Here is a 278,109-nt window from a genome sequence, read left to right as displayed (position 1 = left end):
TTAAAATTAGTTGGGTTAGCGTTTTCTTGTGACCTTTAAGAGCAAACAAAGGGGGGCTCGGTAGGCGAAGCCCCCCGCATGAAAGAAAGATCAACGTAGTATTTAGAATAAGTTGGGTTAGCGTTTTCTTGTGACCTTTAAGAGCAAACAAAGGGGGCTCGGGGGCGAAGCCCCCGCATGAAAGAAAGATCAACGTAGTATTTAAGATAGGTTGGGTTAGCGTTTTCTTGTGACCTTTAAGAGCAAATAAAGGGGGGCTCGGGGGGCGAAGCCCCCCGCATAAAAGAAAGATCAACGTAGTATTTAAGATAAGTTGGGTTAGCGTTTTCTTGTGACCTTTAAGAGCAAACAAAGGGGGGCTCGGGGGGCGAAGCCCCCCGCATAAATGAAAGATAAACGTTGTATTTAAAATAAGTTGGGTTAGGGTTTTCTTGTTACCCTTAAGAGTAACGAAAAGGGGCGCTCGCATGAAAGAAAGATCAACGTAGTATTTAAGATAGGTTGGGTTAGCGTTTTCTTGTGACCTTTAAGAGCAAACAAAGGGGGCTCGGGGGCGAAGCCCCCCGCATAAAAGAAAGATTAACGTAGTATTTAAAATTAGTTGGGTTAGCGTTTTCTTGTGACCTTTAAGAGCAAACAAAGGGGGCTCGGGGGCGAAGCCCCCGCATAAAAGAAAGATCAACGTTGTATTTAAAATAAGTTGGGTAATGGTTTTCCTGTGACCCTTAAGAGCAAATAAAGGGGGGCTCGGCAAAAAAGAAATACTCAATTAAGTATCTACAATAAGATATATTAGGGTTTTCTTGTGACCCTTAAAAGTGAATATAGGCAGCCCACTTCGCGGGCTAGCGTTGATATGCTTACAAAACAAAAATTGATAACAACACCTACAAAGATAGACCAACGCAGTACCTATGTCAAATAAATTATAGTTTAGGGATTTTTCAGTTTTGCGTTCTTTAAGTATGTCGCGAAGGTCTACAGCACAGAAAAAGATAAGAACAGAAAAAGGGGGGGGGGGCTCGAGGGGGGAAGCATGAAAGAAAGATCAACGTAGTATTTAAAATAAGTTGGGTTAGCGTTTTCTTGTGACCTTTCAGAGCAAACAAAGGGGGGCTCGGGGGGCGAAGCCCCCGCATAAAAGAAAGATCAACGTTGTATTTAAAATAAGTTGGGTTAAGGTTTTCTTGTGATCCTTAAGAGTAAAGAAAAGGGGGGCTCGGGGGCGAAGCCCCCCGCATGAAAGAAAGATCAACGTAGTATTTAAGATAAGTTGGGTTAGCGTTTTCTTGTGACCTTTAAGAGCAAACAAAGTGGGGCTCATAAATGAAAGATAAACGTTGTATTTAAAATAAGATGGGTTAGGGTTTTCTTGTTACCCTTAAGAGTAACGAAAAGGGGGGCTCGGGGGGTGAAGCCTCCCGCATAAAAGAAAGATTTACGTAGTATTTAAAATTAGTTGGGTTAAGAGCAAATAAAGGGGGGCTCGGCAAAAAAGAAATACTTAATTAAGTATCTACAATAAGTTATATTAGGGTTTTCTTGTGACCCTTAAAATTGAATATAGGCAGCCCACTTCGCGGGCTAGCGTTGATATGCTTACAAAACAAAAATTGATAACAAAATTAAAATGGGGGACGGGGGGCTAAGCACCTACAAAGATAGAGCAACGCAGTACCTATGTCAAATAAATTTTAGTTTAGGGATTTTTCAGTTTTGCGTTCTTTAAGTATGTCGCGAAGGTCTACAGCACAGCTCCCAGAGCAATTAGTTATATTGACTTGTAAATAGTCTCGGTGAGTAGAAGCATTTTACGATATCAATTTATCATGAAGGATTTACTTGTTATGTCATCATTAAAAACTAGTGCTGTGGCAGAGTCTAGCACTTCAATTCAAATGACATTTCTATTAGTTGATAGAAATTGAATAGTTTATAATATACAATACTTTTCAACTAAGTAAAAATTACAATAGAATCAAATAAGATGATAAACAGGTTTATAAATGATACTAACGAACAAACCATGAACGTATATTTACCGTTTTACACAGCATTTAGCTCCTTGTTCATATGGCCTAATCTATTCAACCAATTCGTAAATAATCGCTAGATTTGGCAACCGATACGTTTTAACTACATCGCTATTTACTTCAATATAAATGTGTCAAAAATAGGAACTTACAGCTCCCATTGCCATGTAAACATAATGTAAACATTGCATGTAATTGTTCACTACTCATAAAATGGCAAAAGGTACAAAAACCGAGACAACGACACAAAGGAAACGTAGGTTATATAAAAAAAAAGTATAAAATAAATTAATAGTTTAAAAAACACTATAAAACACGCTTTTATAAATGCACGTAAAAGCCAAAAATAAATTATGGATCGTTCAAGTTGTCTCTATTTGTGAGCTGAAGTTTAAAAACTATGTGCTTTTAATTATAATATTTGATTGTAAAAGCGTGGGGCGCTGGAACAGGAAAGACTTTCTTGTAAACAAATACTAATCCGAACTTCCTGGCGAATGAAGTTGCATAAGAACATAACGTTTACATATGCCGCCTAAGGGTTACCAAAGAGAACCAAAGATATCTCGTCCACGAACAAGAACTCTGCATCCTGTCACTGTAGACACTTTCCCCTTTTGTACTTTGATTACCGGAAAAAAGCGGCGTTCTAAGTGTCGGTGACTGTCGACTCTCCTCGCTACTAGCGCATATTTTGTCTGAGTTCGACAAACTGGTACCTACTTTGAACACTGACTTTTAATTGATTTGACTGTTTAATGTAGAACCTAAATACTAGTCATGCTGCAACTCCAGTTAGCGCGTCAATCTGTGTAACCTCCTTCCCGTAACATAGCATAATTTGATTTATCAGCAAGTTATACAAAAAGTCTTTCCTGTTCCAGCGCCCCACGCTTTTACAATCAAATATTATAATTAAAAGCACATAGTTTTTAAACTTCAGCTCACAAATAGAGACAACTTGAACGATCCATAATTTATTTTTGGCTTTTACGTGCATTTATAAAAGCGTGTTTTATAGTGTTTTTTAAACTATTAATTTATTTTAACTTTGGCCACCGAAAACGCTGTCATAAAACCAGTGTGACGTCATAGAACCTAACATAACTTAATGTCGAGTTAATCACTGACATGATGAACTTAATGCCTCATAACTTAAATGTCAGAAAATTTTGAATTCAATTCGATTTACGTCATGCGCAGACAATCTATAGATTAACATGGCTAATGATGTTTTTGCCTAATTAAGTTAAAGTAAACTTTGTAAATGTTTTTTGTGGTTTTGAAGTCGTAATAAAATATGGTACCTAGTATTTTTTTCGGTTAATTGGACAGTAATAAATAATATAAAATAGACTTTAAAAAAGGGTCAAGTAGCCTATTGTCGCTACTGAGCCCCACGATCAATTAATATCAACCCACGACTTATGATTTTAAAAAAATATCGCTAATGAAATCAGCAACATTTCACAAGATATGTTTCGGCGAGTGGTACAAAACACGAGGCTCCGTTTCGAAGAGTGCATGTATTCGAGATGGACGAGATTAAGACGATATTATTTGTAAATCCGGATTTGTTATCTATGTTTTCAGATACTAATAAAGTTTCTAGCTTAAGCCGTTATTTTTTTATTTCTAGTTAAAAATAGAATTCTGCCACCGGACATTTTGTACATATATTTAGCTTTCATAATTTATGTACATATATATGTATTAGTTAGTGATCAATAAGCATGAGCCGCACTCGGTTGTCGTGTACTGACATATAACTGATAAGACTTAAATTTTGGTTAGGAAGGATCCATATTCCATAACTATTATAAACAACAAACAAGAGGTCAAGTCCAGTGAGACTTATATTTATAAATCGACGTTTTAAATCGACACGAGTTACGAATTTCACGTATATCGTACGACGTTTAACACACACACGTATGTACATATGGTCATTTAAATATTTAACATACGTGCGTAATTAGCTCATTATCTAACTAGTGCAGTAATATAGCGCCATATACGTACTATAAAATATTATGAATGACAAATAAATTTTCCAAAATCTTCATATCTCCATCAAGTTATTTATTAACATCGATCACTTGTTTAAAAAGTTTCGATCAATTTTCTCTCCCCTCATCGGATTACAAATATAATAATATCTTTCAAATATTATTAAGAAATCTCAATTCCATTTCCTTGTAATTTAGTATAATTACAGCCGCGACTGCGGTTAGTCTTATAATTATTATTTAATTAACCTTAGGAACATTCTACATAAGCTGAGTAGGGATTGCAATCGGCCGAACCGGGTCCGGCACTTTTTATGGAGCTACCGGATCCGGTACAATAAACCTAAACACATTAAGATGACGAAAAGGCGACATAGAAAGTGTAAGTTAAACAGAGCAAAGAAAGAATGCAAAAGTTGTAGAATTAAGAAATGATTCAGTTAAATTGCTTGTAACTAGCTTCAAATTGGGACTTTTCCATTACCGAATTGTAACCAAGTTTGGTAACCGACTTCAAAACGGGAAAAATAATCCCGTGTTGTAACTGGTAACAAAATGAGACTAAATCAATAGCGATTCGTAGTCAAGGTTGGTAACCAGCTTCCAAACGGGAAAAATATCCCGTTTTGTAACTGGTTACAAAATGGGATTTTTCATGTCATCATGAATACGTATGTATTTGAATAATGCCTGACATTGAGTAATTTTTTAGGGTTTCGTAATCATCTAGGTTGACTAGGAACCCTTATAGCACATCTTATTTATTTTTTCATATTGGCATTGTAATACTACACTTACTACGTACTGCACACTTTTATTTTACTTGTAAATAGTTTTATTGCAATAAAACTAAAAATATTTGTTATTTTTTGCATGTAAGTATTTTTTTAAATACATGAACATATTTTGCATAGTTAAACAAGAATCTAAGGCCAAGCATAAACTTAAGGCTAAACTTAAAAGCTAGCTTATATCTAAAAAAGGCCCTTGAGACATTGTACCAATGATTCTGGCGATATTTCCTCGTTGTATCGAATTGTATCGCGCATGTGACACTCCTTGAGTTGCAGGCGTCCATAGGTTACGGTGACCACTTTCCATCTGACGGACCGTATGCTTGTTTGCCACCGACGTAGTATAAAAATACGGAACCCTAAAAATGTTACAACGTAGTATGAAAAAAAACGTTGTGCGAGGAAGTCACCAAATTTGTTATTCAATTATATTTGATATCCTTATTGAAATCCGGATCCGGTTCGTCCGGATCCATCCAGTGTCATCCCTATCTAAGTGATCATTAAGAATTCGTAGGATTTATCGTAGAAAAATGTGTATTATCGGGAATCCGTAATGAATACGGGACGTACGACGCACCTGTTATTCAAAATTACACTTTGGGGGAAGGAATTAGTTAAGTTGGCGTAAATCACAAGCTGAAGCGCTATAAAGATATATTTAATATACAAATACTTTTATATATGTACATAGAAAACATCCATCACTCAGGAACAAATATCTGTGTTCATCACACAAAATCCGGGACTTGAACCCGGGACCTCATATTTTGAATATCCCACCTTTTTTAGGGTTCCGTAGTCAACTAGGAACCCTTATAGTTTCGCCATGTCTGGTTTGGGGCAAAGCAGCTGACATACAGACTATCTTTGTATTACAAAAGAGAGCCATTCGTTCTATTTACAACTTAGGAACACGTGAATCAGTAAGAGAACTCTTCAAAGAAATTAATATCTTAACTGTAGCTTCCCAATACATTTATGATAGTATAATTTATGTTGTTAAGAATTTAGACTGTTTCACTAAGAATTCTGATATCCATAATTATAACACTAGAAACAAAAATAAGCTTGCCATAAAGAAGTTTCGTGTCCGTAAAGTACAGAAGTCATTTGTTGGGCAATGCATTCATTTTTATAATAAGTTACCTGACACTGCTTTGAGATTACCCTCCCAGCTCTTAAGAACTACTTAAAAAAATCATTGATGTTAAAGGCTTATTACAGAGTCGAGGACTATTTGACAGACAAACATGCATGGCCCGAACCAGAAACTACAAAAAACGAATAGCAATTAAAATAATTGTATTATGTATAGAGGACACAGTTCAGATAAGAAAGCACATCAAATATTTTATATTTTATGTTGTGTAGGTAAATTACATATTTAATGATATTGAGATTCATATTATCTTTTTCTTCTATGACAATTTGATATGTTTTCTCTGAAGAAGAACGACGTATTATTAAGCAATAATATAATTTATTGAAATTGATTTCCATAGAGTACCTAGTCTGTTCATATTCTTTGATGAATACTTTTGCATGTTAAATTGTATGTTGTTATTTAATGCATGTTAATTATAAGATGTAATGTTTTGAAAAGAAGTTGCCCGCCGAGTTTCTTGCCGGTCCCATAGTGGATACCCCCCTCCCAACTGAGGGGGGACTGAAATCTTCTCGAGGCTGAGGCGTAGGGTTAGAGCCGGCGTAGCTTTATTTGACGTTCATATGCGCATTGTAATATGCCTACTTGAAAAATAAATATTTCATTTTCATTTCATTTTCATTTTCATTTTTTCTGTCTGTCCGTCCGTCCGTCCGTCCGTCCGTCCGTCCGTCCGTCCGTCCGTCCGTCCGTCCGTCCGCGGATAATCTCAGTAACCGTTAGCACTAGAAAGCTGAAATTTGGTACCAATATGTATATCAATCACGCCAACAAAGTGCAAAAATAAAAAATGGAAAAAAATGTTTTATTAGGGTACCCCCCCTACACGTAAAGTGGGGGCTGATATTTGTTTCATTTCAACCCCAACGTGTGATATATTGTTGGATAGGTATTTAAAAATGAATAAGGGTTTACTAAGATCGTTTTTTGATAATATTAATATTTTCGGAAATAATCGCTCAAGGGAAAAAAAGTGCGTCCCCCCCCCTCTAACTTTTGAACCATATGTTTAAAAATTATGAAAAAAATCACAAAAGTAGAACTTTATAAAGACTTTCTAGGAAAATTGTTTTGAACTTGATAGGTTTAGTAGTGTTTGAGAAAAGCACGGAAAACTACGGAACCCTACACTGAGCGTGGCCCGACACGCTCTTGGCCGGTTTTTTTATTTATAAACTAGCAATATCTTTTCACATTTGTAGCAAGAATAACTTCAAGCACATATTACTACCGCAAGTATACCTACGTTTTTTTTATAAGTAATTCTCGCACAAACAGAAATGAGATAAAAAAATAAGACCATAATTAAATATTTTTATTACTTACTTATATTGTAAACAATATAAATAAGTACAGGCAGTTTTGACTTGAATGTCGTTGATCACAAATTATTGTTCATTGTAATAAAGAATAAATTGTAGTAAAAGTAAACTTTTAGAAGGTAATTTTACATTTAAATATTTTAGGAACGCTTTTACGAAAACCAAAGTCGACGATAACAGCGAACAGAAAAATTTACATAGAATATATTAGAATCGTTGAAGTTTTAATAAAACGCCGTGTCGCGATCGCCTGCCAGCGGGACAGGTGCCTGTACCGCAGATATTAAATGTTCCCGGCTGTAATCGAAGATTTATAAAGTAAGGATAATTCAAAGAGTTATGGACGTGGACATTGTAAATTTACAATGTATATTTATATATCATTTCGCTTCAAACGCGAAATTATACAAGTTTAGTGGGCATGGGGCCATGAACCTGGAGCCTAAGTTGGGCATACAAATTGACCACGTGACCCCTGACGCCCTGACCTTCCTGGGACCTAGGCTGGGCACACACCGGTCCGACATTCGATATCGGATCGGATAATGTGAAATCGCACCAAGAGTCCGGTTCGCAAGCATCTACATAAGAAGGGAATTCATCAATTCGTATATATCTGACTGAACGTTCTCGCCGTTGATGCCCTTTAGTAGAAAGCTACAACTATTGGTCGATGTGATCGCATCGAGCGCGCGGCCGGTCACATAAACTTGAGTGCTTGGTTCGCTTTCATGCACAATGTTACAGTGGCACCAGTTTTTGGTAACCGCATGCCACGTCCTTAAAAAGTAACATAAAAATCAATGGCTGTAATATTGAACATTTATGATTTGTGATCGTCAGAGCAAAGCTGCTTATGTAAACTTGGCGGGAAGCAATCATCAGTGTCGGAACAAGATTGTTCGCGATCAGGAAGTCTGTAAAGCCTTTATCTTTGAAAATAAAGTTTGATTGAAATTTGTTGATGTCAATCTTTGATAGCTGTTTTGTACATCGTTAGCATTGTTCTGAAGTAATTTACAATCTAATTTCATTATAATTACGAGTAGGTAAATGTTTAGACATCCAAAGTACATACCTACATATAGATAAGTATAGTGTATATTTAGTTTCTTGTGATAAAGTATCTCTTTCGCTTATATTCGCCTTTGTATCTCTATTCCTACAAATTGTATATAAACTGTTGTACACAATAAAGTGATTACTACTACTACTACTATAAAGTCACCAAACAAGCAGACGAGCCGCTCAATGAAAGCAGTCATCGCCGTAGTGTTCGTCACAGGTAAGTGAATACTTTTCTTATTACCCACCCACTAGGTATAACAACAAAAATATAGGTAAGGCCGAGGCCGATAGTCCACTATCATATTTTTATCATATCATAGGTCTATATGCCTCCCTTTTCCTCCAACGTGAAGAAAAAGGATAACATATTGCCTATGATCATATTTCTACGATAAATAAATATCATAGGACATTCTTACACAGATTGACAGTCCCGCGGTAAGCTCAAGAAGGCTTGTGTTGTGGATACTCAGACAACGATATATATAATATACAAATACTTATATACATAGAAAACATCCATGACTCAAGAATAAATATCTGTGCTCATCACACAAATAAATGCCCTTACCGGGATTCGAACCTGGGACCGCGGCGTAGCAGGCAGGGTCACTACGCGCTAGTCCAGACCGGTTGTGACGATAAACATATAATAGTGGACTTTCGGCCTAAATAGAGCCTGACTAAAAATTTATTTATTTTAATATATTATTGTAAGAGTGCGCTGTTATTCTGATGTATGGAGTGACAGTTCAGTTTAGTATGAAAAAAATAGTTGTAATGAAATTCCGCAAGATGGCGCGTAGTCATATATTTCTGGTCAGGCTTTACTTACAGGTTTCCACCAAGATCAATCGCTCTCGCTAGATGTTTAAAATTTTCGAAGGAATACTAGTCTGTACATACATACATACCTACATACAATCACGCCTGTTTCCCAGAGGGGTAGGCAGAGATCACGGATTTCCATTTACTACGATCCTGACAAATCACTTTCGCTTCACACACTTTCATAACGTTTCTCATACACGCTCGACGGTTTCGAGTACTTCTGACCTGGCCTTTTTGCAATATTTCCCCGATTTGAACAAGAAAAGTTCGCCTAGGTCTTAGGTTACTAGTCTGTATTTCTTTCATTTATTATGATTACTTTTATGTATGCATTGAAATAATTTCTAATTTTAGAACAAAACGGGACTTAATCGCGTAAACACTTACATTTATATTTGGCCCGACGTTTCGAACATCACATTATGTTCGTGGTCACGGGTAGACTGGCGAGGAATTGCATCAACATCTTCTAGCCGCGCGAGTTTCTCGAACTACCCGCACTTGTTCTTGATTATTCACTTTTGCGCTAGGGTTGTCACTTTGCCTACACACAACACTCACGACATCAGCCGGTGTGTCCCTCGGTGTTTTTTCACGCTTACATTTGCTAATCACTGGATTCCACGAAGAAGAAATTCCCTGTCCCTCATTTTGGTTGAACATAATGTGATGTTCGAAACGTCGGGCCAAATATAAATGTAAGTGTTTACGCGATTAAGTCCCGTTTTGTTCTAAAATTATGAGTGCAAATCGTGTTAGTCTAAATCAATATATGAAATAATTTCTAATTAAAACCAGAATCGTAAAATATTACCTACTAATTACACCAAAGTGAGATAGGTGTTTCTACTTTATAATATTTCTAATATTTCTCTTTCAAAGGGAATCCAATTTTTATTTCTACACAGTTTCCCTCGTAAACGAAAATATAGAGATTTATTTTTCCTATTTAATGTTAACATAACTACGTCTAACATAAATCATACAGTGTGTTAATCTAATACGGACTAATCTCTAAACAGTAGTTCGTATAAGACAAAAAAATGTAATTAGATAACTTTTACTCGAAATTGTAGGTTTAGCAAAACTTCTAATTCAAATAGATTTTCTGAACAATGCATTCAACAATTCTTTGTCAATTGGAGATTTTTAGACTTAAAATATACTACACTTGCCATGTTTGTATTAAAATGAGTTATAAGTAACAAAGTTTTGTTTATAAAATTAAGAATATGAAAAGTACCTATTTAGCCCGTTGTCGGCCACTTTGTTAGGTTCTCGACCGCTTGTTAATCTAGTTGTCGGCCCCCGTTATTAATGTTTTAAAATGAGTCTTTTAAGACTCATTAAATAAATCTAATCTAATTATCAAAATAAATCTTGTTACTCGTGATTTATCACGAGAAATAAGATTTATTTTGAATAAAACAATAGAAATTCAATGTTATAATGCATTACAAATAATATAACTGGAACGTTAAAGGAAACTCTTATGTAGGTTACGATATACTAAAATAGTACATTTCGTTATAAGTGCGAGAAGTATGTCATTACTTCACGAGTCCCGAGACATTTTGCCACGAGCGGCACGCGAGTGGCAAATCTCGGGACGAGTGAAGAATGACATTCTCGCACGTGTGACGAACGACGTTTTTTAATACAGTTGCGAAAAAACACTACTACTTACTTACAACGAAATAAAACAATCCAAACTATCAATTTTCCCATGGACATTGACGGATTATTTGACAATTCAAAGGCGTATTTTTGAAGCTTTTAAACTTGCGTGCATATTTTCGAGTTTGCTATTCATCTAACATAATTTATTTCATTGGGTGCCATAAAAACATAAACATTTACGATTTGGGACGATTGTTTAATGTACAACTACATTTTAATTTAATCGATCCATTTATGCCCCGACGTATTGCAAATAACGTAAAATAATTATGACAAATCGCGTAACATATTGAGGTTTTTTGAACGTGCATTAAGTTAAAACATGGTAGACGCCTCTACTTTGACAGTAGAAGACGCGTTTCGTTCCAATCATGTTCTGTTTACACGACTCATTATGACCGATTTTTCAAAGTATAAACCATTTTATAAATTATGTTTAGTATGACTAAAAGTAAACAATTATATATGAAATATTAACGTTTTAAATATTAATCACTTAATAGTATGTTTATAGTTTTATTCTGTCTTAGTAAACTAGACTAATATGAAAACAGCTCGGTAAGTAGTCGTAAAATGGAACGTATATACTTTTTACGCACTAGTTCGTAAAATACAACTTCTCGCACGCTAAACAGCCAAAAAACGGGCACTTTTTGAGCAACTGTATTAAAAATATTTTTTCAGTACAGATGGTGTTTTTTTTACGCACTAGTGCGAGAAGTGGTTCATTATATGCCAGGTCGAAACTATGAAGGCTCACCTGTGCTGAAAAACGTCGTACGATACACGTGCAAAAAGGAAATTCGTAACTCGTGTCGATTTAAAACACTCCCTTCGGTCGTGTTTTAATTTATCACCACTCGTTTCGAACTTCCTTTTTTACGCAGTTGTATCGTAATGTACTATTTTGTAACATCGTATTATAGGTTAGGAGGCGGGGAAGGTACACAAAAATTGCCAATTTGGTGAATGTATAGTAAAATCAATGTAATTAATACAGGCCATACAATCAATACTTTGATCTGAAGCCAGACAGATATTATTTTCTTCCAAGATTCGGGACTTAATAAATTTTGCTTGGTTTGCATACGAAGTTGCCTAGGCCGAAAACTAACTTTTTATAATCCCGTTCTCGGCCGCCAAATGCAAAATAAATTAAATCACATTTTAACCAAGTTTTTGTTCATAAACATGCGACCGACAGCAAAATATAAAAAAGATGATGATAGACTTAAGTCATACTTTGGATTCTTTTTTCTTTTAGCTTTCATTTAATGGACAAAATAATCGATTAAAAGTGACGTGTCTCCAGCCCGTTCTCGTCCGGGTGGCCGACAGCTAAATATCAATGTGAAATTGCATTTAGTTACCCAACCACCTGATTTTATTGACTTATATTAAATATTGTGTACATTAAAATTAAAATAATATGAATTCAACTTATCCACAAAACATATTATCCCTTAATAATGTCCTAATACTCACGTAAATAATATTATACCCACCTTGAAAAAATGTTCAATCAATTTTTTTTTTTCAATTTGAGCAATATCCACACTGTCTAAAGTGCTTTGATCCTTTGTCGAGCCAATAAAAATGTCATCAAGCAAACAAATTTAGGATAAGTCAAAGACAACTCAATTTATCTGATTACCTAACTTTTTTCAATAACTACAGTAAATTTGACAAGTTATTTCAATTTTAATACGTAGAGGCCGACAACCAGAGGTGGCCGGTAAACTGGCTAAACTACCCTATATATTATACATGATTTACCAGAGTTTTAAATTTACAGTACATGGCTGCTAAAATACTCAAAATTAATTATGGGGTGAAAATTAAGAGTTTGGTTTCATTTATTGCCCATATCAAGTGTAAATTGTATAATTAAAGCAATAAGTATAAAAAGAACTTATTACCGCATACAGCCGGAGGGTAAAATAAAACGAAACGTAAATCCACTAAGAAAACTGGCCATTACTCTGATGTTGCCACTAAATCAGGGGCTCTCAAACTTTCCGGGTTATAAAGTAGAGTAGTTTTTGTGGGATTTTTATACGAGCATTTTTAGGGCAATTTATATTTCCTGAAATAAATTCACTTAGGTGCCTACCTACTTAGAATAGATAATAGACAGGTGCTTATTGAAAACATCCGTAAAGAAAAATGCTCATAGAAATATTTAAATACAAAACAAAGTATTCATTTCAGGAATTTTCGCGATATGATGGGTTGATGGGTTAATATTAGTAGTTAAGTATTTCTGCTCCATTTTTTAGGGTTCCGTAGTCAACTAGGAAGGAACCCTTATAGTTTCGCCATGTCTGTCTGTCCGTCCGTCCGCGGATAATCTCAGTAACCGTTAGCACTAGAAAGCTGAAATTTGGTACCAATATGTATATCAATCACGCCAACAAAGTGCAAAAAAAATGGAAAAAAATGTTTTATTAGGGTACCCCCCTACATGTAAAGTGGGGGCTGATATTTTTTTTTTCATTCCAACCCCAACGTGTGATATATTTTTGGATAGGTATTTAAAAATTAATACGGGTTTCTTAAGATCGTTTTTTGATAATATTAATATTTTCGGAAATAATCGCTCCTAAAGGAAAAAAAGTGCGTCCCCTCCCCCCCCCCCCTTTTTAACTTTTGAACCATATGTTTAAAAAATATGAAAAAAATCACAAAAGTAGAACTTTATAAAGACTTTCTAGGAAAATTGTTTTGAACTTGATAGGTTCAGTAGTTTTTGAGAAAAATACGGAAAACTACGGAACCCTACACTGAGCGTGGCCCGACACGCTCTTGGCCGGTTTTTTTTTAAATTAACGTCCCGTAGAACACTTTAACCAACACTGTTCTACATCAGGTGCAATCCTATTAGCAGTTTGAACGAAATATGAAACGGTTATCATGAAATATGGGTAGTGAAAATAAAGGCCAAGTTCCTAAATGCTTTATTATTATTATTTTATAGATATTTCCATTTTATACACAATAGAGAAATATCATAGAAATGAAAATTTTAGTTTTAGAACTACACGGTTACATTAGCCTTCAGCGCAAGAAGTAGTAGGAACATAACGTTTATTATAAAATATCAGTAAACCAAACAGGAACATGTTGCTGTTAAAATATAGATGTTGAAAGATAACGAGACTGCACTACCATTGACAAACAGGTATATCTAGCATAAATTCAGTTGTTCAAAATATATTATTGTGCTACTAACCTTTAAACGTAGCTAAGATGCTTGTCAAAATATTTGACTTTATACAAATTCTGCAGGAAGAAGTATTTATAACCGACTTCAAAAAAAGGAGGAGGTTCTCAATTCGACTGAATGTTTTTTTTTTGTATGTATGTTATCCGATATCTCCGAGAATCGTGAACCGATTTTCATTTTTTTTTTTTTAATCGAACGGGTATAACCCCGAGATGGTCCCATTGGCACCAAGTCGGGGTCTGATGATGGGATCTTGGAGAAATCGAGGGAACTCTTCAAATGTTATAGGCACATGTAATGGTATTAGTGTATTTTTCAAAGGTACACCAGTATTTACCTGATGCTAATAATTTTATGTGGCTGAGCTGATGATGGGAGGTCAACTCCTCAATAGTTAGGAGTTAAAGGATAATTCTTTCACTACTTTACGCATATTCGGACTGATACTTATAATATCAATAGGAACCACTAAAATCAACAAATAAATAAACTTAAAAAAAAACCGCCTTCAAAAATAAGCGCATTACAAAACACGAGGAAACTAAAAAGCAAAAAATAATGAACCTTTGAATTCAGACTTCTCCTCGGATTGCATTAATCTAAACATCCAAATTATAAACAAATCAACTATTTTTTGAGTCGGGGCCAGCCTGCGTATGGTTGGGTGGGGCAAACAGGCAATAGTAAGGCGAGGAACAGGTATTTACCCACCCCTACCCATCTCTACATACAGTGCATAGAACATGAAAGTACACTAATCTCCTTTATTTTAAGGCATTCAACTCACCTTAAAAAAGTGATAGTCTAGGTGATTTTACTGAACAACTTGGCACTTACTCTACCTCGCTCGCCAGTACAACTGTCGCTTCCCACGAACGAACAACTATTCGACCAATTTATAGGCTTTTACCTCCGTCAGGTGTCAATAATGGCTCCCCCGGCTTTGCTGTTCTTACGTTACTTTTAATTTACCGCTGGTGTAGCCGAATGGCAACCGTTTGACGCTAGACGCCGATCGAAACGCAGTCTGTCTCTGTCGCGCCAATACGGAAGAGCGATAGAGATACCATAAAGATACGAGTACCTATTATTGTAAGAGTTTGTGCGTTTGGCTACATACCCTGGTCTGGGGTCAGCGACTGAGTATTAAAGTTTGAGATGCTTTGGTTTAAACATTATAATTATAAAGTAGGGAGCGTTCTGAAAAACGTGGTTTATATTGAAATTGTAGATTTTAACATTGTTTATATTTAGACTAACAAGTTCTAGGAAAATAAACCGATACTATGGTTTGGTTGTGAAACATAACATGGAAAGAGAATTTTCACTAAAAATACAGTGTTCTATTTTTTTACTGCAAAACGATATCAAAGAATCTGCCGTAAAAATCGGGTCTATTTTCGTCAAAATTAATAGTGCGCTAGGAAATACATAGTATGAAGTGGAAGAAAAATAATAAAAACGAAGTGCAAACAAAATGCTTCGAAAATTGTAAGTTCAAGGGTAAAATAGTACTCTTGCTGTAAAATAGGATCAAGTTTCTAGACAATATGGTAGACCTAGACCATAGGTGACTAGGTGTCTTTACCATCACGGAACAATGGTCTTCCGGACCTTTGGGAGGCGTACGCGGGGCCTAAGCCAACGCGTAGAGGCCCTTCTGACACTTAAATGAAATGTAAGGCGTACATAGGTTATTATTACACTGACATAGGTTTATCACATTTAAATGAGTCCTACATATAACATTTCAATGATAGTCTAATGCCAGCCGAATAAATAAATAAATAAATAAATATTATATAACATTCTTACACAGATTGACTGAGTCCCACGGTAATGTCAAGAAGGCTTGTGTTATGGGTACTCACTCAGACAACGATATATATAATATACAAATACTTATATACATAGTAAACATCCATGACAGAAACAAATATCTGTGCTCATCACACATACCTATAGATGCCCTTACTGGGATTCGAACCCAGGACCGCGGCTTTGCAGGCAGGGTCACCACCTACTGAGCTAGACCGGTCGTCATGAAGCACTATTCCGAAAGACGCTTTTTTGGTTGTTTCCCCGAATTAGGCGTGTCACCGAATGAGGCGAGTTTACCCTACATCATGGCAGATATAGTAATTCAACCAAACAACCTATCCCTAACACACTCAACACACACATTACACTCCACAAATCATCACATACACACATCACTCTCCCGGATCACACAAACACACACTCAGAAACAAAGCGTATACCGATAGCGCCGAGTTTCTAGTAACAAACTACTACACAGGATGGAGGGCTTTAATCCGTAGGCGGCTAGAGGAAACCTCCAGCATAGCCGTCGGGCATGCTGTCGAAGACCGGGTCGGCAGTATCCAATGAGGACCTCCACCTCTGAAAAAAAAAAAGAAAAACAAGGACAAAACAAGGGTAATTAATATAGTTCTTTATTATTCTATCTCACCGAGGCAGGTACGGCAACTAATTTGACCCCACTTCATGAGAAACCGTAACGAACTATCATAAATTAATTAACATTTTCAAAGCGCCGGTTGTTTATCAGCATTTACAGAATTTGGGACCCCCCCAATTAGCGTAAGTTGTTAACAAAAAATTAACTCGCTGTCAGTTTTGTGACGACAATTAAGCATAAAATATGTCTAAAAATTTACTTTTTTCACATTCTGAGTGTAGATTATCGCTTAAAGTTTATATAACTAACACAAAAACAATATTTTTATTGAAATTTTATGCTTAATTATCGTCACAACACTGACAGTGAGTTAATTTTTGTTAACAACTTACGCTAATGGGGGGGTCCCAAATTCTGAAAATGCCCTTATACAGTGTGTTTCAGCAAGTAAGTTTTTTTAAAGGAGCGTAATCTAACATAGTTATTTAACTCAATCATGCCCTTACTTTAATTAATAAAATTAAATATAAATAAATAATAAATATAGGGGGACACCTTACACAGATCAATAACCCAACACCAAAGCTTGTACTATGGGTGCTAGGTGACGATATAGGTACTTACTTATATAGATAAATACATACTTATATACATAGAAAACATCCATGACTCAGGAACAAATATCTGTGCTCATCACACAAATAAATGCCCTTACCGGGATTCGAACCCGGGACCGCGGCAGACCGGTCCTCGATAAATATATTTTTAATACCTTTCATCATCATCATCATATCAGCCCGGTATCGCCCACTCCATGAGAATAGGACTCTCTTCTGGGTTCTCCTAGAAATCTCCTACTCCTGGTGTGTTTTGTGCAAGCGCGGATCCAGCTTCTGGCCCAGGGGGGGGTCACGTGGTAAAGGCCCAGGCCCCGGGGGGGGGGGTCACGTGGTAAATTTGTATGGCCAACCTAGGCTCCAGGGAGTCATGACCCCCATAACCCCCCCCTGGATCCTCCGCGCATGGTTTTATGCTTGACAAACTCTAGTTCTTCGTTCCCCACTATAATGGTTGAAATCGAATCACTAGAGGGTCATTTTTTCAGTTGTCCACCCCACTTTTCTTGGATTTGGAAATTTTTAAGTGGTTTCCACTCAGAATCGCGAGCTCTTTCAATTCCTATTCCGTTACCATTCTTTCATACATTTTGTATGGCGGTAGGTAACGGAATGAAAGGTTTGAAAAATGTATAGAAATCTTGGGACATTTTTTTTTTCCAATTGTAACTGATCCATTTTTTCCTTACATTTAATGTGCGGATTTCGTAAAATTAATTTTGCAGTTAATTTAAATAACTATGATTTGCTGATACACACAAACGATTGCTATTAAGTATCTTATATATACTTTTAAACGAGCAATTCTTGTATATTTATTTATTTATTTATTTATTTATTTATTTATACCGACGATCTCGGAAACCGCTCTAACGATTTCGCTGAAATTTGTTATGTGGGGGTTTTCGGGGGTGAAAAATCGATCTAGCGTAGCCTTAGATCCCGGAAAACGCGAATTTTCGAGTTTTCATGAGTTTTTCTTTCGCGTTAGTAAACGTAAAATATGGTCGTTAATTTCGCCGCGCGCGCATCGATTCCGCTTAGCTCAGTCGTACGAGGTCGGTCTAATGTACGCAGATAGATCGTAGGTGTCAGGGTTTCGAATCCCGGCCAGAAATTAAGTTTTTGTTTTTTGTCTTTTTTTTTGTTTTTGTATTTATAAGAGTTTTTTTTTATCTAAAGACGTGATATATTAAAAAATAGAACCGAGCGAAGCTCGGTCGCCCAGATATTATTATATTATTATCAGTTTTAATAAATGCCCGCATAGTGGTAACACACTGTATTGCTGGAGCATGTTCAGCATGCTACTATAATAAATTAATTACTGTTTTAAAGTACCTAACCTTATTTCTCCTTTGTGCAAGAAATATCTAGTTTGTTACTTTGTGGTTACAATTCGGGGAAAATCGTGTTTGAGCACGAATTTCTCGAATTTCACTTCTGGGAAAACATTTTCAGGCTGCCAACCTAGGCACTGTATACACCGTGTTTTTTTTTATTTCCGTAGATTTCGACATGTCGTCTTTAGGCTTATTAACAGTTACCTAGTAGTAACAGTTTAAATTTAAAACATCTGTAAAATCCATACTTAATATTATAAATGGGAAAGTGTGTGTGTCTGTTTGTTTGTCCGTCCTTCACGGAAAAACGGAGCGACGAATTGTCGTGATTTTTTAAGTGGAGATAGTTGAAGGGATGGAGAGTGACATAGGCTACTTTTTGTCTCTTTCTAACGCGAGCAAAGCCGCGGGCAATAGCTAGTATATAATAAATTGATAAATAAGTGAGAGAACCTTAAGAATAACATAAAAAATTGTGTTAAGTATCTGACGACATATTCGAAACGATTGGCGATAAATAAAAACACGAACGTAGATAATGAGTCACTTTAGAGAGTAGTAAAGGTTGTATATACTAACTGTTCTGTCATAAAATATATTTTTAAACACGTACTCCATAACAGTATGAATTTTATTTGGCCTAAAGAACCTTCCTTGAATTTATTAAAAAAAAAAACGATCTATAACTATATCGACGAACTTGAAGCATTAATGTAAGATTGAAATTTTTAAGTCTGCCTTTTTTCCGAGGAGTGCACTTAGCCCCATGGATTACGTTTAACCGTGACTATAAATCACCTCTGCAGGACAGTCGGGCTGCCCACGCAATGCAGTATGGAGATAGGTGCTTATTCTACGGCATTTAGAACAAGGAAGTAGGAAATAGATAACTTTAGAGTACGTTTATGAATAATGGGGTATATATTTAATTACATTGGGGCACAAGTGAAAAACGTGAATTACCTATGAGGACATAAATATAAGTCTTATAACGTACAGTACTGTTTTAAAGTAAGTGCTTACACATGACCCTTTCAATTTCCAATATAGTTGCGTAATGTGTTGATCATCGCACTATTAGTGCCTACTGTAATAGTACATTACGATACAAGTGCGAGAAATAAGAAATTCGAAACGATTGGCGATAAATAAAAACACGGACGTAGATAATGTTTTAAATCGACACGAGTTGCGAATCACTTATTCGCACATGTATCGTACAACGTTTTACAGTACATAATATGGTCATGCAAATGTTTGATACAGTTGCGTAACAAGTGCGGTAATATAGCGAATATTATGTACTGTAGTCCTTCCTAGTAATGAAATTAGAATAGCCTAATATTTAGTATAATTACGAGTAATTATTACTAGGTATTGGTACAGTTTTTGCTTGTTACAGTCGATTTCATTCAAATACACATAATATATCCAAACACGCGATATTTTGTGTACGGTTTTGAGTATTACAAAAATATAATGTGCCTGTTGACGTTTTATTAAAACAAAGAGTTGGAAATAAAACAAAAAAAGTTTAATAATAAAATTCTTGATACTCAATAATAAATATAAATAAATAATACATACATCTAATACATTTTACATTACTTTTAACTGTTGTACTTTGTAAGAACCCCTCCCTACTTGAAGGTGAAGGCCTCCTCTAGTGATCTCCAAGCGTCTCTATTGTTTGCTTTATGCATCCATTGATCACCAGCAAGTCTTACTATGTCGTCAGTCCATCGGGCTTTGGGTTTGCCTTGCTTTCTCGTACCTGATGGTCCCTTCCAGGTGGTCAGTCTATGAGTCCATCGGTAGTCTGTCATTCTAAGCCACTTTAGTTATTTTAGGGGATAACGTAGTTAAAATAAATTTAATTTCTCTACTTCAGCTGGGAAAATAAAGAAACAGACTTTCCTAGAAATAAACTGAAGATTTTCTGACCTCAAGGCGGTCAGTAAATAACTAAATTTAGCCCAAGATGAAAAGCGTCCATAAAGTATTTTAGACGCTTTTTCTAAATTAAGTAAAATTACAAATATACTCGTACTATTTGATAAATAACAATAAACAAACAATGTTACCTGTTTAAATTTTATTTAGTACCTAAATGTGTAATAATAAAGTCAAGTTTGTGGCATTTTACCCAACCATAGTACAGTAGTTATACATGTAAGTAACTATAAAATGATTTACCGGTAAATCTATATCTTACCGTACTTCGGGTTTTTACACTAACACACACATACCGTATGCCACCTCCAAAGATCTAGATTATCCATCATCACGGCCCAGCCTCCCGCAGTGCTAAATTCCACACCTAATTACTCGCCAACCATTATTTATTCTTTGCCCTCCTAAATTGTAGGCTGTTTAATTAATAAATTAATAGTTTTTTAACATTTATACATAAAATTTCAAGTAGGCGGATTTTACATGCCATTTGTGGCTTAACGTGTACTTATTGCTAATTGCTACTTAATAATAACTAGCGGCTACCTTCTTATTACGGTATTATCATTAAAATGTTTATACCTAGTAAAAGATAGACAATATAGACATGTGCCATCGCGGACTTTTTGAAGACATTAGAGAGACATACTTTCGCCATACATTGTTTTGAAGCTCTCAGCTAGTGGGATTTTGTTTGACTCGATTAGAAAATATTGTCACATTTCAACTAATTCAAACAAAATTTAAGTATTTCTTTTTTGCCGAGCTCCCCTTTATTTGATCTTAAGGGTCACAGGAAAACCATTACCCAACTTATTTTAAAAACAACGTTGATCTTTCTTTTGTTTGAGCCCCCCTTTGTTTGCTCTTAAAGGTCACAAGAAAACGCTAATCCAACTTATTTTAAATACTACGTTGGTCTTTCCTTTATGCGGGGGGCTTCGCCCCCCAAGCCCCCCTTTTCGTTACTCTTAAGGGTAACAAGAAAACCCTAACCCAACTTATTTTAAATACAACGTTTATCTTTCTTTTATGCGAGGGGCTTCGCCCCCCGAGCCCCCCTTTATTTGCTCTTAAAGGTCACAAGAAAACGCTAACCCAACTTATCTTAAATACTACGTTGATCTTTCTTTCATGCGGGGGGCTTCGCCCCCCGAGCCCCCCTTTGTTTGCTCTTAAAGGTCACAAGAAAACCCTAACCCAACTTATTTTAAATACTACGTTGATCTTTCTTTTATGCGGGGGGCTTCGCCCCCGAGCCCCCCTTTTCGTTACTCTTAAGGGTCACAAGAAAACCCTAAACCAACTTATTTTAAATACTACGTTGATCTTTCTTTCATGCGGGGGCTTCGCCCCCGAGCCCCCTTTGTTTGCTCTTAAAGGTCACAAGAAAACGCTAACCCAACTTATTTTAAATACTACGTTGATCTTTCTTTTATGCGGGGGCTTCGCCCCCGAGCCCCCCTTTTCGTTACTCTTAAGGGTCACAAGAAAACCCTAACCCAACTTATTTTAAATACTACGTTGATCTTTCTTTTATGCGGGGGGCTTCGCCCCCCGAGCCCCCCTTTTCGTTACTCTTAAGGGTGACAAGAAAACCCTTAACCAACTTATTTTAAATACAACGTTGATCTTTATTTCATGCGGGGGGCTTCGCCCCCTGAGCCCCCCTTTGTTTGCTCTTAAAGGTCACAAGAAAACGCTAACCCAACTTATTTTAAATACAACGTTGATCTTTCTTTCATGCGGGGGGCTTCGCCCCCTGAGCCCCCCTTTGTTTGCTCTTAAAGGTCACAAGAAAACGCTAACCCAACTTATTTTAAATACAATGTTGATCTTTCTTTTATGCGGGGGGCTTCGCCCCCCGAGCCCCCCTTTTCGTTACTCTTAAGGGTCACAAGAAAACCCTAAACCAACTTATTTTAAATACAACGTTGATCTTTCTTTCATGCGGGGGCTTCGCCCCCGAGCCCCCTTTGTTTGCTCTTAAAGGTCACAAGGAAACGCTAACCCAACTTATTTTAAATACTACGTTGATCTTTCTTTTATGCGGGGGGCTTCGCCCCGAGCCCCCTTTTCGTTACTCTTCAGGGTCACAAGAAAACCCTAAACCAACTTATTTTAAATACAACGTTGATCTTACTTTTATGCGGGGGGCTTCGCCCCCCGAGCCCCCTTTTCGTTACTCTTAAGGGTCACAAGAAAACCCTTAACCAACTTATTTTAAATACAACGTTGATCTTTCTTTCATGCGGGGGGCTTCGCCCCCTGAGCCCCCTTTGTTTGCTCTTAAAGGTCACAAGAAAACGCTAACCCAACTTATTTTAAATACAACGTTGATCTTTCTTTCATGCGGGGGGCTTCGCCCCCTGAGCCCCCCTTTGTTTGCTCTTAAAGGTCACAAGGAAACGCTAACCCAACTTATTTTAAATACAATGTTGATCTTTCTTTTATGCGGGGGCTTCGCCCCCCGAGCCCCCCTTTTCGTTACTCTTAAGGGTCACAAGAAAACCCTAAACCAACTTATTTTAAATACAACGTTGATCTTTCTTTCATGCGGGGGGCTTCGCCCCCCCGAGCCCCCCTTTGTATGCTCTTAAAGGTCACAAGGAAACGCTAACCCAACTTATTTTAAATACTACGTTGATCTTTCTTTTATGCGGGGGCTTCGCCCCCAAGCCCCCTTTTCGTTACTCTTAAGGGTCACAAGAAAACCCTAAACCAACTTATTTTAAATACAACGTTGATCTTTCTTTTATGCGGGGGGGCTTCGCCCCCCGAGCGCCCCTTTTCGTTACTGTTAAGGGTCACAAGAAAACCCTAACCCAACTCATTTTAAATACTACGTTGATCTTTCTTTTATGCGGGGGGCTTCGTTACTCTTAAGGGTCACAAGAAAACCCTAAATCAACTTATTTTAAATACTACGTTGATCTTTCTTTCATGCGGGGGCTTCGCCCCCCGAGCCCCCCTTTGTTTGCTCTTAAAGGTCACAAGAAAACGCTAACCCAACTTATTTTTAAATACTACGTTGATCTTTCTTTTATGCGGGGGGGCTTCACCCCCCGAGCCCCCCCTTTTCGTTACTCTTAAGGGTCACAAGAAAACCCTAACCCAACTTATTTTAAATACTACGTTGATCTTTCTTTTATGCGGGGGGCTTCGCCCACCGAGCCCCCCTTTTCGTTACTCTTAAGGGTCACAAGAAAACCCTTAACCAACTTATTTTAAATACAACGTTGATCTTTCTTTCATGCGGGGGCTTCGCCCCTGAGCCCCCTTTGTTTGCTCTTAAAGGTCACAAGAAAACGCTAACCCAACTTATTTTAAATACAACGTTGATCTTTCTTTTATGCGGGGGCTTCGCCCCCGAGCCCCCTTTTCGTTACTCTTAAGGGTAACAAGAAAACCCTAAACCAACTTATTTTAAATACAACGTTGATCTTTCTTTCATGCGGGGGCTTCGCCCCCGAGCCCCCTTTGTTTGCTCTGAAAGGTCACAAGAAAACGCTAACCCAACTTATCTTAAATACTACGTTAATCTTTCTTTTATGCGGGGGCTTCGCCCCCCGAGCCCCCCTTTGTTTGCTCTTAAAGGTCACAAGAAAACGCTAACCCAACTTATCTTAAATACTACGTTGATCTTTCTTTCATGCGGGGGGCTTCGCCCCCCGAGCCCCCCTTTGTTTGCTCTTAAAGGTCACAAGAAAACGCTAACCCAACTTATTCTAAATACTACGTTGATCTTTCTTTTATGCGGGGGCTTCGCCCCCGAGCCCCCTTTGTTTGCTCTTAAAGGTCACAAGAAAACGCTAACCCAACTTATCTTAAATACTACGTTGATCTTTCTTTCATGCGGGGGCTTCGCCCCCGAGCCCCCCTTTGTTTGCTCTTAAAGGTCACAAGAAAACGCTAACCCAACTTATTCTAAATACTACGTTGATCTTTCTTTCATGCGGGGGCTTCGCCCCCGAGCCCCCTTTTCTTTACTCTTAAGGATCACAAGAAAACCTTAACCCAACTTATTTTAAATACAACGCTGATCTTTCTTTTATGCGAGGGGCTTCGCCCCCCGAGCCCCCCTTTGTTTGCTCGGAAAGGTTACAAGAAAACGCTAACCCAACTTATTTTAAATACTACGTTGATCTTTCATTCATGCTTCCCCCCTCGAGCCCCCCCCCTCCCCTTTTTTCTGTTCTTATCTTCCGGCACCATCATCAGGCCTTGAAACCTAATCGTAGTCATAGTTCATTACAAGACTTTTCTAAGAAGCCCAAAAACAGCTATGATACGATGTTCCATCATGTAGTTCCAGTTCATATCTTCCGGCTCCATCATCAGACCTTGAAACCTAATCGTAGTCAAAGTTCATTACAAGACTTTTCTAAGAAGCCCAAAAACAGCTATGATACGATGTTCCATCATGTAGTTCCAGTTCATATCTTCCGGCTCCATCATCAGACCTTGAAACCTAATCGTAGTCAATTAAAAATGACTGATTTATATGCGATTCGTTTAAGACGAATAGCAGAACCACCCTGAAACCAGTTTTTACAATGTACCAATGTACCTAATCCTCATTTGAATCCCTGGATATGACATTATTGGAAATATATTAAGTATTTGACGTACGTACATAATTGAAGCTTGTAGCCATATCCTACGTTTGATTTTTTTATTTGCTTGATGTGAAAATTGAGAGCGTACTGATTGCATACTAAAATTTTGAAAACCTAAATCATAGCTATCTATGACTAAAACACATCAAATCATGTAAAAATATTTTAAAAAATGCCAATATCCTGGGAAAATAATTATGAACTACGTTTGTATAGACTAGAGAGTCGTTTGATTGTTTCTTATCCTCTTAAATAATATGTCAGTAAACAAATCCGAATTTCGGAAGTAATCAAGCGTAATTCGTTCTAGCAATCGGTATACATCGTGTCATTTTCGATGACGAATATATTTATCAAATATAACTTTAAAAACATGGCATTACAAGTCAAAGCGGGCGCCTACGAGAATGGCACAATCTACATAGGTATAAGTATAACGCTGTAATGCTCATGTTTTTGATATTTCATAACACTAATTAATCGCTTTGCAACATAATTAGTTTCAGAATCAGACCTGTGATCTCGTACTGTTATTTTGTGTTCATAGCTCAAGTTATAATAGTTAATCAAGGAACATTCCGATACTAAGTGTATTGTGAATAAGTCAATATTTAATTAACATCAGCTTTCGACTTGGCTAATGAAATGTGTTCTGTTTTAGCAGCACGTGTATTCGTTAATGTTAATCTTGACTGAAATAGAAATTTCCTCGAAATTGTTATAAATTTATTAAAAAAAAAAGATGAACGTAATATTTTACAGCTAAGAACAGCTAATACTACAATTTTACAAACTTATTCAAACGTCCTTTTTGCTTATTTGTACATATTACTTAATTTCTGTAAATAATTTCTTACTTCTCGTCCATCTGTCACATTGCTTAATTAATAGTACATTACATCAGAGGCCGGCAAAATGAGGATTTCCGGCCAAAATATTTCATTGCATGTTTGAGAAAAGACAATATTTCATTGCATGTTTGAGAAAATATAATTTTGTAAAAGTATACTTAGTATCTCACTTGTGGTAAAATGTCTTCCGCATTTATTATTACATAAATGAAAGTTGATTGAAAGTTGAAGTTGACCTATGTAACATGAAAGTTTTAAGTGATGTAAGTTACCACGGTCTTCTAGTAGCTTTGTACTTTATATAATTTCTTGAAATTAATTTCCATCGTGTTAATTTTTTTTATGAATATTTTTGCTTATTAAATTGTATCTTGTTTTTTAATGCATGTTAATTATAAGATGTAATGTTTTGAAAAGAAGTGGCCCGCCGAGTTTCTTGCCGGTCCCATAGTGGATACCCCCCTCCAACTGAGGGGGGACTGAAATCTTCTCGAAGCTGAGGCGTAGGGTTAGAGCCGGCGTAGTTTTATTTGACGTTCATAAGCGCATTGTAATATGCCTACTTGGAAAATAAATATTTCATTTCATTTCAGCTTCCAATAAAGAAAGCCTCCAAGAATTATTTTATGCTCTAGTCTTTCTGCATACTTGGTACAAAGTTTTACAAAGAAGAAAAATGTACAATCAAATCAGTCTGGCATCGCATCACAAGTACTTTGTAGCAAAGTTTCTAGTTCTTTGCTGGATTTTCTTATCGAGATGAGTGAATTATGTCCACGGATCTGTAAATGCAAGGAAGAATTTGAAACTTTTATTTGTACAAGCTGGAGTTCTTTACGGCGTAAAATTGTAAAATACATGGTAGGGAAGTATTTACAAACTAACTAAAAAAATCCATACTTTATTTATAATATTGTAAATGGGAAAGAGTGTGTAGTTATTTGTCAGTCTTTCACGACAAAACGGAGCGACGAATTGACGTGATTTTTTAAGTGGAGTTAGTTGAAGGCATGGAGAGTCGCATAAACTACTTTTTGTCTCTTTCTAACCCCCTCTTCCTTAAAATGGGGGTGGAAGTTTGTATGGAGCATTCCGTGCAAGTTTCCAATTGAACGCGAGCGAAAAGCCGGGCAAAAGCTAGTATTTAATAAACATACATACAATACAATCACGCCTGTCTAAATTTTGATTTAAAAAAAGCCTGCATCCCATAAAGGAGCCACTCTTGGCAAATATAAAAAGAAAAAAGAAATGTGACTTTGTACTGGAAGAAAGGGGGTTGAAAAATTCTCAACCCGTCACTACACAACTACAGGTTAATAAACTAGAAAGAAAAGATACTTATTTTACTCGAGAAATGTCATTATTTCTTACGTGGGTTACATATACCATGGTTATGGGCTCCAGTTTACACTAGGTAGTATACTCGTAGAATGTAGAAGTGTAAACCATTGTTTACCGACAACACACGGCTAAAGAGCCACTAACCCGCCGAACGCTGGCGAGCCAGTTTACATAATCCGCTCGTGCTGGGTACACTCGTAAATGACAAAGTATTAGACCTACCTAATGTAAACAATACAGTATAGGTGTAAACAATTGTTTACTGACAACTAACCTACACTCGTTAATGACAAAGTGTCTAACCCATCTAACGCTGGCGAGCCAGTTTACATAATCCGCTCGTGCTAGGTACACTCGTTAATGACAAAGTATTAGACCTACCTAATGTAAACAACACAGTACAGGTGTAAACAATTGTTTAATGACAACTAACCTAAAGAGCGTCTAACCCGTCTAACGCTGGTGAGCCAGTTTACATAATCCGCTCGTGCTAGGTACACTCGTTAATGAAAACGTATTACACCTACCTAATGTAAACAATACTGTGTAGGAGTAAACAATTGTTTACTGACAACACACAGCTAAAGAGCCAAACGCTGGCGAGCCAGTTTACATAATCCGCTCATTCTCGATACACTCGTTATGAACGAATGATTAACTACACTGTTGTAACGTTAAGTAATCTAGTCTAGAGACTGACTTTCATACTGTCCATGACACAGCATTCATAATTTTATCATAAAAAATGTAAAACTGGCCATTACATTTCTTGTAAATGTGCATTAACGTATGTATTTTACCTACATCAAATCGTGATTAGGTACTTTTAGAATAAATATTTAGAGTAAAATTTACAATACTGAAGTAAAAAATATACAGTTTAATTGTGATTCCTGCTAACGCCGTGGCTTGCGTGGGCGACGGTCGCGCGATGATCGCGCGAAGGCGATGCGACGCATACGAAATCAAACCTTATCGATATGGAAGCATGAGACGCGACGGCGGCTTAAGCGCTAAGACTCCTCAAATCTACAAATAAATAAATAAATAAATAAGGATTATTTTGACGACCGGTCTGGCTCAGTCGGTAGTGACCCTGCCTGCTAAGCCGCGGTCCTGGGTTCGAATCCCGGTAAGGGCATTTATTTGTGTGATGACTTGATGAGCATAGATATTTGTTCCTGAATCATGGATGTTTTCTATATATATAAGTATGTATTTATCTATTTGTAAAAACGTATTTTATCCACTAGTGGGTAAAGTAATTTGACCTTGAATAAAGTCAAATTAACTGCTTTAAAATTGATAAAAGTAGGTGAATCTAGTAATAAAGATGATTTACCACCTGTGGAACTACTGGAAGCAGTGATAAACGCATTTTTTGCGTTGTAGTTTCCTCGCTATAGTGAGGGGAAAAGTTTTGTGTTACACTCGGGTGCAAATGTATTTTACTTCTCGTGGGTTAAAAAACTCGCAAGTTCAGGATTCTATTCACTTGCTCGTTTTTCTATTCCACACTCGGCGTTAAAATACCATTTTGCCCCCTTGTATAACAAATAACTATTATTTTATTTAGGAGTAGAATACACGGTCCGTACCGCAAATATGCCAGTGCCGTGCATTAATCCCCCCGGTCCGGCGCCGGATGCCGCAGGCGGGTTCTTTTTGCCACTGATCGCCGATTTCGGACGAAAGCATTCACTCATTCATTTAATCTGTTTTCGTTCAGCGTTGAAAAGCTCCGTTCATTCGGTCTGGGATCCGAGGAATTGGTCGGTAATTTCGGACGTGATCATTCAAAGATGGGACAAGAAGATTCTTTTTTACACCAGTGAATTCAGCAAAATTGTTTTTCTCAAACATGCAAAGAAATATTGTCTTTACGTTCCTTAAAATGGGCTGGGAAGTATCGCTTTTTGGGCGCAACAACTCGAGAGGACTGTAAAGGGATTTTATATTATTTTTTAGGCCTAGGCCTGCAAAGTAACTTTTTTTTATAAAATATTATCCTTTAGAGCATTTTTTTTATTTCATTGTATGTTTGAGAAAAGCACTATACATGCCTCGGCGTGAAAACGGATTCCCGGCCTTGTATCCCTATCTGGTATATACCCACTTGGCCGGAAATCCCCTTTTTTTTCCCCTTGCCATTTATTTTCCCCTCACTAGCTCGGAAACACGTGTTTTGTCCTTTAATACCAGCGGGTAAAAACGCATTTTATCCACTAGTGGGTAAAGTAATTTGACCTTAAATAAAGTCAAATTAACTGCTTCAAATTGATAAAAGCAGGTGAATCTAGTAATAAAGATGTTTTACCACCTGTGGAACTACTGGAAGCAGTGGTAAACGCATTTTTTGCGTTGTAGTTTCCTCGCTATAGTGAGGGGAAAAGTTTTGTGTTACACTCGGGTGCAAATGTATTTTACTTCTCGTGTGTTAAAAAACTCGCAAGTTCAGGATTCTATTCTCGAACCACTCGCTTCGCTCGTGGTTCAACTATAGAATCCTTTCACTTGTTCGTTTTTCAAAGATTCAAAGATTCAAAGATTTATTTGTTCAACATAGGTAAGTTACAAGATGTTCAATAATTGTTTTCAGTATCACTATGTCGTGCCTATTGGCATACAAATATATTAATAATATAGTTACTTCATTGTCATTGTCAATATCAAAACAATAACAGTCAAACAGGGTTATCTCATGCAATCAATTCAATCTAATAATTTAATAATGTCAAAGTAATGTTCTAAAAATAAAAAAATAAAATAATAAATAGGTAATTATAATAATCTCAATTCATTTTAATTTAATTTAATTTACAATTCAGTTAAAAATTCTCTTATAGTGTAATAGGCTTTCTCTATAAGGAATACTTTAAGTTTTTCTCTGAAAACATTACTTTTCTCCTTATATGCTATTATATTTGGCGGTAACTTGTTGTATATTTTGTGCGCCATTCCTAGAATGCTTTTTTGCAAAAGCTTTTTTTCAATTCCACACTCGGCGTTAAAATACAACTTTGCCCCCTTGTATAACAAATAACTATTATTTATTGCACAAATTATCAATATTAATATTTGATATTATCAATTATTAATATTTGATATGTTTGCTCATGCAACGAGTCATGCGACTCATAACTATATCTTTATTGACATTTTGTTTGCCTCCTATCGCATATTAATAAAAAAACGCGCATGCAAATCGCCTCTTGAATTGAAGGCGTCCACAGGCTACGGTGGTTGCAGCGCGTAGAATGAAAAAAACTATGTTTTTTAAGTACATACCTACCACGTCGGTAGCAAACAGGCAGTCAGCTCTCAAATCAAGGGGTGTCACATGCGCGTTGTTGACCCATTAGAAACCTGTACGCTCCCTTTTGCTGTGTTAAGTAATAAGTACACAGCAAAAACATATTCGTTCCGTATGTCCTCCCGTCGTCATCAACATACCGCACCCTCGTCGAGTTCTGGCAGCCTTACTGGGTTTGTTATCATTTTCATTTTGTTTAAGTACTTCAAATTCATGCAGGTCTATTCTATAATCTCAAATTGTTAAATGTTGAAACACCCTCCCCATGTCAGGCTTAGCAAACAACGTGCAACTTGTTCAGGAAGCACGCGGCGTCTAGACTCGCCGGGTTTTGGCTCATAACAAATTTAAGGCACGACCCCCTGTGTATTATGTAGGTATTTATGATCTGTGGTATTAGTAAGTTGTAGGAAAGTTTCACGATGGGTAGACATGTTTATAAAGTCTGTCCGTAAACCCGTGTTACCGAAGAGGAAACCATTGGTTTATTATTTATCGTAAATGCTTTAGTAAATATAATTTTATGATGATAAAATGTTAGTAAAAAATCAGTAATTTGAAAAGATTTTTAACTACACACGTTAAACTTTCGTGAGACATATTCAAATAATTAAAGAATCTACGGTTGTACTCACGTTATTATATCGCTATTGCTGCGACCAGGCAGGCAATTATGGTCGCGCGATAAATGATAAAACATCTGGCCGTCCCTATTGCACTTACTAATAGTGCGTTAGGGACGGCCTGATATTTTATCGTCTATCGCGTGACCATGCTACCCGTGCAGTCCACGGAGTTTAGCCGCCGCGTGAACTCCTATATACCTGAAGAGGGGCCTTCAAATTGGCCCGAAACATGTCGCAGCAATAGCGATATAATAACGTGAGTATAACCTTAGATTCATTAATTATTTAGATACTTAACTATTAATTTTCGTGATTGGCGTAAGTGCATTTTCTCAACGCCGCCGGATCTTGATATCTTTTTTTCGACTCTTTTCAAGGGGTAGCAAATACTAAAAAATATGAATTTGGCGCCTATTGAAATAACCCTTTCATTTTGTTTGTTTTTATTTTGAATCCCTTTTCTTGTATAAGTTTAGTCACGTAAGCATGTAAGTTACAGGAAAGCAATTTAAATTGATAGATAATTTCAACTAATCGAAATATTTTCCATATCATACACCTAACTTGAGTGCCATGTGTGTCCCATGAACACGCGTGCGATATGTAACCAGTGGCAAGTGGACTCTCTATACGTATTTAATAATGTAAAAGTAGTAAAACATAGAAAAAAAATTAGATTACATGAAATTAACTGTCATTAGAAATTCCCACTCTGTACTTTATCCCCCGTACCTTGTAACCTGCCAACCTTCAAATCAAGCGTGAACAGGCATCTTTTGGGCGAGCTCACTCCATCGTAGGCCACGTCTTTGCCTTTGGCTAGTCTGTGGCCAAGAGTAAGCCTATTTATAATTAAAAAAAATGTATTATTGTTACAGAATAATACTTACTAATGACTTCAGATAAAAACTTCGGAATTAATCTATCTACCACAAAGCTTCATACCATAACTAGAGAGCGGATTTCAGGTAGCGATTTAAATATTAATATGGATATGACTCGCATAATTTATAATTTTTTCCAACACACAAATAAAATGTATCGGGAACCTTTTTGGATGCTTTGTGAATATTGGGCAAAGATGATGATGATAATAAATTAAAAAATGGTTGTTAACATATTCCAAAAAATATATAAGAAAGATAAATAAAGAGAATAGATTGTAAGACCTTGTTATAAACCACATGACATGTGTTAAAAAAGTTCACTAGTCATATCCATATTAATATTTAAATCGCTACCTGCAATCCGCTCTCTAACCATAACAGAGCATTTCTTTTTTTTTTGCCACTTTTATGAAGTGTGATATTTTTGAAAAAAAATGTGCTATTCCTACTCAGAATTACTAGCTTTTTCAATCCTAGTAGTTAAAAAAATTGTCCCATACGATTTTTTCTTATTTTGTTACCATTTTCCGTACATGTTGTATGGGGTAACAAAAGAGGAAAGTAACAAAAATGTATGGAAACTTTGGGACACTTTTTGTCTCCCAGTGAGATTGAAAGTACTCGTGATTCTGAGTACAATTGACCTAAAATTCCCTAAAACAATCAACATTTTTTTATTGGCAAAAAAAAAAATACTCGACAATACTACTAAGAGCTTCGGCTCCAAAACTCGCATTGCACTTAAGACGATACGGTAGGGGTCAATTCTCCATACAAACGCTCTCGACTATTGCCTCCCTGGTTTTTGAAGATAGAGCAATGATTTTTTCAACACAGATTGTTATTATTTTTATCTGTGTCGGACCGTTTTGATTTTTTTGATACTCTGCTTTTTAAAGATTCTAGAGCCAATCAAAAAATTCCAAAAATGGCCTTTTTCATTGTGGCGCAAAAAAAGGTGTGATACTCAAGATTGGTAACAATTAACCAAAAAAGCTAAACGGTCCGACATAGATTATTTCATTGTTATTCAGATTCTCAAATTTCGTTCCGATTGATTAAGTTTTGAAGGAGGAAAGAGTCGAGAGCGGAACCTCGATTTTAAAGATTTTTTTGAAATATCTTTTGACTGAGTTGTTCTTAATGGACAATTTTTTTTCGATAAATATAGTTAATAACACTTGTATACTTGTATATTGAACTAAATTTCCCAAGTTGAAAGGGGGGCTTCTTTCCATTTTCGCTACCGTATCCTCTTAAGCACTGTCTTCGGTAATGACCGAGCGGAAACTGCAACTACGGTGATTGCATAATTGCATTTTAAAAACTTGCAATTGCTCCCAACTGCCGCGTTGTAGATAATGCATTACGAACTGCTGACACACTTATTTGTTCAAATAAAGTGAATTTTCCGAACAGCTATAGCATATTTTTATGATAGTTATTGAAGTAAAAATTACGATTCCATGTTTATAGGTATTTATAGGTATGTTAAGTAGATTATTGAAAACAGATTTGTTAAAATAAAAGATATATTATATTGGATCAACAAAATAATGTATATTTTTAATGCGAAGAATAATTGGAAAGTTCTGATTATTTAAAGTACCTCGTTTTAGTCAATTGTATTCGACATTGTACGGTTTTAAACACAATCATAATACAAAGGTAAATTGAAAATTATTAAAACGAATCTTATAGTAAAGTTCAAATTAATCATCATTACAATATTAATCATCATCATCATTACAATATTAATCATCATTACAAATTATTGACCGAAGACTGGAGATTTACATAAATAATTGCGCCGAATAACAACGCTGAAAATCTTAGAGAGCTTGACGCATACCAATTAGGTAGAATAGGTAGTTACCAAATATTCGTCCCATCTCTAGTGTCCAATACGTGCTCAATTTAAATTTATGAGCTAGATACGAGTTTTGTGTTCGCAAATAAACTATTGACAGTTCACACCCCTAAATTACCCAACACATGTGACTTTACGAGATCCCGTCAGCATTAAAAATGTACTAGAGATGCGCCGAATGTTCGGTATTCGGCTAAATAGTTCGGTCTCATTACCGAACATTTTATCGAATAAACGAAGTACTTAAATAACAAGCTTAGATTGATTCATCATATTTCAGCATTCTACCGAAAAGATATAATATGCGTCAAAGTAAACACAATTATTTTATAAAAAAAACTCAAATAACCGGCATTTAAGAAAAAAAAACCAGCTTTATTTTATTAACCATCTTTTCAGTTATCCACTAAATGATACGAACATTGTAAATCATAGTAGGGCTCATGCATAAATCACGCGAGGCTTTAGTGAGTTATCTAGTTTTGTCTTTCAAATTTCGAAAATCGAATAGTGTGCGGTGCGTACCCACCATGAATTAAAATAACGCTATCTAATTGTGAGTATTTAAGCCAGTTCGTTTTTGCATCTCGCTCCATATTTACTTATTAGTTTATTCATTCTAGTAGAGGTTCGGTAAAAGCTGAACCGAATGTTCGGCCGATATTCGGCGTACTCGTCAAAGTATTCGGCCTACCTCTAAAATGTAGTTTTTCACGGTAGTCACTCGTGAAACTTAAATAGAACTAGCATGTAGCAAACCGCGAGCAGATCCCCTAACTCAAAATAACCAACACGAAATGTCTCTGAAAAGGAAACTGGAGCTTTTATAATTGTGTTAAAGTTTAAATTGTTGTGAGCTCGCAATGGGGTGCGATGCATTGATTTATATATTACTTTGTAAGGATGTGGCTGCGGGCACCAAAAATGGTGCCAGCACAACGCCGCCTGACACGAATATGAGCCAGTCTGCGCCGCCAAAGCGTGCAGTCTGTGCGACCAATGGCGTACGTGACCCGATATGTAAATTTATTTGTGTGACGAGCATAGATATTTGTTTCTGAATAAATGGGGTGTTATAGTAGTAGTATTCACTTTATTGTGTATAAGTTTGTATACAATTTGTAGGAATACAGATACAAAGGCGAGCTTATCCCTATAAGGGATATCTTCCAGATAACCTTGGAGTAGAGAAGAGGGTCGTTCCAGTAGGTAAGATATAAGGTGTTTTTTTTTATTATGGCAATCGTCTTGAGAAATTTTTGCCAGCTTCACGTCAATATAATAAAGGAAAAGATTACGAAGAAGAAATTCAATGATTAGTGGCAGACTCAGATCTGGGCTGAAAAATAATTGTTAGATGATAGAATTTATAGGGGGTTATAAGGTGTTCTCTATGTATTTAAACTACCTATCGTAACTATCACTGTAGGTACCCATAACTGCTCATATTGAGGGTACGGTGGGACATAGTCTGTGTAATAATAATAATCTCATATAACGTTTATTAATTTTATCCTAACTTTTGTAATCTTCGGTGCATCTCGCCCGTTCCGAGAGCAAGCGATGCATAAGCATATTTTTATGTTTGTTGCAGGGCTGGATTGCGCCTGCACTGAATTTAAATGGCGTAGTTTGTGAATATGCAAGTGATATACGGCCATACAGTTTTATTTACTTCCCGGCCGGTTTTGAATAGATGGCTTTTAATTTGAAATGTAATCGTAACTATACTAGGGGATTTAAAGTTTTTATTCGTGTTTTGTGATGTACATACAATCACGCCTGTATCCCATAAAGGGGTAGGCAGAGCACATGAAACTACTAAAGCTTCAGGGCCACTCTTGGCAAATAAGGGGTTAAAAGAAAACGAAACTGTGGCATTGCAGTGACAGGTTGCCAGCCTCTCGCCTACACCACACTTTAACCCATATACCATAGTCGCTTTCTACGACACCCACAGGAAGAAAGGGGGTGGTGAAATTCTTAACCCGTCACCACACAGGCAATGTTTTGTGATGTGTGGCGGGAAATTGAACAGGTAGAATTTCACGAAACGCTCAAAACGAAAAGTAGTTTGACAAGCGTGCTCGTTTGGCGTCGGAGAAATGCCATTCGGCTACGGGGCCTGGTAGTTTAAAAAACAAAGTAGTTTGACAAGCGTGCTATTGTGTGACGAAGTGTAGCGTAGCTCGCAGCATATATAGCTGCATATATAATATGCATATATGTATAGCATTCAAAAGCTGGTAAATCCAGCCGGCCTAGCCGAATGACAATCTTTGACGCTAGACGTATCGAAACGCAGTCTGGCTCTGTCGCACCAATACGGAAGAACGATAGAGAGAGAACTAGCTACGATTACGATATTATTCTCGTGTGCATCTGGCTAAGTATCCTGGTAGACCCAGTACCTACTTAAATTTCGTTCGATAGACCGTAATTCAATAATGATCTTTTAAAAATATTAGTATTTGGTAATATTTGCAGAAGAAATTTATTGTTTGTTTGCATGTGTGGTGACGGGTTACGAATTTCACCACCCCCTTTCTTCCCGTGGGTGTCGTAGAAGGCGACTATGGGATATGGGTTAAATTGTGGCGTATTAGGCGAGAGGCTGGCAACCTGTCACTGCAATGTCACAGTTTCGTTTTCTTTCAACCCCTTATTTGCCAAGAGTGGCACTGAAGCTTTAGTAGTTTCATGTGTTCTGCCTACCCCTTTATGGGATACAGGCGTGAATGTATGTATGTATGTTTGTAGAAGACAGTTAAAACCGTCTTAAGCCATTGTATGTCTTAGCACCGGCATTGTATACCTAAATATCTGTATTCAGATGAAAATACCGTAATCCTTTTTTAAACGAACTATGTTTAATGAATGTCAGTAGAATAATATTATGATGTTGAAGAGTTTATAAATACACTAGCTTTTGCCCGCGGCTTCGCTCGTGTTAGAAAGAGACAAAAAGTAACCTATGTCACTAGCCCATCCCTTCAACTATCTCCACTTAAAAAATCACGTCAATTCATCGCTCCGTTTTGCCGCGAAAGACGGACAAACAAACAGACACACACACTTTCCCATTTATAATATTAGTATGGATACCTATTATCATAGAAAACTTGGCGCCGGAAACTTAAGCCCATTCTCACTCAATTCATTAGCGCATAAACTTGGAGATATCAAGACAGAATATTCAAGCCAGACACCTTTATAGTACCACAGAATATATAATAGTACAAGTACAGAACTGCTTCGAAATAAAATGCCTACAAAATTCTAACAAAGAAACGAGCCACACGTGCGCAGCGTCGAATGATAGGGTTGCCTATGGATTAAAACGAATTAATTCTCAGATAAAATGTTATACTATATATTCAAGTCTTGACTACTTTCTAGGTATATATACAGTATTTATATATTTTTGTTTAAGCCTTCAGCATCACAAGCCTTATTGAACTTTTCCGTGGGACTTAATCCGTGAGAATGCGCGTCACCCCTGATTAGACCGCGAACTCGCGGCCGCCAGCATGTACTTGTAGCGCGGCGATAGAATCGCGGAGTGAGCCGCCCCTGATAGTACTTAAGTATGACGTTAAATGGCAAATCCTCTCACGCCTACTGGCAAAGTAGAGCTTGACAAGATTTACAAACAGTTACTAGTGTAGACGGTACACAGAATACTATTCAGTGAACAAAACAGGCCAATTCAAACTTAAACCTACAACAAAACTATTTGAGGTGTCCTTCTGTCATCGCGCGTCTTGCCCGCGACCGGCTGATGGCCTAGCCAGGTGCCGTAGCCGAATGGCATTTCTCCGACGCGAAACGAAAACGAAACGCCGCGAAAGGTAGTCTGGCTCTGTCGCGCCAATAGGCAAGAGCGATAGAGATAGATATCTACGAGCGTTTCGTTTCGTGAGCGTTTGTGCCATTCGGCTACGCACACAGTACTATAAAGCCTGGCGTCCACTAGGCTCGCCGAGTCGTCTCTTTAATTCGCCTTCTGCGTTTCTTATGAAACTACGCCTATTAGCGACGCATCGAATCGCATTCAAATGTTTGTGGACTCGATTCGACGCAGCTCGATTCCGTCTAAGTGGACGCCATCGCCAGGCTTTATTCTGTCATCGCGAGTCTTACCCGCGACCGGCCTGCCGGCTGGCCTAGCCGAGACTATAGTAAATGGCAATGTTATGCAACTAGTCTCTAACAGATAATTTACAGATACGAGTAGGTAACAGAACACGGTACACAGTAAGTATAATAATTCAGTAAACTAGTGCTTTCGTGCTTAAGCCAGTGAAGGCTTTGGCCTCAGATGCCTGAAATATGCCCGTTGGGAATCTGCTTGCCTCCGGGCGGCTTGCTTTTAACAAAGAATCTGCTACACCGCAGTCTAGAGGGCTATAAAATCTATTAGGTATTTGATATTGACTTTAAATTTCTTCCTTTTTTTTCTTTCTTCTTTCAATTTTTCCCTTATTATACTTGTTAAGTTGAGTTCCACATGTATCCACTGAACACGCGATAACCAGTGGACACTCTAATTAATAATGCAAACATTGTAAAACATGGAAAAAAATGGATCAGTTGCATTTTGTCCCCCAGTCGAAATTGGCCCGCTTACTTATTAATAAACAGACCTTAACAGTGTAGATGAACACAGAAGACTTCAGTAAACTAGTGTTGTCGTGCTTAAGCCGGTAACGGCACGACCGGCCACTGAAATATGCCCGTTGGGGATCTGTTCGCCGGGAGGCTTTCGGTGGCTTGGGCGGCTAATTGCGGAAACATTGAATCTGTTCGAACTAGTTTAGAGCACATGAAACTACTAAAGCTTCAGGGCCACTCTTGGCAAATAAGGGGTTAAAAGAAAACGAAACTGTGGCATTGCAGTGACAGAATGTATACATGACTTTAAAATATAATTTGCAGTAAGATTTGGGCCATTTTTTTTTTCAAAGTTGTCCACCCCACTTTTTTTGTAACATGGGTATTTTTTACGCGATTCATACTCAGAATCGAGAGCTCTTTCGATCCTGACAGGAGAAAAAAATGTCCCAAGATTTCCATACATATTTTCGAATCTTCCATTCCGTTACCGCCACACAAAATGTATGAAAAAATGGTAACGGAATGGGAAAAAACCTTGGGAAACTTTTATTTTCCTATTAGAATTGAAAGAGCTCGCGATTCTGATTGGAAAACACATAAAAAATTCCAAATCCAAAAAAAGAGTGGGGTGGACAACTTTGAAAAAAATGGCCCATTTACACAGGGTTAGTTAACACCGTAGATGGACTGAAATATACCAGTTTAGTGATCTGCTACGTCTACTAGCGGCTTTCGGTGCTAATCGTTTAACACTAAGTCTGTTGAAATGGTCGAAAGACTCAACAAGGAGATTGGGAGTCTATTTTATGATCCTATAGAGTTCAGGTACAAAACACTGTCAAATTGATTCATTAATAGAGAGCGGATTTCAGGTAGCGATTTAAATATTAATATGGATATGACTCGCATAATTTATTATTTTTTCCAACACACAAATAAAATGTATCGGGACCCTTTTTGGATGCTTTTGTGAATATTGGGCAAAGATGATGATGATAATAAATTAAAAAATGTTTGTTAACATATTCCAAAAAATATATAAGAAAGATAAATAAAGAGAATAGATTGTAAGACCTTGTTATAAACCACATGACATGTGTTAAAAAAGTTCACTAGTCATATCCATATTAATATTTAAATCGCTACCTGCAATCCGCTCTCTATTCATTAATCTAATATACTTGACGATCGGTCTGGCTTAGTTGGTGACTTTGCTTGCTAAACCGATGGTCCTGGGTTAGGATAGGATAGAATTTCGATAAGGGATAAGTACCTATATAGCGTTGTCTAATAAGTATCATCAAAACCAACGGGTATTGTTAAAGAAAGTATTGCTTCTGGAAAGTTCAAAAGGATCGGGATCGTTTACCAAATGTTCATTTTACACATTACTCAAGCGAGTTTCTCTTAATTAATCATTTGTAATTGGTTGTGTTAAAGGCATTCGTCTTATCATTCTAAAAAAAATATCATATATTTTTATCTTATAATCAAAATAATCCTCAGTAAAATTGTAATTAAATATTCAACCTTTCAACAGCGTTAATTAACCCTCTAATCCTCAGATATTGCCTCTCAGACGATAACTAATTAATCCCGTCCTTGTCTTTGACTGGAAGCTACAAAGAAAATGTGTAATTATGGTGGCAAGCTAGTTTTTAAATGGATTATTTATTCTGGCGCTAGGGTTGTTTAGTGCAAACTGTAATCATAGACTAGCGGCAAAGCTGTTCTTTTTTTTTTTTTTTTTATTATAAATGGGCTTACTCTTGACCACAGACTAGCCAAAGGCAAAGACGTGGCCTACGATGGAGTGAGCTCGCCCAGAAGATGCCTGTTCACTCTTGATTTGAAGGTTGCCGGGTTATATGAGCTCGGAAATATAGCCGCCGGCAAGGAATTCCACTCCTTGGCAGTGCGCATAAGAAAAGAAGAAGCAAAGCGCTTCGTGCGGATTCGTGGAATATCCACCAAGTAAGGATGGAGACCGGCCGTGCGTCTAAGAGTCCGATGGTAGAATGGGGACGGTGGAATAAGTTCGTGTAGCTCTTGAGCACACTCCCCGAAGTGCAACCTGTAAAACACCGACAGACTAGCGACTTTCCGCCGATGGGCCAAAGACTGTAGCTTGGCCGTTAGCTTCTTGTCGCCAATCATCCTCCTGGCTCTGCGCTCCACTGAGTCCAAAGCAGCGAGTTGGTATTTGGCTGAGCCGTCCCACAGGTGGCTGCAATACTCCATACAGGATCGGACTTGAGCTTTATAGAGTTTTAGAAGCTGTCCAGGTGTGAAGTATCGCTTCACCTTATTTAGGATGCCCAGCTTTCTGGCCGCAGTTTGTGCTTTAGACTCAATGAAGGTGCCAAAGTTGAGGACAGAACTCAACTCCACACCGAGGAGTTCTAGGCTGCCGGTAATAGGTACAGATGCACCCCGGAAAGTAGGAGTCAGATCGAACGGACTCCGTTTTGCCGAAAACAGACACGCCTGCGTTTTGGTGGCATTGAACTTGACCAGATTGTCGTCCCCCCACTGGGAAACGCGACTAAGGGTCAAGTTCGCTCGCTCAACCATGGCCTCTCTCTGTGAATGTATGTCGTCCCTGCTGTCCCCTGCACTAGCTAAATATCTCTCAACAACCGTACTGTCGTATGCATAGCCGACAATGCTGGGTTGCAGCATGTCGTTAATGTGAAGCAGGAAAAGGGTTGCGGAGAGAACAGACCCCTGAGGAACACCGGCGTCAATGGCCATGAGGTCCGAAGAGCAGCCATCAATGACCACTCTGATCGACCGTTCACTCAGGAAGTCAGATAGCCAACTACAAAGGTCAGCAGGGATGCCGTATGCAGGAAGCTTGCTAAGGAGACTTGCGTGCCAAACCCTGTCAAAGGCCTTCGAGATGTCCAGTGAAACAGCAAGCGCTTCACCGTTCCTCTCGATGGCTTCGCCACAGCGGTGCGTGACATACGCTAGGAGATCTCCAGTAGACCGACCCCGGCGAAAGCCATATTGACGGTCACTGAGCAGATCGTTTGTCTCGAGGTAAGTCAGCAACTTGCCGTTAAGTACCCTTTCCATGACTTTACACAGCATGGAGGTAATGGCGATTGGTCGGTAATTGCAGGGATCAGCACGACTACCCTTCTTGGGTACTGGCTGCACATTTGCAAGCTTCCAGGATTTCGGCACCACTCTTGTTTGGAGAGAGAGGCGGTACAGGCGTGTCAGTACAGGAGACAACTCAGGCGCACACTGTTTTAGAACACGTGCAGGTATACCGTCTGGACCATTAGCCTTATTGTGTTCTTTGGCTTGTTTAAATTAGGGTTCATAAGCTGCATCTTACACTATCCCCCTTTCTTCCTGTGGGTGTCGTAGAAGGCGACTATGGGATATTGGGTTAAATTGTGGCGTGGCGTGGTAATTGTGGAGAGGCTGGCAACCTGCCACTGCAATGTCACAGTTTCGTCATAGTTTCGTTTTCTTTCAACCCCTTATTTGCCAAGAGTGGCACTGAAGCTTTAGTAGTTTCATGTGTTCTGCCTACCCCTTTATGGGATACAGGCGTGATTGTATGTTGTATGTATGTATCTTACACTATCCATACTAATATTATAAATGGGAAAGTGTGTGTGTCTTTTTGTTTTTCCGTATTTCACGGCAAAACGGAGCGACGAATTGACGATACTTTTTAAGTGGAGATAGGTGAAGGGATGGAGAGTGACATAGGCTACTTATTATCTCTTTCTAACGCGAGCGAAGCCGCGGGCAAAAGCTAGCGTTTTATAAAAATAAATTATAAGGCATGCAATCTTGACTGCGTGATAATCTGATAATTTCAATAAGTACCAATTTTTCATGTTTTAGATCATTAAGTCTAGTGCTTTAGGTAAGTGTCTATATGTATAGTCAACCGGGGTGACTTTAGGAAATTTTGGGGTTACTTTGATGGTCTTTGAACGGCTTTAAAATTAACATTATTCATTATTTACTGAAACTGTTCATATAACCAGTTAGATCAATAAACATTCTTGTAAATGTACCATAGAAAATCCCGAATTTACTTACAGTATGACTTTAAAACTAAATTTTCAAAGTAGCCCCTGCGTTTTAAAGTCACCCCAGTTGACCGTACTTAAGACATACCTATGCCATATTTGTCCACATTTTTTTCAACGGTACCTAATTTACATATGTACTTTTCCTGGCTTTGTTTCCATGTTATTTTTGTACACTACATTAGTACTTAGTTTGCGCGGGCCGCCACCAACTCCGACAAATATTGCATTTGTGAAGTCAAACGTAACAAGTTGATTTTATTTTGAAGTCGGTTTGTTTTCATAAATACTTCCGTGATTTACATACATACATACATACATTAGTCAAGAATGTTCTTAGCCATATTTAATGAAAATCGGTCGGGGCTTTATCAAAAATTCAAGTTTAACTTGTGTATCTGTAACTGGATTCGACTGTACATATATGAAGTTACCGAACATTGGCAATGTAGTTGTGCCGAAGCTTAAATTGCCACATAATACTCGGCTGGCCGAGGCATCATTTCACCAGTGATATCCCTACGTGCAGGCTTTGTGTGAATGATATAGACTACCTGCCCTGGATACCGCATCTTGAAAGTATTCGATGACGGTCTAATATAATAATAATAATAATAAGCCCCCAGGGCAGCTTGTGGCGAGCTGAATGGGAAGTGGCGTCCCTTGGGTCCCATGCCCCCGAGAGTCGGTCAGGCCCCTCCCTCCGGCTTGCCTTTACTGGCCGGCCGGAGTGAACACTGAGCAGGGAATAATAATAATAATATTCTTTATTGTGCACCATACAGAAAAAAAAATACACAAGATGGATCACGCTTAATAACTAGGTAACAACAGGCGGTCTTATCGCTAAGAAGCGATCTCTACCAGACAACCTTTAGGTAGCAGGAAACAATGAAAATAGATCATTAAACGGGTAGTGCCGATATATATAAATTACAATGAATAAAGTATTATATATAATATAGTACATAAATACATACATAAAGATATATAATAATAAATACCTGTATAATATATAAATACTATATACCTACTTAAATACGTACATATACATAAATATATTACATTTAATAAGTAAATAAAGGCAGATTAAGGCAGCGACAAGTAATGAGATTTTAAGAGAGATTTAAAAACGGGGAGGGATTTAGCAAGTCTGATGTTTAATGGCAAAGCATTCCACAACCGAACAGCACGAAAGGTGAAAGAGTTCACGTAAAATTTGGAGGAAGAAGTTGGCGGAGCAAGGAGATGTTTTTCGGCACACCGAATGGAAGAAAGATAGTTGAAACGCTCTTTTAGATAACGAGGGGAAGAAGGATTAAAAAGAATATTATATAGAAGTACAAGAATGTGAGAGTTTCGACGGTGGCGAATAGGAAGCCACTTCAGCTGCGTACGAAATTCAGAAATGTGGTCATATTTTCGCAAGCCAAATATAAATCTGATGCAGACATTTTGAAGGCGATCAAGTTTATTTAGCTGGTCCGCTGAAAGATCAAGGTAACAGATATCCGCATAATCTAATATAGGAAGAAGGAGAGAATGAGCAAGCGCAATTCTGGTAGCGAGCGGCAAGAAGTTACGAAGCCTACGTAGTGACCCCAGGGAAGCAAACATCTTCCTACCAATCTCACTTATCTGTGGTATCCATGACAGTGTCCGGTCTAATGTAATCCCGAGATTCTTTACCTGGTACGAGTATGGAATGGAAACACCATCAAACGCTATGAAGGGTAGATTAGGAAAGTCAATTCGAGAAATGAGCTGAGAACTGCCTAAAATTATAGCTTGCGTTTTAGATGGATTGACTTTCAGCCCATGACGTTTGCTCCAACTGGAAATGTGCTCCAAATCCCGGTTTATAGAGCCGATACACTGTGGCAGATCGTTAATCACGCACTGGGAGTAAATTTGGAGGTCATCGGCATAAAGGTGGTAAGAAGAGGAAATATCAGTAGTTATGTGATTAATGAAGATAGAAAATAAAAGAGGGGAGAGCACACCGCCCTGCGGAACGCCGGACAATGTGCTACACCAAGAAGAAATGGAAGAGTCTACCTTTACTCTCTGCCGACGACATTCTAAATAACTATGAAACCAGTTAATAGTCGCAGGAGATATGTTGACAGCAGACATTAACGCAAGTAAAACATCGAAATCAACAGTGTTAAACGCATTGCTGAAATCTAACAAGCTCAATACGGTGAGCTTACGGTTATCCATACCGGCACGAACATCATCGGTAATTTTAACTAAAGCCGTCACTGTGCTGTGTCCGGAGCGGAAACCAGACTGAAGGGGATTCATAAGCTCGTGTCTGTTTAAAAAGGAGGTAAGTTGGTGATGCACAAGGCGCTCGAGAACTTTTGAAAGGAATGGGAGGATGGAGATAGGGCGATAGTCAGAAAAAGAGGCAGGATTAGATTTTTTGGGTAAGGGAATAACGTCTGCATCTTTCCAGAGGGAAGGAAAAGAACAAGAGGAAATAGAGTAGTTAAAAATATGAGTGATGATAGGAACAAGTATATCAAGTAAAGGAATAATCATTTTACGGCTTACGCTATCGACACCAACCGCATTGGAAGAGATAGCAAGAACTGTCTTCCTGACATCATTCTCAGTCAACTGAGCAAGAGAGAAGGGAGGAAAATGGGGATTAGACATTTTAGAGATATTTGAAAGAGTATCGGCTTTAGTTGGACCAGTAAACGAAGAACAGGTTGAGAAGTGCTGGTTCAGTTGGTTAAGGTCAAGGTTATTATTGCTGAGCCTTTGTGAAGATTTCCCCACTCCTAACGTTTTCAAAAACTTCCAGACCTTGGCTGGCTCACCATTCTCAACCGCACCGTGAATATGTCGCCTCTGAGCATCACGGCAAACTGTACTACAACGGTTACGGAGGGCATGGTACTTGGCTTTATTTTTCTCCGTTGAGTTGCCCTTATACCTTGATTTTGCTAAGTTCTTTTTAGTAATCAGAGATCTAATTTCGTCAGTCAGCCACGGGGCCGGTACATGCTTAACCTTCACTGGGCGTATTGGAGCATGGACATCATAAAGATTAATTAATGCGGAGTTAAAAAGTGACACTTTATCGTCTGCACTACTAGCCCGCAGGATAGGACTCCAATCTACCATCATTGCATCCTCGCGAAGCTTCTCGATACTCATTTTACCAAAATTGCGCTGCAATAGAACTTTCGGTTTAAGTTTAGGAGGGCGAATTTTATAAGACAAAAACAGCAAATTATGATAAGAAAATGCATCCGCCGCAACTTGGGAAAAGTTAGCAACATGATCAGGAGAGGAAACCAGGGCTAGATCTAAAAGTGAAGGAGAACAGTTTGGAAAGTAGTGAGTGGGACCAGATGGTAGAATAACCAAATTACAGGCTTCAACAAGTGCTTTCAGAGAATTAGCACGAAAATCATTTTTTAGCAAGCACGTGTTGAAGTCGCCCATAATAATATGGTGGTCGTAGGATGGCATTAGGTCTTCTAAAAGCTTTTCCAAAGAAGCAAAATAGTTTACCTGAAGAGAAGGAGAGTAAAAGACGCCGAGAAGAATTTTAGAGTGAGATAAGGTAAGCTCAAGAAATAAATATTCTGCAGAATCAGAAGTAGACGATTGATTAAGAGACAAGTTTACAATAGAATAAGGAATATTAGAGCGTAAATATATAGCAACCCCACCCCCACCTCTGGGGAAGCGGTCATTACGTACAAGACAAAAGCCAGGTAAAGAGTAAGTGGTGGAAGGTAAACATGGCTTGAACCACGACTCTGAGACTAGTATAGCGTCAACCTTGCACCGCTCAAAAGTTAGTAAAAAGTCATTGTAATGTGCGGGAATGCTTTGCGCATTGATGTGGACAATATTAAAATTTTTCGGAAAGTCAGAGAGTTGTTGATTAAGGTCTATTCACATGGACGGGGCGTATACCTTATTTTTTATTTTTTATTTATTTAATAAAACATCTTACATAGAAACTTAAATGTAAATACAATGTCCCCCAAAACTGTTTACACAGTTTGACTGTGGGATCTGGGTGAGACTAAAGGTACATAATTATAATAACCTAGTCGAGCGCGCTACACCGATGCCATACCATTTATAGCATGCCTCTCATTTCCTAGTTTATCACCATTACTTAAAACTCCCATGTTTATTCTTAAAAAATATTTTTATTCGAAAAAGCTTAGTAAGTAATAACCATATGTAAGGAATCTGTCTTTCGTGTTTTTATACACAAAACAAAAACCCAGAACGAAATAAGTGCCTATATTGTATTTTTGTGTATTGTGCATTTCAACCCACTTTTTAAATAAAAAAGGAAAGGCCTGCAATATATTAAGTAGAGGTGAAATCGCCGCCGAGTCAAAACTTGGATAAATATCCCAGACTAGTCAAACCTCATTTTCGCCATTTTACAGTTTGCGTGCGAAACCGACTAGTTATGAATTCACAATTTTATGAAATCGGCTAGTTTAAATTATAAATTACCTGCTGACAATTTTGTTCCGTCCATCATTTATTTACCTTGCCGAGGCCGCATGTTTTTTTTATGGGGTAGGGCCCATTTAGATGATACGAGAACTCGCATACGAATTTAATTACATTGCGGTATTTGATGGCTGTGAAACATTTTATGTACCCTCAACAGCCCGCAATGTGACTAAAATCGCATGCGAGTTCGCACGCCGTCTAAATCAGGCCGTAGCATTCAAACGCGCAGACAGGTCACCTGATGGTAAGCGATCACTGCCGCCTATGGACATGTGATATGCAATATGTGATAGTAGAAACAGGAACTGCAGTCAATGTAATCGGAACACGTTGGACGTTAAATGCCGTTCAAGGCTTTAGGTACCTACAAAAGAGGATCGAGTATTACCTCTATAGAGAGTTACTGTCAAAGTAAAATATGTAATCACAGAGCATAGACTGCCATCTCTCGACAGAAGCTTAAAACTTTCAGACCTCAGTTTTGACAATTTGGCCCATATTATTAGCGCCATCTAGCTGAGCGTACCCCAAAGGTGTAATGCCATCTAGGCCACCGGACCTTTTTCTGTATGGTACTGAGGTACGTTTTTTTCTTAGACTTTATCTGTTTATACGGAGTTATATATGTCTTTGGTACCTACTAACCCGGCGGGACATTCGATAGTATGTACAATTGTACATCTGCGGCGTTCTGCGAGTAAATTCAGTCAGGAGTCAGCGGATATCATCTCGCTCGAATGTAGAGCAGAGCCCAACTGGGGAAGTACCTCCGCCTTACAGAAGACCGCAGCCAAACAGCACAAGACCCTACTCATAGTGTTCTGTTCCTGCCGGTGAGTAAGGCTGCCAGAGCTCAACGAGGGTGCGGTGTGCTGGTGACGGAAGGACCTACGGAACTTTTGTTCCGTCTATTGTACTTTGAGTTGTCGGCAACCCGAACCCTCCTGGGAACTTGTACACTCCTTTTTGCTTTATACATATTTAACACAGCAAAAGGAAGTGTACAAGTTTCTAATGGGTTGGCAACGCGCATGTGACACTTCTTGAGCTGTAGGCGTCCATAGGTTACGGTGACCGCTATCCATCAGGCGGACCGTATGCTTGTTTGCCACCGACGTAGTATAAAAAAACGTCAATAAAGACCTCATCAGACTTTCTGATCAATGTCATTATCATCCTCCTTGCGTTATCCCGGCATTCCCACGGCTCATGGGAGCCTGGGGTCCGCTGTTACAACTAATCCCAAGATTTGGCGTAGGCACTTGTTTTACGAAAGCGACTGCCATGTGACCTTCCAACCAAAAGGGTAACTAGGCCTTATTGGAATTAGTCCGGTTTCCTCACGATGTTTTCCGTCACCGATGAGCGACTGGCAAGTATCAAATGACATAACTTTCTGATCAATATATTATTGTTATTTAACGATCCACTGCAGAAGATAAAAACGATCAATTTGGACATACAGGGTGTCCCATAAATGACACGTCACAGTGACACTGGAGGTATTACAAGTGTGTTTCCATGACAACCCATACGATTTGACAGTTCGCACACTTGTAATACAAGGTGTTCCTTTCGAGAAACGGGCCCCAGCCCGAGGCCAGCCGAGACACCCTGTTACATGCACGATGTCTTATAGATTCGCATGCAATTTATAATGTAATCTGTGTAATGATGTAATGTAATTTGATCTATCTATCTATCAGTATTCGTATAGAACGCACTTTATATAAATTTTATTTTGAATGAAAATTGAATTAAAACTCGTGTATATTATACTAACCATATTATGGAACCTGTCTTCTGAAATAAATGATTTTTATTTTTATTTATTTTATTTTTTTTATTATGTTAAATACGTTTCCAATAATATGTCAACATATTTAAATATTTAAGTAAAGCCGCTTTACATCGAACCATTTTTGATTTTGATTGGCCATAATATAATATCGTTACGGATTAAACTACTGTGGCTAAAGTTTTCAATATTAATCAGATGCACTGAACCAAACGGAATCGAACGCAAATATTTATGAACTGGGTAGCTAGCCAGCGTCACAATCGCTTACGCATCGTAAGCGTTTCGTAGCTATCCCTGTCGCTCTCTTCTATAATATCGCGACAGAGCATACTGCGTTTTGATCACCTCGTTAGACCTGCCATTGGAGTTTACATCTATAGGAAAACATGCGCCGTACCTCCGATTTCTGTCGGCTTACATACCTCTATAAAGTTTTCATCGATTTTTGATAAGTTTTTAGTTGAGCCTTTTTTTTTTTCAATTTATTTTTAAAGGACCTTTATAAATTACTTGAGACTTCTACATTTGCACTGCAGATAGAATTATAAGAAAAACGGCTATCGGTTTTTCAATCTTTTATCTCTGTGTAAGAGCCATATTTTGAAAAAAACTTATAATAATACTTATTTATTATGATTTTTTTTTAAACATGGTGAAAAAAAAACACCTATTTTCGAAATTTGATGCCAGTCGCTTTCGAGATGCGTCGCTTATTCAAAGATTTACCACATTGACTTTCCTAAAACTTCAAGAGTAAACTAAAACAATAGTTATGACCAAAAAAACAGTTTTTGGGCCTAAAATTGTTCAACTTTGATGCCAATGAGATGTGAAGTACTTATGAGATACTATGTTTAAAGACGATGCTGTTAATATGATAGGCTTTAGGAACTATCATAATATCAATGGATTCAAATCGAAGGTCATTGGAGCAGGCATGCGCCTTAAAAAGTCGCTGCAAAAATTGTCTGTTAAAGATGCTGTGGCCAATGATGAGCGAAGGGTATATGTACATTGGGCAGCAAAATTGGATGGAGAAATTTTGAATTAATTCATTGATAAATTCACCACGCACTTCTGCAGCTCACTGTACAATCGTTGACGATCCGTGGCGAAACAATATGCGACAGCGGGCGTAGCACACTAGTTGGATAAATTTCATCGCATCGGTGCGCTATCGCACTTAGAAAAAGTGCGAAAAGGAAGTTCATCACGCGACCATGCTTGCCTGCCTGGTTCTGTAGCACCAATACGGGAGATGCACCAATACCTTCGCGTTTTCTGGCCAAACACTATCCGAAATCAAGACCAGTGGAGTATATGCCAGCAAACACCCATTGACGAGGAAATCGCGACACGAAAATGGAGATGGATTGGACACATTCTTCGGAGAGGGGGAAGAAATAATGCGAGCATTGCTTTCGACTGGAAACCGCAGAATGCAAGCCGTGGCCCCGGGCGCCCTGTTCACTCATGGAAGCGGTCCGTCGAAAATGAGCTACGAGCGGCTGGTCTGAGCTGGAGCGAGGCCACGAGGGTCGCTGAAGATAGAAAGGCGTGGCGCGAGCTTGTGAAGGCCCTTTGCACCTCTGGGGTGCCTTAGGACTACAACAATACGGGAGAGCGATAGAAAGAGATCACAATACGATTCCACAGTATAATAAAGATTACTATCGTACAGTATGGCCACTCCCTGTCTGGTTACCTTACAGTTACCACCTACCTATATCTATCTATGAGGAGACCAGTCGACCTGTTATTTCACTCACACAAGCGTGGTACGCGTTCGCCTTCGACTACAAGAGCTTAGACTGTGTTTATAGGAATGCGTTTCTTTCACATATTTGATCGCCAGTATCCGAGGTGTGTCTCTACTAGTCCCTATGTGTCCGAGGTGTGACGATACGGACCGTCAACGATTGTACACTTGGCTAGATGAACAGGACTGGATCGAGTGTCATTCATCATCCTTTCACAACTTAATAATGCGGAGAAATTGGACGAAAAGAGAATTGTGATTTTAACTGTAAAAGCTACATCGGTACACTGGGAGAAAATACAACCAGTTTTCATGTTCGTTCAACAAGTTTTTTTGGTTAAAATAGCGCCTACGTGCTCTTTGGTTCAAACAACAAGCTACAAGTCTTGTCATTTGAATCGGCAATATATTTGAATCAACAAGTCGATTTTATAAAAACAACCTGACACATATTGTTTTAAACATACGTTTGGCTGATTCAAACGGTTAAACCGCAACAAGTCGAACTTGTTAAATTCATAATGCAAATTTCTCTCAGTGTATTGTCAGCAGTTTTCGTGAAATAACCGAGAAGTAACAGAACGTGTTTAATTAATCGCTTATTCAAAGATTTATTTTTGATGAAGGACTAAAATACTTACCTACTTTAAACCACAAAATTAATATTTTGAAATACCCCGATATAGTGGACCGATTTTCATGAAACATGGCTAAGAACACTAACGACTAATTCAGCTTTCAAAAAAAATAATCTAAATCGGTTAATCCTTTCGGGAGCTACGATGCCACAGACAGACACACACACAAACAGACAGACAGACACGTTTAACTTATAACACCCCGTCGTTTTTGCGTCGGGGGTTAAAAAAAACAAAATGATTTCGTTTCTTCGATTGTTCTCATCTCATACAGAACAATTTTCTCAATCGACATGTTAATAGTTATTTGTTATACAAGGGGGCAAAGTTGTATTTTAACGCCGAGTGAAAAACGAGCAAGTGAAAGGATTCTATAGTTGAACCACGAGTGAAGCGAGTTTGCACCCGAGTGTAACACAAAACTTTTCCCCTCACTATAGCGAGGAAACTACAACGCAAAAAATGCGTTTATCACTGCTTCCAGTAGTTCCACAGGTGGTAAATCATCTTTATTACTAGATTCACCTACTTTTATCAATTTTAAAGCAGTTAATTTGACTGTATTCAAGGTCAAATTACTTTACCCACTAGTGGATAAAATGCGTTTTTACCCGCTGGTATTAAAGGACAAAACACGTGTTTCCGAGCTAGTGAGGGGAAAATTATATTTTTTACTTCGTTTGAAATCGTCCATAATTGTTTGGGATCGTTGGAGACACAGAAGGTTCTTGTATCAAATTCTCTAAACACCAGGCGCCAAAACACTGTAACTGTCTAATATCACTTTAACTTATCGTCAAATTTACAAGACACCGCCACAGGCAGCCGGCAGACTCAAGCAAAGTCATCTTAGATTACTGACTCGACGGAACTTGAAGATGGTCGCAGTTTAGTATAAACTACATGTACCATGTACTCACCGAGCGCAACATTTTAGAGAAACTAAAGTATTTAAAGCTCGGCCACACATGCGCGTTTTGATAGCGTAGGCGGAGCGCAACGATAGCGGTGCGCCCGACGAACGCTGGCGTTGCGCCCTGCGGACCCCGGCGGGAACTAACGAGCGCGGACTGCGAGCGGAATGCGCGCGGATTGCGAGCGGAACGCCAGCGTTCCGCTAACGCTACGCTATCAAAACGCTTTATGTGTGGCGGAGGCTTTAGACTGAAGATATCGGGAACAAGAGTTTTCCTATAAATATAAGTACAGTCAGCAGCAGAAGTAGCGTAGCGGGCAAGGTGTTCAAAATAAACTTGACACGCTCTCATTGTCTTAAAAATAAGATCGTGATCGTGTCAAGTTCATTTTGAACACCTTGCCCGCTACGCTACTTCTGCTGCTGACTGTACTTGTCCCGGCACTAAATTCAAACAGCATCGAGTTTTTACCACTAGAAGGGTGTACTAATTTTAATTATATTAATGTATCCTAAAGAAAATGTTAACGTGATGATAATGGTTTATATCTGTATGTGTTCACCTACTGAATACTCTGTCACCTACTGTACCTCAAAATCAAGTACTATATGTTATTTATTAAGTATTCTGGCAAAATAAAATTATTATGATTTTGTACCAAACGAAACTTACAAAAATAGTCTTGTCTTACGATGACAAGCAAGATACAAACACGAGGCGCGTCGAAAATAAATGCCTATTAATATGGACATTACAATTTGTAAGTCAATATCAGCTTGTAAAACATCAAGTTATACTAGCAAGGATAATAATTTGAGAACATTTAGTTTTGTGAATTAGGCAACAGTTTCCAACGTCAGGAATGCCAGGCTCCCGCCTTAATTAAGGCTAGTTTAACAAAACGTTATAAGCGACTAGCTTGTCACACTAAATTATGCCTTCTGTTCAAGAAGGGTTATGTCTGCTTCGTAGAATGTGGTTTGTAGAGGTGCTACGAATAGTAATTAGGAATTAGTTGGGCTATTCATTATACAGTAAAATACTGAAGCAACTTTGGAGGGGTAAAATTATTCTGCTCTAAAATGATCCTGGTCAAAAAATACTAGGCTTATTTACTTTTTTAATTACCTGCACAAATTCACCCCCGAATTTAAACCTGAAACCGCAAAAATACATCAAATTAAGTAACCCAAATTATGTGCCAAGCACAATTTTTTGCGATGTCTGGATTGGTCCCAAGGTAAAAATTGTTCTGTATGTCAGCCATCAAGAGTTGACGAAAATACTCTTTAGAAATTGAAGGACGCCCCCAAACGATTAGGTACTTTCTGAAACCAAAGATTACATAAATGTATTACGTTCTCGCTATCTAGTACCGTATTCTGAACTCCTGGTAGCCAAGCCACACACGTGCAGAAATTACCTAGGTTACATTCATCAAGTCCATGATAGTACAATTCATGCGGCTATTTCCTCCTTCATACTTTTTATAAGACATTCTCACTATCCAGTACCGTATTCCGAACTCCTGGTAGCCAAGCCACACAGGTGCAGCAATGACCTAGGTACATTCATCAAGCCCATAGCACATGCGTATAGGTATTTCCTCCTTCATACTTTTTACAAGCACTTTTTTTATAAGCATGGCCTAGCGGTAAGAGCGTGCGACTTTCGATCCGGAGGTCGCGGGTTCGAACCTGGCTCGTACCAATGAGTTTTTCTGAACTTATGTGCGAAATGTCATTTGATATTTGCCAGTCGCTTTTCGGTGAAGGAAAACATCGTGAGGAAACCGGACTAATTCCAATAAGGCCTAGTAACCCTTCGGATTGGAAGGTCAGATGGTAGTCGCTTTCGTAAAACTAGTGCCTACGCCAAATCTTGGGATTAGTTGTCAAAGCGGATGATGACTTTTTACAAGACATTCTCACTTTCGAGTACCCTATTCTGAACTCCTGGTAGCCAAGCCACACAGGTGCAGCAATGACCTAGGTACATTCATCAAGTCCATAGCATGCATGCGGCTATTTCCTCCTTCATACTTTTTACAAGACATTCTCACTTTCGAGTAACGTATTCTGAACTCCTGGTAGCCAAGCCAAACAGGTGCAGCAATGACCTAGGTACATTCATCTAGTCCGTAAGCAAGCATGCGGCTATTTCCTCGCGAGATCCGACACACAAATCTTGCTCGCCACACTGGAGACGGGGTTGCTAGTGGAAGAGTTTTACCTGTTTAGTTTTATTTTCTTTACTTTGCATATCTGTAGGTACCTATATAATCAGTTGATTATACCACAATATATTTTTTAATTTGTGCAAAGAACGATATAAGATCAAAGCTCCGTACCGTACGTAAAATAGTATTATGCAGCAGTAGCATACTTTTGTCCTAAAAATATAAAACGGTTAATCTTTTGTGGTAAAAAAATATCGGATTGTATCAGCCCAATGCTTTTATATTTATAATGTTATAGTTTTAACTTCTGATTAGCAGAAACGTCTGCAATCGATGCCACTAGGCTTAGAATAAATTTAAAAGTGGAAAACCCAGAAACCTCTCCAGAGGCCGTGAGTTCAAGTCTCACCCAAGGCAGACATTTTCCACTTTTAAATTTATTCTAAGCCTAGTGGCATCGATTGCAGACGTTTCTGCTAATCAGAAGTTAAAATTTAGCATGGTTAGCGCATCGTAACTGGTGAATTTCCAATATGACTTGGAACTCCGGTTGCCGTTTAAGAAATTTAACACTCTTACGGTAGATGTCGCTACGGGTCCCATTGACCTTAGTAGTGGAAAATTTCGCTGGCTTGGTTGAAGTCTTGGTGGCTCAGTTGGCAGAGCGCTGGAATATTGATCCAGAGGCCGTGAGTTCAAGTCTCACCCAAGGCAGACATTTTCCACTTTTAAATTTAATGTTATAGTTAACACAATAATTATAAGTACAGGTAAGAAGTAGGATGATGTAGGAGGTGATGTAGTTTGGTAGTTGACTTAAAGGCAAAATACTGTCAAAAATACTTTCAATAATGTATGGGAGTCTATATATTCATGACTCCACTCTTTCCGCATCTACTATCTTACTATAGTTTTTGCCCGCGGCTTCACTCGCGTTAGAAAGAGACAAAAAGTAGCTTAAGTCACTCTCCATCCCTTAAACTATCTCCACTTAAAAAGTCAAATCAATTCGTCGCTCCGTTTTGCCGTGAAAGACGGACAAACAAACAGACACACACACTTTCCCATTTATAATAATATAATATAGTAATATAGTAATTTAGTATACAGCGCGTAAACGTAATAAGGGCGATAAATGAAACCAGGCGTATAATTCAATATTGTTATCATTAATTAAGAGGTGTTTTTGATTTTCACCCCATAATGAATTTTTGAAAAAAATCTCAGCAGCAATTTACTGTAAACGTGGTTGCGATGACAATCAATGACAATTGTCAACGAGCGTTTAACGGGAGTGTGTTTGCATTACGTTGCGGGCCGAATTAATTTGTATGTATAAAAAAAAATTTCAATTTTAAGTAAAAGTTATCTAATTACATTTTATACGTCCTATACTCGCCACCGTTAAGAGGTTCGCCCGTATTAGGTTTACACCCTGTATAGTATGAATAGTATGGATATCAGAATATTGGGGATGAATCAAGATATTTTATTACCCAATCCTGGCAACACTTCCACCAGTTTCAAGTTTAGAACCTTTCGGAAACAATGTCCGGGATACCGTTCAAGACGGAATTTTATTCAGCCCGGAATTCTTCCACGTATTTACTGCAATATTTCTAGCGCCGGCTTCGACGAATGGTAAATTGCCTGTTTCGTAGATTAACGATTGAAAACTTGGATTTCCTTGTTTCTGTACAATGTTGCTTATTCGGAATTTATCGAAAGTTTTATCTTATAAATTGTATCTAGATTTATTTAAGCTTTGTATTATTGTACGATTGCAGACAAAGATGGCGAAACGATCTTGACGCCTTTCTGAGGAACTGGCCGGAGGAAACGGAGAATCGAGAGTCATGGAGAGCCAGGGGAGAGGCCTTTGCCCAGCAGTGGGACACTTAAACGAAAACAAAAAATTGTACGATAGTTTAGTCTTGGTAATCTAAACTAAGTTTTTCCTAACCCTTGTCATATTTATTGAGTTGCATCTACTGGGTCACTGTCGAACACACACACCTTAATCATTACAAAATATTAATTCAATTATTTTGAAACCACTCGCTTTGTGGCGAGTAGTAATCGAGTATCATGTTCAATGTTTACGCATAAACATCATGTTTAAAAAAAAATAGAGCAAACTCAAACTTCAAACTCATCAAATCCAAAACATTTGTAACTACAAAATTTCAATGTGTAATGGCATATTAGCCACTTTCTATGTTTAGCAGTAACACAATAGTTTACTGCGACATAACGCATATTGCTTGGTGCTTACCAAACATGTATATATAGGCATACCTTTACACAATAAATGGGAATTGATTGGGATTCATTACTATCTACTACTCGTGTCTATCATTGACTACACGTCATCCCGTGGCGCTGCGGTCCACATCAGTAATGACATATCTTGTTATTACAAATTTAATGTTTATTGTTACATATTTTAGCGCGAATACTTAGATTACACAATACCACCAGAGTCATGCCAAGATAAGGCTACGCTTTTGATAGCCCAACCACGCCCAACTAACTTAAGTACCTAAGGCACTGGTCCCACCGCGAGCTTGTAAGCTATGAGCTATCGGCTATAAAAACGAACTCATAGTTTACTAGCTCGCGGTGGGACCAGTGCCTCATCATCATCCTCCTTGCGTTATCCAGGCATTTGCCACGGCTCATGCGAGCCTGGGGTCCGCTTTGACAACTAATCCCAAGATTTGGCGTAGGCACTAGTTTTTACGAAAGCGACTGCCATCTGACTTTCCAACCCGAAGGGTAAACTAGACCTAGACCTTATGGAATTAGTCCGGTTTCCTCACGATCTTTTCCTTCACCGAAAAGCGACTGGCAAATATCAAATGACATTTCGCACATAACTTCCGAAAAACTCATTGGTGCGAGCCGGGGTTCCAACCCGCGACCGCGAACGAAAGTCGCACGTACTTACCGCTAGGCTACCAGCGCTTAACCGGTGACTGTCAAAATCGTTGCGAACTTATCTTGGTCTAACTCTAATGCGTTCCTTTTATCCCTTCATTAGTCGGAATTTAGCGCGCTGGTGGCCTAGCGGTAAGAGCGTGCGACTTTCAATCCGGAGTTCACAGGTTCAAACCCCGGCTCGTACCAATGCTATTTTAATGTGCGAATTGTCATTTGATTTTGTACCACTCGTTTCTCCCTGACTGATTCCCAGTAAGGCGTAACCCTTCGGGTTTTGGAAGGTCATATGGCAAATGCCGGGATAACGCAAGCACTTTCTGCTGATCCCAGTTAACTATCAATTCTTAAAAACATTCCGAATAATCAGGACCAAAAAATATCTACCATTCCACTCTAGGTTGGGTACTCTCGACCTAGTAATACCTTAGGAGATCCTAACATGGACCACTAATCACAGACTACGCATTATAAGAAATTAGCTTTTGTGTGCGGCTTCACTCGCGTTAGGAAGAGACATAAAGTAGCCTATGTCACTCTTCATTCCTTCAACAATGTCCACTTAGAAAATCACGTCAATTCGTCGCTCCGTTTTTCCGTGAAAGACGGACAAACAAACAGACACATACCCTTTTCCATTTATATATGTATTAGTATGGATAAATAAAAATCATTGGATTCTACATCTACAGATATTATGAATACGATGACATTTACAAAATGAATAAACAAAATACTCTTATGAAAGCCCACGCCACGGGCCCCACGGCAGGCCTTGAACCTGTGACCTCTTGGAGCACTGACACAACAGTGCTTTCTAGATATATTGAGCCATGATTTTTTTTTTAGAGTTTGTAGTTGAGATTCAGTTGCGAAGCGATTGAATTGAAAGAGTTATGTATCTAAGATGAGAACTGAGCCTAACGACTTTTTTCGCTCTTAATTTATTGCGTGCTTTTTTTCAGATTTTCCTATCGGCTTTTCTCGATTCCGCGATCAATTAGGTGACTTACACCACAGAATATACAGATAAAAGTACAAGGTTCACTAATTTGAGCCTTTTGTACTTGTACTTTCACTTGTCTGCTCACAAAATGCCGTCTTTCATAACATTAGCAATACGCTGAGCGCAGAGCGCACGCGAACAGCCGACATTGAGTTCTATAGCGCCGCGCGAAGGTTGTCAGGTCGTACTTGTAGCAGTTGTTACTCGGCGATAGGATCGCGGAGTGAGCCGCCCCTGCTAATACCTCTGCCACACACTCGACGAGTGGCGTGGGAAGTAGCGAGGGAAACAGGCAGAGGCATAGTGTGGCCGCGTTACTCGTCATGCCGCTCGTCATGGTTTTTTGGCGCGAGTCAAAGGGACGGCAACAACCAAGTGCGATAATCGCGCGAGTAGGGCAGTGTGTGGCCGGGGAAGGCACAATCGCGGCAACACGAGGAGAAGCGCGAGGGGCAGCGAGAGGAGCATAGTGTGGCAAAGGTATAAAACGCAAGTGATCTGTGTAGTCATCAATCTTGCAGCACGTCTTATCGAAATCTAGTGCAGCCAGTACGTACGGTTCTTGCTGAATGAATTAGGGTTGAATTTCTTAGGCCATATATTATCAACTAAGACTTGGATTTGTCTATACTGTTGGAGAAGAAAATACTAATTAGGGGCCATTCAAGCATTACGGCTCTTTAGGAATAATAGATTTTGCCTGACAGTATTTATTTTGCAGTAAAAATTTAAGTAGGTATCATGACATTCTCCGCCGAGCTCTCGTTACGGCGGGAGCACCGACGGTTCTAGAACCGTCTGGATTGGCTCGCGACGACGGAAAGAGGCCGGACGACATGACCCTCGTGCCTTGAAAGATGGGACAGCCTTTAGTTTGGGTTAGTTTAGGCCCTTGCAGCGTTCCATCTTCCAGGGACTTCAATCAGAGCTGGTGCTGCCGCCAACTCCGCTGAACACCTCAAACGGCGCAAATATGCAGCAATTGATTCTAATTTCATGTTTGAGCCGTTTGGGGTTGAAAACGCTTGGGCCGTCCGTGGTCCAACGGTATTTTTAAGGAGCTAGCGAAGCGCCTCCACGATGCGACAGGAGACAAGAAGACTGTCACTTGCCTAGCGCAACGTATAGGCATTCCAGTCCAACGTGGCAATGCCGCCAGTCTTCTTGGCACCTTGCCACAAGGAGCGGAGAGCCGATTTTTTTACTTATAATTTTACTTAGATTTTTTATTGTACATATAGTAACAAAACTAAATTGTTTGATTTTTTTTTTCAATTAATGCGTATTAGACGATACATAGAATCAATACGTGATAATATTTAATTATCAACAGTTCATTTTATATTTTTATTTTGAAATGTTTCAATATAACGCGAAATAGTGTTTATGCATGTCGAATAAAGCCCCAGGTATCCATTTCATAAATTGGCCCGTTTTATCAAACAGGTAAAAAACAGTGAAATTTCTTTGTTCTCAGCTACGAAACTAGTTTTTAAACCATCACACCGGAAAAATGATATCCACGTATTTGCATTTTTGTGAGATTCGCATAAAAGAACGCCTGATGAACCGGCAAACCAATCACCGTGGTAAAGGTGCTGTTCTGTTTTTGACCGCATCAGCATTACTGCCGACTGCATTGCTGCCTTAAATCAGAACTGGATTTCCCAAAATGTCCCAGGTAGTTTGCATGACATTTTCCTTTTTTGTTACCGGATTTCTATACATTTTCGGTACCAGATTTCTATACATTTTCCATAGTGGATCTTGCTCAACATCATGAACTCGATCAGCCTACCAATTTTTATCAAAATCCAAATGTATAAACTTTTTGGGATTTCTCAAATAAAAAATCCGGAAAACCGTAACATCGATTTGGACTTTTTGATACGGTACAGTTGTCGCGCGGCAATAGCGGCAATAGCAATACTCTTGCTGAAGTCTACAGTACTACTCTTACTGAAGACACTGACAATACTACTCTTACCTTACATAGCTACTGCTCTTATAATGAAGCAAGAGGATGATGATGATTTACATACAAACATTTCGGCATTCTACTATAGCACACTCAATGAAGCCTCTCTCGCGGGAAATAATTCGTGTTTAGGCGAATTTTGGCATAGTTGTAGGGAATGGTGTTCTAATCCACATACTCAAAGTACTGATGGGTAGGGGAGGAGCTAACGGGTGGAGGGGGGTGTAAAGGTCCGTTTTTTTAGTTTTTCGCGAATAACTCTTAAACTGTGGCACATAGCAAAAAATGTTCTGAAACACAAGTAATCTTCATAAAATTCTCTACAAAAAAGTCTTGAACACTTTTTATCTGGGACCATCCACTGCACTATCTGTGTAATGTGTCCCCCAATATGTATTTTATTTACATACAAACATAATATGAGAGTGAAAGGTGTTAGTATGGAAATGACGGCTGATAGAGAGGAATGGAGGAGGAAAATCTGCTGCGCCGACCCCAAATAATGGGAACAGGGCAAGAGGATGATGATGATTTACATACAAACATTTCGGCATTCTACTATAGCACACTCAATGAAGCCTCTCTCGCGGGAAATAATTCGTGTTTAGGCGAATTTTGGCATAGTTGTAGGGAATGGTGTTCTAATCCACATACTCAAAGTACTGATGGGTAGGGGAGGAGCTAACGGGTGGAGGGGGGTGTAAAGGTCCGTTTTTTTAGTTTTTCGCGAATAACTCTTAAACTGTGGCACATAGCAAAAAATGTTCTGAAACACAAGTAATCTTCATAAAATTCTCTACAAAAAAGTCTTGTACACTTTTTATCTGGGACCATCCACTGCACTATCTGTGTAATGTGTCCCCCAATATGTATTTTATTTACATACAAACATAATATGAGAGTGAAAGGTGTTAGTATGGAAATGACGGCTGATAGAGAGGAATGGAGGAGGAAAATCTGCTGCGCCGACCCCAAATAATGGGAACAGGGCAAGAGGATGATGATGATTTACATACAAACATTTCGGCATTCTACTATAGCACACTCAATGAAGCCTCTCTCGCGGGAAATAATTCGTGTTTAGGCGAATTTTGGCATAGTTGTAGGGAATGGTGTTCTAATCCACATACTCAAAGTACTGATGGGTAGGGGAGGAGCTAACGGGTGGAGGGGGGTGTAAAGGTCCGTTTTTTTAGTTTTTCGCGAATAACTCTTAAACTGTGGCACATAGCAAAAAATGTTCTGAAACACAAGTAATCTTCATAAAATTCTCTACAAAAAAGTCTTGTACACTTTTTATCTGGGACCATCCACTGCACTATCTGTGTAATGTGTCCCCCAATATGTATTTTATTTACATACAAACATAATATGAGAGTGAAAGGTGTTAGTATGGAAATGACGGCTGATAGAGAGGAATGGAGGAGGAAAATCTGCTGCGCCGACCCCAAATAATGGGAACAGGGCAAGAGGATGATGATGATTTACATACAAACATTTCGGCATTCTACTATAGCACACTCAATGAAGCCTCTCTCGCGGGAAATAATTCGTGTTTAGGCGAATTTTGGCATAGTTGTAGGGAATAATGTTCTAATCCACATACTCAAAGTACTGATGGGTAGGGGAGGAGCTAACGGGTGGAGGGGGGTGTAAAGGTCCCTTTTTTTAGTTTTTCGCGAATAACTCTTAAACTGTGGCACATAGCAAAAAATGTTCTGAAACACAAGTAATCTTCATAAAATTCTCTACAAAAAAGTCTTGTACACTTTTTATCTGGGACCAATAGTTCATGAGTATGGAAGGGAAAAGATGGACAATCTAAATATATAAAAGAAGAAGCTGACTGACTGACTGACTGACTGACTGACATATCAACGCACAGCCGAAATCGCTGGTCCTAGAGATTTCAAATTTGGCACGTAGGTTCCTTATATAGTGTAGAGGAGCACTAAGAAAGGATTTTCCAAAATTCATCTCCTAAGGGGGTCAAATGGGGGTTCAAAGTTTGTATGGGGAAACAAGATTAGTTTGACTATTTTATTCGAAACTTCACAGGAAGATTCCTTAAGACATATGACTGAATACGTGTTTCAGGTTTTTTGAAAATTTAACCCCTAAAAGGGTGAAAAGGGGGTGATAAAGTCAAAAAATCAATATGGGTATCGTTTTTATGGTTTATCGGGTCGCTGATCACGATAAATACAACGTTTTTAAAATCTAACGAGGCGGAAGTGAAATACCTTCTCCCCTGTTGTGGTGCAATGGGGTTTAAATATCAAAAAAATATATAAAAGAAGATATTGACTGACTGACTGACATATCAACACACAGCCGAAACCGCTGGTCCTAGAGATTTCAAATTTGGCACGTAGGTTCCTTATATAGTGTAGAGGAGCACTAAGAAAGGATTTTCCAAAATTCATCTCCTAAGGAGGTCAAATGGGGGTTCAAAGTTTGTATGGGGAAACAAGATTAGTTTGACTATTTTATTCGAAACTTCACAGGAAGATTCCTTAAGACATATGACTGAATACGTGTTTCAGGTTTTTTGAAAATTTAACCCCTAAAAGGGTGAAAAGGGGGTGATAAAGTCAAAAAATCAATATGGGTATCGTTTTTATGGTTTATCGGGTCGCTGATCACGATAAATACAACGTTTTTTAAAATCTAACGAGGCGGAAGTGAAATACCTTCTCCCCTGTTGTGGTGCAATGGGGTTTAAATATATAAAAGAAGATATTGACTGACTGATTGACATATCAACACACAGCCGAAACCGCTGGTCCTAGAGATTTAAAATTTGGCACATAGGTTCCTTATATAGCGTAGAGGAGCACTAAGAAAGGATTTTTCAAAATTCTCCTCTTAAAAGGGTGAAATGGGGGTTCAAAGTTTGTATGGGGAAACAAGATTAGTTTGACTATTTTATTCGAAACTTCACAGGAGGATTCCTAAAGACATATGACTAAATTACATGTTTCAGGTTTTTTGAAAATTTGACCCCTAAAGGGGTGCAAAGGGGGTAAAGTCAAAAACACAATATGGGTATCGTTTTTATGGTTTATCGGGTCGCTGATCACGATAAATACAACGATTTTTAAATCTAATGAGGTGGAAAAGAAATTTTCTCCCCTGTTATTGTGCAATGGGGTTAAAATATCCAAAATAGCCATAAGTATAGCTTTAGTTTTTATCTTTACTTCTGGTTCAAGAGATTTCAAATTGACACGGAAGTTCCTTAGAGGAGCACTAAGAAAGGATTTTTCAAAGTTCACCTCCTAGCATGATAATTTGACAGGGGGGCAAGGGACAGGGACAGGGCCAGGGACAGGGACAGGGACAGGGACAGGGACAGGGACAGGGACAGGGACAGAGACAGGGACAGGGTCAGGGACAGGGACAGGGACAGGAACGGGATAGGGTTAGGGATAGGGATAGGGATAGGGATAGGGATAGGGATAGGGATAGGGATTGGGATTGGGATTGGGATAGGGATAGGGATAGGGATAGGGATAGGGATAGGGATATGGATATGGATAGGGATAGGGATAGGCATAGGCATTGGGATTGGGATTGGGATTGGGATTGGGATTGGGATTGGGATTGGGATAGGGATAGGGATAGGGATAGGGATAGAGATAGGGATAGGGATAGGGATAGGGATAGGGATAGGGATTGGAATTGGGATTGGGATAGGGATAGGGATAGGGATATGGATAGGGATAGGGATAGGGTTAGGGATAGGGATAGGCATTGGGATTGGGATTGGGATAGGGATGGGGATAGGGATAGGGATAGGGATAGGGATAGGGATAGGGATAGGGATAGGGATAGGGATAGGGATAGGGATTGGGATTGGGATTGGGATTGGGATAGGGATAGGGATAGGGATATGGATAGGGATAGGGATAGGGATAGGGATAGGGATAGGGATAGGGATAGGGATAGGGATAGGGATAGGGATAGGGATAGGGATAGGGATAGGGATAGGGATATGGATAGGGATAGGGATAGGGATAGGGATAGGGATTGGGATTGGGATTGGGATAAGGATAGGGGTAGGGGTAGGGGGTAGGGGTAGGGGTAGGGGTAGGGGTAGGGGTAGGGTAGGGTAGGGGTAGGGGTAGGGGTAGGGGTAGGGGTAGGGTTAGGGGTAGGGGTAGGGGTAGGGGTAGGAGTAGGGGTAGGGGTAGGGGTAGGGGTAGGGGTAGGGGTAGGTTTGGGGATAGGGATCGGGATTGAGATCGGGATAGGGATAGGGATAGAAATAGGGATAAAAATAGGGGACGGGGACGGGGATAGGGATAGGGGAGGGACGGGGACAGGGACGGAACGGGGACGGGGACAAAGATAGAGATAGGGACGGGGATAAGAATAGGGATTGGGGTCGGAATAATCGGTCGGCAATCGATATTTAGGCAGTGTAAAATGCAGGTGGCCCAGTGGGAAGGTATTAGTAAGTAGGCATCGGCGAGTATCCTGCATCCGTAAACTATTTTACATTCAATGTGCTGTAAGAAGATCGTTGTTTGCTTGCCTTTTATATGTTTACGTTTGCAATAAGTATAAGCAAAATGGAAAAAATTGTAAGCGATAATGCAAGGAAGTACTTTTTACCCTACCGACCATAGCGTCGAGATACTGGCTATGTGGGTTGTATGAAGTTTCCCCAGTATAAATATTTATATAGGTAAAATACATACATATTCGCACCTACGCTGTGGTCGCTGTGTAACAATTCTACAATCATTGCAAGAATTTCTTTTAAAACAATATTAATATGTGTAAGGTACAGTCAGCCAAAACCGGACCGTACAGCAAATAGATCAGTTACAATGGCCCTCCAGTCGAGAATTGCCCCGCTTTACCTAAATCGAAATAATCGCGGACAGATGTACCTACAAAGAAACCTACGGATCCAAATGAAAATCTTATTTTTTGTAAACGTTTCAATAAGAATACTTTTATTACGCGGGCGAAGCCGCGGGTAAAAGCTAGTAAAGGAATAAACTCATTTGTTTATGAACAATACGTTTATTCTTATAGAGACGCGGTAGCGTGTCAAGCCAGGTTCAAGTAACAAAAGTAGCAAGCAGCACCGTGTGTAATATTACACGAACCGTTTGGAGCCACATTTGACCCCCTTCTAACTCAAAAACTATTTCACATAAACGTGTTATAATGCAACGTAAAAAGAAACCAACGCGCGTAGTAAAAGTATGAGCTATAAGCGCTCCTCAATAAGCCTGGTACTAGCAGCCCGCCTTAGTGCGTTTTCACATTATCCGATCCGATATCGGATGTCGGAAGGATTTCAAAGACAAAAATCCAAGACGGCGCCTTAAATGTACGGGATATCGGTCCTACTTCCGATATCGGATCGGATAATGTAAAAACGCACTTACCCCGCGCGCGCGCGCAGCCCTTTATAAGCCACCGCGCGGCCGGCGCTCGCTCATCCCAATCGTTCTCAAAACGTCGACGTGAGACCGCCCCACAAGGATGGGGTACGACCAGATACAGCCCTCACAGCGCCCAGCGCGGAAGGGGCTACTCACACCCCAGCAGGGGTGTTGAACGACATTACAGCAGCGCTCGCTCAGTTTGTCTCGCGCAGCGATCCGATCACATTGTAGCTCAGCTGACTTGACGAGCAAAGCATCACGACCGCCCGGTATTGCTTTGATGGGATAAATTCATAAATAAAATTTCTAACTATCTTCCGTCTCTACTTCGATGGGAGCTCCGTTAGTGCATGCTCCCGAGCATACACCACAGACACTGGAGCAGGCAATTCCTGCTTTTCGGCAGCCGCATCGCACCCCACACCCAGTCTTGCATCGGCAAAATATAGTTTTGAGAATGGAGTCAGGTGCCACTGGGTCGTTGGTTGTCACTGGCTTTAATATGCCATCGCCTCTTCTAGTTCATCCCCATTCAGTAGGTGGTAAATAAATTGTACGTTAAATACAAAATATTTGTACGCCTGCTTGAATATTGAATGCACCTGCTAAACTTACCTCTATTTTAGGAAAATTTTACTTATTGAATCCGAAAAAAAAGGCGTACAAATATTTTTGTATTTAACGTACAATTTATTTACCACCTACTGAATGGGGATGAACTAGAAGAGGCGATGGCATATGAAAGCCAGTGACAACCAACGACCCAGTGGCACCTGACTCCATTCTCAAAACTATATTTTGCCGATGCAAGACTGGGTGTGGGGTGCGATGCGGCTGCCGAAAAGCAGGAATTGCCTGCTTCAGTGTCTGTGGTGTATGCTCGGGAGCATGCACTAACGGAGCTCCCATCGAAGTAGAGACGGAAGATAGTTAGGAATTTTATTTATGAATTTATCCCACCAAAGCAATACTGGGCGGTCGTGATGCTTTGCTCGTCAAGTCAGCTACAATGTGATCGGATCGCTGCGCGAGACAAACTGAGCGAGCGCTGCTGTAATGTCGTTCAACACCCCTGTGCTGGGGTGTGTGTAGTCCCTTCCGCGCTGGGCGCTGTGAGGGCTGTATCTGGTCGCGCCCCATCCTTGTGGGGCGGTCTTACGTCGACGTTTTGAGGACGACTGGGATGAGCGAGCGCCGACCGCGCGGTGGCTTATAAAGAGCTGCGCGCGCGCGGGGGGTAAGTGCGTTTTCACATTATCCGATCCGATATCGGAAGTAGGACCGATATCCCGTACATTTAAGGCGCCGTCTTGGATTTTTGTCTTTGAAATCCTTCCGACATCCGATATCGGATCGGATAATGTGAAAACGCAGTAAGGCGGGCTGCTAGTACCGGGCTTATTGAGGAGCGCTTATAGCTCATACTTTTACTACGTGCGTTGGTTTCTTTTTACGTTGAATTATAACACGTTTATGTGAAATAGTTTTTGAGTTAGAAGGGGGTCAAATGTGGCTCCAAACGGTTCGTGTAATATTACACACGATGCTGCTTGCTACTTTTGTTACTTGAACCTGGCTTGACACGCTACCGCGTCTCTATAAGAATAAACGTATTGTTCATAAACAAATGAGTTTATTCCTTTATTGTCCATCTTTTCCCTTCCATATCTCATGAACGACTGGTCCCAGATAAAAAGTGTATAAGACTTTTTTGTAGAGAATTTTATGAAGATTACTTGTGTTTCAGAACATTTTTTGCTATGTGCCACAGTTTAAGAGTTATTCGCGAAAAACTAAAAAAAGGGACCTTTACACCCCCTCCACCCGTTAGCTCCTCCCCTACCCATCAGTACTTTGAGTATGTGGATTAGAACACCATTCCCTACAACTATGCCAAAATTCGCCTATACACGAATTATTTCCGCCGACGGACAGTTAAATGTCTTCGTTATGCGTGCTACTATTTCTACATTTGTGGCAGCAATAGGTATATTTGTAAGTAATATTCCGCTGCAATACTGCAGTATATCCTCATGCAGTTTAAATTCAAAGAGCACCTAAACACAAATAATGAGTGAGTGAGGAAGCCTTTCAGTCTCAGAAAGAAGAATGACGTCAGACATTGCAAACGGGGTCGTTAGTTCCGATTGCAATCTCTTTGACCTGAAAAACTGTATGAGCTTGCAACGTTGTCCTGCTGGTTAATAGGCGATGAACTGAGCGGAGTGCCACAGTTCATATTGCAAAGTCACTATAATAAGAAACAGATATATTTTTGAAGAGACTTAATTTTATGTTTATCACGATTGCAATTCCTCACCTGTTTACATACTGGTGAATTGTGAGAACTTTTCTAATCGGAGTGAAAAAAGTACAATAGAAACCTCAAGTTCTTCTAGCCTCCTATAAAGAATGGTGGGCAAATAATATATTGGATAAGTACTTGGAGCCAGACTGAAGAACGAAGAACATTTTAAATTAAATACACGGAGTAAGGTGGTAACTTGTATTATAAATCGGAATGAAATAAGTTGTATGAAATATTTTTACACGATCTAAGCTGTACGAAATATTTTCCTTTCTTCGACCATTACAGAGTGCCGAGGGGTTGGTTGTATAGATTTTTTTTAAATTAAACTCAAATAAGGGCTGATATAGACGGCACGAGATCTTTCATGCCAGTTTTATAACAATGCAGCATTTAATCGGTCGACTAGATTGGATATAACAGTTCACGTACCGCTATATTTTTTTTTATAAACTGGCCAGTGATTGACCTTAGTCGCACCTGATGGCAAGTGACGACAAGGCCGAAGTTGTAGCTCACTGGTTCAGTAATAGTCTATTCACTCTTGACTTGAATACACCCAGATTGTATTCGGCCGGGAATACAGATGAAGGGAACATGTTCCATTCCTTAGCAGTTCGCATTAGGAAAGAAGAGGCAAACCTCTTTGTGCGAATGAAAGGTAGGTCGACAACGTAAGGGTGAAACCGCTCCCCGCGCGTGGTTGTCCGGTGATGGAAAGGGGAAGGAGCAACCAGGTCATGCAGTTCCTGTGCACACTCTCCAAATGAGCCTAAGTCCGTTTTCCCATTATCCGATCCGATATCGGATGTCGGAAGGATTTCAATGGAAAAAATCCAAAATGGCGCCTGTAATGTATGGGATATCGGTCCAACATCCGATATCGGATCGGATAATGTGAAAACGCACTAAAACAATAGGCTACTAGACTCATATCTGATTTAGCACAATAAATGATCGTTTTTTGTAATATTTGACATAAGAAACCAATATTTAATGATTTTGGGTATTAATTACGTACGATGACTACGTATTTTTAATTCAAAAATGTGTTTTTTTTTTTAATTTTAGCCACCGAAAACGCTGTCGACTGTGTAGTGACGTCATAGAATTCATGTCAAATCAATCACTGACATAATGACCATTATGCCCTGTACTTAAAGTGTCAGAAAGTGTTACTTTCGAACTGAATTACTGATGTTGTTTTTGCCTGATTACGTAAAAGTATTCTTTAAAAATATTTTTTACGGTTTATATAAGTCATAATAAAATATAGTGATATTTTTTTCAGTTAATTGGACAGTAAGTAATAGTATAAGACAAACTTTAAAAAAGAGTCAAGTAGCCTATAGTATCATACTGCACAAAACCTATGCGCTGTAGAGTTAACACATTGGAAATGATTTCTTTCCTCGTCCGCCTCCAACCACACTCCGAACACACGGTCCGTGTGTTCCTGCCCCGTTTGTTAAACGAGTGCTCATCGATTATTAACGACACTATAATTACAAATGTAGAGACTACAGCTTCATCTACAATTGGATATGAATTTACTGTTTAACCCGTCGTCTGTGTCTGTCAAAAAATTGTCATAAAATAATTAACTTTGATATACATTTTTAAAGTCCAACGCCTTATGTTAGGATCCTTATCAAACACAGACGAAGGGTTAAGGGCGTTTTCCAAAATAAATATCGAATATCGAATTTCACCAGATCTGGACGTGTTTGGGATCATTCTTCTCAAAATCATGAGCTGATTCCATTTTCCATACAAAATTCGAGTTTCCAATACGTCACACACATAGTAAAATCATACTAAAATCGTGACGTAAAGGAAAAAAAAAATAGGACACATTTTTTTATCGTCAGGATTGAATCAGCTCGTGAATCTGAGAAGAATGAGCCCAGACACGTCCAGATCTGGTGAAATTCGATATTCGAGATTTATTTTGGAAAACGCCCATAAGATAAATAGACTAATCACACTAATATTATAAGGGCCACTTGCACCACCCGCTTAACTCAGGGTTAGTGGGCTATCAATTGTCAAATTCCGTATAAAATGGTGGGTTAACCCGAGGGTTAACCCTCCATTTTTGGTGGTGCAAGTGACCCTAAATGGGAAAGTGTGTGTCTTGTTTTTTTGACCGTCTTTCACGGTAAAACAGATAGTTGAAGGGATGAAGTGCGGCATAGGCTACTTTTTCTCTTTCTAACGCCCCACTTCCCTAAAATGGGGGGTGGAAGTTCTTATAGAGCATTCCGCAATTTTGGAATTTAACGCGAGCGAAGCCGCAGGCAACAGCTAGTTATAAATAGGTAAATATTCATTAGAGGACATTCTTACACAGATCGAGTTCCATGCACGGTGCTCAAGAAGGCTTGTGTTGTGGGTACTCAGACAACGATATAAATATATTATAGATATTTGTTCCTGAGTCATGGATGTTTTCTATGTATATAAGTATGTATTTATCTATTTAAGTATGTATATCGTCGCTTAGCACCCATAGTACAAGCTTTGCTTAGTTTGGGGCTAAGTTGATCTGTGTAAGGTGTCTTCAGTATTTATTTATTTATTTAATATACAAATACTTATAAACAGCAAAATATCCATGACTCAGGAACATATATATGCTTAACACATAAATAAATGCCCTTACTGGGATTCGAACCCACGACCGCGGGTTAGCAAGCAGGGTCACTAAATCCACTAGGGCAGTCATCAACCGGACCGGACATCAACGTGGGTGTCTTGGACGTCTTACGTTCTTGTACAATAAGGATCTAATCTACCTAATGAGTATTAGGCACGGTGTTCCACATAATGTGTACATGTGTTAAACGTCATAGTTATCCCGATAATGGTATCCACACACATGTACGCCGTGTAATTACGCCTGTAATTGCGACACTGGATCGCGTAATTTGGGGCTTGCGGCGACCAAACCGATTAAACGGTAACGTGATCTTGATTGAGAATCGCCACTGGTCTGCTCTGTTGCTACTTTACTTGTGTGAACACCCCTGTGGCTTGGCACTAGAAATGATCCCAGGCCATTACACTCACTTAACGGCTTGACTTTACGATTGGCCGCCGACAATGTGACCATTCTATTTTTTTTTATACTACACGGTGGCAAACAAGCAGACGGGTAGGCCGAAGGTAAGCAGTCATCGTAGCCTATGGGCACCTGGCACTAGTTAAAGGCGTTAAAGGTGAACAGCGGCTTAATAGAAGACATCATTGAATTAGGTAAGGTACATTGGGGTAATTTCGAAGTACAGAAATGCCCGGGTAATTTCGAAACGGGAATCTTGGTATGATGGAAATAATGGTAATTTTTATGTGACTTCCGAAATTAAAATTACCCCAATGCAGGGTGCATTGGGGTATTTTCGATTGGGGTAATGTAACTTTATCAATATTAATTATTACATTGTATTAATTATTCAATCCAGAAGGGCCAGATGGCAGTCGCTTTTGTAAAACTAGTGCCAACGCCAAATTTTGGTGTTAAATGCCAGGATGACGCATGGAGGATGATGATTCATTATTCACTTCAGCAGAGATAGACCACGCATTTCCTAAATCACAAACCGAGATCAGATCACAAATTGCACACAGTTGGAGAGCTCGCTCATTTCAGGGGGGTTATCATGAAGTACTAAGCCGTTTAGTTGAAGTTGAGAGAAAGGGACAGAGGCATATAACTGCTATAAGGGTTTCTCCAATCCTCTAACCCATCGACGCGGAATGGGCTCTAGCCAACTAAAAATCGCTCTTAGTATGAAGACGCTTACGAGTCGGAAAGCCGAACGCATGTGTTCGCATTTAAAAATGAAAATGAAATATTTATTTTTCACGTAGGCATATTACAATGCGCATATGAACGTCAACTAAAGCTACGCTGGCTCTAATCCTACGCCTCAACCTCTAGAAGATTTCAGTCCCCCCTCAGTAGGAGGGGAGGTATCCACTATGGGACCGGCAAGAAACTTCTTTTCTTCTTTTCAACCCAGAAACACGGCGGGCCACTTCTTTTCAAAACATTACATCTTATAATATGCATTAAATAACCAGATATAATTTAACATGCAAAAGTATTCATCAAAAAATATTAACAGACTCAGTAATTTTACTCTATGAAATTTAATTTCAATACATTATATTAATATAGCTTAATTATTATTAACATAAAGGTCGTTCTTTTCAGATACAACATATCAAATTGTTACAGAAGAAAAAGATAAGATTAATACTGTATAAAATATAAATCTCAACTTATCTGAACTGTGTCCTCTACACATAATACAATGATTTATATTGTTATTCGTTTTTTGTAATTTCTGGTTCAGGCCATGCATGTTTGTCTGTCAAATTGTCCTCGACTTAGTAGTTTCCTAAGAGCTGGGAGGGGTAATCTCAAAGCCGTGTCAGGTAACTTATTATAAAATTGAATGCATAACAAATGATTTCATGTTCAAACTAACGAGCAAGTTTCGCGATTCCGTGGTGATAGGTTTGGGTAATTCCTTATAGCAGTTATGTCTCTGTCCCTTTCTCTCAACTTGAACCGAACGGCTTTATAGTCCTTCAGTGGTAACCCCCCAGGTATCAATTGCAATGTCGGCGGCAATGCAGACATTTGCCTGCAACTGACGTATCTGATTTACGCTTCCGAGTAATTCTTGTTCGGTTTAATTGGACGCTAAACACTCAAACGCATGGAAAATGGGTGTCTTTGTTTGTAAATGCTGGGTTCAGGTGACCTTTTATGCTCTTGAGTTTGAGGCGACAATGTCCAACGAGTAGTTTAGAATTCTGAAAGATTTTCAAAATATTGACGACTGATTAAAAATGCGTGCATGTATAACGGATTATAATCATATCATCAATCAATCAATCAATAACTTCATACTTGGGTAAATCCATTCTGCTATCATAACTACACTGATGATGCCTTCAAATTATTTTTTTTGAAAAATGTGTATTGATGATATCATGATTTTAAAACAAAGAAATATGTCATTTGTTCTTATAAACAGGGTTCGGAAATTCGGGAGCTAAGCTAAGCAAGTATGGAGTCAGCTTCTTAAAAATAATATTATTTATGATTCAAATCCCGGGATCCCGGGATTGTATGCAACATCAGAAAATTGTTAATGTGTATCAATTGTCGTTGGGTTATGCCTTTTTTAGCGAATTTCGTCAACATATGTACAAGCCGTTTTAACGATATGTCGGCAGCATGTACAAAAAGGACACGTGTTAGTCCATTTAAGGCCTTAATTTAGGTATTGTGTTTAGATGATAATATTATCCTTTGTAATGCGGACTGCAAAGGAGTGGAATGCGCTCCCAGCATCGGTGTTCCCAGAGAAATACGACCTCGGTCTCTTTAAACGTAGAGTGAATAGGCTATTACTGAATCGGTGAGCTCCATCTTAGACTCTGTCTTCACTTCCCATCAGGTGTGACTAGGGTCAATCGCCGATCAGTCCATAATAAAAAAAAAAAAAATTGATAACATAATATAATTACTTTTATAATAATATATCATGACATTGACAAGTACTGAAATTTAACTGGGACATTACTGCAACCATCGTAACCACATAAAATAACACGGCTACATCTTACCTCACATAAAAAAGTATTCCAGTATAAATCTCGTGCAATAACAATCAATCAATCAATAAAATGTCCAGGAATTCACAGCATAAACTGTCGTTATTCGATGTAATACCACTGATTACAGAATCCAATCCATAAAGCAAATCATAAACCGCTGTTGAAAAGCCGTTGCATAACCGTTGAAGATACGTGAAATTGACACCCGAAGGAAAAAAAAAACGTTTGGAAATATTATTTGGAAGGGGTTCGGAAGAAGCTGTAAGTACAGGGAATACCAGAACTACAGTGGCAACGAGAAAATGTAAAAATAAGCTAATTAAAGACCTCCTCATTAATGTATGTCAGAAAGCACAGCTACCAAACCATTTTAACCCGATTCTTTCATTTGAAATTTCCAGTTTTATTTCGTTACACCCTTTTATTGCTTTAAATACATTTCTATGGCTGTTATTCAAATTACGGGAAGTCCCGGGAAATTTATTAGTAAAACCAAATTGAGTTCGCCTCCATACTAGTCAACATCACGCAAAACAAAAGACTGAGGTCGAAGTTTAGGTATAGAAGCTCCCGAATTTCCGATCCCTACTTATAAAACACGAAAACACACAAAAATATTTGGGGGAAATATGATTTTGGTCACTTCCAGGCTGCGAACAGCGCCATCTAGTTTTAAGCCTAAAATACCCATACATTTCAGGGGTACGCTTTTTTGTGTGGGCTTTGTCAGTCCGTTCTTGCCTAGGCATGATGCTATCATATCTCGGTCCGTCTGGCCATAGAATCAGAATCACCCTAGCATGGACGCCATAATCCCATCATTGGGATATTGATAGTAATGATATTAATGACGATGTAAGCTGATTGGATTCGGATTAACCAAAACGTTGGACTAATACTAATGTTCATTATCAATTAAATTAAGTAGCCCCAATGTGTTGTGCGCTTAATAAATTAATTTGCTTTTGTAAACATGTTTACCTGCAAATATCAAACTATTATTTGATTGATTTTAGCTTAAAATAACATATTTTATACCGTGCACGAAATAAAATAAAGCATCAGATAATTATTATAAAATCCTGGACAGAAGTTATTTTTAAATCAAATTTTTATTTAATAAGTCCGGTAGAAATATAAAGTAACTGAATTGACCGTGACGTCACTCAATTCGATATGATATTAATTCCATATTAGCAAGTCGTCAAATTCGTTTTGACAGTTCTTAAAAAGAAGCTGATTTGACTATGAGGCAAGTAGCCTATTGGCTAATAATGATCATGACACGATTTGAATAGTTTGTAATAGACTTAAACTCCAATGATGATGATGATGATGAATTGTAGGACCCCTCACAACCTCTTTGCTTAGCCAGGATGACCAGTAGAGAACTTTATGGCATTTTGTACAGTACTTAATGTCAGTAGGTGAATAAATAACTTATTCAAAATTAGCGATTCCTGTTTGATATCTATCTTACTCGCACTTACTCGTATGTGATCCCGATAAGATCGGCTCTTATCGGTATCTTATGATCTAGCCGAAGGGTAAATCCTGAACTTATTTTAATCGCACTGTAATCGCAATGTTTTGTTCTTTTGTAAAAGAGAGACTTGTTTACATATATTTACTCATTGACCAAGTAATAAAACAAAAGAAATAATTAAAAAATACATGTATTCAGATCTTGTTTACATATATTACTCAATGCAGAAGCCTTGAGTTCAGTGTTTAAACCTCGCCCGTGGCTAAATTATTAGTATTTTGTATTTCTATGGACCTAATAACCTTTGACATCATGACATACAGATAAATACCATACCGAGTCTAACATTGACCCACTTTATTTCGTGCAAAATTGACTGACCAATTGTTTAAATCTTAATTACTAACATATAATTATATATTTACCAAGTATGTCACGGACACTAGATATTCATTCAGAGAAATAACAGGTCCCATGTTCACTACGAATACCTACGCTCGGGTACAAAATTGTTATGATTGTAATTACTTAATTATTATCAGGTACGGTCTGCAAATGAATTAAATGTAATGTTGGTGCATAATAACATTAATAATAAATGAATTGCATCAATATTCGGTTATTCATTGCGCATGAATACATGGATAAAATGATCACAGAAATATGTTTTTCTCAAACATGCAATGAAATATTGTCTTTACGTTCCTTAAAATGGGCTGGGAAGTATCGCTTTTTGGGCGCAACCACGGCGCAACAACTCGAGAGGACTGTAAAGGGATTTCATATTATTTTTCAGGCCTAGGCCTGCAAAGTAACTTTTTTTTATAAAATATTGTCCTTTAGAGCATTTTTTTTAATTTCATTGTATGTTTGAGAAAAGCACTATACATGCCACGGCGTGAAAACGAATTCCCGTCCTCGTATCCCTATCCGTATATACCCACTTGGCCGCTCGCACGCTCGCTCGGCCGTATATACCCACTTGGCCGGAAATCCTCATTTTCCCGGCCTCTGATGTAAGTAAAGTTTGTCTTTACGAGTAATTTAATGCAATTTATTTCAGACATTATGATTCATTCCGGTTTAAAGCGAACCTTGACTTGATTCATTCCGATATTAAATAAGAAATGAGAACGAAGATTGTATTTTATGTATAAGTCCGAGTATGTGTTTGATTTATTTATTGTAAAATCTAAAAACTGTTTGCTTTACAACCAGTCTATATGCAATTGTAAACTGAAATAAATACCATACACTAAAGAAAAAGCGATCAAGCAAACTAGTGGCGACGTGTAGGGCCGCTACACCACCTCGACCGCCAACTACCTCTATATGCAATCGGTTCTAAATAAATAACATACAATACAATTTATCCTCATGACCCAGTTCCCGTATATATTCTGCCGACCGTACCCCAACAAAAGAGGAGCAGTTCAGTGATCGGCCACAAACGGTCACAGGGCGTGCGCGCGCACGATCGCGAATAAACATAATCACCGCTAAATAATACGCGACTAACTGCTCGCGAATTGTCCCACAATTACGCGCTGCAACATCCTGTGCTTCTGCCTCGTTGCCTACCTTTTATTCCGACTCAACTGACACACAAACCACAATCCCAACCGAACCACTAACCAACATGCTCCTAATCCTCCTCCTCGTAGGAACCACCTACGCGCAAATCGACGGAGAATTCTGGTGGCTCAATGACAAACTCGCCCAAATAAAAGGCCCTATCCCAAACCCAACGTACGAAGAAGTCAGCGAATTTGAGAATGATGAAACTGACAAGGTAGTCTTCAATGATGACAACGCGAATGAAGCTAGGAGCAACGACAAATGGAACGTTCGCTTTCAAGATCATACCAAGTTGACATGGCCTAATGAACGTGAAGCTAAAGCAACTATTCTACCAAGTACTGTATCAAGCGCAAGTAAAATTGATACAACAACCGGAGATATTCTCGATTTCAAATTCCCTGACGATAAGTTCATTTGGAAAGACGTCACCAATACTAACAGACATACCTTACCACAACCAACTCCTACAAACAGCAGCGAAGCAAATACAAATAAGAATAAAACTGTTTTGATCACTGACAAGGTGACTTTCAAAGTGTATAAAGAAGAGACTACTCAAGTACAAAATATATGCACTTATTTGAAGAAAGCTGAATGCAAGAGCAGAAATGGTGTCGTTTATATTAAACGGAACAGGTATGAAATATCTATGTATAACTTATTTATTAAATTATGCGTTACAACATTGCTGTATGATGCTGATGCTGGTAAAAATATTCATAGCGGTAAAACAGAATGATGAATCCTAAAGGCCAGAGCAATCCGACCTTATGTACGTTACACGCATCACTCACTCACGCAAGTGAGTGCCGTCTTTTATGAATGAGGTAATGCAGTGGTGCAAGTTTATGCACCATTGAGGGGTCTACCTATGTATAAAGTATATAAAAATACAAAGACACCTAATAGCACTTACCTGGATATCACCAGTAAATACCATGTCTTCGTCCTGCTCCTGAACTGAACTAGCTTGGCTGATCTCTTTACTCACTTCTTAGATTTTTGTTCAATTATTCCACTCACTTTGTTTACGCACAATATACTTACCTACACTATCAACGATTTACACGCTTTATACACAATATCTTTATAATCGGCGGATGAACGGACTGCACTTGGGACGAAAATAATACAGGTAATTTCCCTAAATTTGTACAACAATACAGTATCACAGTCATCTTTAATCCGTTTAATGTTCGCGGACATTTATGATTATGACTCAAGAATGACAGAATAGATAGAGAATATATTATATAGTTTTTTATACTTCTATTCGTAAAGGTGGAATACCTATTGTTTTAACAAAAAAGTTTTAATCTAAAATAATATGGTGGCTGCACTATCATCTTGAAGGTACTGTTGCGATCTTCAAGCCTCCCATAAAAAATTGGGGCTGATTAAGCGACCTAAAACTAGGTACGTTTCGCTATCCTACTCAAAAGTTAGCGTCTGACCCAAAGAATATAATACTCACTAGGAGACTGACCCGACTCGCATCGCAGTCTATAACTATTTAAGTTTATAACCAAGCATCGGTCAATAAAAAATAAAGTACCTACCTAATTATTTTCAGGGTCTTAGATCAAATTAAACTATTTTCTCATAGAAACATTCAGCTTGGAACACTTGGAGGCATTGGTAATTTTTTCTTTGTATATGACATTTATTTAATGTTTATTTTCAGGGTACCTCCTAAGAAGACACAAAGCGATTCCCAGTTCATTTGCTGCATCCTTCCCTTGCCGTCGGAGAAGCCATCTAAAATTTACTTCGCCAACGACTTCCCAGTCAAGCGCTTCAGAAGATCTACTAAGAGCGGCGACATGTCAACAGCATTAAAGCAAAGGCTGGCTTTAATGCGTCGTAGGTTTCCAGTTCCAACCCGGAAAGTCAAGACTCCAACGCTACCTGCTCCTGCTAAAGTAACCCATAAGATTGTCACCCCTGACGAAGATTATGTAGACCCTTATGCAAATATCAAAAACTCGAACTTTAAGAAATCGTACGTAACTAGCAATCCGTACCCGATTAATACTGGAACGAAGTATGAATATGGTAACCAAGATTATGTTGAAGACTATGTAGTTGAATTGCCAAGGCCTGGTCTAGTCGGGCTGTATTCTGACCATGGGCCTGGCTCAAGCTGGACTTATGTTAGTCGTGGGAAAACTGATTCGCCTTACAGTACAGTAGATGATAATGACGATGTGGACGATGAGGCTCCGGGATACTCCACGTTTGATCCCAGGCTAGGTAAGCAGCTAAATTAATAATTTTATTAATGAATCTTTTGAAAATATCCTAAATCATTCTTCATACAAAATCTGAGAAGCCACCAAAATTATTCACTGGTGGAAGTTCCACAGTTTTGGATTTTTAAAATCTCTAATAGTATATCAATACGGCACAATTTACGTCTGGTTTTTTTATTACAGTTGATCGTCAATCTATCGGAACCGCTAGACCACCACACCAGAGACCAGGATTTTTATCTGAAGACTCAGACGAAGTCTCATACGACAGTCAAATCCACACAGTGAACTACCACGGACATCCAGACTTTCATATCCTTCAAGGTTTCAAGCTCCTCAACTTGGTACGAAACACAAGTAGAGTCTACACCAAGAATGGTCGAAGGACTACCACGACGGAAAGGGTGGCGGATAGTTCCGAATGCGTACACACGAGACCGATAATGGTACATTCTGAAGAGGATTCTGAATATGATGATGTGTTTGATGTTAATGAGAATGTTTTCAAAGATTGCGGCAAAGCTGTGAAGGATCCGTTGAAGGAATGTGATCATGGTAAGCTGTTCTTCATTTGATAGATTCTGTAATTTCTCTATGCGATTCCGCCTAAGTAAGTAGGTAATAATGTTTTGATGTGTTTATCTACCTTTTGTACCGGATAAAGTAGCTAGCCTGTGTGCGTGTGTAACCTCTGTTCATGTCTTTAGAGCTTATTGATATTATCCTGACTGAAACTATGTATTTTTTCTCACCAACAGACAAGCAAACTGGAGAAGCAGACGTGGGATCTCATCCATGGCTAGCGCTAGCAGTTCTAACGAAAAGTCCTCAAAGCATTTTATGTTACGCCTCTCTAGTAAATCCGCGCGCTGCTGTCACTGCTGCCGATTGCGTCTATGGGTAACAAACACTATTATACTTTGGATATTATTATCTGAAAGTGAAGTTATTTGTAGTTATTTACACGCAGAAAATATTCCTATCCTAAAATATTGAACGTTTCATGCTTTTTCTAAATCCGCAGCCGGACTTCTCCAGGAGAAGTAACACTCTTAGCCGGTATTTGGGACCTAGAAGACGACAGCAGTGTAAGAACACAACAGCGCATGGTTCAGATCCACATCGACAACCAGTACAAGGCTGGCAACTTAGCTCACAACTTGGCGATGCTGGTGAGATATTACAATACAAATAAAACTTGTTACAGAATTTTCATTGAAATATTAATGCGCCTGTCATAGTCCTATCTTCCATCTTGTTAGTTAAATCTTTGGTGGTCTTTAGTTAGGTAAATCTTTGATGGTGGCAAATAATGCTAAACAGCCTGAGTAGTCGATGTGGTTACTGCCAGCAAAGCCCTTTTGCCACCAAATATTTCAACAAGCCTTCGGGCATTCCGATTAATATAAAATCTGTGTCTTTAAAATTAAAAAATTAAATAAATAAATATTATAGGACATTAAATAAAACTATGGAAACGGATTAAATCGCGTATAATGAATTAAAAATACATCCCGACGTTTCGAACTCTTTACAGCGTTCGTGGTCAACGGGTGACTGAGGAAAAATTAAAATGTGCAAAAGCTACCCACTTACAAGAAATATTAACGAACCATGACCACAAATAATCTAGATTTCTAAGGCAGGTTCACACACTATTAATAAAGCTAGTTATACAATATTCAAAAAAAATTTTACCATTACTCTGTTAAAAAATAATTAACCAATTAATCTACACAAAATTGACAAAGAAACAAACTGCAAATGTCCAACACCATACAACACAAATGCCTCACAGCCTTCGTCGTGCTTGTTCCATTATCAGATGTACTACTGGATCCCAAGCCGGTGGTAAAGTAAAGCCATCCTCTCTATTAAAGTTTGGATATTTCTTGATCTCAATGGCCTCTCGCAACATTCTGGGTATATATCGCTTCTCTTCTCCTTTACCACCGGCTTGGGATCCAGTAGTACATCTGATAATGGAACAAGCACGACGAAGGCTGTGAGGCATTTGTGTTGTATGGTGTTGGACATTTGCAGTTTGTTTCTTTGTCAATTTTGTGTAGATTAATTGGTTAATTATTTTTTAACAGAGTAATGGTAAAATTTTTTTGAATATTGTATAACTAGCTTTATTAATAGTGTGTGAACCTGCCTTAGAAATCTAGATTATTTGTGGTCATGGTTCGTTAATATTTCTTGTAAGTGGGTAGCTTTTGCACATTTTAATTTTTCCTCAGTCACCCGTTGACCACGAACGCTGTAAAGAGTTCGAAACGTCGGGATGTATTTTAAATTCATTATACGCGATTTAATCCGTTTCCATAGTTTTATTTCATGAGTAACTATCGCGGTAACCGAAGACAATATTATTATAGGACATTCTTAGACAGATTGACTGAGGCCCACGGTAAGCTCAAGAAGGCTTGTGTTGTGGGTACCCAGACAACGATATATATAATATATAAATACTTATATACATAGAAAACATCCATGACTCAGGAACACATATCTGTGCTCATCACACAAATAAATGCCCTTACCGAGATTCGAACCCGGGACCGCGGCGTAGCAGGCAAGGTCACTACCGACTGCGCCAGACCGTTCGTCGGAATTATAAAAATATCTCCAATCGATAGGAAACCTTTCGCTTTGTTTCAGCACTGGAAGCGACCTCTAAAGCTGGGAGTGAATGTTCAGCCGGCTTGCGTAGCAGACCCTCACGTGGGTGACACTTGCAAGTTCGTGGGCTGGGGCGGGTACGACCAAGGTACAAACTATACTGATTCTCTGATATCGTCCTTTGGTGGCGACCTGTAGGCTATTTTACCACAGTGATATTGACACGACACCGACAATTCTGTGCCTATTTCTGGGTTGATAAGTAACATTGTTACTGAGCGTCAATATTTCTTTGTTGAACAGATGACGTAGCCGGATGGCATTTCTGCGACGCGAAACGAAAACGAAACGCCGCGAAAGGTAGTCTGGCTCTGTCGCGCCAATACGCAAGAGCGATAGAGCGGTTCGTTTCGTGAGCGTTTGTGCCATTCGGCTTCGTAGGCAGGTCATGAACGGCGAAATGTCACTGTCGGGCGACAATTGCCATAATTGCGAAATATGCCACAAGTTAGCAAATTATTTTCTCTCAATGTCTTGTCCATGATGTCTTAGAAGTTGCAAGGGACCGAAAGGCTTGGAAATCTGTCCTCCGCATGTGTGAGCCCATGTGAGCCACGTAGAAGGCTCTCCTCAATAATGAGGGGTCGTGCCCTCAATATTGAGGAGAGCGAAGCTAGGAGGATCGCCCTTGACGAAGATCGTTTGCACTCTTGCATACGGGTCCAAATTTGCCCAGAATATTCGCCACCATGCCTCTGATGCCTCTTCTTACCTTTGAAATGTTTTGTAGCCATTAGACAACGGCCGCGGTGGCAGCGAGCGTCGATCCTGACTCCGCGCCAGTGTAATGACAGGCTCTCGTCCAGTAAGCATCGGGTCACACTCCCGGTTGATACTTTCTGCGCTTCCATTGAGTCCAGGGCATCTGTGGTAAGTTCAAACATATTATTCACTAAGTTTTACGGGGGATATTTAATGTTGTAGTGCCTAAACGATTAAAAATTCGAAGCTATAGACTGTCAACATCTTGGCACAAAAAAGGCGGCAAATTTTAAAAATAAGAATCACCGGCCAATAAAATTGACTTCAAAAAACGCGCGCCTTCTTAAACCTTGACGTTGGCGGAATAGGCTAGTTTCCTATACTTAAAATAAAATATTTTATGCAGTGCACGAAATAAAGCACCACATAATTAGAAGAAAAATATGGACAGTAGTTATGTTTAAACATAATTTCTATTTAATAAGTCAAAGAGAAAAATATAAAGTAAATTAATTGATCGTGACGTCACTCCTCAGTATTTCATAGTAATTCCATATAAGCAAATCGTTTTGACAGTTCTTAAAAAGAAGCTGATTTAACTAATAGGAAACTAGCCTATTATCGGTGAGCCACAACACTTGAAAAATGATTGAAAATGTATGAGCAAAGGTTAATTCCCAAAGAGAATTTTAATTTCGGGCCATTTTTAGTGATTTTTAGTGCCAAGATTTGGTTGACCAAAAGAAAAATTAAATCAGTTTTATTTATAACAATACAGTGGAAACTGTATAAGTGGAATCGCAAGGGACCGGCTGTTTAGTTTCGCTTATCCAGGTTTTCCATTTATCCAGTTTTCCACTTAACCAGGTTTAAATAAAACGTTTTTTCACTTACAGAGGCTCTCGCTAATAGAGGTTGTCGATGCTAGTAATGTCGCTTATAGAGGTCACGTATATAGTCAAATAAATATGTATCTTTTATTTAATATGCATGTAGATATAAATTAACAAAAAATAGGTATGTAATCCTGACTTCAAAAAGCAATATTTGTTATGAATTAACTTAAGTATTTAAACAAAATCACTCCGAATATTTATTTATGCAAGAGAAACCAGTATGGTTAAATAAATCAATATAGCGATTGTACTTTAATGAAAAAACCCGTTTTTTTTTAATTTATCCCGAAGAGATAAACACTTGATTGTGAGCTTAGGCATTGCTTACCTAACAGTATGGCACCGCACCGCAGCTAAAACCAAACTGAACGATGTGTAATCTCATAGAAAATAGATACTTAGTTAAAACACAAACCATAATGTTAACGAAATAAACTACCCTCCTTGTGGCGGTTTATTAAAAATACAAAATTTTATAACGCCAAGCTTTTCCACTCACAGAGGTTTCGGCGACGACTGCTTCCAGTTGCAGAGGTAAAAATAAGAAATTTACGAAAAAATGGATTCCGCTTATAGAGGTCCCAAAATTCCACTTATAGAGGTAATTCGTTGCTAAGGGACTGGGACCGAGAACTTGGGTCCACTTAAAGAGGTTTTCCACTTACCCAGGTTCCACTTATCCAGTTTCCACTGTACTTAAAACGGAAATTTACCTCAAATACAGACAGGTGTTGGCGGTCCACTAACGTGCAACATAGGCGACCGGCACTCAGTGGTGGGCGTGGCTGTATGGCGAGATACAGCCCTGGTGCTTCTACCTGTCCATGACTGGGTCGTGCAAGTTATCGCTGCGCTCCGTATACGATGAACAAGGTACGAGTATGTAGCTTTCACAATGACTTTACAAGCCTTACAAGCCCACTTGGAGCAATTCCGCAATTCTCTTTGTGGCGGACTCGAGGGGGTCCGTCACTGTACCTATAAGCGGCCGAGGAGGAAGGTGCGCCCTGTCATCCGGCGCACTCATTGTGGAGGGCCGTTGGGCATCCGCGGAGAAGCTGCACGTGGGCGGCTGCCGCCGGCGGGGTCGCCGTTGTGAGCGCAAGTGTTCCGGTAACCCCGCCAACAAGGCGGCGAGGTGGCATGTGGGGGGTTTTTAGTGGGTATACCGTGGCCTCATTAGCCAATGCGGGCGTCCCACATAACCGCTCGGGTCCCCCCTTGCACCCGAGTGGTATGCGGAACGCATTTCCCCCCCCTAAATAAAAAAAAGGTGGGTTAGGTTAAACATAAATATTTCTAAATCAAGTGTAGTAAAAATAGATAAATTGATAATTGCTCTTACATAAATTAAACAGATAAAACTCTAATCTTAGAAAACAAAACACCAATATAAATATCATAATTTTATTTCTCCATTTACTTGTTTACAATTTTATGACTAACACACTATCGAACCGAATCGAACGCATCATAAGAAACATATATAAAACAGCGTTTCACAAATGTCCTATAGGAACTAAGCAAACTATCCTATCGACCCAACTGAAGGAATGTCGAGATCTAAACTAACGATCACTGTCAACGAGGGTCCTAGCATGATAATTAAAACATATTTTACTAAAGAATTCTCGACACGCTAAAGTCCAATACATGACACCCATTCTAGACATTTAAGATTGAAAGTGACATCTACTGGGGCACTGTCCAACACTGGCACTTTAACCTTAATCCGTCTAAATTAAATCTTGGCAAAGCAGCAAAAAAAGTGAGAAATTACCAGAGTTCGATATATTTCACGAAGCTATAGACATTAGACATTATGATGGTAGTTCCACACTGTCTTGCAAAACTGATGCAGAGTTAATTTAGAAAGATATTACAATATTGTTTTTATTTGTACAGCGTATTAATATCAACAAAATAAGTGAGATTATATAATAGCAAGTGCAAGCATAGGGAAATATTGTTTATGATAAAAGTAACAGTAGTGCACCAAGATTTCATTTTTATTGCAACACCACGTCAGTAAATATGATTAGTGTTCGTAGCCGAACGTACAAACGCTCACGAAAAATATTTATTTCGTAGCTATCTATCTCTATCGCTCTTGCGTATTGGCGCGACAGAGCTAGACTACATTTCGACGGCGTTTCGCGCCATTCGGCTACGGGGCCAGATGTAGTGCTAAATGTTTTTCCTTCGTATTTTTTCGGAAATGTTCGTATTTTGTCGTGCTAGTTCGGTCAACGTCAGAAGTTCTTGTACCAGGGGCGGCTCACTCCGCGATTCTATCGCCGCGTTAAAAGTACATGCCGGCGGCCGCGAGTTCGCGGCCCATTCAGTCGTGACGACCTTCACGAGGTGCAATAGAATTCAATGTCGGCTGCTCGCGTGCGGTCCGATTGTTAATGTAGGTAAGAATTTAGAATGGCGGCATTTTGTAAACATCAAAGGAGTGAGCCTTCTGTACTTGTACTATTATATATTCTGTGCTTGTACTGAGAATAACTGAAATAGCATGACACCACAGAATATATAATAGTCAGAGATCGGATTTTTGTGCGTCATCTCATACTAAAAGTCATTAAAATGACGTAAGTCACTAAGAATGTCGCAAATCCGTCCGATCTCTGATAATAGTACAAGTATGACACCTTGGTGAGTTTCTGTGAAGGAAACATATTTTGCACTTCATCTGTAAATAGTAGTCAAAATGATGTTCGATTGATTAAAAATTGGTTTGGAAGGTCATTAAAAATAAAATATTAAATAATTAAATTGCCATCCACGCATAATTAATATTCTTCTAAATAAACGACAGATCGGGTTACTTCGATATCTATTGCAATCATAATTCTATCTTCGTCATACTAATCTGATTGAAAAGAGACAGATATCATCACGGATAAGTATCACACTAGTACCTCAGAGATCTTATATCACGAATACGTTAGTTAAACAATTGTACTTCTACATTATAGGTCTTTGGCGTGAAACCTGACTCAAAGTTGGGTTGTCTTTTATAATTATAACTATCAACGATGTTGAAATGAGCAAGGTAAATAAAAACCTATTTATGGCTTTCCAGTAGGACATGCCACATTTAAACAATACAAACAACAAGTCTTACAAGTTACAGCCCGTTTTCTTTTCACATTTTTTTTCTTAATAGAGTCAGATTAAACTAACTTTGCACTATATTTGAAATTACAACGTATGGCCATCACATATTAAATGCCAAATATTTATATGACGCTAATGTTGACCTGTTCAAATACGTGCAAAATTTGCTTAGACAAAATCTAAAAACTTTTCATATTAAGAAAATCAAGAACCACCACATCACTCTGTAATAACTATGTTTAAAACATAATAATACTCTGGGCTAAACAATATCTATTAACATAAATAATTTACAATATATTGAAGTTGCTGTAAAACTAATAATTCGTTTTTCCATCGACACGTACATTACTTCAACAACCTCAAATACAAAGCATAAATAAAATTATAATTTAATAATAATTTTTACTCAAAACGCATACTGGCAAATAAAATACTCGAGATTTCTTAAAATAATGAGAACTTAGGAAAACGCAAGTGACTGATGTATATTTTCAACCCACAAATGAGGATAAAGTAAGGACGCTGAGCTAAAATAAATTCGTACATTGACCTGCTATTTTCTATCTTTATACAATACGCGTATTACTGCGACCATGCAGTCTACGCCACTATGGGAACAAAACAGCAATGCGTGTGCGATAGAGACAGAAAATATCAGGTCAATGTACGAAATTCTTCTTGCTTAGACTCCTTACTTTAGATCTCTAAATCTGAAGCAATTATTATTTATCTCTATATAATGTATAACACATATTTAGTCGATAAACATTTAAAAATTGTTCTCAAAAGACATTGATCTGCATAATTTAAGATAAGTATGGTCATTGTCTTAGATTCAGTCCTTATACTTTGGTTTTCGTCCACACAGGAAATGAAAAATAATATCTACATTCATTTTAATATGTTACTCGCAAAATATAGATAATTACATATGTGGTTTAGATAATAAGGATTGCAATAAGTGGGACAAAGATGATTAATATTACAATTTCGTCAAATGGACGAAAACTAGCTCTGGACAGAAACTAGCACATTAACCCTGCCAAATAAAGCACATGTATTTTGAGACATTGAGTACAATAAACATCAATCTTATTGTATTTATAATAAGACACTTAATTTCTGTAATATGCCAGCCGCCCTATTTTGTCGATACAAAAATATCGAGGTATTTTCGGCTAGGGCGTATGCGTTACAATTTACACTAGGAAAATAAAAATGTTACAAGGAATTAACTAAAATGTCTTTAGTCAACCATTGAAAATTTAATGCCTTAATTTTGTCTAGTATGAAAAAAAATAAAGCCAAAATATGTCAATCAGTCTTATCGTTAATAATGGTTTTATATTTTTAATATTTTCCAATACATTTCTCAGAGTGTCTTCTGATACAGCTGCCAATAATTGTAGAATTTTCATAATGTTTCAGACGCCTGAATATAAAGTTTAGGCAAGACAAGACAAACGATAAATATAGGCACGTCTGTAGGCCTAGCACATGATGGCCGCGGGAGTATGTCGCCGCGAGATAGATGAGACGTCTTTGTCTAATTGTATTAATGACATAAAGACAGGTAGTCTATCTCGCGGCGACATACTCTCGCGGCCATCATGTGCTAGGGCTGCTGAAATGCTATTATCACGGCATAAAACAAGTGACAAATTTAATGCATTCCTGTAAAATAATTTGAGAGGCTAAGGGCCCATTTAGACGGTACGAGAACTCGCACACGAATTTTATTACATTGCTGTATTTGAGGGCTGTGCAAAATTGTATGTAACCTCAACAGCCCGCAATGTATAGCTCAATTCACAAGAGCTGGCACGAATGGAACCTCAGATTAACAATAAAAGCCTTGACAGTTACGCAATACAGGTGTCACTCACACAATCAAAATTTCATCGTGCCAGCTTTCGTGAATCGACCTGTAACTAAAATCGTATGCGAGTTCGCACGCCGTCTAAATCAGGCCTTAGGGCCGGTTGCACCAAACCGTCTGTGACCGTTAAAGCGTTCGTTAAATTTTATTGTATGGGAAGTTCCATAAACGGCTGCTCCGTGACGATGATGTGTCTGTCAAATGTGGTTGATGCAACTGGCCCTTATAGTAAGTGTGCGCCTGAGTGCACGCTTATATAGGGCGTTGTGCGGGGCGGAGCGTGCGGCGTGCATGTCAAACAATTGAAGCTCGTACAAGTGTCCTGAGGCCACGCCGCGCTGCATAGCGCGCACAAGGGCCACCCCGTCCCGCTGCACGCGTCGACGACCGAGCTAGGGTTGCAAATAAAAAAAAAACAAATTTTTTTTTTTAGAATTAACCGCCAACCATTGTTTTTTTTCTAAATATGTTTTTTTTTAAATGAACATATAATACGACAATAACGGTTTTTCGTGAGTTGTAACGTGTTTCAATAACAATAACGTACATTTTAATTCAATTAACATTCAGTATGCACACGTTTATTGGGCAATCCCCGATGCGGCGTGCAGAGGGCGGTGGTGTTGCCAACAGTAAATAGTGATAACTACCAACTACAGATTTCGTATAATTAAAGTTATTTGATTAAATTCATTCATAAGTCTAAAAAACCATTTAAAAGTATTAACTGCTTTGCAAATTTTGAGATTTCGTACTTTAAAAAAAAACATACTCTGAGAAAAAAAACTGTTGTTTTTTTTTACGGTTTTTTTTTTTCACGTTTTTTTTTTCAAGCCAGAAAAAAAAAACCGTTTTTTTTTGCAACCCTAGACCGAGCGTCCACTCAGGCCTTACGCTAGTGTGGGATGGCCGTAGGTTCTTGTGTATTTTGTTCTCATGTAACATTGTTATGTCCCCAGCTATTGACTAATCATGGCCTCACTACGCGATCACGAGCGGCTCGTCGTCTGAGAAACCGTGGATTGGAGGCACGTCGTCATCATCTGAAAAAGAGACGAATGGTTACATTTTATATCCTCGTAATTTACTGTTAGGCAAAAAAGAACTCAAAAAGTGGAAAAGTCGGCCCTTTAAAACAATATATATATGAGAAAACGGAACGATACTGTAATATTGCCACTTTATAATTTTCAGTTGGAATGGAGTTGCATTTTTTATTTTAATTTATTCATTTCAAATAAAAAAAAAACTTTTATTAAAGCCTTCTTTAGAGTCTGAATCTGATGTTTTGCTGTAATTAACTAACTCATATCTTTAGTACAAAGTAGTATAAAATATAAATACGGACAAAGTGCCAAAAATAATGTGTATAATTATACGGAAATACACATAGTTTTGAAACTTTATACACGTCCACATTTTCATACCATTTTGGCTGTACAGTCAACGTCATTATGCATATAAATTACTTTTGAATAGTATTCTTAAAATAAGTTTAGGTCGTTTACTTTAGTGGTAGTGTTTGTCTGTTTTGTATTTTAATTTTAATTATAAAATATTTTCAAGCCGTTGTGTTTTATTTAAAAAACTATTTGAAATTCATCAAATTGACTTAATATTTGGACTCGGAGCGAGAAAACGACTCTGATATTTATTTATTTATTTATTAGGAAGTATCTCACCGGATTACGATAGTAGTTACCCTCAGGTAGTGAAACTACAAAATACAAAACAAGACTGCGGTTAGTAAAAATACTAGAAAGATATAGGAACAAATTAAACATTAGATTTAGGCGAGCTGAAGCGCAGCAGAGACCGCGCTAGCCTGCGGTTACGCAGTAACACGTGATGCGTGATGTTACTCTGGCTAGAATAGATATTAGGATAGTATCTCACCGTGGTCGCCGATAGTGGCCTGCCCGCGTCGGCTGTCGTAGCTGAAGCGCAGCAGAGAGCGCGCGAGCCGGCGGTTGCGCAGTAACACGTGCAGCAGCGCTCCGCCGAGCAGCACGGCGCCCAGTAGGGCTGCGCCGCCGCCCCACCATAAGGCCGATGTTGCTGCACGCTCTGGCTCTGCTGATCCTGTGGGAAAAGAATACCGTTCAATAAGCTTTCACAATTCCCATTCTTAAAACAACTTGACTGTACTTTTAACAGGCAACCGGACATTTATGAACTACAAGCTTTTCCCCACGGCTTTGCTCGAGTTAAAAAGAGAAAAAAAGTAGCCTATGTCACTCTCCATCCCTTCAACTATCTCCACCTAAAAAATCACGTCAATTCGTCGCTCCGTTTTGCCGTGAAAGACGGACAAACAAGCAGACACACACACTTTCCCGTTTATAATATTAGTATGGATTGACATACATATTAAACATGTAAAATCGGGTAACTCACGTAAAATTGTCGAAGGTCGCTCGACATGTTTCGCTCCGTAACCCGCTGCGGCCCGCAGTCTGCGTCGGGATACCGTCGGCATCGCGCGTGCTCAATGAAAATGCTCCTCGTTACGGAGCGAAACATGTCGAGCTAGCTTAGACAATTTTACGTGAGTTACCCGATTTTACATGTTTAATTTAATATGTCAGTGTCTCACGGTACTTTTATTATTGACATACATACAACTATGAATAGATCATAGTTCCTGGACCAAACCTCCGTTTCATGTGTAGTCGGGATTCGGTCGAGGACACGCACTAATATCCCAATATCACCGAGTAAAACGAGTATCTAACCAATCTTTCGGGAAGTATGACTGTACTGCGCAAGTGCGCTGTACACAGTGCCTTCGATAAGGCGAGGCGAGTGTGAAGTAGTTGATATGCAAGCTGCGGAAATTTTCCAAAAAAAATCTTAAATTTCTTGAAAGATTTACGAAACTTTCACGAAAAATAAAGGGAATTTAAATATCCGAAATGGAAAATTTCCATCCATACAAAGTATGGAAAGTTACCAAAGTTTTCCTATGTGAAAATTTCAGAATTTTAGAAACTTTCCGTCGGCACATCAGTAGTGTGAAGTAAACTCCATCCATTCAAAATATTTCTCAATGCGACTCCTATTCAACCCATTTACTGACTCACCTAGCATTTCAAGAGTGTGAACTTCGCTGATGTCGCTGTAATACCCGTCTTCAGACACAACTCGAACAGCGCAGTATAGCAAGCCTTCAATAACTGGCACTGTGATGAGGTGAGACGCGTGTGAAGCGATCTCTGTACGCATTGAGGTTGTGTGAACCAGTTGTAACCGGTTTACTCACCTAGCATCTCAAGAGTGTGAACTTCGCTGATGTCGCTGTAATACCCGTCTTCAGACACAACTCGAACAGCGCAGTATAGCAAGCCTTCAATAACTGGCACTGTGATGAGATGAGGCGCGTGTGAAGCGATCTCTGTACGTATTGAGGTTGTGTGAACCAGTTTACTCACCTAGCATCTCAAGAGTGTGAACTTCGCTGATGTCGCTGTAATACCCGTCTTCAGACACAACTCGAACAGCGCAGTATAGCAAGCCTTCAATATTGGCACTGTGATGAGGCGAGACACGTGCGAAGCGATCTCTGTACGCATTGAGGTTGTGTGAACCAGTTATAATCGGTTTACTCACCTAGCATCTCAAGAGTGTGAACTTCACTGATGTCGCTGTAATACCCGTCTTCAGACACAACTCGAACGGCGCAGTATAGCAAGCCTTCAATAACTGGCACTGTGATGAGGCGAGACACGTGCGAAGCGATCTCTGTACGCATTGAGGTTGTGTGAACCAGCTGTAACCGGTTTACTCACCTAGCATCCCAAGAGTGTGAACTTCACTGATGTCGCTGTAATACCCGTCTTCAGACACAACTCGTACGGCGCAGTATAGCGAGCCTTCGATAACTGGCACTGTGATGAGGCGAGGCGATCTTTGTACGCATTGAGGTTGTGTGAACCAGTTTACTCACCTAGCATCTCAAGAGTGTGAACTTCGCTGATGTCGCTGTAATACCCGTCTTCAGACACAACTCGAACAGCGCAGTATAGCAAGCCTTCAATAACTGGCACTGTGATGAGGCGAGACACGTGCGAAGCGATCTCTGTACGCATTGAGGCGGTTTTGTGAACCAGTTGTAACCGGTTTACTCACCTAGCATCCCAAGAGTGTGAACTTCGCTGATGTCGCTGTAATACCCGTCTTCAGACACAACTCGAACAGCGCAGTATAGCAAGCCTTCAATACTGGCACTGTGATGAGGCGAGGCGCGTGCGAAGCGATCTCTGTACGCATTTAGGTTGTGTGAACCAGTTGTAACCTGTTTTTTTACTCACCTAGCATCTCAAGAGTGTGAACTTCGCTGATGTCGCTGTAATACCCGTCTTCAGACACAACTCGTACGGCGCAGTATAGCGATCCTTCGATAACTGGCACTGTGATGAGGCGAGGCGAGAGCGAAGCGATCTCTGTACGCATTGAGGCGGTTTTGTGAACCAGTTGTAACCGGTTTACTCACCTAGCATCTCAAGAGTGTGAACTTCACTGATGTCGCTGTAATACCCGTCTTCGGACACAACTCGTACGGCGCAGTATAGCGAGCCTTCGATAACTGGCACTGTGATGAGGCGAGGCGATCTTTGTACGCATTGAGGTAGTGTGAACCAGTTGTAACCGGTTTACTCACCTAGCATCTCAAGAGTGTGAACTTCACTGATGTCGCTGTAATACCCGTCTTCAGACTCCTTATTCCTTAGAGCGCTCATCAATTTCACGAAACGGCCATCGATAGATGGCGTTGGCGCTCGGTACGCGAGCACCGGCAACTCAACGCGCGTTTCAACGCAGACACGAATAATCTTGATAGTTTGGAATTAAATTGCTAATAACATAATTTTCAATTTTTTATATGGGGACTCTTTATTTAATTTCATATTCATGGTAAGGTAGTAGTAAATAAGGTATATGAATGTAGTAAAAGTATAGTATTAGTCTACATATACATATATAAATTCAGGTTTCCTAATTTATTGATTCAACAACCAACACCGCTGAGCCGAAACTACGAAAGCTAGAAAGTCGAAATTTGTATAGATTGCATTAACACAATTTCGAAGAGATAAGAATCGATTATGAAAATTTACACCCCTAGTAGAGGGAAAAGGGGAGTGAAAGTTTGTAGCGGGATCAATTTGTTTTTTTTTTATTAGGAAAATTTTAGTTAGGAACTTGAAATTAGAGAATAGTTTAATAGTGGTTTCTGTTTTTTAGGGTTCCGTAGTCAACTAGGAACCCCTATAGTTTCGCCATGTCTGTCTGTCCGTCCGTCCGTCCGCGGATAATCTCAGTAACCGTAAGCACTAGAAAGCTGAAATTTAGTAACAATATGTATATCAATCACGCCAACAAAGTGCAAAAATAAAAAACCGGCCAAGAGCGTGTCGGGCCACGCTCAGTGTAGGGTTCCGTAGTTTTCTCAAAAACTACTGAACCTATCAAGTTCAAAACAATTTTCCTAGAAAGTTTTTATAAAGTTCTACTTTTATGATTTTTTTCATATTTTTTAAACATATGGTTCAAAAGTTAGAGGGGGGGGGGACGCACTTTTTTTCCTTTAGGAGCGATTATTTCCGAAAATATTAATATTATCAAAAAACGATCTTAGTAAACCCTTATTCATTTTTAAATACCTATCCATATATCACACGTTGGGGTTGGAATGAAAAAAAATATCAGCCCCCACTTTACATGTAGGGGGGGGGGGTACCCTAATAAAACATTTTTTTTTCATTTTTTATTTTTGCACTTTGTTGGCGTGATTGATATACATATTGGTACCAAATTTTAGCTTTCTAGTGCTAACGGTTACTGAGATTATCCGCGGACGGACGGACGGACGGACGGACAGACAGACATGGCGAAACTATAAGGGTTCCTAGTTGACTACGGAACCCTAAAAATGGAAAAAAATGTTTTATTAGGGTACCCCTCCTACATGTAAAGTGGGGGCTGATTTTTTTTTTATTTCAACCCCAACGTGTGATATATTGTTGTATAGGTATTTAAAAATGAATAAGGGTTTACTAAGATCGTTTTTTGATAATATTAATATTTTCGGAAATTATCACAGTTATAGTGACTTTCATATTTTTATAAGAACAGCATGCACTTACGTCCAGAACAGTGACATTTGGTGCATTGGAACTGCTCATGATGTGTCACTTTTTAACCGTCGCCTCAAATCTGAGAGATTTGAGGCGAGGTTCTCAATTCGTCTGTATGTTTATTTTTTTTTCATTTTTTTGTTTGTTCCTCGATATCTCCGTTGTTACTGGACCGATTAAAAAAAAATTATTGAATGTACATGAATACAGATTGGTCCCATTTTTCTCAGAACCCAGTTCTGATGATGGGATCCTGGAGTAATCGAGGGAACTCCTCGAATCTGAAAGGCATACGTATGGTGATTTTTGTGTTTTTAAAGGAACAGCATGCATTTAGGTACGGAACAGTGACATTTGGTGCAGTGGAACTGCTGATGATGGCCAGAACGGAACTTCTCAAATCTGAACGGCACGCTTATAGTGACTTTGGTATTTTTATAAGAACAGCATGCACTTTCGTCCAGAACAGTGACATTTGGTGCAGTGGAACTGCTGATGATGGTCAGAACCGATCTTCTCAAATCTGAACGGAACACTTATAGTGACTTTGGTATTCTTATAAGAACATCATGCACTTACGTCCAGTCCAGAACAGTGATATTTTGGTGCAGTGGAACTGCTGATGATGGTCAGAACACTTAGAACCAAACTCCTCAAATCTGAACGGCACGCTTATAGTGACTTTGGTATTTATATAAGAACAGCATGCACTTACGTCCAGAACAGTGACATTTGGTGCAGTGGAACTGCTGATGATGGTCAGATCCGAACTCCTCAAATCTGAACGGCACACTCATAGTGAGTTTGGTATTTTTGTAAGAAAAGCATGCATTTAAGTTCAGAACAGTGACATTTATTTAGTTATGTTTGTTAAGCATACTGAGTTTTCAAGTCAAAGTTTGTCAAGCTTCGATTTCTTATAATCGGATTCATGAGGAATTGAGAAACTCCTCAAACCTTAGCGTTATACGTATATTGATTTGTGTTGCCATCAAATAATTAAAGCATTAAAAGCAGTTTTAAAAAATACCTACACATTTCTACATAATCCAACATTCGCAAGTAGCTTTCACCAGAACACGAAAGGCGGCGGTTTTTTTTTTTTCTTAAAAAATATTAAACGTTTTTTTATGGGATAGGAGGCAAACGAGCAGATAGTCTGCCTGATGGTAAGCGATCACTGCCGCCCATGGACACCAGAAGCACCAGAAGTGTTGGAGGTGCGTTGCCGGCCTTTAAGATGGATGTACACTCTTTTCTTGAAGGTTTGAAGGTCGCATTGGTCCGGAAATACCGCTGGCGACAATTCATTCCACAGTTTAACTGTGGATGACGTGACCAAATTTGCAAAATATTGCGTCTTAGAAACATTTTAAAGGGTGAAAATCAAAATATGTACATGTTCGTTCTAAAAGTAGCTGATCAAACATCGTCGGTTTGGAAAGCCTGCGGTAAAATTTTTGCTCATTACTATACATATCCGATTTAGAGGGTTTTGAGATTTAGGAAATAAAACAACGCTTCATTAGATTTAATTTAATAGCATTATGTAATTATAATGTCAATGTAAGTGCAAGCAGTCTTATTTACAACAAACTTACAAGCGGAAAGAACTATATGCAGAAAGAAAAAAAAGAAGCTGTCAATACTGAATCCCCTAGGGTGGCTATGTATGAATAGCACAGAAAAGTATTAAAATAAAATAAAAACTGGCCAAAAGCGTGTCGGGCCACGCTCAGTGTAGGGTTCCGTAGTTTTCCGTATTTTTCTCAAAAACTAACCTATAAAGTTCAAAACAAGTTTCAAAGAAAGTCTTTGTAAAGTTCTACTTTTGTGATTTTTTTCATATTTTTAAACATATGGTTTAAAAGTTATAGGGGGGGGGTCACACTTTTTTCCTTTAGGAGCGATTATTTCCGAAAATATGAAAATTATCAAAAATCGAAGTTAGTAAAACCTAATTCATTTTTAAATACCTATCTAACTATATCACACGTTGGGGTTGAAATGAAAAAAAATATCTGCCCCCTCTTTACATGTAGGGGTACCCTAATAAAACGTTTTTTCCATTTATTATTATTAACGACCTTCCACATATTTATAATGAGCCCAAACATGATGGGGTTATGATGAGGAGAATAGCAGTTCTGTTGACCACCTCCTGACTCCATCATGAGAACTTGGACCTCGTCTAGTTCGATGGTGCTCGTCAGCCCAAATCTAATGAGCCCGAACATGATGGGGTTATGATGAGGAGAATAGCAGTTCTGTTGGCCACCTCCTGACTCCATCATGAGACCCTGGACCTCATCTAGTTCGATGGTGCTCGTCAGCCCAAATCTAATGAGCCCAAACATGATGGGGTTATGATGAGGAGAATAGCAGTTCTGTTGACCACCTCCTGACTCCATCATAAGACCTTGGACCTCATCTAGTTCGATGGTGCTCGTCAGCCCAAATGTAATGAGTCCAAACATGATGGGGTTATGATGAGGAGAATAGCTGTTCTGTTGACCACCTCTGACTCCATCATGAGACCTTGGACCTCATCTAGTTCGATGGTGCTCGTCAGCCCAAATCTAATGAGCCCGAACATGATGGGGTTATGATGAGGAGAATAGCAGTTCTGTTGGCCACCTCCTGACCCCGTCATGAGACCTTGGACCTCATCTAGTTCGATGGTGCTCGTCAGCCCAAATCTAATGAGCCCAAACATGATGGGGTTATGATGAGGAGAATAGCAGTTCTGTTGACCACCTCCTGACTCCATCATGAGACCTTGGACCTCATCTAGATCGATGGTGCTCATCAGCCCAAATCTAATGAGCCCAAACATGGTGGAGTTATGATAAGTAGAATAGCAGTTCTGTTGAACATCTCCTGCCTGACTCCATCATCATGAGAACCAGAACCTCATCCTGGTCCCAAAATATAATAATAATTCAAACTCTCAACAAACTTCACGTATAACTTAAAATCCAAAATCATATGAAAAGCATGTCGAATGCTAAAATTGCATAAGGTGTAAAAAGGATCAAGATTTGTTTAGTCGCAGTTTACGGCACTTCTCGGAACTATAGAGCTGCTTACGAAAGCTAGGTGCGCCGGACGATCAAACGCAGGTCCGTTGTCTTCGAGCGCTCGGCGCAGACTGAGCGGGCTCGCGTTAGCACAGTGTCTTTTATTCGAATTTTAGGTGTTTTAAAAACATATCTATCGACAGAAAAGTATGTCTTATATGTATGATTTTTTTGTTATAGGTCAATAAGAAGTTCTAGTTTAGGATAATATTATTTAAGAGTTACAAAAAATGCAGGAATCGCAGGAAAAATACATAATGTAAACCTCTTTTTATCGAAAAAATGGGGAGGATACGGAAGGTTATTTATCCACCATTTCAAGTAAATCTTAAAATGTCAAAGTATTAGCTAACTCGTACAGGATATAACAAATAGGATTGTGATCATTTATTACCCCAAATAACATTTTTAACAGCACAATCACGATTCTAAACGAGCTATCCCACTACGAAATTTGAAAACGTCTTCCGAAAAAACTGATTTTTCGGAAGTATAAAAAGACATATTTTAAAGTAGTACCAATTGACTTTCTAGCTTAAATTATGTACTTTTAGGAACATTATCATTTTTTTAATAATCATTTATAGTTTCTTTATAATTTTGAATGAAAAAGGTTCCATTTTGCAAAAAACGCTCGTCTTTAGGAGTAAGGCCTCTTCAGACACAACTCGTACGGCGCAGTATAGCGAGCCTTCGATAACTGGCACTGTGATGAGGCGAGGCGATCTTTGTACGCATTGAGGTAGTGTGAACCAGTTGTAACCGGTTTACTCACCTAGCATCTCAAGAGTGTGAACTTCGCTGATGTCGCTGTAATACCCGTCTTCAGACACAACTCGTACGGCGCAGTATAGCGATCCTTCGATAACTGGCACTGTGATGAGGCGAGGCGAGTGAGAAGCGATCTCTGTACGCATTGAGGCGGTTGGATGTAGCAAATCTTCGGGGATTTCGGTTTCGGAGATTATTATTTCGTAGTTGTATCTGAAATTAAAAGATGCACTTGGTTAGTAAAGATTGAGAACATGTTTTCACATCACAGTCGCTGAGGGCACGTTAGTACCGTATGTTCTCGACCACACGATCCAGTACCTGAATCATTTGGAGTATTGGACTGTTCTAATGCTCACGCCGTACTACGATATTGTAGGTACGCTTAGTGCTGGCAATGTCAAAGCGATAGTCATTTGTTTATTACAGCCTCGACTACTCCTATTTCCCCGTCGCCTAAAGATACTTACAAACAATATTGTTCATTACACCAATAAATTACTCTGATGCATGTATAGAATAAGGTGATAATTGTACATTGTTGACGATTTAAAAGTGCTTATTGTAAGCCTATTTGAATAAAGAATATTTTGAATTGACTTGACTTATAAGGTATCTCAGACACTTACTTGTGGTCAACGTCAGAGGGCCGGTTGTCCCAGTTGACCATGAGGTGTCCGTTGGGCGCGAGCCACGCCACGACGGCCGACGGCGTTGGCAATTGCTGTCCGAGGACGTGTTTACACGTCACGGCCGCTGAGGGCACATTGGCCTGTGAACAGAGTTACCGAACATTATTAACTGGTCGTGAATATTTGAAATCATTCTTTAAGGAATTTTATTAGGATCGAATGAAACTTAGTCCAATTGAATTAAAGTCGTATTCTTCAGAAATAAAGTTTTAAATGGAATTAGATATTCGAGCACACATTTGTGGCGTGGGAAATTATAGGTGTACGAAATTGCGGACACACATGTGGGTCGTCGGGAGTTGACGGAGACTAAGATTTTCAAGGACGCAGGAGACCTGGTAATTTTATTTACGGCTCATATCTGTGCCGTCGGGATCCCACAGGCAAGGGTTGAATGTCACTCCCAATATTTTTGCACTCAATGCGAAAAGATCCAGCTGAGTAAAATTTCATTGTGGCGATATATTATAGTTCTAGCCAATCGTTTAGGCCGTAGGGAACGAAATGCCAATAACTCTCTGTCGCACTAAAATAGAAGAGTAATAGACCTCATCGTTTCCTTCGGTACTGCGAAAAGCATTGACATTTTGCATAGGCCCTGTGGTGCTCTTATAAGAATTTCTTTTTGCCCATTTAGATGGTACGAAAACTCGCATACGATTACATTGCGGTATTTGATGGCTGTGCAAAATTGTATGTAACCTCAACAGACCGCAATGTAACTAAAATCGCATGCGAGTTCGCACGCCGTCTAAATCAGGCCTAATTTAAAAATAATGACGCGGATGGCAGCCACATATGTCTAATTTAGAGTTTAAATACAAATAACAACTCACAGATATGCAGATGTTGTAACGCCCGCCTATCGCCACGTTTTCGATCGAGTGCGACAACGCCACTTTCGTCGTCGGCTTGAGTTCGTACCGGCTCACTTTGTTGCGGGTCAGCTCTGTTATTTCCAGCTACAACAAACAAATGAACATTGAGTCTAATTATACAGAAGACACAAATAAAAGTTATAATTTTTGAGCTCCAGTTCGTCTGTTATCGACCGATATATGACCAATACTTGTTACAGCCCTGACCTCCAGGTTATAGGCTTATTCATTAAGGGCCACTTGCACCAACGAAAACGGAGGGTTAACCCACCATTTTATATGGAATTTGACAGATGAAAGCCGACTAACCCTGAGTTAAGTGGTTGGTGCAAGTGAACCTTACTAATTTTAAAAAAACCGGCCAAGAGCGTGTTGGGCCACGCTCAGTGTAGGGTTCCGTAGTTTTCCTTATTTTTCTCAAAAACTACTAAACCTATCAAGTTCAAAACAATTTTCCTAGAAAGTCTTTATAAAGTTCTACTTTTGTGATTTTTTTCATATTTTTTAAATATATGGTTCAAAAGTTAGAGGGGGGGGACGCACTTTTTTTTCCTTTAGGAGAGATTATTTCCGAAACTATTAATATTATCAAAAAACGATCTTGGTAAACCCTTATTCATTTTTCAATACCTATCCAACAATATATCACACGTTGGGGTTGGAATGAAAAAAAATATCAGCCCCCACTTTACATGTAGGGGGGGTACCCTAATAAAACATTTTTTCCATTTTTTATTTTTGCACTTTGTTGGCGTGATTGATATACATATTGGTACCAAATTTCAGCTTTCTAGTGCTAACGGTTACTGAGATTATCCGCGGACGGACGGACGGACGGACGGACGGACGGACGGCCGGACAGACAGACATGGCGAAACTATAAGGGTTCCTAGTTGACTACGGAACCCTAAAAAAGGAGATAAATTTATTCGGATGTCATTTACAAATAAAACAAAAATTTGGAGTTGACCTGTATTGGATAGGGTCGTTTTTCGACAAAAAAAATCTAGACTTCTAAGAATACTGAGGTTAAAAAACATGATATCTAGTATTTTTGGCATAAACTTATAAAAATAATAAGAAATGTTACCCTGTATGCCACTGCCTCGTGTATGACGTCACAGTTGGCGTTCCATAGGATTTCCATCTTGGTCTTGTTGCCGTTAAATATGACATGTAAATTCTTTATTGGAGCCCTGTAAATGAATAATAGTTATTTGTTATACAAGGAGGCAAAATAGTATTTTAACACCGAGTGTGGAATTGAAAAACGAGCGAGCGAAAGGATGCTATAGTTGAACCACGAGCGAAGCACCTGTGACATTTGCACCTGTGTGTAACACAAAACTTTTCCCCTCACTATAGCGAGGAAATTACAACGCAAAAAAACGCGTTTATCACTGCTTCCAGTAATTCCACAGGTGGTAAATCACCTTCATCACTAAATACACCCACTTTTATCAGTTTTAAAGCAGAAAATTTGACTATATTCAAGGTCAAATTACTTTATCCACTAGTGGATAAAATACGTGTTTAACCTGCCGGCGTATCATGCTTCTAATTTTATCACTTATCCACGTGGATAAGACTTTTGTCAGCTTTGGATATGTCAAAGTGACAGATGTCTTATCCACGTGGATAAGTGATAAAATTCACTCGTATTAAAGGACAAAACACGTGTTTCCGAGCTAGTGAGGGAAAATACATATATATATTTGCGATTAAAAATACAATACTGGAATTAAATCGAATGACTAACATCGACAGTGAATTAGAATCATCGTGTTCTGCTAATAAAGCATGTTTTTCTCGTTCAAAACGAAAGTTTTTCGGTCGTCATTGCTTGTTTTTTTTAATCATAACTTTTGTCACAGAGGAATTCTTACTTGGCGTTCTCGCGGGTCATGATCTCGTGTATCTTGGCGATGGGTCCGTTGGCGAGCGTCACGGCGAAAATGTAACTCTCGCACGCGTGGAGGTCGTCGATTTGCATGCTCGTCTGCTTTGTCGTGATCTTGGCTGGAAAATAAATGGGCAAGTTTAAAATCTTAATCGTACTGCAGGACCCTATCGCAAGAATGAAAATTTTGACCAGAAAAGACTTAAAAATTCAGAACAAGCCAAAGTACCTTGCATGGTATAATGCATTTTAAGTAGCCATAATGGCGCAATTTCATTAGTCGATAGGGCCCGCATGCGGGGTACGAGAGATTTCAATAACGCGTGCCACAGAGCCCGCATTCGGCGAAACGTTTTCATTAGTCGATACGGTCCGCATACGGGGTAGGAGATTTCTGTAACGCGTGCCACAGAGCCCGCATTCGGCGAAACGTTTTCATTAGTCGATACGGTCCGCATTCGGGGTAGGAGAGATTTCTGTAAAGCGTGCCACAGAGCCCACATTCGGGGAAACGTTTTCATTAGTCGATACGGTCCGCAATCGGGGTAAGAGATTTCTGTAAAGCGTGCCACAGGGCCCACATTCGGGGAAACGTTTTCATTAGTCGATAGGGTCCGCATTGGCGGTGCGAGAGATTTCTGGAACGCGTGCCACAGGGCCCGCATTCGGGCCCTACAATACAATAGCCTACAGCTAGGAATCACACCAATCGCCGACAACCGTTTCTCCTCGATAATGTACACTGTACTGTCAATAATGCCCTCAATAAACTACATAACCTAAAAATACTTACTCTCTTTCCCTGGTAGGATACATCGTAGGTATGCATCACATCATTGTAATACACTGTGTATTCCTACTCCTTGCCTAGATATAAATTGATCACTCGCCGGTGAAGACCATTCCAGTTTAACAGATGTTCGTTTCTTCATAATCAGGTAAGCAGTGATGACGTTATCAATGCTTACACTTGAGGAAGATGGGTTTATAAACGTAATAATCTAAAAATACTTACTCTCTTTCCCTGGTATCCTAGTATGCATGACATCGTTGTAATACACCGCATACTGCAAATCCTTGCCCTTATATCTATCACTCGTCGGCGGCGACCATTCTAGCTTCACTGAAGTCCGTTTTTCTTTAATCAGGTATGCGGTACTATTTATGACGTCATCTATGGTGCCTTCAGGTTTGAGGAAGATGGTGAGAGGGTGGCCGGTGATGGCGCCTTTGTACGCCATTATGTCCACGTCTATGTGGACACCGGTTGGGAGGTTCGTTACTGAAAAATAGTTTAGTTTCTTAACTTAATTGTGTATATCACACGACCGCACTGCATATTGAACTAAGTAAACAAGTGTAGAGAGGTCCACTGCATTTGACATACTGGGCGTGCTCCAAAGACGAAAAACGAAACCCTGCCTTTTAAATTCTAATGTACTATCAACTGCAGAAGTGATAACATCAACTTCATACAACAAAAGTTTTAATCGTGCAGTAACTCTCTATAATACTCGATCCTCTTTGATACAACTTAATCGTGCGGATCGCTCCGCGCGGTCGGACCACGTGACTCTCAAAACTGTTACTGTGAACTGCAAAATTGCAAGGCGAATTTATCAATGAATTCATTCATAATTTCTCCATGTAATTTTGCAGTTCACTGTACTTACTCGCAGATAAGCTCAGATTATCAGTCCGTCGCCGATCGCTCCGACACTAATAACATAACCAACCTAACATCCACCCAGGGGCCCATTTCTCGAACGACATTAGGCTAATATTATTAGTCCACGAACTCTCAAATCGTATGGGTTGCCATGACAACATACTAATATTAGACTAATAACTTTCGAGAAATAGGCCCCTGGACACTTACATGTGATATTAGTCGCATTAGTAGTGATAGGGTCCCAAGGCACATAGCTCCGAGCTGGTGGCCTAAAAACTAGTTGAAAGCCTTCAATGCCTTTAATCTTGTCCCAAGTAAGTAAGGCAGTACTTTCGTTAATACGTGTGACTCCGATATGGTTGAGAACGTCGACATCACTAACATTGTCAAAGATGTTCGTCATTATGAGAGACTGGAATATGATGCCAATAGAATACTTACATGTGATATTAGTCGCATTGGTAGTGATAGGGTCCCAAGGCACATAGCTTGGAGCTGGCGGTCTAACAACCAGTTTAAAGCCTTCAATGCCCTTTATCTTGTCCCAAGTAAGTAAGGCAGTACTTTCGTTAATACGTGTGACGCCGATATGGTTGAGATCGTCGACATCACCTACGTCGTCAAATGTGATCGTCATGACGGGTGAGGGTTCAGATGTGTAGGCGCCGTTGGTTGCTGTTATCTGTGGGAGAAAATGCTTTGTATGAGTAAATTAAAAAAAATACTGAAACTAACCGGCTTGCTAAACCGCGACGGTCACTTGATGTAATCGGACCAAGACTTTATAATTCACTTCCGTCTAAATTAAAGGACTCGAAAAGTGACTCAATTTTTAAAAAAAGATCTTAAACTATTACTCATTACACATGCTTGCTACTCGATTGAGGAATTTATGTGTATAATAACAACCAAAGATCGTTGACCCAAAATTGCACTGAAAAAAAAATTGCAAATAATTAGTGTTATATTAATGATATTGAAATTTTAATTGTGTAATTTATTGTAAATTTTGTATATTATTTTTGACTTGTAAAATGTACTCTTATTTTATCAATAAATTCTGTATTCTGTATTCTATTCTGTATAATGTTAAAATTATAAGTCTTGATCTATTTTCGTAAAACACACTAGATTAGTTTTTCTCATTTTAAAATTTTATTGAGGAAGCATTGAAACCAGTCTCATTTGATTTGAATGGGAATGAAACAACACCTTGTATCAAAATCAGGAGACAGGCGAGACGGCAATGCTATTTGTTCTTACGGATTACTAAAGTACTGTAATTTTTTTTAAACCCCAGACTGGCAGCAACATTGCTGACGCCAAGCCATCTAGCCGAGCGTTCCTCAAAGGTGTAACGCCATTTAGGCCCCACCGTATCTTTTTCTCTAGGACTTTGAGGTACGTTTTTTTTTTCTTAGACTTTATCCGTCTGTACGGAGTTACAGTTACGACTTTTATAAAGGGCCGTGATTCGAAGGCGAGACCCAATAATAATGAATGACATCCCGTAGTACTAAATGTATCACATAGGGAACTCCGGTCAGTCTCACTAGATTAATATCCCTGTCTCTCACTTACCCAGAAAGAATAGTTCATATTCGGCCTGAAGTAACCGTTGATGGTGATGTTTGTCTCATCGCCCTTGGTCTTTTTATCCATAGGTGGCACAGGTGGACTGTATGACACTGTGTAGTATTGAATCTGTCCTTTGGGGGACGCTGGTGGGTCCCATTCGACGAGTATGCGGCTGCCGGTTAACTGAGCTACGCTTACTTTCAAGGGCGGTGAGGGTTCTGGGAAATAAAGTAACATTGTAGATATTTCACAGATACTATTTAAAGAAATTTCAAGATGCGTAAGACCAAGTATATTTCTCATTTCTCTTCACCGTATGGTCTGGTGAAACGCTTTGGTACTAGACGGAGTTTGAGTACACGAACCCAAACATTCAATAATCAAAGTGTAAGCGGTGTCAGTAACGCCGTTGCGGACGACAGCGAGCCAAGTGTGCATTCTATACGACCAATCGCGCGCGTGATGCGACCGATCGCGCGCGTAATGCGACCAATCGCACGCCCGATGCGACCAATAGCGCGCGTGATGCGACCAATCGCATTGGAGCGTTCCACAAACCATCAAACGAGAATGCTCAGATGAAATTATATTAATTTTTTTTATACCACGTCGGTGGCAAACAGGTATACGGCCCGCCTGATGAAAAGCGGTCTTACGGTGACTATGGACGCCTGCAACTCAAGGGGTGTCACATGCGCGTTGCCGACCCATTAGAAACTTGTACACTCCTTTTTTGAAGAACCCCATACATTCATCGGGAATACCTCGAATTAATTACTTTGTTCTTACTTTCAAAAGCTTTCGTAACTAATATTTATGAATTGACTTACGTCCTTCACCAGTAGTGGTATTGACGAACTTCAAAGACGGATAAGTTTTATTGTTTCTAGTATCCTGAATGTAGAAGGTCACGTTGTATTGCGTGTAAGGCTCCAAACCGGTGAATCTGGAACACGAAAATATCTATATTTTAAATTGTCGAATACTCGTAGATTGTACGCATAAAACGATTTTTGTCGGATACAAAGCGTCTGAGAGATTTGCTATTGCAGTACAAATCTTGCGGCCTTAGGCCTTGGTCGTTCTGACCCGGCGCCGACGACGTTCGTTGACGTTGTTCGGCCATGGAAAATCTGTATTTCGGCAAGCAATCCACCTTTTGAAATATCTATACATCCGTCCCAAGTGTGCGCAAACAAAACACTGACACTCCTTTGACACGCGCCCAAAAACCAACAGTGAATGGTTTGTTGCGCGGCACGTTCAAGCGCCACTGAATTTTGGATCGCGCGTCAGTCTAGTATCCATTGCTGGCGGCTGCGGCGCAAATCAATGTTCTACAGTTTTATCGAGACGCGGCTTATAACGAACGGGGATAATGAGTAGCGAATGGTTACCTGAAGGTGCTCTCATGGATCCAGGTCATGTTAGTCCATACTCCATCTGAGACCTTGGATATGGAGGGCAGGAAACTGTAGATGAACATCTTCTGTTGCGACATCCAGAATGAGATGAGGAAACTGCTGGCGTTTATTGATGGCTGGTCAACACCAATTCCGAGGATCTGAGTAAAAAGAAAAATACATTGAATATATTTCAAATCAATTTCACCACCCCCTTTGTTCTGTGGGTGTCGTAGAAGTCGACTGTGGAATATGGGTTAAATTGTGGCGATGGCAACCTGTCACTGCAATAGCACAATTTAGTTTTCTTCCAATCCCTTATTGCCAAGAGTGGCACTGCAACCTAAGTAGTCTACTTGAATAGTCTCCTGTGCTCTGCCTACCCCTTTATGAGGTACAGACGTGATTATGTATGTATGTAATATTTCAATTCAATATAATGTACAAGCTTACAATGACTAACTGATGCTTGACGACCGATGGTGATGATGCAACACTTGCAAGAAATCGTCACTACTTTTAAAAAAACTTGTATCTTCGTCTGTCAATGAAAAGAAAATTGTAGTAAGTATGTATGGAATGCATATAGACTTACTGCGTTTTAACTTTGAGAAGCAGCGTGAGATACGAGATTTTTTAAAAGTAGTGACGAAATGCAACACGCAGATCTCCAAGGGCCCCACAGACATACTGTCACTATTTTAAAGAAAAGTTGAAAGTATTGAGTCTGAACTATACACCAGAGGTTACAAGCGGGTCTCTTTCCAACTTGTCATATAAGACATTGACACTTGTAAATTGTAACTTGTAGCTTGTAGCTTCGAGAAATGGGCCCCAGGAGGTTTAGCACAACTTGCGTTGTCGCGCGCGAGTCCACACATCAAGCATGGACATTCAAGTATGGACACGCGTGCGACAACGCAATTTGTGCTAGAGGACTGTGTCTTGAAGAATGTTAGGTAAAGTACCTGGATACCGTGTCCAGGGGCTTCGCTAGTGCAGTTTGTCTCATCGCTTCCATCGTAACAGTCTTGACGGCCGTTGCATACAGAATACAGACACTTCTGATATGCAGAGCATGTCACCACACACTAAACTAAGCGCGTCGTGTACGTATGCAACACATGTTAGCGGATAAGTATGAGTATTCTTATCCGCTTGTGTTGCGTACGAACACGGCGCTCACACATGCATACCGCGCGGAATGCGTTTGTAAGAAGAGTTACTACTGTGACAACAATCTTGAGACATCTTGGGTATAGTACCTGGATACCGTGTCCAGGGGCTTCGCTAGTGCAGTTGCTCTCGTCGCTTCCATCGTAACAGTCTTGACGGCCGTTGCAGACAGACACTTCTGATATGCAGAGCATGCCGTCGCCGCATATAGTGTAGCCTTGCGGACATTTGGTGATGTCTGGTCGGCCCTGTAGAAAAATGAAACTGTTAGGTCATTGGTAGCAAGAAATTGAGAATCGCAATTTTTCAAGCGAAGTCTTTAATCTAAAAACAATAAAGTGATTTATCGGAATGAAAAAGGCAAGTTTCATAAAGATTCAATTACTTATTGATTCTGAACCTTCAAATGTGCCGTTATCTGGGTAAAGGGACACTTTTTGTCGGTGTCGCTTACGTCCCGCGGCGTCATATTTGTATACGAACATCGATCATAACGCCGTAAGCGCCATCGACAATAAGGTTCCTTTACCCAGATAACGTCACAAATCAAATTAAGCACAACAATGGTGGTGCGTCAAACTATTTTCTTCTGTTGTACTAGTTTCGTTAGGCTCATCTTGTTAATCGCTGCCGTCAGCACGACCTTACCCACGCTATCTGTTATCAGCTAATTGTCTCTGGTCGTAGTTTCCACTCTATTTCGACATTGACAGCTGATCCTAAATTCAAATTCCAAAATACCTCGCAGTTCAGCTCATCACTGCCGTCGGCGCAGTCTTGCCGGCGGTCGCAGATGCGGTCGAACCGCACGCAGCCGCGGCCGTCGTCACGAGGAGTCTAGCCGGGCCCGCGACGCTGACAGTTACAGTATTCCTCGACCTTTTAACATTGAGAGCTGATTCTAAATTCAAATTCCAAGATACCTCGCAGTGTAGTTCATCGCTGCCGTCGGCGCAGTCCTGCCGGCGGTCGCAGATGCGGTCGGACCGCACGCAGCCGCGGCCGTCGTCACGAGGAGTCTAGCCGGGCCCGCGACGCTGACAGTTACAGTATTCCTCGACCTTTTAACATTGAGAGCTGATTCTAAATTCAAATTCCAAGATACCTCGCAGTGTAGTTCATCGCTGCCGTCGGCGCAGTCCTGCCGGCGGTCGCAGATGCGGTCGGACCGCACGCAGCCGCGGCCGTCGTCACGAGGAGTCTAGCCGGGCCCGCGACGCTGACAGTTACAGTATTCCTCGACCTTTTAACATTGAGAGCTGATTCTAAATTCAAATTCCAAGATACCTCGCAGTGTAGTTCATCGCTGCCGTCGGCGCAGTCCTGCCGGCGGTCGCAGATGCGGTCGGACCGCACGCAGCCGCGGCCGTCGTCACGAGGAGTCTAGCCGGGCCCGCGACGCTGACAGTTACAGTATTCCTCGACCTTTTAACATTGAGAGCTGATTCTAAATTCAAATTCCAAGATACCTCGCAGTGTAGTTCATCGCTGCCGTCGGCGCAGTCCTGCCGGCGGTCGCAGATGCGGTCGGACCGCACGCAGCCGCGGCCGTCGTCACGAGGAGTCTAGCCGGGCCCGCGACGCTGACAGTTACAGTATTCCTCGACCTTTTAACATTGAGAGCTGATTCTAAATTCAAATTCCAAGATACCTCGCAGTGTAGTTCATCGCTGCCGTCGGCGCAGTCCTGCCGGCGGTCGCAGATGCGGTCGGACCGCACGCAGCCGCGGCCGTCGTCACGAGGAGTCTAGCCGGGCCCGCGACGCTGACAGTTACAGTATTCCTCGACCTTTTAACATTGAGAGCTGATTCTAAATTCAAATTCCAAGATACCTCGCAGTGTAGTTCATCGCTGCCGTCGGCGCAGTCCTGCCGGCGGTCGCAGATGCGGTCGGACCGCACGCAGCCGCGGCCGTCGTCACGAGGAGTCTAGCCGGGCCCGCGACGCTGACAGTTACAGTATTCCTCGACCTTTTAACATTGAGAGCTGATTCTAAATTCAAATTCCAAGATACCTCGCAGTGTAGTTCATCGCTGCCGTCGGCGCAGTCCTGCCGGCGGTCGCAGATGCGGTCGGACCGCACGCAGCCGCGGCCGTCGTCACGAGGAGTCTAGCCGGGCCCGCGACGCTGACAGTTACAGTATTCCTCGACCTTTTAACATTGAGAGCTGATTCTAAATTCAAATTCCAAGATACCTCGCAGTGTAGTTCATCGCTGCCGTCGGCGCAGTCCTGCCGGCGGTCGCAGATGCGGTCGGACCGCACGCAGCCGCGGCCGTCGTCACGAGGAGTCTAGCCGGGCCCGCGACGCTGACAGTTACAGTATTCCTCGACCTTTTAACATTGAGAGCTGATTCTAAATTCAAATTCCAAGATACCTCGCAGTGTAGTTCATCGCTGCCGTCGGCGCAGTCCTGCCGGCGGTCGCAGATGCGGTCAGACCGCACGCAGCCGCGGCCGTCGTCACGAGGAGTCTAGCCGGGCCCGCGACGCTGACAGTTACAGTATTCCTCGACCTTTTAACATTGAGAGCTGATTCTAAATTCAAATTCCAAGATACCTCGCAGTGTAGTTCATCGCTGCCGTCGGCGCAGTCCTGCCGGCGGTCGCAGATGCGGTCGGACCGCACGCAGCCGCGGCCGTCGTCACGAGGAGTCTAGCCGGGCCCGCGACGCTGACAGTTACAGTATTCCTCGACCTTTTAACATTGAGAGCTGATTCTAAATTCAAATTCCAAGATACCTCGCAGTGTAGTTCATCGCTGCCGTCGGCGCAGTCCTGCCGGCGGTCGCAGATGCGGTCGGACCGCACGCAGCCGCGGCCGTCGTCACGAGGAGTCTAGCCGGGCCCGTGACGCTGACAGTTACAGTATTCCTCGACCTTTTAACATTGAGAGCTGATTCTAAATTCAAATTCCAAGATACCTCGCAGTGTAGTTCATCGCTGCCGTCGGCGCAGTCCTGCCGGCGGTCGCAGATGCGGTCGGACCGCACGCAGCCGCGGCCGTCGTCACGAGGAGTCTAGCCGGGCCCGCGACGCTGACAGTTACAGTATTCCTCGACCTTTTAACATTGAGAGCTGATTCTAAATTCAAATTCCAAGATACCTCGCAGTGTAGTTCATCGCTGCCGTCGGCGCAGTCCTGCCGGCGGTCGCAGATGCGGTCGGACCGCACGCAGCCGCGGCCGTCGTCACGAGGAGTCTAGCCGGGCCCGCGACGCTGACAGTTACAGTATTCCTCGACCTTTTAACATTGAGAGCTGATTCTAAATTCAAATTCCAAGATACCTCGCAGTGTAACTCATCACTGCCGTCGGCGCAGTCCTGCCGGCGGTCGCAGATGCGGTCGGACCGCACGCAGCCGCGGCCGTCGTCACGAGGAGTCTAGCCGGGCCCGCGACGCTGACAGTTACAGTATTCCTCGACCTTTTAACATTGAGAGCTGATTCTAAATTCAAATTCCAAGATACCTCGCAGTGTAGTTCATCACTGCCGTCGGCGCAGTCCTGCCGGCGGTCGCAGATGCGGTCGGACCGCACGCAGCCGCGGCCGTCGTCACGAGGAGTCTAGCCGGGCCCGCGACGCTGACAGTTACAGTATTCCTCGACCTTTTAACATTGAGAGCTGATTCTAAATTCAAATTCCAAGATACCTCGCAGTGTAGTTCATCGCTGCCGTCGGCGCAGTCCTGCCGGCGGTCGCAGATGCGGTCGGACCGCACGCAGCCGCGGCCGTCGTCACGAGGAGTCTAGCCGGGCCCGCGACGCTGACAGTTACAGTATTCCTCGACCTTTTAACATTGAGAGCTGATTCTAAATTCAAATTCCAAGATACCTCGCAGTGTAGTTCATCACTGCCGTCGGCGCAGTCCTGCCGGCGGTCGCAGATGCGGTCGGACCGCACGCAGCCGCGGCCGTCGTCACAGGGCGTCTCGTCCGGGCCGCAGCGGCGCCGCGAGCCGGGCCCGCGACGCTGGCAGTTGCGCTCGTCCTCGCCGTTAGGGCAGTCTTCGGCTGTGTCGCATACCCAGGATAGAGGGATGCATATGCCTGGATGATAGATATGATAGTTACCGAAATATGATAACAACTTGACCTTCTCAAACCAGGCAGACAAGCACAGTCGAGTGATAAACGATATAACGTCAGGCCGTCCTTTTCCCACTATTTGTAAGTTCGATAGGGGCGTATCGATGCGATAAGGTTTATCACACTAATGTGCTACGCCCGCTGCATTCAATGAAAAAATAAAATTCGATTTTGGAATCCATAAGTATCTTTGTGATATCACGATGCCGAGATCCTCATCATTCATATGAACATCATATCATTTCTATGAACGCTGAGTTGACACTTTCCATTAGAACAATCACTTGACGTAAGAGTGGCATGCAAACTAAGCATGTTACAACGCAGACGGCGCAAGACTAAAATAGTTAAAAAACAGAAACCGACTATTATTTTTGGATACAACATTTACCAATTAAAGAAGAACTTTTGAAAGTAAGTGAATGTTTGAAAAACCAACTGGATAAGACCCAGAGAGCCCAGGACCGGGAGAAGTGCCGTACTAGAAGAGAGGCTTCAGCAGTGTACGATAAAGGGCTGATATGATGATGATGAAAAGCCAACTCACCAGTGGAACAAGTGAACTGAGTCTTCGAACACTTCTTGTCCTTAACTTCGGGCTCAGGAGCAGGCGTGCTGAGCTCAATCAAGGAGCCGCAGCCTAACTCATCGGAGTTGTCTCCGCAATCGTTGATGCCGTCGCAACGCCACCTGGATCAAAAAGTGTACTTTTTATACCACGATGTTGCCTATACCGGGTGTGTCCTGTAACTCCTATGACAAGATCAAATAATACATTTGAACAAATTAGGTTACCGCTACTCTAAGTGATCGCACTGTTATTACCTATTTTTATCCAGCATTGTTATTGGTGTGACTTTTCACGTTTAATATTTATGATATTAACAAAACTTCAAATGTAATTACAAGTTACATATTTTCAAAATTCGCTGAAATAATGTTGGTCAGTTTGGCGTAAGTATAGCATAACTACATACAGCATGCAGTATAGTAGGTATAGCTTACTATATTAAAAAATGGTACATTTTTAAGTCAGATATAATTATTAAGGATAACCTGTGTTGTTGTAATAGGCTACTTGACTTTAAAGTCTGTCTTATATGATTAAGTACTGTCCAATTAACCGAAATAATATATTACCATATTTTATTATGACCTAAACAGCAAAAAAAAAATTTTTCAAGTATACTTCCATCGATCTAAACTACCTAGATGCACCATCACGGCTTAGAATGTGTCCGCAGCAAATTGTGCTTGAAAATGTTCTAAGCACAATTGGGCGGTCAGTAGCGCTTCATCCGCCGTGTCGGCAACATGCCTAAGTGCTCCGTAAAAAAGTGCAAAAATAACACCTTATATACGTTGAAAAAGGATGACGTATCGTATTTCCGGTAAGTAATTGTTAATAATTTTATAATGTTATGCATTTGTGGTCAAAATGGCTTCCTAACTTACAAAAAACATTTATTTTCTAGAATAATTAAAGTAAATTCCTTGATTTGGTCTTACGCAGTTTGTCTCTTTCTCTCGCGCTATACTAGTAATGAGCGGACGGCGACAAAAGATGGATGAAGTGGAACATAGTTAAAAATGGAATGATGGAGTCGCTAATTTATATTTTTTGTAAAAGAAGCCTATTTCATATTAATAATGTATGTATTTATTTATTATTATGGACCAATAAGTCTGAAATAAATGATTTCAATTCAATAATATTAATACATATCTTATAAATTACTTTAATTATAAAAAGAAACAACCCGGGAATAGCAAATTCGTTTTAAGGTAATAAAAAAGCTTTTTATTCCAGATTCCCAAAACAAGACGTTGAAAGGGAAAAATGGCGCAAGATTATAGCTGAGGAGCGGAGAGAAGATTTACCCAAACAAAGCTTTGAAAGAAATTATACGTAGAATAATAAATTAATGTCATCGTTCAATTCTTCTTTGTTTTAATAGCTACTTAATTCATATTCTCCAAGTGCACCCTCACACACACCACATACAATCCCTCAACTGTTTACCTTCACATAATCGCTACACATACACTCACTACACGCACACACACACACACACATATGTTATATATATACATACCTACACACACACACACACACACACACATATATATATATATATATATATATGTGTATATATATATATATATATACCTCAGTTGACTCTATTTAATAATGCAAACATTGCAAAACGTGGAGATATTAATCAGTTCAGTTGCAATTGTCCCCCAGTCCAAATTGTCCCGCCGTACCTTATATATTTTTTTGTTTGAGATAATATCAATAAAAATATCGTACAGTAAAAACTCATTTTTTTTCGCTTAAAATACGCAACATCTCGAAAAATGTTATACAAAACGTTTTGTTCCTTAAGAAATTTTCTATCTAATAGGATTTTTTAAAACAGTTTTTCGCAAAAATACCGCAAATTTCCTCATTCTCGCCTTTCATCTCATAGCGCGACTCCCATGATGCCTCTGTCCATCCTCGTTCCCAATGTAAAAATGGCGTTTAGATTGTTGCAGCGCAAACGAAATTAAACTTAAGTTGGTTGCAATAAGACGTAGATTTTTTTAAAAATATGCACACCTGCGATCTGCGGTAATAAAATTTTATGGCTTTCGCGATGATTACATTCATTAATGTCATAACCGCCAATTGCTTGCATTTGAAATTGAACTTTAAGTACTAAGAAATAACGTTGTTTTTGTAAAAAAATGAAAGTAGTTTTTACTACATTGCGAAGTTTTCGTTTGTCAACTGGACGCACACATTTGCAACTAAGCGATCGGACACTTTTGAGTGCCGAATTTGTAGGTGATAGTGTATCTAGAGAAGTTTAAATCGATGTATACTTCACGTAATCAGGCGAAAACAACACAATCATGTTAATCTATAGATTATCTGTGCATCGGGTTATTATATTCGAAAACAACATTTCCTGACTTTTAGGTATGAGGCATAAAGTTCATTATGTCAGTGATTGCTTTGATTCGATGACGTCACTACATCGCTGACAGCGTTTTCGGTGGCCAAAATAAATACAAAAATTACACACATTTTTAATCGAAAATACGTAGTCATCATACACTTTTAATACCGAAAATTTATAATAGTATTGTTTTTTTTTATGTCAAACACTACAGAAGACAATCATTTATTGTGGCAAATTCGATATGAGTCTAGTAGCCTGTATAAGGATTAACTGTGTTAAATGATTGAGCTAGTTGATCTTGTTTTAGTGAGCTTCTGTACGTAGTAGCTATTATATTCGTAGTTCATCGTCTGATCATCATCTCATCAGTAAGGCAGTTGTTATTCTCGCATTTAAACATCAAGTCCAGACAAGTCCCATTTGAAGGGAAGTCAGCCTTCTCTGGTAGTCAAAGGATCAGTTTAGAGTGCCCACTGGTTCCTGGGTATGTGCAGTTTTGTTCGTCTACTATATTAATCTATGACAGCTCTAAGACTTACCAGTAAGGTAAACAGTTGTTATTCTCGCATTTAAACATCCAGTCCAGACAAGTCCCGTTTGAAGGGAAGTCAGCCTTCTCTGGTAGTCAAAGGATCAGTTTAGAGTGCCTACTGGTTCCGGGGAACGTGGAGATTTGTTCATCTACTATATTAATTTATGACAGCTCTAAGACTTACCAGTAAGGTAAACAGTTGTTATTCTCGCATTTAAACATCCAGTCCAGACAAGTCCCGTTTGAAGGGAAGTCGGCCTTCTCTGGTGGCCGAGGGATCAGTTTAGAGTGCCCACTGGTTCCGGGGTATGTGCAGTTTTGTTCGTCCGATGATTCTGTGTCGGAACAATCGTTCTCGCCGTCACATACCTGTAAGAAAAGTTTTTTCTAACACTTTGTTGTCAAAGACATACTTAAATTATAGATATTCTTCATTGGCACACCGCATACCTCGCGAAAAGATAGAGGTATGAGAAATAACAATCCATACTAATATTATAAATGGGAAAGAGTGTGTGTGTCTGTTTCGTTTGTCCGTCTTTCACGGCAAAACGGAGCGACAAATTGACGTGATTTTTTAACTGGAGATAGTTGAAAGGATGGACATAGGATTTTTGTTTCTTTCATAGACTAAACTAAATAAAGGAAGACGTGTAACTCAGTACATCGTTTTATATGTTTGACTCGTAAAACAATAGATGGCATTACTATACTCTCGCGACAAATGGTATTGTTCAATTCACGAAATAATTTCATTTAAATGACCTAAGTCGTATTATTTCAAAATTTGGAACATGATCGTACAACATTATCACTATATAACACCGAAATTAACAAAAACAATTAAGTCATTTTTTACCAATCGGGTACTTGAATCAGATTCAATTCATGGGAAGTGTTTTGTACGTTTGATGACTAATAGCAAACATTATAATCCGGTAGATGGCGCGTATGCAAGATGCACAACACTGCATGCTAAACAAAGTTGGCATATTGAAGATAAGTTTTAAATTCAATTTATTTATTGTTCGAATGTGAGTAGTTAAAATCGCTGTCAATAGAAATTGCCAACAATGTAAACAAACCATTATACAAAATATCAATATTTTAGCACAATTTTATTATTTCAAAGGTTGGATTTAGCCAGTATCTGATGAGTTAGAATGAAAATTAAAGACATTTTGACAACGTACAAGGTTTGTTTACATTGTTCACAAATTCTATTGACGGCGACTTTATAAATGATGAATTGATGATAGGGTTAGTATTTTGTAACATCACAATCTGCCAGAATTTGGCGTACAATACTCTTGACTCTCAATATGCACATTCATTATCATTAGTATTTGTTTTTTTTTTGCACAAGTTTTAACGATTATTCTAAATTATCTTGGACGTACATCCCAGAATAGGCAAAATATGCTACGTAAAATATTACAACCCTAAGTGCGGATGTCAGGAAGGATTTCAAAGGCGAAAATCAAAAATGGCGGCTTAAATATATGGGATATCGGTCCTGCATCCGAAGGATTTCAAAGGCGAAAATCAAAAATGGCGGCTTAAATATATGGGATATCGGTCCTGCATCCGATATCGGATCGTATAATGTGAAAACGCACTAAGACGGAAGTATTACTTTCAGATTATTTTATTTTTATTACTATAAAAATGTTTTACCACAAACAGCTACATATATCAGCACGACAGATTTTTTTAAATATATGAATGTGGAATAAAACAATATATTATAAGTCAATTTTATTAATTAAATTCTTTGAAAAGTTTCTTAATTATCATGCTAAGTGTTGAAATGCATTGAAATATTTATTTTCAGTACAGATGGTGTTTTTTTTTACGCACTAGTGCGAGAAGTGGTTCATTACGAGTATATGTCAGGTCTAAACTTCGGAGGGCCATCTGTACTGAAAAACGTCGTACGATACACGTGCGAAAAGGAAATTCGTAACTCGTGTCGATTTTTACGCACTTGTATCGTAATGCACTATTTCCAAGTAGGCATATTACAATGATATGAACGTCAAATAAAGCTACGCCGGCTTTAACCCTACGCCTCAGCCACTTTTTTTCAAAATACACATGCAAAAGTATTCATAAAGAAAATATTAACAGACTGCTCTATGGAAATTAATTTCAATAAATTATACAAAGTACAAAGCTACTATGCTTAATAAGAGATGTTAGAGATACTGTATAGAGTCTCTAAGTGTCAAGGTATATCTAAAAAAATAAAAAAAATATACATGATGAAGAAAAAAAAAACGAACTGATACAAATAAAAAATAACTAAAATAACTTTAGAGTTTTAAAAGACTCTTGATGTCTCAACTAAAGAAAAAAATATATATAATGCCGCCGCGGGGCGGAGCGGCGGCGGGGGGCCGGCGGCCGAGGCTCAGGCTCGGCGATCAGCCACGACAGCGCCAGCTGCAGAAGGCTCGGCGGTCAGCCGCGACAGCGCCAGCTGCAGGAGGCTCGGCGGCCAGCCGCGACAGCGCCAGCTGCAGAAGGCTCGACGGCGACGGAGCCGGCGCGACGGCGCACGGGCGCGGGCTTGTGGGAGCGGGGCTAAGCCGGCTCGGGCGCGGCTCGAACAAGCGGGCGCAGGCGAGTCCATGCACACAGGGTACACGCTCGATGGATCTAGAACGTTATTCACAAAAGATGTACTCGTGTAATGCTTTACTTGTCAGTTCATACCTATTATTCAGGTCTTTTAGTTTCAATTCTAATTTGTGAAATTCATCGGAGCGATGGTTCAACTCCTGTGCTGTCAGGTCAAGTTGGTATTGACAGTTTAGAAGCTCATCGCTTAAGGCAGCTGTTACATTTTGATGTATTTTGAATTTGCTTAGCTTTAGATATTTTTTAATTTTATTTGACCCTTTCAACGTCACTCTGGGATCACTGCCGCCCTCTATGTGCACAGACTGTTTTAAATCTACAGGGTCTTTCATTGGGGAGCATGATGCACTGTCATGAACCACATCTAAATCAAATATATTATATTCAGCAAATATACTTAAATTGTTTTCAGCCAGAGCGGAGTTCCCGGAGCAATACTTGCAATACCATTTTGAATCCGACTCCTGCAGTTGCTGCTCGAGGTCCCGGATGCGTTGTAATGCCTGCTCATGTATCTCTTGGCATTGCTGGAACCGATCAATGACTGCCTAGAGGTCATCCCGTTGTCCTTGCAGGTCTTCATACTTGACATCTTGGTTGGCTGATTGCTGATTTTTGAGGCTTGTGTTTGTTTCATTCTAGCCACCATCACATCCCGGTGTGTTGTAACCTTGGTAGTTTGTTCTGTAACATTATTCATCATGTGAGATATTGAAGCCTAAATGTATTGTTAAAATATATTAATTAGGGCTTATAACAGGATATAATGTGATTAAGATACAAGAATATGGAACCACAGCCTTGATTTTGTTAACAAGATTTCATATAACAAACTTTGTAATTCACTTTGTTGCAAGTTACACGGGATAGCAGTGAGTAAGGTTTTATTATTTCGAGTTGGTTTAACAAAGAAAATGTAAATATGGAAGTTAAAATACTATTATGTACTTCAAATGTTTACAAACAGAAAACACAAAAATAACCTATGACAGTTACTAGTTCTAGACAAATAATCTGAAAAACTACACTTAAATATTAAGTAAGCTATACTCATCTGTAAAAAACGCTAATTAATTATAATTGTAAATCTTGAACGCTACTCCGTTGACGGTTGGCGTAGTTTTTTCGTCAATATTTGGCTTCTTAGGCTGCATGAAAACTTATGATAACACTTTCTCATTTTAATTAAAATACGATACATCACTGTAATTCCTTATATTTTACATTTTTAATATTTATAACACATTATTGAAATGATATACGCACGAAGCTTGAATTTGACGTTTTTTTTTTTTTTTTTTTTGAATTTTATGGCCTGGTTACGAGACCTTTAAGCCAAGTCTTTAATTTTATATAATAAGTCACTGGTTGACACTTCACTATTGTTATGATTAAGTTATTAAAGATTTATCACTGTATTTTTAATGAACTTATAAATTGGCTTATATGTTTGAACGTCTTTTAGTATTGAATTTGACGTTTAACCCGGTCGGTGTTGCCTGTCCAGGCGTTGGTATCTCCTGCGAATTGCAAAGTATGCGTTAGGGCCCGCACAGACGGGCGACTCAACTTTTTTGTCTGCGGAGATCGGTCTATGGGCTAGTATGAAAGTGCGCACACGTTGCAACGCAACCTTTTTGTCTGCGGGTTCGACGAGTGACGACAAGCCTGCGACGTAACTGTCTCATTCTCTATATGTTTCAATGCAAGTGCGCACACGGTGACAAAATAGTCGCCGGTCGGTTGTCATTTTGACAGTTATCACTCAACCGCCTGGGCAAACGTATGTTATTATTCGAAAAAAAATATAATTTTAAATGCCGATTGTTGAAGTCGACATTGATACCTGTCGTTTAATTTCAATTCTTCAGAAGTAGAGGTAAGACCGACTTTATATGACAAGAATTTAAAAGAATAGTCCTACAATATTGAGGAAAACGATGCCGGGTTGTAAAATTCTAACGAGTTCATCAAAACTTTTAAACACTTATTCTGAAGTACCAAAAATGTTTTTTGGATAGGCTCTTAATTTCATGAAAAAAGAAAAAGTTGCGTCCGTAGTATCTTCATAGTAGTCTGTGGTTGCATCGCTGTCGTTCCCGTGTGCGCACCTTTGAAATTGTCGCAAGGAGTTACGACAGAGACAAAAAAGTCGTCGAGTGACTTTGTCGCCCGTCTGCGCGGGCCCTTATAACAAATAGTTTAATGTTTTGTGAAGATTAAAGAAATATTGTTTGTTGATAACAATGATAACTATGACGGGAACTATTCCTCTCACTTCTTGTCACAGACAAAATTATCACTGGATTTAGTTTTACGCGCCTTGGCTAGCTATCAATAGTGAAACAAAAACGAAAAGAGATATAAGGCTTACGGCGAAATTGTGGTCAAAAAAGCTGCACTTTATGCAAAAAGCAAGCCACTTTGTACAGTGATACTAGGGACCAATATAAATGATTTCTTCCGAGGAAACACAAAAAACCATAAGATCTAGCTAGATGAAGACGTTGCTTTGATGATGCATAAAACATGAGCAACGCTACTAAATTAGAAACACGTGTTAAGTTTAGTTTCGGACGATACGCCTATAAGCAACCTACATAATTTGGTCGAGTTAATTTGAAATGTCAAAAACAGTGCTAAGTAATTTGACATTTCAATACTAGGTAAGTATAACCAAAGATATATGGAATAAAATAAAATACTATATACGTATTTCTAACAACGATTCTATTAAATGGGCAGGGAATCAAATTCCTTGACTGTATAGCTGTAGGTGCCTAAATAAAGATTTTTAATACTTATGGGTACCGATAAATTTATATAAATACAGTAAAGGGCGATAAAACTTGCACATCGGTCTTTGGAAAGAGACAACGTCACATAAGTGATTGGAGAGTAGAGTAGGTAGATAAGTACCTCCCTATGGGCCTATGGGTTTTATAAACACACAACAAGTAGGCGCGAACAATTCATACTTACTTTTCTATGATTCAAACACACAACAAGTAGGCGCGAACAATTCATACTTACTTTTGTATGATTCAACTTCACATCATACTTATTTTTCTAATATTCAACTAGAAAAATAAAAAAAGCGAAAAACAACAACATAATTCTTTTTAAACACATTAAAAAAAAAACCGGAGCTGGGTCTCGAACCTGAGATCTCAAAAATGCAAGTCAGATACTCTAACCCCTAAGCCAAAAAACGAGGTGCCGCCGGCTCAAAATATTGAATCATATTCAGATGTGGTTACTCGGCAATGTAATTAATTATTATCTCACTAGGTGGCACTTTTCAACATTGAAAACAGCGCCATCTGTAAATAACTCGAAAACTAAGAGGTACCAGCGACGATAACTCGCGTTAAGTAGGTCGCTACACGATGTACTGAGTTACCAATCTTTGTTTATTTAATTAATCTATGGTATTGAAGTGAAACGCTTAGTGCGTATTTTTGGAATACTAACCGTGAAGCGATGCCGCATTGCCGATTGTCTGGTGGTCCTATGGTGAAATGGGGACGGAGGAACAAAGTTGTACAGTTCCTCAGCGCACTCTCCGAAATGTATCCTGTAAAATACCGATAAGCTGGCAACCTTCCGACGTCCAGGCTATGTACTCGAGAATTGGTTAGCTCGTCGTCATTGATGATTCTCTTGGCCCTCCTCTCGACTGACGCTCGCGCCGCAAGCGACTCAATCAATTTGTGTAAGAATGTCCTATAATATTTATTTACTTTCTAAAAAGGAAATCACATTACATTGAAACTTACATTACAGTTGCGTTCATCGGAGCCGTCGTGGCAATCGTTGTCCCCGTCACAAACCCACTTCTTGTAGATACACATGCCGGTGCCACATTGGAACTGGCTCTCGGTGCAATTCGGTCTAGTGCAGTCTGGTCAAACAGAAAAGAGTTGTTAGTTTTATATTTTATATTATACTAGCTTTATCTTATGTAGTCCTCTTCACCGATTTCGGTGACGGCGACCTCAGCAACTATGGATTACGCCTTTTATGGGCTTTAATATGGCTGGCCAGGCCGAACTTCGTCTTAAAGACTCTTTGGCAAGTGCTACAGTAAAGTTGGTCAGAGGTATTGTATGTATATACGTAGGAGGGCTTCGGTCTGTCTTTGCATTGCTGGCGTTTGGCATCTAAATAATTGAGGCGGCTTTCCTCGAATACTTTGATATTCTTAAAGATTGTTGATCGCCAAGATGACCTATTTGTAGCAAGAAGGATTAGGAGGAGCCTAACGCTCAGGGTCGATGCTGCAAGCGTTCAGGTGCCGTTTCAGCACCTCCTTATATCGCAGATGCTGACCGCCATGCTTCCGCTTGCCGTCCATCAATTCAGAGTAGAATACAGTTTTAGGCAAGCGGCGGTCATCCATATGAAGGACAAGCTTTATCTTACTTCGCCTGCATACTAATCTAACCTTTAAAAATAACCGTGAATCATTCAAAACTCTCATTAATCTAACCTTGTTTTCCTATACAAACTTTGAAGCTCCATTTCACCCCCTTAGGAGGTAAATTTTGAAAAATCGTTTCTTAGTGCTCCTCTACACCTTATAAAGAACCTACGTGCCAAATTTGGAATCTATAGGACCAGCGGTTTCGGCTGTGCATTGATATGTCTTAGCTTCTTATTTTATATATTTAGAATATTTAAATTACAAGCCTACACTGCGTCCCACCGCTGGGCAAAGGCCACCCTATTTCATCATTAGATACAGTAAACAGTGCTTACTCCTCTCATCACTAAAGTCGGGACAGTCCGCCTCCCCATCGCATTTCCACTGCGGTAGGTAACAACGCGACGCGTCATCGCAGGACAACACAGAGTGGACACCCTATTTCTGTTAAATACAGTAAACAGTGCTTACTCCTCTCATCACTAAAGTCGGGACAGTCCGCCTCCCCATCGCACTTCCACTGCGGTAGGTAACAACGCGACGCGTCATCGCAGGACAACACAGAGTGGACACCCTAATTCTATTAGATACAGTAAACAGTGCTTACTCCTCTCATCACTAAAGTCGGGACAGTCCGCCTCCCCATCGCACTTCCACTGCGGTAGGTAACAACGCGACGCGTCATCGCAGGACAACATCGGCGCGGTGCAAAGTGGACACCCTATTTCGTCGGACAAGTCCCCGCAGTCGTTGTTGCCGTTGCATTGCCAGGATGCTGTGATGCACTGGCCATTTGCGCAGGTGAATTGGTCCTAAAAGGGCAAAGAGGATCGAGTATTATAGAAAGTTACTGTCAAAGTAAAATGTGTGTGTAACACTGCATAGACTGCCATGACTGCTGAAGCGCTGGTAGCCCAGCGGTAAGTACGTGCGACTTTCGTTTCGGAGATCGCGGGTTCAAACGAGTTTTTTCGGAATTTATGTGCGAAATGTCATTTGATATTTGCCAGTCGCTTTTCGGTAAAGGAAAACATCGTGAAGAAACCGAACTAATTCCAATAAGGTCTAGTTTACCCTTCCGGTTGGAAGGTCAGATGGCAGTCGCATTTGTAAAAACTAGTGCATACGCCAAATCTTGGGATTACTTGTCAAAGTGGACCCCAGGCTCCCATGAGCCGTGGCAAATGCCGGGATAACGCAAGCAAGATGACTGCAGTCTATGCAATCTCTCGACACAAGCTTAAAATTTTAAATCAATTTTGACAATTTGGACCATATTCTTAGCTTCATATGTGTTAAAATGTCATATATTAATATTAGCGCCATCTAGCCGAGCGTCCCCCAAAGGTGTAACCCCATCTAGGCCACCGTACCTTTTTCTATATGGTTCTGAGGTACGTTTTTTTCTTAGACTGTAGCTACGGAGTTACATATGTCTTTGTAAAAGGGTAATACATGTTAACACATTCACTAAGTACCGGACAAAGCATGAAGAACTACGTCAGAAACCGGATGTTATCTATAACCGCCCGCTTGTGTGGCGACAACCCGCCCAGCGGGATGTCCGGCGTCGAAGCAAAGTTCACAGGTGCCTACCAGCCGGGTTTTTAGTTGCAAAAGTGTTAATGAAGATAAGCTGATAGGAGACGATCGATTCTCCATACAGACGTAGTGTGGAATGGTTTTTTTTTTTTTTTTTATAAATTTTGATTTGTTTTAAAGACATTAGATTTTTTTACTTTCAATTATGTGTGCAAGGAGCATTATATGTAGACTTCTATGAAATTAATTTAACACTTTAAAAAACGTTGATCTAATCATGTACTCGTAGTTGAATACTTAATAAGTTATCAAGCTCTGTTAATGCGGAGTAATTAGTTTTTTCTCGTTATTGAGTTATCTTATTTATTAAACCAAATAACATACCTAACTCAATAACGAGAAAAAACTAATTATTCCGACACAAATAATGTGCATCCTGATTCATGTATAAAATATGCAATTAACTTCGAACTATTGAACCATAACCATGATTCATTGAATAACAAAGAAATAATGTGCATTTCAGCCCAGGTTTAACCAAAAAGGCTAATATGCTATAAAGGCTAATATGGACCGTATGATTGATTGCCACCGACTAGACGTAGTATATATCCAAAGTGTCCTACGGAATTATATCCTACGAATGATGCCACAGCATACATTCTACTTCTTTGTTAGTTGAATTCACAAAAACAAGTGTTATTTTTGTACAGTTTCGTAAATCAAATTCTATCATGGATATGAAATATACTTACAGCGTCACAAGCAGTCCCGTCCTTCTTCTTACAAGTCATGTTAGCCGACGGCTCCAACCCGTTCGAACACATACACTTCCCATTCGTCATTGTAAACCCGTTTGGACACAGACAGCTGAACCCTTTCCCTGGCCCACCCAAACACATGGTATCACAACTAGTATTCTTATACGAACACGCGTTACTACCGTGCTGTACAAAATGCGCGAACACTTTAAATCCATCAAACCAGAGAAAGAATTGTTAATCGTTATAACATTGTCACCAGAATCTTTGTCAGCAATAAATATGGACTTCGCTTTCCAATCGTCCCAATACATCTTTCCTTTTAAAACAGCGACAGCAAATGGATGAGATACTTTCTCGTCTCTCCAAAGAATCCGCTTGAAATATCTGCCGTCCAAATCCGCGCTTGCTATGTAGTCTTCCATAGCGTCTACCCAGTATATTCTCTCGGCCATCTGATCTATAGTTATACCGTTCGGCCATTGGACTATTGGCTTTCCGAACAGCTTCTTAACATTCTTCCCATCAAGATTAGACCGAGATACGGTCGGATTGCTTCGATCCCAGTCAGTCCAGAATAGGTAACCAGCTTTGGGATGAACTGCGATTCCTCTAGGTTTGGATAGAACTTTATTATCAAGGATAGTAACTCTCATTCGTCCTGCGATTGTTAAATCAGTTCTGACAGCTTCAATTTTCTTTCTCATTCCATCGACGAAGAATAAAACATTTGAGATCCAGTCTAAAGCCATTCCTTCGATGCTCGCTAAGTCCGTATCAACAATGACTTCTTGAACTGTACCGTTGTTGAAGCATTGTCGGTTAATTTTGTCAGTTTCAATATCAGCCCAATAGATACAATTGTTCTTTAAATCAAACTCTATAGCGACTATATTACTCTGTCCTTTAACTGGGAATAGCGTAGAATTGTCAGATAAATCAATCCTAGCGATCTTATCTCTTAAAGCGACTAGGATAAACTCTGTCGGTTCGTCTAATGGACAAGGTACCATGTCTGGCGCATAAGGTATGTAGGTAGATGATTTGCAAACATCGCCATCGATTTTTCTGTATCCTTTAGTTCTTTGGTAAAGCGTACCAGGGCGGCATGGGACTGGTGTAGCATAGGGGTCATGTTTGGCAGACTTATTCCTAACGCAGGCGTTATTGCTTAACTGGAATCCGACGTCGCATTCGAAATCTCTTCTGCTGCATTCGCAGAGTTCTTTCTTTACGGGTCTATCGTAATTAATTCCGTTGTAGCAATTCGTGTGAGCAAGTCTTCTTTGGAAGGTGTCTCTGGTTCCTAATACGCAGGAAACTGAGGAGTTAGGGGGAGACGGTGACCAGAATTTGTAGTCATCCTGGGTACAGTTTCTGGCGAAGGCGTTTTTCAAGTCTATGGTGATGATGATCCATTGGTGTTGCTCATTGGCGGAGCCGAACATAGTGAAGGTAGTGGTGTTTTCTCCGGGTTCGGTCATGAGCCCGTATATGCGAAGGTCGTCTGCGTTAAACCTGCAAAAACCAGATGTGGTCAATTTATCGTAAATTATTGTTGTATTGTTCTCGTTGACCGCAATCGGGGAAAATGTCAATTACAATTCACAGTATTGTCAGCATGAACTCTTTAACATTATCGTTTTAACAAGTTTTTATCGTATCCTCCTCCTCTAGTTATCAATCACCAGGAATTACCAAACAAAATAAAAAACGGTTCACTAATGTTTGACCAAAACAATTTTAGCAAATGTTCATTTTACAAAAAACGTTTCATCAATATAGTAATTGGCAAATATGTTATTCCGCATATGTATCATTTTACAAAAACTTACTTGACAAATAATCATTTAGTAACTAATACATTAGTAAAATGTGTTACTTAATAAACTATCAATTGTATATTTTTCATGTTACCTAATAGTATGTTTGACAAATTGATACATTTACCAAATGTCATGTAATAAATTGTTATAAAGGGGTTACAGTCTTTTCTTTTAGCCTAGGCTAAACTGATCGACCCACTTTTTTAGATCACTTTGGTTTGTGATGGTCACAGTTCTAACCTAACCTAACCCACTTTTCTAGTATTACTTCGGTTTTGTGAGGGTCACAGTTCTAACCTAACCTAACCCACTTTTCTAGTATTACTTCGGTTTTGGGAGGGTCACAGTTCTAACCTAACCTAACCCACTTTTCTAGTATTACTTCGGTTTTGGGAGGGTCACAGTTCTAACCTAACCTAACCCACTTTTCTAGTATTACTTCGGTTTTGGGAGGGTCACAGTTCTAACCTAACCTAACTCACTCTTCTAGTATTACTTCGGTTTTGTGAGATTTACAGTTCTAACCAAATCTACTTTGTAGTAGCTTTCCAAAAAGCAGGGACTGAGTAAAAAAATATTGTAAAGATTTTCTATGAAACATTAATGATTTGATTCGCTATTATGTGTTTCATTTGACCCATATTATAAATTACTATTACAGATTCACTTGTCAAATAATACATTACAGCAAACATTTTTAGGCTAATCGTAGGTTTATTAGTCAACATATTTGTTAAATATGAACTTGTCAAAAATATCGTTTATAAAATGTTATTTTGTAAGTTAAATATTTGGTTATGAGAATAATTTGTCAAAAATGTTTTTGTAAAGTGAAGACTTGCCAAAATATAATTTTGCCAGCAGTTGGTTGTCAAGTGTCAATTTGCTAAACAAGTTTTGGTCAAACGATAGGACACCTAAAAAAACAACTACTGACGTCAGTAAAGAAGAAAAACAGATACGTGCAACATCTGATATTTTATATGCAAATACACTTCGTAAAATAGGTATCTCGACTGCAACAAAAACATACACAGTTCTTTTTTCCTCAGTCTGCAGAAACCGCAAAGGAGAACTTGATTTCTAAATGTATCTACCACAAAAAAAGAGATTTTTTTTCCTTCGCTAATATGTGGGTAAATCCAAGTGTGTATTATTCTTATCGATAAAAACATGAATACATGAATTTGGATTTAAATGACAAAATATTGATTTATTGATTTAAACTAACACGATCTTCACTCATATTATTAAATTAAAACGGGACTTAATCTCGTAAAACTTACGTTTTATATTTAACCCGACGTTTCGGACATAACATTACGTCCGTGGTCACGGGTAGACACGTCGGGTTAAATATAAAACGTAAGTTTTACGCGATTAAGTCCCGTTTTATTTTAAATGACAAAAGTTGTGAAATTGATTTCTAAGCAGAATTTTAGGAACATGCATCTTTAAATACAGTATTAACATGTCTGTATAAGTATAAAGTATTTAGCAAAATGCAAATGTTACACATTACACACGTAAAATACCTACTACGTGCTAATTGCAAAACACAAGTTATCGCTGATAAGAGTCCCACTTGCATTTCTAATTTGTTGAATATAATGTCTTAATAGTTTCACCGCTTTTTACTTATTTACTTTACATTTTACCTATTTGGGTCAACCAAACCGTACCAATTATGCATTGGTAGGTAGGTATATTCATGTCAGTATGACTTAAGAGCCATAAGTAGATTGCAGTAGGCTTGTGCCGTTTCGTTCGTTGATCGGAGCGCTCCGATCTCGTTCAATCGCTCCCATGAACTAGTTCGCTCTTTTAGGTCTTTTGCTCATTTAGTTCAGCCAGACCAGCGACCACTGCGCTCGGAAAGATCAGAACGAATGGGACCGAATAGTGTCAAAATGATACGAATAGTCCACAGATAGTAACATTCCGGGCCGAAAGGTTGTAAGTAACCGAAGTTTAATATGAAAACATGACTTTTTTTGTTGCTCTGCTAAGTAGCTCTCGCTCTCGGTCGGCGCAGTCACACATTCGTTCTCGATCCAAACCGCTCGCGCTCGCCGATCCTATACTGAACTAAATGAGCAAAGACCGATTCTCAGACCACGGAATGATTCAGTTCATTTCGGTCATTGATGGGATTTTATTCCTAACAGTTCATAGTTCGTGAACGACACAAGCCTAGATTGCAGTAAGCGGGTTAAAACAACCTGTGAACCTTGAGCTCTTTGCTAGCCTGCTACTGAAGTCAGCCAGCGATTAATTTTCAAATGCCCTTAACGACAAAGAAAGCAAAGAACCGCTTTCGGCCAACGTGCTCTCAAAATTATGTTTTTCTGATAGCCCATAGCGTATTTTTTTTTTATACTACGTCGGTGGCAAACAAGTATACGGCCCGCCTGATGTAAAGCGGTCACCGTAACCTATGGACGCCTGCAACACAAACAGTGTCACATGCGCGTTGCCACCCCATTAGAAACTATAAATATTCTTCGAAAACGTTGCGTTCTGTTAATTAAGTTGCGTTTCATAACCGTGCCAATTGTTCCACGAAAGGATTAAGTCAGATTTTCGAATTAAATTTACATTCGAGGTTCAAATCATTGATGTGCCATCAAAAAACAAGGAAAGGAAATGAAAAATATTATATTTAAGACATTCAGCTGAAGGAAAAAACAAAACAAAACTCACTGATAAGAATTCCACTCAATCCCCTCATTCGTCGAATACAGTATCTTCCTCGTCTCCCCTCTCAGTTTAAAGTACTTCACCGCCACCAAAACGCCTCCATGGTCGCCATAGTTAAAGAAGTAGTAGTCCTTAAGGATCCTCTTCCAAGTGAGACCAGCATCCCGACTGAGGTAGACACCGGGGATGCCCTTGAGTGACTTGCCCATCACTCCGGTAGCCATGATGATGCCTGGCGCTGATTTTGAACTCATGATGCTTGCCGATCTGAGAAAAAAAATGTTTGAGAATGGTTTTGATGCACAGAATGCCTACCCAGCCGGCTATTATGGTTGCAATTTTATCACTTATTAACGAGGATAAGACACTTGTCTCACATTGACATACTTGCCAGAACGTGACGGATGCTTTATCCACGTAGATAAGTGATAAAATGGCAAGCATAGGCCTGCAGGGCAGCTTCAAGGAAATTTGTGATTAGTTACAAAGGATAATGGGCACTTTTGCATGAAATATATCTGCAATATATCAGTACTTATACATACATCCATGGAACAAAGTGCTCAATCTTCTTTCTATGATACAATACTCTAGCCTCCTGAGTCCTGGAAGCATTTGTTTTGTTTTTGAATTTGGAACCTTTTACTAAATAAAAGTTCAAAATTAATTTGGGAATATGTACAAAAATGTGTACACGAGGACTAAGGAGGCTAGACTTGGCAGCAGCGTTTCAATGACCCCATGAGTCAGTATGTCAACTCAAATGTCGTTTATTAATTAAAACATGAACTACATGACAAAACAAATAACATACTATGCGTCACCATTTCACACTGTATTCATTTATAAGGCAAATTACTAACGCATTATTATTTACAATCGATATGATTAATAACAAGACTTCTGATTGCCACAATTATAAAACTAGGAAAAAAATCATCACCATTTTTTAAATGTTGGGTTAGTTACATTATTGCGCCTGAGCTGGAAGTTCACATTTTTGACACATTTGTTTTGAAGTGTCGCGGTGTGGCTAAGAGGTATCGTTTGCCAAATCTAGCGATTATCTACGAATTGGTTGAATCGATTAGGCCCTATGTCAAGGAGGTGCTTAAACAAATATACGATTTCTATCAACTTACTGAAATGTTATTTGAATCGAAATGACAGACTCTGCCACAGCACTAGTTTAAAAATAAAAATGAATGATAAATGACATAATAAGTAAATCCTGCGTGATTAATGAATATCTTAAAATACTCAATAAAGAAGATCCGCAAAAATGTAACATGTCTTAGATTATGTTTAAAGTAAGCGATATATTGTTTTTAAGTACTTAATTTTTTTTAAATATTATTACAGGATTTTATTTAAAATTTCATTAGGTCGCGCCAGTTTACGTTTTGTGGACGCTGTCATGTCATGTGTCAAAAATGTGAACTTACAGCTCCGGGACAATACGTTATACAGATAGTGATAAGTAGTCCACTGAACTGGCGACGTTCGGGGGGCGTATTATGTGCGTTATTCACGTAACAAATAGTGTGGACCAGTGATACCCAACCATTATTTTATGATGACCTCGACCATTGAGGACCACAGGATTTTGTCTTGTAGCTCAGGGCCTCAAGATGATACTACTGTCCAGTACCTCTACATTTGAGTCAAGGAAAGTCTTGTTAAAAAGCTGCAAGGTTTACAATTCAGAGCGGGACAGTGGACGTGTTAACTTAGTAAAGGTAATGGCAAGGATAATGTGGCGGGTCACCAAGAAAAGTCTGGTAAGTCGCAAGCTGAGTATCACTGCTCTGAACTCCGAACCCTGGATGATTCGAATGAATTATTATTTATTATACTATCTATATATATCGTATGGATAAATAAAACCGTCCTGTAAATACCCCGGCAGTTTATTAACCCTTTATCAAATACGATTATTGGAGATAAAAAGCAGGGGATACCAAACAAAAACCCATCGGTTTTTCCAACTAGGGAATAAATCAAATCAGTTTTTTTTTTGGGAAACGGTGTGTTAAATACACTTAACACTGATTTGGTTAGTTTGTCGTTCTCTGATAACATATGTTTATGTTTAACATGTGTTTAATAAATGACTTTTATCAAAATTGTAAATAAACAGATATCCCTTTACTGCATACGCTATTGAAGTTCATTTTTTTATTGCATGTAAGGGGTTACTTTACGTCTTATATTAGTTATATTCTTTATTCGTTATCACATGTAGTATCCGTCAGATATACATTTTAAGAGCGCCCGAAGTACTTAAAAATATCAGAACATGCCTCTAACGCCATGGCAATAAAGGCGTTCAGACAGGCAAGTATGGTCGCGCGATAAATGATAAAACATCTGGCCGTCCCTATCGCACTATTAGTAAGTGCGATAGGGACGGCCATTTTATCATTTATCGCACGACCATGCTTGCAGTACAGATATTTGTGAGCAACTCGGGCGCTCCGATATATCTAATGCCGACTATACAAGGCAATGTAGATATTACAATAAAAGGTAATGTATAAAAGCAGGCATGATACAGTGATTACAATATTTCTTAGCATTTGATAGGATAATGAAGAAATAATGACACTTTACCAATAAATAATCTGCAAATGCATTTGTTCTACAAACTACCATCATGATATCACACAGCAACAGCATATCGTGCATAAACAATCAATAATAAGGAAATCATTATGCAATAAAGATAATAAAAAAATAACAGACAAATAAAAACAAATTGTAGGTTTTTATGAACTTACATAAAATAATGAATCGCAGCAAAACATCGACACACGATTTTTAGGCTGTTAAGCACAATTAAAAACATAGTCGGCGAATTAAATGAAACAGTCCACGGGCAAAATCTTGGACGATTGAGAAAGTTGACGTAAATACTATCCATTTGTTGTTACCCTTTGCCACTTTAGTATCAATACACAAGTTAGCATACAGTGGATCTTATGGAATTTGGTTTCTCCGCGATTTTATCACATTCACATCACAAACCTTTGGGCAGCATCCTCTCGGATTACCCCTTTATAATGTGGTGGGCGCAAAGTACGGCCCGCGGGCCAAATCCGGCCCGCGAAAGTAATTTTATCCGCCCCTCCATCGGTTTTTCAATATATATGGCTATTGTAGTAAAAAAATATAATTTTTTAGTGTGAATCTGGCTCCTCAAAATTTCCTTAAAATTTTGGCCTTCAATGAAAAAAGTTTGCCCATCACTGCATTAATAATACATTTAATTAAAATGTCGCACTCGTCGGCGCATACCGCCCAAAGGTCCGGAAAACCATATTGTTCCGTGATTAAAGGAATTAAAGCCATAAAAATTATAATTTCGTGTCTGTTTCATTCAATTTGCCGGCTAGGGAAAACACAGATTTGGGTTACACCTCACTAATTTACCTTTGGTTGTCGTGTACATTCCTTGGAGGGCTGCAATATATATAAATACCTAGTCATTTGCTAATTTGGAAAAGTATTTAGGTACATACAAATATATTATTAAATAGGTACACAATTATGTATGACTGTCTGACTGAGCTACAATATTAAGTAGTAAAAAAAGCAAATGTCTTTATTTTTTCAGATAGACATAATATATCTGTGTAAGTGCTGATAGGTACGTGCGTACGAATATTTTGAGAACGGGTATGTGCATGGTTATATAGTTTTTCTGGCATCCCTACGATTAACACACGAGCAAATTCCAAATTATTTCAAAAGCTCTTAGAAATTTCCAGAATTTTTCGCATAAATATAAGGATTCCTTGGGAATCGTAAATAATTTGAATGATGATGTGAAAACTTAGGGGGAAAGACGTAAAAATTTTCTGATGGCACTGAATTGGCACATTAATATTGTGCTGCGCACTTGTTAAAAAAACATCAGTAAAACTGGCAGCTTGTGTCTTTTTAAATAAAAAGAGCAGGATAACCAATAATAAACCAATTGTTTCTGCGAATCACAGCTGTCAGCAAAAAGCCTTCAAACGCACCATTTGTAATTTATCCTGTTGCGTCTGGTTCACAATGTACCTAGAGTTGGGCATTATTCGAATAATATTTCATCTAAATAATTATTAGAATAAACAATCATTAGTTGATTTATTATTCGCGATTTTCGCGAACATTTTTATTTGCGAATAAATCATTCGACTGTGTTTTCGAATAATAAATGGTTTTTTCGTTATTTTATTGGAATAAATACCAAGAATAATTATTTACACAAATGCTTATTTCATTGTTTCCAATGTTTACATCATTTTCAAAGTTCCTGTATTATTTTATTTAAACGGAATGTATAATTATGTTTTGTTCAACGTTATGGTCATTAATACTAAAAAATAATATGTGTAGCTATTTACTTCGTTTCAAGATCGCATTTTGTTAGCTCTCGTGTTTGTATTTTCATAAGACTGTATATTTCATGAAAACATGCTATTATTGTTATTTTATTATTCGAAAATAGTATTCACGAATAAATTGTTTGTGGAATATTTTATTCGCAAATAACCTACTCTACAAATAAATTATCCGCGAATAAATAATCTCTTTAATTTCGAATAAGAATAATCATTCGATAAATGTATTCGTCATTCGCGAATGATTCCGTTATTCTCAATCGTTATTCGTCATTCGAATAAATTTTGCCCGTCTCTGGTACCTTGGTTTTGGTAGGTACACTCTTAGTTGAAATATTTTGGACCGCATTGTCTGTACAATAAGGTTTACAAACAGTCCATTGTATTTACTTCGTAACGATAACAGGAGGATATTGAATTTAATGCATGATGCAATCGAATTCAAGCGTGTAAAAATACTAAACAGGTTGTCATCAATGTCATCATGTTACTTATATCAAAATGAATAAGATAATTTTTAAATTGGTTCGACATCATAAACTAAAGTCAATCATATGCTAGCCTTGCAGGATGATAGGACATGCCGGTACAAAGCTAAGAAGAAACCGCAGGCTGAAAAACATGTTTTCCTGTTGTGAACCGCAATAAATGTCATTAAGGGTATGAAAGAAAGGCCTGGAATCGAACCAGCATCCTCTATGATACTGATAGAAGCCTAAACTCCACAACCACGCGGCACGCGGATCACTCGACTCGAAATTTCCAAGTATGTATTACGCAATTAATCAAGTCAAAATCGAAATCAAAAATATTTTATCGTATAAATAAATATGGGTACATAATAGTTATTTGTTATACAAGAGTGCAAAGTTGTATTTTAACGCCGAGTGTGGAATTGAAAAACGAGCAAGCGAAAGGATTCTATAGTTGAACCACGAGCGAAGCGAGTGGTTCGAGAATAGAATCCTGAGCTTGCGAGTTTTTCAACACACGAAAAGTACACAGTATTCACTCAGTATTTGCACTCGTGTGTAACACAAAACTTTTCCCCTCTCTATAGCGAGGAAAGTACAACGCAAAAAACGCGTTTATCACTGCTTCCAGTAGTTCCACAGGTGGTAAAACATGTTCATCACTAGATTAACCCACTTTTATCAATTTTAAAGCAGAAAATTTGCCTCTATTCAAGGTCAAATTACTTTATCCACTAGTGGATAAAATGCGTTTTTACCCGCTGGTATTAAAGGACAAAACACGTGTTTCCGAGCTAATAGTGAGGGGAAAAGATCTTAGATGATGTTGTTTCGCTTTCGCCATATCTTGCCTTACAAAAGCGTACAATATTTGTACAATATTTACTGACGGCTTATGGCGCCCCTCATACCTTTATGCCTATCCTTTTAGCTTTCCCACAGTCTGATAAAATACAATTTAAAAAACCGGCCAAGAGCGTGTTGGGCTACGCTCAGTGTAGGGTTCCGTAGTTTTCCGTATTTTTCTCAAAAACTACTGAACCTATCAAGTTCAAAACAATTTTCCTAGAAAGTCTTTATAAAGTTCTACTTTTGTGATTTTTTTCATATTTTTTAAACATATGGTTCAAAAGTTAGAGGGGGGGGGACGCACTTTTTTTTCCTTTAGGAGCGATTATTTTCGAAAATATTAATATTATCAAAAAACGGTCTTAGTAAACCCTTATTAATTTTTAAATACCTATCCAACAATATATCACACGTTGGGGTTGGAATGAAAAAATATCAGCCCCCACTTTACATGTAGGGGGGGTATCCTAATAAAACATGTTTTTTTTCATTTTTTATTTTTGCACTTTGTTGGCGTGATTGATATACATATTGGTACCAAGTTTCAGCTTTCTAGAGCTTACGGTTACTGAGATTATCCGCGGACGGACGGACGGACGGACGGACGGACGGACGGACGGACGGACAGACAGACATGGCGAAACTATAAGGGTTCCTAGTTGACTACGGAAACCTAAAAATATAGTAGGTAGATAATTTACCCTTACAAAGTACCTTCACGAAAGACGAAAACCCGAGTAGCATTATCAATCAGGAGATATATATCGTAGGCGAGCACAATGATGGAGTTCAACGTACGAACGCGAGACCACGCTATCATGTGATTCACTTAGAATACTGATTGTACGGAATACGATCCCGTTGTGTTTATAAACAAATACGCCAAAAAGTGCAAGTGTACGTCACTGATGCATGTACGTAGGACAAGTGAGATAAAGTTTTAGAGTTTTTAAACATTATGAATGTTTGTTTCATATTACGTTTAGATTTCATTCACGTTTTTGCACTTAATGATAATAGTATGTAAAGTATCTAAATTGGACCAGCATACCTAGTACCTAATACCTAGGCACTAGGACAAAACAATACATAATTTTGCAATACATATGCAGATATCGAGTTGCATTAAACATGTTCTTTTGAGTTCATGTAATTTCTAATAATAGCCAACGTCTACGGCCCATTGCCACAAGGTTTTTTTTTAATTTAGATTATTTTTATTTTAGTTAAATTTATTTTTCCCCTCACTAGCTCGGAAACACGTGTTTTGTCCTTTAATACCAGCGGGTAAAAACGCATTTTATCCACTAGTGGGTAAAGTAATTTGACCTTGAATAAAGTCAAATTAACTGCTTTAAAATTGATAAAAGTAGGTGAATCTAGTAATAATAAAGATGATTTACCACCTGTGGAACTACTGGAAGCAGTGATAAACGCATTTTTTGCGTTGTAGTTTCCTCGCTATAGTGAGGGGAAAAGTTTTGTGTTACACTCGGGTGCAAATGTATTTTACTTCTCGTGTGTTAAAAAACTCGCAAGTTCAGGATTCTATTCTCGAACCACTCGCTTCGCTCGTGGTTCAACTATAGAATCCTTTCACTTGCTCGTTTTTCAATTCCACACTCGGCGTTAAAATACAACTTTGCCCCCTTGTATACAAATAACTATTATACGCAGCAAGTAACTACTAGCTCTTGTGAACACGTACCGTGCAATCCATACTAATATTATAAATGGGAATGTGTGTGTGTATGTTTGTTTGTCCGTCTTTCACGGCAAGACGGAGCGACGAATTGACGTGATTTTTTATGTGAAGATACTTGAAGGGATGGAGAGTGACATAGGCTACTTTTTGTCTCTTTTTAACGCGAGCGAAGCCGTGGGCAAAAGCTAGTATTAAAAAAAATGGGTACACAACTACACATCAAAGTTCACGACTGATTGTCATTCCCGAAATGCCTGAATCTAAAGACAGATCAACAGGTACAACAGGTACCCATTGCGTATTATTTTTTATACAAGCCAATGAGCTCCTAACCAGTGCGGCGATTTCGTCTATACACAGGAAGTTCACTTCCTATAATGGACTGTAAGTCGAAGCGATGATTTCTTCGAACCGATCGAGAGGAAGCACTTTATCAGTAGGTTAACTGACTCATGATTTAGATAGAGCGCGATCTGGTTGCCTTGCCTAGCGAAGAGATTTGAAACATGTCGTGATTTCGTAGTTCGTACCCCAGGTTTCATATTTTTTCGGCAGAAGCCTTTTCCAATATGGATCAATTGAATTATCTACGAGAATATGTATGCTCTTACTGCAACAACAACAAAAAAAAGTCCACCTAACGAAATACATGGGTTACCCGACGATCAGTTGGATGTGTTATTTGTTACATGTAATGTGTGTAATGCCGCCTATGCCTGCTATGAAATAAGCCCGTAATCTTAAAATAAAGTCTAGTCTAGTAGGTCATATTGAAGCCATTTAGACTCCGCGCACACGGGCGACAAAACTCTTTTGTCTCCGTCGCTCGGTCTATGGGCTAGTATGAAGGTGCGCACACGAGGCGACGCAACTTTTCATACAAATACGAAAGTTGCCGAGCAACTTTGTCGCCCGTGTGCGCGGAGCCTTAGGTCACTCAGACTAGTATCCAATTCATATAATTGACTTGATTCATTAAAAGACGCATGCCTTGGTTTATATTGGCGTTCTATCAAAGAGGTTTACCAAATCGCGGATCATCATAAATGACACGATTTACATCGCAAAAAAAAGTAAAACTAAGCAAATCAAATTGAAGTATAGTCTGTTAAACCATTTGGCGTCACAACTGTCACAAGTTGAAATCCTAAGAACCCGCATCCTTATTCCGAGTTCGAGGTTACAATGTTATCGCCACTAAGCGGTTGTCAAGTGTAATGTTACGCTATCGACAAACGAGAGCTGTTGATAACGCTAGTTGCTTTGTATCTGTGTTTACAGTTTACATAAAGTGACACCTTTGTTTTTTAATGGCTAGGCGGCGAAAAACAAAAGAAGCCAGGCTTAAAGAACAGGCGAAATTTGAATTTTAAGAGTATTATTCGTATTGATTTTGAATCCAATCTTATTTTGGAATTTGCTAAGCAGATTTTTGACAAACGAAGCGTCAATTGATGCATTTTATCGGCATTTATATGATTTATTTACATTTGACTTTAAAATAAGGTAAAATTCTGTAGATACATACTTATATATTTTGGTGTTTATGTGAGTTTCATGTTGGCTTGCAAATTAGTCTGGAGAAGATAATACTTACGTACAGTCGACTACAAAGAGATGTATCAATTTTTTCACCTTATTACAATGAAATAAGGTGAAAAAGTGTATACATCTCTTTGTAGTCGACCGTACATAAGTACATCATATGTATACAAAGTACGTAAGCAATGATTACAGCATAAACATAACAATTAGTTGTAGCTAGATTAGGCACTGATCCCACCGCGAGCTAGTAATCCATGAGCTATCGGCTATAAAAACGAACAAGATAGGCACACCCGTGCAAATAAAAGAGAAACGGCCATATTGATAGTTCAACGCTAGGCGAGTAACTATAAACATCGCCGTGTCTCATTTATTTACACAGGAGTTTGACAGTACACTCCTAGTTTACTAGCTCGCGGTGAGACCAGTACCTACCTTAGACGAGCCACAATGCAAATGACTAGAGCAATAGATTTGTAGTGAGTTTTTGTAATAAATTTCTAGAAAAAGGTAAGCGTTAAATACATATAATATGTATTATATAAGTTAAAAATATACCTTTAAAGCTGACACTGACATTTTATACTTAAAAAAAAATCATCTTTGACTCGCAAATTCGTAAATTTCGTCATGTCTGGTCGCACCTTAAGAATTGAATAGAATAGGGTACGGTAATATTCTGCAGTCAGATTGCAGTACTATCACACATACTAAACCATAGAGAAACTTATGCATACTATTACCAAACAGTTTTTTAGATTTTTTGATAACATTGATGAATTAAAGTGATTTGTTTACAAGAGGCCTACCATGACACCGTGAACCACATTCGACATGTTGCTTCCCCATCACACTTACGTGCAAATTCACAAGTGCGACAAAGAGGCAAGACGCCGGACATGTTCCGCGGTGGACCCTCAATATGCTAGCGGCGCCCTCTGCGTAGAATTTTACATAACATCCCCTACTGTCGCAAAAGCTGTGACAGAATATTTTCTAGAAACGTCACAATTGAAAAACAAAACACGATAGCTACAGCAAGTCAGTCGTGACTAAAAATGTTCTCACCTCGTCACGGGGTACAGTTGACTGAATTTCTGACATAAGTGGAGGCTGCACGAGTTCGCGATGTGGCAGTTGAGTGGCTTGCCTGAAAACAAGGTCGTATTAGCGGACAGGTTGGGTAAACAGTAAACAGACGGGGCAATGGCCGGTGGCTGTATGTATGTTTTCCCCTCACTAGCTCGGAAACACGTGTTTTGTCCTTTAATACCAGCGGGTAAAAACGCATTTTATCCACTAGTGGATAAAGTAATTTGACCTTGAATAAATTCAAATTAACTGCTTTAAAATTGATAAAAGTAGGTGAATCTAGTAATAAAGATGATTTATCACCTGTGGAACTACTGGAAGCAGTGATAAACGCATTTTTTGCGTTGTAGTTTCCTCGCTATAGTGAGGGGAAAAGTTTTGTGTTACACTCGGGTGCAAATATATTTTACTTCTCGTGTGTTAAAAAACTCGCAAGTTCAGGATTCTATTCTCGAACCACTCGCTTCGCTCGTGGTTCAACTATAGAATCCTTTCACTTACTCGTTTTTCAATTCCACACTCGGCGTTAAAATACAACTTTGCCCCCTTGTATAACAAATAACTATTAAACTAGCATCAGTCGACCTTTATGAAAAAAAAAAAACGTTGGCGAGACGTCTTTTTCCATACAGCTGGCCCGACGCTACGCTCGCGAGACGCTAGATGTGGGGGGGGGGCAAAAATGTGGGCTTACTTCACTGGCTCGACGACCCAAAAATTATCTTGGCCTGCTAAACAAGAGATCGCCAGGGGCCCATTTCTCGAAGCTACAAGTTACAATTTACAAGTGGTAGCAGGATGACAAGTTGGAAAGAGACTTCCGCTTGTAACTTTTTTTTTTTAAACAATAACCAAATATTACATTTATTATGGGACCAATGCTGAAATATACAATAGTATTTACATTACGATACATTAAATGTAACTTTCAATTTTGAGAAATGGGCCACTGGTCTTTTAGATGTAAGTATCTTATAAAATAATGTAGCTGTAGGGTAGGTACTATAACACAGGTTGATAAAATAAATATCCAATTACTTATTCTGGGACATACGATTGCGTAGGTCTTAGTAAATATGAGTCATGGAAGACCTAACTTATTCAGAGCACGAAACCTTATAAAGAGTACTTATACTAAGCGATAAGATTAAAACGAATTATTGAAGTCCTCTATGTCACTCGTCAATTTTCATCGAACAAATATACATACATATACTTAGTCACGCCTGTTTTCCAGAGGGGTAGGTGTAGAGACAGAGACCACAGATTTGATCTCAAAGACTTAAAACCAGCTTTAAATTTGTAAACAACGCGGAAATGTTGGGATAAAATAAACAGAATAAACTGTATTACTATTATAACATACGGCCAAATGAATGAAATATAGACAAAGGGCCTTATGCTTCATTTTGAATTTCAGATAAAATGTTGCAATAAGGAGTTCCAACATAAATTATTGCATATGCTGACAAGTCACAAAAGTAAACTAGAACAATTACGTCAATAATATTATGCTTCCTAATCAAATCAATACACGACTCAAGTAGCTTATACAATCGTGCATTCTGTAGCATAAATTTATTTATTTACAACACGCCTATACTGTGTCCATGCTGGACAAAGGCCTCCCCTTCGATTTCCACTCGTCCCGGTTATGAGCGATCTCCGGCCAGTCGCTGAGACACACGTTCAGGTCGTCCCGCCATCTCCGCTTGGGCCTGCCAGATCCTCGCCCGTCTTGCGACACCCATACCGTTATTTTAGCCCACCTCTGTGGGTGCATACGGCAGACATCGCCTGCCCAATCCCATCTCACGCCGTGGCTTGCGTGAGCGACGGTCGCGCGATGGTCGCGCGACGGCGATGCGACGCATACGAAATCAAACCTTCTCGATATGGAAGTATGAGACGCGACGGCGACGGTCGCGCGACCGTCGCCCACGCAAGACACGGCGTCAGCTTGACGGTCTTAACCCAAACATCATCATCATCCTCCTTGCGTTATCCCGGCATTTGCCACGGCTCATGGGGGCCTGGTGTCTTAACCCAAACATCATCAACATAAATTTTATAATAACAAATGGACTTATTGAAGTGGTCCTAAATCGTTGGTCCTTAGATACTTGTACTACTTGTGTAAATGAGCCATCTGTTTTTGTTTAGGCTAAGTGGAGCTCTCGATTAGTTAACGAACACTTAAAGCGGGATTTGGGAATTTAACTGCTCTTGAGATGCCTCTTACACGAAGTTTTTTTTTTCACTCAAAACTTCAAAATTAAAAATTGAGCTGAGCATTGATGAAAGTCCAGATAACATTTAATTTTGAAACGGGCAATTTCCAGGACTTTTTAATATTTTTTCAACAGGCAATAACTTTACAAAATACATAGACGTCTTGCCATATAAGTAATCTTCTAGAATTTGGTAATAACAAAGAGGCAAATATGAATATTAGCGCCATCTAGTCGAGCGTCCCTCAACGGTGTAACGCCATCTAGGCCACGGTACCTTTTTCTCTATGGCTTTGAGGTACGTTTTTAGGGTTCCGTAGTCAACTAGGAACCCTTATAGTTTCGCCATGTCTGTCTGTCCGTCCGTCCGTCCGTCCGTCCGTGGATAATCTCAGTAACCGTAAGCACTAGAAAGTTGAAATTTGATACCAATATGTATATCAATACCAATATGTACGCCAACAAAGTGCAAAAATAAAAAATGGAAAAAAATGTTTTCTTAGGGTACCCCTCCTACATGTAAAGTGGGGGCTGATTTTTTTTTTCATTCCAACCCCAATGTGTCATATATTGTTGGATAGGTATTTAAAAATGAATAAGGGTTTACTAAGATCGTTTTTTGATAATATGAATATTTTCGGAAATAATCGCTCCTAAAGGAAAAAAAAGTGCATCCCCCCCCTCTAACTTTTGAACCATAAGTTTAAAAAATATGAAAAAAATCACAAAAGTAGAACTTTATAAAGACTTTCTAGGAAAATTGTTTTGAACTTGATAGGTTCAGTAGTTTTTGAGAAAATTACGGAAAACTACGGAACCCTACACTGAGCGTGGCCCGACATGCTCTTGGCCGGTTTTTTCTTAGATTATCCGTCTATACGGAGTTACATATGTCTTTGGTAATAATGATTTCGTGATAGTATCTAAGTTGTAGATCAGTACGAAATTATTAGGCACAGAGCGCGTCACATCAAACATGACATTATTTACACTGTATTTATCAGTAACATGTTTATGTAATCTAATATACCACTAATGCTACCCCGCTCATGACATTGTTATGGATTGACACATGCCTATTCGTATTACGTTCCCAATTATCTGTTATAGTTCCATTTTAATAAATTACATAGTTTTTCCTTGAAAAACATCGTGAGGAAACCGGACTAATTCCAATAAGGTCTAGTTACCCTTCGGGTTGGAAGGTCAGATGGCAGTCGCTTTCGTAAAACTAGTGCCTACGCCAAGTCTTGGGATTAGTTGTCAAAGCGGACCCCAGGCTCCCATGAGCCGTGACGCCCGTGGCAAATGCCGGGATAACGCAAGGAGGATGATGATGATATAGTTTTTCCTTGCATTTGAAAACAAAAACCGCCTAAGTAAATAGTAAATACTATTGGATTTCATTTGTGGGGCTGTAAGCATAATGGACACCTTTGCAGCTGATATCTATATTTAATTATTTCTAAATCAGTCAGTTTCATTTGGCCAGTTTAATATGTAGTCATACGCGATTAAGTCCCGATTTAAAACTATTTCTGTGTAATAATCGTGAAAGTTTAAACCAGTGATACCTATGTTTTCTGATAAGTAGTTTGATGATACAAATCACCAAACTAAACGAACGCCATAATTTGCGACGTTCTAAAGTAAAAAGTACCACATTGTCACTTGCCATAACGACAAAATTTGCTCTTAAACTCTTATATACGAATCTTGAGAAGCTCACATTCATAAACAAAGAAATATCGCATTTTAATATTGCTTCAGTAAGATAGTTAAAATACTAGGTATTTCCTATCAAATGAACGAGTCATGAGATAAAAATAAAAACTTTTATATATTCATAATTTATATAAATATGCGTGACTTATCGCCCCCAATTATGTAAAGGTGTTATCAACGCTCAATTAAATGTAAAAATTCAGCCAAAACATAAACGTTTAATAATCGCATAATGATTGACGTGATTACAGATGCTTTTCGTTGCGCGTGAGTTACTTTACAATACCTACACGCATATGTTTTGTGTTATAGTTTTTGAAGTTTACTTATAATTTTTGAGATTTTAAATTGCGATAGCGTTATGAAAATTTTAAATTTTGAAAAAAAAAACCCGGACATAGTGGACCGATTTTCACGGTGATGAAACATGGCTAAAGAATTCGGCTTTCAAAACAAAAATCGGTTCATCCGTTCGGAAGCTACGATGCCACAGACAGACACACACACAGGCAAACAAACAGATAGACAGACAAACAGACATTCAGACCGTCGTTTTTGCGTCGGGGGTTAAAAATTTATGTGATTAATTTTATATTCTAGTAAAATAGTACATTTCGTTACTAGTGCAAGAAGTATGTACCTACTTCATCACCCCACGAGCCCCGAGACATCTTCGAGCCATACTTGGGACGAGGGAGTGGTACTATAATGTTGCGACCTACGGTAGCCAACAAGTATTGACATTATGAATATGTTAAAATACGATTAGCTGAAGTCACATGAGCTCATGAGTCATAAATGACATAAAATTATTTTATCGGTAAAAACATGTACCTACAACCAATATAATAAATATAGATGCGAACCTAAACGTTTTTTTTTATACTACGCCGGTGGCAAACGAGCATACGGTCCGCCTGATGGAAAGCGGTCACCGTAACCTAAAGACGCCTGCAACTCAAGGAGGGTCACATGCGCGTTGCCAACCCACGTGTAAGCAATAAAGTCGTGTATACATACTTTTGGCACTTTGTCCGCATCTATATTTAACACATTGACTTGACTGTACATATTTTAGTGTCACCTTAAAGCTCGGCCACACATGCGCGCTTTGATAGCGTAGGCCGAGCGGTAGCGGAGCGTCAGCGGAGCGCAACGATAGCGGTGCGCCGGACGAACGCTGGCGTTGCGCCCAGCGGACGCCGGCGGGAACTAACGAGCGCGGATTGCGAGCGGAACGCCAGCGTTCCGCCGGCGCATCACTATCATTGCGCTCCGCTGACGCTCCGCTAACGCTACGCTATCATAACGCTTTATGTGTGGCGGAGGCTTTACAGCTTGGAAATGAAAACTGGATTAAGAGAAAAGGGTGACGAGACCTCTTCTGCATACCAAAGAACTCTCCAGTCTGAATATTGTCATTATGCATTATTCCTGAACGTATACGACAACCTTAGAACAAGGTATAAAGACACAGGCAACAAAGAGCTCCACTCATAACAGCGGTGTTTATTTTCGCGACCTCAAATGAGTCGTGTCATATGACTCATAAGTAGTTGATACGGTGACAGGATATCTAATTTACTAAGAACGGTCTGTGGATTGAAAGCATAACACTACCAGTTTACAAGCTGATATACCTACAATATTAAGTTGACAGTAAAATGGGTTAGAATTACACAATCCTTACTAATATTATAAATGGGAAAGTGTGTGTGTCTGTTTGTTTGTCCATCTTTCACGGCGAAACGGAGCGACGAATTGATGTGATTTTTTAAGTAGAGATAGTTGAAGGGACGGAGAATGACATAGGCTACTTTTTGTCTCTTTCTAACGCGAGCGAAGCCGCGGGCAAAAGCTAGTATTTTATAAATAAATATATTAGGGGACACCTTACACAGATCAACCCAGCCCCAAACTAAGCAAAAAATGAACTAAGGGTGCTAATAGGCGACGATATACATACTTAAATAGATAAATACACAATTATATCCATATATATAAAATATCCATATATATAGAAAATAATATATATAGAAAATATATATAATATTATATAGAAAATATCCATGACTCAGGAACAAATATATATCATCATCATCATTTCAGCCATTAATCGCCCACTGCTGAGCATAGGCCTCCCTTCGTGTACGCCACTTATCCCGGTCCTGGGCTAATCTCATCCAGGAGTGCCCCGCAGTTTTTCGGATGTCGTCCACCCAACGAGCCAACGGATGCCAGGCGCTTCTTACATCCGATAGCGGCCACCATTCGGTCAACATTTTAGTCCACCTGCCATCACTCTGCCTGGCAACATGCCCCGCCCAATTCCATTTGAGTTTGGAAATGACGTCACCCACAAAATCAAAAATCAAGCCACAAAATCAAAGTCAAATATATATGTGTCGCTTAACTTCAAACTTGGGTAAATCCATTTTGCTATAAGGACGATTATATTTCAGACCATAATATATTTTTTATATAATCAACCTTATAGCAGAATGGATTTACCCAAGTTTGAAGTTAACATATATAGTATTTGCTCATCACACAAATAAATGCCCTTACCGGGATTCGAACCCAGGACCGCGATTTAGCGGCAGGGTCACTAGGTCACTACCGACTAGGTCAGACCGGTCGTCAACGTCGTTTTACACTCCGATTATAAGGAAAATAAACTGTAAGTATTGGGAGACTTGAGGCCTATATAGACTGTATGTAATATACTAACCGTTCTCATCCTCAGTTGGCGGGTTGACCGGCGACCAATAGACGCCGTGGTCGTAGGTGATGAGCGATATGAGGTGCACTTTGCCTACGTAGGACACCCGGGATGCTGGCTATATAGGACTGTAAGTGACGTACGAACCGTTCTCATCCCCAGGTGGCGGGTTGACCGGTGACCAAGTGACGCCGTGGTCAAAGGTGATGAGTGATCATGAGGTGTACCTGGCCTACGTAGGACACCCGGGACGCTATATACGAGTAAGACTGTAAGTTGCATACTAACCGTTCTCATCCTCAGTCGGCGGGTTGACCGGCGACCAAGTGACGCCGTGGTCAAAGGTGATGAGTGATCATGAGGTGTACCTGGCCTACGTAGGACACCCGGGACGCTATATAGGACTGTAAGTTGCATACTAACCGTTCTCATCCTCAGTCGGCGGGTTGACCGGCGACCAAGTGACACCGTGGTCGAAAGTGATGAGTGATATGAGGTGCGCCTTGCCTACGTAGGACACCCGGAAGCCTGGAACGCTATATATGTAGGACTGCAAGTGACTAACCGTTCTCATCCTCAGTTGGCGGGTTGACTGGTGACCAAGTGACGCCGTGGTCAAAGGTGATGAGTGATATGAGGTGCTCCGGGCCAACGTGGGAGACTTGCGCCTTGGAGTCTACTCGGGACGCTATGTAGATGCCCTTGAGACCTTCTATGCGGTAGAGATCCGTGAATGGGTCTTCTGTCATGTCCCTGTGAGAAATATTTTACTATAGTAGTCTAGCATTGAAATGCCATAGCGTATAGTATTAATATGTGTGAATGGCCACATTTGGTTTTAATTCTTATTCTAGGCCGTGATGAATAATAACTGACAATGTAACAAAAAAGTATGCATATATTTTATTTGCTTTCCCAAAGAGATTATTTAATATTAAGACAAACAGACCGTGAACAGTAAGGCCTTGCTCGTTAAAAAGTTAACAATTTACTATTTTACTGTCATATTACTATCGTAGGTTGCGTCTAACAGGTACCTATATTAAAGGAGTTAAATACTCGATATATTTTTTGTTCATAAAAAAAATATCACAGATTGACGAGACGATTTTGTAGCAAAACGGACAATAGAAATGTCAATGACCTTAAAAGATATGAAATACAAGAAACTCACTCTAGCCAAGTATCCTTCCAGTTTCCATCCGGGAAATAGCACAGAATCTGCTCCAAGCTCAGCATGAAGTTGTACCGAGTGAAATCGTTGCTAATCTCAGACACGTACAGATCCGCTAAGATCTCCGTGTGCATGACAGAGACGAATATACGTTTGTCTGTCACGTCGGCTATGTGGAACTTCTTCATGTCCAGTTCGGTTTCGAATTCGGCTTTGTAGAAGGGACCTTTCATGTGAGAGATGTACAAGTCCAATGTGTTACGCTGTAACAAGATTAAATCATTATGGAATGCAATAACATGCTTATGATAAGTTTTCATAGCTAAAGCAAAGACATATGAGGAGTGTCTTTTCAAAAGGGCGTATTTCCATTTTTTCTTTTTTTTTTAACTATGAATGCATTTTTTTTAATATAGAAAATTACGTGTTGTTTTGAGATTAAAGCTCAAAAAGTCTCGCCTTGATCTTTAAAAAAAAGTGTAACATCAAAGTTTAGAACACATTTTGAAAAGTGTGTAATGATTATTTATGTGGATAAACCAATGTATGTAGTACAACAACATTGATATCAACTAACTTAATACAAAATCCAAAAATAAATAAAACTATTCTAAAATAATAACATTTACGCTACAAGGCCACAACAAAAGGGCTTAATTCCCAAAAGTTCGCATCAAAAGTGCTTAATTCTCAAAAACATATGGTAATTAAATATTTATTTAGGTACACATGTTACGTTTGATGTACTTAATCATAACATTAACGTCAACTTACAATATTACAATTTTGGAAATTAAATATTAATTTCAAAATCAATACCGTGGAATTATGTTTTTCTCGATTTCCCAAAAAAAGTTCAAAGTGGAAATAAGCCCTTTTGAAAAGACACTCCTCATATAAATCCGTATAGACCGTTAGTCTATGAAACAAACGTACTCGGAAACATCAAGAAAAAAGTATGGTCATCTATAAGGCGCAAAACTTTTGGTTAATTCTCAGCTAGATGGCGCTTGGCTGGTTTATCACATATCAAGTTAAGACGCTACGATACCCCTCATTTCTCCATACAAACGCTCTCGCCTGTTTCCTCTCTGGTTTTTGAAGCTAGATCAATGGTTTTTTCAACACAGACTTTTATTATCAATATCTGTGTCGGACCGTTTTGCTTTTTTTGATATTTTTGTTTTAAAAGGAATTAGAGCCTCTCAAAGTTGGCCAAAACGGCTTAATTGAATTTGCCAGAAAGAAAGGCGTGGTATTCAAAACTGAGATCAATTATCCAAAAAAACGAAACGGTCCGACACAGATAATTTCCTTGTCATTCTGATTTCCAAATTTCGTAACGATTGGTTAAGTTTTGGAGGAGGAAACAGTCGAGAGCGGAACCTCGATTTTTGCAGTTTTTACGCGGGATTTCGCGCCTGAGCTGCAGTTGTCCCTATCGCACCAAATTTAGGGGCGGGGCTAAGTTTTTATATACGTACACTGAAATAAAATGATGGGAAATACTCGACATCTAATGTCGATAATCTAGTGATGTGAAAAGTTATCGATATACTACGTCGAAATATCGACATACCGTGTTTGACGAACTTTTTAGTTAGAAATAGGTACGTACTATTATATGTTCATATTTAAAATTGGTGGTCCAAAAAGACCAGTCTGCTCCGATACCACGGGGACAATGCCGTCCTTGAAACATCGGAGGTTAGTGTACTTAGTGTTTAAAACATAGTAAATACGCGATTAAGTCCCGTTTGCAATTTTAAATATGTGTAAAAATCGTGAAAGTTTGAATCTGTATTATATATTCTGTGGAAATACTAAGTCCATATTTTTATAAGTATAGGTACGTAACAATTGCATACAGGTATAGGTTTATTTAATACATGCATAACTTTTCTCGTCATTGGTTTACTAGTAACAATTATAAAGTTAGGCTTGCAAATTTTTAAGATTATGAATTTTTAAGACTGTCTGTTGCAAGCCTTATGCTGTATTTTACGATAGATTCCACGAATATTAGGCAACTATTTGGTATTCGGTCTTTTCAGCCATTTTGCCGAAAATTTGGTATTCGGTCATCATTGTTTATTTATTACTATTCTGCCGAACACCAATTAGGTAAGTAGTTATATTAGTCATATTATATGTACTTATTTACACACAATAAAAACAGACACAATATTAGTAATTTGAGTCATGTTTTAAAATATTTAAAAAAACGATGGGCCTTATTTAGTAATACATAGTTTGTTCAGGTTGGTACCAGTACCTGCCCTTAATAAGGCCCAGTGCTTATATTTCTTCTAAGTTTTATCAATCATGCCGTTTTGTATATTTTCTTCGCAGACATAGAATCAAAAAATGCCCTAAATAGTTACTTCTCTAAATAAGGCCCATCGCTCGCTTCTTAAGTTTTATAACTTTGTGTAAACATTGTGTCCATGAATTTAATCATCAATTTTTGTGATAAGTCGGTCTGTCGTCTAAAACACATTTATTCAGGACTATGCATTTAGGATATGGTACTCTAAATTAGAGGGGTTCAAGTCTTAACAAGCAATGCGTCAAGGTCAATGTGGTCAAGATAGGCAGACTTTATTTCATATTAAGTTTAAAGGGACAAAATTAAGTACTTAATTAAAGTAGTGTGGGGTAGCCTGCTGTCCTACGGGGCAATAAATATTATAATGTGCTCTGCTGTGCTCATCACACAAATAAATACCCTTACCGGGATTCGACGAACGACGACGGGAACCGAAGACAACATTAAAATTATGTAGGTAGTTAATTAAAGTACTTTGAAGTAACCTGCTGTTCTACGGGATAAATATTATAATATATATAGGTATCCATATATTTTTGTTCTTTTCCTTCCGGCGACCGTCCTTTGTCACCCATGTTTCACAACTAAAGAGTAAGACGAAATTGACGAGTGAAGATGCTCTGACTGAAACAATTACTTTTCATATTATTAATGTTTACCATTACACACAGAGCACAACCTCATCGGTAAATATTGTCAATTTTACTTTATTTCGACGTGCGTTTATCTTAGCGCTCTTGAATAATACGATTTTGTAAAGAAAATATCTCCTAGATACATATTATCAATTGTGTCGCTTAGTTTCAAACTTGGGTACTTAAATCCATTCTGCTTTAAGATTGAATATAAAAAAAATATATATTAACCTTGTAGCAGAATGGATTTATCCAGGTTTGAAGTTAAGCGACACAATTACGCTTAATTCGGTATGTAAGAAATACCTTATTTTTTGTTAAGTTACTGATGGGCCTTATTTCATAGTTTTCATACATGCAGCAATTTGGGAAAAGTGCACCTACTTAATGCACAATTGCACATGGACCCAATTTTTTGACCCATTTACACTTATCTAATTATAAAATGTACATATAACATTTCGAGACTTTTAACCAGGCCTTATTTGTATGTAGATTACAGATGCCCTTAGTTGGTAGATGAAATGAGTGTTATATACGTTTTAATTCTATGGTAACAGAAATGCTGATATGTAAGTATAAATAAGTTTTAAATAATAAAAATATCAAAAGTATCTATACGTTTAAGTACCGATACCTAGGTTTAAATTTAGCTGGCAAATTAGTTAAGCATTTTATGGTTAGTCTTATTCTGTGCTAGCTAAGCCTTGTATTTCTAATGCTAGGTAGGTAATATGTATACACAACCCTAGAAAATTAGAAATATAAGATGCATATGTAGCTTTCCATCTGAAAAAGGTCCTTATGCTTCATATGCAATAAGATTTTGTTTGGCAGATTTTTTGTTAGAATTCTGCTAAAAAGTTCTAGTTACCTTGGAACATAATCCGGTGTCTGGTAAGTATAATAGGTACCAAATTGTTACCTAGTTAAATTTTCCTACGCTGTCACTTCTGTCAAACATGTGCAAAAAAAAAAAGAATAAGATTCACATACATTTTTGGTAGGTAGATACTGTCAACCAATTATGTAGAATCCTAGGCCACTCTAGAACCCTGTCGTATTGACACCGTCCTTTATTTGCTACAGAAGTCAGTTTTACTTTTACTGTGAAAGGGTCTAGATTGGCCTATGACCTAGGATTCAGATTAATTGGTTGATTGTACGTACCTATTACTCCTATAATATGGCTTCTCTTTGAAATCGAAAAGGTTTTAGCTTTTTACATACCGAATAACTTTATTTCGCTAACAATGTGACTATCTTAAAAGAAATCATCTTTTAAGATAATCACATTATGTATAAGATAAGGAATTGTTTCTACCATTCCTTAAAACATTACAAAATTTGCATTTTAGTCAAATCAGTACACTTAATATCTTCACGGAGTTCAAAACATTATGCATCAAAAGTCCGAAACTAGACAAATATAGAGAGCGCTTGAGCGCGAGTAAGTACTCGCGCCGGCGGCGGACGCGGGTGTGTGCGTGCGCCAGGCGCACGCACACAGGGCCTCTCTGTGGGTTCCACCCCCGTCAGCGCGACGGCGATAAAGACCTAAAAATCTCAAATTTGAATTCGTGCTTCGGTATCGTATCCTCTTAAGAATATGGGCCAAATTGTCAAAACTGAAATTCAAAAGTTTTAATCCTGTGTCGAGAATTGGCAGCCTTAGGTTTCTTTGGCATGGAAAAACCGCTAAGAGAAATGTTCCCAAAATAATATTTACTTAAAATATGAAGGTTTCAATACTCTCGACGATTGAATAGTGTTTCTCAGGGCTCCCGCTAGGTGGCACGAGTGTAATTATATATAAAATATTCTAGGCATTACATAAAGGGTAACTGGGTAGAGAATGACTTATGGCATTAAGTACGCTTTTTGTACATGAATATTTTTCTTTTGTGCAATAACGTTTAAATAAAAAATAAATAAAATCCGTCATATGCATACGCGTCAGTTACCGGGTCTCATATCAGTCATATAATTTTTTAACCCCCGATGCAAAAACGACGGAAGGTTGTAAGTTTGACGTGTCTGTCTGTTGGTATTTTGTGGGTAGGTTATCGCTAACTCGCTCTCACCCGCTCGACGCTGCATAGGCACTATTAGGCCTGATTTAGACGGCGTGCGAACTCGCATGCGATTTTAGTTACATTGCGGGCTGTTGAGGTTACATACAGGTTTGCACAGCCATCAAATACCGCAACGTAATAAAACTCGTATGCGAGTTCTCATACCGTCTAAATAGGCCCTTAGGGCCGATTTAGATAGTACGAGAACTCGCATACGAGTTTTATTACATTGCGGTATTTGATGACTGTGCAAAATTGTATGTAACCGCAACAGCCCGCAATGTAACTGAAATCGCATACGAGTTCGCACGTCGTCTAAATCAGGCCTAAAGACAGTAGACACCGCCAACTTGCGACCGCCTATAGGGTGTTTCACAGCCAAATATCACGTAGTACATAGCGTGAGCATATGTACAGTCAACCAATTGGAACCCTAGGCCACTATACCCATGTCAAAATGACAAGCAGTAAGAGATTTCTTACAATCTAATTTATAACGTCACTATGACATAGTTTTACAGTGGCCTAGGGCAAGGCTCGGAACCGGTTTATTTTTTACCGGTTAAAACCGGTTTATTTCGATTTTACTCCGAACTTTGTAAAGAACGCGAACGTTATGAGAACTTTATTTTAACCGAAATAAACCGGTTTATTCGACGAGCGGCCAGACGCACCGGCGCGATATATACGTACGTTCACGCAGCGACTTTTTTGTTTGGTTAGAACAGTATATTACCTATCATGCTGCGGAATAAACCGGTTTATTTCGTTCTATACCGGTTAATCGAACGAAACCTTTATGAAAGCGTTCCCCTAAAAACCGGTTTAAAAATAGAGGTTTTTCGAGCGAAAACGAAATTTAAAGGTTTTGCCGCAAGTACATGATAACGGTTTGAAAATTTAACCGGTATCCAAGCCCTGGCCTAGGGTTCCAATTGGTTGACTGTACCTATATGTAAATATTTCCCTAATTATCGTGACTTTGTACTGCGAACCCTAGTAATACATATAAGTTTTGTTAGCTTAGTTTTTATCGCTCATACGAACACACTAGACACTAAATCTCATACGTTCTAGAGTGTATTTATTTATGTATTTTTGTTTTAGTCGTATCGGCCCATAAAGTTGATATCTTTTGTTTGTTATCTCGAAGAATAATATTCGTTGATACTATTGGCTATGAGTGAACGAAATTAATATTATATTCTACAATTCTATTCTATAATATCTATAATAATTTTGTAAATTATGTTCCATGCTTCCATGCTGGTTGCAAAAAAACGGTTTTTTTTTCTGGCTTAAAAAAAACATGAAAAAAACCGTGAAAAAAAAAAACAGTTTTTTTCCTGGAGTATGTTTTTTTTCTAATGTATGAAATCTCAAAATTTGCAAAGCAGTTATAATACTTTTATACGGTTTTTTAGACTTAATGTTAACTATTAAACGAATTTAATCAAATAACTTTAATTTCTGGTCTTATAAAAGTAACATTTACGAAATATGTTGTTGGTAGTTATCACTATTTTCTGTTGGCAACACCACCGCCTCTCCACGCAGCACGCCGCAGCGGGGATTCCCCAATAAACGTTTGTATACTGAATGTTAATCGAATTAAAATGTACGTTATTGTTATTGAAACACGTTACAATTCACGAACAACCGTTATTATTAAAACCATATTTAGAAAAAAAACCATGGTGCTCGGTTTTTTTTTTTCATGTTTTTTTTTCACAATTCTGAAAAAAAACATTTGGTTTTTTTTTCTATTTGCAACCCTATCCATGCCATAACGCTTCCACTGGGGAGCGTGAGAGTACTGAGAATCAGTAGTAGTGCAAGTAAACTATCGCCTACTGAGAATTTTAACAATAGGTACTTATTGTTATTAATAGTTTAGTTTTTTTTAAATTATAAATGGGCTTATTCTTGGCCACAGACTAGCCAAAGGCAAAGACGTGGCCTACGACGGAGTGAGCTCGCCCAATATGCCTGTTCACTCTTGATTTGAAGGTTGCTTGAGTTTACTCTTACATTAAAACAAAGCTCATATTTCGTCTATGTAAGGCGTAACGTATTGTAAAATGACTTCTCAAATTACAGACGACGATAACAATATTTAGCATAGTGAAAATAGAGCACTTCAAATTATAAAACAAACAGTGGCATAATGAGTCACGAGTTATGAATCACACATTGTCATACATCTGTTACTTTTACTTATTGTAAAATACCAATCTAAATGCCTGGTTTTTTTTTAAATATTATTCATTAAACCCCGACGCAAAAACGACGGGGTGTTATAAGTTAGACGTATCAGTCTGTTTGTCTGTCTGTGTGTTTCTGTGTCTGTCTGTGGCATTGTAGCTCCCGAACGGATGAACCGATTTAAATTTAGTTTTTTTTTGTTTGAAAGCTGAATTAGTCGGGAGTGTTCTTAGCCATGTTTCATGAAAATCGATCCACTATGTCGCGGTCACGGGTTTTTTCAAAATTTTAATTTTGAGGTTCAGATTATAAAAAGTTTACTTTTAGAGTACCCAAAATGAAATAACGGAAGCCCAGAACCAAAGACATCAATTGACAGCAAAATTATGATATTTGTGCCGACATGTGGCTTACCATGCCTAAAGGGCCCTCTTATGATTCACGTGCAATAAGAGCCTTCCCACTCCATATTCATATCGATATTCTGATAAAATGGACCTTATCGCATTCGAAGCAGTCAGCTGTTAAAATATGGGTACACATCTTATACCAAATAGATCCCATAGCATCAAAAAATGCGGTATAATAAAAGCGTAGTACCATAAAAAAAATGTTGTTGCACTTAACTGTACCTAATGTAATAAAATTCATATTTTTTGTAATTTTCGTAAGTACATAAATCTGTTACTTTAAAAAACATGTCGTCACGCATGCGCGCATCCTGAATCGCAATTCAGTTGTTTACGTGGGTATCGATCTTTTTGTATTTATATCTACCGCAGTCTAGACTCCTGGCGGTCGCAGAGAGAAGCTATGATGACGTCATCGCCTATTTGTGAAGAACGCTAAAATAATTAATAAAGGTCAAATATGATATTGAACATTCTGATTAAAAACGCGATCTGGGGCCCATTTCTTGAAGCTACAAGTTACAATTTACAAGTGGTTGTCAATGTCTAATATGACAAGTTGGAAAAAGACTTCCGCTTGTAACTTGTAACTTTCAGTTTTGAGATATGGACCCTTGTTTATATTGTTGTAATTTTAACTGAAGTGTGCGGAGAATTCCTACCAAAATTGGAAGGGAATATGCTAGCGACGCGAGGTGATAGGTAAAGTTATATATTTAAATTATTTAATAAAAATGTAATTTGGGTGAATCAACTTTTTCTTGTCTGTTATTGCCATGGTTACGGTCTCCTGAGTCACGCTGGTTTTATGCAAAAATATGTTACTTAAACTATGCAAACATGCATCTTAATTTGCCACCTACAAACATGGACTACATGCATGCTTGCATTATTTCAGTAGCATAATTTTGCATAAAACCAGCGTGGCTCAGGGGACCGTAACCATGGTAATAACAGACAAGAAAAAGTTGATTCACAAATTTACAGTACAAATACAATGAAGCAATGTAAAATATACTAAGGTCAATGCGGGTAAGTGTGCAATAAGGGGAAGTGTGTCTGGCCTTTACATTTGGCCTGTTTAAACCAATGATCAGTGTTTATTGTTTATTTGACGACCGGTCTGGCTCAGTCAGTAGTGACCCTGCCTGTTGAGCCGCGGTCCTGAGTTCGAATCCCGGTAAGGGCATTTATTTGTGTGATGAGCACAGATATTATTTCCTGAGTCATGGATGTTTTCTATGTATATAAGCATGTATTTATCTATTTAAGTATGTATATCGTCGCTTTCTATTCTATTCTATTCTATTTTTAGCACCCATAGTACAAGCTTTGCTTGGTTTGGGGCTAAGTTGATCTGTGTAAGTTGTCCCCAATATTTATTTATTTATTGAGAGTTCATAGGTTTACCACTAATCGCGAGTTAGCAAGTGGCAAAAGTATGAACTCGCAAAAACACCCGTGATAATGAGTAAAAAGGTCAAATGTGAACGCCAGACACACTTCTCTTTATGACTACAGAATACATAATAGTACAAGTACAGAAGGCTCACTACTTTGATATTCACAAAATGCCGCCATTCTAAATTCTTACATACATTAACAAACGGACCGCACTCTGCGCCGCGCAAAGGTCGTCACGACTGAATGGGCCGCGAACTCGCGGCTCCCGGCATGTACATACTTGTATCGCGGCGATAGAATCGCGGAGTGAGCCGCCCCAGTTATGACACACTTACCCGTATTGACCTTATTGCAAGTTCACATGGTCATTTCCCTTATTATAGGTCTTACACGAACGCAAAAAGAACTGACTGCGGCCAATGGAACAATGACCTACACTTGTTTAGAAGTTCTGGACATGTTTATGACCCAAACACTGCGTTGTCTGCCTATTTCGGAACCTATCCTTATGAAGCCGCTGCAATAACTATTCAGAAAGGCATGTTGCTAAACGGTGGGATAGGAAGTTTCTCATTTGCCGAATTGAAACACACTGACAGGTAAGTCTTTAACGATTTTCTGTTGTTTTGTATTGTGCCTTTCCTTAAAATTAGCTTGCACTTAGCTTCTCTCTCTCTTCTCTTCTAACTTAAGAGCTGTGCTCTTGTCGGTGGAGAAATCTCGAATTCGTCCGGTCCTCTGCCAACTCCTTCACCTTTTGGTACGACACGACCTGAACCTTTTCTTTAATTTGGGTAAAATAGTTTCTCTTAGCCAGCGTTCCCACTTAAGCGTCGCGTGTCTCGGGGCGCGCAACGGACGTCCGCGCCACGCCACCTGAGTGTAATTCAAAAAACGTCTCCTCAGTACATTTTGTATAGGAAGGACGTAAGACGCGCCGCCAAGGCGCGCCACGCCGCCGCCACGCCACCTGGGGCGCGTCTTACGTCCTTCCTATACAAAATGCACTGAGGAGACGTTTTTTGAATTACACTCAGGTGGCGTGGCGCGGACGTCCGTTGCGCGCCCCGAGACACGCGACGCTCTGATTTGGCTGGTCCCTTAGGTTCTTAGGTAGTAGTTTCTCTTCTCCTTTTTCCTTCTACTTTTCCTTCTACGATGTTTTTGAGAAACAGGTCGTGTCGTAGCAGATGTCCAACTAGTACGCCTCTTCTGTTTTCTATCTGCACTTAGCTTGTCTGTTATAATTAAAAGTGGTTCACTAGTTTTCAAAAAGTCTGTACATCCACGTCAGCAAATTTTGATTGATCCTATTTTGTTACCAACATTTAGTAATATAAGTCGACTTTCGTAAGATATTGACAGGATAATTGTTATTACAGGATAAATATAGATATTATAGATGCTGGAGAACCTTAGTGACGAATTAATTCTTACTAAAATCTCAATTCATCAAAAAAATCTTGGTAACAAAGTAGGAATAAAAAAACAAATTTAACTTTTTCGCTCATTTTTGTAGGTACTAACAGCAACACTCTTAGCTAACCATCGCTAGACGTTATGGCCTTGTAATAAGGATTACAAATGCACAGCTAACAGTGTTGCCAATGGTAACTTACAAACTTTTTGAGAACTGCTCGGTTCAAATACCAAATATTGTTATTTGTAATGTAACGTATTCATGATCGGTACCATGATTACCTTTTGTTTTTCTCGACAAATGTCAAAAAAAGTTATAACGGTTTATATCCCGGACAATATAGATAATAAGTCTAATGAAACTAACAGTGAATCGGTCAAAACTCTTATTATTTTTAAATGTTTCACAGGCAAACAAAAAAAGTGGTGACCGTATACGCACTACAAGTGGACGCACCCGGGAGCCCCGCGTACTGGCTGCCTCAAGGGGGCTCTATAGACATCCTGGCGAGGCCCGGACCACGCGACCCAAAGTTCGTGTTCACCCCCAACTTTGGAGGCTGTTCCTGGACCGTCACTCCTATGGCGAACGGTAAAATCCGCCTGCGTCACATCACGGGAAACAACGAAATAGACGAGTTTAACAATCTAGATGACCATCAGAAGGGAGGCAACACCACTTATGCTATGCAATACAAACAGTATGCATACATTAAAGAGGGAAACAGGTACATAGAAAACTCGCACGCATTTGCTTATATGCACTATAACAACGGGTGAAAGCTTTACGTGCAACAAAAAGCATGCCCGCCATATTGCCCCCCGAGCGTCGATGATATTCCCAAATATGGAAAGATAAAGAAAATGAAATGTAATTATCCCACTGAGACTGTGGTCCAAGCTAGGTATAACCAAATAGTTAAAACCACTGTCTATAAGATTCCTGTTTAATAGTTATTTGTTATACAAGGGGGCAAAGTTGTATTTTAACGCCGAGTGTGGAATTGAAAAACGAGCAAGTGAAAGGATTCTATAGTTGAACCACGAGCGAAGCGAGTGGTTCGAGAATAGAATCCTGAACTTGCGAGTTTTTTAATACACGAGAAGTAAAATACATTTGGACCCGAGTGTAACACAAAACTTTTCCCCTCACTATAGCGAGGAAACTACAACTCAAAAAATGCGTTTATCACTGCTTCCAGTAGTTCCACAGCTGGTAAATCATCTTTATTACTAGATTCACCTGCTTTTATCAATTTTAAAGCAGTTAGTTTGACTTTATTCAAGGTCAAATTACTTTACCCACTAGTGGATAAAATGCGTTTTTACCCGCTGGTATTAAAGGACAAAACACGTGTTTCCGAGCTAGTGAGGGGAAAAGAATTTTGCAATAGAAAGGTTTGTTATTGAAATTTATAATTCATTTAATTTTCTTGCGTTGTCAGGATTTGAACCTCTGTATTTAGATATTTATGCCCTTGACTTACTACTTAAATCATAGAGTCATTGGCACTATTATCGTATAAAATATACACTTACGTCAATAGATAGACCTATCATATATCATTCTTATATACCTACAATAAAATAATGCTTATTTTTTTGTCTTCACTTTACCCCTGACACCCCTGTTACAAATGTTAAGTTTCATGATAGATATTTTTGAGAACTTCTGCAGCTCCAATATATCTGAGCCTACTGCTGCCCTGCCGGCCTAGCCCAAATGACAATCGTTAACGCTAGACGCCAATCGAAACGCAGTGTGGCTCTGTCTCGCCAATACGGCAGAGCGATAGAGATAGCTTGCTACGTTAACGATATCGTAAGCGTTTGTGTATTTAGCTACGTACAGTCATCCAATTATAATCCTAGGGCACTCTAGAACCCTGTCGTATTGACACCGTGCTTTATTTGCTATATAAGTCAGTTTGACTCTTACTGTGAAAGGGTTCTAGGATTCATATTGGTTGACTGTACCCTGCTTTTCAAAGGCAGGAATCGGGCGTCAGTGAGGACAATTTTGTCATATCACTCGCATTATTCACTTGACTGGCCACTTCCTCACTTTACTGGACGATAAACCTAGAGGATCCAGTTCATGACGGCGTGGCTGAGATATAGACTCTCTGTTGAGGACAATAGGTGTTAACTTGGATAAATGGGCTATGTCGGTTAATTTAGGCTTGAAGATTATTTTTTTTATTATATTAGTTACATATTGTTATTCTGCCTGTGTGGTGACGGGTTAAGAATTTCACCACTCCCTTTATTCCCGTGGGTGTCGTAGAAGGCGACTATGGGATATGGGTTAAATTGTGGTGTAGGCGAGAGGCTGGCAACCTGTCACTGCAATGCCATAGTGGCCCTGAAGCTTTAGTAGTTTCATGTGCTCTGCCTACCCCTTTATGGGATACAGGCGTGATTGTATGTATGTATGTATTGGTATTCTGCATATGGTAGAAAGTATTTACTACATATATGTAGTAAATATCTAGGTATTCTATCTATTTAATACGTCCGATAGAAATTAAAGTAAATGACGTCACTCGACTCGATTTCATATTAGAAAACCGTTTAAGTGCGTTTTGACAGGTATTAAAAAGAAGCAGTAGACCTAGCACATGATGGCCGCGAGAGTATGTCGCCGCGAGATAGATGACACGTCTTCTTCTAACTGTATTAATGACATAATGACGGGTAGTCTATCTCGCAGTGACGTACTCTCGCAGCAATCATGTGCTAACCCTGCTGATTTGATTAAAAGGAAAGTAAGTACAATCAGCATCTAATTTATGTATTGCAATGGGCAAACATAAGATTTCAGAGATATTAATAAAAATGACAGTCTCAAAACCCGCATGATAATGAGTTTGGCGCGCCAAATTCGATGTTTTTAGGGTTCCCTAGTCAACTAGGAACCCTTATAGTTTCGCCATGTCTGTCTGTCCGTCCGTCCGTCCGTCCGTCCGTCCGTCCGCGGATAATTTCAGTAACCGTTTGCACTAGAAAGCTGAAATTTGGTACCAATATGTATATCAATCACGCCAACAAAGTGCGAAAAAAAAATGGAAAAAAATGTTTTCTTAGGGTACCCCCCCTACATGTAAAGTGGGGGCTGATATTTTTTTTCATTCCAACCCCAACGTGTGATATATTGTTGGATAGGTATTTAAAAATGAGTAAGGGTTTACTAAGATCGTTTTGTGAAAATATTAATGTTTTCGGAAATAATCGCTCCTAAAGGAAAATAAAGTGCGTCCCCCCCCCTCTAACTTTTGAACCATATGTTTAAAAATATGAAAAAAATCATAAAAGTAGAACTTTATAAACACTTTCTAGGAAAATTGTTTTGAACTTGATAGGTTCAGTAGTTTTTGAGAAAAATACGGAAAACTACGGAACCCTACACTAAGCGTGGCCCGACACGCTCTTGGCCGGTTTTTTTTTTTCTTGGGTTTAAGCGCCCTTTTGAGTTGGGGCGGTCACTGTACCCGCATCGAACTTTTGTCTATAAATGTCCACTCAAATTATATTAGTAATACAGTAGGGTGATTGTTGAATTTATGTGCAATAACAACCGATTGTTCGAAACGTCATTATGCAATGACAATAGGAAAATAAGTATTGCAAGTCTATTGATTCTAGTTATAAAGGATAATTAGTTCTTTTGAAACGTTGTTATTGCAAATATTACCTACTCGAGACATTCTTGTAAATATGAAGATATTAAATACCGTGATATAATTATATTAATTATTTCTTGTTGTTTGTATAGGGAAAACTACAAATAATGCAGGAGGAAAACATAATATACCTAATCTGCCAAATTTGACGCTATTTTAGCGTCTGGTGTTATTTTATGTATCTATGCATAACTTGAAAGTTTTTTTCATACCACGTGATGGCAAACAAGCATACGGTCCGCCTGATGGGAAGCGGTCACCGTAACCTATAGACGCCAACTCAAAGGTGTCAAATGCGCGTTGCCGACCCATTTGTACACTCCTTTTGGCTGTGGTGCGACTTTTTTTGGGAGAGAGAGTCTACACTCAAGAGCAATGAAACCAGATTTTATAGCCGTTATTACGATTTTTCCATCTCAGTCACATTTGCATGGTAGTAGAGTTTTTTGGTGGTGGGTTGTTATTTTTATTTACATATTTATTTTGCATAAATATTAATTGCATGTTTAATAGTTATTTGTTATACAAGGGGGCAAAGTTGTATTTTAACGCCGAGTGTGGAATTGAAAAACGAGCAAGTGAAAGGATTCTATAGTTGAACCACGAGCGAAGCGAGTGGTTCGAGAATAGAATCCTGATCTTGCGAGTTTTTTAACACACGAGAAGTAAAATACATTTGCACCCGAGTGTAACACAAAACTTTTCCCCTCACTATAGCGAGGAAACTACAACGCAAAAAATGCGTTTATAACTGCTTCCACAGGTGGTAAATCATCTTTATTACTAGATTCACCTACTTATATCAATTTTAAAGCAGTTAATTTGACTTTATTCAAGGTCAAATTACTTTACCCACTAGTGGATAAAATGCGTTTTTACCCGCTGGTATTAAAGGACAAAACACGTGTTTCCGAGCTAGTGAGGGGAAAAATAATAAAAATAACGGACTAGCACGTTATCTATTCGCGGATTAGCAAAGTAATCTTCTAGATTTTGGTCAGATTTCATGGCCTTTTTGCCGCCACGTTAATGAAGTAAAAAAAGTCCTTAACGCCATCTCAAAAAATGCACACTAACAACCCATATGTTCATAAGATATCAAGTTGTGAGGGCACAAAATGCGTGAACTGTAGGTATATCAAGTGAATGACGGCGAAAAATTTTTTTTATGAAATAGGCAGCAAACGAGCAGACGAGCCGCCTGATGGTAAGCAGTCATCGCCGCCCATGGACATAAGCAACATCAGGGGAGCCACTTATGCGTTGCCGACCTTTGATAACCCTAAATACCTGCTTCTTGAAGAACCTAGCGCAAGGGAAACACCTTAGAAAATTTAAAAGAATATAAAATTATTCACGCGTTTTCACTTACCTCTTTACTCAGCTTCGTCGCAAACATGAAGTCTCCCTTAATCTGAAAGTCCTTGGCATCCTGGAACACCGTGGTGGAATGTTCAAAGTCCGTAGGGTCACTGGCACTGAGCACCGTGCTAGTACCATTTGGCTTCCAACGCTCAACGTAGAAAGTCTTCTGAATACCAGGGCCTGATGCCCAGATGAAGGTTTTGACGTAGCTCTGGATTTTCTTGAAGGATTTACCACCGTCCATGGTTAGGTATAGCTGGAACAATATTTGGGTTTTAGACTTGTTGTTATAATAAATCGCGTCATTATTGAGGAAAAGTCCCCTAATAAAGGATGGCACATAAAACCGGCTCCTGACAAGGAAGCTTGAAGCTTCGAAGCTAAATGCCGTGCCGTTTTCAAGCAAAGGGTACCACATTTTCGTACGTATTCACATTAGGCGATCCGATATTGGACGTGAAAAGGATGTCAAAAATAGCAACCTTCATATCGGTCCTATATCCGATGTATCGAATATTGTGAAAACGCTCTAAGGAGACTAACTAACAGTTAATTCGTATTAAGATGCGAAAAAATTTCGTTCTTATGGCAAGTGAATTATGTTGTGGTACCTTTTATTTGAAAACGTCACAAATTTATATAATGACAAAGACATATGTAACTCCGTATAGACGGATAAGGTCTAAGAAAAAAACGTACCTCAAAGCTATAGAGAAAAAGGTACGGTGGCCAAGATGGCGTTACACCTTTGGGGAACGCTCGGCTGGATGGCGCTAATATTAATATTTGACATTTTAACACATATCAAGCTAAGAATATGGGCCAACTTGTCAAAAATGAGGTTCAAAAGTTTTAAGCTTCTGTCGAGAGATGGCAATCTATGCACTGTAATTACACATTTTACTTTGACAGTAACTCTCTATAATACTCTATTCTCTTTGATAATGATTACGATTATGCCGTAAGCTGAGGTTGCGCTACCAAAATAATATTTTTCTCGTCCTACTTTTGTAATAAAAAAAATTAAACGGTTATCAATGTAAAAGAAAAGTACCTATGGGAAACATTTGCATACATTTTCAATAATCTTTGATTTGATCCGCAGTCAATGAACTGATAAGAAAACAAAGGACTTACGGCCCAGCCACGACATTGGTCTAAGCGCGACAGCGGTGAGCGGCAGCCATACGTACGAATGAAAAGTCTTATAGATGTGTCTCGCTCCAATGTATGGCTGACGCTCACCGCTGCCGCGCTTAGACCACCTCCAACTGATCCCATCAAAGCGAGTAAGTGATGAGCTGATGAACTACCCGTGATAAAATGGAAAGGTATTCGCTTCCGTGTAAATAAAAGAGAGAACGAGAGGTTTAGGGTCGCCCCACATCTGGCGTCTCGCGGGCGTAACGTCGGGTCAAATGTATGGAAAAAGACGCCGCGTCGACGTCGCGCGTCGTCAGGCTTTGCCATACAGTTGGTCCGACGCTACGCTCGCGAGACGCCAGATGGGGTGTGGGCGGACCCTTATAGTTCATTATGCATTCGGCTACTAACTATAAAATCATCATCATCCTCCTTGCCTTCCCATCCTGACCTTCCAACCCAAAGGGTAACTAAGCCTTATTGGAATTAGTCCTTCACCGAAAAGCGACTGGCAAATATCAAATGACATTTCGCACATAAGTTTCAAAAAACTCATTGGTACGAGCCGGGTTTGAACCCGCGACCTCTGGATTGAAAGTCACACGCTCTTACCGAACTATAAAATATCATGGTCTCTTTTATTTACACAGGAGGATTTATCTTTTGTTGTTTCTCTATAATAGTTCATCACTTATTCACTCTTGTAACACAACCAGAACCTTAAAGTCTTTAAACTAAGAAGTAGAGATGGGCCGAATATTCGGTATTCGGCATATTCGGCAAGATTTTCAATGTTCGTATTCGGCCGAATAATTCGGTAGCATTGCCGAATATTTACCGAATAAACAAAGTAAATAACTAATGAAGATCTTACGTATTCCATTGGATAATAAGCTCCTATTTTAGTAGCTTTCTAAGGAACTACTAAAAAGAGTTAATTAATATATCAAAATATGTAAAAAAAAAACCGTAGCTTAAGAGTTGAGAAGAGTTCAGAGTTGTTTTAACTAAGTTTTAGTTATCCACTAAATCATAAGACCATAGTTGTAGTAACATATGTAACCATTATCATTTATCAATCATTTAATAGGTTTAATGAACATCCGCTTTAAAAATATGGCGTAACCGAATATATTCGTATTCGGCAAAATCCATATTCGGCCCATCTCTACTAAGAAGAAAGTTGAGTAGCTACATAAAATCTACTTACATTTCTATTAGAGTCCACTTTATCCAAGATAACATATATGTTCGGAAACTCCTCATCGAAGGCCAACTCGCTCGGGTGAAAGTCCAGGTCTGACCGATTGATGTGTTGTCCATTGTCGTTTGTGTAAAACAACTTCTTGTTGGCGGAGTCCACAAATACACACTACAAGGAAATAATCAATCAATACAATTTGTCCCGTGTGGTGACGGGTTATGAATTTCACCACCCCATTTCTTCCCGTGGGGGTCGTAGAAGTCGACTGTGGGATATGGGTTAAATTGTGGCGTAGGCGAGAGGGTGGCAACCTGTCACTGCAATGTCGCAATTTAGATTTCTTTCAACCCCGTTTTTGCCAAGAGTGGCACTGAAACTTAGTAGTTCATGTGCTCTGCCTACCCCTTTATGGGATACTACAGGCGTGATTATATGTATGTATGAATGTGTGTACAATTTGTAAAAACATGTTGCCATTGCTTATCAGAACAAATAAATGAAAACCAGAAAGGTCAATATTCCATTATTAAATTTCATCTTAGGATTTTCTTGAGGAGCATGTATTTCTTTTATTTTCAATATTAGAAACAAAAATCCACCAGTTTTGGATTGCTGGGACTAAAATAAGAAATGGTCGGAACTACCCCTATAGTATAATTTAATTTTACTGTTGTCAAAACAGAGTAAAAATGAGTGGCACAAAGATAGTTGGATTTAAAAAATTAACATCAATTAATTGTTATAATTTATTCCTCTACGATAATTCGCATTTAATGTATAATTATTAGGGATGTACCAACTAGTTGGGAAAGCCGACTATCCGGCCACATTTCTAGTCGGCGACTAGTCGGCAAAAAAGGCCAATTAGTCGGCACTTCATTACTGATAGAAAAACAGTACAAAACTAAATTATCAGCTGAAAATATGGTTGCATTATGTACCTATTCGTAATTCCTTTCTTTGTAAAACAACAAATTTCTGTAATCATTACAGAAATAAGTGTCCTACCTAGGATTACAGATTTCTTAGGCAGGATCACTACCCACTAAGCCAAGCCGCTTGTTAAAAATGGAAAATGTATATAAATATTGGCATGAACAGGTAAAAAATCATAAAAAGCACGAACGAAGAACGAAAAACGACATTCAAAATGTGAATTTAGTCGGAAATTATGTTTTCTCAAGCGCCCACTAGTCGGTAGTCGGCCTAGTCGGCTAAATCAATAGTCGGTACATCCCTAATAATTATTAATAAGTTAATAACACAGGCCTACTGCTGTTTTATTCCTTTTATTTTTATTACAAATTGGTATGATAATGCAGGTCCTTCATTCATAAAAGATATTATTAGCAATATATTAATTAAGATACCAGAGAAATACTGGTATACTCATGTAGAATATTATGGAACTGACAAGAAGCATTGAATGCATTCAGAATTGTATCATTACATACTAATTGGTGCAATGTTGCATTATCATAAGATGCGGAGTAGGGTGGAGCGAAAAAACACTTTTCTGGAATTAGCAAACCTAATAGTTATCAATCAATGCCCCTTAGTCTATGAAGCCTTTGTGCAAATTTTCAGATTTTTAAATCAACATCTTCTGCCTCCGCAATAAGTTTGAAATTTTGAAAATCTCATACAAACCTGAAAATTCAACTTTTAGATAAAAATTTTTTTTGGGCAGTATTATGTTCAGTATACATTATTGATACATATTATTACAAGAAACTACCAAAAATTGCGAAAATAGCGTTAAAAATCGCCAATTTTCAGTATTTTAGCGGCTATTTTGGCGAATGTACTGAAACTAGACAAACTTTGGCGATTCTTGACGCTACTTTCGCAACTTTTTGTAGTTTCTCATAATGATATGTATCAATAACATATACTAAACATAATACTTCCGAAAATTTTTTTTTATCTGAAAGTTGAATTTTTAGGTTTGTATGAGATTTTCAAAATTTCAACCCTAATGCGGAGGCAGAAGATGTTGATTTAAAAAGCCGAAAATTTGCACAAAGGCTTCATAGACTAAGGGGCATTGATTGATAACTATTAGGTTTGCTAATTCCAGAAAAGTGTTTTTTCGCTCCACCCTAATGCGGAGCTTGTCATGCCATTATTTAATCAGGCAGCAAATTAGTTGCTACCTGTACCAATTGTCTACAGGGTCATTGACCTAAGTTTATTGAACTTGTGCAAAAGTCATTACAGAACAAATTGAATTTGGTTAAATACTTAATGTGAAAAAACGGTTTTTGGGTGATTACTCATTAAATTATGCTGTTGATATTTTATCATTTGTTAAATCCATGATAATAATTCAATTATCATTGAACATTATTGTTTACTTGTTTTGATTTGTTATTTCAATTAATGAAATGACCATCAAATTATAATTTTATTGCACAGTTACATTGTAATATCTACCGTAAGGCAATGGCCTGAAGACACTACGTCCTGCAATTGTGTCGCTTAACTTCAGACTTGGGTAAATCAATTCTGCTTTAAGATGAGATGGATTTACCCAAGTTTGAAGTTAAGCAACACAATTGTACTTTTTGTAAATTTTGTTTGTTTAAATATTGTCATTATTCACTGGTGTCCTACACAAAGGAACAAAAATATTTAAATAATTCTATGGAGTTAATACTTACAAATTCTGGGTACTTTGGATGATTGAAGAACTTGTCCAACTGGGCATATCCACTGTTTGGAGTGTCATCTAGTTTGAACATGTCCGTTTTATTGGTAAAGTTCTTCCCATAATCATATGAGATGAACAAGGCAGACGGTGAGAACACTCCCTTACTCTTGGGGCTCGAGTCCCGAGCTAGGCAGATGATAACATTGGAGCCCTCACCCACCCAATGTACCATGAGTTGCTGATGGCTATCATTTAGGTGTGTAGTCTGAAAGAGAGACACCTATTAGTTTCCTGTTCAAAACCAGGAAGATCAACCTCTCACTATTTTTTTAATCTTACATACAAACAAGTCAATAATAGATAAAAATAGCACCTGATAAAAAATACTAGATTAGATCCCATATGTTGAAAACATTGTCGTCGTTGCAACAAAAATAGTACGAACTACGTAGACAAAAATAATAATATGTCAAGGTCGAGGAAAGCTAAGAAATAAAAATATGTAAAGTCATCTCGTAAATATAGGAAAAGTGCGCTACAAGGTGAGTGCGCCGCAGTGACAGTGATAAATCATACGACGCCGACCAGGAGTAAATAAATAACAAAGGGGGTTAATTGAATCTAATAAGGAAATAAACCGTTACCCATGTAGTTATGTTCCTTTCAACTGCGGGAGGCGTTGACTCCGACGCATCCCGTTTTCTCCTTTCTAGACTGGAACCATCCTCTTCAGCTCTGTTTATCACAACAGTTTTACCCGGACCCCATCGAGACTCTGATGCCACGTATAAAGTGTTCCCAGGGCTTCCGTACTGTATGCACACCGCACAAGTAAATAAATATATAACGGCAAATATACCGATACGTAGATCAAGTGTCACCAACATTTTGTCATCACTCACTGCATATCCAACCGAACAGACTCGTAATTTGTTTTGTACTAAACGAATCTGACTGCGCCGCTGTGAGAAAAATATTGGAAATCGTGAAGTTAGTCACGAAACATTACAATCAATTTTGACAATGACGCGTGACGTTTAAGATAGGGTTGCCACTCGTATTAAATATAGACGCCTCGTCGTAGTGCATCATACACATTTCGCCGACATGAACAGGCCCCAATTTCATATAGGTGACAGGTGCGACAATTGTCACAAAATATTACATATGTAGAATTATTGGTTTCACCACGCTGACAGGTGCGACAATTGTGGAATACAATTGTATAGGGATAAATGTATCAAATTATGAATAGTAGTTGACTCAAATGGCAATAAGTAAATTTATTTAATGGATATTTTTATATTTATTGGCTGACTATAAATATAAATGCCTTTGTTAACTTCGTTAAAACTTATTTTAAACTATTCATTACCTAAATCCTCTCCCACCATTATATAATTTTTTTCGGTAACATTATTTATGTGTATCAAGTAGGCATTGGTTATGTGTTAGTATTTTGTTTCAAAAACAATATTTCAGTATGGATATAATAAGAAAGATGACTATCTTAAAATTGATTTCCGACCGCAAATTCGTGTTATTTAATAAATTTGATAACAAATTAATATCCGCAATGAAAGTTAATACTTAAATATAAAGGAATAGCTCAACGTTTGATTGAAACGGGTGTATGGCAAAGAAATAGAAATATCTAAGATATATACCTAACTTGGCACTATACTAAGTATTTAATAAGTTTGAATTATTAAGATATATAAAATTTATTTCTTATAAACGTGAATAAAAGAAGAAGAAGTAAAAACATTGACCATTAGGTACTACAATAAAAATATACAAATAACAAATTAAACAAATTAAAACTATTCTAAACTAATAGTTAAAATGCTTAACTAAACTAAAAATATTTGAATTTGGAATTCGGTGTACCTAAATACGAAGGTAACTCGTTCATTTAAAAACGCTCAAATTAATTTGAGGGTATTTGTATAAAATAATATTAATGATAGCTATTTAGGTGCATAGGTATGTAGTATTTTTTATGATACATAAGTTTAAAAACACAATTTAGTATAATAATATGTATTAACGCAGAGAAATCTCAAAAATATACCTGAAGTACTAATAATGTTACGAAGGGGCCAATAGCGTTTACTAACAGCAACACTCTTAACTAATCATCGGTAGGCTTTATGCCCTTGTAATAAGGTACTAACATTGCTGCCGATGGTACAATGATAAAAATAAATTGAGATATCCGTAGTTTGCTACAATTTTAATTTCATATTTACGTAGCATTATTGAAACTTATATCGACGGCGAAGTAACAGGAACTCCTAACTAAGTACGAAAACCTAAAGAATTACTATCACTATCACTAATAGTGTCACTATACCACTCGCATGGGCAGCCATTTTGAACAACGCGTATGTCAACCACAAATTACTACAATTGTCACACAATTCGACACATCTTAATCCTCCTGTCGAGATTCACCGACAATTCTACAAATATGTCGCCTAGAAATAATAATTATTGTTTCACAACATAATTGTAATACATACAATTGTAGCAAAATGCCTGTCATGTTTGTAAGCAATTCTATAGAAAATATTTTATAAAATTGTAATTTGTCACCTGTCATCGACAATTGTCGCTCGACATATGTCACTGACAATTGTAGCCTTTTTGAAATAGGGGCCAGATGGTGTTTGCACGCTGGGTTCGGCTAGCACGAACATGTGCGTGCGGTAAGTTTACTCCAGTTCAACTCCAGTTATTCTAGTGTGTGTGTGGATTGAGTGAGCACCTTCCGAAAATAAATAAAAATATGCTGATCATTTAGTAAAAGTTCTAAAACAATTGTAAAACGAATCTCTGAATTTGTAAAAAGATAAATCAAAAGATACAGCCATTAACATGTGCTCACTCAGTTCTCACAAACTACCAACGAAAACAGTGAATATATTCATTTAACATATAATATTTATATACTAACATTTAGTAAAAAATAGGCCAACCTACCTCTATAAATATTAGATCACCTAGTGAAGTATTAAATTTTTTACAAATAGTTTCTTATGCTCACTCAATCCACACACTTTTGAAAAGCCGAATTTTGATGAAAAACATAAGATTTAGACCGCTATTATATGTGTATAGTTTAGTAAAAGTGAAATAGGAATTTGTAAAATACAAAACGAACCACTAACGTGTCAGGTTTTTTTATAATAAATTTTTGTAAGTGCTCACTCAGTCCACACGTTTTGAGAAAGTTAAAAATGTAAATATCTTACGATTTGTAGCACCTAAGACACTCGAAAGTACTTCAACATTTAGTAAAAATTTTTACTAAATATCCACCATCTAATATTTTATATTCGTTGTCTGGTTTTAAAGATATTCAGACATAACTTTTCTCATACAAATGTATCAAGTAGGGTGACCACACTATGTCGGCTCCTGATTTTCCCCACCTTCCCATTGTCATATTGAGATTGGGGAGTTTCGTTCGTTCAATTTTGATAATATTAAACTAATACCATATTAATTATCCATCTGCAAACTGTTTTTAGGTTATGTTCTTGGCCTAGTGATGATGTGTATTGTGTAATTTTTATCGACGTCAGGATAATAACCATATCGACATGCATGCATTAAAAAGGACATAAATGATAATTGGTAAGAAACAAAGAATATAGTACTTCACTAGTAAGAAACCAGAACCTGGTAATCTAATCGCGCTAACAGATGAGCGTACCGGATTTGTAAGTGGGAGCGAGAAATTCTTTTCTCGCTCCCACTTACAAATCCGGTAAACTATTATCAAAATTGAACGAAACTCCCCAATCTCAATATGACAATGGGAAGGTGGGGAAAATCAGGAGCCGACATAGTGTGGTCACCCTACTTGATACATTTGTATGAGAAAAGTTATGTCTGAATATCTTTAAAACCAGACAACGAATATAAAATATTAGATGGTGGATATTTAGTAAAAATTTTTACTAAATGTTGAAGTACTTTCGAGTGTCTTAGGTGCTACAAATCGTAAGATATTTACATTTTTAACTTTCTCAAAACGTGTGGACTGAGTGAGCACTTACAAAAATTTATTATAAAAAAACCTGACACGTTAGTGGTTCGTTTTGTATTTTACAAATTCCCATTTCACTTTTACTAAACTATACACATATAATAGCGGTCTAAATCTTATGTTTTTCATCAAAATTCGGCTTTTCAAAAGTGTGTGGATTGAGTGAGCATAAGAAACTATTTGTAAAAAATTTAATACGTCACTAGGTGATCTAATATTTATAGAGGTAGGTTGGCCTATTTTTTACTAAATGTTAGTATATAAATATTATATGTTAAATGAATATATTCACTGTTTTCGTTGGTAGTTTGTGAGAACTGAGTGAGCACATGTTAATGGCTGTATCTTTTGATTTATCTTTTTACAAATTCAGAGATTCGTTTTACAATTGTTTTAGAACTTTTACTAAATGATCAGCATATTTTTTTTTATTTTCGGAAGGTGCTCACTCAATCCACACACACACGTTATTCTATTATTCTAATATCGTAAGTTGCCAAGAGTTTGTCACAAGTAGTACTTGAGCTTTTAAGAATTAAATCTTATAGTTCATACTGGTATTTATTGTTGGCCTAAAATCTGGATTGGTTACATTACAGACCACTCGGGTATGATAAGGAACTGAGGACCATAATATGAACTGACGGTACAATAGTGGTACAAAACAAATGAAACAAACAACTTTTGTTATATTTTTATTGGATAAATTACAGCACGATGACTTGCTGCTTGGCCGCCTGCTTGGCCTTTAGCTTGACCTGAGCGGCGATCCTGTCGAGATCACGCCTGCCCTGGACGGTGAGGATGCGGCCACCATCCTGGACCTGCTCGACGAGCTTCAAGGCTTCTAGGGCCTGGAGCGCCTTGCGGGCGATGCTGCCAGACGATCTGCAATTGATTGATGTTTATTAGTTACAGACATCAAACACAAAACACTGTAAATTTTAGTGGGTCTTCTAACGCATGGCACTATCCCTTTTGACTATTTAATAAGGTTGTCAAAAATCATGTCATTATCTTAACACCTTTGCTGCAGCAATTAAATTGCAAGTAACAATACTTTGTATTTATAAGGTCTTTTGGCCTAACGGCCTGGTACCTCAGTGGCAGTGCAGGCGGTCAGTATGGACCCGGCTAATGAAGTAACATCCACAAAGGGATGTCAAGTTGTGCCAATTCTAATAATTTTCTACCTAGCAATGTGAACCGAAACTGGTTATGGTAAAAACCGCCTTCAAAAATAAGCGCGTTACAAAACACGGAGAAACTAAAAAGCCAAAAATAATAAACCTTTCAATTCAGATTTCTTATCGTATTGCAATAAGCTAAAAACATCCAAATTATAAACAAATCAATTATTTTTGTAGTCGGTACCAGACCTGTTCGTCGCCTTGCTATTGCCTGTTTGCCCCACCCAACCATACACAGGCTGGTACCGACTCCAAAAATAATTGATTTGTTTATAATTTGGATGTTTTTAGCTTATTGCAATACGATAAGAAATCTGAATTGAAAGGTTTATTATTTTTGGCTTTTTAGTTTCTCCGTGTTTTGTAACGCGCTTATTTTTGAAGGCGGTTTTATTTTTTGTTAAAAAGTTTATTTATTTGTTGATTTTTAGTGGTTCCTAGTGATATTATATGTATCAGTCCGAATACATGTACAGTAGTGAAAGAATTATCCTTTAACTCCTAACCATTGAGGAGTTGACCTTCCATCATCAGCTCAGCCACATAAAATTATTACCATCAGACGTAAATACTGGTGTACCTTTGAAAAATAGACTAAAAACATTACATGTGCCTATAACATTTGAAGAGTTCCCTCGATTTCTCCAGGATCCCATCATCAGACCCTGACTTGGTGCCAATGGGACCATCTCGGGGTTATACCGGTTCGATCAACAAAAAAATTTTGAAAATCGGTCCACGATTCTCGGAGATATCGAATAACATACATACAAAAAAAAAAAAAAAAAAAAACATTCAGTCGAATTGAGAACCTCCTCCTTTTTTGAAGTCGGTTAAAAAGTGGTTCTTAGTAATTTAGTTGGTTCCTCCTTGCAATAAACCAGCATTTCATTTGCCACGGCTCATGAAAGCTTGGCGTCTGGAAGTAATTTAGTATTGTAGAGTAATAATACGAAGCAGAGTGGCACAAACACTCATGAAACGAAATGTTTGTAGATTTCTATCTCTATCGCTCTTGCGTATTGGTGCGACAGAGCCAGACGAGCTTTAGCGGCGTTTCGTTGTCGTTTCGCATCGCTATTGGTACCGAATATATTCCTTTAACAGAAATAATATTTTTTGCTATATCCTCTCATATGCAGGAATGTACATTTACATACAAGACTATTTGAAAACATACAATCACGCCTGTATCCCATAAAGGGGTAGGCAGAACACATGAAACAACTAAAGCTTCAGTGCCACTCTTGGCAAATAAGGGGTTGAAAGAAAACGAAAGTGTGACATTGCAGTGACAGGTTGCCAGCCTCTCGCCTACGCCACAATTTAACCCATATCCCACAGTCGCCTTCTAGGACACCCACGGAAAGAAAGGGGGTGGTGAAATTCTTAACCCGTCACCACACGGGGTACCACTATTTGAAAAATCATGGTAAGTGGTTTTTTAAGCTTACTGACCTAATTAAATTAAACTCCCACTATGTATAAAAACTCATAACCTTATATCCAATTAGACAAATTTTAAAATTATAGGGATACTAGCTTTTGTTTGCGACTTCGCTCGCGTTAGAAAGAGACAAAAAGTAGCCTATATCACTCTCCATCCCTTCAACTATCTCCACTTAAACAATCACATCAATTCATCGCTTCGTTTTGCCGTGAAAGACGGACAAACAAACAGACACACTTTCCTATTTATAATACTACTAGTATGGCTTCACAGGGCATAAATCTTTTATAAGCTTTCTATTCATTGGTAATTCTAATTATTATTATTATTTCGTTTTAGACAGGCAGCTGATACTGGTACGTCTAAATCTTAGTTCACTTTGCACGATTTCACTTCTTAGATAGTTCGTCTAGTCTATTTTTAAATTGATTAACACTGGTAGAATTCACAACTTCAGAGGGTAATTTGTTCCAAGCTTGCACTATTCTGTTTGTAATGAAGTTTTTACCGATATTTGTTTTGTGCTTTGTTGTTACAAGTTGTTTTTCTTGTGCGCGTGTTTGAATTTCGAGTGAACAGGTAGACTAGTTCTGGACAGTCTCATAGTACCCTTAAATGATTTTAAAGGTCTCGGTCAAATCTCCACGGTCACGCCTCTTTCTTAGGTTTAAAGATTCTTTATTCCCATAAGAATTTGTACAATTCACTTAAAATGAGAATATAAATATTATTAATGCTAACAAAATACACGACAAGAGCTACATACAAAAATAAAAATGACAAGTTTAAAATTCACATTCACACATAGGTAGATACATAGTATCATTATTTGTGGTTGAGGGTAAGTGGACAACAGGGCGCGCGGCGCGGCACTCGCATGTTGATCGGACCGGCGGCGCTAAGGAAAACGTTGAACAGAAACAACTAGATGTGGCCTCGCTGTAAATTGCGTTCATTGGGTGTAGTATAAACACTTAAGAGAGTGTTTTTTTTTTTTGTAATTATATGAATAAATTAATTATAAGCTTTTTATTGTAATGTATAATTGACTAGACTATATTCATTGATTTATTTATTATTAGCTGGTGTTCAGTATGGATTTTATGAGCGATCTATTATTTATATATTTGATATAAACAGTGTTTTCATTACAATTAATTATTAATTGAATACCTACGTTAAAATACAATTATTATATGAGTATAATGATTATTAGTAGGCCAATAATTAAAATTTAATAGATTTAGAAGAATTAATGGACATATTAGAATTGATAAATAATTTTCATTTTAATTTTATTAGAAATTTTAGTTTTCTATCAAGAATTGCTATTATGTTATGTCAATGTGTATATATATTTACATAGTGGATTGGACGATTAATAGTTTTTATTTTTATTTTTTACATACAACCATTATACATATTATACAGTAACTTAAATTGATATTGTTTTAAGTTTTTTATTTTTGTTAATTTATTTTTACTTTGATGTGCTTTTTTAAGTCATTTTTAAATATGTTTAAAGTTTTTGATTCCTTTAGCTTTGCTGGTAGGTCGTTATATAACTTTGCGCCATCGTAGAGAATGCATTTTCTCCCGTAGTTAGTCCTTGGCGTACGCAATACAAGGTCATTGGCATTTCTTAATTTAATCTTTTGGTGATGTTGTTTTTTTGTGAAACCAATTTGCACGTGTATATTATTATTAATGACTTTTCTGATTAAAATGCATGTGTTGTATATATACGTTTGGCGAATATTCATTATGCCTGTTTCTGCATAGACTTTTTTTGTTGGTGTGCGGTAATCGTATTGAAATAGTGCTTTTATTAACTTATTTTGGGCTATTTGTACCAAATTGAGGTGACACTTTGCGGCCGATCCCCAAATTTCAATGAGATAGTTAATGTGGGGTTGTATCAGACTGTTATAGATTGTATATTTTACTTGTTTTGGATAACATTGGGCATTCTTTCGGAGTGCTCCTGTTAATGATGTTATTTTCGACTTAATTTTTTCGATGTGACTCTTCCAATTTAGATTTTTGTCCAATACAAGGCCAAGATATTTTTCTTTGTCGACCTTTTTGATGACTTCATTGTTTATTTTTAAAGGTTCATGACCGGAAACTTTTTTATTTTTAGCGACGAAAAGTATATAGTTTGTTTTATTTATGTTTATTGTCAAAAGGTTTTTCTGAAACCATTCATTAAGTAGATTAAGGTCGGCCTGAGCCTGGTCTATAATGTCTTTAATCGAATTTCCGAAATAAAAGAGACTTGTATCATCGGCGTAGAGAGTTATGTCTCCCTTAAGACCCAAGTTGCTCAAGTCATTAATGTAGATTAAAAACAACAGCGGCCCCAAAATCGATCCCTGGGGCACACCGCAAAGTACGGATTTAAGGTCACTCTGATACTCACCCACCTTGACCACTTGACGTCGGTTTAACAGGTACGATTTTAGTATATTAAGTGCTGTTCCCTCGATTCCAATATTGTTTAATTTATTTAAAAGTATGTCGTGACTGATAGTATCGAAAGCTTTTTTTAAGTCTATGAATACACCAAGAGCAATCTGTTTGTTATCGATATTAATTTTAATTTTGGTTACCAAATCTATTGTTGCAGAAAGTGTGTTCGATTTAGGTCTAAATCCATATTGTTTATCAAAGAGGAATTTAATTGAGTCTAAATATTTTTCTAATCGAATGTAAATAAGTTTTTCAAAAATTTTGGAGATAACTGGCAATACTGAGATAGGCCTGTAGTTTCGGGGTCTGATTTGGGTCCAGTTTTGTGTATAGGTGTAACTTTTGCGATTTTTAGGCTATCAGGAAACATTCCTCTCTCGAAACAATCATTGATACACTTAGTTAAGTCTTTTATTATGAGATTTTTAATACATAAGATCGATTTTACAGTAATTCCATCGAGACCACAGCTAGTATTGGGTTTTAGGTCGTTAATAATCTTCATTACTTCATCACAATTTGTCGGCAATAGTTTTTGTAGTTTTTGTTCCTTCCCTTTTTCTAAATCCATAAAATGTTTATAGTCACGATATTGTTCTGGAATTTCATTCGCTAGATTAAGACCGACATTTGCAAAAAAGTCATTAAAGTATTCACAGATCTCGAGTTTATCGGTAATAACATTTGTACTGGTCTGCAGTTTGTCCGGTAGTGATACTTCCTTAACTTTATTGACTGATAAACTATTTATTAGAGACCACATTTTTTTAGGTTTTGTACTGCAAGCCATAAATTTTTTGTAGTAATATTGGTTTTTCGTTTTGTTAATTTCCGCTGTGACACTATTTCTCTTCTTCCGATACTCTTCTTTTAGCTGTTCATTGTTAGGATTGTGTTTCAGTTGTTGCCATAGCATATTTCTTTGATTTATGGCCGTTATTATATCTTTTCTTATCCAGTCTTGTCTGGGCGGGTTCAGGATTTTAGCTTTGTTAATTTTGGAATCTTTGATGCTTGACAGTAGTCTGGACTGAAGAGCCTCAAAATTGTTCTCAATCGTACATTTATGATTTTCAATTTTCTTATATAGTTTCTCGTAGTCTATGGCTTCGTATTGGCATGATTTCCTTAGAACAGGGTGTTGATTCTCGATTTCTAAGTATATCTGTTTGTGGTCAGACAGAGCAGATTCTATGACTGTTAGATTAATATTGTGATTTTGTAAGTTTGTAGAAATATGGTCTAGTATAGTCTTTGTTGTCGTAGTTTCTCGGGTGCAGTGGTCCTCTTGTATTTTGTTTAATAATTCAAAACCATTTTCTGCAATTACTTCCTTGTAGTCTGTAGTTTGTTTCTCATTGCTAAGTAGGTTAATGTTGAAGTCGCCGAAAACAACAGCCCTTTTATTTTTCTGTAGTTGGTGAGAGAAGGTGTTTAAAAAGTCTTGTATGTTAGAGTGGTTTGTTCTATAAATAGCGCCAATACTGATAGCGTATTTTTCTAAATGAATCCATAAATAATGGTTGTTATTTGACGATTGTTCTTCAATGATATGATGTTGCAGGTTCTTATGTGCAAAGATAGATACACCACCTCCTCTGCTGTTGGTTCTATAGTTGTAGTAGTGGATGTAGCCCGGCAGCTGGTACAATTGGGCCTCTTCGTCAGACTTAATCCATGTTTCTGTGATAACAAGTATGTGGATATTCTTGATCGATTGGATAACACAGCGTAATTCTTCAAACTTCCCTTTTTTAACGATGCTTCGAGCATTGGTGTATAGACATGTAAGTGCTCCCTTAGTAGTTATTATGTCCTGGTAATTATTCGTTACTTGGTGTGTGATTTGGCTTGTGAGCGTTTGTCTATTTCCATTTCTGATTGTTTCGAATTGTCGTTTTTTGGAGGGAGTTGTACTACTTTGGGCACGCCTTTCACATATTTTATGGTAAGGTTTTCTTCACCGTTTGAGACGCGGTTTGCAAGCTCTTCTTTAACTTTTTCAGGTAGGCTTGTTGACACGGTGTTTGGTCGGATACAATCTTAATTGAGTCTTGGTTAGTGCTTTTTTTGTTCTTCAATATTGATAGCACCGTCGATTGCGATGCAAAAGTGATTCTGAGTGGACGTATTTTATCCTGTGCATATTTACCCAATCGTAGTGTTTTCTCCGGTTCGGGATAATCGTCTGATATATTTTTTATAATTCTGACAGCTTCTGTTCTATCTAGCTCATTTCGTTCAATTTGGGTTTCAGCCGCTGGTTCATCCATCCCCAAAAGGATAATGTTTTTAGATCGCTGGCTACGCTCATTTATTTCACTCATCAGATTTTCACATATAGGTTGCACGTGTGTTTCCAGTGATATAGTGCTTGATTTTAATTGCTGCATGTTTTCCTCTAAAACATCAATTCTGTTTGTGTTTGCTAGATTACTATCAGCGATATTTGCTAAATCTGATTTTATCTTGTTCTGTTCTGTTGTCAGTTGTTCAACTGTTTGCTTAATGTCTTTTACTTGCTCTTTAATCGCTGCTACATCCGAACATAACTTGTTTAAGTTTTCCGACTGTTGCGCATTGACCGACTTAAGATATGTCATTAAATTTGAAATCTCACTTCGCATTTCAAGTATATCCGATCGCATGTCATCATCATCATTTCCCTGTTTGCGTTTGTTACGGAAGGTTATTCTCGCCCTCTCAGACTCAGAGTAGTGATCTTCATTTGGTAGTTCTACGACGGGCCAACTACGCTCAACGCTGGGGCCGCTTCCAGTCGGTGAGTGAAGTAAGTTCATGTGTGACATTGCTACTCACGCGCGGCGCCGATAGCTGCACTAAGTCGCTGTGTGAGCAGGATGAAAAATGCAGAGCCCGTCTCGTTTACTCGAGGGCAGGAAGAGCCGTTACGGCACTGACGTCGCAACTGGTACAGTAGAAAAATGTCACAGGTCGCACACACTGTTACACAGCATTGTCTGTTATACACTTAACCACTTAAAGTAGAAAATTATAGGAACGGCTATTTAAATATTTTTAAAATAATTTGGTGCACGTCTGTTCTTTGCGATTGTGATGCGAATAATCTTTTCTTTTAATAATAATCTTTCTTTTTCTTTTATTCCATTAAATTTAAATTGACATTCCTCCTGTAGGATTTTTCCACATAAAAGTACATTTTTAGGGTTCCGTAGTCAACTAGGAACCCTTATAGTTTCGCCATGTCTGTCTGTCCGTCCGTCCGTCCGTCCGTCCGTCCGTCCGTCCGTCCGTCCGTCCGCGGATAATCTCAGTAACCGTTAGCACTAGAAAGCTGAAATTTGGTACCAATATGTATATCAATCACGCCAACAAAGTGCAAAAATAAAAAGTGGAAAAAAATGTTTCGTTAGGGCACCCCCCCTACATGTAAAGTGGGGGCTGATATATTTTTTCATTCTAACCCCAACGTGTGATATATCGTTGGATAGGTATTAAAAAATGAATAAGGGTTTTTTAATATCGTTTTTTGATAATATTAATAGTTTCGGAAATAATCGCTCCTAAAGGAAAAAAAGTGCGTCCCCCCTCTAACTTTTGAACCATATGTTTAAAAAATATGAAAAAAATCACAAAAGTAGAACTTTATGAATACTTTCTAGGAAAATTGTTTTGAACTTGATAGGTTCAGTAGTTTTTGAGAAAAATACGGAAAACTACGGAACCCTACACTGAGCGTGGCCCGATACGCTCTTGGCCGGTTTTTTTTTTTTGCATTATATACCTGCAGAAGTGTGAGGGTGTGACTCCGTTGCGTTTGCGGCCACCGAAGATCTTGGTGACGGTCTTGACTCCAACTGGAGACCGGATGTAGATGTGACGCAGGATAGCGGCGCAGCGTACATAGAACCAGTCGGGGTCGTAGGGAGCCAGCTCCTTGAAGCGAGCGGTCTTCACGAGGTCCATGTGTTCTGGTACCTTGACCTTGCCCGTCCTGTAATTTGAGAAAAAACATTTGTTCACCTCATTTCACCTGTAAATATCTTTTCTTTAATGTTTTGAGTCCAATTCCCAAAAAGCCACAGCTGTCACCAAAATTGCAACATAACCCCTTTTTTTACTATGTTACACATTAAGTCTTGTTTTTCTAGTAAATCCCTAGTATAAAATAAAAAAAAAATAAAAAAAAAAAAACATTTATTTCGGACCACAAAATCCATACAAGGTTAATACTTACACCTAATACTACCACTATGTTAGTTGCCTTAGTACCTAATTACAACTATATAAAAAAAATTGTTCAAAGACAAGTGAAAATTCTCTGCAGCCCTAACCACCGGCAGCTTGGGCCCTGCCCCGCTGCTGGCGGCACCCTAGGTTAGGTTTTTTATAATGTGTTTATATATTTTGTATTGTTTTGTATGTGGTTTTGTATTTTACTTTTATAATCATATTATAAGTAGCCTAACTTAACCCTTCGAGCCCCAAGCATTTATACCAGGGATGTAACGGATGTGTTTTTAACGGAACCGGAAGCGGAAGCAGAAGTTTTGAATTTAGTTTAACGGAAGCAGAAGCGGAACCGGAACCAGAAGCGGAAGTTATAGATGTTAAAAACGAAAAGAAAAAATACCACATAGGTATAACATAAATTTAAATTAATTAAATTACCTAGAACTTTTAGGTGTTTACTGTTCAGCCTGTAATCAGCAGTTTGTAATCAGCCTTTAGGCCCACTTAGGTTTTAAAAACGAAAATAAAAGTTACCTGATATTCTATCTTACAAATGATTATGCCTTGATAGCCGACATAGACCACCAAGCTCCCATTGGCAAAAGTGATCACACTTGCCTAGTGGCAACCATACAAATTCAAGCGGAAAAAGACAACAAAGGTACAACCCCCAGATATAACTTTAAAAAGGCTGACTATGATAAAATCAAAGATAAGTTATACACCAGCCTACGAGACATAAAAGACGAGCAAAGTGTTGAAACTCAATATCAATTATTCTGTACTTCTGTTGAAGATGCTGTTCATCTATATGTTCCCCGACAGAGACCAATGATATCGAGTGCCATGAATAAACCCTGGCTTTCAAAGGATATCCGCAACCTCATGAAACAAAAGAAAGCCCTATGGAAAAGATACTCTCTAACTAGACTGGACACAATTTACAGCGACTACAAGAAAATTAACAATAAGCTAACCAACCTGTGTAGATCTTCCCGCATTACATACGAGACAAACTTAGTACAGGCCGGCCCCAAGAAATTCTACTCTTATGTACGACAACAAGTGACTTCTAAGGTTAGCGTGCCAACGACTCTTCGTAACAACAAAGGTGAAACTGTGACACAAAATACTGAGATCGCAGAAGTGTTTGCAAATCAATTCGCAGGTGTATTCCAAAAGGAACCACAAGGTCAACTACCTATCCTAGAACCAAATCTTAGAATAAACGATTCCATCGCTGATATAGACTTTACAGCAGACAAAGTAAGACAATCGATCAAAGAGACGAGAGCGGATTCCTCGCCAGGACCAGACAACATTCCTGTGATATTATTAAAGAACTGTGATGTGGCAGAACCGCTAGCTAAAATGATGCAACACTCTTACGATTGTGGAACCTTACCAAAGCAATGGAAATTGGCTGTCGTAACACCAATATTCAAGAAGGGCAACAAATTGGAACCAGCTAACTATAGACCAATCAGCCTCACGAGTGTTGTTTGTAAATTAATGGAAAAGATCGTAGTAAAGCATATAAGGAACTTCCTCAGCCAGCATGAAGTGATAAGTGATCAGCAACACGGTTTTTGTCCACGCCGATCCTCAGTGTCCAACCTGCTCTCATGCCTCTCGTCCTGGACCAAGAGTTTTAACAATGGAGAACCTATAGATGTAATTTATCTAGACTACGAGAAAGCGTTTGACAAAGTCCCTACAACAAGGCTACTACACAAACTGGAATTCGTGGGTATACGAGGTAGGCTTCTCACTTGGATCGAGGCGTTCCTTCGAGAAAGAACTTTCTGTGTACGAGTTGGCGATACATTGTCAGAGCAGCGAGAAATTCACAGCGGTGTACCTCAAGGATCAGTCCTTGGACCTGTGCTTTATATAATATACACATTCGACCTGCCTCATAATGTCCAATGTAGCGTCAGTATTTTTGCCGACGACACGAAGTTATTTTCTAACCCTCTACATGATTTCGACCAACTTCAAAAGGATCTAGACGAGATAGCAAAATGGTCAAAGGAATGGCTCATAAGTTTGAATGCTGAAAAATGTACAGTGCTACAAGTTGGTAACCGCAATCCACATCTTGCTTACACCCTGGAAGGAACGAAACTTACACCAGTTAAAGTGCAAACAGACTTGGGAGTCAAAATTACCGAAAACCTCAAGTGGGAAGAACATCTAACAAGTATCACCAAAAGAGCTAAATCTTTAATATACCTCGCTAGAAAAGCCTTTGGGATACTAACGCCTGAACTCATGCTTAAGATATACAAGACATATGTTAGACCCATCTTAGAGTACGCTTTCCAAGTCTGGAACCCTTATTTCGCCAAAGATGTTGAGATGCTTGAGAAAGTGCAACGTAGTTTCACAAAAATACCCAAACAACTAAAAAAAATGTCTTACGAAGAACGACTTAAAGTGCTGAAGCTTACAACGCTAAAAGAACGCCGAGAGCGTGGAGACCTCATTGAAACGTTCAAGATTTTAACGGGCACTATGACATAGACCAGTTTCAAGACCTGTACAAGCGCAATAATAACACCCGTCTGCGAGGCCACCAGTACAAACTAATATCTGAACTGTCTAAAAACAACCCTCGCAAACATTTTCTCAGCAACAGAGTGGTCAAAACATGGAACAAACTACCAGAGGACGTGATCTCAGCACTGAATGTTAACCAGTTTAAGAACCGACTAGATAACTACTTAACAAATTTAAAGAACACATCTTAAGAAAGAATTGTTGGATACAGGCAACTATCAGTTGTTATAACTGCCTGCCTGATTAATAAATAATAATAATAATAATAATAAAATGCTTAAAGAACATTATTTATCTCTCCCTTAGTGATCGTATTGCTATTTTTACTCTGTGGTTGGTATGATTGCTGTATATTGTTGGTTTGTTACTATCTGTCTTGCTGTATATTACTATTTAAGTATGTTTATGTAAGTCTATTTATATTCTCTTATATGTGTATGTTTATTCAATTTGTGTGTTGGAAATTAGAATAAGTATGATTTTTCATTTCGAAGCACCTACTCTTTCTGATTATGTTTTTTATGTCCGCTACCCAAAGGTTGTCTGGTAGAGATCGCTCTTTAGCGATAAGACCGCCTGTTGTCTGCCTCTATTTATAATCATTTGTTTTGTCTCCGCTGTATCTTTTTTCTGTATCTCTTGCTGAGGTGTGCCAATAAAGAGTATTCTATCTATCTATCTATCTATCTTAAGTATATCATTACAATCCAAAAATTTAAATCACCTTGAACTTTAAGATGTTTAGTTGTTTACTCACTAAAAATCATATAAGAATCCTTTTAAACCTTTATTATGCCGTAAAAGGTTTTAGAAATGCAACGAAAACTTACTCGTTAGGTAGTATAATACAATCCAAAATTAAATGAAGTGATTCTAAAAGAAGTAAACTGTATTTAATAAACAAAAGCTTAGCAGCTTTATCTCCCGGCAGTTTGCTTCTAAGGGGATCATAGATAAGCCCTGCACCACTGAATAGTTGTTCACTCGCTACAGAACTAGGTGGACAGGACAAATATTGGCGCGCAATGGAATGAAGCGATTGATGTTTAGTATCGCAGCACGTGGCAAGCGGAGAGATGAGCGAATGACAGGTATAGACCTGTTGGTCTTTGATGTACGCCGCTCATGTCCCACCGTCGCGCTATTAGGTTCCGACATCCGCTATAACTTCCGTTTGAAAAATAACAGAACCGGAACAGAAGCGGATGTGTAAAACGAAACGGAAGTTCCGCAGAAACGGAAGCAGAAGCAGACCTCTGTTACATCCCTGATTTATACGTATTTACTTATATTTTACTGACATCATATGATGTCGCTGGGACTCGAAGGGTTAAGAAGAAAGATAAATAAAGAGAATAATAATAAATAGTAATATACATATAGTGAATAAATAGGACAAAGTAAAAACTTCAGTAAATGTGGAATATAATTTGGTAAGAGTTCCCTACTATTAACAGTTAAACATAAACACTGGTGTATTAAAGTCATTTCAAACATTTGAATAATAATCCTTTGACTGACTAATAAAGGTATGGAACTTTAAAAGGCTTGAATCAAATGTACACCCTCAAAACAGGTATCTCACTCACTTGCTACCAAACTATTTTCTAGGTTGAGCTTATTTGAGGTTCCAGGCTGGTTGAGCTTATTTGAGGTTCCAGGCTGAATATCAATCCTTTACAGATACATAAACATAAAAATAATCTGAACACAACAGGCTACTTACTTTTTCAAGTGGGCAGCGACGGTCTTGACGACCTTGTCTTGTTCAACATCCTTAAGCGTGACGGAACGCATCTGAAATATTCAGTATACGTAAAATTAATTTAACATGAAAGTGAGGCATTTCGCTAAAACGAGCGAAATGCCTCACTTTATTCTAGAAAAGCACCAAATGGCTAAAGTTAGGTTATGTTACAAGAATTGAATTATTATTTATAACTTATAATGAGAGTCAAATTTAACACTATTTTATTGGAGAACCAGATGTAGTTCACTAGCCGAGCGTTAAATAAAATTATTTTGCTGAAATAATTGAAATAACCATCGAAATGGCATCTACGCTCGTGTCATGACAGTTCTTGAATACGCCAACTCTTCAAGTACGAAAGGAATTTGCTCTTTCAAAACCTAAATGCACAAAACGGTAGTCTGGACATTACCTTAACTTTCAGCTATCACAAATATGCCAAACTGTTTTATAATTACACAAAATAATCAAAATCCCATGTGGCTATAACCCACCTTGCTTATGGCTGTCAACCGGAAGAAAGAACGAAAAAAAAAAATACAGTGTTGACATTATAATACTTTGAAATCTACTAAAAGTTGACTATTGGTAACTAAAGCTAGGAACACACTACGCGGACGTCCGTCGTGAATCTACCGCGGACGGGAATCTGGACAATGGAAATAGACATAACCGTGCAAACTATCGGTCGACGGACGTGGACGTGGCCTTGAGCGCATGGACGTCCGATCGAAATCTGGCTCTCTGGATGTTTTGTTCCGTGCACACTGATAGGTCGCGGTCGCGGTCGTTTAAAGCTAGGAACACACTACGCGGACGTCCGTCGTAAATCGACCGCGGACGGGAATCTGGACAATGGAAATACACATAACCGTGCAAACTATCGGTCGACGGACGCGGACGTGGCCTTGAGCGCACGGACGTCCGATCGAAATCTGGCTCTCTGGATGTTTTGTTCCGTGCACACTGATAGGTCGCGGTCGCGGTCGTTTTACGACGGACGTCCGCGTAGTATGTTCCTAGCTTTACGACGGACGTCTGCGTAGTATGTTCCTAGCTTTAACATTAATAGTCTAGAATAAAGCTAGGAACATACTGCGCGGACGTCCGTCGTAAATCGACCGCGACCGCGACCTATCAGTGTGCACGGAACAAAACATCCAGAGAGCCAGATTTCGATCGGACGTCCGTGCGCTCAAGGCCACGTCCGCGTCCGTCGACCGATAGTTTGCACGGTTATGTGTAATGTCATTGTCCAGATTTCCGTCCGCGGTCGATTCACGACGGACGTCCGCGTAGTGTGTTCCTAGCTTAAAAGTATACATTAAGCTAGGAACACACTACGCGGACGTCCGTCGTGAATCGACCGCGGACGGGAATCTGGACAATGACATTACACATAACCGTGCAAACTATCGGTCGACGGACGCGGACGTGGCCTTGAGCGCACGGACGTCCGATCGAAATCTGGCTCTCTGGATGTTTTGTTCCGTGCACACTGATAGGTCGCGGTCGCGGTCGTTTTACGACGGACGTCCGCGTAGTATGTTCCTAGCTTTAATGTGTAAACAACACAATAAAATGATTGGCTGCGTTATTTTAATAAATAATTAATTAAATTATTAAAAGGCATAATAGTAGAAATTGGTAGAAATCAACGTAATCCATAGACAATGTAAAATTTATGGAAAGTGTTATACCTTTTAAGTAATTTGCGACTCTTTTATCCTCTGTAATTACACTAAATATCAGTGAAATAATAATCATCAAAGTTTTATTAATTTTATTTATTGTTCATAATACATATTTTATATAATCATAGTGTGACAGTGTCTTAACATAACCTTCTAGTCTATGGTTCAATGTTGTCATAAATTGGAAAATGGCCGCGAAACAGAGTTCAATGGAACAAGACGGTAATAATATTGTGAATTACGTGCTAAACGATCTCATCTTTCACTATTTTACATTAAATATTGTATATCTAGTTATACATCATAGTGCTATACAAGTTTCGCTTTCGTAGTACTCAACCTTTGTTCTTTGTTGGTGATGTTTTGCTTACGTTCTAGGGCAAGCAGCACCCGACGATATTCCCTTGGCGTCTCTCGAGGAAAGCCTTTTGAGCCTAGAAAAGCTTGATCGAGCATCACCAGAGCTATGGCCTGAGCAAAGTAAGCCTATAAGGATATTTATTTCGTTTCATTCGTCATAACCCAAGCAGATTAATTTTCAAAAAGCGCGGGATTTTGGTTTCTCCTATGATGTTGTCATTCCGTCCTCCATTACGTATCGAAATGATTTCTGGTATTTCGGTTATAACCGATTTGCTTTTGAACTTTTAATTTTACAATGGGCGATGGAAATAGTAACACAGCGCAGGCCGATAATGAATCTTCTTGTTCTGATGAATTCGCAGTGCCTGGAGTGTCAGAATTCGCACCAGCTCAGAACCCCAACCAGTCACCTCCCGCTTGGAGTAGAGGGCTTACAAAAGAAGACGTGGTTGTCATGCAACGTAAGTGCTGCAAATCATATTTTATGCTTCAATTAACTGCGAAAATAACTTAAAAGAAACTGATCTTACTTTCTTGGTTAGGTTTATTGTAAATACCTTTTTGAGACATTGATTATTTGTTTACAATTTACAGAACTGGCAGCTCTTTCAACTAGTGGCCTTATAATGGAAGTGAAAAAACTGCATGACATGGCATACCAACTGGGATTAGAAGAGGCTAAGGAAATGACAAGAGGGAAATATCTGAATATATTTGCAAGAAGAAATCGATAGACCACTAGTGTAATAATAGCAGTTATTCAGGTTAGTCTTTAAGTAGTCTGTTACTTGTTATCTTTTGGGTTCAGGTCTATTGATACAGACTTGTGACTCCAAAAGAATGTCAAAACTACAATCTGAAGTATAAAATAAAACAGACATTGATTTAAAACTTCCTGATTTAACATGTTCACTGCGGCACCTAGCTGAAAGACCTGATAAGAAGTAGGGTTGATTGTGAGTTGACTCAATTGTCGCAGCGAAGCAGTTAAAATTAAATTTAGAAGAAGCTAAATGTTTTTTGTTAATGATTCATAGGCATCATAGGCGATAGATTTTTATCGCATGGTAAGACAATTAGCGAGAGTGAGCTATGAAGTCGACATTAGACGTAAATTAAACTCATATTAATACTCATTTGTTTTTGTTAAAATGAAAATGTATTTATATTTTAATGAAGAAGAAGAACTGATAATAATTATTCACGCAAATTAATTAAGGTCAATATGGTTAGGGGTCATAAGTCAAGTCATAAGGGAAAGTGTGTGTGGGTGGCCTTCACATTTAGCCTTTTTAGGGTTCCATAGTCAACTAGGAACCCTTATAGTTTCGCCATGTCTGTCTGTCCATCCTTCCGTCCGCGGATAATCTCAATGACCGTTAGCACTATAAAGCTGAAATTTGGTACCAATATGTATATCAATCACGCCGACAAAGTGGAAAAAATGTTTTATTAGGGTACCCCCCCTCCTACACGTAAAGTGGGGAGTGATTTTTTTTTTCATTGCAATCCTAACATGTGATATATTGTTGGATAGGTATTTAAAAATGAATAAGGATTTACTATAATCGTTTTTTGATCATATTCATATTTTCGGAAATAATCGCTCCTAAAGGAAAAAAAAGTGCGTCCCCCCCTCTAACTTTTGAACCATAAGTTTAAAAAATATGAAAAAAATCACAAAAGTAGAACTTTATAAAGACTTTCTAGGAAAATTGTTTTGAACTTGATAGGTTCAGTACTTTTTGAGAAAAATACGGAAAACTACGGAACCCTACACTGAGCGTGGCCCGACACGCTCTTGGCCGGTTTTTACTCATTGTCACAGGTGGTTTTGCAAGTTCATACTTTGCTTCTTGCTACTCCCGATTTGTGGTAAACGTATTGAACTCTCAGTAAACTGATCATCGTTTAAACAGGCCAAATGTGAAAGAAAGACACACTTACATGTATTGACTTTACTTAATATAAAGCTTGAACACAAATATATGACTATGCACCATGTTGTGAAATTTCATTAGGAGTATTTTCTTCATACTATACTGAACTGTCACTCTAAATATCAGAATAGTGCCCTTCTGATTTCTGACAATAGTCATATATTTCTGTTCAGAATATAAAAATTATTTTAAAATTTTATGTATTATAATTTCGAAGACAAAATTAAAAGAATTGTTTATAAACTCGTCAATGTCCTTGTCTCTCATTGTAAAATTGTAATTACTAATTTAATAAATCAATGAGTATAAATATAATCTCAATTTATGTCTAATCAGCCAGAGATCGGATTTGGTTTAGGCGTATAATGTCCCACTCGCAAAACGTCTCTTGGTCCCTTTCGCAAAAGGTCCCTTTTATAAAATGTCCCATTGCCAAAACGGCCCTTCTGCAAAATATCCCGTTCTCAAAATGTCCCTTTATATAAATTACGTCCCTTTCGCAGAAAGTCCCTTTCACGAAATAACCCGATCGCAACACGTCCCTTTCGCAAAATGTCCCGTAAAAAATGGCTCGTACCAATGAGTTTTTTGGAACTGTGTACGAAATATCATTTGATATTTACTAGTTGCTTTTCGGTGAAGGAAAACATCGTGAGGAAACCGGACTATATTCAAGTGGCCAGTATTGATAACAATCTGTATTATTACCTCTTTAATCCATAAGAACCTGGCTATTTGCAAACGGGACGTTTTGCGAAAGGGGCATTAGGCAGCCGTGACTTTCAGCGATAGGGGTATTTTCAGAAGGGACATTTCGCGAAGGGTATGGGTCATTTTGATAACGGGACGTAATGCGAATGGGGTTTTTTGCATAAGGGACAATTAGCAGAGAAGACGTTTTGCGTATGGGACGTTATTATAGCGGAGGGACGTTTTGCGAGTGGGACATTATACGCCTAAACCTCGGATTTTTGTGCGTCATCTCATACTAAAAGTCATTAAAATGACGTAAGTCCCTAAGAATGTCGCAAATCCGTCCGATCTCTGCTAATCACTGACATTTTATCCCGCCAGGCGGCGCCTGTGCAAGTGTCTATACTCCAATTGCTAATTCGAGTCCAAAAAAACTACTACGATGTTGCCACTGCAATAAAATGTTTGTAAAGTAGTATAATCCTTTTTTATAAAAACACACGCCAAGATAAATTATTTATTATTTATTTCAATCCTTTGATTTATATATTTAATAGTCTTTTATTATATACATAAATACTAGGTCGCTCGATTTTTTTCTTTTTTTCCGTGATTTTTAGTTGTAAAGTTGGTATTGCGCTTGTATCACTTCAGGTATCAATAACATTTGGTGCTATATTTTGCGGTATAGAACTATTGATGATATAGATATTGTGACCAATTTTTTATACATATATTTTACAATTAGCTAATCAGCGAAATAGTGTATAGTGGGCTTTATGGTTGCCACGGCCGCCATTGTTTTGGAAGCGGCCATGACACCATGGTCTGTCAAACTGTATTTGAATTTGAATGTTTTTTTGCTCCGTGGTGATGTTTTGCCTCGTTGAGTTTTTGTTTTTTGTTAAGTTTTTGTTTCCTGTTCAGTTACTGTTATTTCAAATGGTTGTTAAGATTGTGTTTTCTACGAGGACGACACGACGACACGACGAGGACTACAAAGAAACGCTGTACTCGTCCTCTGACCGTTAATGAAAAAACAATGGTAATGAACTGTTACAAATATGTCCACAAGCATTCATCATTACCAACATTTATCATTAGTGGCGACCGGTGGAACTAATTTGACGTATGAGAATTAAAACAAAAAAACTAAAACGAATTTTCTTCACAATTTTATCATCAAGTATTCTTGGATTTCTTACGTACCAAATAAAGAATGTAGAAGGTTGGCGAAACCTGAAAAGAATTTTGACAGTGACATAAGTGACATTGACAGCTGTGACATTGACGTATCTGTCGTAGTTTTTTTGGACTCGAATTAGCAATTGGAGTATAGGCATGTCACTGTCATTCATAAGTGAGAGAGAGAAAAAACATATCTTCTCGCTCTCACGTATGGACTACGCTATGGTGGCGCCATCTGTCATAACCTTTGAGTGTGCCTCCTCATTGGTTACGTGCTCGCGACTAACTCGCTGCGCCTTCGCTTCACTTTCAACTCGCTCGCAAATCGCAAGTGTGATAAGGCCCTAAGTCCAATAAGATTGTTTTCATAAGTCATTAGTAAGATAGTATGTAATGAAATAAAAATGTATGTTAATGATTTTGAAATAAAAATTAACAAATGTTTACATAGCATTTTATATTTAAAAGTTGTCGGTGGAGAACCTATAAGTAAATAATAGTTATTTGTTTTACAAGGGGTCAAAGTTGTTGTTTAATAGGCGCACGTGCCAATGTTGATACCAGACCAGAAAGATTCCAATATTGAACCGCGAGCGTAGTGAGTGGTTCAAAAAGTGGAATCTTGAGCATTGCGAGGGTTTCTACTAAACTATCATCCATACAAAAAACTTTAAAGCAAGGAGTGTTTAATGCTTCGCCACTCCATAAAACCATACCCCATATATAACTATAAAAACGTGGTGAACATAATTGTTAAGAAAAAAAAACCGCCGCTTTAGGGGTTCTGGTGAAAGGTACTTGCGAATGTTGGATTATGTAGAAAAAAACCGCCGCTTTTGGGGTTCTGGTGAAAGGTACTTGCGAATGTTGGATTATGTAGAAATGTGTAGGTATTTTTTAAAACTGCTTTTAATCTAAATCTTTGATTATAATTTGATGGAAACACAAATGAATATACGTAAACCGTTCTTCTTCTTCTAGGTTAGGGGCTTTGTAAGGCTTCAGGGCGCCTTATGTATCACTGCGACCATTTCTGATCTATTGTGATCGCCACCTACTACAACTCTCGATCAAGTCCTACAAATTCAAAGACTTGTAGTATCTTTTTGAGATCGAGAAACCTCACATCCTCTGGGAGAAATTGGTAGCTGCCCAGAATCATGTTACGTGTGCGCATTAGAGAGGGGCACTCTGCCAGGATGTGCAGGGGCGTTTCATCAGACTCTAGACAGAATCTGCACCGCCCGTTTGCACGTTTCCCGATAGTGTGCATGTGCTTGTTCAGGTGGCAATGCCCTGTCAGCACCCTCACTAGGTTGCGAAGTTGGTTCCTTGACAGCGCCAAGGCATTTGAGGATGCCTTTTTGCTGTAGGCTCTGATGAGAGCCTTGGAATGGTTCATGCCTGGCGTGTTCCTCCAGAGCTGAATAGTTTTGTATTGACAGTAGGTCTTTAGGGTTAGTTTCGTAAGGCTTTTCGGGATACCGCAGAAAGGCTCTGGGCCATGGTGCTTACCCTTTGCCCCCGTACGTGCAAGCTCGTCGGCTTTCTCGTTGCCTTCGATGCCTGCGTGCCCCGGGACCCATCTTAAGACAACCTTGTTTTTGGATCCAAGGTTGTTTAATAGTTGCCTGCAGTTCTCAACCAGCTTGGACGTTATGACGTCCGAAGTTAGGGCTAAGAGTGCCGCCTGGCTATCCGAGTGGATGTAAATAGTATGGTTGACGTAGTTGCATTGCAGGTTGATTGACGCGCATTCTAAGATGGCGTATACCTCTGCCTGGAATATAGAGCAATACCGTCCTAGATTTAGGCTTTTAGCCCTTCTAGGCGTTTCGCCGTATACTCCGCAGCCTACTTCAGATCCGGATTTGGAGCCGTCAGTGTACCACCTTAGGCTTCCTTCTTTCCATAATATTTGACTGTTTGACCAGTCCTCCCTTTCCGGGATTTCCACAGAGTAAAGTTTCTGTGGGCAGAACTGGGGGTGCATGGTGTCTGTCGGCATCCCCAGTACAGGGATATCAAGCACTGATTCAGTAAATAGTCTCAGTGTTTGTGATATCCACCCTCCTCTCTTTGTAGCCACTATTCTCAGTATGCTGGATCTTGCTTCTAGTTCCAGATAGAGGTGGAGTGGCGACAGGTTCAGCAGGGCCTCTAGTGCCGCTGTTGGAGAGGATGACATTGCTCCAGTGACGATGCTACAAGCAGCTCTTTGCAGTCTGCTGAGCTTCGCCACTGCCACTTTCTGCAACGTCTTCTTGTACCATGCTACAGAGGCGTAGGACACTATTGGTCTCACTATAGCAGTGTACAACCATAAGGCAATTTTGGGTTTAAGACCCCATCTGTTGCCTGCGAGACGGCAGCATATTGCCAGGGCCGATTTGGCCTTCAGTAGAGTTCCGTTCAGGTGCTGGTTCCAGGTCAGTTTCTGGTCCAGTGTTATCCCCAGATACTTGACTTCTGAAGAAAACGGAATCGTTTTACCATTCATGACCAAAGGTTTTAATTTATCCAGCCTTTGTTTGTTCGTGAATGGAACTATAATTGTCTTGTTTGCATTGATGGACAATTCATTTTCACCACACCAGGCGTTTATGGTGTTGAGAGCCCTCTGCATAAGGTACGATATAGTACTTTGGCAGTTTCCCCTCACCGTCACCACAAGGTCATCTGCGTACCCCTGAGTGTCGATTTGGAGATCCGCCAACTTACGCAGAAGTCCGTCCACTGCAAGAGTCCAGAGCAGTGGGGATAGGACACCCCCCTGCGGGCAACCTCTCACAGTGGCCACTTCTAGTGTGGTATCCAGCAGGTCTAGCCTAACTTTCCTATTTAAGAGCATGCTTTGCACCCAGCGGACCGTGGTGGAGTCCACTTCTTTGATTCTTAGCCCCTCCACCAGTGTCCGAATTGGAGTGTTATCAAAAGCGCCCTCAATGTCGAGAAAGGCCGACAGAGCTATTTCCTTATCTTCTAAGGCCTTTTCCACTCTATCCACCAGCTCCAGAAGGGCCGTCTCCGTAGATCTTCCCCTCCGGTATGCATGTTGACTGTCGTGGATAGGCTTCCTTACAAGATAGGTATCTCTGATGTATTTATCAACTACCTTTTCTAAGGTTTTTAGAAGGAACGAGGAAAGGCTTATGGCTCTGAAGGACTTGGCAATTTCGTAGTCCTTCCTTCCCGCCTTTGGTATAAATAATACCTTAACCTTGTTCCACTGTTCCGGTAAGTGCCCCCAGGCGTAGCTCGCTCTGAAGATTCTTACCAGATGCGGAATCAAGACTTCAGCACCACGTTGTAATAATAAAGGGCTTACTTCGTCCAGACCGCTCGTTTTGAATGTTTTGAAAGAGTTTATAGCCCACCTCACTATCCCCGGCCTTATAACAGTGGCAGCCTGCCTCCAGTCTTCAGGACGAGGCCTATGCAGGCTCTCGCTAACCCTTGAACTGTTTGACAAAGCTGCTCCTGGGAAGTGAGTTTCGACTAAAAGCCCAACGTCTCCAATTCATTTGTAGTGTAGGAGCCATCCTGCCTTTTCAGTAGGCCAACCTGACTAGTCCTAGCCTTCGAGAGTAGCCTATGAAGTCTCGCTCCCTGAGGTGTATTTTCAATTTCCTCACAGAACCTCCTCCATGATGCTCTCTTGGCTTTCCTAATCTCTTTGCTGTATTCATTTAGGGCTTTCCTATAAGTCTCCCAGTCGTTCGTTCTTTTAGCCCTATTGAATAACTCGCGTCTTGCCCCTGAGTTTCTTCAGCTTGGAATTCCACCAAGGGACATGACGTTTGGTTGATTTGAACTTGGGAGCACAGTTATCTTCAAAGGCCCTAACAATGCCATTTGAGATTACCTCTACCGCAAGCTCCAAACTCTCTTTCGTTTTGATTACCTTCATTACTGAGTCCAGGTTTCGCTCCAGGCTGTTGTTGTAGCCCTCCCAGTCCGTCCGCCGAGGATCTCTGAAGGTGCAAGTCTGTACGCTAAGAGAAAAAGATAAGTTGAAACATATATGTTTGTGATCTGACAGAGATTCCACATCACTTACCCTCCAGTTCTGAATGTACCTGGCTAGATTTACGGATGCAAAAGTCAGATCCAAAACCTCCTTCCTGACCCTAGTGACAAAGGTTGGTTCACACCCTAAGTTACGTAAACCGTTAAGGTTTGAAGAGTTTTTGAAAACTCAATATGTACCTAAGCATAATAAAGAGAACAAATCTAACAAATAAATGTGACTGTTCTGAACTGAAATGTATGCTGTTCCTATAAAAATACGAAAGTCAGTATATGTGCCGTTCAGATTTGAGGAGTTCCGTTCTGATCATCATCAGAAGTTCCACTGCACCAAATGTCACTGTTCTGAACGGAAACGCAAGCTGTTCTTATAAAAATACCAAAGTCATTATAAGCATGTCGTTCAGATTTAAGGAGTTCCGTTCCGTTCTGATCTTCATCAGCAGTTCCACTGCACCAAATGTCACTGTTCTGGACGTAAGTGCATGCTGTTCTTATAAAAATACCAAAGTCACTATAAGTGTGCCGTTCAGATTTGAGGAGTTCCGTTCTGATCTTCATCAGCAGTTCCACTGCACCAAATGTCACTGTTCTGGACGTAAGTGCATGCTTTCCTTTCAAAACACAAAAATCACCATATGTATGTATGCTTTTCAGATTTGAGGGAAGTTCCCTCGATTTCTGCAGGATCCCATCATCAGTACAGAGTTCTGATAAAAATAGGACCAATCTGTATACATATACATTCAATCAATTTTTTTTTTTTTTAAATTGGTTATTTAAAAAAAATACAGACGAATTGAGAGCCACCTTCCTTGAGAATTAAGGGCGGCGGTTAAAAATTATAGAAAAATCTCATACTGTTGAAGCACGGTCTGACGGCCCTAAGGTAAGGTCTTGCTCTATTCCATGAAAATATGTTTATTCTTTTAAAATTGTTATTTATGGTGCTCCCACACTGGGCTGTTATATAACTTTTTAACAGCCAGTGTTAGAGCGCCATTAGTTTCACCCATCAGAAAAATGTGTTGAAATAAATATAAATATTTTATACAAATTAACACTTTATTACACAATGTAAACAAATTTAGTCTAAGTGCTAAGACTGTAAATAAATTAATTTGAAAGAAATTCACGTTGTCTTATATCATTATACAATTACATAGCCTTCGCGGGCACTATGCCAAAGTGTCAAAATGTCCATGGGGACAAAATGCCCAAAGGTCAAAATGTCTATGTGGTCAATACGTCCAAGGGTCAACATGTCCAAAGGTCAAAACGTCCTAGGAGGCAATATGCCCAAAGAGACAAAATATCCTCAGGGTAAATATGTCTAAGAGTCAAAATGTCCAATGAGTGAATGTGCCCAAGTGTCAGAATGTCCAAGTTTCAAAACATCCAAGGAATCAAAATGTCAAAAGAGTCAATATGTCCAAGGGTCATAACGTCCAAGGAATCAAAATGTCAAAAGAGTCAATATGTCCAAGGGTCATAACGTCCCAGGAATCAAAACGTCAAAATAGTCAATATGTCCAAGGGTCAAAACTTTCAATTAATCTACATGCCAAAGGAGTCAAGAAGTCTATATATGTCCAAGTTGTAATAAATGTGAACTTACAAATCCGGGAATATAGTACTTATTTCTAACTAAAAAGAAGTTTCACAAACGTTTCCCAAACTATTATTCCCATTTCCCAAATAAACGTTTGGCAAAACAACTTACCGCAAATATAAACAAATTCCTTTATTCACATGAACATATTTACGCGAACCCCCCCCCCCCCCCCCCCCCCCCCCCCCGTTTAAGAGTTGAGCAAAGTTTAGACTTCAGAATTTTTTAACTAAGTTTTAGTTATCCACTAAATCATAAGAACATAGTTGTAGTAACATAAGTAACCATTATCAATCATTTAATAGTTTTAATCTTAACATCCGCCTTAAAAATATGGCGTAACCGAATATTCGGCCGAATGTTCGGTTCGGTAAGAGCTGAACCGAATGTTCGGCCGAATATTCGTATTCGGCAAAGTCCATATTCGGCCCATCTCTAGTGTAAGGTGTCCCCAATATTTATTTATTTATTCCTATTTTTCAATATTCACTCCTTGGACGTTTTGACCCTTGGACATATTGACTCTTTGGGCATATTGACTCCTTGGACGTTTTGACCCTTGGACATATAGACTCTTCGAGCATATTGTCTTCTTGGACGTTTCGACTCTTAGACATGTTGACTCTATGGACATATTGACTATTTGGACATTTTGACATTTGGACATATTGACTCCTTGTGCATATTGACTTCCTGGACGTTTCGACCCCTAGACATGTTGACTATATTAACATATTGACTTCTTGGTCATTTTGACCCTTGGACGTATTGACTACTTGGACGTTTTGACCCTTGGACATTTTGTCTCTTTGGGCACATTGACTCCTTGGACGTTTTGACCCTTGGACATATTGACCCTTTGGACGTATTGACTCCATAGACATTTTGACCATTGGGCATTTTGTCCCCATGGACATTTTGACACTTGGGCATAGTGCCCGCGAAGGTTACATAGGTTATGCTTAAAGCTTCCATTGTTAATCATGGACCTACATTTAAAATTTAAGCTATTTCGTTATTTCACTACTTTTTAACAAACAGAGAATGATTCCACAATCAAAACTTTTCTCTTTAGACCAATATGGATATTACATTTTTGAGCAGCAAAACTAAAGTCAATATCAATGGTAAAACAAGTAACCTAAACATGTAAATTCCAATACAAAATAGACTTACGCATGTTACTAATTATTTCTATCTACAAACCTAATCTTCAGTGGTTTGTTGGGTTTGGAAATGAATTGTTTCTTCGGCTTGATATCTCCATAGTGATATTCGAGTTTGTACTTTTTCAAAATCTGGAAAAAATTAAATTCTTTAGTCTACAAATCCTAAGTGCCGGTTGTGAGTTAAAACGGTATCGTTCTCTAGATATTATGTGACCTTCCATGCTTAGGGGTCTTTTAACTTCTCAAACGCCTTGTTCATCATTGGACTTAAAATTGTGTCACTTAACTTCAAACTTGGGTAAATCCATTCTGCTATAAGGTTGATTATCTTTCAGATTATATTATATTTTTTTATATATTCAACCTTAAAGCAGAATGGATTTATGAAATAAAACTATGGAAACGGATCAAATCGCGTACAATGATTAAATTCATCCCCTGCGGCCTGTCATATGTGGGACAGACGAAACGAAGTATTTCCACACGGGTGAAGGAATACATAGCGGATGTCGGCAAAGGTCTGCAGTCTCTGAACATGTTATGGATAAAGTCAATCATGCTATAAAGTTTGACAAGCCTCTGGTTCTTGCTAGGGAAAAGCGCATATACCCAGAATGTTGCGCGAGGCCATTGAGATCAAGAAATATCCAAACTTTAATAGAGAAGATGGCTTTACTTTACCACCGGCTTGGGATTCAGTAGTACATCTGATAATGGAACAAGCACGACGAAGGCTGTGAGGCATTTGTGTTGAATGGTGTTGGACATTTGCAGTTTGTTTTTGTCAATTTTGTGTAGATTAATTGATTAATTGTTTTTTAACATAGTAATGGTAAATTTTTTGAATATTGTATAACTAGCTTTATTAATAGTGTGTGAACCTGCGTTAAAAATCTATATTATTTGTGGTCATGGTTCGGTAATATTTCTTGTATGTGAGTAGCTTTTGCACATTGTAATTTTTCCTCAGTCACCCGTTGACCACGAATGCTGTAAAGTGTTCGAAACGTCGAGATGAATTATAAATTCATTATACGCGATTTAATCCGTTTCCATAGTTTTATTTCATGAGTAACTATCGCGGTAACCGAAGACAATATCAGAATGGATTTACCCAAGTTTGAAACTAAGCGACACAATTAACAATACAGTAGCAAATTTTTGACTTCGGTGTTCCTGATGTTAAAAAGACTTAATTTTGGGAAATACAATCTTTCTTGCGAGCGCCAATCTTTTTATTTCGAAATCGAGGACTAACTAATAGCTAACGTTAAATCGCTACTTAAAATATAAACCGGAAAAATCACCTGGACTGTAAGCAAAGACATCATAGCTTCAGCCATACTCTGACCCAGGCATTTTCTGGCTCCATACCCAAAGGGGATAGAGGCAAAAGCATGGTAATCGCGAGACTCTTCCTTGAGCCACCTCTCCGGGTAAAACCTATCGGCGTCATCGAAGTTGCTCTCTTTTCGGCAGGTGTCTTGGCTCGCCATGATTATTAGAGTTCCTTTAGGAATGCTGAAACGATAATTTAATTTTTTCCATTTTTTACAATGTAATTTTTTACATAAAAGAGTGTCCACGCATTGTCCACCGGTTTTATATGGTAGGCGTGTTCAGTGGATACATGTAGAACTCAACATCATAGTGTAATAATGGAAAAAATGGATTAGTTACAATTGCCCCCGTCGAGATTTGTCCCGCTGTACCTTATAACACAACTCACTTGTATTTGTCCAATATTATGTTCTTTGGCAATATCCTGGAAATTATTGGCATGGGAGGCACCAATCTAGAAGCAAATTAATAAAATTGTAAGTAGATTACTCACACCGCTAGGTATAGACACACGAATATTCTTATTTATAGTTCATAGGTATATTTATCATTCTTATAAGGACATTTTATGTTTCAGCAAGCCTTCAATAAGTAACTTTTACTATGGGATCGAAATGATAAAAAAAATATCAAAGACGTCTACTGACGAATGAAGAATTTAAGAACTTAACAAAAGACGAATGGAACGATCCAAGACGACACCTACCTAAATACTCACCTCGCAAAATGTACAGTCACCGGCAATAACATCACAAAAAGAAGGTCGCAAAAATATCTTATCCCTGCGAGAGTGTCAGATATTTATGCAGCCTTCTTGTGTGATGTTTTTGCCGCTGACTGTAAAATAAACGTCGATAGGTACCTCAATGTCTCCTTAATACACGCTTGGAGGTATGGCGTGTTGTCTTTGAGCGTCTGAACGCTTGTCATAGAGCTGGTCAGTAGGGCATCGACTTCTTGCGCGAGGATGTTTTGTGCTCGTTGGTGTTTCGCCAGGTAGTATAGCAGAAACGACGATGATGACGAAATCTTTAAATTAATGTTAAAAATACTAGTGCATCATATACAGCATATACTTAGCAAAGCTATTGATGAGTACAAAAGGTATGAAGTCTAACCCCCTTATTTATAAACGTTATCTAAGTTATCAAGCCGATAAAGTTCGTTTTCCCCTCACTAGCTTGGAAACACGTGTTTTGTCCTTTAATACCAGCGGGTAAAAACGCATTTTATCCACTAGTGGGTAAAGTAATTTGACCTTGAATAAAGTCAAATTAACTGCTCTAAAATTGATAAAAGTAGGTGAATCTAGTACCTAATAAAGATGATTTACCACCTGTGGAACTACTGGAAGCAGTGATAAACGCATTTTTTGCGTTGTAGTTTCCTCGCTATAGTGAGAGGAAAAGTTTTGTGTTACACTCGGATGCAAATGTATTTCTCGTGTGTTAAAAAACTCGCAAGTTCAGGATTTCTATTCTCGAACCACTCGCTTCGCTCGTGGTTCAACTATAGAATCCTTTCACATGCTCGTTTTTCAATTCCACACTCGGCGTTAAAATACAACTTTGCCCCCTTGTATAACAAACAAATAACTATTGTCCCTTTCTATCACACCAATACATCGGAAAGGGACAAACTTTAGAGAACGTTTGTGAATAAGGGGGTAAGAAAACATCTGTAACTAAAATATTCTTAAAGCTGAAACTGTATAATCCGTTGTTTCTACGGCAATTTTCATTGTCAGAACGGACGATATTTGTAGCCTAGGTGGCTTCGAAAGTCCGAAGTGTCTAATAACTGAAAGCAGGTACTGTTTTTTAGAACACTAGAACGTGTTTAGAACGCTACTATAAGTTAGTTGGTAGTATTTGACAGGAGCCAGTATCAGAAGTGGGATCATACCGTATTAACGCCAATCAGCAACATATCCATCAAGACAGTGGTGACATCCTCCACGTTCACAGGCTGGTCCACAATCATCGCCGTGGCCACAGACTCCATACCTAAAATATGGCGGACTGTTATAAAATATTTGCTATGTCGATCTTATTAATTTATTTAAGCTTACCTTTTTTGAAAGAGTCGTCGGTGCTGCACGCTTCTCTTGCTTGCAACACATGCTTACCAATCAAACTAAAAAAAGATAAAAAGATGCAGAAAACCTGTAAGTACCTATGCATAATTTTAATAACATGTCTGCCCACCAAGACCGCGTATTTGCTGCGAATGCTACAAGTGGGGTATATTGCAAGTAACTGACCACACTACTAATAAAAAGTGAATTCTGTACATAGGTTTCTATTACTGGCTGGATTAGAGACTACGCTCTTTTACGAACTTTTGTAGTATTCAAAAGTCTTACCCATCTATAATATCACAATGCTTCCTCAAAGAATACCAGGCAGGGGTACCAAACAGTTTCCACATATGGAATCCGGACTCGCACTTCACTATGGCGTCGGTGGCCTTTTCCAAACTGTTGTACAGCCACGATACGTCGTTCTGGTTGTATATTATTTCCGTCTCTAACATGTTGAACTTTTGGGCAAATAATATCAAACCTAAAAAGGGTAACACAATCGTAGATCCTTATTATGCTTAGCGAATTATTATTATTATGTTTGTTCTTTACATGTCTCGGGACCATGGGGTCCCGGACTTTTGTAAGGCATACGTGGGGCCGAAGCCAACAGCGCAGAGGCCCTTTAGAACAGTTTAATCTAAATGTAATGTGACACTAACCGGCGATTATCCCTGTCCGCACTATAGTAATGCACCCAAGGACAAGCCCCGGTTAGTGTAGAACTATTGTAAGAAAATGTACACAGAGAAACCGGGCTATTAGGTTGAGTTGCTAGTGGATTGGTAACCAGTGCTATCGGAAAAACTATGGCACCTGCCTTGCTCATATGTTACAAAACATGACAAAATAGGCAGGTGGTGACTCGCCAACTCACTATATGGGTCCCCGAAAACGGCCGCTCGCACGGAGCGACAAGGGGACAACATCGCGTGAGCGGCTCAAGGTGTGGAGAGGTGTGCGTCGCTTTCTACCCAGTCTGTACGAAACAGCCACTGTGCCAACTCGCGTCTTATGCATATTTCACTTCCACCCTGCAAGCATATAGCTCTGGCACCCCACTCTGGACGGCCGGTTAAGGCAAGCCAGAGGTGAGAGTCCTGCGACCCCTGCTCAGTGTTCACTCCGGCCGGCCAATGAAGGCAAGCCGGAGGGAGGGGCCTGACCGACTCTCGGGGGCATGGGACCCAAGGGACGCCACTTCCCATTCAGCTCGCCACAAGCTGCCCTGGGGGCTATTATTATTATTATTCAATTATAGGCGAGCAGCTATTCAGCTGATGAGCCTATGTCACACAGTGTCTCATGATTTATAGTTAGCAAAGTCATGTCACTATCTTATTATTTAAAAGCCACTTGTCTAGTCTGTTAATTATATACGCGAGAATAACTGTTCAGCCGGCCTCTAGCCGAAGTATTGACGCTCAGAGCATAAAATTAAGACGATACGGTAGGGGTCAATAATTCTCCATACAAACGCTCTCGACTATTTCCTCCCTGGTTTTTGAAGATAGAGCAATGATTTTTTCTGTGTCGGACCGTTTTGATTTTTTTGATATTCTGCTTTTTAAAGACGAGCCAATCAAAAATTTCCAAAAACGGCCTTTTTCATTGTGGTGCAAAAAAAGGTGTGATACTCAAGATTAGTTAACCAAAAAAACTAAACGGTCCGACATAGATTATTTCATTGTTTCTCCGAGTCTAAAATTTCGTTCCGACTGATTAAGTTTTGAAGAAGGAAAAAGTCGAGAGCGGAACCTCGATTTTAAAGATTTTTTTGACTGAGTTGTTCTTAATGGACATTTTTTTTCGATAAATCTAGTTAATAACACTTGTATCATCATCATCATCATATCAGCCGAAAGACGTCCACTGCTGGACATAGGCCTCCCCCAAAGATTGCCACAATGACCTGTCCTGCGCCACCCGCATCCAGCGGACTCCTGCGACCTTCACCAGGTCATCAGTCCACCTTGTTGGGGGCCTACTCACGCTTCGCCTTCCGGTACACGGTCGCCACTCGAGAACCTTTCCGCCCCAACGGCCATCGGTTCTACGTGCAATGTGCCCCGCCCACTGCCACTTAAGTTTAGCGATTCGGAGGGCTATATCGGTTACTTTGGTTGTGTTGCGGATGGTCTCATTTCTGATACGATCTCGCAAAGAGACTCCTAGCATAGCCCTCTCCATTGCCCTTTGGTTCTACAATCTTCAGCTGACGCGACTTTATACCGGCAGCTCAACAAGCAGATCTCTAAGTCCCTCACCCGCGATATGCGCCAATTTAATACTAAACATATTGAAGAGGCCATAGAGCGGAATAAGGGCTCCAAAGTTTTTCAAAATCAAAATCAAAATCAAAATAATTTATTCAGCAAATAGGCCACAGGGGCACTTTTACACGTCACATGTACATAGGTATTTAAAAAAATATTTAAAATTGAGTTGAAATTACAATTGATACTATTATATACTAATTCTAAGTTCTAACTAAAGTTAACTCTATACAATTAATTAGAGATGTAGAAGGTCTCTAAATGTCGAATTACAACCAAGAACTACACTAAATTTTAATATAAAAGTACAAATACAAAAAAAAAAGTCTAAAATTACTTTAGAGGTGCAAATGACTCTAAATGTCACAACTAAAAATAAAATGTATATCTACTTAATCTAATTCTCCTTAGAGATGTATATGGTCTCCATGAGTCAAAATCATATATTTAAAATATTCACTAAAAGAAAGGAAACAAACGACAACCGAACAAAGTGTCCTAATTTAATAAAAATTAGAATTAAAGTTACTAAGTTATAACAGCCCCAGTAAGCTTAAACAGACCGGTCTTCACAGACGGCACCCGTTCACGAGTATGACGCGTATCTCAGCCATCGCCTCCCTCAACCTTTATTCGGGAAGGTGGCGACCCGATCAACGACGCCACCGCAGCAAAGACTTTTAAGTGTGCATGACATGTTCAAGCTGCCAGGCTAAATTAAATATTCAAATAATAAAACATAGCTGTAAGACACTATATTCTGTGCTCGTATGTTACAAAGGAAGGAAATATAGATTTATACAATAAAATTAAAGTAAGATAAACATTAAACATTAAACACATAATCTTGGAGATGTATAAGGTCTCCAAGTGTCCACAACTAAACTTAAATAAAAACAATATAATCAGACGAGAATATGTTCTCATACGTCAATTGAACACTAGTATGCTTAATTACACAATGCAGAGAAAATGAAAAAATATATACGACTTCATTCATCTATTGACAAGCAACCACCTTAAAGGCATCCCTATCATCTATAAAATCCTTCACAGTGTAGTACGCCTTACATAACAACAAACGCTTAATGCGTGCCTTAAATTTGTCAAATGGCAAATCCACTGTATCGGTTGGTACTTTGTTATAAAAACGTGTACAGTTCCCGACGAAAGACGTACCAACCTTACGGAGACGGTGGTTTGCAAGGGATCTGTCTGTTGGGCAAAGCCAGCTCGCCAACACTTGTATATTTAACTAATAAAATTCCCAAGTTGAAAGCTTTGAGTAATTATGTTAACTAGAGAGGGCACCTCATCTTGATTTTGTGTAACAACACTTAGAGCCAATCGGCACAAACGCGTTTAGTCTGTATGTGCCGAACGGCTGAGGTAGATTGACGTATCGCAATGAAAAATATTTCGTCTAAATAATGCCGTCATGTGTAGTGAGGTACCGTACAAACTGCTCAGGAAAATCTAACAAAAGCCAAGGAGTGACTTTTCATACGTAGGTTTACTGCATTTTTGTTTAAACACGCGTTTTACTTTAAAAAAAATGAATCAATATAAACTCATGCCGATGCGCCATGTTGCGGCGGCCATGTTTCGTTAAAACCAAAGACTAAAAAATGCAACTAAAGCAGACGTGACAATATCGCAAGTTAGTTCACGTTTCCTATCATACATTAAATTTATTATTTATCGACGCAAAAAAGGTTATTTAATTATTATTGTCAGAATTGCACAGTTTTCCGACATGTCCATTTATAACAGATTCTCAATACGCGTGTCGAATTTCATGTGAGTATGTAAATTTAAATGCAGTATCTAACCTGCCTTAATGAATTTGGGTAGGTAGACGGTCAAGCAAATTATGAGAGTATAAAAACGCGCGAAATTCAAATTTTCTATGGGACGATAAGCCCGCGCCCATACATACATGGATGTAGATAAAGTTATGTATGCGACTATACATAATTAGGCATTAAAACACTCATGTTATCTTATTAACACAACAAAAACAACACTCATTTTTTAATGCCTACCATTATGCAAATGTCACATAAATAACTAATATTCAGTTGCGGCTACGTGTACACATGTACGCTCAGTCCGTATGCAGCTTTATTGTAGGCATTAAAAAAAATTGGGACTCACAGTTGTTAAAAAAAAGTTAAATCGCTGTCAGTTTTGCAACGATAATTAAGCATGGAATTTCAATAAAAACATCGTTTTTGTTTTAATTATGTAAATTATACTAAGCTATAATCTAAATTCAGAACGTGAAAAAAGTTTGGTTTTAAATACAGATTTCAAGCTTGATTGTCGTTACAAAACTAACAGCGATTTATGTTTTTTGTTAAGAACTCACGCTAATTGAGAGTCATAAATTTAAAAAATGCCCAATGTAAACCCATGTCACTTCTATACTATGACTTCTAATCTATGCACTCTATGACGGGCTCATCATCGCGACCGAAACGTCGTAAGCGCCGAGTAAAATCGTAGCGCTTGCGACGTTACGGAAGCAGGCCATTGGTTCACACCCCGCCCCCTCGCCCCGCCTTCAGCTTACAGGCTGTGACACGTTCGTTGTTTGCTATAGCTCCTCTATACGAAGTAATAATTACTCAATGGTTGAAAGGGGGGCTCCTTTCCGTTTTAGCATTTTCCTATATCTATGTTGACGCTACTTGGCGACCGAAAAGCAGTCTACCTCTGCGCTGTTACAGAAGAGCGAAAGGGATAGCTATACTTAGCTATACGCTGATTCTTTAATTCTTTATACTTGTAGTACAGAACCGAAGTTGATGAAATTCAATTTGATTCATATGTTAAAGTTTAGGCATATCCCTAGAACTTTTTTGCGTGAAGCCAAGTCGTGAAAACTAAATAAAAATATCACAGCCCTAATTTTTATTTATCGAAGCATAAAGGTATTTTAAATTGGGGAATGGTAGAAGAATACAAAACGAGTACAACTTCCAATGGTAGTAATGGTGCTCCCACACTGGGCTGTAGTGAATGTTATAATATTTAGGTATAACAGCCCAGTGTGAGAGCACCATAAAACGTACTAAAAAGGAGAAGAAATACAATACAATACGTACCCATACAATCATACGCCCACTTATGCAGCTCCTTATACAGATCCGTCTTCAGTTCGTCCTGATGGTTCCTATGCGTGTAAATCTTCCTTGAGAGTAAGTCGCACACTTCCTTCAGACTTTGCATGTTTTGGGACACAGTTGTGTGCAGCGGCGCACATACTAGGGACCTTCTTTGGGCCCAATCTTCACCTCTCCTGCGAAAAGGGTACGGAGTAATAGAGTTTATAGGCATCTTATTTACGCTAGTAAATTATAAAATCACACTGAGTCATATAGTTTGTAGATTTCAGTAGACGAATCATACTTCAGATGTAGGTAAATACAGAACATCGGAAGGTTCCCAATAAGCTGAAGCAATCATTATTGTTAAATATTTAGTAAAAACTAATTATAACAATAAATTGCTCTGATAATTAGGCTAGATTAAGATCATAATATACAGGGTGATTCATGAGTCGTGAGCAGGAGTGAACAGGGTACTGGGGAGGGTAACACTGAGCAACTTTCATAATGGGTCAACACTAAATTGTGATTTTTTTTCTTTCTTAACTATGACTTAATTGATAGTTAATCATCAATTAAGTCATAATTAGAACGTAATTGATAATTAGCTATCAATTAAGTCATAGTTAAGAAAAATAATCACAATTCAGTGTTGCCCCATTATGATAGTTGCTCAGCGTGACCCTCCCCAGTACCCTGTTCACTCCTGCTCACGACTCATGAATCATCCTGTATATGTAATGAACTATTCATAAGAGCTTGTAATTAGGCAGTAGTTAGGGAGCTTGTATAGTATGAATTTTCTGAGATGAACTTTTCGCTTTAGCCGTAATCTGTTAAACAAAGGCCTTTGTTTCTATTATTCCCGGCGGCTAGCTCCCGTTTCCACAGCACGTGCTAAAGTCTCAGTGTAGTTAAAAAGCAACTATCATGATAGCAATAAGGTTCAAATTTATTAAACAGTTTGCAGTATGCAGGTAACTTTTTTTGAAGATGACAAAACGTGTTATCTCCGAAAGGTCTTTTTATGGATTTGAACCTTATTACTATCATGATAGTGGCTTATTAATTACACTGAGACTATAGCACGTGCCGTTTAAACGGGAGCTAGCTGCCGTGAATAATAGAAACAAAGGCCTTTGTTTAACAGATTACGGCTAAAGCGAAAAGTTCATCTCAGAAAATTCACACTATAGTTAGTACATGAATAAAGATATTTTTGAGTTTTGAAAGTACCGTAGAAGAAAACTTTGTAGCAGAGTACCATACCAACAAATTTTTGCTCATAATTCCAAAACTTATTTTGAACTTAGTACAAAGAGGTTCAAATTCAAACACCTAAAAACAAATGCTTTTGGGACTCGGGAGGAATCTGACGTGATATGATAACTTAAGATTCGGTTACTAACATAGAATACAGTCCTAAAATGCTGTGTTTTTCGGAACGATACTTGTCCAGAGAGTCAAGCGCCGACCTCACAGGGTATTCCCCCTCCATTGCGAAAACCTTCTGTATGTGATCAGGGTGGTTCACAAACACTATGTCGGCCCCAACAGGGCTTACGAAACGCACCACCGGCCCGTACTCGTCGAAAAGCGCGGACATGTTTGTGAAAGGGTTTTTCAAGTTTATATAGTTACCTGAAAAAATACAAGGGATTACAGGTTCCCTCGTCCGCCATATATATCAAATTGACTAGCAACAGCCTTGAGATCTAGGCATCAAGTTATCTTTATCCAAGTTTACTTTATTATAAAAAAAACATTTATCGACCATCGTAGATACGTGCACAGTGCTTAGAAAATGTAATTCTCCGTGCCATAAAAAATCTCAAGTTAATTTGAATAATATGCACAAAGATAATGCAGACAGTTTAGGCAAATGTCAAATAAAATATAATGTTAATATATAAAATTGGCAATATTTTACTTATGTTAAATGCTAAAGTCAGGAGCCCAGCAGTCAACTGCGTTCCAATCTGGAAAGAATATTGACGAAAGTTGGAAAAGTATTTCAAGGCTTTGGGGCCAGGTACGTGATCGAAGGATAAAACTTCAGTATTCGTCCTCGATACAACCATAGGAACAACTCGTGGAGCTGGATATATATCCGTAACCGTCTCATTAGCAGAATCTATCTGGACTTCAGGATTATCTAATTTACTGGGCATTTCTTGAGTCTTCACAGATTGCATTCGGACAAACGACGAACATATTTTCTTCTGACATAGGTTGAAGATTATATTCGTTTGAACACAGTTCAATTTATTTAGCAACATTTTAGTAAATTTTAGTTTTGAAACAGAAATATTTATGTTTCCCGACTGAAAACACGACACGAGTTGACATTCGAATTCAAACAAAAGAATGTGAAAACCATTCGAATCTTGGCGCCATGTTAATCTGTCTATGGTTTGTACCCGCTCTACTAAAATTTGGTATGCACGATTAAGCCCTTAGATTTGTAGTAGTTTTTTGATTTTGAGTAATGGCAATATTAAAAAAAAACACAAAGGCGTATTTCAGGAGTTTTTAAAACTTTTCGTGTTTGGTTATAGGCATAATTGTATTTTTTTCACATATAGAAAGCAATGAATGATATTGTAATTGCTATAATTTATAGAATAATTAAATACTTATAATTAATAAATACATTACTTATAATAATGTATACTGATTTTACTATCGTGTTCGGGTTTAAGACTTAAAAAAAACTCTTCAGTGGCACGATTGTTCGGAGAGTAGTAGATGGCGGGAGTGATCTCCGTGTGATATAACTGTGTTAGATTAGTTTTTAAATTTTTAGTGTATAATATAGAATAGTTATAAAAATGACTAGGTAAATGTGCTATCTAAGTGTGAACATGTTTACTCCATCATATATCTTTGTCACCATATAGATAAGAGATTTTGGTTTGGAATAGGTATGTCTGATTTCAATCCCTCATATCTGCTATAAAAGATTACCTTTGCTTTTCAGAGCTAAAATAGAACTAGGCGATGTGACGCCTCACAATATAAAGCAACTAAAAAAGCTAAACACAGTTGTATTCCCCGTGTCATACAACGATAAGTTCTACAAGGATGTATTGGAGGCAGGTGAACTGGCGAAGCTGGTTTACTACAATGATATCGTGGTGGGCGCAGTGTGCTGTAGGATAGACACGTCGGAGAACTCCCGGAGATTGTACATAATGACGCTAGGGTGCCTGTACCCATACAGAAGATTGGGCATTGGGACTCTTATGGTGGAACATGTGCTCAAATATGTTGAACAAGAGGGCAATTTTGACAGCATTTTCTTGTAAGTACACTCTATTCAAGCTCTATTTACATTACCGATTAGTTTACTTATCTAGATGGATTCTGAAGGAAGCATACTATGCTATGTCTGAAGTATCTAAGAATGTCTTATAACATAATTGAAGGTTATGTTTGTATGTATTATATAGAGATTACTGTTACATCTACATAACCTTAACCATCTTATACATATTGATCCATTTTATTTATAGGAAGGAATCTATAAAAATGTAATACCTTCTTTCATTAAGTAAATAAGTGCTGTTTATATCTGTCCCATACTAGATTTAGATGTAAAAAAATTGTCTTGGAATATTCTTGAGTGTGTTACAAATAATAATTTAATGAGAATAGTACTTCGTTTAAACTTTTTTTTATGGCCAATTTTAAGATCATTGATTTTTATTGGATAACTCACTTTTTCAGACATGTTCAAGTTAACAATGAGGGTGCAATAGATTTTTACAAGAAGTTTGGCTTTGAAATTGTGGAGACGAAAGAGCACTACTACAAGAGGATAGAGCCGGCAGATGCACATGTGTTACAGAAGACCATTAGACAACCTCAGAGCGCTCCCCTCTCAAACGGGACTGTGCCACATGCCAAAACGAACGGGCATGACTGAGCGAGTATGTGAAACTCGGTATGTACAAAAAGCTCTGAAATTTCCATTGGATGATGAATATGGCTATGGCAGGCTTCTTACAGTTGAATTATTACTAAATGTTGCTTATTTATTTGTCTCTACAGTGTTTGTGGGTGTTCAATACCATAACTGTACTTTTCAGTACAGATGGTGTTTTTTTACGCACTAGTGCGAGAAGTGGATCATTATATGTCAGGTCGAAACTTCGCATGGCCATCAGTACTGAATGTTTTTCAGTACTGATGGCCATCCTAAGATTCGACCTGACGATTCCGACATTGACGACTTCCGAAGTTTCGTACGATACACGTGTGAAAAGGAAATTCGTAACTCGTGTCGTCCTTTTTTTCGCACTTGTATCGTAATGTACTATTTCAGTACTGATAAAAATGCTATGAGCCATGGCAATATTGATAAATAACTCGACTACAAATTCACCAAGATATGCTAGCTGTGTTCTCAAAAATAACTAGGTATTCAAAATATGTCAACATATTCCAAAATCATTCAAATTTCTTCTTGTGATGCTGGATATTCACAGAATGTAAACATTGGAAAGGAGTTTTGGTTGTTACATTTCTATAATTTGGAGTCTTAATTCATTTTAACCAATTAATTTATTGAACTTGCACAAATTTGGGACTAAAAGTTTGTGGACTATGATTCTATTCCTATTCCTGTGCTAATCATAATATCGCCTAGATATGTTCACTGCAGTGTAGGGTTCAAAAGTCCTCCTATGACACGTGGTTACTTGAGAGTGGCACTAATTGCTGCATCAAAGGTTTTAAAGTAACATCTGATACCAATTTGACTGTAAGAAGTATCCGCTACCTGATACAGAGCAAGAAATCATCATATAAAGGATAACTGGTCATAATTGTAAAGCAAAGTGATACAACATTTGTATAAAACATAAGTCGCTCACTAAAGTAGCTAAGACTTGGCTACACCGCACTGCCACCTTGTAATTTTTTCACATAAGTGAGAGTGAGAAAAAGATACCTCTCTTGCAGGATAGTGGTTTACCTTGGTGCGGTGTGGTCAAGTATTAGCACTAAGTATACAGAAAGTCATAAATTAATGTTAAGCCAAAGGCCTACAAATGTAACTTTGCCTGTGTGTGAAACCAATAAGACAGGTGTATATCAGGAAATTTTACTAGCCTTCAAAAATACTTATTTCAGCCCATGTATAGATATTTACTGTACATAGGTAGCAATTAAATGTATGCGGCTTATTCTAATAGGTCATTTGAATGATTCACGGTTTTTTCATTAGACTTATATTGACTGGGATATATAATTTCAAGTGTCTATATCCCGGTCAATATAAGTTTAATAGGTCTGGGTCTCAATATTTTGGATTATACTTTTGTCTTGTTATTTAGCATTAGTAAAGACTACACATCTTGACATGTATTTTTGACAATGCTAGTTATGGAACGGAAATAAAATAAATAAATAATATTATGCTAAATTATTGTTACATATTGGATGTGACTCATGTGAAAAAGGTACATTCAGATTGAGTCTTTTCATTGCTAAATATAAATAAATTTGAAATGAAAATGAGTGCTTGTTAAAGATTTCGGTATTGCAGACTACATGCTATTAATTAACTTGTACATTGAAATTCTAGAAATAATTATTTTTCATTCTCTGTGTGTGTAGTTTGTTTCTTGTGTATTTGTGTAACTGTACAAAAAAAACCTTAATTTATTCATTTTTTTACTTAAAGCATAAGGAAACAAAAACATACATTTTTATAAATAAATTAATCTTTGAATATTGTAAACATGAAAAAAGGCTGGTTCAATTTTACTGATTATAGAACTTAAGTTTTAGCATAATATTAAATTTCTTACTAGCAATATTTAAATATTTAAAACATGCTAACTCCATAGTCATTAATAGTTATTTGTTATACAAGGGGGCAAAGTTGTATTTTAACGCCGAGTGTGGAATTGAAAAACGAGCAAGTGAAAGGATTCTATGGTTGAACCACGAGCGAAGCGAGTGGTTCGAGAATAGAATCCTGAACTTGCGAGTTTTTTAACACACGAGAAGTAAAATACATTTGCACCCGAGTGTAACACAAAACTTTTCCCCCCACTACAGCGAGGAAACTACAACGCAAAAAATGCGTTTATCACTGCTTCCAGTAGTTCCACAGGTGGTAAATCATCTTTATTACTAGATTCACCTACTTTTATTAATTTTAAAGCCGTTAATTTGACTTTATTCAAGGTCAAATTACTTTACCCACTAGTGGATAAAACGCGTTTTTACCCGCTGGTATTAAAGGACAAAACACGTGTTTCCGAGCTAGTGAGGGGAAAAAAAACATGTTTTAGCATTGTGTACAATGTAATAATATATTTAACTTATAACACAACAGGGTGTTTTTTGACCCCTATAAGAACTCTAAATTTCTCAGGTATTTTTATGTATTTAAATTAGTAGAATGTCTTATAAAAGGTTACTAATGTCTTTTCTGGCCTTTTGGATTGACCCTACCATAACTTCATATATCGTATAAATATTCGAATATTTGCTAACAATTGGCATCCACAAGAATATAGGGTAACAGTTTCAGGGCAAAGTTACTATGTTGGTTGCAATATATATGTAATAGATGGACTTAAGAAAGTGGTTGTGGAATTTGAGGCCATAAAACAATAGATAATTATGACTGATACAACTCTAATTTCAATGTCATATATTGTACAGAACATATTATCGATAAGTTCAAGCATGTTGTTGGTCTAATGTTTGCAATTTAGAGTTAATAGTGACTATAGGTGAAATGCTTGGTATAACTTAATTTTCTGTTATATTACATCTTAGGGTCAGTTGCACCAACCATAGTTAACAGACACTTTAACGTCACTCAGCAGAAGTCTATGGAAATTTCCATAAAAAAAAATTGCGAACGCTAAATTCGGTAACAGTTGGTGCAACCAACCCTTTTAATGTTTGTTATTATATCCAGAGATCGGATTTTTGTGCGTCATCTCATACTAAAAGTCATTAAAATGACGTAAGTCACTAAGAATGTCGCAAATCCGTCCGATGTCTGATTATATCACATTACAATTTTTATAATTCTATAAAAATACTGTTGCTGCAACATAACATAAATCATTTCATTAAATATAAAATTTGTACAAAATGTTTCATTTATGATTTAGCTGGGTCCACACATTGCGAGGCACGACGCGCGGCAATATGCCTCACTAAGTGAGGACCCGGCTAATGACAATTTATTAGGTTATATCAATCATTAGCGCCCAACTATTATTAAAACCTTTGCAGTTGTAATTAAGTTTTCATTGTTTGAATGTGTAAAATATAGGTTATTCTTGGCTCTAGGCATTCTGTTAACTAAGCTGATGGCATACAAGTGTAATTTCGAAATACTTAAAATCTAAGTAAGTGTAAGGTATAAGGAGTTTCCGTATTGGTTCCCAACAGTATCCCTGTATCTGGTTTACCTCGCGATATTGTTTTATCCTAAATGCATTTGTACTGGGAACATACCTTGATATTATATAAGTACTAAACCAAGATCTTATTAAAAAAAACCTTTTTTTTTTAGTTTTTATTGCACGGCAACAATGTTCATTAATTTTAATCCCTTGTTGATTTGTTTTGAAATTTTTGCTCTGTTATACATTACTGATTTTAAACTTGATGAAATTTTAGTGTCTGTAAATTATTTTATACTGGTTAGACATGTTTACCAAAAAGTCAATTTACCTATCTGAGTAATGGATGTCTGTTCTGTGACCTATTTGTTGGATATCATGTTCACTACTACCTTAGGATTAGTGTAATAAACCTGATTAACATATTGTTGGGCTTTTATTTCTGCACCTAAGGGTCCGTGAAGTGTCTGAGCTGCAAATAAATAATGATGTCAGACTTGGGTATCAGAGTAGATACACGGCTAGGTTGTACCTACCAATTTAAAGAGCTGCATAGATAGCCGCTAAGTCTTCTTGATAAGTTGACGGGAATCCATTGCTAAGCACGACCATGTTTTGTACAATCATCATCATATACATATTTGAATACGCCTTTATTGTAAGGCGGTAGAGTGTTTAGCGCGAAATATTTGTGAGCAGAGTAGAGTATAAAGTAGGTAGGTAGTTAGGGTAAATTAACATGGAAAATAATGAAACAAACATCATTAGCTTTAATTTATATTCGAAATACTTTTGAGTTTATTGTTGTTAGCATAAGACATTGTATGATATCAGTGACTAGTTTCTACTTTGGACTTAACAGCTTGGTCATAATCTATTTCAATTATTTTACCTATACTTTCATTTCCTTGTTAAGGCCGGTGGTTTAAAATTTTTAAATATTGGATTCATTTCGATACAATGAATTTCTTTAGTCAACAATATCGCTTACTCATTTTATTCTACAAAAATATTGTTAAATAGTTTTTTACAATCTCGTACACAAACAAATATAATACAGTTAATTGTGTATTCTTATTTTATTCGTGCATAGAATACTGACAATAATGCTTTCAAAGCAGCTATTCACTATCACAGATATTGTTAAATATTGCATTGACATTTCAATAATTTTCACAATCAGTAAATATGACATTTAAAGCAATTATTTTTAACAACGAACAATAATTAAAGTACCGTATACGTTACATACGTACTTATGACAAAGTTAAATAACTTATCAGTAACTTACACTATTGACATCAAGTAAAGATTTAAAATATTAGTATAAAAAATAACACAATTTAGTAAGGTACATAAAACAACTTCCGATTTAAAAAAAAGTTCGAATTACAGCAGATTCATATTTAAAAAGATGACGTTGATCTTGAGCGACCCTTTGAACGCCACTGTCTTCCATAGTCGACATAGGTCATAGTATACAATTATTGACCATAGTACAATCATAATGCACTAATATAATGTGTATAATTAATAATTACCTATGTATAAAATAGTTGTGGCGGTCCAAGAGTAAGATGACCATGGGTGTCCAAGTTTTGATTGCAGCTCAGCGCGTAATATCAAAATAATGCGCGTTCAATGTTAAGATATCCCCAAAGTAATAAATAAATAGCAAATATTACGTATGATAGTTATGATCAGAATAAACATACAAATGCTCATTTAAGGTCACAGACGAAGACCAAGGAAGGAAATTCTGCTTTCTGAAACCACAGTTTTCGTGTTTTAATTATAGTAATTATTTACTAGAACTACTACAAGGAATCTAGCAGAAATTCTAAGGCAAAGAAGGTAAATCAGCATTGACTGGGCTATTTTTTTGTATTTGATATGTCTTTACAGGTTTCCTGTATAATTTTTTTTAATTCACTTTCCAGTGACACAGTAGGTATTTTTTGTAGCTCAATAGATCTTCAGGAGAAATGAAATAGATCCAATCGACCAATTAAAAAATAAGCCATAATGAGTCTCTATACAAGGTGCTCGCGAGGAACCCGCATAACTTGAACCACGCGTTTCTGAGGCCAAAAAAAAGAAAAAATGTTATATGAATTTTAAAATTTTTCGCAAAAAAAAAAATTTTTGTTTTTTTTTTCAACTTTTTTTCACATAAAAAGCAATTTTTATGCATAAAGTTGGCAATTATAATGAGTTCCTTAATAAATTTTTCTAAAAACCAAATTTTTTGGAAGTTTTTCTTGTCACATTTTGACATCTATCAATGACTACTGTGAGACTATGCTCCACAATTGCGCATCAGCGCCGTTAAGAAGACCTTTTCTACTGAGTAACAATACCGAAATGTTTTTTTTTTTATTGGCAATAACTCTGAAACTAGACGAAATCTAGAAAAGTTTATATGACATTTTAGTCTTAAAATGTGACCAAGAATATGCCGTTAAAGTTATATGGGTTCCTCGCGAGCACCTTGTATGTTCGCATAAGAAAAAAAAAATAGGTAGTAGTTGACTCTCAAAGACTCTGATTTTAGGTGTGCTGCTGCTGACTTTAATGTTTTTAGAAAAGTAAAAACATGCATCACGATGAGGCTTATACAATCTGATATATTTGTTCAAAGCCTTATCATTACTATTCTGAAATTGTCAACCATTATCCGAGAAAACTTTATCAAAAATATTGAGCATTTCAAAATTTACTTTACCGACTAGAATAGAATTTCAAATCCATAAAACGAAAAAGTTCAAATTCAAACACTTATAAAAGTTATAAATTAATTTAACAATCCAATAAAAATATTAAACGTCATCAAACTTCCAACGAAAGTTTGCAAACATTATTTTTCACTGCAACAAACAACAATATTTCAACAGATATTTTGCTGACACAAAATGTTTGCACGGTTACAATTTTTTACTGCACATAGTGAAAACCGGCCTAGCGATTTGATGAGTTATATGCGAAAGAGTTAATAAGTTTAATAAAATCAACACATGAAATCTCCTTTCACAGCACCCGAGACAACGATTATATAAAAAATATTAAAATAACACGGAAAATGAGATGATTATTTTATAGTAGAAGCTTTGCCAAATCATTAAGGCGTTTAAAATCACTGCTTAGTTAACTCTAAAGGCTCTCATAGACAGTGCAATAACTTTTACATTAGTTTATCGGTCATTACTTATATTTCTATGATGTCATTGCTTCCTTAATCAGAAAGAGATGAATCCTTAAGGTTGACTTCACTTCAGATTCAGACAGACAAGCATGGTCGCGCGATAAATGATAAAATATCAGGCCGACCCCATCGAACTTAGAAACAGTGCGATAGGGACGGTCTGATGTTTTATCATTTATCGCGCGACCATACTTGCCTGCCTGATCACTCTTTTTTTATCGAGATACATAGGTACAATGTTCGGGTTCTATAGACTGGAACCTAAAGATTCTTGCAAGTTATCGCACTGTCTAACTGCACCCTAATACTGTGAAGCGTTCGATAAAAAGTATTTTACAATTGTATTTACAAATACACAAACCGCGTTATAGACAGTTACTTACAATTACTTGTGATTCGATATATTAAAGCACTTTTAACGCTTGGATAAATAATAAACATAAATTAGGACTTTTTAATAAAAAAAAATATATTTACACACATAGTTTTGATTGGCGATTGCCAAAAAATTAAAAAAAAACGTCGTTAAAAGTATTTTGCATGAATTGGATAATTACTAAAAATACACACAACAGGCACGATTATAATTTTAGAATAGGTAGCCAATATTAATAGTATTCAAGAGATATAAGTGCGGACGACTGTTTGTAGAGATTTGACTGTTACTACTTTTTTTGAGCATTATTTAATAACCGAAGTGCACATAAGTATTACAATACAATCATCTGTTCGGAACAAGAGCAATCGATTCATAAATAGTAATTCCGAATAGGTATGTATTTCTCTTTACAACCCTGTGTTGTTTTTAAAAATAGTACTGCAATGGGATTTCACACATTTTGAACAGACGTTTATTATTTTAGATGCACGCTTCACAATCTCTGCATTATGAAATTATTGTAATCGTTTTCACTGCACTAATGCGCTCATTGAGTCACGTCAGAAACGCTAAACTGTCAGTCAAAAAGTTGATTCGCCCAAAAGTTGACACAACTGAAATAAGCGCCCGCGTCTTCTCTGGCTGACAACTTTTCCGTCAGTAATGGGCAAAGAAAACTATACTTATACATCTCACTTTTGGATGCTAGTACTAACCGGAAGTCACTATCAGTACTAGCGTAAGACAAAAGTTCTCTATGTCTATGGGGCATAGACTTCGCATGCCGTTCAACCACGACGGTACGGTGTTCCCATAGTTTCGTATCTTCGTCCGAACTGCGACGCGCGACGAATCGTATCTACTAGTACAAAAATGTGTACGCTGTGGAGCTCGCTATAATAGCATACCATGCGGCGCGCAACGCATTTTCGAGCCAATCTGTTAGTTATGCGATTTTTTCAATCAAATCGAAATTGTACAGTAAGTAAAATCGCAGCATCAACGGACGTCATTCCGAAGTATGGAGCAGTGTCACAAGCGCCTATAAACAAGAGAGTCACTGAATGATCGGCCACTTTTCAACTAGCCCCGATCCAAAATATAGTACGCACCAATGGTGATCAGATGTTGTCCTTCTTTAACCTCTAGTAAACGATAAGGCTGGCACTACACCGTGTCGAGGCAGGTGCCGCAGCAGCGTCATCAGCGGCGGTCGGGCGGCGCGCTCTCCAAGTCTAGCAGCTGCTTTATCCGTTCCACGCAGAGCTTCGAACCCTCGTTCGCTTCTTTGGCCATCTGTAGGAATAATTAAGATTAATTGAATTGAAATCATTTATTTCAGACTTATTGGTCCATAATAATAAATAAATACATTACATTTTTAAATTTTTTAAATTTAGAGATTAAAATTATATTATACTAATTAATACTAAAATAATTAAATTATAATGTTCCGCTACTACTATATATCGAATCGAAATATTGTAACACATTACAGTAGACTTTTTTACTGTTTATTTATGTTTTTACTTCCTTATTCCTGATAGGAACTAGGGCTTGTGATATACGTGTTACACGCGGAACCGTAGCTACGTAGCCTTAGCACCGGCGGTGCTAAGATCCCGTACTACACGGTCACGTCAAAGATACGTATCCGTTTCTGGATTCGGCTACGTTCCCGCGAATCTCGGCTTCGGCTCCTCTCCGCTCGGTTGTTGAAAGAGAGCTTGTAAGTGTCGAACGGACCCTTCGCATTATGTGTTATACTCGTGGTCTTTGCATTGATTTGAATCCAGATGTTTTTTTTAAGTAATTACATATTGGTATTATTCTGTTCTCTGATAACCAGACATTATGAGTTTGTACAAAAAAAACCAGAGGTGGTATTGGTGGGATTTTTGAATCTCACCGGTGCCTTGTTTTGTATGCAGCCGATGACTATTTAGTACGAAATAAGCCACTCGATGAGAATAAAAAATCGCACCTCAGGTAGGTACTAGGTACCTACTTGGCGATGTCGATGAATATGAAAGTCCATCCAAATAAATATATTAATATCTCTAATTAATATTTACTCCCTAGTTAGAAATGCTACAGGTAGACCAATGCAACAATTTAAAAGTATTTTAAGTGAAATAATAATATACACCGTTGTTCATAAATATTATTACTGGCTGGACAACCGTCTTTCGTCGGTGAAAATACTATGAAATAGTTGCACGTGCAGATAAAGATAACAAACAATAGTTTGCGGGCCATTGATAATAATTACCTTCAAGTAGCTTTGGGATTTACCTGTTAAGTACCATGTGTTCCTATTGTTTGTGAAGTTAAGTGAAAGCAAAAATAACAAACTATTTGACTACTTCGGATACTACCAACTATAAGACGCTAGCTGACTGTACATGTTAGATTATTTAAAAAAAAATTGATTAATTACAGTCTGTGTCATGTGAATGAAAATTAGAATTTTACCTATTTTTTATATGTTGATTATACGCGAATTCTTTTGATACACATCTTTTACAATTTGTACTGGTCTATTATTTTTGCTTCCAACATAGTATTTGCATCTTATTATTTTTGATCACTTTTAAAACTTTATTTAAAATGCAAAAATATGGAAACTGAAATTAAAAACTCGCTTGCATTACATTCGGGGGTCTTAGTGACACGCATAAAATCTACACTAAACGTCACGGTCACGACTGGATCCGATCTACGTATAAATAAGATACGTATCTCCGTGTACACGTAGCTACGTATCTTAATTACACGTAGCCGAATCACACGGAGCAAACGGAGCGGATCTCCGTTGTCGAGTAACACGGCAACGGAGATTCGGCTACGGGTACACGAAACACGGTCACGACCAGGAGCACTAATAGGAACGTTTTAGTTATCCTAATTGTTAGGTCCCATAATATTAATCCTATAATGACATACCGGGTCGAACCTGCATGGCACTTGCTAATACAGTGCGATGCAATGTCGCAGCGTTTAAAACGAGCTTGATAGTTTCCTACTAGTCAAATCAGCTTCTTTTTAAGAACTGTCAAAACGATTTGCTAATATGGAATTACTATGAAATACTGAGGAGTGGCATCACGGTCAATTCATTTACTTTATATCTTTCTCTTTGACTTATTAAATAGAAATTAGATATGTTTAAACAGAACGAATGTCCATATTTTGCTTCTAATTATGTGGTGCTTTATTTCGTGCAATAATATTTTATTTTAAGTATAGGAAACTAGCTTATTCGAGATTCTACTGATAAAGTCGACAGCTGCCTGCCAAATTGGAAGTTGTGGGTATGTAATAAGTAGTATTATATGATATCTGTCACTCTGTAAGAAAACAACCTTTATTTCTACTACCCCAAATTGAAAAGCCAACTACAACCAGTTTGGTGCTTCAGGTAAGCGGCGATCTCATAAAAATCCCATGTGTTAACATTAATAAAATTCAAAAATTTGTTACTGATCTATACTGTGATTAACCATGTTACCTTTGTTAAGTCTGGTTAGCTTTAGTCATAGTCTTAAATATTTATACTGTAAGTCTTTAGAATTGTTTCTTCAGCTTAGGAAAAATGTAAATTTAAGGTAAATGGTAATGTTTGGACTGACTCCACGAGACAGGCCAAGCCTAGTGTGGTGGTCAAGGGTAAAATTCTTGTAACACTTTTTGGCAAATAAACTATTTTTATTTTATTTTATTTATTATCCCCCTAACTTCATAATACTTACTAAAGCAAAGTTAAGGAAGCCATGCGGCAGTCCCTCAAGCACGTCGATGCCGACGACATTTCCAAGCCGCTTCAGCTTCTTGGCAAACATCACGCAGTCGTCCAGGCATGGGTCCAAGTGTACCGTCTGAAACGATACAAGAAAGATGTTGACGTCACACCTCGGACAAAAGGCTACTAGACTCTTATCGAATTTAGCACATCAAGTTATTATTTTCCGTAGTATTTGACTTGAGAAATCAATATTTATAGCTTGCGGGCATTAAAAGTGCGTGATGACTGCGTATTTTTAAAAGTAAACTTTAAATAATATTTTTGCGAGTTTTTAAGTCGTAATAAAATATGGTACTATTTTTTTTCGTTTAATTAGACAGTAATTAATAATATAAGACATACTTTGAAAAAGAATCAAGTAGCCTATGGCTATCAAATATATGAAAGAGGCGCGTTCCTACGCACACACTCTGAGCTTGTGTAGGTGAACGCGTACCATGATAGTATGAGTGCGATATGACCTGGTCGCGTTTTTGACAGGTGGTAACTGTGAGGTAACCGAGAGCGGATGGGCGGACTTAGAGCGGGGAGTAGAGTAGCCGTATACGTGTACGATCTGATCTGACGTTGAATGTTATTACTTATTAGGCTTAGAAGAAATTTAAAAGTGGAACATTACTGCCTTGAGTGAGACTTGAACTCACGGCCTCTGCACCCAAGGCAAGGCAAGGGCAAGTTTCACTCAATGCCGTAGCTTTCCACTTTTAAATTAATCTAAGCTTGGTAGCAGACGTTACTGCTTGTTAAAAAATAATTTGGTTGAATGTTATGTTTCTTCGTGTTAAATTTTATTTTATTTTATGTTAAATGTAGAAAAATACCATAGATTTTATGCTGCCACATTTCGTTACCTACCGAAAAACACCACGTGAACACTGATCAGTTGTTATAGAGTCTATAATATAGACAATGCAGCCGGTCTAATAAGTCAGACAATCGAATAGATAAGGAAAGGGGAAAAATACCACAGGCTTTAGGCTCTGGTTTCGTTATCTATCGAAAAAATACCACGTGAACACGGATCAGTTGTAGTAGACAATGGCGTGTCGGATCTGTCTAATATGGGTCATTCTAATCTATAGTTAAGCTTTTCTGCGAAGGAAAATATTGTGAGATAACAGCAATAATAAAACTAGATTGCTTTCGAATGAGAAGCTAAGAAGACAATCTTATTCGTCACGAATAGGCTAGTTTCCTATACTTAAAATAAAATATTTTATGCAGTGCACGAAATAAAGCACCACATAATTAGTAGAAAAATGTGTACAGTGGTTTTGTTTAAACAGAATTTCTGTTTAATAAGTCACAGAGAAAGATATAAAGTAAATTAATTGACCGTGACGTCACTCCTCAGTATTTCATAGTAATTCCATATTAGCAAATCGTTTTGACAGTTCTTAAAAAGAAGCTGATTTGACAAGTAGGAAACTAGCCTATTGTTATCGGTTCCTATACTCTGTATGAAAAGGCTATTTGTCAGAAACTGTGCTATACACAACTAAAAAATATGGTTATTTCCACGCATAAATAAAAACAGTACCTGAATAATGTCGTACTATTTATCGGCGAAATCGTAATTTGTAAAAGGACTTTATAAATATTAATTGTGAATTTTATTACAAAGACATAAGGTGTACTAATAAAAAACCCAATCTCACTGTCCAAGGTCACGCGGCCGCGGTAGGCATTTCATTTTCATTTTCCCTGGCGCTAGGCCGGGATACCGCTAGGTTGAAGAAGATATCAGGTTTACTAACCAATATTCTGCAGGGCGGAAACCGGCTCAGCAGTTTGTCGTCTGCCCAGTACGGAGATAATAGCGGATCGCGAGGCACTGAGAATATGAACTCGTCGGATGGACTGCGCGCGATTAGGGCGTCTAAATTCGAACGTACTGCTAACCTGAAAAATATGGTAAGTAAATAATTAAAATAAATCAATAAATAATATATAATAGACTTCTATACACAAATTGATATGTTCTAGTAAGCTGAATAAGGTTTTTTTACTGTTGGTACTGTAAGTACAATTTTGAACTCAGGTAGCACACATGACTTAGGTCAAATCATCTGTGCTTTTCTGACAAATAAATGTCCTCACTGGGATTCAAAACCCAGGAATTCATGTGTTTTGAATCCTGGTAATCTATCGGTATCTATCACTACCAGATAGAATTCGAAAATGAATCAGAAATAAGTATGCAATGAATTATAGTTACGGCAGAAGTACATATGTGAGATGTAAATGCAATTATTGTGTGTCACAAAGGCGAATACCACTTTCTCTTAAAAACTTACTCTATTTTAACCACTGTATAATTTACTTCTCGGCTGTGGGTATAATCCCTCTACATGAATGCAAAATAACCTAATGACTAATGAATATAGCACAAATGACTCACTCTTCCTGTGTTGTCCTGGTAATATTGTTAGAGCCCGTGATGTACGCTAGCCGCGATGACATGGCACCCATTATGCCTGTGGCAGCTTCGCTGATCCTGAAATTAATGGTCTATGTTAAATAAGAAAAGCAAATAAATATTTATTTTGAAGAATAGCAGTAAGTATCGTAGTATATTGTCAGGTAATGGCAATTAGTATCCGAGTAGTACCTGCTCTTAACCCATTCAGGGCCAGCAATTCAGCCTATGAGTCATGGTGGAACAGTTCCGCAGGGCCGATGACTCGCATGTGAGTCCTGAATAAATTCTGATTTAAACATAAACAAAACGTAATATAACGTAATAATGTAAGTATAGTTTGAGCTAACAACCATTTTCATAAGGTAATAATGAAAAAAACATTCTAAACATGTTTTTTTTTAGTGAAATGGGGTCGAGAATATTCAAGTTTGGTTTACTATAAGTGTAATATAGTCAATATTCTGAAATTCGAGATACATACGTGTTCCAAGCAAATGGATGAATCCACATTTCAAAAATATTAATAATATATATATGCCTGAAGTTATAGACCCGACTCAAGGTATGGGTCACCGTGGCCTGGCGCTACTTGTAAAATCTACACATATTTTTATAGCACGCAAAAATAAACTTTATTGCATTGTTTTAAAGCTTATTTCATGACGAAATTCGTTGCAAATTGTACCATTTTACAACGGATAACTGTTTGGATGGCAGCAAGCAACATTTCTAAGAACCAAACTTATTACCATGCTATATTTTTTGTTTCATTACAAAAACAGGGCGGCTTAAACAGTCACAAACTAAATAGTAATTATTGTATTATCATAAAAGTGTGTGACAAATATTTACAAGACAAGTTTTTTTCTAAACATTTGAGTGGTGTTTATAACAGTTTTTAAGTGCTCTATTGTTTCTATTATAATGACGTTTACCAAAACAAAGATCATGACAGGCCACATGTAAGATTATCGGTGACACTTGGCCAATAAACAAAGAATGCACCTGAGCGGCGGCGGATTAAGCGGTCGTCTCATCTTTCACGTGGTATTTTTGACAAAAACTCAAGAAATTAAATATTAGGATGTATTTTAGAGTAATATGGAAAATTCTATATGATTTATTCGTTGGCGACTTAATACTCGTCGCAGTGCTCTTCAGTGATTTCGTATTTTGTGATTTTTGTGACCTTGGCTATGGATGACTAGAAATATACATAATCACGCGCTAAGTTGCGGAATTTCATTATAAATATTTTTTAAATACTTTTCTGAACCGTATTATTAATTAATTATATGAGAATAACAGCATCCTCTTGACAATCATATATTTCTGGTCAGACTATAAAATGTTAATTCTTACAAATAGCAACAAATTAGTAAATACATTTATTTTGAATATGAACAGAAAACAGTTGGTTCGTAAAAATGTTGCATAAGATTGTTCAACTGGCCGGATTCATAAGCGGCAATTTATTTTGCGTTCGCGCCAGGCCAGAGACCCATGAGCTGAGTCACGCGTTTTAGCTAAAAACGGTTTGTATGGTGGCCCGGCGTGATGTGTACGCTCGACAGTCCTTGGCCATGAATGGGTTAATAGACCAAATGACTACCTATTTTTTTGTTAGAAATTATAAAAAAATAATCATTAATTTATTAAAATAAATTATTAGCGAAAAACGACGGAAATGTCACGTGTGCATGGAATGTAGGTAGCCATTTTGCTTTATCTTAGATAACTAACTATCCTAAAGACTATTATTACACAATGAACGGTAATTCAGTTTTTGCTGCACATTGTTTCATTTTATTATTATCAGAAAAAAAATAATACCATGTACTTATCGCTATAAAGATGTTCGTGTGGTTAAACACTATCGTGGTAATACTGTTTTTTATTCTTCATTTATTTTCTTTCCTAATTTACGGATGCTTTAAAAAAAAACGTCAAAAGAATGTAAAATTGATAGTTTTAGTCGGTGAAATACTACACTTTTCGTTATGCAATAGATTTATTTAATTCAAGTTTTAGTTAGAGCATCTTAGATTTTTGAAAACTAACTCACTATATAAAAATTATGATTTTTTTCTCTAATGCACTTTTAGAAAAACTCACGTATAGAGCTGAATTAGTCGATCTTATTTGTAAAATTTGGACAAATTTGAATACTAAAAAAGGTAAATTTATAATTTGTATATCCTGTACTACAATCTTCTCAGACTACATTTTTATTATAAGGTTTTGAAAAAGAGTAAATGTGGCTAAGAGGAATTAAATTTTTTTCAGGAATTACCTAAAATTAAGTGACAATTTCTTTAAAAATCTACATCACATCCAAGTAATTTTTGTACTTAGTTAATCTGCAACGTTTACTTAAATTGCTGTTATGCCTTAGTGATTATAAATTGCTATTATTTATTTTTGGCAATTTTTAGAAAACGAGCCTTCACCGGTACTTAATTATTATCACTTTTGGATATTTTCTCATATTTTGTTAGACCAAGTAGAAAAAGTCCTATAATGTGATATATATTTGTAAACTACTCGCAAAGCCCTTTAATTTGATACCACACACGGTATGATCAAGCGCTCGGTTGCGATTTCACTGTTTTTCACACGAAAGAAAAGAAAAATATATTGTACAATATGGGTATTGACATTAAAATATAAAAACTCACAAATTGTTATTTTAGTAGACCGAGTTCTGCTTTCATGTTGAGACTAGTATAATTTTACCAAGCACAAAAAATGTACTTAATCTAGGTTAATTTGCCTGCTTTTTTTGTTTTTCATTGCTGTATTATTTTTGTGTTACGGTCTTAAACGTTTTTTTTTATTATTGGGTATACATACATGTATTTAAAGACATCTAAATTATTTTTTCACCGCCACAGTCGGCCATAGCAGACAAAGATTAAAGTATTAAAATGTTCAATTTACGTGTTGTTTAAAATCGTCTTGGAGTCTAAAAAGCTTTTTCTTATTCTGGTTCAATGTCTCAATACAATACTAGTATAAAATAACCTGCAAAGAAACTGAAATATTATTTGAATTAATAGTTTCATTCGATTTTAAAAGCAAACTATTATAATACATTTGATTAATTACATTGCTAATTTTCCTTGTATATGTATATAGGAACCTAACGTGCCTATGCCAAATCTTGGGATTAGTTGTCATAGCGGACCCCAGGCTCCCATGAGCCGAGGCAAATGCCGGGATAACGCAAGGAGGATGATGATGATGATGTATATAGGAACGTAAGCATTTTTATATTGCTTATGCGAAATATGCTTCTGAATACACGCTGACTTTATTTAAATAGCTAGTAAAATACCATTAAGTTTAAATTATTTAGAGTAAAGATGGCAATCATTATTTCGACCAGTGTCATATTTCGAGCTATGAAAGTTTTACGAAAATTAAATAACACGCGAAAGTATTTCCCTCTCTTTTTGGCAACCCTTATCTAACCATTGCCGAGCGCCCATAAAAGGTTTATCCCACGCCAAATTTCGCCACTTGTATTTGAGCTCTGTTACGTATAACATCGCACTGAACGCACCCGGGAGTTAAAAATTAAAAGTAAAAGTTCAATGAAACATTTATGTGGAAATAAATATTAAAGTGAATAGTGTCATTTATTTTTCCGTTTTAGACATAAAAACAATATTTTCGTGCTTTTCTCTAAAAGGTACGTCAAACAGCTAATCATTCACAAATATGTCTACTCTTATTTTGTTTATTAATCCTATATGTGCGTAAATTTATACATACATATTTTCATAAATGATAACTTGAGAATTTTCCCTTTGTCTTTAATGGAATATGTCCATATATCCCTTCGCCCATTTTTTAAAAACTCTGCGAATTGCTTATTATTTGTACTTTTACTGTAATAAGGTTCCATTCAGGCATTCACCGCTAGTTTGTCATTTTGGCGTATTTTAATATAACACTTTCTTTGCCGCTCTTCTTGTAATTCTTATCGTGTAAAGTTTATAATTTTTTCATAGTAATTATATTTAAGAAGTATTTTGTTGAAGTTTCAATAAAATATTTGCTATGTCGCACGGTGGGCTGAATGGCTCGAAAAGAGGACAATCGCACTTTTTTTTAGAAAATCATATTTTGAAAAATGCTATCCGATAGAGATTTATATAAGGAACAATAAATGTGGAATACGTTTTTTCGAAATAAGGCGAATTGACAGCAGAAAAAAAAGTCTGTTTTTTTTGTATGGTACCCAAAAATAGGTATCTTGTTTCTCAGAAACTATTAGAGGTTCCGTCTTCTACCTTTCAAGACTTTGTTCTTCTACTTTTATAGAGTAGGAAACGATAAGCAGATGCTTTATACAGGTGCTGTTTTTTTAGCCCAGTAAAAAGTCCACCCATTTTCGATTTTTTCGTTTGTCTTTTTTTGGATTCCACAATATTTTTGACTTTTTTTTGGGAAAGAGTTGATTTTGGTTCAAATTTGTTAGTTATTTATTTACAACTCAATCATTTTTAGAAATGTTATGTATTGTATCGTTATTATTATACCATAACCATATTTTTTTTATTGTTTATTTTAAGTGACATGTGTCTATTTTAAAACATTGGATTATTTACCTTTTAGTTGTATGAAAAATGTAAAAAATATACTTAGGATTTTTTTATAACTCAATAAACGTGACGTGTTACTATCATTTTTCCTACCGAAATATATTATAAAAACCCAAAAAAGACATAGACGAAAAAATTGAAAATGTGTGGACTTTTTACTGGACTAAAAAAAAGCACCTGTATATAAAATCTGCTTATAAAAGTAAAAAAACAAAGTCTTGAAAGGTAGAAGACAGGACCTCTAATAATTTCTGAGAAAGAACATACCCATTTTTGGGTCCCATACAAAAAAAAACAGACTTTATTTACTTTATTTTTTCTGCCGCCAATATGCCTTATTTCGAAAAAATCTATTCCACATTTACTGTTCCTTATATAATTCTCTATCGGATAGTATTTTCAAAAAATGATTTTCTGAAAAAAGTGCGAATGTCCTCTTTTCGAGCCATCCAGCCCACCGTGTATCGTGTGTCGTCGTGGACGAAAACCACAGTAAATGGACGAAAATAAGCACAATGACTCTAACTATTATGTGAATTTCAGGGCACCAAAAGAACGGTAATACTATGGGTATTTTGCCGGACCCGCTTAGTTTGCTCCGGAAATACATTATCAGTAATGAAGACATAGTGGAACGCGGAAATTTAATATTCTTTGGAGAGTTTTCATTCTCAAAGAATGTTAAAACGAACTACCTTATGTGGAGGTAAGCATTCGTGTAGTATTTTTCGGGCGCGCTGCGCCGGACAAAACAGGACGTCTTCTATAGACGTCTGGCGTGCCCGAACGTGTTTAATACATAAACCTAATTAAATATAATTATGTTATTGAATACATGACATTGACAGTTGATTTTTGTTTTTATATTCAGGCCCATCAGAGACCCCAGGGCGGGTATCAAAGAATACTACACATTAGAATGTCTTCTATATTTTCTCAAAAATGTACACCTTGTTCATGCCGTATATGTCAGACAGGCAGCGGTAAGTCACATATTTGACATAAAACTGTGTTCCGAAAACGTTCAAGATAACAATTAAATGCATTGCTGTTTCTAACCCTGATACTCTAGTAGGACTTGATTGACTAACTTACTTTGCTAAGAAATCATATATTCAAAATATATTGTTGGCGTTAAAAATCACTAAGTTGCTTTTACTTCAGATTAAACAGCCTCTTTCTCGTGTCAATGTGATGCCCATTTTTGAAAAAATATGTTTGACTCATTCTTCCGTATATTTTAGTAAAATTGATCCTTATAGCATAGTGTTTTTTTCTGTTTTTAGGCTGAAAATATCCTCGCTGTGCGTCGTCCAGATCGTACACAGCTAGTAGCTTACATAACTGGAAAAACTTCAGATTGTTCGTCAATTGATAGCAGTGCCATTCTGGAAATTCCAACTAGGGTATTTATTTTTAACTTAATTACCTAAAAGTTGTTACCAAGCAGAGAAAATTTCGTACAACAAACTGCCAATCGTTCACTTTCTGTAGCGTATCGTAATATGGAAGAGAGAGAGAGAAGGGTTCCTCTCTCTCTCTCTTCCATATTAGCGCAGAAATAATAAACAACGATACGCTACGCCTTCTTGTCTACTTGTCTTGTTACCACTTGTCCGTCACAAACGATAGTCGAGCCAAGCAACTGAGATGGTTCTATGATGTCAAGCTTTTAAATTCACTAAACAACTTCCAATATCTTTTATGTTGCAGGTAAAGCGTACCCATGATGATGATGAGATCGTCAATTCAGTGTCAAAAAGACCTCGTATTGAATATGCCCAAATACAGAAAGTTCGTTTGCAACTTTCTACTCGTCTTGAAGTCACAAAGGCAGAAGTGATGGTTGCAAATATTAAGTAAGTTATTTGACTTATTTCATTATTAATAATATACGTATGGACCCTTGTCGTCCACAGATGACATAGGTCACAATATTTCACTTCAATAGTGACCTAAAGGAAAATATACATAAATTCTTCTGTTATATAAATATTGTCGCAATCAAAAGGCGGGGAAACTTTCATAATTTAGCTGTGTTATTATATTCCATGTCTAACTAATAATATGGTTTGATTTTTAGATCCGAGGTAGATCAGGGATGTGTAGCCAACAGTAACAGATACAAAATAAACGAATATTATGACAACAACAATGATCTAGATTTTAGAGCTATTCTAGACGATGATATGAATAATCTTATCCACCAGGAGAGGCAAAGTAGGACCAGAACTACAGTACTACAGAGCAATGGAAAAGTAAGTGTTTTATACTGAAATGGTTCATTATGTTCGCCTACTGTACCTAAGCCCTGATTTAGACGGAGTGCGAACTCGCATGCGATTTTAGTTACATTTCGGGCTGTTGAGCGTATATACAATTTTGCACAGCCATCAAATACCGCAATGTAATAAAAATTTTATTACTCGTATGCGAGTTCTCGTACCATCTAAATGAGCCCTAAGTGTGTAAATGACTTCAATATTAATTGATCCATGGTACTTACAAGATACTTGTAATAGCAATTCTTTAGCTAATTAATATTTAAATAATTAGCTAATTAAAGTATTTTGTAAGAACTTTCGGATATTTAATTGTTATTCTTTTGACTAGATTAGGGTACTTAACCCTTCTATTTGAACAATAAACATAGACCAATAACGTAATCAAATTGTTAATATCTATGTGATTTAGAGATATTTAATAAATTGTTTTATTCACAGACATTTTATGGGAGTGTAATCAGTCTTTTTCAAGCAAAAGTGCCGAAAGTAAGCACTGACACGTATGAAGTAGCTAAACCAATGGGAAAACCGCAGCCATACAGTCGATACGATCAGGAGAAATTTATTACAAATAATGGTAAGTTTTGCTTTATTGTATACATAAGTTCGAATATGTTTATTGGTAAATAAAATCGACATTGCGTTTAGTGTGTAAGGTGTGAACCTTTGAAAGATACCTTTTCATATATTTCGTTCGTCAGCTGTTAAATAACTGTATAAATTTAAAGCCAATACGTAGTAATTTTCTGTGATGTGTTTCTTCATTATTTCATGTTTTTCAGAACTGGAAGATTTCAAAATTGACACAACGGGTACCTATCAAGGCATGATATTGAAGTCCGTAGTCGAAGGGAAGAATACTTGCGCCCGCACCTCAAATGATTCTAGTCAGCTGTTACCGATACCACGTAAGCATTCTCTACTACGTTTACTTATTTAGCCAGTAAATATTTTATTTGTTGCTTTAGAATTATGCTCATTTAACGTAATGTGTTATAGTGAACTAGTAGAGTACTGAATCACTTCGAACAGCAACTGTTGTCGGCTATAGAAGACAGTGGCGTTCAAATGCGCCATTTGATAACATTTGTACAAGGATCGTTGATTAATCGCTGGGTGCTTTTCGTAGAACGATTAGTATAACAAACAATACATAATGTAACGACATTGTTGACAGGAACACCAGCGACATCAAAGTCACGCACTCCCATAATCATAATCCCGGCCGCTCCTACCTCACTCATATCGTTGTATAACGTCAGAGACTTGTTGCAAGACCTTAAGTGAGTATTAAACGTCAATTAAGTACATAAGTAGTTTAAGTACCGTGAACGCATGTTGTCAGCTGCCACTTCATTGGTAGATTAAGAAACGTTAGCCTAAACTAAAGCAAATAACCTTTCTTTTTTTTTGAACTTGTATCTAATTTATTCTAAATTAATTACTAATATATTTAAATGTTTTAACAGATTCGTCTCAGTGCAGCAAAAGAAAGATACAGGCGCTGTACGTGAAAACGAAGTGATACTTCAGAGAAGAAAAGGCGATGACAACTCTGTTACGGTAAATACAGTTTCATTGGTTTTTTTATTGAATTGGTTTAGTTTAATACCTACTTAAAGACTGACCAGAAATGTATAACTACGCGCCATATTGCGGAATTTCATAAAAACTATTTTCTTCATACTATTATACTGAACTGTCACCGCATACATCAGAATAACGCCCTCTTGACAGCGGTCATATATTTCCGGTCAGGCTTTACTTTTACATATGTGACATATTATCTCAAAAGCGCTTCTCTATGTCAATAGGGATTATTTTTATATTTTCATAGAATAAAAAAAACACTCCTCGTATTGCCAACTTGGATTACTTGGATAAGTGATAAACGTCATTGATTATTAAGTCCAACAAATTTCCATGAACCGGCCTCATTGAGTAGTAATCCTATGAACCCGATTCCTAATCCTATGAAACGAATAATCGAATTCGAACCCCGGTAGATATTTATTTGTATGACGTGCACGTATATTATGTTCCTGAGGCATACATGTTTTGTGTTTAAGTATTTGTATATATTGTCTTTTCACACCACAAGCCTTCTTGAGCTTACCGTTGTACGTGGGACAATTTGTCTACGGAATTCCTTATAATATTTATTTAGGTAAACTCTATTTATTTTAGGTGCCATACCGCGTTGTGGACGACCCTAGTCGACTGTCAGCAGCTGATTGGGACAACGTGGTAGCGGCTTTCGTGTTAGGCAACGCCTGGCAGTTCAAAGGGTGGCCGAGGGAAGGGAATCCAGCGGAAATCTTCGCCACCAGTGAGTAATAGTTTTCAATCCATTGATTATTATAGTGCGTTCACACTTCTAGGGAGGCAGCGAAACTTCTCCGTTATTTCTTTTGATAATCGTGATTCGCCGAATCCCTATGTGTGGGTGGAAACCTTAATTTTTTTGTGTACCGATCCCGAATTGAACACATTTCCAAAGTTATCAGTTTTCTAGTTTATCTAACCCATACATGCCCATTGGGTCGTTTTCGACCCACTGCAGAAAACTCGATCGTACTTATTAAAGTTAGTAGAGAATAGAGCCTGGCACAAAAAAAAATCAAGTTATGGGCATATTTGGGCTAAACTCTAAACCCAAGCCTTATTAAGAACAACTGACTCCCGATGATTTGTGTAAGACTGTCGAATAATATTTTATATATATTTTGGTATATTTTCCAGTTTGCGCGTTCCACCTAAAGTTGGAAGAGATGAAGCTAGACGTCCGCATATCGCGTTGGGCGGTGAACGTGTTAACTCTGAGCCGCACCAAGCGCCACCTGGACCGCGGCGTACTGGGTCGTTTCTGGGAGACGCTTGACAAGTAAGTCGGTCATTTTCAAACACATGACATTTAGCAAATTAGTGTAACATAGACGCCCATTTACTCGTACCTATGTCAACGTTAAATATACTTTTATAAAGACTGTCTACGAAGAATTTCGATTGATAAATGGGTACTAAATTAAAATTCTAATTTCAAAATCACAGGCGTTTACCCGACCCTTGGTAACACTAAATACAGTGAGTAAGATAAGTCACCGATTAAGGATAAAATTTAGAAAAAAGTAGACAAATATTTTTTGTTTAGTCAATTTGATCGACTGAGTACCTATAGAAAATATTTAAAGAATGCGATAAATTAAACTATTTCGCCTAGTTTTTGCTGCTGTGAACACGATACCGAATATGACCTTAAACGAATCCCCGCCATTTTTGTTACGACTTGTACCCATAACAATATGTTAATACAGATATTTTTCACTTGTTACAGGCACATGATGACGAAAAAACCTCATTTAAGATTTTAGTTAAAATATGTTAGCTTTATTTTATTAATAGAATAGGGATGACGACTACATTAAAAAAATGGAATTATGTTTAGTCCGTTAGTTAAATCGTCTCAAAATACTGAACACATATGTTTCGCTTATCTAATTAATGAAAAAATACAAAGATACAGGGCATCAAAGTTCCGGAGTGGGGGCTTGTGACGTCACTTTCAGGTAAGAATGGTATGTAGGCGTGACGTCACGCGAAACTTCAAGTCACTGTACCGTCGTCATTTTTCGTTTACGAGAAAAAATAAAAAATACGTGTCCAAAAATTTTTGATGATCTAACTGACGGACTATAAGTAGTTATTTGTTATACAAGAGTGCAAAGTTGTATTTTAACGCCGAGTGTGTAATTGAAAAACGAGCAAGCGAAAGGATTCTATAGTTGAACCACGAGTGAAGCGAGTGGTTCGAGAATAGAATCCTGAGCTTGCGAGTTTTTAAACACACGAGAAGTAAAATACATTTGCACTCGTGTGTAACACAAAACTTTTCCCCTCACTATAGCGAGGAAAGTACAACGCAAAAAACGCGTTTATCACTGCTTCCAGTAGTTCCACAGGTGGTAAAACATCTTCATCACTAGATTAACCCACTTTTATCAATTTTAAAGCAGAAAATTTGCCTCTATTCAAGGTCAAATTACTTTAACCACTAGTGGATAAAATGCGTTTTTACCCGCTGGTATTAAAGGACAAAACACGTGTTTCCGAGCAAGTGAGGGGAAAAATAGTTTTTTTAGTCGTCATTCCAATTAATTAAGAATAATATTTCTATGACTGTTTTGTACAACGTGATGAAGTAAAAAATTGAATGATAATTTGACGACGCCTGCGTGTGAACAATTATTTTTTTGTGAACATTCAGCGGCATAAGTATGTGATGATTTGAACCTTGACACATTAACGTCTTGTTTGAGATGTCATACGAAATTGTGAAACGATTAAAAGCGACAAGGTACAGAAATCGTCACTTATTTACGCCGGTGACTGAACTTACGAGTAGGTATAAGATTGACAAAATTTTCTGATTAAATTAAATAATACTTATAAAGTGTTTTTATTTCCTGTTAATCTTTTGGACTGATTCTTTACAGATCAGGCAGGCAATTATGGTCGCGCGATAAATGATAAAATAGCAGGCCGTACCTATCACACTTACAAATAGTGCGATAGGGACGGCCCGATGTTTTATCATCTATCGCGCGACCATGATTGCCCTATAGATCATCTCAAATTAAAACCAAAGTAGTTTTTGAGTTTATCGCGAAAACATACACACAGACAAACGCGACGGGCTTGTTTTATCACATTACTAGCTTTTGCCCGCGGCTTCGCCCGCGTTAGAAAGAGACAAAAGTAGCCTATGTCACTCTCCATCCCTTCAACTATCTCCACTTAAAAAATCACGACAATTCGTCGCTCCGTTTTGCCATGAAGGACGGACAAATAAACAGACACACACACTTTCCCATTTATAATATTAGTATGGATAATAAGTAGTACTATCGTAACTCCCCGCTGAAAGTGTCGCCCATCCGCTCTCGGTTACCTCACAGTTACCGCCTGTCAAAAACGCGACCAGTCGACCTGTCATATCTCACTCATACAAGCATGGTACGCGTTCACCTACACGAGCTTAGACTGTGTGCGTAGGCCATTGTACGACCGGTATGGCGCAATTGGTCCTACCTACTAAGCCGCGATCCTGGGTTCGAATCCTGGTAAGGGCATTTATTCGTGTGATGAACACAGATATTTGTTCCTGGGTCATGGATGTTTTTTGTATAAAATTATGTATTTATTGTATTATATAAGTATGTATATCGTCGCCTAGCACCCATAGAACAAGCTTTGCTTAGTTTGGGGCTAGGTTGATCTGTGTAAGGTGTCCCCCAATATTTATTTATTTATTGTACGAGGTATGGTTTTTAGCCCCCGACGCAAAAACGACGGGGTGTTATAAGTTTGACGTGTCTGTCTGTCTGTGTGTGTGTCTGTCTGTGGCATCGTAGCTCCCGAACGGATGGACCGATTTAGATTTAGTTTTTAGATTTAGTTTTTTTTTTGTCTGAAAGCTGAGTTAGTCGGGAGTGTTCTTAGCCATGTTTCATGAAAATCGGTATACTATGCCGCGGTCGGGGGTTTTTTCAAAATTTAAATTTTGTGGTTAGGTTATATTACAAGATGTAGAGATTACGTAACGTGATCATTGGACACTTTACGGCTCAGCCACGACATTGGTCTAAGCGCGGCAGCGGTGAGCGGCAGCCATACGTGCGAATGAAAAGTCCCATCGCTGTGTCTCGCTCCAATGTATGGCCGCCGCTCACCGCTGTCGCGCTTAGACCAATGTCGTGGCTGAGCCGTAACGTGATCATTGGACACTTCAGACACTCACCGCGTTTTTATCCTTTTCTTGTTCTCGCGGTCTGGATCTTCCAATGGCAGGTCACCGACCAGTGTACTTGAGTTTTCAGACTCCGCTTCTTTATGGCTGGAAATTAAAACATGTCAAGGTATAATTCTGTTATCTAGAGATTCATACATAAACTCACACCGGTATTCCCAAAATGGGTAGGCAGAGTACATGATACCATGGGCGACTCACACCGCGTTTCTTTCGTACATTTCGACGGCCGCGAGTTCTCGGCCCTTAAAGTTTGACAACCTTCACGCTGCGCAATAGAACTCAATGTCGCATGCAGTCCTTTGACAGGTTGTTGAGAGTGAGCCTTCTGTACTTGTACTTTTATATATTCTGTGATGATACTACTAAGGGCCAGTTGCATCAACCACATTTGACAGACACATCATCGTCACGTAACAGACGTCTATGGAACTTCCCATACAATAAAATTTAAAGAACGCTTTAACGGTGACAGACGGTTTGGTGCAACCGACCCTAAAGTTTGAAAATTGATTAGCATTGACAGTGTGTGATTCGAATGTGTGGATTGTATTTGCAAGGATGTCAATGAAATCATACATACCTATATTGGGCTTAATCACAGGTATGCCACGGCTTTCCGAAGTCATTCCGAATAAGGGTCTCCCCAAACCTATCGACGCGGAATAGGCTTTTGCCGACCAAAAATCGCTCGTGATTTTCGGTCGGCTACAGCCGACTCTGCGTCGATAAGTTTGAGAAAACGATAAGAAATGTCACAGGTAATGGCCGACTAGTCGGCGCTGGGGTGGCCGATTAGTTGGCCAAAACAGTTTTTTCGACTAAGTTCACATTTTAGATATTTTTACAGGTTCAAAAGTCTATGAAATATTTATATACATTTTCCATTTTTATTAACAACGGGTTTGGCATAGTAGATAGTGAATTAGTGTTCCTGCCATGGAATTGATAGTCCTAATCCTAACTACGACATTTATTTCTGCGATGACTAATATTTTTTAAAGTCACATACAGGTCGAACGCGATTAATTAACATTTTTTTTTCCCCAACGTTTCGGCCAGGTTGCACTGGCCGTAGTCGCGGAAGACAAAGCGCGAGAACTTAAAGTGTAATATTTTTTGTCTTGACTAAGAAAGGCATGACAAATAGGTAGGTACAATAATACCACATCAGCTGTCGATTTATTTTTGTAATAGCTTTTGGCCGCGGCTTCGCTCACGATCGAAAATTGCGGAATGCTCCATACAAACTTCCACCCCCAATTTCAGGGAAGTGGGGGTTTAGAAAGACACAAAAAGTAGCCTATGTCACTTTCCATCCCTTCAACTATCTCCACTAAAATAATCACGTCAATTCGTGGCTCCGTTTTGCCGTGAAAGAATGACAAACTAACAGACACACTTTCCCATTTATAATATTAGAGTATGGATTGTTTTTCTGTCACTTAGGCACTGGTCCCATCGCGAGCTAGTAAACTATGAGCTATCGGCTATAAAAACGAACAAAAGATAAACACTCCCGTGTAAATAAGAGACACGGCGATGTTTATAGTTACTCGCCCGGCGGTGAGCTATCAATATCGCCGTGTCTCTTTTATTTGCACGGGAGTGCTTATCTTTTGTTCGCTTTTATAGCCGATAGCTCATAGCTTACTAGCTCGCGGTGGGACCAGTGCCTTATGAAGTGCCGACTAATCGGCCTTTTTTGCCGACTAGTCGCCGACTACAAAAGTGGCCGGATAGTCGGCTTTCTCGAATAGTCGGTACATCCCTAGTACACATAATATATGTTTTCCTCCTGCCCAATGTTGGCCATGATAACGAGTAATCAGTAAGCGACGGCCTTCAGAGTCTGTGTCGCTATCCAACACGTAGACAAAAACTGTCATATCTACGAGTAATGCCTGTTGAGACATGTCTAAGCGTGCATTACCTGTTCTCCTCCTGTCCAATGTTGGGCTTAATCACGGGTATGCGACGGCCTTCCGAGTCTGTGTCGCTATCCAACACATAACGCTCTAGAAAGTCAGAGACTACTTGTTGAGACTTGTCTTCGGGTGGCGAGAAACCTGAAATTTAAAGACGAAATAACTAATTTTCAACTTCTAGTTAGCGTTTTGATGGTAGAAGACGGTAGATGGTAAATTATATGGATTATTGCATAGATTTTGTTATTTGTAGCGTATTCATTTTTAAACGAGATTGGTGTTAAGACGATACGGATTATAAGATTGAATGTTTTTATGAATTATTCATTTTATTTATACATCTACGGAAAGAAAGGCTCAAAATCTTTTATGGCGATTGCAATAGGCTACTTGCCTCCTAGTCAAATCAGCTTATTTTTAAGAACTGTCAAAACGAATCTGAACGACTTGCTAATATGGAATATTTATATGAAATCGAATTGAGTGACGTCACGGTCAACTCAGTTACTTTATATTTCTACCTGACTTATTAAATAGAAATTGGATTTAAAAATGACTTCTGTCGATGTTTTTCTTATAAGTTATAATTATCTGATGCTTTATTTCGTGCACGGTGTAATAGTTATTTGTTATACAAGGGGGCAAAGTTGTATTTTAACGCCGAGTGTGGAATTAAAATACATTTGCACCCGAGTGTAACACAAAACTTTTCCCCTCACTATAGCGAGGAAACTATTAACGCAAAAAATGCGTTTATCACTGCTTCCAGTAGTTCCACAGGTGGTAAATCATCTTTATTACTAGATTCACCTACTTTTATCAATTTTAAAGCAGTTAATTTTACTTTATTCAAGGTCAAATTACTTTACCCACTAGTGGATAAAATGCGTTTTTACCCGCTGGTGTTAAAGGACAAAACACGTGTTTCCGAGCTAGTGAGGGGAAAAATATTTTGTTTGAACTACAGTCAAGTTTCGTATTAGCACTTAGGGTATATCTGTTAGTGCTGATTTGTATTAGTAGTACATATAAATGATTTGTCTCACGACTTTAGGTACCGTTGCTTTATTTACCAGTGGCGGTATGTTCGCTTTGTAACGAGGCAGCGCTGATAGTCGTGTCTGAAGACTGTCGTCGCTCGCTGCCGGACTTGTGAGCTTGAAGCTCCGCAAGGTCTGATGGTGATACCTCTTCGAACGATGATGGACCTTCGCTTATGCCTTCTGTAAATAATATATAAAAATTGAGCCTATATACGTCCGACTGCTGGGCACAGGCCTCCTCTCACGTATGAGAGGGTTCGGGCTATAGTCCCCACGCTAGCCCAATGCGAATTGTGGACTTCACAATACGCCTTTGAATTTCTTCGCAGATGATTGACTCTTTAACTATGCATGCGATTCGTCTTTGGAATGATCTCCCTCTTGACATAAGGCAAAATCAGACCGTCTCTGTTTAAGGTGGCTCGCTTTCCATACAAAAAACATCTACCATTTATTTAGTCACCGCACACTATAACTAAATAAAAATATGCGCATACATCTACTATACATTATCCATCGTCGCAGTATTGAACGAAATACATTGTTTCACACAGAAATCATGGACAAATCCATGTGAATTTTTTATTAATTTTACGAAAATGTGTGTGCCAAATTTTGTGTACAGACACAGAGCCGTCATATTTCGCGCATTTTTAGTTGACATTGTCATCAGTGACACTTGGCTCTTGACAAGTAATTATTTAAAGATATTGGTTTACTTAACTCAAGCAGACTCAGAAATAATGACGCATTTTGTCAATAAAGATACATATTGTGTATTTCGACACTGCTAGTGTAAATCGAAATGGCGTCTCGGTCAAATGCATTGACTATGAAACAGAGATCTCGAGTTCGATTCCGGGCTCTTTTTTAATAATTTGAACTTTTTTTTGGATTTATTAAGTTTTATTTTTATTTTTTAATAAAATAAATATTCTATTAAAAAAGACTCTTACTATATTTCTTTCCTATTTTTTATTTTCATACAAAAATACATTACAATCTTTATTATGCCTTTGTTGATAAAATAAAATATTACACGTCAGGTCAGGTACATAGGTCATAGTGTGGCATAGTATTAGTATTAGTAATGTGCTGACTTCCTTACATTTACTGAGCTAGTTGACCTATGTTATTGTTGTGTAAATGTTTTTCTTCAACAACTAAATAGGTATATATATGAATATGTATGTAGGTATGTGGGTAGCTTTTGCACATTGTAATTTTTCCTCAGTCACCCGCTGAGCTCAGAGACCACGAACGCTGTAGTGTTCGAAACGTCGGGATAAATTGTAAATTCATTATACACGATTTAATCCGTTTTCATAGTTTTTATTTCATGAGTAACTATCGCGGTAACTGAAGACAATATTAACTAAATGGTTACAAATAATAATTATCATCAATATAATCTGGTCCAGGCAGGCAATTATGGTCGCGCGATAAATGATAAAACATCTGGCCGTCCCTATAATCGCACTTACTAATAGTGCGACAGGGACGGCCTGATATTTTATCGTCTATCGCGCGACCATGCTACCCGTGCTGTACTAGCTTTAGCCCGCGGCTTCGCTTGCGTTAGAAAGAGACAAAAGTAGCATATGTCACTCTCCATCCCTTCAACTATCTCCACTTAAAAAACATGTCAATCCGTCGCTCCGTTTGGCCGTGAAAGACGGACAAACAAACAAACACACATTATCTTTGGTGAAACAACGAATTCTTCCACTTCAGATTATAGAGTAACCAGCTTTTCCCATTTATAATAAACTAGCTTTTGACCGCGGCTTCGCTCGCGTAAGAAAGAGACAAAAAGTAGCCTATGTCACTCTCCATCCCTTCAACTAAATCCCCTTAAATAATCACGTCAATTCGTCGCTCCGGTTTTGCCGTGAAAGACGGACAAACAAACAGACACACACCCTTTCCCATTTGTAATATTAGTATGGATTTGACATTATTATTTATATTTAAATAATTATATATGTATAGCCCAATTTCGTCGGTAACAGCGTGTTATGTAATGGCGTCGTTGGGGAACAATCGTCTGTCACGCCGTGAAGGTGCGTTCGATTCCCAGGATTATATAAACTTTTTGTATTTTTTTGGATATAAATTTCGTTTTTTTTATTGACTGAGCAAGAATGGAGAGCCGAAGGTATCAATTTTGCCTTAGAGAACATATTGATTTTTTTATTGTCATTTTGATTTTCTATTTATTAAGTTGAGATATAAAACACAACTTTTAATACCCTCGCTAAATATAATATTTTATCGAAATCACTCCTTAGATAAAAAAAGTCCACTTGAGTTTTTAAAGCATTACGTTACTCAGTTAACTATTGCATTTTCATTTACTAATTTAAGATTTCAAAAGCGATTTGAATACCCTTGCTCCATCAAAAATAAACAATTAGAAAAAAAAATCATTCGGATCGTAGTTTAGAAACTAAAATTTATCTATACTTTTTGGATTTTTTTTAAAATATCAGATTAGGATAATTATGTTAGAAATTCTGAGTTCGACGAACAAAAAATAGTGTCACATAGTTTTGTGTTCCTGAGGGTGCGGGGTGCTGACGACGGGAGGACTTACGGAACTAATTTGTTCCGTCTATTGTCCTTTGAGTCGTCGGCAACCCAAACCCTCCTTTGAACTTGTACACTCCTTTTTGCTGTGCATACGCAGCAAAGGGGAGTGTACAAGTTTCTAATGGGGCGGCAACGCGCAAGCGACACTCTTCGAGTTGCAGGCGTCCATAGGTTACGGTGACCGCTTTCCATCAGGCGGACCGTATGCTTGTTTGCCACCGACGTAGTATTAAAAAAAAAAAAGAGAAAAAGTCCTGGATTCGAACCCAGTACTTCCATGCAAATCATGCGATGGCACGTATTTACCGCAAGGCTATTTAAACAAGCTGTCGCCGCGTGAAATTATCGACTAGAAAGAATACAAAAACACTGTTTGTATGTGTGAGTGGTACTTAAAAATAGTGTAAAATAGTAAATTTATTTACATTAAGGGGATTAACGTTACAATGAGAAGTTGAATGTTTGTTGTAATACGTCAATTTTAATATTAAATGTTCGCGAAGCATAATTGAAAGTATATAAATGCCTGTACGACTCCACAAAAAAAATAAGACTGTTAATTTGCAGATTAACGCCATCTAACGCAGCCTGAGCTTCGGGTAACCTAGGCGAGCCACCTTAAGATCAAGTTGCGCAGACATCTTTTAGAAAAGTCTCATAAGAGTCGTAATAATTATAAGGCAGATATATATGTATTTATGGAGATATATATTTGTATATATAATGGTATATGTATGTATATTTATGTGTATTTGTAAATAGGTATCTATATTATGTTAAGAATGTACGTATGTAAGAATATACATTTTTTTTACTGTGTTCCTTTATCGAAAAGCTAGATAATAAATATTTGAATTTACATTGGATATAGGAAGGTAGATAACATATAGGTACACACAAAAACCCACTCGATCGTCACTGTACCCATCGAAAATTCTCGTGTATGATATATCTGAAAGGCTAGGCGCCTTTCACAACGGGTCGCAGAACGACCACGGCTTTAAGAGCGCGCACGTCCTATACGAAAATTTAATTCATAACGATAACGATTTAAAAAAAAATGTGTGTAAGGAATTTAAAAAATGCAATGGTTTTAACCATCATAGCTTCTTCACTTATTTATCTATTAAAGTGCTTGAGTGTAACAACTATCGTATGTGTAGTCACAGTATTGGCAGGGTGCAAAGCGGGTGGAGGGGGTAGCTAAAACGATCACAGCGCTCACTACGGCCAAAATTGACATCTTAGTCGCTGACTTGCGCTGTCAAATCCATATTGCAGTAAACATTTCCATATTATTAAATTAAAACGGGACTTAATCGCGTAAAACTTACGTTTTATATTTAACCCGACGTTTCGGACATGACATTACGTCCGTGGTCACGGGTAGACTGGCTGGGAGTTGTATCAACATCTTCTAGCTGTACGAGTTTTTCGAACTACCCGCACTTGATTGTCATCAGTCACTTTTACGCTAGGGTTGCCACTCTGCCTACATACAACACTCACGACATCCGATGGTATGAGACGGGAAGTTTTCTCACGTTTACACTTGCTAATCACTGGATTCCACGAAGATGAAATCCCTTGCCCTTCATTTTGATTGAAATTACGATGTTTCCTGATTTCAATCGCTTCACGTACTTTCCTGCTATAGTAAAGACGTTCAGTTGAAAGGACTTTGGGATTATGCAGTTCAATCCAGTGGTTCGGTCCTGACTCTAGCAAATCCCAAACTCCTTGACTGCAGTGGCAACCCTAGCGTAAAAGTGACTGATGACAATCAAGTGCGGGTAGTTCGAAAAACTCGTACAGCTAGAAGATGTTGATACAACTCCCAGCCAGTCTACCCGTGACCACGGACGTAATGTCATGTCCGAAACGTCGGGTTAAATATAAAACGTAAGTTTTACGCGATTAAGTCCCGTTTTAATTTAATAATATGAGTGAAGATCGTGTTAGTTTAAATCAAAACATTTCCATGTCGTTTTTGAGATAAATTTAATACGGGTCCAGTAAAATTTGTAATGTCGAATTGTAATAACTCCAAGAAAAGTAGCGACTAAATTCTAGCTATTTCCAAGACCGTGGTGGAAACGAAACCGCCGTTTAAGTGAATAGTTGCCGTAAGAAGAAAAGTGTCGTCCAATCTCTGAAGTTTTACTTAAAGTGCGTAATCAATTGATACAAGTATTGAATTGAATTAACGGTGAATCTATAGTGCAAATTTTATTGGAGGTAGAAAAGCCGACGTGGAAGCCAATCCCAGTTATGTTCGAAAATCATTTTATTTGTTTCCTCATCTGTGCTCCTGTTTACAAATCGAAACGGATTGACGAAAATGCGTAAATATCGAGGTTTCAATGGGAAGAAGGAGCACGAGAACAATAGAAGCAGAAGCAATCCATCCACTGAAATTTAGCTTATCATGCACATTTTAAATAAAATTCCTGAGAACTTACTTCATCGCATTCATGATTGTATTTGATGTGATATCTGGTAAACCTCCAATATTTTCAAGTAAATGAAACAAGTTTTTGTAATGTATATTATAATTAAACGTTATTATAGCCTTTTTGTTTTTATTTTACAATAAACCCTGTACCCTGCAATGATATTTATAATACCTATATTATAGTTAGCCTATGAAAATGACAGGATAGCAGTGAACTGATCAACTATTTCAAAAGCCAATGATTTATTTATACTTTATTGTACATAGTTATAAATGGTGGAATAATGTCTTTAATCTGTAGAAAATGCCCAGCTAGCACCAATTTATTGCCTTTATTCATCGTCTCAGGTTGGAAAATGATTTCGTGAGCGATGGCACGAAACCCCGTTTTAGTCACCAGTTTGTTAATTTCTCACTGAAAACAACGATTTTAATGTTATTGGCGATAATGTTGTAACCGCCATCGTCCAAAATTGTCTAATGTAGTAAAATAGCACAAGATTTCATTATTTTTTTCACAATGTTTACTTACTCCACGCTTCACAGCGGTTACAATATTGTCACTGTCACGTGGCGTTGTCGTCGCGCACGGTCCCAATAAAACAATAATAACTCTTCTAACAGACGTACGCCGCGCGGTGCACACAAGCGCGTCGTGTACATACGCAACACATGCAAGCGGATTTGGATAAACGTGGATAAGAATAATATGCATAATGATATTTTTTGTGTTTTCTGACTGATTTAATGTTATGTATGTTAATGTAATGTTATATTATTATACTAATACTTATAGTTAATAGTATTTAATAACAACATCTTACTTTGGACCAAAGACATATATAACTCCGTATAGACAGATAGTCTAAGAAAAAAACGTACCTCAGTACCATACAGAAAAAGGTACGATAGCCTAGATGGCATTACACCTTTGGGGTACGCTCAGCTAGATGGCGCTAATATTAACCCTTCGAGCCCCAAGCATCTATATGTATTTACTTATATTTTACTGACATCATATGATGTCGCTGGGACTCGAAGGGTTAATATTTGACATTTTAAAACATATCAAGCTAAGAATATGGGCCAAATTGTCAAAACTGAGGTTCAAAAGTTTGAAGCCTGTATCAAGAGATGGCAGTCTATGCACTGTGATTACACATTTTACTTCGACAGTAACTCTCTATAATACTCGATCCTCTTTGCTTTGGACCATGTCGAGTAACATTTATAGTAATTTTGTTCAACCACGTGCTTTCGACCGCAGTAGGTACCTTCCGCGTCGCCGCTGCCGGAGAGTAACTAGTTGCCTAACTACTGAGTCGTCCTTATAACTGTGGTGTCACACCTCGGACACTGGCGATCAAATATATGAAAGAGGCGCGTTCCTAGCACACAGTCTAAGCTCGTGTAGGTGAACGCGTACTATGCTTGTATGAGTGACATATGACTGTTCGTGTTTTTGACAGGCGGTAACTGTGAGGTAACCGAGAGGGGGTGGGCGGCACTTTCAGCGGGGAGCGGGAGTGGCCATACTGTACGATAGTACTCTTTATTATACTATGGTGGTGTAGTGTTATGCTAGCGTTACGGGACAAAATCTTGGTTTTCAGTGTGTATGGCGTATGACTGAATTTACAGTGTCTGGGTACAATTATATCTCCGTCTCAGTGAAAAGGCGTACCTTGTGAAGGACTGACTTTGAGAAAGCCGTTGCTGTCCAGAGGTGTCGTAGCGTTAGAGGTAGTGTGGCCAGTTTTAGCACAGTTGCAGTTTTTGTGGCCGCAGCCAGTGCCACTGTTTGGGTTCGGACACGCGTACGCTGCGGACAAATACATACATAAATAATTAAGGTAAAACTCGGCTAAAATCTTAGTTTGGGGCTAAGTTGATCCATGTAAGGTGTCCCCAAAAATTTTTTTTTTTTCGCAGATGTTTATTCTTATAAATGATATGGTCAATAATATCTAATACGAATCTTTAAGGCCAAAAGGCAGCAGCGGATCCATGAAGCACACAGTCTGGCGGGGCTCGGTGTGAAGCTCACTAACAAAGGAGCATACGCCAGGAACAATCCCTCTGGACTTCTCAACCCGTTGAATAAGATCTTGAGCGTCTAGTTTTCGAGGAGATTATTATCTTATCCTTTTTTAACCCCCGACGCAAAAACGGCGGGGTGTTCAAAGTTTGACGTGTCTGTCTGTGGCATCGTAGCTCCCGAACGGATGAACCGATTTAGATTTAGTTTTTTTTGTTTGAAAGCTGAGTTAGTCGGGAGTGTTCTTAGCCATGTTTCATGAAAATCGGTCCACTATGTGGGGTTTTTCAAAATTTTAATTTTGTGGTTAGGCAGAGGCGGCTCACTCCGCGATCCTTTCGCCGCGCTACAAGTACATGCCGGCGGCCGCGAGTTCGCGGCCCATTCAGTGGCGACGACCTTCGCGCGGCGCAATAGAATTCAATGTCGTCTGCACGCGTGCGGTCCGTTTGTTAATGTAGGTAAGAATTTAGAATGGCGGCGTTTTGTGAACATCAAAGGAGTGAGCCTTCTGTACTTGTACTATTATATATTCTCTGGGTTAGGTTATTTATTGTGTGTGATATCGATATTTAAAAAAACTTACCTTTAAGGCACCTCATCATGAAGCCAAAAGGCAGTAGCGGGTCCATGAGGCACAACAGTCTGGCGGGGCTCGGTGTGAAGCTCACTAACAAAGGAGCATACGCCAGGAACAAGCCCTCTGGACATCTCAACCCGTTCGATAGGATCTTGAGAGTGCAGCTCGCTAGGAGATTCGCGCCTGCTGAGTCGCCGGCGAAGACTATTCTTTTACCTGTAGAATATTAGTTAAATTAGTATGTTAGCTGCTATACTTCTTTTTTTTGAATTAGAGAGACCTGTCAAGAACGAGATATAAGGTTTTTTTATCGGGCACATTCTGCGGATCGAACAGTGAATACGAGTTGATAAATATCTCGTATATATTATCATGTTTTATTAATACATACATTACTCAGCGTTGTGAACATATAAGAAACATAACTTTGGTTAATTTATATTCTAAGATGAATAGCTAAGAATTTTAATTAATTGTGTTTGCAATTTTTCATGGAAAGGTTGTACATTAAAAAACTTAAAGGGCAGAGTTGTCACACTATGCTTTATTTTTAACCCCCGACGCAAATACGAAGGGGTGTTATAAGTTTGACGTGTCTGTCAGTGTGTGTGTCTGTCTGTGTGTCTGTCTGTGGCATCGTAGCTCCCGAACGGATAAACCGATTAAGATTTAGATTTTTTTGTCTGAAAGCTGAGTTAGTCGGGAGTGTTCTTAGCCATGTTTCATGAAAATCGGTTTACTATATCGCAGTCGGGGGTTTTTCAAAATTTTAATTTTGTGGTTAGGTTATTAAACGTCACTGTCACTATCTACACTATGCACATACAAAGTTCTGAGAAATCAGTGGTATCGGCCGAAATCGAAGAAGGTTTACGACCACTGCTTCTTCGTTTACCCGTTTGACAGATAATTCTAATCTTAAAAGAAACAGAGTATAGATGAAGAAAAGATTTATGGATAGTTTACACAAAGATGAGTACACAATAAATTCTGAACAGTTTCGTTTCTAGTTTAAGTAAGTTATAGTATAACCGACTTTTTGCTATCGTGTATGTCAATATTTCATTATTTTATTTTACTTACGCTAGATCTAAATTGACGAACCATATTATATCATAATTTATAGTTTTCGTTTTGTGTATAATACACATTAATAAAAATTCTCCGTCATTCGAGTTTTTATCGTTCATTTGTTAAAATGTGAAGATACAATAATGAATAAGACTTACCAGTAGTACCAATAATGTTAAAATTATTCAGCATCCAGCAATACGCGTAGAAAACCTCCTCTAGCGCCCTAGGGAACGGCGCCTGGGGTGCCAGACTATAGTCCACAGACAATATAGGCACGTTTAGCTTCGCCGCCCATTCTCGGAGGTACATTTCGTGAGACTTGGAGCTTTGAGCCACGAAACCGCCGCCGTGACAGTGGAAAAGGACGCCTTCGGCTGCTGGGAGAGATGATGTGCCTTCGCCACTCTGCGAATTAAAAAAAATTTGAGTTAATATTACTATAGACAAAAACATATCGTCACTACTTTAAAAAAAAACTCGTATCTTCGTCTGTCAATGAAAAGAAAATTGTAGTAATTATGTATGTATGGAATGCATGTAGACTTACTGCGTTTTAACTTTGAGGAACAGCGTGAGATACGAGATTTTTTAAAAGTAGTGACGATATGTAACTCCGTATAGAAAAAAAACGTACCTCAAAACCATAATGAAAATATAATTAAATATGTATTTGACATTTTAACACATATCAAGCTAAGAATATGGGCCAAATTGTCAAAACTGAGGTTCAAAAGTTTTAAGCTTGTGTCGTGATATGGCAGTCTATGCACTGTGATTACACATTTTACTTTGACATTAGCTCTCCATAATACTCAATCCTCTTTGCTATAGAGAAGCGCTACTAAAGAATTATACTGTTTCAATCGCGACTTATACCATGTGGCATGTGGCTAAGACATCGTAAGCGCCTTAAAATTTATGGCGCTTGTGTAAAGCGTGACCAGAAATATGTGACTGCGCGCCATCTTGCGGAATTTCATTAGAACTATTTTCTTCATACCAAAGAGGATCGAGTATTAAAGATAGTTACTGTCAAAGTAAAATGTGTAATCACAGTGCATAGACTGCCATCTCTCGACACAGGCTTAAAACTTTTGAACCTCAGTTTTGACAATTTGGCCCATATTCTTAGCTTGATATGTTTTAAAATGTCAAATATTAATGTTAGCGCCATCTAGCTGAGCGTACCCCAAAGGTGTATCGCCATCTAGCTCACCGTTCCTTTTTCTGCATGGTTTTGGGGTACGTTTTTAGACTTTATCGGTCTATACGAAGTTATATAGGTCTTTGCTTCATACTAAACTGCACTAACACCCCATACATCAGAATAACAGCGCCCTCCTGACAATAATCATATATTTTTAGGCAGGCTTTACTATGGTTTGTTATCAAAACGACAACAATTGTGTTCGGAGTTCAAATATATAATGCGCTTCCGCTACATATAAAAAACCAACTAAATGATGCAATGTTTTTAAAACATCTTAAAACATATCTTTTAGATAAGGCTTTTTACAGTACTGATGATTATTTTAACTCGTAAAGTATCATCACGAACCCTAGCGAAATTCATATAATATATAATATATATATATATATATATATAATGAGGTCCTTGGTACGCATGATGTCAATGCGGCTGTAAAGTCATTTTACGAAGTTGTTTACAGTCTCCTTGATAGCAGCATTCCTAGAAAGCTGAGATCTAACAAACCTAGCCGACGCTATCCGGTCTGGTTCACGTCGGATATTATTCGTGATATTAGGACTAAAGCTTGCCTGCATCGAGACTGGAAGCGTAGTGGAGATAGATCTGTGTACAACTCTTTTTCGAGGCTTAGAGCTGACATCAAATCTCGTGTAAATATCGCCTATGATAATTACACCAGTGAAATGGAAGGTAGGCTTAATGCCAATCCCCGTGCTTTCTGGCAACATATTAGTAGCCTCAGAGCTAAAGGTGGCTTCGAGTCCTTAGTCTCTTATAACGGGGAAGAATTTCAAGGTAGCGATGCGGCTCAAGCTTTTGCTAATTACTTTTCGTCGGTCTTTCTTCCTGAGGAACCTCATCTGGATTCCCAAAGAATTCTACTCGAGGACCGGGGTTGTAACGCGAATTATGTCCATATTAATAATTTTTCGAAGACAGATATAGAAGTGTCGTTGGGTCGTCTAAAAGCACGAAGCTCACCTGGTCCTGACAATCTCCCTGCTTTTATTTTAAAAGGTTGCAGAGAGTGGCTTTTGGCACCTATGATGCACATTTTCAACTTGGTCTTAAGTACCGGGCAGTATCCAACTAAATGGAAAATAACGAGAGTTAAGCCTATACCTAAAACTGGCAATAACACCCTGGTTGAGGATCACCGACCTATTGCTATCCTCTCGTCGGTGGCCAAAGTCTTTGAGTCTACTATAAATCGACTTCTTGCCCACCAAATTGGGCCTTACCTCTGTGACTCCCAACATGGTTTCAGGTCTCGGCGGTCAGTGGAAACTAATCTGTTAACCCTGGCTGACTCAGTAGCGAGTCACCTAGACAAGAGCATACAAGTAGACGTGTTGTACTTAGACTTTAAAAAAGCCTTTGATCAAGTAGATAATGACGTCTTGTTGGCCAAGCTGTGCAGTATTGGGTTTTCTCCACAGCTGCTCCGATTTTTTGCGAGCTACTTGGCTGACAGGAAACAGTATGTGCAACACGGCTGTTTCGTATCTAAAACCTTTCACACTCGCTCTGGTGTTAGCCAGGGTTCGATACTTGGACCGTTGCTTTTTGGAATCATGATAAATGATCTAGCAACAACTCTAAAATTTGCCCGGTGCTTGCTTTATGCTGATGATCTCAAAGTCATTTACGGTGTCCAAGAGGTCTCGGATTGTGTATCTCTCCAGGTAGATGTGGACAGAGTGCATCAATGGAGTCTCCAAAATAAGCTGACGTTTAATGCCTCTAAATGTGCCGTTATGATATTCAGCAGGGCTCGTCATCCGCTTTACTATGAATATTACCTGGGATCGGAGCCATTACCCCGGGTTGACACTATTTGCGATCTGGGCGTCATTCTCGATTCGCATCTAAACTTCCACGAGCATATGATAACATTAGCTCGTGACTGCTACAAGAGGCTAGGGTTCATTAATAGGAACGCGAGGGATTTTCAAGACTCGAATACTGTAAACAGGGTGTCCACTACTAAATCCAAAAATAATTCCCTGACTTTTCCCTGACTTTCCATGACTATTTAAGAAAATTTCCCTGACCAAATTTTCATTCTATGATGATATTTGTCACTTTTGCTTAGGGTTGCAAAAAAACAGTTTTTTTTGTCTTAAAAAAACCCGAAAAAAAAATTTTTTTTAGGGTTCCGTTCCTCAAAAAGGAAAAACGGAACCCTTATAAGATCACTTGTGTGTCTGTCTGTCCGTCTGTTACAGCCAATTATTTTTTGGGATATGTTTGTTTTCTAAAGTACGAAATATAAAAATTTGCAAGGCAGTTCAAACTTTTATACCAACTATTTTCCTTTATGTTAAAGTATTAAACTTGGCTATACCAGTGCCGGCCCGTGCACTCTCAATCAAGGACATCAGGGTAGAGCGAGTTTGAGTTTCGGCGCTCTTGGACATTGTATGCAAAAAAAATCACGAGCGCAGCGAGCGCGAAAAATTTTCCCCTTTTATACGTCTCGTAGTAGTTATTATGTACATAACTTAACAAACCAAATGGAGTAGACTAGGTACTCCATTTTGCTTGCTAAGTCAGGAAAGCAGGCTTGAAATGAAAACGAGATTTCGAGCGTATAGTGAGGGCGAAGTATTGACTAAGTTACAAAAATATGTTACACTATGTAGAAATATTGAACGCGAGCGAAGCGAGCGCGAAATTTTTTCTCTGTTGTCTCTGTTGTCAGCGTCGGGATGCCCATTTAGGTGTTTTGCCACTACATGCCTTTAGGTTTCCAAGTGCTTAATCGTCACGCTTATTATCCTCCTATGCTTCTTTGACTAATACAAAATTGCGCCTCTATGTGACGTTTTGGGCCACTGGCTTTATGAGGAACTCCGCTTTGGATTGTCGGATCAAATAGATACTTAGAATTTGGACAGCGACGTAACGTAACTTTGTCTTTGTCGTTTTCACGTCGCCCTAGCAGAAGCACCTACCTTATGAATGTTGTACATGGTGACATTGTGGTGCAACTTTCCAGTTAATCTGAATCACAATAACTGAATTTATACCCGATCCCCCTCGCCATTTTGGAATGTGAGGGTGGGGCACGAAAAGTAAAAAAAAAATCTGGATTTTTCCGCATTTACGAATTTGGGCCGGATAAATTAAGGTCAAGCATGAAGATATCCCTCATTAACAATCACTAGGATGGAGGCCAGGTACTATATTTGTCATAAAAAGTCTAAAGAGACAATTCTAAGTTGCCTTAAAATCACTACCGGGAATCCATCTTTGTTGTTATGGATGTGGCCAACCCGTAATCATATTATTTTTTCAATACTTTTTGTTTTTTTTTTCTTGGTGCCAAATTTTTCCCTGACCTCCAAATCATTTCCCTGACTTTCCCTGACTTTCCATGACCACTATGAGCTTCCCTGACTTTTCCCTGACTTTCCCCGACTTTCCAGAAAGTGGACACCCTGGTAAAGCTTCTATATACTTCATTAGTCCGTAGTAAGCTTGAAGCAGCTTCCTCTGTTTGGAATCCTTATGAGGCATCCTACATCCTGCTCCTGGAGAGAATACAGAAAGTGTTCCTCCGGTTCTTATATAAAAAAGAGTTTGGGTATTACCCCTTTTTATATCCAACCAAATATTTGCTTGGTTGTTTAGGCTTCAACTCCTTAGAGGTAAGACGAAATTTTAAGCATCTCACTACAGCCTGTGGCGTCTTACGAGGTGAATCAGACTGTCCTGAACTCGTAGCGCAATTACTGCGCCTTTATGTTCCTATGCCGACCAGAGTCAATTTCCGGCCTCGTGATCGTGGTTTATTTGTAGGCCCAGTATCACGAACCGTGTCTCACAGAAAATCCCCTCTTGTTCGCCCTTTGCCCCTCCTGAATGCTCTCTTAGCATCAGCACCTGAGTGCGATTTATTTGCTGGCAGATGGAGTGCTGTGCGCGATGAATTATTGAGGTTCTGCGAGAGGATGGATGTACGTCTTTCAACAGTTTATCATGTATAAAAAATGTTTTGTACTTGTTTTTAGTTTTTAGTTTTGCAGTGATTTAGTATTTAATACTGTCATGCTGTATCACTATTTTTGAAATAAATAAATAAATAAATAAATATATATATATAATGTAGTAACTATGTATAGTAAAATGTTAAACTTGCATGCAAACTTTGTCTATAGCATAAGTTAAAAAATTGACTTGTAAAATGACTGCCTTTTATCAATAAAGTATCTCGTCACTACTTTTAAAAAATCTCGTATCTCACGCTGCTCCTCAAAGTTAAAACGCAGTAAGTCTTTATGCATTCCATACATACTTACTACAATTTTCTTTTCATTGACAGACGAAGATACAAGTTTTTTTAAAAGTAGTGACGATCTGTATCTGTATCTTGCAAAATACTGGTTATTTTTGCCTTTAAACCTAGTAATATACTTCATGTTTTCCTTGATGATAACTTTAGGTTAGGCTAGGGATGGTCACAAAATCTACAATGAACCTGCTTAGGTACTTAAAAAAGATATGCAACTAAGGTTACCTCGCTAATCAATATGGCTTCCCTAGAAATACGTCTTAACGATACAAAATACGGCACATAAAATATTTACTTACCATACCAATTCTCTTATTAACACTAATAAGTCTGACATGATTGATTGAAGGCGTGGGTAGCGTGAAGGCGTGAAGCCCTAAATGAACGGTGGGTTGTATAGTAGTCACTTATTTCAACTATTGACTACATTTACTTTGGAATATAGTACATTACATCAGAGGCCGGGAAAATGAGGATTTCCGGCCAAGTGGGTATATATACGCCGGATAGGGATACGAGGCCGGGAATCCGTTTTCACGCCGAGGCATGTATAGTGCTTTTCTCAAACATACAATGAAATAAAAAAAAATGCTCTAAAGGACAATATTTTATAAAAAAAAGTTACTTTGCAGGCCTAGGCCTAAAAAATAATATGAAATCCCTTTACAGTCCTCTCAAGTTGTTGCGCCCAAAAAGCGATACTTCCCAGCCCATTTTAAGGAACGTAAAGACAATATTTCATTGCATGTTTGAGAAAAGGATATTTTCATGTTTATACGCATTTTTACTGCTTGCTCATATCATATTTCGAAGTCTGACATCAAAGATGCGCTGTCTTTTGGTGACTAACCGGTATGATCTCCCTAAAAATCTATATTAAAAATACAAGATGCTCTATTTTCAGAAACTTACCATACCAATTCTCTTATTAACACTAATAAGCCTGACGTTTAGGCTCTGTAGCCCTAAATGAACGGTGGGTGGTAGGACGGTCAGCTCCTTTCCTTCTGTGGTGGTCACCGTCACAGGTTCGGGTGGTATGGTGATCACTTTGTTGACGGCGACCGTTGAGGACATTAGGCTGGGCACGCGTTTCATTATTTCTGGAAGAGGAAAATGGTTTAAATATAGTCCACAGACATCATAAAGAAAATCTTTAATAAACGTTAGTGGTTTACCTCACATACCTATGTAATTTGCAGTTTTGAAAGTTTAATACTACATAGGCTTTATTAACTTTAAGTGTATGAGTAATTGAGTATTGTGTAAGAAAGTGCGACGTTCTAGTATATAACATGACTGTCATTATGAAATATATTCCCGTAGCGCATAAGTAGGTACGTTCATATAAAACGTGAAAAAAAAAATATTACGCCTTGCCACTGGTATAGCATACCTATCTTTCCTTTCCTTTCTTACGGAATCCTTGCTTCTTGGAATGCCACGTATAATTATTAATGTTAGCAGATTGCAAAGCGCTAAAGTCGCTAAAAATTATTGAACAGTGAACATAAACTTTGACGTTTCTTTAGATGTATACGTGGCTGCTACTACACTCGGGTGCAAAGAAATCGGACCACCCCAGCAATTTTAACATTTCTTCAATTTCTGTAAAAACTGTAAGCAACACTGCGATGTGTTATATACCAAATGAAAGCTACGGCTTTCCTTTACACATTCATATGCTTTTCAAAAGTTTCCGCCCAACATTTTCAGATTTTCAGGGCTTCGAACGTTGCTGCCCTAAAAATGCGTACTGGAGTTAAACTTATGCCTAACGGGAAAAGTGGGGTTGCAGGGAAAATAAGGAAAAATGAAAACAATTTTCAGCTTTTCAATAACGTGTATTGCCTCCTCTAGCCTTACGACAAGCAATCATTCGGTTTTTCATTGACCTTATCAATTTCACCACGACGTCTTCTTCAATCGCATGCCGCAACTGCAGCAAGGTTTCAGGGGCGGGATTTCTGGCCCGAACTCTTCTTTTCAACTCGTCCCATAGGTGCTCGATCGGGTTCAGGTCTGGACTTCGTGCTGGCCAATCCATAACCTCGATGCCGACCTTAGTGATCCGGGCCGTATGTGGTCGAGCGTTATCTTGCATCAGGATGAACTCGTCGCCGATGTATCCCGCGAATGGGATCACGTGTTCATCCAGGATTTCCTCGATGTACCGACGAGCAGTCAAACCACCCGGATTTGGCCTGGTACCTGGCCCTGTGATAAAAACGATGTCCGTCTTCGCTTCCAAAGAAATTCCTCCCCAGACCATTATTGATCCTCCTCTATAGGCGACACGTTCTTCGATGCAGCATTGCGAAAACCGCTCTCCAGGTCTTCGGTAGACTTGTGTCCGCCCATCGTTGCCGAACAAAGTGATCCTGCACTCGTCAGAAAAAAGCACAGGCCTCCATTGCTGAACGGTCCAATTTTCATGTTCCCGAGCGAAGGCAAGTCGTGCAGTTCGGTGGTCTGGGGTGAGCTTTGGGCCATTGGCAGGTTTGTGAGCTGTCAATCCCTTCTCTAGCAGTCGTCTTCTGATGGTCCATCTGCTAACACAAACCTTAGGAAAATAAACCAGCTGAAAATGTCATACCGCTCTCAGCCAGGAACCAGAACGCCTTGCAGAACTCGACGCTAGCCGACTGCGATATGTTGACTATCCGCCGCGCTCGCATCTCCGGGTCGATCAGATACTGCCCGCCCGTCCACACTGAGCTGATCAGGTTGCCGTGACTGTAGTACGCCTTCGGAGAAGCCCGCCATGCAGATCGATATGCCTTTTAGGATGCCGCGCATTGAGGGTAGGAACTGGAATAAAAATACGAACATTTGAAAATGTTATCACCAGCGGGCCGATTTTTGAGTCTCACGCGTTCGAATACTTCGAAGAAAATTGACACTGAAAATAATAAGCAAGTCACCGGTTGAAAACCGGTATTCGGAGTGACAAAATTCCGTATGCGAGATTCAAAAATCGCCCTCCAGACATCGTAACTTTTCCAGCTTTTTCGGTGCAGCATGGTAGAAATAAAGGAAATCATACATATGTTTTCTAGGTAGATGATCAAAAAGGCTCATTTTACTCCCGCTGGCTTCGGACATACACCCTTTAAAGCGACAATGCTACACCAAAATTGCTGGAAAAGTTACGATGTCTGTTTGTCACAAATAGTATACCTACTCAAATTGAATGTCAGATCAAATCAACTGCAGATTTGGTTCGACGGCTAAGGAAATGGGAGAGCGATCTCGATCCAGATCACATCCAGATCGTACCCGGTCAAACATGTTTTATTCGATGAGGGCATTTGTACAGATAAAAATGTCAGACGATGCCCGTTTCAGTCAATTCAAAATATCTGAATATGCCATATATTAATGTCACGTGCCTTTAAGCTTGAAATTGGTAAAACCTAGTAATCATTGGTAGTTGTTCACTAACCTGGAAGCCCAGAGCTCGACCGTAGAAGCAGTACTGATTGATGGTATCAGCCTGTGAGAACAGCTCCTCAGGCGACCGTGCCTCGGACGGGAATAGGTCTCCCGGAGGCGCCCATGATAGCAAAGTGTGAACATGGTGCAAGCACGTGCCAAGGGAAGCGAGGAGTTGCCCGCACGATTCTATTTCCCTGAAGACAATAAGTATACAATCAGCAAGGCATTTCATTTAGTTTCGGAAACCATACCCGCGAAAACCTAGATAATCTACGAATAACTCTACCTGGACTGAGTCTTTAGGTACCACCATACATTAAATAATAAGATCATACCATCTTATACATTAAAATACGACCGCCTAAGAACGCGCATACACTACACCACACATAAATGGCGCCACAAAAAAACTATAACGAACTAAATATTTTGAAAATAAAAATTACCAGATAAACGGAAGGTACTGGCAAGGGTTTCTTAGAAATGGATAACAAATAGTTTAGTAACTTTTGCTAAAAGTCATGAAAAATAAGTATTTCTGAAGAAAAAGCTATGTATTTTTATTGTAATCATAGCTAATAGAATATATACAGGATTGTACTGTATCATAGCGTAGCTTACTCTTACCCTTAAAAGTATTTGCGACAATAAATGACTTTTTTTTTTAAGATAGAGTGACCGTTAATAATCTTATCTATAATGAGCATCTGTAGAAATCCGAGGCATTGTTTTATAATTACAATATAATATTTTATTACTTTGTTCCTTATCTCGCAAAATTAGTTTGGTGTGTTTACATCAAGTGTTTGTACCTACTGCAGTAATATCGTCAATATCGTCATCATCGTTCGATTAAAATTATCTTAATCTATTGGAGTGAATTTATGTGACGTCATGAAAAATTATGCGGTTATTTTAAGACCATTATTGCATAATTAGCTCCTCTGAGTCCTCTGCCTTAGAACCCGCCTGATAGGCTCGTGAACTATGCTCAAATGTCGGACCCGCTGGGCGGGTGCGTAATTTTTTGGCTGGTAATTGATCTAGTCTAGTGAACAGTAGTCTAATAACTTATTAGGCAGGGATTTGAAATCATATTCCACCAGAAGAAAAACCGGGTAGATCAATACAAAAATGGTTTTAGATTTAGACTCATTGAGCCAGTATTTTCAGTTCATTTTTAGGGTTCCGTAGTCAACTAGGAACCCTTATAGTTTCGCCATGTCTGTCCGTCCGTCCGTCCGTCCATCCGCGGATAATCTCAGTAACCGTTAGCACTAGAAAGCTGAAATTTGGTACCAATATGTATATCAATCACGCCAACAAAGTGCAAAAATAAAAAATGGAAAAAAATGTTTTATTAGGGTACCCCCCCTACATGTAAAGTTGGGGCTGATATTTTTTTTCATTCCAACCCCAACGTGTGATATATTGTTGGATAGGTATTTAAAAATGAATAAGGGTTTACTAAGATCGTTTTTTGATAATATTTATATTTTCGGAAATAATCGCTCCTAAAATAAAAAAAAGTGCGTCCCCCCCCTCTAACTTTTGAACCATAAGTTTAAAAAATATGAAAAAAATCACAAAAGTAGAAATTTATAAAGACTTTCTAGGAAAATTGTTTTGAACTTGATAGGTTTAGTAGTTTTTGAGAAAAATAGGGAAAACTACGGAACCCTACACTGAGCGTGGCCCGACACGCTCTTGGCCGGTTTTTAATAGTATATTGTTTTCTTAACGTACACATGCCTTGACCTAGTGTTTATAGAGCGGACATAAGGAAGACGCGTGACTAATAGTAATAGCTGTATGACGTAAGCCACACATGGACGCCAACTGTTTAAATATTTGTTTCATACAAGATTTTTGTGTCACGATATAATCTAGAAATTCTATAAATCTAGACTATCAAATCGCCTAGTTAAAATACACAAACCATATACATAATTACTGTAATTAGGGTCGGCCCCGTCACCCGAAGTATTTTACAGATACTATAAGTTTGCCTATCAATCCTAAAAAAAAAGTGTATATTCTTGTGGTGAAGGATTGCTTTCTAAACATACAAACCTTTGAATGTTGCTAACCCCATTCAAAGGGGCCACGAGTGTCCACGGTTTTATTGCATAAAGCAGTTAAGACGATACGATACCCCTCATTTCTCCATACAAACGCTCTCGCCTGTTTCCTCTCTGGTTTTTGAAGCTAGATCAATGGTTTTTTCAACACAGGTTTTTATTATCAATATCTGTGTCGGACCGTTTTGCTTTTTTTGATATTTTTGTTTTAAAAGGAATAAGAGCCTCTCAAAGTTGGCAAAAACGGCTTAATTGAATTTGCCAGAAAGAAAGGAGTGGTATTTAAAACTGAGACCAATTATCCAAAAAAACGAAACGGTCCGACACAGATAATTTCCTTGTCATTCTGATTTCCAAATTTCGAAACGATTGGTTAAGTTTTGGAGGAGGAAACAGTCGAGAGCGGAACCTCGATTTTTGCGGGTTTTACGCGGGATTTCGCGCCTGAGCTGCAGTTGTCCCTATCGCACCAAATTTAGGGGCGGGGCTAAGTTTTTAAATACGTACACTAAAATAAAGTGATGGGTAATACTCGACATCTAATGTCGATAATCTAGTGATGTGAAAAGTTATCGATATACTACGTCGAAATATCGACATACCGTGTTTGACGAACTTTTTAGTTAGAAATACGTATATATTCTGTGGAAATAAGTCTATATTTTTATAAGTATAGGTACATAACAATTACATACAGGTATAGGTTTATTTTATACATGCATAACTTTTCTCGTCATTGGTTTACTAGTATCAATTATAAAGTTATGTTGTATTTTACGATAGATTCCACGAATATTAGGCAACGGTATTCGGTATTTTATATTCGGTCTTTTCAGCCACTTTGCCAAAAATTTGGTATTCGGTCATCAATGCTTATTTATTACTATTCTGCCCAACACCAATTAGGTAAGTAGTTATATTATATGTACTTATTTACATACAATAAAAACAAACATAATATTAATGATATAATTCATGTTTAAAAATATTTTAAAAAACGATGGGCCTTGGGCTCGAAATGGGCAACTGTTGATACCGAATTTCCTGTATATCATACCATCTTATGTACACAGTTAACAATGAATAAATTTTACTTTACTTTACTTATTTAGTAATACACAGTTTGTTCAGGTAGGTACCTGTACCTGCTCTTAATAAGGCCCAGTCCTTATATTTCTTCTAAGTTTTATCAGTCATACCGTTTTGTACATTTTCTTCGCAGACATATAATCAAAAAATGCCCTAAATAGTTACTACTCTAAATAAGGCCCATCGCTCACTTCTTAAGTTTTATAACTTGGTGTAAACATTGTGTTCATGAATTCAATCATCAATTTTTGTAATAAGTATTTATACTACGGTCTGTCGTCTAAAACACATTTATTCAGGACTATGCATTTAGGTTATGGTGCTCTAAATTTAGAGGGTCCGAGTCCTAGCAAGTGGTGCATTAAGGTCAATGCAGACAACATTGGCATACTTTATTTCATACTATATAGTTTAAATGGATAAAATTAGGTGTGAAATAAAACTATAGAAACGGATTAAATGGTATATAATGAATTTGCAATTCATCCCGACGTTTCGAACACTTTACAGCGCTCGTGGTCAACGGGTGACTGAGGAAAAATTACAATGTGCAAAAGCTACCTACATATAAGAAATATTAACGAACCACGACTATAAATAAAATAGATTTCTAAGGCAGGTTCACACACCATTTATAAAGCTAGTTATACAATGTTCAAAAAATTTATTTAAGCAATCAATTAATCTACACAAAATTTACAAAAACAAACTGCAAATGTCCAACACCATACAACCGAACACAAATGCCTCACAGTCTTCGTCGTGCTTGGTCCATTATCAGATGAACTACTGGATCCTACGCCGGTGGTAAAGTAAAGCCATCTTCTCTATTAAGAGGATACGGTAGCGAAAATGCGAAAATGGAAAGGAGCCCCCCTTTCAACTTGGGAATTTAAGTTAAATATACAAGTATTATTAACTAGATTTATTAGTGATGGGTAGGACATCAAATTAAAATGAGTTTGTATGAGTACCTCATTTTCAAAAATGAGGTGTTACAATGTCTTACTTCAAATGAGGTGAGGTACTGGTATATAAAATTTTGCTATCGGCGATTTGATAGACCCAATCGGGCAACAAATTCTAGTATGTTTACTATGTAATAACATCCTTTATACCTATTAAATTTTATTTGCAACTAAATGTTAAGAAGAGAACTTGAACAACAGAAGACTGAAATATTATTTAAGAATTCCAATTGCTGTAATATGAAACTACATAAAAAGCAAATTGATTTGATGGTTCTATGAAACTTTTGTTCTATTTTAGCTGTTGATTATTGTTATTTATCGTATGTTAATATTCTTGATATCATTTTATAATGGTTTCATTTATAATTTACAGTTTAATAATAATATATTTCAATTGAAACTGTAACCTTAAAAACTGCATGTTTTTAACAAACGTGAGTTCATATTGTTTTCTAATTACATACCACTTTTACGTAAAAATAACCAACTTACCGCTGTGGATATTCTAACAGCAATATATAGTAAATTAAATGAACACCAACATTCTCGACGCCGTTCATACTTTTGACTATATTTTTGCACGTAAAAGACACTAAGGCAGAGCCACAAGCATATTAAATCATGTATAAAATGTCACCATTATTATATTTTGGTGTATTTATTAGTAATATCACTGTATGACACAAATAAATTAGACATAGCCATTGAACTTTGGAAACAACAAACAACTGTCACAACACAAGTAACACAACTGACAACTTCAACTGTCTATGAAATGCGTTTCGTTTCACGACTCACGTTTATTATTTGATAATGTTGTCAAAATGTGTACATATTAATAAACATGTTATTAACTGCATATAAACTCCGTGTAATAAATGGATATACATTTTTTTATGGATAATATTAGCCCATATTGTTGTCTTAAGGAAGGCTATAACTATAACGTAAAAACAAAATAGAAATGTCTCTTCTTTATCCGTTGAACATGCTGCAATGCGATATGATGTTAAATATTATCCACCTAAAAATATTTTCAAACTTTTAACTTAGACGAAACAACCAACGAAAATTTAACTGATATATAGAAATAAGTAAAAACTGCAAAAATAAAATAAATATTTGTCACTAATAAAAAGGTGCGAAATTCAAATTCTGTGAGACGCTAACTCTTCGTTTGTACAAAGTTCATATCTGTGGCATTTAAATATATAACAACTACACCTACAATACCTACATACGAATCTAAATAAAAATAAATAATTTTAAATAATATTTCGGTCATTAATCCTGTACTGTTGTCAAGCGAACTTCATAAATGCACATTTTGAGTTACTCGTCCTTGGTATTCAAAACGCTTCGAAAATAAATATGTCACGACCAGTATAAGACAGCTCCCTTATTACAAATGACAACAGTCATACAAATCTGTTGGTCCGATAGGTCACGTTAAACTGGTCAAATCGGTAGCTCAAGTAATAGCATCGAAACTATCGAATGAGAGCGTTGCTGAATTTGCGCGCCAATTTGAAGAGATGCTTGGATCACAACGACGTAATATGTATGAAAGCTTGCGGCGCTTAAGACTGTTTTATTTCGAGTCACGTGTAACGTATTTTGTCGAGGCAAATTTGAAGCATAGCTCGTGTCTGTCTCATTCACTCTTACGGTAAACCTAACTAACTGTTTCACTTTGAAAGGATTTTTGAATTAATGTTGGTAATGTGACATTGTCGCGGTGAGGTCTTCCGGTACAAAGCGATTTCCGGTACAAATGTATTGGTGGACCTTTTGTCTCGGCAATAAAGTTTGTAGTTCGGTGACATAGACGATGAGCCGCTTCATTTTGAAGTGTCGACTCTCACGAGGGAGTTTGAGGACCGCGAGGCGCTCGTGTGACAGATGAGTTTTTGAATGATTTGAAGTTTGTGAATGATTTGTGTGGCATGAGGTGTTTGTGTTGCGAGACTTGCGCGCGAGGTTATGAGTAAAATGAGGTGAGGTGAGTTGAAGTGTGATGTAATACATTTTTTCCGTGTGAAGTGCTGCGACAAATCACCAATATGAGTGGTACAAATGAGGTGCCTCATGAGTGAGGAACTCAACACTAAGATTTATCGAAAAAAAATTGTCCATTAAGAACAACTCAGTCAAAAGATATTTAAAAAAAAATTTTTAAATCGAGGTTCCGCTCTCGACTCTTTCCTCCTTCAAAACCTAATCAATCGGAATGAAATTTGAGAATCTGAATAAGTAACAATGAAATAATCTATGTCGGACCGTTTAGCTTTTTTGGTTAATTGCTACCAATCTTGTGCACCTGCACCTGTTGCACCTGTGTGGTGACGGGTTAAGAATTTCACCATCCCCTTTCTTCCCGTGGGTGTCTTAGAAGGCGACTATGGGATATGGGTTAAATTGTGGCGTAGGCGAGAGGCTGGCAACCTGTCACTGCAATGTCACAGTTTTCGTTTTCTTTCAACCCCTTATTTGCCAAGAGTGGCACTGAAGCTTTAGTAGTTTCATGTGTTCTGCCTACCCCTTTATGGGATACAGGCGTGATTGTATGTATGTATGTGCTACCAATCTTGAGTATCACACCTTTTTTTGCGCCACAATGAAAAAGGCCGTTTTTGGAAATTTTTGACTGGCTCTAGAATCTTTAAAAAGCAGAATATCAAAAAAGTCAAAACGGTCCGACACAGATAAAAATAATAACAATCTATGTTGAAAAATTCATTGCTCTATCTTCAAAAACCAGGGACGAAATAGTCGAGAGCGTTTGTATGGAGAATTGACCCCTACCGTATCGTCTTAAAGTTTGGATATTTCTTAATCTCAATGGCCTCGCGCAACATTCTGGGTATATACCGCTTCTCCTTAGCAAGAACCAGAGGCTTATCAAACTTTATAGCATGATTGACTTTATCCATGACATGTTCAGAGACTGCAGACTTTTGCCGACGGTGCTTGACATCCGCTATGTGTTCCTTCACCCGTGTGGAAATACTTCGTTTTGTCTGCCCCACATACGACTCACTATACGCGATCTAATCCGTTTCCATAGTTTTATTTTATGAGTAACTATCGCGGTAACTGAAGACAACATTAAAATTAGGTAGTTAATTAAAGTAGTTTGGAGTTACCTGCTGTCCTACGGAATAAATATTATAATATACATATCCATATATTTTTATTCTTTTCCTTACGGCGACCGGAAGGACGTATTGACAAACACTTTCAGCTTGTGTGTCAGTTCCTTTGTCACCCATGTTTCACAACTAAAGAGTAAGACGAAATTGACGATAGATAAATTTTACAAATAGTGAACAAGTGAAGATGCTCTAACTGAAACAATTACTTTTCATATTAATAATGTTTACCATTACACACAGAGCACAATCTCATCGGTAAATATTGTCAATTTTACTTTATTTCGCTCTTGAATAATACGATTTGTATTTGTAAAGAAAATATCTCCTAGATACAAACTATCAATTGTGTCGCTTAGTTTCAAACTTGGGTACTTAAATCCATTCTGCTTTAAGATTGAATATATAAAAAATATATACATATTAACCTTATAGCAGAATGGATTTATCCAGGTTTGAAGTTAAGCGACTCAATTACGCTTAATTCGGTATGTAAGAAATACCTTAATTTTTGTTATCTTACTGATGGGCCTTATTTCATACATGCAGCAATTTGGGTCCATGTGCACCTACTTAATGCACAATTGCACATGGACCCAAATTTTTGACCCATTTACAATTATCTAATTATAAAATGTACATAACATTTCGAGACTTTTAGCCGGGCCTTATTTGTATGTAGATTACAGATGTCCTTAGTTGGTAGATGAAATGAGTGTTATCTACGTTTTAATTTTATGGTAACAGAAATGCTGATATCTAAGAGTATCAATACGTTCTAAATAATAAAAATATCAAAAGTATCTATACGTTTAAGTACCGATACCTAGGTTTAAATTTAGCTGGCAAATTAGTTAAGCATTTTTATGGTTGGTCTTGTTCTGTGCTAAGCCTTGTATTTCTAATGCTAGATAGGTAATATGTATACCTACAGCCCTAGTAAATTATAAATATAAGATGCATATGTAGCTTTCCATCTGAAAAAAAGGTCCTTATGCTGCATATGCAATAAGATTTTGTTTGGCAGATTTTTTGTTAGAATTCTGCTAAAAAGTTCTAATTACGTACACTCTTGGAACATAATCTGGTGTCTGGTAAGTATAATAGGTACCAAATTGTCCTAGTTAAATTTTCCTACGCTGTCATTTCTGTCAAACATGTGCAAAAAATAATGAATAAGATTCACATAAACTTTTGGTAGGTAGATACTGTCAACCGATCCTAGGCCACTCTAGAATTGTCGTATTGACACCGTGCTTTATTTACTATAGAAGTCAGTTTTACTTTTACTGTGAAGTCTGTGAAAGAGGTCTACAGTGGCCTATGACATAGGATTCAGATTGGTTGACTGTACGTACCTACTCCTATAATATGGCTTCTCTTTGAAATCGAAAAGATTTTAGCTTTTTACATACCGAATAACTTTATTTCGCTAACATGATTTCTTTTAAGATAATCACATTATGTATAAGAGAAGGAACTGTTTTTAAAATACTTAAAACATTACAAATTTGCATTTTAGTCAAATCAGTACACTTAGTATACTTCACGGAGTCCAAAACATTACGCATCAGAAGTCCGAAACTAGAGAAATATAGAGAGCGCTCGAGCGCGAGTAGCTACTTGCGCCGGCGGCGGACGCGGCTGTGTGCGCACACAGGGCCTCTCTGTGGGTTCCACCCCCGTCAGCGCGACGGCGATAAAGACTTAAAAATCTCAAATTTGAATTCGTGCTTCGGTATCGTATCCTCTAAGATAATAAAATGTACAAGTAACAAGCGTTAAATATAATTGCTTACATTGTGCATTGTAAAGAATGTCTGACAAGGCTCGGGCACAAAGCATGATATAGTAAGTCAATAAATAGAGGTAAATAATAATAATTAAACTACCTACTGTACAGATTGTCCTTACCTTTAGAGTTTTCCTTAAATTAGTACGCGCGAACTCTGTCTTGCAAACAAGGCATGTAGATCACGCACCAAACTATTTAGCTCGATCTCGCTATGTAGCCAATGCAACATAGTCTGCAATTGGCTAGAAAGTGAATATGACCAGGATAATGCATTATACGATTTTTATGTCTTAATTACCGTGTTGTGTACAGCCGTGTAGATTACATATAATTACTTAAATAAATAAATATTATAGGACATTCTTACACAAATTGACTGAGTCCCCCGGTAAGCTCAAGAAGTTTTGCAGGTACTCAGACAATGATATATATAATATACAAAACATTAGATTGTTTTTGTCGACGATTATTATTTGGCGTGTTTATTTTTTATTTTACCGTAGCTAGTTGAATAAGGCTTAAATACCAGGGTTTTTTGACTTCTTTTTCTAATTTTGTATTACCTCTATCGGCTCTATCCAAAACGATGAAACGAAAACCTAAAACGTATATAAGTAATATAAACTATGTGAGTTCGCGATATACAAATACTTATATACATAGAAAACATCCATGACTCGGGAACAAATATCTGCGTTCATCACACAAATAAATGCCCTTACCGGGATTCGAACCCGGAACCGCGGCGTAGCAGGCAGGGTCACTAGGTCACTACGCGCTAGGCCAGACCGGTAGTCAAACATACCTAACGAAGTACCCTATTCGGAACAGCAAGGCGTCTCTGCCCGTGCAAACTTGGCAAATCAAATCAGCAAAACTTCTGTACCCATTACCATTGCTGGGAGATGTCGCGTCGAAATCGTACTGCGAAACCTAGATACCAATCCGCTATGGTGACTGTAGAAAAGTTGTCTTACCTAACGAAATACCCTTTTCGGAACAGCAAGGCGTCTCTGCCCGTGCAAACTTGGCGACTCAGTTTCAACCCGTGCAATACGCACGAGTCCACTACGGAGACGAAGCTTCTGTACCCATTGCCGGGGGATGTCGCGTCGAAATCGTACTGCGGTGCTACCTGGAGATAAATAATAATAAAGACGTTTATTCAAAAGTTTGAACACAGGTACATTATAAAAGTACACAGGCATGCTTACAAACTAATTGAAAAGGTAGGTGGCTCAGATAATGTCTGTGCCAGAGGGCCTCGAGGCGCTGCGGCCACAAGGACTGCCAGCAACGGACGCTGTTATTCTGCCACCACCAGATTTATAGATCAATAAATTTATGGATTAATTATTTGTAGTTTGTAAGACAGATGATTTTTTACAGTCATCTGAAATAATATGTACCTAGTTGGAAAGCCGCAAGAATATGTGATGCGCTCTTTTGGCTCTACTCATACAAATAAGTAAGATTAGTGATGTACAAGTTGCGGAAACTTTCCAAAAAAAATTTAAATTTCTTGAAAAATTCACGAAACTTTCACGAAAAATAAAAGGAATTTAAATTTATGAAATGGAAAGTTTCCGTCCATACAAAGTATGGAAAGTTTCCGAAGTTTTCCTATGTGAAAATTTCAGAATTTTGGAAACTTTCCGTCTGCACATCAGTAAGTAAGATCGTGTCAGATATTTTTGTTGTCCATGTTAGCCGCGGAAAAAAGCTGAGTATTTTTCAGACACAAGAGTATTCATTTCGATTCAAAATTGAGATGAGTTAACGTTTATTTAATATCCAAAATGAATACCTACCTAATTTAAACATGTAAACAATTGGTACCTACAGCAAAATTTCCTTATTTTTAAGTACCTAAAATTCAACGCAGATTCTCTTGAACAACGAAAAATAATGTATTTTACCTACAATAAACAATCGCGAACTTTGTAACGGCTGAGCGGCTCATACGTAGAACACGTGTGTCATTGTTTACATGAAATGTTATCAAGTAGCTGTCAATCAGCTGATTTAACAATTTTATTAACAATGCTAATGAAATGTTGAGACTAAGTTGCGTTGTTTATGTACAAGTACATAATCTGAAAAGATATCAATATTTACACAAAAGTGATTGCAAGTGCATTGACTGACGGTTTGGAGGTGTATCAGATAAACACAAAAAAAAAAAAAATATTCAGTCGAATTGAGCACCTCCTCCTTTTTTTGAAGTCGGTTAAAAATGACATTTCAATTGATCATTTAATTAATACCTGTTATATTGAGAAAAATATACAAAGCCTGGCAACAAGGTCAACAAGGTGTTTATAAATAAATGTTAGTTATTTAGTAAAAATATTTGTGTCAATCAATTTCAAGTCTAAAGTCCACTTAGTTTGGGGCTAAGTTGATCTGTGTAAGGTGTCCCCACAATATTTATTTATTATGTAAGCAACTAAGCAGGACTTTTTCTCAAGACACAACACATTTAATTGTTTTATGATTAGTCAAAATTTGTTATCTGTAAAAAGACTAATATTATAGAAACAACATTTTACATTGTAATTTTATAGTACACATGTGAACCTACATGAGCTAAAGTTTACAACAGTAGTGATATATTATATTAACATAATTACTACAGTTGCTTATCTTAATTAGATCACCTATGGCCTGCTGCATGTGTCTGCGGAGTCAACTGACTCATTAAATAAGTATTTATTTTAATAATAAACTTTATGATTGTCCAAGAGGATAACAGATCCTTGTAAAGTCTTGTAGGGCTTATTCATATTAGTGTAAGGACAGCAGGCCCTCAGCAATTTGATGCTCAACACTCTAGCTGAGTGGTAGAAAACTTTTGTCACTGGGGCCAAAATTTGAAGGAATTTTAGAGGCAGGTCAGATTTACACCTAAAACGCCACCAACCGGTGGCAAGCCAGATATGACCTGAAGGCCATACTTTACCCATCACTGATCTAGCTAGTCTGGTAATTCAGGTGTTTGCAAAGTTGGCAGTTTACACAGCCAAACAGATTACAAAGAGGTTGCACTGCACATGAAACCTTGACGGTGGATGGTAGAAATATTATACATACAGGATTGCTCTTTCTGTGCACTAGTTTTAAAGTAGTGTTCTCTTTTTGTACCAATAGCCATATGAGCTATTTTTCCGATCAGATCCTACCTCGGAGATACCTCTCCTGGTAATTCCAAATTAACTAAAAACATTGTTTATTTCTCTATTTTCGAAGTCTACCAGTTTAAAAAGGAGAGTTATATTATTATCAACCCTTTTTATAAGCATTGAACTGTAAGACTAAAGAACCTAAAAATAACTTCAGCCTTATAATCTACAATACCAACATGGAGACGAGAGTGTAAAAACATTTATATGTAGAAGAATCTTGAGTCCTAGGGTAATTAAGATAAAAAATTTAAAAAGAACTCAATTAATTGAAGTACAGTTTAATTTTACAAATAAAAAACATCATGCTATAAAAAATGTGACACACTCTAGGGTATACTCATCTGCGGTTTGTTGACTAGGAAATAAAAGGGTTAAGAAGTTTAACATACCTTGCGTACATGATCCACCAGCGGCCAAACAGTGTCTATGTGATCTATGAGAGTCATGAACCCCTGGTACAGACGTTGGCCGTTCTCACTGTCGTCCGGCTGGAAGAACGTCGCGTTGTTCTGGCATGAGTCCTTCAGGGCCTCGTACATCGCGAACGATGGTGGAGCCCCGTCCGCCGTCTCCTCGCAGCACAACGCAGCTTTAGCCGGAGACTCCGTAAACGACATCTTCGAGTATTTTGAGAACTTCGCCAAGCCGTGACCGAGCCCGCGCGCCCCGCGACTAAACAACTTCAGTTTCATCTGCAACGATTATAATATAAACACCTCACGCACTTATTTGTTATGCATGATATTGACTATTGAATAAATAATTACAGAATGCTCCGCTATGTGAGGTTACTGCCATTGTGTAAAGATTTTGTTGAGCTTCCGTCAACCGATTTTATTGGTTATACAGTTGTTCATTATTGGTAATGGAGTTAATTGACGAAACTGCGAATACTTCGCCTTTTCGCAGTGCTCCCTTACGTCAATTAACGGCACGAGCGAGCGAGTCAAGGCAAAACGACAGATTGACATTGACAGTGGTTTTCGGCTAGCAACACTGAATGTACATTTTCAACATTAAGGTGCAGCTATTATACTTGTGTTAAAAAGTTGGATAACAAAAGAGATAAAGAAAGTCTTAAAACTTGGCTTATATTATAAACAGCATGAAATGGTAGGTGATATACAGCTTGCAAATATTCCAATGAAATCTTGTAGCATTTAAATAATTTGTCAGTACACGTGGTGCTACTTTATCGTGATCGCACCAAAGAGTATTGAATCACTACGTTTTTAGTGCGAGAAGTGCTATTTTCTATACCTATATCGAAACTTCAAAGGGCCATATGTACTGAAAAACGTCGTACAATACACGTGCGAAGAGCAAATTCGTAAATCGTGTCGAATAAAAACTTTTTAATCCTTCCTCTCTTCTGCACTTGTAGGTATTGTAATGTACTAATGAGTACATACCAGTACATATACACTGTATGCTTAGTCTTAGTTTCATAAAATGTAAATTTTGACATGCAAGTGAATTATGTGGTTCTTTTAAAGAACTTCTTTATAGGAAATAATGTTCTTTAAACCTACTATTAAAACGTAGTGATTCAATGCTCTTTGATTAATTCATCCAAGAACAATGCACCAAAATGTCAATAATAGTACTTTTTACAACTAGGTAATATAGGTATGTTGTATGTACAATAGACATTTGTTTTTTTTTCGTTGACTCTGACTGACAAATGTCTAATGTCACACAATAAAAATGTATAGCACAATTATTATACTGTCTAACTAGAATGACAATCGGTTTCTAATTTAATACACATATTACTCAATCATCACAACACATACATAATTAATAGCTGTAAAATAATGTACCTTTGGATACCTTAAAAAGTTGCAGCAAGATGCAAGTGGTGCAGACTTCGTTTACTTCCTTCCGATGACTCGTAAACAACAATTATCAGCCAGTTACATAATATTATTGTATTGTGTTTATCATTTCATTTATATTCAAAAACAAAACATACCCATGTTTTTAGTAGGAAAGGGGCAAAATTAAAATTTTATTAATTCCTACACTTTTATTTTGCCGCCTTTTGCTACCATTTCCAAGAATTATGTATCAGAGTGTATAGTATCCATACTATAATATTATAAATGGGGAAGTGTGTGTGTCTGTTTGTTTGTCCGTCTTTCACAACAAAATGGAGCGACGAATTGACGTGATTTTTTAAGTGGAGATAGTTAATTGAAGGGATACACCCGGAGGGTAGAATCAGGCTAAAGAGAGAGAGTTGAAGGGATGGAAAGTGACATAGGCTACATTTTGTCTCTTTCTAACGCGAGCGAAGGCACGGGCAAAAGCTAGTACCAAATAGAGTTTATATAGTATTTGCTAGTACTAAATAAAAACGTGCAAGTCAGGCATTATTTCAGAAACCCTTTTCTGAACGAACTTTGAATGACATCTGTCATTCAAAGGCACTGTCAAACCCGTCAGGCCGTCAAACCATATGGCTCTTGGCTAGGCTGTGTGTGATTTCTGTTTATTTTTTTGCACAATTAAATTAAAATGCTCAATAATTCGCTATAAAAAGTCATATTTGTTATTTATAATGGATGAATCATCAATGGAAACTGTCGCTTTCGAGACTATTAATAAAGAAGTTACAAATGAATTACTACCGGAATCCTTAAACGCCGGCGTCGAAGAAGTTTTATTTCAGTATCCCACGTTATTTGGCGGTAAAACTTTGCTGGAATTATGCAACTCTTCTTGGTCAAGTTCTCCAAAAGCCAGAGTGGACCTGCAGCCGTACCTGCGAGGCTGTAAATGGTCTCCTGATGGTACTTGCTGTTTATCTGTGGTGAATAACGACGGAGTTCATGTTACTGAACTGCCTAGGGATTTATATATGGAATCGGCGGGTCCTGATCGGACAATAGATGTGTTGGATTCCGTGATACATGTTAAGGAGGCAGGATTGGTTTATGATTTTTGTTGGTATCCAAGTATGAACAGCAGTATACCTGAAACCTGTTGGTAAGCAAGACATTTACTTATATCAGGGATGGGCAACGTACGACCGAAAGGGTTCAATTGGGGACACCGGTACTTCACAATAGTGTATGATATGGCCAGTAGGCTTGTGCCATTTCATTTGTTGATCGGAGCGCTCCATTCTTGTTCAATCACTCCCACGAACTAGTTTGCTCTTGTAGGTTTTTTGCTCATTTAGTTCAGCCAGACCAGTGACCACTGCGGTCGGAAAGATCAGAACGAATGGGACCAAATAGTGTCATAATGATATGAATAGTCAACAGATAGTAACATTCCGGGCCGAAAGGTTGTAAGTAACCGAAGTTTAATATGAAAACTTGACGTTTTTTTGTTGCTCTGCTAAGTAGCTCTCGCTCTCGGTCGGCGCAGTCACACACTCGTTCTCGATCCAAACCACTCGCTATTCTGAACTAAATGAGCAAATACTGATTCTCAGAGCACGGAAAGATTCAGTTAATTTCGGTCATTGATGGGATTTTATTCCTAACAGTTCATAGTTCGTGAACAACACAAGCATAATGGCCAGAATTGTAGTAAAAATGCACCTTTAGTATTAAATCTGGCCCTCATAAAAATTCCTTAAACTTTGGCCTATAATGAAGTATGCCCACCACTGTTTTGTATACTTATTACAGCTAGACTTTCTTTTGTTTTGTGCTTGGGAGTTGTTGATTACAGTAGTCATAGGTAGGTTTGCATGTTGTGCAACAGCTATATTTTGGTATAATATAAGAATAGCCTTTTTGACCAAATAATAATTCATTAACATTTTACAAATAGGTGCAAATCAAAAGTATTTGATATGTGTGTTCTGTCGGTTTAGACACATGGATGCCAAACCCGGGTATTCTTCTTCCTCGTTCCCTCAATGCTGAGGATCGCACCCACAAGTAGCATGTCTCCATTTAGCGTGGTCATAGGCCAACCTGGGTATAATTGACGACTGGTCTGGTGTAATTTTAACTATAACCGGTCTAGTACCGGTGTAGTCGGTAGTGACCCTGCCTGCTGCGCCGCGGTCCCGGGTTCGAATCCCGGTAAGGGCATTTATTTGTGTGATGAGCACAGATATTTGTTCCTGAGTCATGGATGTTTTCTATGTATATAAGTATTTATATATTATATATATCGTTTTCTGAGTACCCACAACACAAGGCTTGCCTTCTAGAGCTTACCGTGGGCCTCAGTCAATCTGTGTAAGAATGTCCTATAATATTTATTTATTTATTATTTATTTATATACATAACAGAATATAATAAAAATAAAAAAGCCTTTTATTCTAATTGCATTATTAATTTTTTTTACATTAAATTAAATTAAATTAAATTATGGGTTAAATTGTGGCATAGGCGAGAGGCTGGCAACCTGTCACTGAAATGTCACAATTTCGTTTTCTGTCAACCCCTTATTTGCCAAGAGTGGCACTGAAACTTGAGTAGTTTCATGCGCTCTGCCTACCCCTTCATGGGATACAGGCGTGATTGTATGTATAATTTTTATTTAATTATTCTGGTGCATTAGACCCTTTTTGGGTGAAGGCCTCCTCCATCGATTTCCACATGTCCCTATCTTTGGCAATTTGGATCCAGTTTGGGCCAACAGATTTTTTAATATCTTTGTTCCATCTTGTGTATGACAGAATAATTGACACTAATATTTGTTATTCAGCTGGCTGACAACAAGACAGAACGCCCCAGTTCAGATGTGGGATGCATTTGACGGTTCCCTACGGTGCTCATACAGAGGCTTCAATCCTGTGGATGAGATGGAGCCAGCTGTCACTGTGGCATTTACCCCGGATGGTACCAGGATTGTAGCAGGGTACAAGAAAGTGATCAGGACTTTTGATGTGGAAAGGTAATAATGGCCCTCTATTTATATTTTTAAGGTTACCTAAGGATCCTACTTTAGTGCACCTATTAGTTTAACAGATTTCACAGCAGTAAGATTTAGTACTTCTATTGCATCGCTTGCTTTCCATCAGGTGGAGGACCGTATACCTGTTTGCCATCGACGATGTGGTATTAAAAAAAAACACTACAGCAGGACCTCTTTAATCCGAACACTGGAAATTGAACCCCTGTTTGTATTAGACATGTGATTCTGATGTCTTAGTTTCTAGTTAGACAAGCTATATAACTTCATATCATTTCTGAAAATTATTTCATTTTCAGACCAGGCAGGGATTCTGCCGAGCACAAGATCACATTCCCCGCTTCCTGTTTCGCTATGGACAGTAACATGCTAGCTATTGGGTCTTGGAACACCACAATAAACCTCTTCAATGTCAATGAAATGGGAGGATACAAGAGCATTGGGAAAATGCACGGTCATTCAGGTCTGTATCACTATAAAGTATGGAATACAATTGAAGGTTTTTTTATAATAATAAATAAATCCATACTTAATATTATAAATGGGAATATGTGTGTGTCTGTTTGTTTGTCCGTCTTTCACGTCAAAACGGAACGACGAATTGACGTGATTTTTTAAGTGGAGATAGTTGAAGAGATGGAGAATGACATAGGCTACTTTTTGTCTCTTTCTAATCCCCCACTTCGCTAAAATGGAGAGTGGAAGTGTGTATGGAGCATTCCGCAATTTTCGAATATAACGCGAGCGAAGCCGCGAGTATAGACTAGTATAACATAAATGCAGTTGTTGATCTTGCTGTCTTAAAGAACCTCGAGGTGCAAAGGACCTTCCCAATCTAGTGCAACGCTTTCCTATCTTCAGGCTCTCTTCTTCTTCAGGGATTCCTGCCTAAAGCATTCTTAAGCTACATCTGTAAGCATCAGAATTGGCTTTTCGACCAAACATCGCTTGTTAGTATGAAGAAGCTTACGCGTCGTCGTCGCTACGCATATTCTTAGTAACGACCGATTTTTGGTCGGCTAGAGCAGAATCCGCGTCGACAGGTTTGAGGAAATCCCTAACGGCCCAGCCACGACATTGGTCTAAGCGCGACAGCGGTGAGCGGCAGCCAGCCATAAGTATGAATACTGACTTGTGTTTTCTTATTTAATTTTAAAAATCCTGCACCAAACTCCTTAGTTTAAAAAAAAGAGTACATTACAAAATATACAGTCAAGAAAAAGGTTTCTTTTTAGCCCAATGGTTGACTGGTAGAGAATGCCTCAAGGCGTTAAGTCCGCCATTTGAACTCTTTTTTTGCAAATTAGTGCAATAAAGTTTAAATAAATAATAATAAGTGCGAATGAAAAGTCCCATCGCTGTGTATCGCTCCAATGTATGGCCGCCGCTCACTGCTGTCGCGCTTAGACCAATGTCGTGGCTGAGCCGTAATACGGAACAATTTCTGCTCTAAGCATAACAACCCTTCATTTGCAAGCAACAAATACTCGAGACGCCCAAGAGTATACCGTTTGTTTGGGTTTAGTTCATAACAACTCTCTAGGTAGAAAATAGCACTAATAACCATGGTTTTATATTTTAGGTGGAATAACGCACATGAAATTCACACCAGACGGCCTGAAACTCGTCTCAGGCGCTCGCAAAGACCACAGACTGCTAGTCTGGGACATAAGATACTACCGCAGACCCCTGAACATCCTGAGCCGAGTCGTCGACACAAACCAGAGGGTATACTTTGATATATCACCGTGTGGGAGGTATCTAGTCACCGGGGGCACTGATGGGATATTGAAGGTTTGGGCTGTTGATGCTGTGGATTGGAAGAATGGTTTAGATGCTACGGATGTAGAAGGAGATAATGCTACTTATAAGGTAAATATTTATTCTGTTATTGTTGTTGTTGGATGTCCTAAGGCAACCCATAGGTGCACAGAGCCTCCACAAGATCCTTCCACGCCTTTCTATCTTGAACCACCGCCTTGGCCTTGTTCCAGCTCAGTCCATATTCCCTTAGCTCGTTCTCAACGCTCTCCACCTCCAGGTGTGTATGGGGCGTTTGTAATATTTATTCTGAGTATGAATATTTTACTGAATTAGAATTTGATAATATGACATATTGATATTTTAAGAGAGAATAAGGAATTCCCTAAAAATGATTGTTACATGTCCTCTGAATCGAGAGTCCGAATTTCTGGCCAGTTTTCCCTTTGGGAAAATTAACCCGTGCTTAGAATCAGATCCATTACTTTTTCTATGGCCAAAATTGACAGGCCGCAAAAAAGGGATTACCTATCCTATCGAATCTATCTCTTAGTTTAATCTAATTGCCGTTAAAGAGCATTTCTTATTTTTTTTGCCACAATACAATACAATACAATACGAATATTCTTTATTGTTCACCAATATGACAAGATTACATCATATAACTTTAATTAACTATTAACTTTATGCCACATTTTTTATTTTGATTTTTTTAGGGAATATAAGGTTAACTGTACTCAGAATCACGAGTACTTTCTATCTCACTGGGAGACAAAAAGTGTCCCAGAATTTCCATACATTTTTGTTACTTTCCTCTTTTGTTACCCCACAACATGTACGGAAAATGGTAACAAAATAGGAAATAATCGTATGGGACAATTTTTTTAACTACTATGATTGAAAAACCTAGTGATTCTGAGTAGAAATAGCATATTTTCAAAAATGGCGAAAAAAAAAGAGATACTGTAAACATAACACAGGAATTTAAATATATAATTTTTGGTAAGATCCGACCGAGAATAAATTGTATGAAGTCTCGGCCGGCCCAGATTTTTGGTAACCCTGCTGTGACTTTGCAAAAATTTAAATTGTGTTAAAATAGTCAATAAGACCCAATTGTTGTTCAACTTTCAAATCTAATAAAATATACTTTTTTCCAGTTTCCTCTCCACAAAGATTGCTGCAACAGCGTATCCATCCATCCCTTCAGACCCATATTAGCCACCGGGTCGGGCCAATACCACTTTAAAGACCCTATCCAAGATACAAGTGAAATCAATGGACAAGTTGAAAGTGAAAGTGTAACCAGTGAAGATCTAAAATATTCGAGCCATGCTGAGAACAGTTTAGTGTTCTGGTGGGTTGGTGATGTACCTGAATTAAGTTTAAGTTGAATTTAAGTTAATTTTAAATAAATTTTGTAGATTATCTGCGTATTTTTATCGGATACCGAACAATCCTAATAGAACGAGTTAAAACGGTGGAGATTGGTGGTTTCATCTGCAGTAATTATGAAAGGTAAGTTAATTTCTAATTTAATACTATAATTAGTCAAAAATTGGACTATTAAAACACCGGTACCGGGCTTATAGGCGAAGATATACTTATTTAGGTAACAGTAGACAGTAGCATATCAATATCAGACTATGCGACAATATAGGTAAGTAATTCTATGGTTTAAAATTATACGAAATTTAAGTAGCTTGAGTTATACCACAGTATAATAAAGAGTACTATCGAACAGTATGGCCACTCCCGCTCCCCGCTGAAAGTGCCGCCCACCCCCTCTCGGTTACCTCACAGTTACCGCCTGTCAAAAACGCGAACAATCGACGGTCGATTATCGACCTGTCATATCTCACTCATACAAGCATGGTACGCGTTCACCTACACGAGCTTAGAATGTGTGCTAAGAACGCG

The 278,109-nt window shown here is 38.2% G+C and overlaps 11 protein-coding genes and 1 non-coding gene across 14 annotated transcripts; 6 read left to right on the top strand and 6 right to left on the bottom strand.

The window, feature by feature from the left end:
* The first annotated feature begins 55,095 nt into the window (after nt 1–55,095).
* Nucleotides 55,096–55,168, top strand: Trnan-auu. The gene has a single exon. It is a non-coding gene; the product is annotated as a tRNA-Asn (tRNA).
* Nucleotides 55,169–76,633: 21,465 nt separating this feature from the next.
* Nucleotides 76,634–89,909, top strand: LOC125235242. 2 transcript variants are annotated; one of them, XM_048141737.1, is made up of 10 exons: nt 76,634–77,434; nt 78,483–79,051; nt 79,234–79,256; nt 79,302–79,605; nt 79,809–79,950; nt 80,075–80,222; nt 81,715–81,823; nt 82,466–82,605; nt 84,058–84,206; nt 89,301–89,909. In XM_048141737.1, exons 1-9 carry the CDS (start codon nt 76,857–76,859, stop codon nt 84,199–84,201), a joined length of 2,157 nt encoding a protein of 718 aa, XP_047997694.1. In that variant the 5' UTR covers nt 76,634–76,856; the 3' UTR covers nt 84,202–84,206; nt 89,301–89,909. The 2 variants fall into 2 exon arrangements, with proteins under 2 accessions (XP_047997694.1, XP_047997693.1); XM_048141736.1 differs by having other exon boundaries at nt 79,234–79,605.
* On the bottom strand, nt 89,155–92,797 carry LOC125235243. The gene is made up of 3 exons (XM_048141738.1): nt 92,652–92,797; nt 90,238–90,423; nt 89,155–89,384 (listed from the first exon to the last, which is right to left on the bottom strand). The coding sequence occupies exons 1-3, from the start codon at nt 92,791–92,793 to the stop codon at nt 89,323–89,325; spliced, it is 390 nt and encodes a 129-aa protein (XP_047997695.1). The 5' UTR covers nt 92,794–92,797; the 3' UTR covers nt 89,155–89,322.
* Nucleotides 92,798–98,198: 5,401 nt separating this feature from the next.
* On the bottom strand, nt 98,199–118,293 carry LOC125235616 (sortilin-related receptor-like). Its single transcript, XM_048142214.1, has 16 exons — nt 118,282–118,293; nt 115,385–115,569; nt 112,265–112,407; nt 111,464–111,678; nt 107,718–107,876; nt 106,447–106,613; nt 105,880–105,995; nt 105,053–105,267; nt 103,913–104,153; nt 102,815–103,081; nt 101,786–101,918; nt 100,990–101,095; nt 99,858–99,983; nt 98,959–99,101; nt 98,334–98,542; nt 98,199–98,284 (listed from the first exon to the last, which is right to left on the bottom strand). The coding sequence occupies exons 1-16, from the start codon at nt 118,291–118,293 to the stop codon at nt 98,199–98,201; spliced, it is 2,523 nt and encodes an 840-aa protein (XP_047998171.1).
* A 3,088-nt stretch (nt 118,294–121,381) lies between these two features.
* On the bottom strand, nt 121,382–185,776 carry LOC125235615 (sortilin-related receptor-like). The gene is given in 18 exon segments (XM_048142213.1): nt 121,382–121,420; nt 121,623–121,747; nt 122,877–123,081; nt 124,567–124,784; nt 124,787–126,090; nt 129,102–129,365; nt 132,531–132,560; nt 139,130–139,211; nt 146,397–146,584; nt 147,006–147,268; nt 162,538–162,786; nt 164,884–165,045; nt 167,541–167,795; nt 168,175–168,517; nt 172,299–172,475; nt 180,466–180,675; nt 185,203–185,273; nt 185,721–185,776. Coding segments are annotated over 17 exon segments (4,170 nt in total). The 5' UTR covers nt 185,721–185,776; the 3' UTR covers nt 121,382–121,396.
* Nucleotides 185,777–187,108: 1,332 nt separating this feature from the next.
* LOC125235402 (protein lin-52 homolog) lies at nt 187,109–188,660 on the top strand. The gene is made up of 4 exons (XM_048141949.1): nt 187,109–187,142; nt 187,299–187,400; nt 187,646–187,744; nt 187,878–188,660. Exons 1-4 carry the CDS (start codon nt 187,109–187,111, stop codon nt 188,015–188,017), a joined length of 375 nt encoding a protein of 124 aa, XP_047997906.1. The 3' UTR covers nt 188,018–188,660.
* A 3,501-nt stretch (nt 188,661–192,161) lies between these two features.
* On the bottom strand, nt 192,162–194,793 carry LOC125235614. Its single transcript, XM_048142212.1, has 2 exons — nt 194,669–194,793; nt 192,162–194,139 (listed from the first exon to the last, which is right to left on the bottom strand). Exons 1-2 carry the CDS (start codon nt 194,791–194,793, stop codon nt 192,162–192,164), a joined length of 2,103 nt encoding a protein of 700 aa, XP_047998169.1.
* A 2,905-nt stretch (nt 194,794–197,698) lies between these two features.
* On the bottom strand, nt 197,699–209,051 carry LOC125235131 (probable cytochrome P450 301a1, mitochondrial). 2 transcript variants are annotated; one of them, XM_048141573.1, is made up of 10 exons: nt 208,658–209,051; nt 208,137–208,368; nt 206,725–206,918; nt 201,621–201,819; nt 201,327–201,391; nt 201,161–201,276; nt 200,118–200,284; nt 199,644–199,709; nt 199,222–199,435; nt 197,699–198,043 (listed from the first exon to the last, which is right to left on the bottom strand). In XM_048141573.1, exons 1-10 carry the CDS (start codon nt 209,004–209,006, stop codon nt 197,930–197,932), a joined length of 1,716 nt encoding a protein of 571 aa, XP_047997530.1. In that variant the 5' UTR covers nt 209,007–209,051; the 3' UTR covers nt 197,699–197,929. The 2 variants fall into 2 exon arrangements, with proteins under 2 accessions (XP_047997530.1, XP_047997532.1); XM_048141575.1 differs by having other exon boundaries at nt 201,161–201,261.
* Nucleotides 209,052–209,455: 404 nt separating this feature from the next.
* LOC125235132 (probable N-acetyltransferase san) lies at nt 209,456–212,589 on the top strand. The gene is made up of 3 exons (XM_048141576.1): nt 209,456–209,566; nt 209,708–210,031; nt 210,457–212,589. Exons 1-3 carry the CDS (start codon nt 209,559–209,561, stop codon nt 210,653–210,655), a joined length of 531 nt encoding a protein of 176 aa, XP_047997533.1. The 5' UTR covers nt 209,456–209,558; the 3' UTR covers nt 210,656–212,589.
* Nucleotides 212,590–217,802: 5,213 nt separating this feature from the next.
* Nucleotides 217,803–270,489, bottom strand: LOC125235200 (hormone-sensitive lipase). Its single transcript, XM_048141676.1, is given in 17 exon segments — nt 217,803–218,983; nt 221,440–221,565; nt 223,250–223,394; nt 223,894–223,989; nt 236,607–236,702; nt 238,549–238,684; nt 239,617–239,766; nt 246,318–246,455; nt 247,258–247,467; nt 248,481–248,730; nt 254,745–254,935; nt 256,429–256,576; nt 256,578–256,643; nt 257,278–257,464; nt 267,336–267,493; nt 269,933–270,235; nt 270,311–270,489. Coding segments are annotated over 16 exon segments (2,493 nt in total). The 5' UTR covers nt 270,311–270,489; the 3' UTR covers nt 217,803–218,890.
* Nucleotides 223,283–234,360, top strand: LOC125235201 (parafibromin-like). Its single transcript, XM_048141677.1, has 13 exons — nt 223,283–223,406; nt 229,068–229,230; nt 229,405–229,507; nt 229,811–229,930; nt 230,238–230,383; nt 230,608–230,782; nt 231,248–231,386; nt 231,592–231,717; nt 231,987–232,092; nt 232,279–232,372; nt 232,997–233,138; nt 233,552–233,693; nt 234,144–234,360. Exons 2-13 carry the CDS (start codon nt 229,091–229,093, stop codon nt 234,178–234,180), a joined length of 1,470 nt encoding a protein of 489 aa, XP_047997634.1. The 5' UTR covers nt 223,283–223,406; nt 229,068–229,090; the 3' UTR covers nt 234,181–234,360.
* A 1,503-nt stretch (nt 270,490–271,992) lies between the features above and the next one.
* Nucleotides 271,993–277,611, top strand: LOC125235379 (telomerase Cajal body protein 1 homolog). Its single transcript, XM_048141931.1, has 5 exons — nt 271,993–272,534; nt 274,222–274,410; nt 274,728–274,891; nt 276,011–276,300; nt 277,350–277,611. The coding sequence occupies exons 1-5, from the start codon at nt 272,107–272,109 to the stop codon at nt 277,581–277,583; spliced, it is 1,305 nt and encodes a 434-aa protein (XP_047997888.1). The 5' UTR covers nt 271,993–272,106; the 3' UTR covers nt 277,584–277,611.
* Nucleotides 277,612–278,109: the final 498 nt, after the last annotated feature.

The sequence above is a fragment of the Leguminivora glycinivorella genome, chromosome 17 (assembly GCF_023078275.1).
Source record: "Leguminivora glycinivorella isolate SPB_JAAS2020 chromosome 17, LegGlyc_1.1, whole genome shotgun sequence".
Taxonomy (NCBI): domain Eukaryota; kingdom Metazoa; phylum Arthropoda; class Insecta; order Lepidoptera; family Tortricidae; genus Leguminivora; species Leguminivora glycinivorella.
The sequence above is the reverse complement of the archived record's forward strand: the minus strand, read 5'-3'. Positions and strand labels throughout refer to the sequence as shown.

Coding starts and splice junctions, on each gene's coding strand:
- LOC125235242 (XM_048141736.1), top strand. CDS start 76,857: ATGCTCCTAATCCTCCTCCTCGTAGGAACCACCTACGCGCAAATCGAC. Junction 79,052..79,233: donor CACGTTTGATCCCAGGCTAG/GTAAGCAGCTAA, acceptor TTTTTATTACAG/TTGATCGTCAATCTATCGGA. Junction 81,824..82,465: donor CTGGGGCGGGTACGACCAAG/GTACAAACTATA, acceptor AATGTTTTGTAG/CCATTAGACAACGGCCGCGG.
- LOC125235243 (XM_048141738.1), bottom strand. CDS start 92,793: ATGCGTACAGAGATCGCTTCGCTCTCGCCTCGCCTCATCACAGTGCCA. Junction 90,424..92,651: donor TCACACTCTTGAGATGCTAG/GTGAGTAAAAAA, acceptor CTTTTCCCACAG/GATCAGCAGAGCCAGAGCGT. Junction 89,385..90,237: donor GGCCACTATCGGCGACCACG/GTGAGATACTAT, acceptor TCTCTTTTTCAG/ATGATGACGACGTGCCTCCA.
- LOC125235616 (XM_048142214.1), bottom strand. Junction 112,408..115,384: donor AACAACTGTTTACCTTACTG/GTAAGTCTTAGA, acceptor TTTTTGATCCAG/GTGGCGTTGCGACGGCATCA. Junction 107,877..111,463: donor GTGATGAACTACACTGCGAG/GTATCTTGGAAT, acceptor ATTTTTCTACAG/GGCCGACCAGACATCACCAA.
- LOC125235402 (XM_048141949.1), top strand. CDS start 187,109: ATGGCCGCGAAACAGAGTTCAATGGAACAAGACG. Junction 187,143..187,298: donor GAGTTCAATGGAACAAGACG/GTAATAATATTG, acceptor CTTACGTTCTAG/GGCAAGCAGCACCCGACGAT. Junction 187,745..187,877: donor AGACGTGGTTGTCATGCAAC/GTAAGTGCTGCA, acceptor TACAATTTACAG/AACTGGCAGCTCTTTCAACT.
- LOC125235614 (XM_048142212.1), bottom strand. CDS start 194,793: ATGAATACAGCAAAGAGATTAGGAAAGCCAAGAGAGCATCATGGAGGA. Junction 194,140..194,668: donor CGAAGGCTAGGACTAGTCAG/GTTGGCCTACTG, acceptor CCGGAGGGGAAG/ATCTACGGAGACGGCCCTTC.
- LOC125235131 (XM_048141573.1), bottom strand. CDS start 209,006: ATGTTGCTAAATAAATTGAACTGTGTTCAAACGAATATAATCTTCAAC. Junction 201,277..201,326: donor CGACGACTCTTTCAAAAAAG/GTAAGCTTAAAT, acceptor ATTTTATAACAG/TCCGCCATATTTTAGGTATG. Junction 200,285..201,160: donor TGCTGATTGGCGTTAATACG/GTATGATCCCAC, acceptor ATTAATTTAAAG/ATTTCGTCATCATCGTCGTT.
- LOC125235132 (XM_048141576.1), top strand. Junction 210,032..210,456: donor AATTTTGACAGCATTTTCTT/GTAAGTACACTC, acceptor TCACTTTTTCAG/ACATGTTCAAGTTAACAATG.
- LOC125235201 (XM_048141677.1), top strand. CDS start 229,091: ATGGGTATTTTGCCGGACCCGCTTAGTTTGCTCCGGAAATACATTATC. Junction 229,508..229,810: donor TATATGTCAGACAGGCAGCG/GTAAGTCACATA, acceptor TTCTGTTTTTAG/GCTGAAAATATCCTCGCTGT. Junction 231,718..231,986: donor TCAGCTGTTACCGATACCAC/GTAAGCATTCTC, acceptor CATTGTTGACAG/GAACACCAGCGACATCAAAG.
- LOC125235379 (XM_048141931.1), top strand. CDS start 272,107: ATGGATGAATCATCAATGGAAACTGTCGCTTTCGAGACTATTAATAAA. Junction 274,892..276,010: donor GAAAATGCACGGTCATTCAG/GTCTGTATCACT, acceptor TTTATATTTTAG/GTGGAATAACGCACATGAAA. Junction 276,301..277,349: donor GAGATAATGCTACTTATAAG/GTAAATATTTAT, acceptor ACTTTTTTCCAG/TTTCCTCTCCACAAAGATTG.